This window comes from Leucopleurus acutus (assembly GCF_964270905.1).
Source record: "Leucopleurus acutus genome assembly, chromosome: 15".
In the NCBI taxonomy this organism is placed as follows: Eukaryota; Metazoa; Chordata; class Mammalia; order Artiodactyla; family Delphinidae; genus Leucopleurus; species Leucopleurus acutus.
The window spans coordinates 75,291,851-75,561,092 of record NC_139157.1 but is presented as its reverse complement, the minus strand read 5'-3'; the positions used below and the strand labels follow the sequence as shown (position 1 = coordinate 75,561,092).

Genomic DNA, 269,242 nt, shown 5'->3' with positions numbered 1-269,242 from the left:
TCTTAGGAGCACTTCCATATCATGTTAGTCAGTATTCCTGACTCTACTAAATCTTATGAACACGTTTCTGAGAGAATATAATTTGTTTCCTTTTTCAGTTCTATTGCCATTCTCAGAAGGTTACTTATCTAACCTTAACCCTCCTTGGGACAATCTTTTACTGTTCTCAAAAATATGATACTTTCTAAACTTCATGTGACTCTACCATGTTTCTACAAATCTGGAAAAAAAAAGATTACATATCTTAATTCTATTCTTATGGGGACATGACTTGGGTTAGACCTTTTTCTGAATCTCGGTGAATGGCATTTTCAGATAGGCAGTTTTCTGCCATGCTCTGTTAGGTACTGGGTAAGAGTTTTATTCCATCAGAGCTTCCCTACTACCTTACTCAGAGATAATCCTCAAAGCCAAGTCTGTCTCAGCTTGAAAAGTGAGGCAGGACTATAGGAGACCGTTGGAAGTTGTGTGTTTACTTAAATTTTTACTACCATGTGTGCTGCACACCTTCAAATATCCCCATAATCGTCCTGTGAATCCAGTCATCTGATCTGTCAACTGGAACCTCATCCTCTGAGAAAGGCTCCTATGAGAAATTCCAGTGCCCTTAGTCCCATGTACTTGCTTTCTCATGGTCAACCATAGCTCTTACTTCTGCTGAAGTACTGATTACACACACCTCACCTCTTAGAGATGATTGCTTCTCTTTGTTCTATACAGAGCTTCTTTCCTTGATTTCCCCCAAACCACACAGACACTGCAATGCCATGAGTTGTTACATTGCCAAAAGGCCTTTAAAGTTCTCAGCTACTATGCCGCCATAGTGGCATAGGAATTTTTCTATCTTTCTCCACAGATTCAGCCTGCTACCTATGTTTTATGGCCTTTTTTCTAACTCCATCCTCCCTTGTCTTTCTTCCTGGCATTCCTCCTCCATATCTATGTTCACTTCTTTATGCATAACTGTTTAGTTCTCTCTTTGTATTGCAGCCTCCTTCTACACCTCACTGAAAAGGCCTCACCTTCCACAGTCATGGAAGTTTATCAAGGCATTTTCCTAAATGAAGACAGTTCCCTAAGTGGAACCCTAGTACCAGTGGTTATTAATATTTTCTGAAATATATACATATATTTATACATATAATTCATTTAAATATAAAGCAACTAAGCTTCAGAGGACATAAATTTCCAGTTCATATCCTGACAATACATGTCACCTTACCCTAAATACCTTTGCCTTTTAAAATACTGTCAACACAACGCTGTTTTTCATTTTAATTAATAAACTGTATTTCTAGAGCAGTCTGAGGCCCGCAGCAAAATCAAGCAGAACATACAGGGTTCCCACAGAAAGTCTGTCCCCACACACACACAACCTTCCCATTATCGACGTCCTGCACCACAGTAGTAGATTCATTACAATTGATGAACCTACATTGACACAACACAATCACTCAAGGTTCATAGTTTACATTAGGGTTCACTTTTGGTTTTATACATTCTATGGGTTTTGACAAATGAACAATGACATGTATCTACCATTGTCTTATCATATAGGATAGTTTGCCCTAAATATCCTCTGAGCTCTGCCTATTCATCCCTCCCTCCCTCCTAATCCCCGGCAACCACTGATCTTTTTAGTGTCTCCATAGTTTTGCCTTTTCCAGAATGTCCTATAGGTGAGATCAAACAGTATGTAGCTTTTCAGATTGGTTTATTTCACTTAGTAATATGGTTTCTCTGTATCTTTTCATGGTTTGGTAGCTCATTTCATTTTAGCACTGAATAGTGCGTCATTATCTGGATGTACCACAGTTTATTTTTCCAGTCACGTACTGAAGGACATCTTGCTTGCTTCTAAATTTTGGCAATTACGTATAAAGTTGCTATAAACATCCATGTGCAGGTTTTTGTGTGGACCTAAGTTTTTAACTCCTTTGGGTAAATACCAAGGAGCACAATTGCTGGATCATATGATAAAAAATGTTTAGTTTCAGAAGTAACTGCCCAACTGCCTTCCAAAGTGGCTATACCATTTTGCATTCCCATCAACAACGAATGAGAGCTCCTGTTGTTTCACATGATCATCAACCCTTGGTGCTGTTATCAGAGTTCTGAATTTTGGCCATTCTAATTGGGATGTAGTGGTATCTCATTGTTGTTTAATTTGCAACTCCCTAAGGGCATATGATGTTGAACACCTTTTCATATGCCTACTTGCCATCTGTACATCTTCTTTGGTGAAGTGTCTGTTCAGACAATGCTGGCTTTTAAGATAAAAATTTATGACATCCATCATTTTATATTGTCATTGACCCGGCTTTTAAAAGTAAAAAAGAAGCTACTCCGGTTCTCTCATTTTACAAATAAGAAAACTGAGTCAGTAAAAGTGAAAACTGAATACATGAAAATAGTTACAAATTTAGACAGAAGAAGTAGGCTGAGGACAGAGTCAGTCAGAAAAAGAAGTCAGTAAAGTATACAGTATAAAAATGACCAGAGAAGGAAGTAAAACAAGAAGAATAGAGTGTTATAGAAGTCAAGAAAGGCTAGAGATGAAGCAGATTATTTGTTCATTTGCTTTGAAAAAGAGCTTTTACAATAGCAGTAGGCCTCTATGATCGCTGGGCAGCAGCAAGGCACAGTGGAAAGATCATTAGATTGCCTCCACTCCATAATCTGGGGTATGTAAATTTAAACACTTTTTGGTTTGTTCTAGTATGTCCATCTGTAAAATCAGACTATGCTTCTTCTAGCTTCCAAATTCTGTGTTTTCTTTCCCATGGTATTTCTCTCTCTTACTTTATCAAATTTTTTACATCTTTTTTCTTTGATAATTGTGATGACTTTTTAGCATCTACCTCACTGTGCCCTGTTAGATCTCTAATGATTGACTACATCATAATCAAAACTTGTTATTTGTTGTCTTTTGGATAAAAGCCACTCTGACAGGTGTGAGGTAGTATCTCATGGTTTTTATTTGCATTTTTATTTGCATTTATTTGCATTTTATTTGCATTTCCCTGATGATTAGTGATGCTGCTCATTTTTTTATGTGTCTGTTCGCCACCTGTATGTCTTATTTGGGAAAATGTTTATTCAGTATTCAGGTCCTCTACCAATTTTTTTATCAAATCGTTTCTTCTTTTGATGTTGAGTTGCATGCATTATTTGTATATGTTGGATATTAACTCCTGATCAGATAAATCATTTGCAAATAACTTCTCTCATTCAGTAGGCTGCCTTTATATTTTATTGATGGTTTCCTTTGCTGTGAAAAACTTTTTAGTTTGATGTAGTCCCATTTGTTTATTTTTGCTTTTGTTTCTCTTTCCTGAGGAGACACATCCAAAAAAATATTGCTAAGGCTGATATCAAAGAGGGTGCTGCCTACATTTTCTTCTAGGAGTTTTGTGGTTTTAGGTCTCAAATTTAAGTCTTGCTCACTTTGAGTTTATTTTTTTATATGGTGCAAGAAAGTGGTCCAGTTTCATTGTTTTACATGTAGCTGTCCAGTTTTTTCAACATCATTTACTGAAGAGGCTGTCTTCTCCCCACTGTATATTCTTGCCTCCTTTGTTATAGATTAACCTACCATAGACGTGTGGGTTTGCTTCTGGGTTTTCTATTATGTGCCATTGAGATATGTGTCTGTTTTTGTGCCAGTACCACTGATTATTATAGCTTTGTAGTATAGTTTGAAATAAAGGAGTGTGATACACCCAACTTTGCTCCTTGTTCTCAAGGTTGTTTTGCCTATTTGGGGTCTTTTCTGATTCCATACAATTTTTTAAATTATTTGTTTTAGTTCCATGAAAACTGTCATTGGTATTTACATAGGGATTGTACTGAATCTGTAAATTACCTTGGGTAGTATGGACATTTTAAAAATATTAATTGCTCCAATCCATGAGCACATTGTATCTTTCCATTTGTTTGTGTCATCTTCAAGTTCTTTTATTTACGTCTTACAATTTCCTAAGTACAGGTCTTTCACCTCCTTGGTTAAATTTATTCCTAGGTATTTTATTCTTTTTTGATGCGATTGTGAGATTGTTTTCTTAATTGCTCTTTCTGATAGTTCATTACTAGTGTATATAAATGCAACAGATTTCTGTATATTGATTTTGTATCCAGCTCTTTTACTTAATTCATTCACTATTCATAATAGTTTTTTTGGTATGTACTTACAGTTTTCTACAAATAATATCACTGCAAACAGTGACAGTTTTACTTCTTCCTTTCCAATTTGGATTGGAAGAACTCCTTTGGAGTTCTCCACCTCCTGACCTACAAAGTTTCTGCTGAAAAATCAACTGGTTTTCTTATGGGTGTTCCCTTATATGTAACTAGTTGCTTTTCCTCTGCTGCTTTTTAGATTCTCTTTTATCTTTAATTTTTGCTGTTTTAATTAGAATGTACTATGGTGTAGCCCTCATTGGGTTCATCTTGCTTGGGACTCTCTGTGCTTCCTGGACATGAATTTGTTTGTTTCCTGTATCAAGTTAGGGAAGTTTTCATCTATTTTTTCTTCACATAAGTTCTCTGCCCCTTTCTTTCTCTCATCTCTTTCTTAGACCCCAATAATGCAAATGTTAGTATGCTTCATATTGTCACAAAGGTCTCTTAAAATGTTCTCATTTTTTAGAAACTTTTTTCTCTTCAGTTTGGGTAATTTCCACTACTTTGTCATCCAGTTCTCTGATCCATTCCATTATATCATCTAATCTACTTTTGATTCCTTCCAATGTATTTTTTTAATTTCAGTTATTGTATTCTTCAGCTCTGTTTTCTAACTCTTCATTAAAATTCCCACTATTTTTATACATTCTTCTCCAAAGTTCGGTGAGCAACTTTATGATCACTACCTTGAACTCTTTATCGGGTAGATTGCTTATTTCCACTTTGTTTAGTTCTTTTTCTGAGGTTTTGTCTTGTTTCTCCATTTGGAACATATTCCAATGTCTCCTCATTTTGCCTAATTCTCAGTGTTTATTTCTATGTATTAGGTGAGTCAGTTACATTCCCTGATCTTGGAGAAGTGGCCTTATATAGGAGATGTCCTGTGGATCCCAGCAGCACACTCTGCTCTGGTCACCAGTGCTACATGCTCTAGGGGTGCCCTTTATGTGGGCTGTGTGGGCCCTTTTATTGTGGCAGGGCCAACTACTACAAATAGGCTGGTAGGTGGCTGTCCCACATTCCAGTTGGCTGCCAGGCCCTGCCTTGTACAGTGGCTGCCGGCCCACTGGTGGGAAGGCTTCGGTCCTGGCACAGCTTGGCTAGGGGCACCCTGGGGCTAGTGCTGGCCTACTGGTGGGTGGTGCTTGGTCCTGGGGTGGCTCTAATTTGTAACTTTCAAGGTGAAAATATAATCATTAGACTTGGGAACTCTGTGTAAGTTGGGCAGGGGAGACAAGTAAATAAATATGACTGGCAGTAATCTCCATGGACACAGCACACACTATGCCCACTATCCTGTTCTACATATATCATTTCAGGTACCAGAAGATAAACATCTGCAACCTCTAATAAAGCAAAAAACAAACATGGAAATAATGAAAAAAGACAAAAAGGAGAGCTATTTGAAGTGTCTGGGGTATTTGTGAGATAAAATAGGATATTATCTCCCTTCATTTCTGGAAAGCCTGAATACAATTATTTTTTCTTAAAAAAGCAAAACAGAAGGCAGTATTAACTTAAGATAGTATTAACAAATATTTACCTTTTTCTAGTCACTCACTCATCCCTTAACCCTTGTCATTCAGTTCCTAGTGAAACAATCCTTTGAAAGTCACCAATGATCTTCTAAATATTATATTCAATAGACTTATCTCCATTCTCAAATTTTTTCCCATCTGTATCGTTTGACATTATTAAGCACCTTTCCCTTTTTGAAAATTTTATATCCTGTGGTTCCACTCACACAGAGATAAGAAATCCTTTTTAATAAGTAATTAATTAAGTTTCTCGACATATGTTATCAATTTCTGTGTTATTGTTTCTTCTATGCCATGCCTTCCCTTTGGACTTACTAATTTTTCTAATTAATTAATTTATTTATTGGCTGTGTTGGGTCTTTTTTGCTGCATGTAGGCTTTCTCTAGTTGTGGCAGGCAGGGGCTACTCTTTGTTGTGGTGCTCGGGGTTCTCATAATGGTGGCTTCTCTTGTTGCAGAGCACAAGCTCTAGGCACATGGGCTTCAGTAGTTATGGTGCATGGGCTCAGTAGTTGTGGCTTGCGGGCTCTAGAGTGCAGGATCAGCAGTTGTGGCGCATGGGCTTAGTTGCTCCACAGCATGTGGTATCTTCCCAGACCAGGGCTCACACCCGTGTCCCCTGCATTGGCAGGCAGATTCTTAACCACTGCGCCACCAGGGAAGTCCCTGGAATTACTAATACTACAGAGGCATATTCTATGATAATATTTTAGTGAGAGACTGTAACTGGTAAACTCCCTAAGTTTTTGTATGTCTGAAAAAACCTCTATTTTTCCCTCATTCTTGAGGGACAGTTTAACTAATACACACTTCATGTTCAATTTCATTTTTACCTCTGCATTTAGAATATACTGCTCCATTCTCTTCTAACAGATTTTTTTTGAAGATGTACAGAATTGCCCATTTAAAGATGGGTCCTGTCAGACACTCCAAAACATACAATCAGTCCAGCAGAAATCCATCAAAAGATAAAAATAGTATATCTGGGACACCAAGCATGAGCAGGACAAGAGGCTCTGCCCCTTCATCTCCAGCCCTACCTCCTACCAAGGTGACAGCTTCCAGCAAACCTTGGGGAAAGACTGACTCATGCTCATGTCAGATCCAGCTCTTCCAACACAGCCACTGGATACATACAGACAGTACAGGTACATTCCCATACAAGGACACTCCTTCAAGACAACAGGTTAACTGTTTCAAAAAATTTCACAGAGACAGAGAAAGTTAAGCAAAATGAGAAGACAGAGAAATTTTTCAATTGAAAGAATAAGAGCAAACTCCTGAAAAAACAATTAATGAAACAGAAATGAAAAATTTACCATATAAAGAGTTCAAAGCATGAATAATAAGAATGCTAGCTGAATAAGGGAAAATAATAGATGAACACAATGAGAATTTTAACAAGGAACTAGAAAATATAAAAAAGAACCATTCAGAACTGAATACAATAATGGAAATGAAAAACACATGAAAAGGAATTAACAGCAGACTAGGTGATACAGAGGAACTCATAAGTGATCTGGAAGATAGAATAATGGAAATCACCCATAAGAACAGCAAAAAGAAAAACAAATTTTTAAAAATAGTCTAAGGGACCTCTGGGACAACAACAAAGTACCAATATTCACATTATAGGGGGTCCCAAAAGGAGAAGGGATTAAGGGGCAAAAATGCATTTGATAAAATTATGGCTGAAAACTTCCTGAACCTGAAGAACAGATAGTGAGGTACAGGAAACACAGAGGGTCCCAAACAAGATGAACCCAAACAGACATCATCAAAGACATATCATAATTAAAATGACAAAAGATAAAGAGATAATTTGAAAGGCAGCAAGAGAAAAACAGAGTCATATACAAGGGAAGCCCAATAAGGTTATTTTTCTGCAGAAAATTTGCAGTCCAGAAGAGAGTGGCATGGTATATTTAAAGTGCTAAACAGGGAAAACCTCCAACTTAGGAAAATCTACCCAGCAAGATAAATCACTTAGAATTGAAGTAGAGATAAAGAACTTCTCAGACAAGGAAAAACTAAGAGTTCATCAATATTGAACCTACCATAAAAGAAGTGTTAAAGGATCAACTCTAAGTGGAAAAGAAAAGGCTATAACAAGAAATATCTATAGGAAAGGAAAAATCCCACTAGCAAAGGCAAATATATAGTAAAGGCTGAGGATGAATCAGATAAATAAGCTAGTATTAAAAGACAAAAAATGTAAAAATCAACTATAACTACAACAAATAATACAGGGATAAACATGAAGGTTAAAATATATCAAGAACAAAAAATGTGAGGGAAGGGAGTAAAAATGGTAGATCTTTCAGAATGAGTTTGAACTAAAATGACTACTAGTTTAAAACAAGTAGACATATTTATAAGTCAACGTATATGAACCCCATGATAATCACAACAAATCAAAAACCTACAACAGATACACAAAAACAAGACAGAAAGGGACACAAGCACAGCACTAAAGAAAATCATCAAACCACAAGAACCTAAAGAAAAGAACAGTAAAGAACTACAGAAACAACTAGAAAATAAGTAGCGAAAGGACAATAAGTACATATACCTATCAATAATCACTTTAAATGTCAATGGACTAAATGCTCCAATCAAAAGACATAGGGTGGCTGATTGGATAAATTTTTTTAAAAGACCCATTTACACACTGCTTATAAGAGACTCACTTCAGAACTAAAGTCACACACAGACTAAAAGTGATATAATTGAAAACGATATTTCATGGAAATGACAAGAAAGAAGCAGGAGCAATACTCATAACAGACAAAAAAGACTTTAAAACAAAGTCTATAACAAAAGATGAAGAAGGGAAATATATAATGATAAAGCGATCAATACAAGAAGAGAATATAACATTTGTTAACATATATGCACGTAATATAGGAGCATCTAAATATATAAGGCAAATATTAGCATACATAAAGGGAGAAATTGACAGTAACACAATAATAGTGGGGGACTTTAACACCCCACTTATGTCAACAGACAGATCATCCAGACATAAAATCAATAAGGAAACAGCAGTCTTAAATGTTATAATGTTAATGTTAATGTTATAAAATAGAAGCAGCCACATAGCACAGGGAGATCAGCTGGGTGCTTTGTAACCACCTGGAGGGATGGGATAGGGAGGATGGGAGGCAGACACAAGAGGGAGGAGATATGGGGATATTTGTACATGTATAGCTGATTCACTTTGTTATAAAGCAGAAACAAACACAGCATTGTAAAGCAATTATACTCCAATAAAAATGTTTTAAAAAATGACATATTAGACCAACTGGACTTAATAGCTATCTACAGGACATTCCATCCAAAAACAGCAGAATACACATTCTTTTCAAATGCACATGGAATGTTCTCCAGGATAGATCACATGCTAGGCCACAAGACAATTCTCAACAAATTTAAGAGGATAGCAATTATATCAAACATCTTTCCTGACCACAGTGATACGAAACTAGAACTCAATTATAGAAAGAAAAATGGGAAAAACACAAACATGTAGAGACTAAACAACATGCTACTAAAAAACTATTTGGTCAATGAATAAATGAAAAAGAAAATCAGAAAATACCTGAAGATAAATGAAAATAGAAACACAATTTTCCAAAATCTATCAGATACAGCAAAAGCAGTTCTAAGAGGGAGGTTTACAGTGATACAGGCCTACCTCAGTAAGCAAGAAAAATCTCAAATAAACAACCTAACTTACTATCTAAAGGAATTAGAAAAAGAAGAACAAACAAAGCCCATGTCAGCAGAATGAAGGAAATAATAAAGTTCATAGAGGAAATAAAATAGAAACCAAAAAAAATTGAAAATATCAATGAAACCAAGAGATGGTTTTTTGAAAAGATAAACAAAATTGATAAAGTTTTAGCCAGGCTCATCAAGAAAAAAAGAGAGAGAATCCAAATAAACAAAATAAGAAGTGAAAGAGGAGAAATAACTGATATCAGAGATCCAAAAAGTCATGAGAACACTATGAACAGTTATACGCCAAAAAATTGGACAACCTAGAAGAAATGGATAAATTTCTAAAAACATACAACCACTCAAGACTGAATCAGGAAGAAATAGACAATCTGAACGGACCAATCACTAGTAGTGAAACTGAACTTGTAATAAAATAAATACATAAATAAATAAATAACACAACTCTCAGCAAATTCCATGACCAGACAGCTTCAGAGGGGAATTCTACCAAATATAAAAAGGAGAGCTAATACCTATCTTTCTCAAACTAGTCCAAAAAATTGAAAAGGAGGCAACACTCCCATTTTCATTCTACAAGGCCACATTATCATTAATTATTATTAATTAATTACCATTACCCTGACACCAAAACCAAAGACACTACAAAATAGAAAATTACAGGCCAACGTCTCTGATGAATATAGATGCAAAAATCCTCAACAAATATTAGCAAGCTGAATTCAACAATATACAAAAAGGATCATACACCATTGTCAGGTGGGATTTATTTCATGGATGCAAGGATGGTTCAATATCTGCAAATCAATCAATGTGATACATCACATTAACAAAAGGGAGGATGAGCAGGACCAGAAGACATAAGCAAGCTCAATGAAGAGGTTACTCAGACTCCCATGCCACTCACCAAGGTTGCACTATAACACCATTCTCAGCTCATACCAATGGTTATATAGGGCTTCTTGTATAAAATGCTAAAGGAAGAGGGAAAAGCCTGTGGTTTTATGGATAGGTTTATGGGTAGGCTGCCTAGATAAACAGGTTCTAGTTGGAAATGCAAAATAGCTGCATGACAATCATTCAACTGAATGACAGTGAAAAGCAAAATTTTCTCCAAGAGTGAAGCTTTGAACCGTGCACCTAATGATCCACTTTGTGTGGTGCTCTATAAATTCCTTATGGCTGAAAGCTATATAAGTCTTCTTTGAATCCTCCTCTATTATCCACTGTTATCAGTCAAAATGCTTAGTTTTAAGATAACATAAAACTCAATCAACCTACTTATGCACTAAAAAAAAGGCAGGTGAGATTTTACAATAAGGATACAGGAATATTTTATAGAACTCCAGGAATGAAGACAGGACTAAGGAAAATTCTATAAACATAAATTGGAACTGCATTTGGATTCTTAATCTCATCTCTGTTCTCTCTGAGTGACTTCCTCTCTCTTTTCTTTCCTTTTCTCTATACATTGACACACTGACATTTTCTGCTTCTCTACTAGAAATGGTATGTGAAAAATGGCAATCTATTATCTCTCAAAGTTATATGTGTGTGTGTGTGTGTGTGTGTGTGTGTGTGTCATGGTCCACCATCTGAGAGACTGAATTTTTAAAATTTGGTGTAAATATAGATTCCCATGAATAATAAAAACAAAAAACCTCTAACTGGCCTAGCTGGAATCAAGTGCCTATTCTGCATCTAATCAAATTGTGTAAAGCACATCTAATCAAATTGTGTGAAGTACAAAGTCAAGAGTCATGTTATTAAAAATGATTGCTAGAGGCTCAGCATTGACTCTAAAGGAGAACTAGGTCATTGTTAGCTGAACAATGGACATACTCTTATCATTCTCATTTTCCCAGTTCTCCTGACTAGAAACCTTAGTCAGCTTTGGTTTATCCTTCTCTTTTATTTACTATATAGTTCTTTCACCATGAACTATTCCATTCTTCTTTCAAAATTAATCTTTTATCTATTCCATCTCCATTCCTACTTCCTTTGTCATTTTCCAAAATGACAGTCCAAAAACAGGATATTTATTATAAAATCTGCATTTTTTAACTACTAAATTTTTTTTTCTCATTATAGACTACTGGTGTTTCTGCATTACTAGCTTGTGTTTTAGACTGAATTGTGTCCCCACCACCACCCAAATTCATACGTTGAGGTGCTAACCCCCAATATGATTATATTTAGAGACAGGGTCTTTAAAGAGGAGATTAAGGTTCAATAAAGTCATTAGGGTAGAGCTCTAATGCAACAGAACTGGTATTCTTATAAGAAGATAAAGAAACAGCAGGGATGCTTGCACACATAGGAAAGGCATGTGAGGACACAGTAAAGAGTAAGAAGGCTGTCTGCAAACCAAGGAGAGAGGCCTCAGGAGACACTAAACCTGTCAACACCTTCATCTTGGATTTCTAGCCTCCAGAGAAAGCAAATTTCTGTTAAGCCATCCACTCCATGGTATTTTATTATGGCAGCCCTGACTAACCAGCAGTTTGCCTCTGTGTTCATTATGCAGTTTTCTTTCATTTTATTCTGGTAAGAGCTCACTAAACATTGACTATTTGCTTTTTACACAAATATTTTCCCCAATTTATTTGCCCCCTCATCTTTTTGTTCTGTTTCACATACTGAAGTTGTTTCAGTGTAGTCAAATTTTTCAGACCTTTTCTTACAGTTGCTGCCTTTGAAACCATGCCTAGAAAGTTCTTCTCATTCCCAGAATTATATATATATTCACCCATGTTCTCTTACTATTTTTCTGTCATCTGAATTTTACTTTCAGTGCATGATGTAAGATCCAGATCAATTCTTTTTTCACATAGCCAACCAATTATCCCTGTACCACTTACTCATTTTCCCATTTATTTAAAACCTACTTTTATCATACCCTAAATATTTATATGCACTTAAAACTCCTATTGCTTCTTACTTATGACATTCATTCATTCAATAGTTCATTTTGGAGATTATATTTTTCCACATTTATCATTAAAGAAAAAGAATTTTCTACGAAATTCAAGAAACATTATTTTGGGTGACCCAAATTACTTTAAAAATTATGGTGGGAAAGTTTTTAAATTAAAATACTAACATATAATTGTTTTTAGCTAATAATAAACATCAAAATAAATATATACAAAACTACTTCACCCAGTAATGAGCCAAATGAAGGTGGGGGGGTACCATCTGATTTAATTGAATTATACTAATTAGCAATAAAAGAAAAATGATAGGAAACTACCTGAAGATTGTCAGTTGGCTTGTTCAGGCTCCTTTCAAGAGAATAGTTGTCCTTTTTTTTTAAATTAGTTATCCAAAAAAAAATTTTTTTTCCTCATGGTATAGGAGGGCTATTTTTGTACATCATTACTTATTGGTAAGAAGAAAACCTACTTAATGCAGGTCACTGGGTTAAGGATTCTGTTGTGCCAAGCAAAGGGTATTGACAAGAACTAAGTAGTACAGGCCCTGTAATGTCCATGTTGTATGTGCTTTGCTACCGCTTGAGTTTCGCCTGTCCTTATTCAAGGCCAGAACCATTCCAGGAATTTTAGAGAAAATTAAAGAGACTTGAAAAGCATGCCAAAGCTTTAGCTATTACTACTATCCATTATTTTCTGCTTTCCATATGGCAAACACTTTATAACCACACTAAAAATGTGAATGTATTATCAACACAGCTTTATAGACGATGAAACTGAGATTCGAGGAATCATAAACTTCCAAGATCAAACTAGTAAAGAGCTGTTCATTCCAACACAAATCTCTGGCGATCCGAGGTGCTGCGCGGTCCAAAAAGCTGTGCCCAAGTAAAATGGTAAAGTCGGACAAAAGGAAAGACAAAGCTGTGACAATCGCAGACTGGCATTAGAGAAAGATAAAAGCGCCGCGGGGCCTATCAGGAAACTTCCGAAGCAGGCAAGGTACGTGGCCGGCCGAGGCCGACGGAGCGCGTGGAAATGGGAGCTCACTGAGAGGAAGCCGCAGAGAAACCTCGCTACGGTTTATAAAGGCCGTAAGGTAAACAAGTTAAAAACCAGAGCGACCCGCTCAGCCAACAACTTGTAAAGGAGACGCGTTAAGACGCTCCGCAAGGATTTAAGTACCTCGCGCCACGAGCTCCTGGACCTCCAAGCTCATCCCGGCATTCTTTGCGCCGCGCAGGAGCAAGCCCTGACGCGCTTGGGCCCCCGCGGCCGCCGTAGGCTCTGAGTTGCTATGGAAACCCAGCTGCCCTCACTATGTCGGTGCAACAGGCCCCTCAGTCCCGGGTATTCGTGGAACTGGTTCCCTGGGCTGACCGGGGCCGGGAGAACTATCTGCTCTCGGGCGGAGAGACGCTGCCCGGCCTCCGCCGCCCTCTATCCTCAGCGCAGACCCAGACTGCCACCCGCGAGGTGCATGTAAGCGGCACTGCGGAGATGTCTGCGACCCCCGACCGGGCGCAGGTGGTCGTGCAGATGAGCAGCACCAAGGAGGCGGCAGCCGAGGCCAAGAAGAGCGTTTGCCGCCGCTTGGACTACATCACGCAGACCCTCCAGCAGCAGGGCGTGCAGGTGAGAGCTCCGCGGGCGAGGAGCTTCTAGCCTGCCCAAGAAAACCCGGCGGCGGGGGTTGGGGGTGGGGAGCGTCTGGGACTTTTGTGTCATCGGTGGCATTAGAAGGCGCGAGGACCTGGCAGAGTGAATCTTTGGCCCATCCTTCTTGATGAAAGTAATTATCAGCTGCAGAGACTTGTAAAATAAAAGAATTCAAATTGAATGGGGTTTTATTTGGCGATATTTGCTGCAATAATTTTGTTTTTAACGTTGAAATGACGAAGTGTTAAACATGAAATATTAGATGTAAATGCTTGCCTAAGTAGCGTGCTAGACACCAAATCATTTGTTTTATTCTGCACCACGGAATTAGCAAGTGAAAAACAGGGCTTCCTCCAACCTGGTAAAGCTTTTTTTTTTTTTTTAACCATCTTTATTGGAGTATAATTGCTTTACAATGGTGTGTTAGTTTCTGCTTTATAACAAAGTGAATCAGCTATACATATAAATATATACCCATATCTCCTCCCTCTTGCGGCTCCCTCCCACCCTCCCTATCCCACACCTCTAGGGGGTCACAAAGCACCTAGCTGATCTCCCTATGCTATGCAGCTGCTTCCCACTAGCTATCTCTTTTACATTTGGTAGTGTATATACGTCCATGCCAGTCTCTTCGTCCTAGCTTACCCTTCCCCCTCCCCGTGTCCTCAATTCCATTCTCTACGTCTGCGTCTTTATTCCTGTCCTGCCCCTAGGTTCTTCAGAACCTTTTTTTTTTTTTTTTAAGATTCCATATATATGTATTAGCATACGGTATTTGTTTTTCTCTTTCTGACTTACTTCACTCTGTATGACAGACTCTAGGTCCATCCACCTCACTACAAATAACTCAATTTCGTTTCATTTTATGGCTGAGTAATATTCCATTGTATATATGTGCCACATCTTCTTTATCTATTCATCTGTCGATGGACACTTAGGTTGCTTCCATGCCCTGGCTATCGTAAATAGAGCTGCAGTGAACATTGTGGTACATGACTCTTTTTGAATTATGGTTTTCTCAGGGTATATGCCCAGTGGTGGGATTGCTGGGTCATATGGTAGTTCTATTTGTAGTTTTTTAAGGAACCTCCATACTGTTCTTCCTAGTGGCTGTATCAATTTACATTCCCACCAACAGTGCAAGAGGGTTCCCTTTTCTCCACACCCTCTGCAGCATTTATTGTTTGTAGATTTTTTTGATGATGGCCATTCTGACAGGTGTGAGAAGATATCTCATTGTAGTTTTGATTTGCATTTCTCTCATGATTAATGATGTTGAGCATTCTTTCATGTGTTTGTTGGCAATCTGTGTATCTTCTTTGGACAAATGTCTATTTAGGTCTTCTCCCCATTTTTGGATTGGGTTGTTTCTTTTTTTGATATTGAGCTGCAGGAGTTGCTTGTATGTTTTAGAGACTAATCCTTTGTCAGTTGCTTCATTTGCAAATATTTTCTCCCATTCTGAGGGTTGTATTTTCGTCTTGTTTATGGTTTCCGTTGCTGTGCAAAAGCTTTTGAGTTTCATTAGGTCCCATTTGTTTATTTTTGTTTTTATTTCCATTTTTCTAAGAGGTGGGTCAGAAAGGATCTTGCTGTCATTTTGTCATAGAGTGTTCTGCCTATGTTTTCCTCTAAGAGTTTGATGGTGTCTGGCCTTACATTTAGGTCTTTAATCCATTTTGAGTTTATTTTTGTGTATGGTGTTAGGGCGTGTTCTAATTTCATTCTTTTACGTGTAGCTGTCCAGTTTTCCCAACACCACTTATTGAAGAGGCTGTCTTTTCTCCATTGTATATTCTTGCCTCCTTTGTCAAAAATAAGGTGACCATATGTGCATGGGTTTATCTCTGGGCTATCTATCCTGTTCCATTGATCTATATTTCTGTTTTTGTTCCAGTACTATACTCTCTTGATTATTGTAGCTTTGTAGTAGAGTCTGAAGTCAGGGAGCCTGATTCCTCCAGCTCCATTTTTCTTTCTCAAAATTACCTTGGCTGTTCGGGGTCTCTTGTGTTTCCATACAAATTGTGAAATTTTTTGTTCTAGTTCTGTGAACAATGCCATTAGTAGTTTGATAGGGATTGCATTGAATCTGTAGATTGCTGTGGGTAGTATAGTCATTTTCACAATGTTGATTCTTCCAATCCAAGAACATGGTATATCTCTCCATCTGTTTGTATCATCTTTAATTTCTTTCATCAGTGTCTCATAGTTTTCTGCATACAGGTCTTTTGTCTCCTTAGGTAGGTTTATTCCTAGGTATTTTATTCTTTTTTTTGCAATGGTAAATGGGAGTGTTTCCTTAATTTCTCTTTCAGATTTTTCATCATTAGTGTATAGGAATGCAAGAGATTTCTGTGCATTAATTTTGTAGCCTGCCACTTTACCAAATTCATTGATTAGCTCTAGTAGTTTCCTGGTAGCATCTTTAGGATTCTCTATGTCATCTGCAAACAGTGACAAGTTTACTTTTTCTTTTCCGATTTGGATTCCATTTATTTCTTTTTCTTCTCTGATTGCTGTGGCTAAAACTTCCAAAACTATGTTGAATAATAGTGGTGAGAGTGGGCAACCTTGTCTTGTTCCTGATCATAGAGGAAATGGTTTCTGTTTTTCACCATTGAGAACGATGTTGGCTGTGGGTTTGTCATATATGGCCTTTATTATATTGAGGTAAGTTCCCTCTATGCCTACTTTCTGGAGGGTTCTTATAATAAATCGGTGTTGAATTTTGTAGAAAGCTTTTTCTGCATCTATTGAGATGATCATATGGTTTTTCTCCTTCAGTTTGTTAATATGGTTTATCAGAATGATTGATTTGCGTATATTGAAGAATCCTTGCATTCCTAGGATAAACCCAATGTGATCATGGTGTATGATCCTTTTAATGTGGTGTTGGATCCTGTTTGCTAGTATTTTGTTGAGGATGTTTGCATATGGGTTCATTAGTGATATTGGCCTGTAGTTTTCTTTCTTTGTAACATCTTTGTCTGGTTTTGGTGTCAGCGTGATGGTGGCCTCATAGGGTGAGTTTGAGAGTGTTCCTCCCTCTGCTATATTTTGGAAGAGTTTGAGGATAGGTGTTAGCTCTTCTCTAAATGTTTGAAAGAATTTGCCTGTGAAGCCATCTGGTCCTGAGCTTTTGTTTGTTGGAAGATTTTTAGTCACAGTTTCAATTTCAGTGCTTGTGATTGGTCTGTTTATATTTTGTATTTCTTCCTGGTTCAGTCTTGGAAGGTTGTGCTTTTCTAAGAATTTGTCCATTTCTTCCAAGTTGTCCATGTTATTGTTATGTAGTTGCTTGTAGTAATCTCTCATGATCCTTTGTATTTCTGCAGTGTCAGTTCTTACTTCTCCTTTTTCATTTCTAAATCTGTTGATTTGAGTCTTCTCCCTTTTTTTCTTGATGAGTCTGGCTAATGGTTTATCAATTTTATCTTGTCAAAGAACCAGCTTTTAGTTTTATTGATCTTTGCTATCGTTTCTTTTTCATTTATTTCTGATATGACCTTTATGATTTCTTTCCTTCTGCTAACTGTGGGGTTTTTTTTGTTCTTCTCTCTCTAATTGCTGTAGATGTAAGGTTGGTTGTTTATTTGAGATGTTTCTTGTTTCTTGAGGTAGGATTGTATTGCTATAAACTTCTCTCTTAGAACTGCTTTTGTTGCATCCCATAGGTTTTTGGTCATCGTGTTTTCATTGTCATTTGTTTCTAGGTATTTTTTGGTTTCCTCAGTGATCTCTTGGTTATTTAGTAGTGTATTGTTTAGCCTCCATGTGTTTGTATTCTTTACAGATTTTTTCCTGTAATTGATATCTAGTCTCATAGCATCGTGGTTGGAAAAGATAGTTGATATGATTTCAATTTTCTTAAATTTACCAGGGCTTGATTTATGACCCAAGATATGATCTATCCTGGAGAATGTTCCATGAGCACTTCAGAAAAAGTTTTATTCTGTTGTTTTTGGATGGAATGTCCTATAAATATCAATTAATTCCATCTTGTTTAATGTATCATGTAAAGTTTGTGTTTCCTTATTTATTTTCATTTTGGATGATCTGTCCATTGGTGAAAGTGGGGTATTAAAGTCCCCTACTATGACTGTGTTACTGCCGATTTCCCCTTTTGTGGCTGTTAGCATTTGCCTTATGTATTGAGGTCCTCCTATGTTGGGTGCATAAATATTTACAATTGTATATCTTCTTGGATTGATCCCCTTGATCATTATGTAGTGTCCTTCTTTGTCTCTTGTAATAGTCTTTATTTTAAAGTCTATTTTGTCTGAGATGAGAATTGCTACTCTGGCTTTCTTTTGATTTCCATTTGCATGGAATATCTTTTTCCATCCTCTCACTTTCTGTATGTGTCCCTAGGTCTGAAGTGGGTCTCTTGTAGACAGCATATATACGAGTCTTGTTTTTGTATCCATTCAGTCAGTCTATGTGTTTTGGTTGGAGCATTTAATCCCTTTACATTTAAGGTAGTTATCGATAGGTATGTTCCTGTTACCATTTTCTTAATTGTTTTGGGTTTGATTTTGTAGGTCTTTTCCCTCTCTTGTGTTTCCTGTCTAGAGAAGTTCCTTTAGCATTTGTTGTAAAGCTGGTTTGGTAGTGTTGAATTCTCTTAGCTTTTGCTTGTCTGTAAAGGTTTTAATTTCTCCATTGAATCTGAATGAGATCCTTGCTGGATAGAGTAATTTTGCTTGTAGGTTTTTCCCTTTCATCACTTTAAATATGTCCTGCCACTCCCATCTAGCTTGCAGAGTTTCTGCTGAAAGATCAGCTGTTAACCTTATGGGTATTCCCTTGTATGTTATTTGTTGTTTTTCCCTTGCTGCTTTTATTAGTTTTTCTTTGTATTTAATTTTTGATAGTTTGATTAATACGTGTCTTGGTGTGTTTCTCCTTGGATTTATCCTGTATGGGACTTTCTGTGTTTCCTGGACTTGATTGACTATTTCCTTTCCCATATTAGGTAAGTTTTCAACTATGATCTCTTCAAATATTTTCTTAGTCCCTTTCTTTTTCTGTTCTTTTTCTGGGACCCCTGTAATTCCAATATTGGTGCGTTTAATGTTGTCCCATAGGTCTCTAAGACTGTCCTCAGTTCTTTTCATTGTTTTCTCTTTATTCTGCTCTGCAGTAGTTATTTCCACTTTTTTATCTTCCAGGTCACTTATCCGTTCTTCTGCCGCAGTTATTCTGCTATTGATTCCTTCTAAAGAATTTTTAATTTCTTTCGTTGTGTTGTTCATCATTGTTTGTTTGCTCTTTAGTTCTTCTAGGTCCTTGTTAAATGCTTCTTGTATTCTCCATTCTGTTTACAAGATTTTGGATCATCTTTACTATCATTACTCTGAATTCTTTTTCATGTAGACTGCCTATTTCCTCTTCATTTGTTAGGTGTGGTGGGTTTTTATCTTGCTCCTTCATCTGCTGTGTGTTTCTCTGTCTTCTTATTTTACTTAACTTACTATGTTTGGAGTCTCCTTTTCTCAGGCTTCAAGTTCGTAGTTCCCATTGTTTTTGGTGTCTCCTCCCAGTGGCTAAGGTTGGTTCAGTACGTTGTGTAGGCTTCCTCATGGAGGGCACTGGTGCCTGTGTTCTGGTAGATGAGGCTGGATCTTGTCTTTCTGGTTGGCAGGACTTCGTCCAGTGGTGTGTTTTGGGGTGTCTGTGACCTTATTATGATTTTAGGCAGCTTCTCTGTTAATGGGTGGGGTTGTGTTCCTGTCTTGCTAGTTGTTTGGCATAGGGTGTCCAGCACTGTAGCTTGCTGGTTGTTGAGTGGAGCTGGGTCCTAGCTTTGAGAAGGAGATCTCTAGGAGAGTTTTTGTCCTTTGATATTACGTGGAGCCGGGAGGTCTCTGGTGCACCAGTGTCCTGAACTTGGCTCTCCACCTCAGAGACATAGGCTGACTCCCCACCGGAGCACCAAGACCCTTTTGGGAAGTCTGAGGTCTTCTGCCATCATTCAGTAGGTGTTCTGTAGGAGTTGCTCCACATGTAGGTGTATTTCTGATGTATTTGTGGGAAGGAAGGTGATCTTCACGTCTTACTCTTCCGTCATCTTGAAGGTCTTCTCCCTGGTAAAGCTTTGCATGAAGTGATACTTCAGTATTTTTATGCAAACAATAACGTGGAGCCCGCGAGGGGGTGTGGAATTGCACCCATTTTCATTTTTTATAAAGACTCAAAAAATCTCTCCAAATTTTTTCTTTTGTAGTGTAAAAAGAAAATTAAGCCAGTATATTGTAGATGCCACATATATGAAATACTTCTACTTACCAGAGATGTCCATGAGACACATAGCTAAATAAATCTTGTTTTAAGCCTACTTCTAAGAAAAGAAGAAAAAAATGAACCAGCCTTATTTAATCAGCACAACAGCCCTGTTAGGCAGGTTTTAATATCCCCACTTTGCAGATTTAAGGAAGTTAAGTAATGCTCTGAACTTCAGCCAGGGCTGTATTTGAACTTCTGTGTTCCTGAAACCAAAATCTATGTTTCTTCCAACTAGCCCAGGCTCCGGATAATTAGAATGAAAGAGAATGAGAAAGCACAGCATGGGTCATTGTCTCAGTTCACTCATTTTAGAGCATAGGACTCTAAAGGCCAGAGCTGTGATTTATGCCCTCCCAACATTGAATTCATAAAAGTGCTTTTGTTAGAAATGATACACCCTGAAAAAGCAAGTCTTTATTTTAAGGAGAAAATACATTTGTACTGCATTTATAAACATAGAGTTATTTAAAAAGACATTTTGAAAAGATGTCTCTAAATGATTTTACAGTTTAGAAGAATTCTAATGCTAATTATAAATTATGTGAATAAAGTGAATTAATATATAGAAAAATATTTTCTCACAAAAGCTGCTGCCAGTGCTACAGGCCTGCTTGAATAATATAACTAATTTTTAAGTTATTTACTTAAAATGTATACTGAGCTCACATGGCTGTAACTTCTAATGTGTAAAACCACATAAATCACTACATCCAATTTATAATTACATTTAGACTTAGTGCTCAAGACAAGACATACAAAGGTCATTAATCTCCCAGTTATCTCTGCTGATGAAGGAAAGCAGTCATGTAAATAATTTTTTCAGTAGATATGCAAAAACTAATTTATATTACTTTCCAGGATGAATTATAATGTGTCTTCACAAAGTCTTTAATCATTTTAAACTTTAAAATCTGGGTTTATAAACATCACTCCCCTGCTTAAAGGGCCCCTCATATTCCAAATTCTTTTGCTTAATAGATGGAGCCTAACTTTCTGTCATTTCCTGTCATCTCTCTCCCCTCGTTAACTGACTCCCATTTTTTTCCTTTAAAATCCAGCCCAAGTTCACCTCCTTAGCAGTTTTTTCCTAACGTAGCACTAGTCCCTGCCATACCACCCTCCATTCCCCACCTTTAATGAAACGTATCACTCTATATTATAATTGTTGCTCTCCTTGTCTCTCCTCCAAATTCTGAAGCTCTCCAGAGCACAGACCATTTTATCTCTTGTTTGCTTTGTATTGATGGATTATGTTTCATACACATCACATAATGTGTACTTAGAAAATGGTTTTTAAATGAATAAAAGAAAAAAATGAATGAAGCACTAAATGAATAAACTATTAGTTCAACAATCATGTAGATCATATAGTTTTATGGTGATATGTAGTTTCACATGTGAAGGCATAACCCTCATTTTTAGCGTTGTTTTCATTGAAAAATGTTTTAAAGTTCTAAGCAGTATTTACCATTCAACCATAAAACATTTATTAAACATTCCCTATCACTTCATTTTTAAATAGCATTTAACGCGACATGTAATTATTTTGTTTTCTGGTTTGTATGTTCCCCCCATTGGCTGTAAGCTCCAATGTTTGCCTATTCATAATTGTATTTTTTGATAAATGTGTAATGGATGCCTCAGGCATGTTGCTAGACACCAGAAATAGAGAATGAGTAAAACTTAGGCACTGTGCTGAAGGAGTCTCATTATAGGACTAGACTAATATGTAGTGTTCTGATGAAAGTATGTACATGATACAGTACAGCAGAGTAAGAAAGGGAATAATGTTCATTTTACTTGAGGAATTCCAGAAAGATTTCATAGTGGAAGTGACACTTGTATCAAGTCTTAAACAATGGCTGAAGGGAAAGCATTTCATTTCCACCCTAGAATGCAGCAAGTGTATGTGTTCAAAGCACTATATGCAGTTCAGCATGGCTAGAACACGGGAGTGCCTGGAGAAAATGGAGGGGAATGAAGAGATCAGACTGAGGAAGAAAGCTGTAGGCAGAGCAGGGAGGAAGGCCTTGTGTGCCATCCTGAGGGGTTGGATATTATTGATAATAAAAAACTGCTTACTATTGCTAGACTTTTTACAAATGTTATCTCATTTGATATTCACTCCTGCTATATGAGACTGGTATCTCAGTGGCTGTTTTACAGATGAGAACTCTCGGGACCAGAGTGATTATTAGCAGGTAGCTTGACCAAGATCACACAGGTAGGAAGTGGTAGAGTTTAGACTCCTGTCAAGAACTTTGACCTCAGAGCCCACACTCTTTAACCACTATAGCATGTTGCTGCTTTATTGTCTTGGCAGCAGGTGATGGAGTTTCAGGTAGAGGATGCAGCAGATGCTGTTGATACCCCACATTTGTTTCCCTTGGCTCTTCACATTGGTGCACATGCAGGCCCGCCTTATGTCTGCCAACACTTGTGCATTCTCTGACAGCTTTCCCTGGCTGCAGGAAGCCACTCTACCTACAGGTGGGCCCGAAAACACTACCAAAAAATTAACAGCCCCTCCCCCTGCTCCAGCAGCCTTCAACTAACAGCTGAGGGTAGTGAGTGGAAAGAGACTCCAGATTCCTTCACCCTTGGGGAGGATAGCTCTAAGGCATGTGTTCTACCCCAGCTCCCAGAGTTTCTCTGCAGGAGTAAGTTTCAGTTGCCCACACTAGCGACTGCTTGACAACACACCCTTCAACGTCTTTCTTTCCTTCTCTGTTTCACTTCCTACTCCGCTGTGGCGTTTCTTAGAATCATCTTAAAAATTAACTGCTTGTACTCAAATCCTTGTCTCAGAGTCTTTCTGGGTGCACCCAAATAAAGATAGGGAGTGGTAGGAATAGACTGAACATATCATATGAGTTGGCTTCAGTTTTTCATTATTAAAAATGGTGACAAAATGAATATCCTTGTTAGGTATTTATACATGTTATTCATTATGTTCTTTTGATATTAATTCCTGGCTTATGCATATTTCTAAGGCTTATGAAAAGTTACACTCAAGGAGGAAATATATTCTTCACTAGAAATATATCCTTGGCACAGTAGGCATTATTTTCTTCTTAACTTTGCCAGTTCAGTTGTCCAAAAAATGTTGTTATTTCTTATGCTTTGGTTTTTTTACATTTGGGGTTAAAATTTTTTCATGTAATTGCCAGTTCATAATATTTTGCCGATTTTCTCTTTTCTTTACTAATTTATGAGAACTTTAAAAATTAAGATTATCAATAGCTCTCATATAGTGCAGAAATTTTCCCCATTTCATATTTGCCATGTAACTTTGTTTACAGTATTAAACGTTCAAAATTTTAAAGATTTATTTAGTCAAATTCATTAATGTTTTCAATATGTTTTCTGACTTTGGTGTAATGCTTATTGGGTCCTTCCCAAGCCTGAGGCCATAAAACCATTAACTAATATTTCCTGGAAATTTTAGAGACCCTTTGTAGTACATTAAATATTTACTACATTTGGAATTTATTTTGGTATAAGGAAAAGAGTTTTGTTTTCTCCTAAATGGGTAAGTTGCTGTACTTACCGAAATCATTTATTGAAGTCTGTATTTCTATATCGAAATCTTTTATTGAAGTCTATCTTTCCCTTACTGCATGTGCAAGAATGTAACTCAACTGACCTTAAAAATAAAAATTATTGCTTTTTTTGACCTTATGGTCAAGTTGTATTATGGTTTTCACTTATGCAATGGTCAAGGCTCTATTTTGATGTAGTTCTCTTGGCTTTACCTGCAGCTTTCTGTATGATACCAAAATGACTGCCCCACTCCCAAGGCTTTCATGACATACGGTACCATAAAGAGAAAGACAATGGTTCGTATTTCCTGCAACCACGTAAAAATAAAAATTCCTGTAGTTCACTCTAAGTGGACAACCTCAACTTGTCTTTGTGGCCAGAGAAATGCTATACACTAATTAGATTAGATTTGATTTCTGCCCGTTTTTTAACGTAATTCTGTGGCAAGTTAGATGTGTAATCCTGAATGGTTTAGACCTGTCAGGGCTTACCTTGAACCACATAGTTGCTGCTCAGAGAGAGTAGGGGCAGAATGTAGACATGAGGATTCCATATTGTTTGTTGTGCCTATTGTTTTGAAATGTTACTGGTATTATATTTATGGTATTCAGACATTCCTTATTTCAGATTATTGTAGTTCTTTTGGTCACCTTGTTGTGTTAGTACCACATTAAATTATTACATCTTTGTAAAACATTTGTAGGGCAAGTTCTCCCCTCATTACTCTTCTACTGAAAAGCTTTCCTGCAAGGGACATGTTAAACGACACCATGGGGACGTTATCAGGAAATCCAGACAATGGAAAATTCTACATTTTATTCTATAAATAAAATATCTGTTCATATTTTGTATTGTTTATATATTAATTTCAGGAGAATTGCTGAGTTTACAGTAGTTTTCCTAGTCCATTCGAGCTTTTTTTCTGTAAACTTTTATGGTTTTCTTTTGTTTACCCTTTTTAAGTTTATTCCTATAATAACATGCGGTTTTTTATGGCTATTTAGAATGTTACCTTGCTTCTTTCATAGATTTAAATAGTTATTCTTATATTGACCATTTTGTATTTTAAAACTCTGTCTTTTGTATTTAAATATAAAATATCAGTAGCTTACTTAGGAAAACTTAATGGACTAGTTTGTATATTTTAATATTTTTTAGTTTATCACCAGTATGGCAGGATTTCCCAATGTCGGCACTATTATTAACATCTTGGACTAGATAATTCTTTGTTGGGAGGGGCTGTCCTGTGCATTGTAGAATATTTTAGCTGCATTCCTGGCCACTACCTATAAGGTGACCAACTTATCCCAGTTTGCCTGGCACTGTCCCAGTTTTACAACTGAAAGCCCCATGTCTCAGGAATCTCCTCAGTTCCTGGTAAACAAGGATACTTGTTCACTTTGTCTAATCATTGCATCACAGCCATGTACTCTCCCAACCCATTGTGACAATCAAGTATATCTCCAGATATAGCAAATGTCCTGTGGGAAGCAAAACACCCTCTGGTTGAGTTCCACTGCCCTATAGATAAACAAAAAAATCTCATGCTTTGTGTGGGATCCCACCAGCTAAACACATCAGGAATATATCTATAGCGAAACAAATTTAGGTTTATTTAGCATGATGTAGCAAACAAGAATGCATCTCAAAGGACCTTAAGAGTGTTTCAAAAAGGGGGAGTAAGGAGAGACCTCTTATAGGTTTTGGACTTGTGCTGTGAGTGGTTCTAAGGAAGGATCAGTGAAGAAGGGGCAGTTTGGTGATTGGCTATTTTATTTATTTTTTTCACAGGAAACTCAGAGGATTAAAGTTAGGATAGAGTTGGCTTCTGTAAAGGCAGCAATCAAGCAGAGAAAGAATGTTAATCACTTTTGCTGTTGCAGTTCAGTTAGTTTCTGTTAGAAACTTTGGTTCTGTCTGTGTCCTGTTGAAAACTGTTTATATTCTGCTTAGAACTTCTCAGTCTGATTGCCAAGAGGCAATTTTTATTTCCTCATTCCCTATAATATTTGGAATTTCAATGTTTATTAAATATGTTACTACATTTATAAGCAAGGTAACTATCTTACATATATTGCTTTTAAACTACACACATTTGCTTTAAGAGTCACTGGGATAAACTAAACGAAATTGCTTCTAAGAATTTTTTCCTCCTCAGAGAGGAAAACACTAGGGGTATAAATGCAATTCAGTAAAGTTAGGAGAGTCTTTTCAACAAATGGTGTCATAACAGTTGAATGTCCATATGCAAAAAGTGAACCTCAACAAGTACTTCACATCTTACACAAAAATGTGTTCAAAATGGATCATAGGCCTAAATGTAAAACATAAAGAAGAAGAAAGTAAAGGAGAAAATCTATGTGACCTTGGGTTTGAAAATGACTTTCTGGTTACATTACCAAAAGCACAATCCATGAAAAAACAAAAATGTAAATTGAACTTTATCAAAATTAAAAACTTTTGCTTTGTGAAAGAAATTGTTAAGAAAATGAAAAGACAATCCAGTTACCAAAACTTGGAAGCAACAAAGATGTCCTTCTGAAGCTGACTGGATAAATAAACTGACAATGGAGTATTTTTCAGTGCCAAAATGCAATGAGGTATCAAGCCATGAAAAGACATGGGAGAAATTTTAATGGATGTTACTGAGTGAAAGAAGCCAATCTCAAAAGGCTACATATGGTAATGTTTCAACTATATGACATGTCTACAAGAGGCAAACTATAGAGACGTTAAAAAGATCAGGGTTTGGGAGAGAGGGAGGAATAAAGAGTCAGAGCACAGAGAATTTTTAGGGTGGTGAAAATACTCTGTTTGCTGCAATAGTGGTGGATACATATTATGATACATTTGTCCAAACCCACAGAATATACAACACCAAGAGTGAACCCTAATGTAAACTATGGACTTTGGGTGATCATGATGTGTCAGTGTAGGTTCATCAGTTGTGACCAATGCGCCACTCTAGTGGGGATGTTGATAATGGGGAGGCTGTGCATGTGGGGGGCAGGGGGCGTATGCGAAATCTCTGTACTTTCCACTTAATTTTGCTGTGAACCTAAAACTGCGCCAAAAAAATAAAGTCTTAAAAAAGACATTCTACAGACTGGGAGAAAATAATTTGTAAATTACATATCTGATAAAGGACTTGCATCAAGAATATATAAAGAACTCAATTCAATAATAAAAAAACAAGTAGCTCAACTAAAAAGCATAAAATATCTGAACATACACTTCACCAAAGAATATATACAGATGGCAAGTAAACACATGAGAAGATCCTCCACATTGTCATTAAAGAAATGCAAATTAAAACCACAATGAGATGGCACTATGCACCTATTAGAATGACTGAAATCCAACATCATTGATGATAGCAAATGCGGGCAAAGATGTAGAACAACAGAAATTTTCATTCATTTCTGGTGAGATTGCAAAATGGTACAGCCACTTCGAAAGAGTCTTACAGTTCCTTATAAAGTTAGACTACCATGGGAACCATTAACCCACAAGAGAATCAAAGACTTATGTTCACATATAAATTTGTGCAAGCAGTTTATAGCGGCTTTATTCATCAATTGCTAAAACTAAAACTTTAGAACTTGGAAGCGACCAAGATGTCTTCAACAGGGGAATGGATAACTGTTACATCCGTGCATTGGAAAATTTTTCAGCAGTAAAGTGGTACAGGCTATTGATTGACAGAAGAACATGGGCAAATCTTAGATATTATAAGTGAAAGGACCCAGATCCAAAAGGTTTATATTTTATGATCCATTCATGTGACATTCTGGAAAAGGGAAAACTATAGGGACATAAATCAGTGGACAGGGGTTGTTGAATGGCAAAGTTGTTGACTATAAAGGAGATGCACAGAGGAACTTTTCAAGGGAAAGAGCTATTCTTTGTGGTTCTGGGGTGGTGAATACATTTGTCAAAACCCATAAAACTGTAAATCACAAAGAGTGAACATGAATGTATGCAAATTGAAAAAAAAAAAGACATCGAAAAAAGATTAGTTCCAGGACAAAATCTAGACTGTGACAGATGAACCTAACTCTATTACAAATGAGTGAAATAACTGCACTGAACATGGGGGTGGGAGGTGAGAGGAGTATCCTAAGTTAAGTCTGGAAAATTGTGTTTTACTAGAAACTAAGGATAAAGATGAAAGATACATAAATACTATCCTCCAGTTAGTAAATTTGTTTTCCAAGGGGATGCTGGTTAACAGTTCTGAAACTGCTTTATATGTATAGTAGGCTTGAAAAATAGTAAGTGGTTGGTGGGTGATGGGAGCCAGGTTTCTCACTATTGTAGAGGGAAGTTACAGATAAGAAAGGAAGGTTAGAATGAACTCTGTGGTTCTTAATGAGAGTTGGAAACATCAAGGTGAACTCGTGTTTAGCTTGGAATATGTGCAGATGGATAGATACAGAAACAATTGTAGATATATGTGTATATGTGAGTTTGTACACATAAATGTATTATCAAACTCTGTCCACTGAGAGGGCCTACACAGAATGACACTTGAGTAGTGACGAGCAGTCTCAACACCCAGGTCTTGGTTCTAAATAGCAATCTCAAAGAAAAGATGGTAAGCTTCTTAGTGAAGTGGCTGATTCTAGGGCTGGGCAGGGAAACCACAACATGAGCCTATAGCATCTTGAACCAGAAAGTAAGGAAGTGCTCGAAAAATAAAAGGATGGATGGATGTCAAAGGGATATAAGATCCAACCTGAAAGAAGTCTCAATAGCCAAAGCTAGAACAATTTGAGCAACAAAATAAATAATGTAGTATTTATTGAGTGAATATGGGCTAGACCTAGTGACTTGCCTTCTATGAATAAAGCATGGAAAGGGAGAAATAGTAACTTTAAAGGACCCTGTCAGACATTACCTTAACCAAGTGATCAAGGTTAACATCATGAGTAATGTCACATGGATGTCATGTACCCCCCTGATATGCTGCAATGAGAAGGGCGCTTCACCTCTGTGATATTCTTTCCTAAAGCCTATAACCGTAGTCTGACCATGAGGAAGAGCTACCAAACAAACCCAAACTGAGGAACATCCTGCAAAATACCTGATCAAAACCTTCAAGGTTATGAAAACAAGAGAAGACTGAGAAATTCTCTTAGATTACAGGAGACTAAGGAGACATGATGAATTAATGCAATGTGGTATCACAGATTGGATTCTGAAATAGTAAAAGAACATTAATAGAAAAATTGGTGAAATACAAGTAAAGTTTGGAGTTTAGTTAATGGTTATATACCAATGATGGTTTTTTAGTTTGACAGATGCACCATGGTAATAAAAGATGATAACATCAGTGAAACTGAGCTATATGGAACTGTATACTATCTTAGCAACTTTTCTGTAGATTTTAATTTTTTTCTAAAATAAAGGTTATTAAAAGGTTACAGAACAGCATGTAGAGTATAATTTCATTTATGGAAAAGTCTATACATAGATAGACTATACATAGATATGCTAATATGCATTGATAGATGACTTAAAATGTTTACTGAATTTTTTTTTTTTTTTGCGGTACGCGGACCTCTCACTGTTGTGGCCTCTCCCGTTGTGGAGCACAGGCTCCGGACGCGCAGGCTCAGCGGCCATGGCTCACGGGCCCAGCCGCTCTGCGGCATGTGGGATCTTCCCCGACTGGGGCACGAACCCGTGTCCCCTGCATCGGCAGGCGGACTCTCAACCACTGCTCCACCAGGGAAGCCCTGAAATTTTAATACTACTGGGTTTAGAGACTTATTACTTTGTTCTTTTCTCTAGTATTAGATATTCATTAATTAGCATATATTATTTTTATAAAAGCAATAACATTGTTAAGTGCAACAGTAAAAGCTACTTTCTTTTCAGCTACCTTTCCTAAAATTATTTCTCTAATAATTTTTTAATCAGAAGTTTTATATGTATTTATTAAGTGAAGTAGGGGAAAAAATGAAAAAAAGACATCCAAGAAAATAGAAGATATATTTACATGTCATAAGAGAATATTAAATGACAGAAATGCTTTATGTTTCAAGTTTCATGTTTTCAACTTCAGGCAATGTATACAGTACTGGTTTATCTATATCCATATTGTAATTTTTCTACAATGAGTAAATATTACGTTCATCATAAAAAATGAATATTTTCATGGTAACAGACATCAGAGCTATAATTAGAACTTAAGTTCAGATTTTCAGGTTAAAGCTTTTTAGAATTTTCTAGGTCATATAATGGCTTGAAATTAGTGTATACCTTAAATTTCAGGTGCAGCTAAATCCCTTACCAAATAGCTTATAATTAAATCATTATTGGGCATAATATTCTTTATTTAACTATATTTTTAAAGATACAAAAATTTGGGGGAAGGGTGAGCTGTGACAGGGTGAGAGAGAGTCATGGACATATATACACTAACAAACGTAAGGTAGATAGCTAGTGGGAAGCAGCCGCATGGCACAGGGATATCTGCTCGGTGCTTTGTGGCTGCCTGGAGGGGTGGGATAGGGAGGGTGGGAGGGAGGGAGACGCAGGAGGGAAGAGATATGGGAACGTATGTATATGTATGACTGATTCACTTTGTTATGAAGCAGAAACTAGCACACCATTGTAAAGCAATTATACCCCAATAAAGATGTTAAAAAAAAAAAAAAGGATAGGCTCTTTAACAGTGGATTCTTTATTGAATGTTCACAATGGTGAATAGTCACATGCAGAAGAATGAAACTGGACCCTTATCTCATACCATATACAAAAATCAACTCAAAATGGATTAGAGACTTAAATGTAAGACCTGAAACTATAAAACTACTAAAAGAAAACATAAGGGAAAGCTTCACGACAACCATTGGCAATAATATTGAGGGGCATATCTATTTTTAATGTATTTTCTATGTAACTTTTGATATGTATTTTATGTATTTGACATGATTAAGACAAAAAAATAATCCACCTAAGCGGAAATTGGTTGGCCAACGTGCACTGAATAATTCCTATGTGTCACTCTTGGCAGTGACCTTACCAATGCCACAAAGGACCCGTGATCTAAGAAACAAACTGCATTTAAAGACCAGTGGGGCCCAGGAGTTGACCATAGCTCCATCCCTGAAGTTCCAACATTGTATGATTGTAGCAAATATCATAACCTGTTCAATTTATTAGGGGTCAGCAAATAAAGCAATGCAATAGTGGGGAAAAAAAAGATGCAAAAATTTATAAAATATAAGTTCTGTCTATCCCCAAGGATGGGAGTAGGTCAAGAATTCATTTCACTAAATTTTAAAACCCTTTTGAAATGTAAATAAGAAATTTAACTTTTTAACCAGAATTATATAACCTATACTTACCCAGAGAATCAAAAAACATTAATATTACTTTTCTAAGAACAGACTGGCTTGGGTCCAGTATTTCAGGAAATATTTATATCATAATGGTATAGCATGTGTGTTTGCTGAGTGTCTTCTGTGTCAAGCATTTTATTTACAACTTTTCATTAAATCCTCAAAACAGCCCCATGTGATCTTGGGGTAACAGCAGTGAATGGCAGCTTGAAGCAAGATCTTAGTTCCTTGCCTGGGAATCGAACCTGGGCTGCCTGGGTGAAAACGAGGAATCCTAACCACTAGACCACCAGGGGCTAGTGGCTAGAAGCAGAGCCCTCGCTCTTGACCTCTTTGAAAAACGAATTTTACAGAGACCAAGGTTGTAAAGCAGACACAGAGTTTATTAGAAGCACAGCACGTGTGGTAGAGCACAAAGAAAAGCAGTTTATTTAGGACAGAAGCAAAGCAGAGCTACACACTCAGAGAAGAGTGTGGGCATCTTCGCTAATAAAGAGCGCTAAAGGCGTGGTTTAAATTGCTTATGTAGGGGCCATCTTCCAGGTCTTTGTTTTCCTCTGGCCAATCATCTTGCTTGTTCCCCATATCCAATCTGACTCAGGGTCCGGTCTAATGTGCATGCGCATCTTTCGGCCAAGATGGATTCCAGTGTGAGGGTCTCTAGGAGACTGGCAGAACATATTATGGGTTAGCCCCCCCCTCCCTTTTTGATCCCCTAGGAACTTTTCTGTACATGTGAAGTTGAGGAGGTCTCCTTGACCTGAAGAATGAAGACGTGGTCATCTTATCTTTTTACTGCAGCAGAGCTTAGTTCCTCTCTGCTCCTGCTGTTACCTTTTTCCTTGAAATGTCGTCAGGGGCCAGGGTGTGGTAGGGAGACAAGCTCCAATTGCTCAGTCTGACACACTCCAGCTGCTCAGCCTGGGGCCAGTCTACCTCCTACCTCACATGTAGTGTAACCTAATTTTATAAATGTGGAAACTAAATCTCAAAAATGTTGAGTAACTTGCCCAAAGTTGTGTACGATATGTTAAGTAAATTTGTATTATTTGTAAATTAAACATTTTTAAAACTCTAACATTCCTACAACATTCAGAATGCTTTATGTACAAATAATTCTTCATATATATATGTATACACCACCCTAAGTTCATACTTTTTGTACTAGCTAATGTAAAAATTACTACAAGTGTAGCCACAATTATGATGAAATTTCAGCAAATATGTATAAGTTTCTGAATTTATTTTATGTTACTTTTAGGAAAGTATTAAAACACCAGGCAAACCAGTTCTTTCTGCATATTTTGTCATTCTGATTTTAATAAGTTCAGGTTTATGCTTTATGTTTTAGAGTAATTGCATTTGGTAACCAAACATTTAGTAATCATACTCTTGTACTTTCTGTTTCAGTCAGAAAATGTAACTGTGACAAAGGATTTTCAAAGGGTAGAAAATGCTTATCACATGGAAGCAGAGGTATGTACTTATCTTAAATAATTGGAAACAGCACGACTTGTGGGGACAGTTTGCATTTAATTTTATTCTTGAAACTCAGTGTATATGAGAAATGCTTCTCATGGTATTGATAAAAGATCATTTTTCTCAGTCATTTTTGGTGTTACATATCTGTATGAGCTTTTAAAATAAATTTAATGAGATTTAAGAGAAATTGTTTTGAAGTGGAATAAAAATAGCAGAGGGAAGTAGCATTTAATTGCCACGTGAATAAAATTTTAGTAATGTTATCATCTAGTGAGCAGGAAGCACTACAAAAGAAAAATTTCTTCTCCTCCGATAAATAGCAAATTAATAGTCATAGAATAAAGGATTGAAAGACTTTTCAACATTCTTTTGTTTCACAATGTAATTTTATTGTTTTGTGTTCAGGTTTATTTAAAAATAAAAACTACTCAACCTTTGCACAAATTAAAAAGAACAAAATATTTTTGTACACTCAATTAATGAAAACATTTAGTTCCTAAAACTGTCGAGCTTTTTACTTATCTTTAAAGACTGTATGATCAGGATTTTATGACACCAGAGTATGTTATATGTACTTGTGTACAAGTACTTGTGTACTTGTACAAGACTGCTCTCTCTTCCTGGCTCCAAACATCTTGGGGTACTTTGGGGCAGTCAGGCTGCCTCCTTTGCCCCAGGAAACAAACAGGAATGAGATTTGAATGGAATATTGTTTATCTAATCAGAGAATCTTTGCCATTAGAGGTGTAAAATACCTCAAGAAATCAACTAGTCCTACCTTCAGGCAGATGATAAATTATTTTTTCTAATTTTAAGGGTGTGACCTTAGGCTTAGATAGCTTAGACTCAGATTTTTCAAAGATCATATTATAAGAATTAGAATGGAAATTAGGATCCTGGCTTCTTACCTCTTGAGATAGTAATTTCCATAACACACTGCTGTCCCTATACTTACTTTAATAAATTTATAATTTCTTCACTTAAAATTTAACCATCTTATGATGCTTTTAGGGATCCATTTGGCAAATGTTATTCTGTAGTAGTGGGGACCAAAGCATACCTTTCAAAACAGTTTGAAGAGTGGTCTGGTAAGATTCCATATTATGGAAGTCAAAGACTGGGAGTTGTTCTAGCATCCTCCAGTAGTTATTACCTGTTTGGACTTCAGGTTGTAGTGAACATAGATGGGCTCTGGTTATCTTAGTTAATGGGGTTTGTTGTGAGCGTACACTAGTAAGTACATGAGCAGGAAAAGGAACAGTCCCAGCAAACATTCAGCCAGGCTTCATGGGAAACTGGCCAGTTTTTCAGACTGATTTATTCTAGGGACTGACCCGCCACGTACAGAGTGTGCTTTAGAGCTGCTTATTTGGTTGTAAGACACGGCTAAGTGAGGACTTGGCTAAACTCGACTCCTCGTCCTTTTGCTGTACTTACCTTTTTAATGTCTTGTATTTGAATTTCTTAAGAGAGACTCTGATTATATTTTGTATAGGGCTCCCCAGTAGCCAGAACTCTTATAGTGTAGTCTAATACATGATTGCCCTTAAGTCAGCATCAGCAGAGACCAGGATGGTAGGGTCATGAGGTATAAAGTATGCCAACCTGTGCATAAAGAACAATGTGTGGCTTTATGGCTATGGCTATAGTGAACACCAAAACCTAATATCTGGTGTATACCAATATTCTCGCAGATAGTTAAATATACAGACTAAGATTAGATGGTAGAACATTACTTTTCACATAATATCTGAAATTTTCATCCTGAAAGGCACTTCAGAGATTCTTTTTCTAACCTCCCGCCTACCCCGCTGCTTCAGCTTATTTTAAAGATAAGATATTGAAAGTTAGAAATTATCTAAGTGAGTTCTTTAAGGGTGGGTGGGTGTTTGTATGTTTGGGGTTGGAGTAAAACCTTGGCTTTGCAATTCTTATATCTCTACTCTTTCCACTTCTCATGTTGTTTTCCTGTTACAATTTCAGTGTTGGAGGGATTTTAAAAACCTGGGATATAGTAGGCATTCAATAAAAGTCTATTAAATAGAAAAAATAGTATAACCAGTTTCCCCCCTCCTTTTCCTTGCATGTTTCCATGTGTCAGGTGTCATCTAATTTTCTTTTAACTCTTCATCTTTGTTGTGAAATATTTGATACATAGATAGGTATGAATATAAAAGGCCAATTCCATTTTCAGACATCTAATCAATATACAATTTTCTAACATTAAACCAAGAATTGACTTAGTAGTACTTATCCATTTTAATTATGTACCTCTCCAAGGACAAAACAAATATTTCTTCCTAGAAGTATATACTTGAGGTTCAGTATCATATGAATGCTACTTTTTTCTGCTCCAAGTGTAAGGATCCCCAGTTTCTTTGGTCATTTCTTAGATGACAAGCTCTCTCTTTTGTTAACCAATTTCCTCCTAAAGCATCTACAACTATAGTGTCCTAATTGTGATTCCATATTAGAGAAAGATGATTATCTTCCTTATTCTGGAATGTTTATTTCTAATAACACATATACGCCTGAACATTTTGGCACTTGCATCACATTGTTCCCTTCTGTTGAGCTTACAGTCATAAACAATGATTACAACTAAAAAAGTGTCTTTCTCACTTGGGGCTTTTAAATCATATTTCTCCTATCTTATAGTTTGTTACTATGACCCTGTGTTCAGCAAAAATACTGCTCAAAATTGAAGGCCAGCTATAGACTTTTTCAGAAAGCTGAAAGAATTCATTACCTGTAGACTTGCAATACAAGAAATGCTAAATGAAATTGGGTAGGTGGAATGAAATGGTACTAAAAAGGAATAGGAATCTACACAAAGGAATGAAGAGCACTGAAAATGGTAACTACACAGGTAGATATGATATTTTTCTTATATCATCTCTATATCTCTACATCTATATAAAAGATAATTGTTTGAACAAAAATGACAATGACGAACTTTAGGAATTCTAACATATGTAAAAGTAAAACATACAACAGCAATAGCAGGAAGGTCAAGAAGGGAGAAATAGAAGTAGAATATTGTAGGTTTCTTATATATGAAATGGTATATCTCCTGAAGGCAGATTGTGATAAACATGTATATACTATAAACTCTAAAGCAGACACTAAATTAACAACAACAACAAGAGTTATAGCAAAGAAGCCAATGAAGGATATCAAATAGAATAATAAAAATATACTCAATCCCCCCAAAAAAAGGCAGAAAGTGGGGAGGGGGAGAAAAGGAAATATGAGACAAATAGTATAGCAAGATCAGAGGTTTAAATGGAACCATATCAATAATCAAATTAAATATAAATATTCTAAATACCTCCATTAGAAGGCTTATATTTCAGATTGTATAAAAAAACACACCTCACCTGTAAGCTGCTTGCAACAAACATACTTTATTTTTTTTCTTTTATTAATAGAATTTACTTTTTTATATCTTTATTGGAGTATAATTGCTTTACAGTGGTGTGTTAGTTTCTGCTGTGTAACACAGTGAATCAGCTATACATATACATATATCCCCATATCTCCTCCCTTTTGCGTCTCCCTCCCACCCTCCCTATCCCACCCCTCTAGGTGGTCACAAAGCACCGAGCTGATCTGCCTGTGCTATGCTGCAATGAAGTGAGACAGTAGCATTAACATATATGCACTACCAAATGTAAAATGGATGGCTAGTGGGAAGCTGCCACATAGGACAAATGTACTTTAAATATGAGGGCACCAACTGGTTAAAAGTAATGGCAGACTTTCAGTTTCTTAGTCTACGTGTTAGGAGCTTAGAAGTCACCACTGCATCCTAACAAGTAAAAAGCTGAAAGAAAACTGAAAAATCAACAACTCTTCTAGGATCCATAAGAGAGGTGAGCATACAGGGCACACTGCTACCCCCCAAACTGGAGAGACAGGCAGGCAGACACAGTGAGTCACAGCTTACTAGAGCAGAGACAACAGAAACCACCTCCAGAAACGGTGCCCGGGTAGGAAACTCTGAACTATAATTGACAAATTCCTGGAGTCTCAGTGTGGACAGCTCTGAGAATTAAAACTCTAGAGGATCCAGTCATAGAGGGGGACCCACAGTTTTGTGAGATTTACCTCCACGTGCTCGACTAGGTTCTCACTGTGAAGATGGGAAAAAACTTCCCTAGTGTGTCTGGCAGAGGGAGGGGGAAAAGGAACCATTTTGAAATATGCCAGAGTACTCTGTTCTTCTTAAGAAAGTCTGTCCTCAGGAGAAACTAGTTAAGCAGACCCTAACCTGCTGGTATATTATCAGAGCCTAACTAACCAGAGGGAAGGGAAATAGCGAAATCCAATCCACTCTAGCCATCTTCTTCTACCTAAAGAGGAGGAGAAAACAACAACAACATCAACAACAACAACTCAGAAATACTTGTGAAGTTCAGTCTGGAGGCACTGGCTCACTAAAAAACTGAGAATCATAAAACAGTAGAACACTTTCCCTCTCCCTGTATCTTACCACCACATTACTAAAGACTTATTTACAGCAGTTCCTTTTACTCAATATATCATGTCCAGTTATCAAGGAAAAAATTACAAGGCACACCAAAAGGCAAAAAATGCAGTTTGATGAGACAGTGCAAGCATCAGAACTAGAGATGGTAGGGATGTTGGAACTATCAGACGGAGAATTTAAAACAAATATGATTAATGTGCTAAGAGCTCTAATGGATAAGTAGACACCATGCAAGAACAGGTGGGCAACATAAGCAGAGAGATTGAAATCCTAAGACCCAAAAAGTAATACTAGAGATCAAAAACACTGTAACAGAAATGAAGAATGCTTCTGATGGATGCAGAAGACTGGATGCAGTAGAGGAAAGAATCTCTAGGCTTGAGGGTATCTCAATAGAAACCTCAAAAACTGAAAAGCAAAGAGAACAAAAACTGGGGGGAAAAAAACCCCCAGAATATCCAAGGACTATGGGACAACTACAGAAGGTATAACATACACATAATGAGCGTACCAGAAGGAGAAGAGAGAAAGGAACAGAAGAAATATTTGAAGCAATAATGACAGAGAATTTCCCCAATAAATGCCAAAAAAGACCCCTACTGGTGAGCATATTATTTTCAAACTACAAAAAATCAGAGATAAAGAAGAAAACATGAAAGAAGCCGGAGGTAAAAACACTTTACCTATAGAGGAAGAAAAACAAGAATTATATCTGACTTTTCCTCCGAAACCATACAAGAAAAGAGAGAGTGGAGTTTAAACACTTAAAGTGTTGAGAGAAAAAAAAACCCCAACCTAGAGTTCTCTACACAGTATCCTTCAAAATTGAAGGAGAAATAAAGACTTTCTCAGACAAAAATTGAGGGAATTTGACTAAGACTATTTTTTCGGGGGGTGGGGGTGTTTTTTGTTTTCTGACCGCACCATGCAATTTGCAGGATCTTTCCCAACCAGGGATTGAACCAAGGCCACTGCAGTGAAAGCCCAGACTCCTAACCACTAGGCCAGCAGGGAAGTCCAAAAATTGAGGGAATTTGTTACCATTAGGGCTGCCTTGCAACAACTGTTAGAAGAAGTTCTTTGGAAAGAAGGAAAATAATATAGATCAGAAACCTGGATCTATGTAAAGAAAAGAAGAACATCAAAAAAGGAGTAAGTGAAGGTAAAATACTTTTATTTTTCTTATTCTTTTTCTTAACTTCTTATTTTATATTATAGTTGATTAACAATGTTGCATTAGTTTCAGGTGTACAGCAAAGTGATTCAGTTATACATATACATGTATCTCTTCTTTTTCAAATTCTTTTCCCATTTAGGTTGTTACATAATATGGAGCAGAGTTCCCTGTGTTATAGATATTTTTCTTATTCTTAATCAATCTAGTGAATACCAGTTTGTTTAAAGTAATAGCAACAATATATTCAATTTTGTATGCTTATGCATGTTTCTTATATATATACTTGTGTATGCTGATATATAAGTGAAATGAATGACTGTAATGATACAAGAGATGGGATGGAGGAATTAGGGTTATTTTGTTATTATAGGGTACTCACACAACCCATAAAGTGGTATAGTGTTATTTAAAAGTGGACTTGGATTAGCTGTAAATATGTATTGCATACTTTAGAGAAACCACTAAAAAAGCTTAAAAATATATAACTGATATGCTAAGAAAGGAGAAAAAAGGGAACCATGAAATGCTCAGTTAAAATCACAAGGGCTTCCCTGGTGGCACAGTGGTTAAGAATCCACTTGCCAGTGCAGGAGAAATGGGTTCCAGCCCTGATCCAGGAAGATCCCACATGCCGCGGAGCAACTAAGCCTGTGTGCCACAGCTACTGAGCCTGCGCTCTAGAGCCCACGAGCCACATCTACTGAGCCCGTGTGCCATAATTACTGAAACCCATGCACCTAGAGCCTGTGCTCTGCAACAAGAGAAGCCACTGCAATGAGAAGCCCGTGCACTGCAACAAAGAGTAGTCCCCGCTTGCAGCAACTAGAGAAAGCCCACACACAGCAACGAAGACCCAACACAGCCAAAATAAATAAATAAATGAAAATTTTTTTTAATCACAAAAGGCAGAAGACAGAACTTAGAAAAAGGAACAAGGGCAACAAATAAACAGTAAAGAATATGGTGGATATTAATCCAACTATATCAGTAATGCTTTGAACATCAGTGGTCTAAACGCAGCAATTAAAAGACAGAGATTGTCAAAGTGCATCAAAAAACACTACCCAACTATATGTTATCTGTGAGAAATCCATTTTAAATATAAAGACATATATAGATTAAAAGTAAATCCATGGAGAAAAATTAATCATGCTAACACTAATCAAAAGAAAGCAAGAGTCACTATTGTAATTTCAGACACAACAGACTTCATAACAAGGAGTTATCAGGGATACAGAAGGGTATTAGGTAACGATACAGGGGCAATTTTCCCAGAGCCATAACAATCCTTGGGGACTTCCCTGGCAGTCCTGTGGTTAAGACTCTGCACTTCCAGTGCAGGGAGCATGGGTTCGATCCCTGGTTGGGGAACTAAGATCCCACATGCTGCGTGGTGGCACAGCCAAAAAAAAAAAAAACTCCTTAACGTGCATTCCCCAACTACATGAGGCAAAAACTAATAGAACTGCTAGGAGAAATAGATGAGTCCACTATCATAGTTGGAGTCTCCAACTCCCTTTATCAAGAAGGGACAGATTCAGCAGGCATAAAATCAGTAAGGACCTAGCTGAACTTAACAGTACCATCAATTCACTGGATAGAATGGACATCTATAAATTACTTCCTCCAAAAACAGTATTCTTCTTCTCAAGCTCTCATGGAGCATTCACCAAGATAGAACACATTTGGAGTTTGGGTCTTTTGAGCACAGTCCACCCATTCTCATTGCTTGGCCCTGCAGTAAACCTTTACTTCCCCCCACCCCCCGCCAGAAAATACATTTTAGGCCAAAACTTATACCTTAACAAATTTAAAAGGATAGATCATATAATGTCTGCTCTCTGACCACAGTGGCATTAACCTAGAAATCAATAACAGAAACATAATTGGAAAATCCCAAAATACATGGAGATTAAACAACACACTTCTGAATAACATGGGTCAATGAAGAAATCTCAAGAGAAATTTTTAAATATTTAGAACTAAATGAAAATGAAAATACAGTTTATCAAAATGTGTGAGATACAGTGAAAGCAGCTTAGAGAGAAATTTTAGCATTGAATGCATATAGTAAAAAGAAGAAAAATCTAAAATAAATAATCTAATGTTTCCACCTTAGGAAACTAGAAAAAGAAGAGCTAATTAAGTCCAAAGTAAGCAGAAGAAAACTAATAAGAATTAGAGCAGAAATCAGTGAAACTGAAAACAGGAAATCAATAGAGAAAATTAGTGAAACCAAAAGCTAGTTCTCTGAAAATATCAATAAGATCGATAAGCTTCTGGCCAAACTAAAGGGGGGAAAAAAGAGAAAGAACAAATTACTAATATCAGAACTGAAAAAGGAGACATCACCACAAATCCTATGGAAATGCGTTACAAGATAAGAAAACTACAGACCAATCTCTCATGAATATAGAGGCAAAAATCTTCAACAAAATGTTTCCTACATACCAGCAACAAACAAGTACAATTTGAAATTAAAAACAATTTTCCATAGCACCCCAAAACATGAACTACTTGGGTGTATATCTAACAACATATATGTACAAGATTTATATGAGGAAAACTTTGACACTCTGATGAATTAGATTAAAGAAGAGCCAAATAAATGGAGAGATATTCCATGTTCATGGATAGAAAGACTCAATATGGTCAGGATGTCAGTTCTTCTGAACTAGATCTATAGATTTGATGCAGTCTCAACCAAACTCCCAGTAAGTTATTTTGGGGATATTGAAAAAAAATGATTCAAGTTTATATGGAGATGCAAAAGAACCAGAATAGCCAATACAGTATTGAAGGAGAAGAACAAAGTTGGAGAAATGACATTCCCTGACTTCAAGGCTTACTAAAAGGCTTCAAAAATCAAGATAGTGTAGTAGTGTTTGAAGAACAGACAAACAGATCAATGGAACAGAATAGAGAGCCAAGAAATAGACTCCTGTATAATCAACTGATTTTTGAGAAAGGAGCAAAGGCAGTACAATGGGGCACAATCATCTTTTCAACAATTGGTGCTGGAACAACAAGACATCCACATACAAAAAAAAAAGTATCTAGATACAGACCTTGCACCCTTCAAAAAATTAACTCAGAATGTATCATAGACCTAAAGGTAAAACACAAAACTATAAACATATGAGAAAACCTAGATGGCCCTGAGTATCACACTGACTTTGTAGATACACCACCAAAGGCATTGATCCATGAAAGAAATAATTGGTAAGCTGGACTTCATTACAGTTAAAAACTTCTGCTCTGTGAAAGACAATGTCAGGAGAATAATAAGAAAAGTCACAGACCCAGAGAAAATATTTGCAAAACACACTTATTTTAAAGGACTGCTATCCAAAATACACAAAGAACTCTTAACCTCAACAGTAAGAAAAAAAAAATTAAAAATAAACCAAAGATCTTAACAGATGCCTCACTAAAAAAGATATATAGATGGTAAATAAGCATATGAAAAGCTGATCCACATCATATGTTATTAGGCAGATGCAAATTAAAACAAAAATGAAATGTCACTGCACACTTATTAGAATGGCCAAAATCTGGAATGCTGACAACACCAAATGCTGACAAGGTTGTGGAACAAGAGGAGCTCTCACTCATTCCTGGTGGGAATGCAAAATGGTGCAGTCATTTTGGGAGACAAAGTTTCCTATAAAACTAAACATATTCCTACCACATGATGCAGCAATCATGCTCCTTAGTATGTACCCAAAGGAGGTGAAAATGTATGCTCACATAGAAACGTGCACATGGATATTTATAGCAGCTTTATTCATAATAGCAAAATTTGGAAGCAACAAAGATGCCCTTAAGTAGGTGAATGGATACATAAACTGGTACATCCAGAAAATGGAATATTATTGATCACTAAAAAGAAATAAGCTCTCAAGCCATGAAAATAGGTATGAACCTTAAATGCCTATTACTAAGACAATCAGAAAAGGCTACAAACTGTATGATTCCAACTATATGACATTCTGGGAGAAGAAAAACTATGGAGACAGTAAAAGCATCAATGGTGCCAGCAGTTAGGGGGAGGGTGGGATGAATAGGGGGTGCACAGAGGAATTATAGGGCAGTGAGAGTATTCTGTATGAAACTATAATGATAGATGCATGTCAGCATACATTTGTACAAACCCAGTGAATATAAAACACCAAGAATGAACTCTAATGTAAACTGTGGACTTCTGGTCATTATGCTGTGTCAGTGTATTGGGTTGGCCAAAGGTGTTATGGAAAAACCTGAAAGAACTTTTTGGTCAACCCAGTAGGTACACATATTGTAACAAATGTACCAGTCTGGTGGGGAATGTTGATTATGGTGAAGTAAAGTTTTAGAAAAACAGATCAATGTGTTATGTAAGGCCTGTGTTTCCTTATTCATTTTCAGTCCGGATTATCTGTCCATTGATGTAAGTGGGACTTTAAAGTCCCCTACAATTATTGTGTTACCATTGATTTCTCCTTTTATGTCTGTTAGTATTTGCCTTATATATATAGGTACTCCTATGTTGAGTGCATATATATTTACAATTGTTATATCTTCTCCAACACATTAGTCCAAATGGACTTAATTGATATATACAGAGCATTCCAGTAGAAAGCAGCAAAATACACATTCTTTTCAAGTGCACATGGTTCCATGTGCACATTCTCCAGGATAAATCACATGCTAGGTCACAAAACAAGTCTCAGTAAATTTAAGAAAATTGAAATTGTATCAGGCATCTTTTCTGACCACAATGCTATAGGACTAGAAATCAACTATTTAGAAAAACTGCAAAAAAACACAAACGTGGAGGCTAAACAATATGCTACTAAACAAGCAGTGGATCACCGAAGAAATCAAAGAGGAAGTCAAAATATACCTAGAGACAAAAGAAAATGAAAACATGACAATCCAAAACTTATGGGACACAGCAAAAGCAGTTCTAAGAGGGAAGTTTACAGCAATACAAGCTTACCTCAGTAAACAAGAAAACTCTCAAGTAAACAACCTAACCTTACACCTAAAGCAAAAGAACTAACAAAATCCAAAGTTAGTAGAAGGAAAGAAATCATAAAGATCAGAGCAGGAATAAATGAAATAGAAATGAAGAAAACAATAGAAAAGATCAATGAAACTAAAAGCTGGTTCTTTGAAAAAATAAACAAAATTGATAAACCTTTAGCCACACTCATCAAGAAAAGAAAGGAGAGGGCCCAAATCAATAAAATCAGAAATGAAAAAGAAGTTACAACTGATACCACAGAAATACAAAGGATCATAAGAGACTACTGTGAACAACTATATGCCAATAAAATGGACAACCTAGAAGAAATGGACAAATTCTTAGAAAGGCACAATCTCCCAAGACTGAACCAGGAAGAAATAGAAAATATAAACAGACCAATTACAGTAACGAGCTTGAATCAGTAATTTAAAAACTCACAACAAACAAAAGTCCAGGACCAGGTGGCTTCACAGGTGAATTCTACCAAACATTTAGAGAAGAGTTAACACCTGTCCTCTGAAACTATTCCAAAAAATTGCAGAGGAGTGAACACTTCAGAACTCATTCTGTAAGGCTAGCATCACTGATACCAAAACCAGACAAAGATATCACACACAAAAAAAGAAAATTACAGGCCAATATCACTAATTAACATAAATTCAAAAATCCCCAACAAAATATTAGCAAACCGAATCCAACAGTACATCAAAAAGATCATATACCATGATCAAGTGGAATTTATCCCAGGGATGCAAAGATTTTTCAATATCTGCAAATCAACCCATGTGACACACCACATTAACAAATTGGAGAATAAAAACCACATAATCATCTCAATAGGTGCAGGAAAAGCTTTTGATAAAATTCAACATCGATTTATATTAAAAACCCTCCAGAAAGCAGGCATAGAGGAAACACACCTCAACATGATAAAGGCCATATATGACAAACCCACCACTAACATCATTCTCAACAGTGAAAAGCTGAAAACATTTCCTCTAGGATCAGGAATAAGACAAGGACGTCCACTCTGTCACTTTTATTCAACATAGTTTTGGAAGCCCTAGCCACAGCAATCAGAGAAGATAAAGAAATAAAAGGAATCCATGTTGGAAACGAGGAAGTAAAACTGTCACTGTTTGCAGATGACATGATACATAGTAAATCCTAAAGATGCCATCAGAAAACTACTAGAGTTCATCAATTAATTTAGTAAAGTTACAGGATACAAAATTAATACACAGAAATCTGTTGCATTTCTATACACTAACAATGACATATCAGAAAGGGGAATTAAGGAAACAGTCCTATTTACCATCTCATCAAAAAGAATAAAATACCTAGGAATAAATCTACCTAAGGAGGAAAAACACCTATACTCTGAAAACCATATGACAGTGATGAAACAAATTGAAGACAACACAAACAGATGGAAAGATATACCATGTTCTTGAATTGGAAGAATCAATATTGTGAAAATGACCGTACTACCCAAGGCAATCTACAGATTCAATGCAATCCCTATCAAGATACCAATGGCGTTTTTCACAGAACTAGAACAAATAATTTTAAAATTTATATGGAAACACAGAAGATCCCTAGTAGCCAAAACAATCTTGAGAATGAGGAACAGAGCTGGAGGAATCATGCTCCCTGACTTCAGACTATACTACAAAGCTACAGTAATCAAAATAGTATGGTTCTGGCACAAAAACAGACACATCCGTGAAACAGGATAGACAGCCCAGAAATAAACCCATGCACTTATAGTCAATTAACCTACAACAAAGGAGGCAAAAATATACAGTGGAAAAAAGACAGTCTCTTCAATAAGTGGTGCTGGGAAAACTGGCAGCTACATATAAAAGAATGAAATTAGAACATTCTCTAACACCATGTACAAAAATAAACTCAAAATTGATTAAAGACCTAAATGTAGGACTGGATAGCATAAAACTCCTAGAGGAAAACATAGGCAGAAAACTCTTTGACATAAATCACAGCAATATTTTTTGATCCGTCTCCTAAAGTAAAGGAAATAAAGGTAAAAATAAATAAATGAGACCAAATTAAACTTAAAAGCTTTTGCACAGCAAAGGTAACCATTGAAAAAATGAAAAGACAACCTACTGAATGGGAGAAAATATTTGCAAATGATAAAACTACCATATGACCTAGCAATTCCACTCCTGGGTATATATCTGGAAAAAACAAAAACACTAATTCAAAATGATACATGCACCCCAGTGTTCATCCAGCATTATTTGTAACTGCCAAGATACGGAAGCAACCTAAGTGTCCATCAACAGATGAGTGAATAAAGAAGCTATGGTGTATATATGTGTGTGTACACAATGAAATACTACTGAGCCTTAAAGAAGAATGAAATTTTGCCATTTGCAGCAACATGGATGGACTTGGAGGGCATTATGCTAAGTGAAATAAGTCAGACAAAGAAAGGCAAATACTGTATATCACTTACATGTGAAGTCTAAAAAATATAAAAAGCTAGTGAATAAAACAAAAAAGAAGCAGACTCACAGATACAGAGAACAAACTAATGGTTAGCAGTGTTGGGGGGCAGGGGCAATATAGGAGTGGGAGAGTGGAAGGTACAGACTATTGGGTATAAGATAGGCTCAAGGACATAGAGTTACAACACGAGGAATAGAGCCAATATTTTGTAGTAACTGTAAGTGGAAAGTAACCTTTTAAATTGTCCAAAAAATAAAAAATTAAATTAAAAAAATTAAGTGCAACTATTTTAAAAAAAACAGATCAGTGGCTTTCAGGGGCTGGGATGTGGAGAGCACAGGGGAATTTGAGGAGGTTGATGGGACTGATCATAATGGTAGCTACATGAGTAAATGCATCTGTCAAAATTCATAGAACATATACTAAAAGGAGTGTATTTTGCTCTCTATAAGTTATGCCTTAATAAACCTGACTTTTAAAAAAAAACAGGGCTTCCCTGGTGGCACAGTGGTTGAGAGTCTGCCTGCCGATGCAGGGGACACGGGTTCGTGCCCTGGTCCGGGAAGATCCCACATGCCACGGAGTGGCTGGGCCCGTGAGCCATGGCCCCTGGGCCTGCGCATCCGGAGCCTGTGCTCCGCAACGGGAGAGGCCACAACAGTGAGAGGCCCGTGTACCGCAAAAAAAGAAAAAAAAATCAAAGGGGTGCATAAAGATACACCATGCTAACAATAACCAAAAGAAAGTTGTAGTGGCTATGATAATATCAGACAGAGTAGATTTCAAAGCAAAGAGTATTACCCAGATAAAGATGATTTTATAATGATAAATGGGTCAATCAAGAATATAACAGTCTTAAACACTTATACATTCAATAGTAAAGCTTCAAAATACTTAAGGCAAAAATGATAGAACTGAAATATTTGAAATTTAAGTAACATACTTCTCAATAACCCATGGGTCAAAGGAGAAGTTAAAAGAGAAATTAAAAAGTGCATACATTTAAGGGAGAATTTATGCCAATTCTGTACAAACTTTTCCAGAAAATGAAGAAGCTGGAATACTTTCCAACTCATTATTTGGAACCAGAAGATAACAAAACCGGTGGGGGTGGGGGTGGGGGGAGGGCGGGGGGACATTACAAGCAAAGAAAACTACAGACCAGTGTCCATCATAAACTTATGTGCAGAAATTATAAACAAAACTTTAGCAAATCAAATCCAGTGATATATAAAAAGGATAATATATAATGACCAAGTATGGTTCATCCCTGGAATGAAAGGTGGTTTCAACATTCAAAAACTGGTCAATCTAGTTTATCATATTAACAAGAAAGGAATATGATGATCTCAGTAGATGAAGAAAAACATTTAACAAAGTCCAACATCCATTCCTAATAAAAATTCTCAGCAAACTAGAAATAGTAGGAAACTTCCTCAAAATGATGAAGGGAACCTATGAAAAATCTACAGTTACCATCATATTTATTGATGAAACACTGACTGCTTTGTGCCTAAGATCAGGAACAAGACAAAAGTATCTACTCTCACAACGTCTATCCAACATTGTACTTGAAGTTCTAGCCAGTGCAGTGAGGCATGAAAAAGAAATAAAAGGCATCCATACTGGAAAGTAAGAAGTAAAACTGTCTTTATTCGTGGACAGCATGACCATCAATATAGAAAATCTAAAGGAATCTACAAAAAAACTATTAGAACTAATAAACATCAAAAATATAAAATACCTAGGGATAAATCTGATCTTTTAACTGTGCATGCTGAAAACTACAAAATATTGCTAAGAGAAATTAACGAAGACCTAAATAAATGAAGAAACATACCTTGTTCCTGATTTGGAAGACTCAGTATCATTAAGGTATCAGGTCTTCCTTAATCTATATTTAGAGTCATTGCAATCCCACTCAAAATCCCAGTCAGCTTTAAAAAAAAAAAAAAAAAAGAAAGAAATTGACAAACTGATTATAAAAGACATTATTCACTTAGTATTGAAACCAGATAGAACATCAGTCTTCCCTGGATAACATTTATGATTAAAGGCAACTGTTCTTCAGTGTATAAGATGACTCAGGAGGTTACCTCATCCCTCTTTCTCTTTGCTGCTTCCACATATTTAAAGGCAGAGGACATAGTGAAATAGATGAACTTCTGCATATAGATCTGAAAATAACTTTTGGAAGAAGAAACATACCTCAAATGACAGCAGTGAAGTATGAAGTAATTACCGCTAATCAGGAAGCTAACTAATGGCATAGATGACTAAAGAGTCATGAAACATTTATCAGGGTTAGAATTTAGCTGAATAATAAAGTTGAAGAGGAAACCCTCCAGTTCTCTTTCATAAAAAGTCTCTGACTGATTTAAAATGAAGTTTTAAATGTTCAAGTCAACATTAGATAAATTACAAAATTCATAAGCAAAAATAAATTTAATAACAAAATTTAGTTATAAGTACCAAGTAGGTCTTTCATATCTGTTACATACTATAAAATGACCTCATTGTAACCTGGCTTTACTTTTTTTAACTCACATTTAGAGAAAGATTTGAAATAATGCATCAGACATGAAAATAATTTCAATTGTCATTTCATTTACAGGTCTGCATTACATTTACTGAATTTGGAAAAATGCAAAATATTTGTAACTTTCTTGTTGAAAAGCTAGATAGCTCTGTTGTCATCAGCCAACCTCAGTTCTATCATACTCCAGGTTCTATTGAGAATCTTCGGTAAGTTAAGCACATCTTTAAATTAATTATCAACCAATTAAACAAAACTATTCAGTGCTGCGGTTTGTTGACTGTCGTATTAATAATCTCTGCATTTAATTCCTAAGGCGGCAAGCCTGTGTCGTTGCTGTAGAAAATGCATGGCGCAAAGCTCAAGAAGTCTGTAATCTTGTTGGCCAAACTCTAGGAAAACCTTTATTCATCAAAGAAGAAGAAATGAAAGAATGGGAAGGCCAAATAGATGATCACCAGTCATCCAGACTCTCAGATTCTTTAACTGTACAACAAAAAATCAAAAGTGCAACAATACATGCTGCTTCCAAAGTATTTGTAACTTTTGAAGTAAAGGGGAGAGAGAAGAAAAAAAAACATATCTGAAATTCTGACCAAAGTATATTGTGTTTGTATCTTTTTGTCTATTTTTATACTTTTTATAATGTTTGCTTTTGTCCTGAATATATGTATATTGTGTAGTATATAAAGTGTTTCTCCCTCAAGCCTGTCAATCCTTGAATATAGTTCCACAGAATACTTACGTTTACTTTCTGTTTTTGAAAACTTACTATGGGAAATACTCTTTGGGAATAAATGTGTTATATGTGCACACTTGCATAGTGACAGTTCATATAAGTGTATGTGTAAATAATTTTATATTCCTACTACAGGACAAAATATTGACAGTTATTAACAAGATTGTTAACATTCATAGAAAGAATGATGAGCAATACATAACTCTTGATAAAAGGGTAATGAGATATACTAAGAAAATATTTTGATGACAGAAATAAAAGATAATATATTGACCAGACTCTCTTCACTAGGGCTCCTTTGATTATACCAGCACTCTCTAGTACAAATATATATAATGCAATCCATATATGTAATTTAAAATTTCCTAGTAGATACATTTTTTAAAAAGTGAAAAACAGTTGAAGCTAATTTTAATATTTTATTTAACCCAGTATATCCAAAATATTATCATTTCAGCATGTAATTATTCTTAAAATAATTAATAGATATTGTATATTCTTTTTTATACTAAGTCTTCAAAATCCAGTGTGTATTTTATATTACAGCACATCTCAATTCAGATGCTAAATTTTCATCAGAAATACTTGATCTGTATTTAAGTTTCTTAAAATATAGGTGGAAAAAATAGATTCACACACCCAGTTGTTCCAGACATTCTTGAAAGATCTCGTAACTGGATCACGTGTCAGTTTTTAAATTAAAAATGTTTTTTTAATTTAAAATTCAGTTCCTTAGTTGCACTAGCCACATTTCAAGGACTCGAAAGCCATAAGTAGGTAATGGCTACCGTGTTGAACAGTGCGGGGCCATACACTGAGAAAATACTGATCCTTAAGGCTATCTGAGCAAGTACGTGTCATTGCTGTTGCATTATACACCATCTGCAGGCGTGTCTACATAAGCCAGGTCTGTTCTGCAGCACAGGCTTTCCATTCCCTGCCATACAGCTAAGCCCTAGGGTTTTTCCTTTGATAGAGCTTCACACTCATATACCAATGTTTCTTTCCTATAACGTATTCCAGTATGTAGTTTTCATCCCCACCCACTTTCTTAAGTGACACTAAAACCGCTTAATCCATCTCTTCTGCAGTATCCTTGGTGGGAAGGAGTGTGGAAGCTAAGAAGAAAAATTTTAGAATCCAACACCGCTATTTTAAAATCCTGATTTTACTACTAGAATGTAAGCTCCTTTAGAATGGAGGTCTTGTCTTTCTCATTCACAGCTGCATTCTACACAGAGTAGGCTCTCAAATATCTGCTGAGCAATGTACTGGTTACAGAAACTTGGCAAGGCACTTTAATTTCTTTAAGCTTCTCTTTCCTCACCAATGAAATGAGGCTAATAATACCTACCATGCAGTGTTACTATAAGGATTAAAGCTGATAACTGTAAGACCACAAGAATAATGCCTAGCACATAGCAGTTACTTGGTAAATGGTAGCCACTATACCAGCTGCATTCTTTGATTATCGTCAACCCAAGTAAAAGTTGGCTTTTCCAAATCTATCATTAAGATGAATTTTTAAATAGTCATATTAAAAATAAACTTATCAGAAAACCAGTTTAAGGTATGTTGAAGTTTTATTTCCAAAAAGAGTTAAATAAATTATATTTTAGCTTTTATTTATCCAGTTGGGTAGAAAAGTACTATTGAGTCTGTACATCAAGAAAAAAATTGTTCATACTCAATAAAATTTAACCACGGGGGCTGATTTTTCTTAGCCATGGCTTCGTTGTATCTTTGGTTCCATCATATTTGGTAAAGAAGGTTTTCAACTTAGCAATAAATACCTAAAAACAAATTTTAAGTTAGCAAACACTTTTGAGAATTTACAGGCATTTTTAAAGATGTTGCCTCAAAAAAAACCTATAAAATGGACAGTCCTACAATTCTGTAGAGCATCTAAGAGAAGTAATCCTTCAAAGATTGGACTGGTTTATGTATGACATCCTGTGTACTTTAAGACTAAGGGTATCAAATTTAGTTGTCAGTTAATGGCAAGTTAATTTCTGACACATTGCAGATACTGGAGTATCACAATGAATTACTTAGGGGACCTGTGCCACAAAGCCTGCTAGAATAAACCTATCCCGAACTTAATCCTTAATCCTGACAATTTCTTTCTTCTGAACCCCTTTTTAAAGAAAATCTTTCAAGAAAGCAAAAAATTGTAATTGCTGTTTTCTGAAAGAAATTTTCTTTCTAATTAGGATATTTGAAACAAACCCACTATGTTCCAAGCTCCTTTTTAGAAGGAAATACTATTAAAATAAGGTTTCTGAATATTACTGATAAAATTTAGGATTCCATTCAGCTACATGCTAAAGATTACATTTTTTGTAGTATTTACCTTACTTATATCAGTATTCTTATTTGACAGTTAATTTGAGTTCAATGCAAATAAGACCTGGAAAAATATTTTTTAACTTAAGATTCTGTGCCTCATATTCCATAAATATTGTTATGACCTCCTTGGAAATGTAGGTTTAGGAGACGCAAATTCTGTCAGACTTGTTGATGAGAATTTGATAATGAGGAATCCTTCTCACTGGCCTACAAACAATAAAAGCATGAATTATGAGGTCAAAAGTGGGAGTTGACATATTATCTACATTACAAAATTATGTGGAAGACAAATGTATTATGATTCATTCCAGAAAAAAACTATATAAATCGGTTTAATCAAAATAAAAAACATTTATTATTTTATTCATATTATATTTGCAGCCAAATAGTTTCTAATAGCCATAAAATCTCCTGTGGCCTAAATCACTTTAACATGTTCAGTTATGTTAAAAGACTAGAATTAACAGTGGCTTATCCAAGTCAAACACTTCTCAGGGTGAGGTAATAGATACTTTTCAAGAGGAATTATTTGTACTATTTTATTAAAAAGAATAACATCCTTTTATAACCTGTTTAGCAGGGGGATATACTCTGGAGCTCTGGCTTCAGTGTCCCAACCAAAAGTACTCCCAAATAGCCATGCCACTTATGGACGCTCACCAGTCCCACCTCAGAGTGAGCAAATGCTGGCTCTGGACTTCAAATGTAAGTCGGTACTGTCGTAACAGTGAAAACACAAAACAGCTAATCAAAAACATATTATTTGCTACACAGAGTTTGATTTATCAGGGTTTCATATGCTTGATACAATTAGTAAGGCAAATAAGTGAACCAAAAACTAAAATCAGTTTCCACACTAAGAGATTAAAAGCCTAGGTGGCAGGAGAAAGTACTAATCTAAATGATCCTGAAACAAGGCAGTAATCCCTGAATTTAAAAAAAAATCCTCCAAGTATCACGTTGCCATCTGGTGGCAGTGGGGGGGTGTGCGTGTGTGTCCATTTTTTTAAATATAGAGATTCTGTCATCCTCTCTGCTCCTTCCCTTCTACAAACGATTTTGCACAAAAGACCCAAAAACAGGTAAATAGTTCCAATACTTCAAACAGAAAAATCTACACTAATCACATGCATTACATCCTAATTTTTCAGCAGTTTCTATACAAGACTATGAACTCCTCAAGGGTAGGGCTATGTCTTAAACATTTCTTTTCCTAGTACCTGGCTAATACAAGGCTAAGAGGAGGAAAAGCTGGTTGTCAGTGATTCTGCTTTATTCCCAAATCAGAAGGATAGCATTCATAGCGGAGTACCTCAATGTTGGTACACATGGACGTGGGGAAGGGAAATGCAGGGCACTGATTCCAGAGTCAAGTACAAGTATGATTTTCTATAACAGGCTTTGAAAATTAATGGTAATGGAAACATTCAATTTAAACATCTATTTATTAAAAGTTTTAACTGAATTTATTAGATGCAGTTTTAGAGTGGTTACAGTCAGAATTTCAAAAGCAACTTTCCCCGAGAGTGTGCTGTGGGCTGTTTTTTTGTTTTCTGTTGTTGTTTGGCTCTAGTTCACTGTTTTTATTTACATAACCACCTTTCTCCCAGACAAGCAACATTAGCAAAACTTAAGGCAAAGATGCCTTGTTGGTGACCATCCTGTTCAATTTTCTTCCGCGGAGGGTGTTCTCATTGGCCAGTTACCACATGGAGTTCATGCTGTGTTTGCATATTTTCTACTGGGTCAGCTCTAAGTGAGGACCTTTGCCCCACCCTCCTGTCACCACTGAGAGTGATTACACGTGTGCCACACATTGCTCACCAGCAGGCCATGACAAACTCTCAGGGAAAGTTGCTTTCTTTGAAATTCTGACTGCAACCGCTATAAAACTGCACCTAATAAATTCAGTTAACTTACAACTTCTAATAAACAGATGCTTAAATTGAATGTTTCCATTAATTTTACTTTCAAAACCTATTTTAGAAGGTTATATTTGTACTTGATAGCAATAATGAATTTTTATCTCATACAAAAACAGTTTTTATGCTTTTTCTTTTTACCAAATCAGCCATGTTTATTGTAGTGGGACAGGGAGGGTGGGAGGGAGGGAGACGCAGGAGGGAAGAGATATGAGAACATGTGTATATGTATAACTGATTCACTTTGTTATAAAGCAGAAACTAACACACCATTGTAAAGCAATTATACTCCAATAAAGATGTTTAAAAAACAAAAGAGTGAGTGTAATGATTCAGATAAATCAAGTCTAGCCCAAGTAAGTAAATAGCATCAAAAGAAAATTTTTCTTAGTTTATGCTAAACTAATGATGAAAGGTCTAAAGTATTACATTCTATATTGGAGTAGGAGGTGAGGTATAATTAACTTAAAGTTGCATGTCAATCAAATACAATACAAAATTATTTTAATATAGCAAACGTTCCACTAGCTCAATACCTGCAAGGAAAGCACAGATTTCTTCTTCATTGTACCTATTCCTAAAATGATAAAGATGCAGTGATATAGACTGATGTGTTCTGCAAAGAATCCATTATGAATATGCAGCTGAAACCTTTGAAAATTTTGCAAACCACAGAGATCGGCATATATTTGAGGAATGACTATATTTGTTTCATTCTGTAGGAATGTTGAGAATTCATAGCATCCCCAAATGTTACTACTCTTAAACGTTACATTCATTTAAAGTATTCAGGGACTTCCTTGGTGGTCCAGTGGCTAACACTCCACACTCGCAATGCAGGGGGCCCGGGTTCTATCCCTGGCCAGGGAACTAGATCCCATATGCCACAACTAAGAGTTCTCATGCTGCAACTAAAGATTCCGCATGCTGCAACTAAAGATCCTGCATGCCGCAACTAAAAGATCCCGCATGCCACAACTAAAAGATCACACATGCTGCAACTAAAGATCCTGCATGTGCAACTAAAAAGATCATGCATGCTGCAACTAAAAGATTTCGCATGCTGCAATGAGGATCCCGCACACGGCAACGAAGATCCCTCATGCTGCAACAAAGACCCAGTGCACCCAAATAAATAAATAAATAAAACTTATTTTAGTAAATAAATAAAATATTCAACTGTTCGTTTGAATAAGAAACAGAGAATTGATGATCTCACTAACATTAGATCCAACACTTTAGACATGTTTATCTAAATGATTAGACAATTCATTGTCCAATATTAACTAATGGTTTTTCATATTATTTGGTGACAACTCCGGAAACATAACCCTGCAATAACCACACGACTGAATAAGTATGAGAACACCTGCAGCTCTGAGACTTGGAGAGATTCTAGCCCTCACTCCACCACCGCAGCCCTGATGGCAAGAAGAGCAGAAACCCCAGCAGTATCTATAGAGCCACCCAACTACTGCTTCTCTATGTGTTCAGAAAGGGAATATGGGGGTTGAGAGAATAATGAACTTCTTGGAAGATAGCAGGCATGATAGAGGCTGTCACATCACTCCCAGAAGTATATGTGGAGGCAGTTCCTTCAATGCTTAGTTTGCAGTTTGCAGCCTGCTACCTGCCAGAGCTTATTACGACGAGAAAGAAACATGTAAAGTCTGAATACAAAGAATTTTTTAAAATCATGATCAGGAATGTGTGTAGTTGTAATGCTACACTTGCAAGCAACATTATTTAAGAAGAAGGGACAAAAGCTAAAATTAAAATGCTTGAAATTAATAAAACATATAAGAAATCAAAGTTTTGTTTAGGTTTTTATCTATAAAAAAAAAAAGAATTCTGAATACTCTTCTCCCCTCCCTACCCTGTCTCACATACAAACTGCTATTTCTCATGAATGCTTTCTCTCCAGTCATACATAGTCAGGATAAACAGCCCAAAATCTTGCACATAAGTGCCCTTAACTGAGTCTGCGTATCGCAAATAAAGCCTGACATCTTTTCATTTTTGCTACTGAGAAGACGAATTATCATGGATGGTGAGGTTTTCATGACTTATTTGGGGAAAAGTGGATTATGTGTTAAAAAAAACTTTTATCAAGTCTTAATGACAGTTGTATTAGGGTATATTTTGCTACCTGCATCATAATTCTTTCTTCATACCCTGTCCGAAATATATCCCCTTTCCAGCCAAGCCTAAAATAATCCAGGACAAATGTTCGAATAAATGTCAAGTTACAATTATTTCTTACAGTTTTTCTTATTCTTTTTCATTAAAAAAAAATCAGTATTGAATCAGCATGAAAATGTCAAAAATAAATGACTTTTATTTTCAAGGTTTGAAATGAACTTTGGATAATCTTCTTACACCTGTAGAATCCCTTAAACCGTTCTGTTTCCTAGATGTCTGTGGTCAGTTATATCCCTATGCCAATTACTATTTTTAGAACACTTCTTATTCTCAAGTGGCCTTGATGCTTTTAAATTCATGGTTTTACGCTGTCATCTGAAAAATCTTATAAACATTTGTATATATAGATGTAGATGCATAGATATATAAATTATCAAAATAAAAGGGACTACTCCTTTGCCACTTCCCTATTACTACTAACAGTATAGTTTTTTTTAAAATGAGGGGCTTCCCTGGTGGTGCAGTGGTTAAGAATCCGCCTGCCAATGCAGGGGACACGGGTTCAAGCCCTGGTCCGGGAAGATCCCACATGCCGCAGAGCAACTGAGCCCGTGCGCCCATAACTACTGAGCCTGCACTCTAGCGCCCATGAGCCACAACTACTGAGCCCAAGTCCCACAACTACTGAAGCCTGCATGCCTAGAGCCCGTGCTCTGCAACAACAGAAGCCACCCAATGAGAAGCCCACGCACCACAATGAAGAGTAGCCCCCGCTCGCTGCAACTAGAGAAAGCCCGCACACGGCAACAAAGACCCAACACAGCCAAAAATATAAGTAAATAAAATAAATAAATTATTTTAAAAATGAATATGCCTCCTCTTTTTAAATAGGAAGTAATTATCCCTACTCTTAGCTCCCCGGCCTTTAAAATATTTATTCAGGAATAACATGGAATTAATAAGTTTTACATAGATTACTAGAAGCCTGGTGAATCTTCTAGATGGTCAGAAAAGACCATTCCTAACTTCCTTTATTTTATACACGGCATCTTAGTTCAAAATATATTTTGGAAAGAGTATGTGCAAATCAGGAGTCAGATTAGGCAAAATTTGAAAGCAGATTTATAAATGCTCCCACCTTGTCTTTAACAAGCAGCGCTTCATGTGAGCCATCCATGCCTTCATTCTCTGGGATGACCATCTAAAACCATTCCAACAGTCAGAAAGCCTTAAAAAGAAAGAAATAAAATGCTTTTAAAACAACAAATGGCATCATGCATATTAATATATAGCAAATGATGTTTCTTGTTACCCAAGTCTAGCTATCATGTCTGAGAGAGGAACTTGTCTTTTATCCAACCATGTTGAGTTTATCTGTATAAAAGTTAGAGAAAATAGACCTCTTCCATGAAACGAGAGTATTAAAATACATAAAACACACACACACACACACACACACACACACACACACAGAGTCCCATATCATGCCCAGTAAGTTTTCTGTTGTGTGAGAAATCAGGTGTCAGAACTATAGGTTATTTTATCTTAAGAATGTAATTTTTTAATCAGAAAAGTATAATCTAGCTACATAGTCTTTTTCTGCATTTTTATTACAGTTTTATTATTCATTAGAGCCAATTTCTCTTTTCCACAAAGGATCTTTTTCTCATTTTGTACATGGTTAAAAGGAATATACATCAGACAAAATTTATTGTTTAGAAAAAAACTTTTATGAGCACACTATTTTTAAAAAGTGTAATATACCTTATGGGGCAATCAGTCACCTCTGGAATACTGTGGAGCTCTTCACCCTGTAGGGTCAAAATTGAGCTAATAGTAAAAAGGAATTCTAAAGTCTTATATACCAACATTCAGCATTGATATGTGATTTTATAATAATATTTTACTACAGTTCTTTGATGTCCCAAGAGTTCACAAGACTGCAAAAAAAAAAAGAAAGAAAGCAAAAGAAAACTCAGGGTAAAATCCAGATTTGGCGAGGCCAAAAAACTGACTGCAATCCCCACCTCAGCCCTCACTGATGTGACATACAGGATCTGTCTGAAATAGGGAGAGTAACTCAGTAATTTCTTTCCCCCAAAAGGTAAGGAGAGTATACACCAATAAAAAGCTGAGAGTAAGACATGTATGCTGCAATAAACTACCCTCGAGTATATGGAATGCTAAATATTCTTTTTTTACTGAATAATCTGGTTTCTTTCCCAACTATATAGGGAAATATGTGAAAGAAAGTGGGCAAAGAACAGACTAAGATCATGTTTCCATTACCCTCATAGTCTTGCTTCATTTTCCCTGAGATAAAGCTAAAAAGTAAATACTTTTCAGAAGTTACACTTTGTCATCCAAGGTAACCACCTGACTTTATTTTTCTCCAAAATTGTTTTGAGCCCCCATTTGCCCATCCGTGCTCAAGCTAGTTTTCAAAAAAGATTTTAAGAAGAGTTCCTGTTTGTTCTTAAAGCTAATTGCAATTTTCAAGTATTCTTATCAACCAAATGTTATTGAAAAGTACCGTGCTAATCTCAATAAGTAGAGGTAGTGTTATAATTTGTTGAGCCACCCCTCCCAATCCCCCCCTCCAAGAAAAAGATAAGGAGGGAAGATTTAATTACGGAGCTGCCACTACAAAAGGAGAATGCGTACTGATCTTTATTCATTTTTGGGTTTTTTTAATATTTACAGAAGGATGACTATATCATTGTGTTAAGGGATTTCTATTCTTGGACTTGACTTTCCAACACTTTTGTGCACATGTTGTTTAATATCTTTTATTTGCCAAAAGACACTACATTGAGTAACCCATTTTCTGCTCCCACAATCCCAAAGTATTATCTTAAACGATGTGTAAAGTTCTCCCCTGAAGGACGGTAGCTATTTTTTTTAAGGATGAAAGAAAATACAAGAATTACAGTAGAGTACAACCCTCTGATTCCTTGAAGACTCTAAGCAGGACCCTTGGCATACCTGAGTCAGTAGAGTTTCTAGTGGCGTTCAGCCTACAGAACCATCGGTACACCATCTTCAGGAATCTCCACAGTGAGAAGTCTGCCAGGATGCTTCTCTATGTAGTATATCAGGCAAAAAGAAAACTATGTCCATTCACCTTCACTGTGCAAACTCCTTTAGCAAGATTTACATATGAAACACTAGATGTTTTTTAATTACCACCTCTGAACTCAATAACTTACTACTTTTTAATTTGGGGTATTGGATTGAAAGCTAGCTAGAAGCATTACCAGGTCATTAGGTTTCTTGCCAGCTACAACTACTCTTCTTAAAATGAATGATAAATAGCATAATTTATTTCCTCTAATTCAAGCACCTGACTTTCCACAAAACTTGGGTTCATTTAACAGGTTTCTTACATTTGTGAGCCCAGATAAAAGCTCACTTGATAAACTTGGTAAAAGTAGCTTAAAGAGAAATCTTAGACTGCAAGAAAAGCTTCCTTCAGTAGGAAAAGAATATCCTTTCTTAAGGGTAAATTGAAATTCCTAAGACCAATTTAATCCACAGTTAAAACAATAAAAGGTTAGAAGTTGGCACTGAGAATGTTTCTTTTGTATATGTGTAGAACACACACATACAGAAAAAAAAATATTGAGATAGCCTAATTTGGACTTTTTTGCTGAATTGGGCTATTCTCAGTCTGAGTTAGTTAGCACTTGTTGATCAGTGGAATGCAGGTGCCTACATTACCACTGCAGTGTGTACATCTACCAGAAGAACTTCTGGATTTAGACACGTCGTGGGGCAGAAACAGTGTGCACTACATTTTTAAGCCGCCATCTGCTGACTCTTCACCGACAGAGGTCTGACTGATTTTTCTTCCTTTCAATTTCTTTCCCAGCATCAGGTTTGTTTCCTGATTTACCTGCACTCTAGAGCTGGACCATAGAGGTCAACTCTGGGTCCGCTTTCTACCTAAACCCAAACTTCTTCTACAGCATCTCTGATGAGTGGTCAGCCAGTCTTTGGTATTAGAGCATTGGTAGAAAATTAGAAAGAAGGATAGCATGAAGGCCAGAGGGGACGAGAGAGAAAGTATGAAATGGGAAGAGGGAAAAGTGTATATTGAAGAGGAGGAAAACTACTGACTTAAGAAGGGAAAGCAGTCAAGTAACACACTGGCTGAGGGGTTGCACATCCCTGCAATGTAAAGATTCTAACTTAGCTTCTCGCAGCAAATCCACTGTGTGTGTGTGTGTGTGTGTGTGTGTGTGTGTGTGTGTGTTGTTTCTGTTTTTATTTACTTGGCTGCATCGGGTCTTAGTTGTGACGCCCAGGCTATAAGTTGCGCGGGCTTAGTTGCCCCTGGGCATACGGGATCGTAGGTCCCCGACCAGAGGTTGAACCCGCGTCCCCTCCATTGGAAGGCGGGTTCTTAACCACTGGACCACCAGGGAAGTCCCACATGTGTATGTTTTTCAAGTACATCAAGGATGCCGCTGAATGAGGTTTGTCTCTGTATGCTCTCTTCCACTTTCTGATTCCAAGCCAAAATGCTGGGCTTTTAAAGGCATACAAAATGCCGAGGAATTCCACAACTCTAAGTCCAGACATCACTGGTGAGTCCATTTCACCCTCTAGGAAAAGGTCCTTTAAAAGCTAATAATTTACTTCAGTAACGGCAGAAAGTGGTCCAGAGGCTGAGATGAAGTCCAGATGGAGGGGAACTTAGGAATTACTTAAGATATATTAACCAATTATTTGGAGCTTATTTGGATCCTGATTCAAACAAACTAAACAAAACTAGAGCGGGAGACATTTGGAAATTTAAATACTGACCAGATGTTTGATGTTATTTCTATGTGTTTGCTCTTTTTCATAATATGGTTGTTTGAAATGGCATCTTTCCATTACTGTATGCTGTTTCCAGTAACAACACAAGAGAAGAGAACGAAAAGAATGTGAAGGCTTGGGTGGGTCACAAACGATGGACATGCAGAGTCTGAAAGGCAGGCTGAAAAGCCAGGTGCCCAAACCTTGACATTTATCCAAGTGCTACTAAGGATGGGCCTGAGGAGTTTCTCGGGAGAGGGCTTGCTAGACCATAATGCGAGAAACTGGAGTTGCTAGTTAGGAGGCAGGGCAGGATCTGTGAGAGGGAATGAGGGCATGCTTGGGGGTGGGGGGCTTTCTAATCAGGTCACAAGAGGAATGAGAAGAGGATACTGCTTTCTCTCTGCATACAAAAGTGACAGATCAATTAAAATGATCTTCACTTATTCGTTGAGATAGGTTTGTTAAACCAACTTAACTTCATTATCTTAATCGCTAGCTGCTGCAGATGAGTGCATGTGAAGGAATATAAAAGATTTTCATTAAAAAGTGTTGAAAACTTCTAAGGTAAAATGGTGTGTTGAGTCAGAACACAGAATCTTTTGAGATAAATAAAAATAAAAGAATTACATTATGAATTTTAAAAAGTGGCAGATTATCAAGAATATATTGAAAGGCAACTGTGTGCCTACCACACTCCTGGGCATTATGGAACATTCCAGAGAAATACAAATCCCAGAATTTAGCTCATGAATCAGCATCAGAACATAATCGCCTGAGTAAACTATTCACGTAAAGTAGTTAGTTTGGTGACAACATTTGACAGAAAAAAAAAAATCCACTTCTGGTAAAGTCAATAGTTACTGTTTGAAGAATCATAAATATACAGGGGTAGACAGGTTGTGTAGCATCTCCAAGATACCTAAAGAAAGTGAAGAATGGGTGATAGCAAAGGAGGAAATATGACATCAAACAAAAGAGAGAGAAAGATGCAGACGACAAAGGACAAACCAAACCAAAACTAACCCCGACAAACACTTGCCCTCCCCCAGGTCCTTCTTCCTCGACCCCAAAACACCTAAAGTGACGCAAGGCGAAGGCGAAGGAGCCGCCCTCGCCCTGGTTCCGCCTCAATCCGGTTACCGTCCAGCAGTCCCGGAGCGGAGGCCCAGGCCCCGCCCGCGCTTGGTCCCCGGCGTCCCCGCGCTGCGACGCGGGCTCTCCATCCACACGGAGCGGCGCGGGCCTATCCCCCGGGGAAGCCGGGATCCCGGCCGGCGCGCCGGGAGAGCCCCTCCCGGGCTGGGATCAGCCCCCGGGGCGACGCGCTCCGTCCCCCCGGTCGGCTCCCCGGGCGGGCGCTCTGTGGGCAGGGCTGCTGGGGGCGCGCTGCGCTGGGACCCCGCGCTCCGCCCGGCCGTTCGCGCTCCCAGGCGCCGCGCCAGCGCGACCTCGGCCTGCAGGCCTCCGGCGTTTCAGACTCACCGGCCCTCGGCGGGATCTACCGTAGTCCACCCAGAGCCTCCGTCTCGTGCTGAGACCCCCAGCCCAAGGCCGTGCCATTTCCCTGCTTTGCCCACTGTTCGCGCAAAAGGTCAGGATGGCCTTCGTGTCCTCCGCATCCTTCACCCTCCTAACGCCGGCAAGGGCCGTGGTTTTCACCTCTTTTGCGCCCTTTCTTCTCAGGCCTTTTACTCCGTTTCTATTGCAGCTGCCTGATCCCAGGCCACCGTCCCTACTGATCACCCTCCTCCGGTCTCAAATCACCGCAAAGCCACGCCAGGATGCAGTGACCCAACGTAAACGCGACTCTGATCGCCTTCTTCCCAGCTTAAAACCTTTTGGTGGCTCCTGGTGGCCAGCAGCATTAAAGGCCACCCCCCTTGCGTGGTTTCAAGGCCCCTCAAGATCTGACCCCTGTGCTCTCCGCAATCTCACCCCTCCTTCTCCTCGCGCGCTCCAGAAGAATTCCAGACTCCTTCTCTGCGATGTTCCCCACCCCCAATGCCTACCAGGCTTATCTGGCTAATTTACCACCTTTGTGTTAAAAAGTCGCCTCTAACATCACATCCTCCAGGACTGCCATCCCAGCCAGCAGAGTGAGATGACCCTCAGAGCACCTGCATGTTTCTCTCCATTGTAGCAAACATCACTACTCCAGTTACGTAGTTACCGGTTTTCCCCACCCCACTCCCAGCAGTTCATCACCTGCTACTTTGTACCAGGCACGGGGCTAAGCAGGTGTTATGAATTATTTAATACTTACAACCACCCTATGAAAGAGCTTCTGTTATTCCCATCATACACATGCAGCATAGGCTAAGAGCTTAAGAAATGTGTCTCATCTCGCATGGCCAGGATGCAGGGGACTCAGGCGTCCATATTTTTTAAACTTACACTCCCGGTGATTCCCGTATGCAGCCATGATTGAGAATCACTGTGTGGCTTGTGAGGTCTTTTAGGACAAGGGGGCCATCCATGCTTCTGGACCTAGCACAGTGACTGAGACGCAGTAGGTGTTTGTGGAATGAATGGAGGTTTTATTTGATCCCCTACACCAGTCTAGAAGGCAGGGCCATTCAGAAATCGTAACTGCCTTGTTTTTAGATGTGCAAAGAGATCCAGAAAGTCGAGTGACTTTACAGTTCATAAATGGCAGTGCATGTTCCAGACTAGGAACATCTGACTCCCCTGGGCTCTTTTCACCATCGTAGCTTTTTCTGGGACAGCCTCCCAAAGAAAGATTTCCTTTTGATTCTTCCTGGAAAACTTTGGTGATAAGAGATTCATTTTCACCTCTGATCAGATTTAGAGCATCTGTAGTGCCAGAGTACAAAGGGACAGGGTAGGTTCCGCTGCCAGAAAGAAAGAGGAGTAGCAACCTGAGCAACGTCGTTCTTTGATGTTTATCCTTAAAAGGAATTGCTTCAGTTACTGGAGTTATCTCGAGATCATTCCAGGTCATCTGGAATATTATTCCAGGTGGTTCTGCTAAGCCTCTAGGTTGAAGGATTTTTAAGTGAAAGAGTAACATCAGAATTGGATTTACTGAACACACACACACACGCACACACACACACACGCACACCACCAGCAACAGTGCAGGGGATGGGTTGTCAAGGGACAAAAGCAAACACAGGAAATGATGTCCATAGCAGGGTTGTTAATAACAACAAAAGGCTGGAAACAACCACCATGTCTAATGGCAAACAGAATGGTTCAATTGTGATGTTCACACAATAAATATTATACGTAAGTGGAAATGAATGAGTTATACCTTGTGTAAAACATGAGTAAATCTTGGAAGTATTACAGAATTACAGTCGTATGAAGAAACAGCCAAAGAACGTAGGAAGAAAGCAGCCACCAAAAATGTAGGAATAAAAGATATTAGAGAGCATTCAGGCTCCTTATTTGTTAAACAAAAATGTGATATCCATGTATACACTTGCATACAATATATGCAATCTATTTCACAGATATTTGGATGTTTATAACTCACAATGCCGCTACAAGCACATGTATATGCATGCTATATAAGCACATTATACAACTGGTATACAATGGACTGTGAAACATGATTGATGGCACAAATGTTATTACTATGGAGGTGATTGCATCTTTAAAATAGAGTTTAGCAGTATGGAGCTTCCTCAAAAAATTAAAAACAGAACTACCATGTGATCCAGAAATCCCACTTCTGGGTATATATCCAAAGGAAATGAAATTATTATCTCAAAGAGATATCTGCACCCCCCCATGTTAATTGCAGTATTATTCACAATAGCCAAGATATGGAAACAGCATAAGTGCCCATCAACGGATGGATAAAGCAAATATGGTACCTGTATACCAGGGGCTATTATTCAGCCACCAAAAAGAAGGAAATCCTGCCATTTGTGACAACATGGATGAAACTGGCGGACATTATGCTAAGTGAAATAAGACAGAGGAAGAAAGATAAATACTGTATGATCTCACTTGTTACATGTGGAATCTAAAAAAGTCAAACTCAGACAGTCGAGTGGTGGTTTCCAGGAACTGGGGAGGAGGTGGGAATGGGGAGAGGTTGGTCAAAGGGTACAAACTTTCATTTATGAGATGAATAAGTTCTGGGGATCTCACATACAGCATGGTGGTTCTACTTAATAATATTGTGTTGTATACTTGCAATTTGCTAAGAGAGTAGATCTTTACTGTTCTCACCACATCAAACACAAAGAAAGAAAAAGATAACTATGTGAGGTGATGGATGTATGAGCAAATTTGTGGTAATCATTTCACAGTGTGTATATCAAACTATCATGTTGTACACCTTAAATATATACAATTTTTATTTGTTAATTATACTTTAATAAGTCTGGGGAAAATAAAAGAATTTAAAATAAAAAATAAAATAGAGTTTAAAGATAAAATAGATCAAAAAGTGATGAGAATGACTTAGTTAAATGAAATGGCCCCTTCTTTTTTCTAGCAATATTTCAATGATTTCTGTCAAACGAGTAAAAAAATAGCATTTCTTAGATTTGGGGGGAAAAAACTGACATTAGGTAAAATAGTAAGTAAAATAGGGAGAAGTAAATAGGAAGTGAGCAGATGATATAACCTTATGTCTTTTGACATTTTCCAGCTGCTCCTTAGTGACAAATGTTAAAATCTATATTTGTAACTGTAACAATATATACTATGCCAAAAAGCCTGAGTCATATGAAATGCCCCCAAATAAAATTTCATTTGTAATATAAGACATTTTAACCATTCTTCTAAATGAAAAGAAACTTGATTTAATTAGAGATCAACTAATTAATATATTTGTTATCTAACTCCTAGGTAATTTCTAGGAGAAATTACCTAGGAGAAATTACCTAGAATTACTAATTCTAATTACCTAGAATTACTCCTAGGTAATTTCTCTTACAAGTAAGAGAGAATTATTTTTCTCAAAATTCAAGGAAAATTGTGTCTCTCTTAACTTTCCTCTCAAATAACAAGAATTATGAAAAGGGTGACCCAGAGGGTAGCTTCTTTTAAAGTTTTGACTGAAATGAATGTTAAGTTTATAGATAAGCCATTATCTGAGTTTTGGTATTGCCAATATCCAGCACATTAAAGTTATTTATTATAAGCCTTCATGTTTCCAAAATAAAATGTCTGGCTTTTGCACACCACAGCAGGCAACCACACTGAGTGGAAAAAATAATAATAATAATGTTTCGCAGGCTGAAAAGCTCTGTTTATGAAGTTGGAAGCTGATATTTCTGTTTTATGTTCAGTGGAGCCACTTTGCCTACATTGCCTGTCTGCAGTCTTCTGGCTGATGACCTCTTTCATGTAAAACATTAATTCAAGGCAACACCCCTAACGATTTCAAAGCTTGCTGTGAAATATGGCGTATATAGAACTACTTTCAAGATTTTCAATGAATCACCCATTACCTATCTGTGATAATGGAAAACTCTCTTACCAGGTGATTATGACATTTGGCTTCAGAAGCTGAATACATTTTATTGGTACCAATTAATTCTAACAATTAGGTTACAGTTTTCATAGCTCAGCTACTATTGGCAGAATTGTCGTCATGCTCCACATTTGCTTCCGTAGGATCATATAGATCCTTGTATACTGGGTTGCATATCATGCATTAAAAACAACTGAGATAGGCAGAGAAAATTATTCAGGGACGGCCAGTCAGCATTCCTAACAATGCATACATCAAGCGATTAGAATCAGTGGCAATCATGTAAGCAGAAGTGTTACCTTGACCTCATGATTAAAATAAAGCCCCAAACTCTTAAGCATGTCATGGTAGCCATGAGAATGGGGCTTGAAGAACTCCATCTACAGGGAACCTAGACCGGAGCCCCAGCAGCTGCACTCTGAATTCTATCGCTGCATTTGTGCCGTGGATTCACACTTCCCTGGGCAACTTTGACACAAGGACTTCCCATTTGTCCAGCTGAACCTTTCTTAGCACGGCAGTTGGGATGCTTTCACCCCACCTTACTTCCCTTTCTGCTTCACTGGGGTCAGACTTACACTGCAGTCTAATGGATCTCCCAGCCTCTCCTGCCTCCTTCCCAGTTTTCTTTCATAGCACTTCCTTATTCACATCCTTGTATGTTTAATTCCAACTTGTCATCTATTTCTTGGAAGACCTGGACATATGTCTAGAAATATCTGTTGGGTATTCAATTAAAAGTGTAATAGTGAAGAACATTTGTATTCTATTACAAGTTAATCACTAAAGGGATGTTGCCTATATGCTTAAATTACACATCGTGACCCATATCTGGGAACCCTGCCTCCCAGGTAATGAGCATTAAGCTAAAATACCTTTGTTTAGCTCACAGGAAACATCGTGACCAGGCCCACCTGTGAATGACTGCAGGGAGGAAGAACTAAACACATCACATGTGGAGGCTGCTGGGAACCAGGAAATGTTTGACTTTACGCCCTCCCCTTTTGGTATAAAAGATGCCCGAATTCTAACGCAGGCAAGATGGTTCTTTGAGACGTGACTGGGTCTGCTAGCTGTCTGATGAAAGTTGCTATATTCCTTTGCCTCAAAAAGGAATAATGTCGGGCTTCCCTGGTGGCGCAGTGGTTGAGACTCCGCCTGCCGATGCAGGGGACACGGTTTCGTGCCCCGGTCCGGGAGGATCCCACATGCCGCGGAGCAGCTGGGCCCGTGAGCCATGGCTGCTGGGCCTGCGCATCCGGAGCCTGTGCTCCGCAATGGGAGAGGCCACAACAGTGAGAGGCCCGCGTACCGCAAAAAAAAAAAAAAAAAAGGAATAATGTCAACTCGTCTCTCAATTTATTGGCCTGTCCTGTGGCAAGCAGTACCAGCTTGGACTTGGTAACAAATGTTGGTAAAGCCAGCTAGAAGCCTTGCTACTCAGGGCCAGACAGCCCCAGTTAGGGAATTTTGGGGTAAGGCCCAAGCAGCTCCCAGGACCACTTGTCCTGTGGTTCCTCCCTTCAAAATTCCCCAAAGTGCCACCGGCTGCCCCAGCACTTGGCAGTGGGAGCAAAGAGTTGTCATCTGGGAGCTGACGAGTTCCATACAGTAGGGTAAGTTACTCCAGTGTGTACAACCAGAAGCTTTGAGTCCTCTCCATTTGGGTTTTTTTCTCCAGAATAAGCCAATTTTTCCCTAATTTCAGCAGGTTACCCTGTTACAGAGAGGAAATAGTTGCTGGACTTTTATCCAGTTTGTGTACCAGTTTGTTTGTTTCTTTGGATGCTAGCATTTGTGTGTGCCTTTTTGTTTGTTTGTTTGTCCTGTATTTGTGTCTTTAAAAAATGGGGAATGTTTCAATATCCCTGAAGAAAGTCCTTTGAGGCCCATTTTGGATAAGTGATCTGATTACAGCTACGAACTAATGAGTGAGAGGAAGATGATGTTTTATTGTAAGATTGTGTGGCCACAGTACTTGTTAGGGTCTCCACAAGGGGTTTAGGCAGGGTTATCTTGGGACCCTGTGCACCGTGTACCGTCAGCCTTGCTGTGTTAATTACATCATCTGTGGCTTCCTGTGTCGTTTGTATATGTAAAACCCCAAGACCAAACTTGAGGATTTATTTAGGGTTTCCTGTTTGTCCTTTGGGTATTTTGTTCCATTTTGTTTTGGACCATTTCTCCAGTTACAGCCAAGTCAGTTTTATGATGTTTAAAACTTCTACTGATGTCAAATGGAGGAAAGGAACAGGACAAAAACAAAAAACAAAAAAACAACCCAAAAAACCTGTCCTTGTTTGTTTCTTTTCCCAGGGAGAAAAGAAAGATTCCGCTAGGCTCCTAAGATCGATAAAAGCCCCATCCCAGAATTCAGCCCGGTTGGTTGATGGCAAGGCAAAAAGGCACACTTCGAATAGTTAGAGATGACCAGTTGCTATTTGTGGTTTTCCAGTAGCTTTTGAATGGCTCTATAGCTATTCTGTGAAGAGGTGGAGAAGAATGATGAAATCCTTTATGTGCGAGCTTTTGTGCCGTTACATCAGGGAAAATAAGAAAAGGAAGGGAATGAGAGTGAGGATATATTGCTTCAGACCTTAACTCCTCCAGCCGAGCTGTCTCAGCTGCTCTGGCCGCTGTGCCAATATATCTACCCCTTGCACCATCTCCCCTTCCTATCCAGCCCCAATTCCTGATACTGGGGCTCAGGACTCCACTCTCCTTCTAGGGAACAATTAGAAAAGCCTGTGTTAATTTCTGGGGCACAGGGACCTGATCTGGTATTGCCACCATCTAAGATCCAACAGGGCACCCAATTTGGGCCAGAAGCCACTCCCAAAGCAGGCCAATTTCCCTTACACTGTTATCTCCTAGGGGGCTTAATGTAAATGGGCAGCTAGCTGGTTTTCTCAGGCTTCTTTAATTGGAAGAGTTGCAACACTCCTTATAGACAGGATCCTCTACACCTGAAGCTCACTTGGCAGTACACACAGCTGAACCAAATTGGGACCTCAGGGAGGGAACAATGCCCTTATTAGAGCCTTACTTGTTGGCAGGGCTTTGAAAGGGGGAACCAAAGCAAAAGAGTTTGAAAAAAATTCAAGGAATTCAGCAAAAAAAATTGAAAACCCCTCTGAATTTTTGGAAAAGATCTATCGTGTCTAGACATTATACTAGTGCAGATCCTGAGGCCCCTGAACATACTAAAATGGTAAATTTGACCTTTTCGGAGGGCAAAGCGCCTCATATCAGGAAAAAGTTGCAACAATTAGATGCTGCTTTTGGAATGAACCCTTATCAGTTGGTAGATGCTGCTTTTAAAGGGTTCGACAGAGAACAACAACAGAATAAAGAAGATGTCAAATGAAAGGACACTTTTCTGGCAGCATCATTGGATTCCTGGAAGGCAAGTAACCCATTGGGGAGGGAACACTGTAAGGAAGAAGGGAATTGGAAAAAAGATCTCCCTAGGCTAAAACATAAGAAGAAACAAAAAGAGAAAGACAAGAGCCTCTCATTCTGATGAATGAACAGACCCAGGGGCTTCCTTGGGCTTGAGGTGCCCAATTTCAATTTCCCCACAGGAGCCCCCAGTAAAATTGACAGTGGGGAATGAGCTGATTAACTTTCTGATAGACATCACCCTGAAACATAGTTTCTTCTTTTTTTTTTTTTTTTGGTACGCAGGGCTCTCCCTGTTGAGGCCTCTCCCGTTGCGGAGCACAGGCTCCGGACGCGCAGGCTCAGCGGCCATGGCTCACGGGCCCAGCCGCTCCGTGGCATGTGGGATCTTCCCGGACCGGGGCACGAACCCGTGTCCCCTGCATCGGCAGGCGGACTCTCAACCACTGCGCCACCAGGTAAGCCCTGTCCAGTTTTTGTTGTTGTTGTTTTGGGTTTTTTTTTTGTGTGTGGTACGCGGGCCTCTCACTGTTGTGGCCTCTCCCGTTGCGGAGCACAGGCTCCGGACGCGCAGGCTCAGCGGCCATGGCTCACGGGCCCAGCCGCTCCGCGGCATGTGGGATCTTCCCGGACCGGGGCATGAACCCGCGTCCCCTGCGTCGGCAGGAGGACTCTCAACCACTGCGCCATCAGGGAAGCCCCATAGTTTCTTATATATGCCAGAATGTCCAATCCCTCTTTTGGGCCAAGATCTCCTTTGTAAATTAAATGCTCAAGTAACTGAATGCTCAAGTAACTGAATACACAGGTTCTTCCCTATTACAGTTCCCCACTGTCAGTGATCCATTCCACAAGTCTGTGGGAAGGGGGATGAAGACCCTACTCTGGCTACTTCCTGTTGAAAGGGGGCAACAAATATTCCTTAGAATCTTTAGTCAATAGTACAATCCTTTTTCTTTTTTTATCTACAACTACTTTAACCTGATGAAATCCCTGAGCATTTTGTTGTCTAGTTTCTAATCTCGGGGTTTGGGTTCCAGTTCCCAATACATATACTAAATTCCTGTGCTATTTATTTGGACAGAATTAAATAGGTCGACCCTTCTCCAGCTACAGTGAAATTACCATCTCAATATGTTTAAGATCAACCTTAAGTCTTAATAGGTTCACAAGCCCATTTTTCCCCAGGCCTCTCAGGAGTTGAGTCATTTTCTGATGATGGTGGTGCTGCTTTAGTCCATGGCTTCAACCCAGCTAACTTGACAGATGAGAGCATGGTAAGTAATACCACATGTGGTCCTGTCCACCTTGCAGTCAGCTGATGTTCAGCCCCTTTTTCTCTCCCGGTTTTCAGGAGGACTCAGTCTCCAGGTCGGAAAGGATGTAAGGCTACTTCAGTTGGATAGGCAGATCTGCTGGAGGCAAACTCATGAACAGAGACTGGTATAGTGTCCAGAGTTTTAACATAATTGGCAACTGCTAGGTCTTTTAAAGACTTTATAGATTCTCCTGCCCAGGCAGACACCTGGAATGGCCTACCATACAATATTTCAAAGAGGCTTAATTTAAGCCTGCTTCTGGGAGCCACTCTGATCCATAGCAGGGCAACTGGCAAGGCCTTATCCCAAGTTAAATTAGTCTCTTGACATATTTTAGCAATGCTCCTTTTTATTTTTATATAAAGTTATTTATTTTTGGCTGTGTTGGGTCTTCGTTGCTGGGCGTGGGCTTTGTCTAGTTGCAGCGAGCGGGGGCTATTCTTAGTCGCAGTGCATGGGCTTCTCATTGCGGTGACGTCTTATTGCGGAGCATGGGCTCTAGGCACGTGGGCTTCAGTAGTTGTGGCATGCAGGCTCAGTAGTTGTGGCACATGGGCTTAGTTGCTCCGCGGCATGTGGGATCTTCCCAGACCAGGGATCAAACCCAGGTACCCTGCATTGGCAGGTGGGCTCTCAACCACTGCACCACCAGGGAAGTCCAGCAATGCTCCTGTTTAATGTATGATTCATTTTCTCAGTTTTTCCTGTGGAATGCGGTCTCCAGGATGAATGTAGTTTCAATGCCTTCATGCAAATCAGGGGATAATTTCCTTAAGGAGAGCTTTAGCCTCTTCAGAGACTTTCTGTCTGGCGGCATATGCTTCCACCCATCCTGAAAAAGTGTCCCTATATCAGGCATTTGAGTAAAGTCTATTTGCCAGTCGTTGGTGGGGCAGGTTGCTTTGTCTTGAGTCCCCCTCTGGGGAGGTCTGATGGCAGTCTTTGGGTTATTTTAGCCCTAGAGTTTGAATTAATCACCAGTTGTTCTTTCATGCACATACAATTTGAAATGTTTCTTTAAATCTGGTAGTCCCCAAACCAGGGCCCAGGCTAATTTTGTTTTTATTGTTTCAAAAGGTGTTTGGTGTTCTTTAGCTCAAGTAACGGACTCAAGATCATGTCCCTTTTAAAGCCTTATAGAGGGGCTTTACCATGAGCCCATAGTTCGGGATCCAAATCCGACAGAATCCTGCCATTCCCAGAAACCCGCTCAGTCGTCTGTGGGTCTTGGGTGTTCCCAAGCCTGCAGTCTCCTTTTTTCTGTCAGGCAAAATATCCCACTGTCCCTGGCAAAGGACAAAGCCCAGATATGTGACTTGTTGCTTACGTATCTGGATCCTTTTCTGGGAGACCTTATATTCACGATAGTTCAGGGTTCTGATGGTATTTTGTAGACATTTATCATATGTAGGACTCAGAATCCTTCATTCAATATGAAATTTCTAAGGTCCCTAGCCAACACTTCCCCAAACACAGCAGGGGAATTCTTAAATCCTTGAGGCAGGACTGTCCAACAATACTGTTGGGCTACCAGTGTTTCTGGGTCCTGCCATGCAAAAGCAAACAGCTGCTGTGATTCTTCTGCAGTAGGAATGCAGAAAAAAACATCTTTCAAGTCCAGAACTGAGAACCAGCTGCACTCTCCTGTAATAGTTGTGAGCACACAGGTGCAAGTCTTGGGCGACTTCGTTAATAACCCTCAAGTCTTGGACAAAATGATACTCTACTGAGTTGGGCTTTTTGTGTTGCACAGGGACCTGCATTGTTTAATCAGTCCTGTTTTCAAAAACTTTAAGAATTGGCTGAATTCCCTTTTGGGCCTCTTGCCTCGGAGGCTATTGTTTTAGATCAGGTGTCCCAGTGTCCCTTTATTTATCTATCTATCTATCTATCTATTTATTTTTGCGGTACGCAGGCCTCTCATCGTTATGGCCTCTCCCATTGCGGAGCACAGGCTCCGGACGCGCAGGCTCAGTGGCCATGGCTCACGGGCCCAACCGCTCCGCGGCATGTGGGATCTTCCCGGACTGGGGCACGAACCCGCATCGCCTGCATTGGCAGGTGGACTCCCAACCACTGTGCCACCAGGGAAGCCCCCAGTGTCCCTTTTTAAATGCGATCCGTGTTGGCCTTCCTTGGAGTGCTGTCACCACACACTTCTGGACTTAAAATTTCCTAGGCTTTGGGGTTGGAGGGGGGGAAGATATGTATATATCTGTCTCCTTTTCTGGGGATTTCATGGGCACCATCTGTAGGCTTACCTCATGTTCTAGTGGACTCTGATGTCAAGCTGTACTGGCGAGCAGTACCAGCTTGGATTTGGTAACAAGAGTAAAGTGATTGGACTTCCCTGGTGGCACAGTGGTTGAGAATCCGCCTGCCGATGCAGGGGACACGGGTTCGTGCCCCGGTCCGGGAAGATCCCACATGCCGCAGAGCGGCTGGGCCCGTGAGCCATGGCCGCTGAGCCTGCGCGTCCGGAGCCTGTGCTCTGCAACGGGAGAGGTCGCAACAGTGAGAGGCCCTCGTACCACAAAAAAAAAAAAAAAAAGAGTAAAGTGATCTATGCCAGACTGGTGAAGTTTGTTAAATCCTAGATATCAGAAAATGATTATGGGCAGTCCAAAAAGGTCTTTGTGGTGGTCTGTATACTGGCCTTTTATAATAAGACCCAACCTTAGGCAGAATTGCCTTTAGAACCAATATTATAAATCATATATGGAAATCACTCATTAATCCAGTCAATTCATTTGGTGGGGGGGGTGCAAATTACTTAATCTCTGGGTGTTTAGTTTCTCCTAATTTAACATAGGAATAATAATTGTACCTACCTCACAGTTGTGCACTCTAAATGAACTAATATATATATAAATAATGTATATTGACCCAAGGGTTTAATCACCACATGTTAACCATCATTATTAATAGCAGCATGAGCTTGGCACTTGAGAACATGTAGTTTGCAAAGACAGCTAGGATAGAAAATTTACACTTAAGTGAACAAAGAGTCAGAAAAGAAATGGTCAGAGTGTTTAGAAAAGCTAAAATTGTTTATTCGATGGCATATCTGAAAAGGGGGAGGAGAAACTTGTTCCATTTGCTCCAAGTTTTACACTATTTTTATGTAGCAAACTTTATTGTAGCTTGGTGTCCAGTCAAATAACTAATATCGCTTATTTTGTAAAACAATATGGCTACTCTGACCACTATGAGAACTTATTAGCATTCAATTGGTTCCTTAATAACAGTAAGAGAAATATATTCCAGATGATCTTTCAAGTGGTCTTAGTAAGTGAGGGGACTGGTTAAGGTTAAAGAGGAAATAGGTTGCCATGGGGATTAGCAAAATTAGTGACTCATCTGAAAAAACAAAACTGGGGCCTCAGAGTCTTTAGGATACAGCTGTAACCAGGAGCAAAGTGGGCATATATGTTCATTATTTCTCTGGGATAAATATGGCCTCCATGGTTTAATAGGGGTGCCCTTATATTATGAGAACACCAGAAAGTTTGATGAAATTATTTGTTTCACAAGTCTTTGGGTGTGGGAGTTTCAGCTGAGTATATGAAGTCCTTTTCATATGACTTTTAAGATTTTGCTTAAATATTTCACATTAAGTGAAGTTACCAGTTAACTTTTAGATTTTGTCCAGTAGAGTTAAATATCATTTCTGTTCAATGGAAAACAGAACTACAAAGTTGTGGTATTGCTCTGTTAAACATTAACCAGTTTTGTATCTAACCCAGCAATTTTATTTTCCTGTGAGTGGGCCATATTTTCTTTTCATGCCTCCATTTTTGTTGAAAATTGGACATTTTGAATATTCTAATCTAGTAACTGGAAATCAGATTCTTCCCCCCAGCTCCCGGGGTTTTTTGTTTCTGTTTGTTGAATGTCATAGTTGTTTGTTTAGTTAGTTTTTTAGACTATTTTTGTAAAGACTGTATTCTTTGTCATGTGTGGCCACCGAAATCTCCATTCCATTAATTTAGGGGTCAGCTATTGATCTGACAGATTTTCTTAAACAATTAGGGCCCTTACTCTCCCCCGCAAGATGTACCTCCCAGATTAGCTTTGTGTTGGGACATGGACTCATGATTTAGGCAGCCTGTTTACAATTCTGCCATAGCCTTTACTTTCTGTTTTGAGGAGCCTAAGGGTCAGACACAGGTGAAAGTTTAGCATCTTCTCAGGTCCTCTCTGAGCATGCATGCGGCCCTGGCATGCATATTGCCTCCTAGACCATCTAGTATGCATAGAAGTTTTCCAAAGCCTTTATTCTCCCATGTATTATCTTCCTTCCAAGTTTTTCAGTCTGCCTGCTGCTTACCCCATCTGTTCTGCCTTGCTTCAGGCAGCTGTGGTTAGTACATTTTTCTTTAAATCCTTTTGACAAACACCACCCAGGGGGCCACTTCAGCCCTGCGAAAGTTCAGAGGTAGCTGAAACAAAGGCAAGCCCCTGACCTGATCCTTCCAGGAGCCACTAGACCAGTCAAAACACACAACTGCAATTTTTTTAGACACCACATTACAGGGGCCCTCTCAGTGAGCCCTGAGGGAACTCAGGATGGAAACAAAGAATGCCTGCCATCTAGCAGTCAACTGCTGCAGCCACCCCAGATGACGTATCCTGAGGTGACTCAGGATGAGAAAACACATGATACTGGCCCCAGATAGCTGAGATGCATGTAGAAGGAATGATTTCAGTGAGGCCAGACTCTTGCATCTTCTGATGCATAAGATATCTGGTTTTGTTTTACTAACAGTAATCTTTTGATGTTCCGACTACCTGGTCTTTTGTTGCAAAAACTCCTATATATCCAGGCTCCCGCCTTGTCTCTTCCGAGCAGTCTCTCAGAGTTATCTGAGATGCGGTGTCCAGGGCTTAAGTCCTCAATTTTGTCCACTGAATAAAACATAACTCAACTTTTAGGTTGAGCATTTTTTTTTGGTCAAAGGTTTTGGTGACTAATTATGAAGGGACTTAGAGAGGACTTCTCCCCTTTGCCTGAACTCTATGGGGATCTGGAGCCTTGGTACTAGCACAGGCCTCTTGTGCCCATCCACCTCCTTAGAGAGTCCAGACAAATTTGTGTGAGTTTGTCCTGGTTCTAGCATCTCCCATTATTGGTTGGTAATCCTAAGTTTTATTTGGTGGTGTTAAACTCCTCTTTGGAGGAGTAGGTTATCCTTGAAACTTAGTTTCAAGAAGAGGTACCTGGGTTATCCTCAGTGAAAGGCACTTGGAAGATTTCACTCAGTTTAGACACTGAGTGGTTTATCCTCAGTTGAAGGACTGGGAACACTTTGCTCAGTTAAACACTGAGTAGGGTTGGACTGAGTTATTAGAGGGAAGACGGGCCTCTTCTTTTTCCTTGAATTGACTACACTAGCGATTTTATTTTGACAAACCAACCTCTGAATGGGGAATAAAACTTTCAAAACAAAAGAAAAAGGAGCAACATATTGCCAGCCTCCAGTTAATACCCCAGCCAAATTTATGTATGTACAAAACCTTCGAGTACTGGGCTTCCCTGGTGGCGCAGTGGTTGAGAGTCCGCCTGCCGATGCAGGGAACACGGGTTCGTGCCCCGGTCCGGGAAGATCCCACATGCCGCGGAGCAGCTGGGCCCGTGAGCCATGGCCGCTGAGCCTGCGCGTCCGGAGCCTGTGCTCCGCAACGGGAGAGGCCACAACAGTGAGAGGCCCGTGTACCGCAAAAAACAAAAAACAAAAAAACCCCAAACTTTCGAGTACTTACTTAATTGGAAATTAAAGGAAATCTCACTCTGAATATAAGGGGGCTCTTTTATTGCATATACAGTTAAATTTAGAAAGCCAGCTTGATAAAAATATCTTTTCAGATTTCTCACCTTAAACAAAAGCCTTGTAGGGGGACCTTGCCTTTATCCTCCTGTGTCTTTGAGATGTAAATGTTCTACCTGATCTTGTGTGTGTGTGTGTGTGTGTGTGTGTTGAAACCTTGACCTCTGCCATATTATTTTTGGGAGTAAACTTTCTGGGTCTTATTTAGGTGGTATCCTCCCCACTCTCTTATGGGGAAGCCTCTTGCATCCTATTGGTTTGAATCACTTATATATATCTCATTAATAGCCAAATGATGGATCCTTTAAATTGGAGAAACTTCTAAATTTGTAAATTTTTAAAGAGCTCTCATTATAAACAGCAGCTTTATTGGTACCTATAAAAAATCAAATTAAAGGTGGAAAAAAGAAATCTAATGGTTAACCTCAGAACTTCCTTAGTTTAACACAAATTAAAAAAAACTGGTTTGGGAAGCTTTACTTGCAGTCTTTGCTTTCCCTCAATGGGTATTACAGATGCTAATAAAAACATTAAAATAATTAATGTTAACAGGAAAAAAAAAAAGTAAGGAGGGCTTCCCTGGTGGCGCAGTGGTTGAGAGTCCGCCTGCCGATGCAGGGGACACGGGTTCGTGCCCCGGTCTGGGAAGATCCCACATGCCGCACAGCAGCTGGGCCTGTGAGCCATGGCCGCTGAGCCTGCGCGTCCGTCTAGAGCCTGTGCTCCGCAACGGGAGAGGCCACAACAGTGAGAGGCCTGCGTACCGCAAAAAAAAAAAAAAAAGTAAGGAAAGCCTAGATATTTTTTTTCCAACAATGTAGAAATTTTAAAAAGATTTATCCCAAACAGATAAAGAAATCTTTAGATGGTTATTTGAAATGGGATAAATAAAATGAACATTTATGGGATTAAAAAACCAAGGTTTTGATACTACAGTACCTAAGGGTAAATGAGCCAAAAGGGATCCCCTACTGGTCCCCAACATTAAAGGCCAAACAAGTCTGCTCTGTTTACCCCAGTTTAATATATAAATTTCTTATAAGTAAATTAAATGCAAATAAGAAGAACTTTTGGGTGAATGCTTTCAAAATAATTATGTTTTAAAAATGTCTACTTAAAATGATCTCTCCAGATACTTGGTAACTTAAAATTCTAGAGTTACACTAATTTAAGTTAAATGATGGAAGTTTATTGAATAGCTAGATCACTTCCCCAAAATATAAAATACTGAGACATCAGTTACTAAACAGAGAAACTAAAGGTATTTCAGACTATTATTGAATATGTTTGGTGCTATACTGAGGTGTTCTCTATAAGAAAGCAAATGTTTTTAGAAATTGTCACTGGTATTATGTTCACAATCTACAGAATGCTAATGTAAAAGAGTTAATAATTGCTTGCTTCTTAGTTTTCACTAGAAATTAAGGTTTGTAAGAGTTGAAGATTCTAATTTAAACATGTAATTAAAGCTAATAGAAATAATACGGAAACATTTCAGTACACAGTAGGAAAGTAGGATGTGTGTCTTCAGTATAGAAGGTATGAGGAACAGAATTGCATTTTATTAAGGGAAAAGAAAGTAAGTTTAGAGCTGTTTGTTTTTGAATGGAAAAATAAGGGACAAACTAATGGTTACAGAAAATGATGGAAGGTTGTGGAAAGGGACCCTGAGAAAGTTTTAAGCATGGTCAGGATTAGCTAAATTTAGATTGAATTTAAATTAGTAAATGGATCTTGTTAAAGGTAAGCTAGTAAAAGACTGGTATTTGATTTCTCTCTTGTTTAGGAGAACAAAGTTTCTTGAGTGTTCCTATTTGATAACAGATTGAGCTTCCATGCCCTTAAGTGATTTGTATTTGATTTTTGAAATCTTTTTATTATTTTGGTTAAATGAATAAGTATTGTTTCACAGTGTCCTATGATCCTATTGTGTTTTAAAACTTTTTAAACAAAACTTCCCAAATATCAAATTCTAACTAAAGTTCTTTTAGCCTCCAACTTAACTCTAGGATGCTTTGAAGGAACCCTGAGACATCTCAGAGAGGAATGTTAAATTAAATAGGCTTATTTGATATGTTAAATTACTTGAAAAACATTGCCAAGTGATTGGAGGTGAATCTTAGTTTATAGTGTATGGATAAATGTCATTAATATAGATATTCCAAAATTTATATGGAACTCCTAAAATCTCATATACCTTGAAATAATGTAATCTTAAAATGTTGTATGTCACAGAAATATCCAAGTTTCTTGCCAATTTTATTGTAGTCAAATCTTTAACTATGCCATTTTAAGTTTTGACCTTTATAGACAATCATTATTTTACACTGATGCTTTAAAAAATGAAGATCTTCAAGAAGACTCATAAAAGCGCTTTTAAACAAATATAAGTTTCTGATAGCCTTTAGATAATACCACTGAACTAAATAACAAATGACAAAACTCTAAGGGAAAACCTGATGACTTCATTCAGATAAATAGGAATTAATTACATGGGACTAAATGAACTGATAAATATGATTTGTAACTTTGTGACTCTTGAGAAATACACTAGTTTTTAATCTCTGATTTTCAGAAAAACCTTTCTTCTTCTGCTATGACCTACAACAAGTTGATAAAGTATACCTTTGTAAACAAAGATGGAACGTTTATCTTTTTCTCTCTACCTGATCCTTCCAGAATTTGGATTCTCCAGCTGGCTCTCCTGTGGGCTTCATGGCTTATTGCAACTGGATTACAACTAGTTATATTAATCATTGTTTTAATTTTTTCTTTGTTTTCAAATTGTTTATGCTTTGTGTCTCCCAGCCTCACTATGATTTTATTTAATGTTACTAGCGGTATTACTTATATCTTATTTTATAAGGTTATCTCTTACATTACACAATGTGTAAATAGGCCTCCAACAAAATTAATGATGGCTAAACATCTTGAGGAAATAGATCATATTTATGACTCATAAAATAATTGTAATAGTGTGATTCTAGGTATGGGAAAAAGCAACAGGGGAAAATATTTCCTGGATAACAATATACTAGTAAGACAGGAACCAGAGAATTTTTTTTATTGGAGTATAGTTGATTTACAATGTTGTTAGTTTCTGCTGTACAGTAAAGTGAGTCAGTTATACATACACATATATCCACTTTTTTTTAGGTTCTATTCCTATATAGGTCATTACAGAGTATTGAATAGAGTTCCCTGTGCTATTCAGTAGGTTCTTTTAATTATCTATTCTATATATAGTACTGTGTATATGTCAATCCCAATCTCCCAATTTATCCCTCCCTCCCCCTTCCCCCCGCCCTGTAACCATAAGTTTGTTTTCTAGGTCTGTGACACAATTTCTATTTTGTAAATAGGTTCATTTGTACAATTTCTTTAAATTCCACATATAAGCAATATAATATGATATTTGTCTTTTTCTGTCGGACTTCACTCGGTATGACAATCTCTAGGTCCATCCATGTCACTGCAAATGACATGATTTCATTCTTTTTTATGGCTGAGTAATATTCCATTGTATACATGTATCACATTTTCTTTATCCATTCCTCTGTTGATGGACATTTAGGTTGCTTTCAAGTCCTGGCTATTGTAAATAGTGCTGCAATGAACATTGGGGTGCATGTATCTTTTTGAAATTATGGTTTTCTCCAGATACATGCCCAAGAATGGGATTGCTTGATCATATGGCAGCTCTATTCTTAGTTTTAGAAGGAATCTCCATACTGTTCTCCATAATGGCTGTACCAGTTTACATTCCCACCACTGTCCAGGAGAGTTCCCTTTTCTCTACACCCTCTCTGGCATTTATTGTTTGTAGACTTTTTGATGATGGCCATTCTAACTGGTTGAGGTGATACTGCATTGTAGTTTTGATTTGTATTTCTCTAATTATTAGTGACGTTGAGCATGTTTTCATGTGCCTCTTGGCCATCTGTATGTCTTCTTTGGAGAAATGTTTATTTAGAACTTCTGCCCATTTTTTGATTGGTTTATTTTTTCTTTTGATATTGAACTGCATGAGCTGTTTGAATATTTTGGAGATTAATCCCTTGTCGGTCGCTTCATTCGCAAATATTTTCTCCCATTCTGTGGATTTTCTTTTCATTTTGTTGATGGTTTCCTTTGCTATGCAAAAGCTACTAAGTTTAATTAGATCCCGTTTGTTTACTTTTGTTTTATTTTCATTACTCTAGGAGGTGGATCAAAAAAGATCTCACTGTGATTTTTGTCAGAGAGTGTTCTGCTTATGTTTTCCTCTAAGAGTTTTATAGTATCCAGTCTTACATTTAGGTCTTTAACCCATTTTGAGCTTATTTTTGTGTATGGTGTTAGAGAATGTTCTAATTCATTCGTTTACATGTAGCTGTTCAGTTTTCCCAGCACCACTTATTGAAGAGACTGTTTTTTACCCATTGTATATTCTTGCCTCCTTTGTCATAGACTAGGTAATCATGGGTTTATCTCTGGGCTTTCTATCCTGTTCCATTGATCTATACTTCTGTTTTTGTGCCAGTACCATACTGTTTTGACTACTGTAGCTTTGTAATATAGTCTGAAATCAGGGAGTCTGATTCCTCCAGCTCCATTTTTCTTAAGATTTCCTTGGGTATTCAGGGTCTTTTGTATTTCCATACAAATTGTAAATTTTTTTTGTTCTAGTTCTCTGAAAAATGCTATTGGTAATTTGATAGGGATTGCATTGTATCTGTAGATTACTTTAGGTAGTATAGTCATTTTCACAATATTGATTCTTCCAATCCAAGAACATGGTATATCTCTCCAACTGTTGTGTCATCTTTTATTTCTTTCACCACCATCTTATAGCTTTCTGAGTATAGGTATTTTGCATCCTTAGGTAGATTTATTCCTAGGTATTTTATTCTTTTTATTGTGGTGGTAAATAGGATTGTTTCCTTAATTTCTATTTCTGACCTTTCATTGTTAGTGTATAGGAATGCAAGATATTTTTGTGTACTAATTTTGTATCCTGCAACTTTACTGAATTCATTGATGAGCTCTAGTCGTTTTCTGGTAGCATCTTTAGGGTTTTCTATGTATAGTATCATGTCATCTGCAAACAGTGACGGTTTTACTTCTTCTTTTCCAATTTGGATTCCTTTTATTTGTTTTTCTTCTCTACTATGTTGAATAAAAGATGAGAGGGTGGATATCCTTGTTGTTCCTGATCTTAGAGGAAATGCTTTCCGTTTTTCACCATTGAGAATGATGTTTGCTGTGGGTTTGTCATATATGGCCTTTATTATGTTGAGGTGTGTTCCCTCTATGCCCACTTTCTGGAGAACTTTTATCATAAATGGATGTTGAATTTTGTCGAAAGCCTTTTCTGCATCTAATTGAGATGATCATGTGGTTTTCATTCTTCAGTTTGTTAATGTGGTGTATCATATTGATTGATTTATGTATGTTGAAGAATTCTTGCATCCCTGGGATAAATCCCACTTGATCATGGTGTATGATCCTTTTAATGTGCTGTTGGATTCAGTTTGCTAGTATTTTGTTGAGGATTTTTGCATCTATGTTCATCAGTGATATTGTCCTGTACTTTTCTTTTTTTGAGATATATTTGTCTGGTTTTGGTATCAGGGTTATGGTAGCCTCATAGAATGAGCTTGAGAGTGTTCCTTCCTCTGTAATTTTTTGAAAAGGATGGGTGTTAGCTCTTCTCTAAATGTTTGGTAGAATTCTGTGAAGCCATCTGGGCCTGGGCTTTTGTTTGCTGGCAGTTTTTTAAATCACAGTTTCAATAGCAGTACTTCTGATTTGACTCTCCATATTTTCTATTTCTTCCTGAAATAGAAAGGAAACCCTCCTGAAACGTTGAACCTTTCTAAGAATTTGTCCATTTCTTTCAGGTTGTCCATTTTATTGGCATGTAGTTGCTTGTAGTAGTCTCTTATGATCCTTTGTATTTCTGTGGTATCAATTGTAACTTCTCCTTTTTCATTTCTAATTTTATTGATTTGAGTCCTCTCCCTTTTTTTCTTGATGAGTCTGGCTAAAGGTTTATCAATTTTGTTGATCTTCTCAAAGAACCAGCTTTTAGTTTCATTAGTCTTTGCTATTGTTTTCTTTGTCTCTATTTCAATTTATTTCTGCTCTGATATTTATGATTTCTTTCCTTCTACTAACTTTAGGTTTTGTTTGTTCTTCTTTCTCTAGTTGCTTTAGGCGTAAGGTTAGGTTGTTTATTTGATATTTTTCTTGTTTTCTGAGGTAAAATGGTATTGCTATAAAATTCCCTCTTAGAACTGATTTTGCTGCATCACATACGTTTTGGATTGTCATGTTTTCATTGTCATTTGTCTCTAGATATTTTTTGATTTCCTCTTTGATTTCTTCAGTGATCCATTGGTTGTTTAATAACATATTGTTTAGCTTCCATGTGTTTGTGGTTTTTTACAGTTTTTTTCCTGTAATTTTTTCTGTAATTGATTTCTAATCTCATAGCATTGTGGTTGGAAAAGATGCTTGATATGATTTCAATTTTCTTAAATTTACCAAGGCTTGATTTTTGGCCCAAGATGTGATCTGTCCTGGAGAATATTCCATGTGCACTTGATAAGAAAGTGTATTCTGCTGCTTTTGGATGGAATGTCCTATAAATATCAATTAAGTCTATCTGGTCTAATATGTCATTTAAGGCTTGTGTTTCCTTATGAATTTTCTGTCTGGATGATCTGTCCATTGGTGCAAGTGCTGTAAAGTCCCCCACTCTTATTGTGTTACTGTCGATTTCCCTTTTTATGGCTGTTAGCATTTGCCTTATATATTGAGATGCTCCTATGTTGGGAGCATATATATTTATAATTGTTATATCTTCCTCTTGGATTGATCCCTTGATCATTACATAGTGTCCTTCCTTGTTTCTTGTAACTGTCTTTATTTTAAAGTCTATTTTGTCTGATATGAATATTGCTACTCCAGCTTTCGATTTTCATTTGCATGGAATATATTTTTCCATCCCCTCACTTTCAGTATATGTGTCCCTAGATCTGAAGTGGGTCTCTTTTAGACAGCATATATATGGGTCGTCTTTTTGTATCCATTCAGCGAGTCTGTGTCTTTTGGTGGGAGCATTTAATCCATTTACATTTAAGGTAATTATCGATATGTATGTTTCTATTGCCATTTTCTTAATTGTTTTGGGTTTGTTTTTGTAAGTCATTTTTCTTCCCTTCCTCTTTTGTTCTCTTTTCTTGTGGTTTGATGACCATTTTTAGTGTTGTGTTGCTTTTACTTTTTTGTGTGCATCTATTGTAGTTTTTGGGTTGGCTGTTCCCAAGAGGTTTTGATTTAGCAGTCTATATGTATACAGAAGTGTTTTAAGTTGCTGGTCTCTTTCCCACCTAGAGAAGTTCCTTTAGCATTTGTTGTGAAGTTGGTTTGGTGGTGCTGAATTCTGTTAGCTTTTGGTTGTCTGTAAAGTTTTTGATTTCTCCACCAAATCTGAATAAGAGCCTTGCTCTTTTTTTCTTTTTTCTTTTTTTTTTTGTTTATTTATTTATTTTTTGCAGTACGCGGGCCTCTCACTGTTGTGACCTCTCCCGCTGCGGAGCACAGGCTCCGGACGCGCAGGCTCAGTGGCCATGGCTCACGGGCCCAGCCGCTCCGCGGCATGTGGGATCCTCCCGGACCGGGGCACAAACCCATGTCCCCTGCATCGGCAGGCAGACTCTCAACCACAGCGCCACCAGGGAAGCCCCCTTGCTGGGTATTCTTGGTTGTAGGTTTTCCCCTTTCATCACTTGAAATATATTGTGACACTCCCTTCTCACCTGCAGAGTTTCTGTTGAAAACTCAGTTGATAACATTATGGAGATTTCCTTGGATGTTATTTGTTGCTTTTCCCTTGTTGCTTTTATATTTTAAATTTATTTATTATTTATTTGTCTGCACCACATGGTATGTTGCATCTTAGTTCTCCAACCAGGGATTGAACTCATGCAGTGGAAGCACAGAGTCCCAACAACTGGACCACCAGGGAAGTCCCCCCTTGTTGCTTTTAGTATTTTTTCTTTGTCTTTAATTTTGGTCAGTTTGATTAATATGTATATTGACATGTTCTTCCTTGGGTTCATCCTGTGTGGGATTCCCTGCTCTTTCTGGACTTGAGTGTTTCCTTTCTCATGTTAGGGACGTTTTCTGTTATTATATCTTCAAATATTTTCTCAGGACTTTTCTCTTTCTCTTCTCCTTCTGGGATCCCTATAATGCAAATGTTGGTGCGTTTAATATTGTCTGAGAGGTCTCTGAGACTGTTTCCATTTCTTTTCATTCTTTTTTCTTTATTCTGTTGTGTGGCAGTGATTTCCATCACTCTTGTCTTCCAGTTCACTTATTCGTTCTTCTGCCTCAGTTATTCTGCTGTTGATTCTTTCCAGTGTATTTCATTTCAGTTATTGTATTGTTCGTCTCTGTTCTCTAAATCTTCTAGCTCCTTGTTAAACATTTCTTGTACTTTCTCGATCTGTGCCTCCACTCTTTTTCCGAGACTTTGGATCATCTTTATTATCATTACTCTGAATTCTTTTTCAGGTAGATTGCCTATCTCCTCTTCATTTAGTTGTTCTTGTGAGTTTTTATCTTTTTCCTTCATTTGTAACATATTTCTTTTTTTGTCTCACTTTCTGCGTTTGTGGTCTCCTTTCCACAGGCTGCAGGCTTGTAGTTCTTGCTTCTGGTGTCTGCTCCCTGGTGGGCAAGGTTGGTCCAGGGGCTTGTGTAGGCTTCCTGGTGGGAGGGACAGGTGCCTGCCCTCTCGTGGGTTAAGCTGGGCCTTGTCCCTCTAATGGGCAGGGCCTTGTCAAGGGGTGTGTTTTGAGGTGGCTGTGAGCTCAGTATGACTTTAGGCAGCCTGTCTTCTGATACTTGGGGTTTGCAGCGAGAAGAGGTACAGGAAGAAGCCCAGCACCCAGACGCTGTGCAGACAGCAGGTCCTCATGTCTCCACCACCCAGAGAATTTTAAATTATCAACCGGGCCTAATCCAGAAATTAGCCCCTGGAATGGCATATCAACAAAATCTTCGGGGACTTTCCCAGCGGTCCAGTGGTTAAGATTCCACCTTCCAATGCAGGGGGCCTGGGTTCGATCCCTGGTTGGGGAACTAAGATCCCACATGCATCTAAGATCCCACGTGCCGCACAGTGCGGAAAAAAAAAAATCTTTGCCTGATCTGGGATGAATTTCTCAGTGCCATGGGATAAAAATTGTTCATGAAATGCCTCCCAAACATTGGTCGAATTTATGATCATGAGGGAGCACTGTGAACTAAGAATGCCACCTGCCATATCAGTAAACAAAGGCAGCCATTAAGCCACCACATTACAGCTGCCCTGGCAGTGAGCCCTGAGGGAACTCAGGGTGGAGGCAGGATGCCCCCCCATCTAGCAGTCGACTGCTGCAGCCACCCCGACGGTGTACCCTGAGGAGGCTCAGGGTGAGAAAGCACAGGATCCTGGCCCCAGATAGCTGAGATGCAGATCAAAGGAACGATTCCAGAGAGCCCAGACTCTTGCATCTTCCCATACGTAGAAAAGCACTAAATTCTGAAACTTGAGATGTCTGGTTTTCTTTAATCTTTTGATGCTCTGACTACCTGGTTTTTGTTGCAAAAACTCCTATATATTCTGGCTCCTCCCTTACCTCTTCTGAGCAGTTTCTCAGCTGTCTGAGATCCTGTGTCCTAGGCTTAAGTTCTCAGTTTTGTCCACTGAACAAAACACCATTCTCAACTTTTAGGTTGTGCTTTTTATTTTTTTTCAGTTGACAGCGTTTATGTTTGACTTGTTACTGACTAAAGTTGTAGAAATGAAGCTATAAGATCTGTGTTTCTGCCTGTAACCAACCAAAGCCTCTACTCTCTTAAGTATGAAATGGTTTCCTACTACCAGAAAGCATTAATAAATTGAACTGAAGCATCTCTTGAAGGACTTCAAAGGAGCTCTCTTCTGATTGGTTTATAGAGATAAATGTGTTTTTATAAACAATATTTCCCAAATTCACAGAAAATAGAGAAACTAAATTTCTAGTATTTTAAGTAAGAGACATTAAAAAGTCTTACAGAAGCAACAAGCTCACAAATATTTTAAGAATTTCAATTATATAATTAAGATGAATCTTTGGACAAATTAAACTTATTTAATAACTTTGGTTTTAAAAAAATGGCTGTCTTTTCTATATAAATATGGAGTATAATGCAAGAATATTTTGCTTTTTTTTTTCAGTATGCAGGCCTCTCACTGTTGTGGCCTCTCCCGTTGCGGAGCACAGGCTCCGGACGCGCAGGCTCAGCGGCCATGGCTTACGGGCCCAGCCGCTCCGTGGCATGTGGGATCTTCCCGGACCGGGGCACGAACCCGTGTCCCCTGCATCGGCAGGCGGACTCTCAACCACTGCGCCACCAGGGAAGCCCTATTTTGCTTTTTTTAAAAATGAAAACTGGGTCTGCTATCTCAAGAAGAGACAAGTTAATCTGAAGCCCCTAAATTTCTCATGCTGGTCTATTGACTAGATAAGCTAACACTACCCTTACATAATATTTGGAAGAGCTAAAAACATAAAATATGTGTTCAAATTAATTGAATCATAATTCTGACAAATGTTTTTGTAACAGTAATTATGTTCTGTAGTATGTCAGCTTGAACGTAATTTCCAAGATCTTCACGTAACTTAAAACTTTGGACTAATATTAAACGGAATTAATGGTTAATCATTGGGTACCTATTTAATTATAAAATTCAATACTGAAATATTGCTAAGCATAATTTCAAGTTTATATACTTCTGCTTATATTTATATACTATGGAGTGGCTATATTTGGGTCATGTATTTAATGAACATGTTTATTTTTGCAATTTTAATATTTAGAAGTTATGTGTATTCATGAGTTTGTTATTCTACAAAAATGCTTGCACCTGACAGTTTTCAAATTACTTTCCTTCCAATTTTCTCTGAAATCGAATTTAGTTACTTTGGTTGAAATTTGTAATTCATGTAGGTAGTTGAGACCAAGAACAAATAGTGACAGAGAAATAAAACTGAATATCAGGATAATGGAATGAGTTTTTCTAGGACAAAGAGTTTTGTCCTGAAGTGTCTATTTGTTCCAAAATATGAAAAACAAGTATATACAAGTAGCAGAGAGAATTCAGAGCCTGAAAAGAAACTATAAAGTGCGTTAAAAATTTGACAGTTACCCTCCCTTTGATGCACTTATTCAGGTGAAGGGTGGGGGGAAAGAGCTTGTAAAACCTTTATTGCTAAGTATTATGTCAATACCAAAGTAGAATTTGGTTTTCTGTTACAATAATCTTGTTTTCAAAGAGCTTGAAAGAAGACTGAGTTGCTCTTTAACTTCTTAATAATCTGCTCAGATTCTCCATATCTCATTAATTTGCTTTGCTTTGACTTTATGTCCTTTTTATTAAAACAAAGGCCAAAACAAGGAACAAACGTTTTCCACTTGCCAAAGATCTAAGTTTTCTTAAAATAGTTCTGCCTTCTATATTTAAATATTTTATTTCATTTTTAATTAAATGGGAAACCAACTATTATTCTCAGGCACCCATGATTAAATTTTCTCAAACTCTTTTGGCTTTGCTTTCCCAAGACTGGACCTTAAATAAAAATTTCAGGATGTGTTTTACACTAAAACTATCCTTGAGATTCTTTAGAGGGCCCTTGGGAAAATCACACACTTCAGTACTTTTTATTACCAGTAAACAAGTATTTCAACTCAACTCACAATTTATAGTGTGTTGCAACAGCACAGTTGTAACTAAGGGTTCAGAAGATCTCATAACTACAATCAGGTCATGGCCACAAGGCACAGGTTGCCTGAAAGCTACACATTAAATGGTATATTTTCTTTAGGGACTAAATAGAAAAGCCAAGATTGAGTCATGAGTGAAGACAATATACACATGAGAAATAATCATAAATCATTTGAATTGAATTGGACATTGCAGATTAATCAATTTTTTTAACTTTACAGATGAGGAAAGTGAAACTCAGAGATGAAATGACTCAACTCCAACCCCAGTTCATCCCGTTACACTGTGTTGTCAACATGTCTAATATATTAGACAGAAAGGTACTAAATGAATCTTTTCCACTATTTTTTCCCCAAACAAAACCAAAAAGAATAATCTATATATGGTAAAACATGTTATGCAGAAAGATTACAAGTACAAGGTATTCTATTGCAAAAACAGACATTTTGAGCTTTGGCTTTTAATCTTATTGTTCTCAAATAATGGAAACACTTAGCCTAGAAGATAAAGTTGATGTTATTACAAAAGAGAAACTAGTAAAAAGTGGTTGCTAAAAATAATTTTTTTCTTTGCTGGTTCTCCTAAGTATAAACTAGGTATTAGTATCAGCATACTTTAGAAAGAATAAAGGTACCTGGGAATGCTTACCTGCTTTCCTCAACTTAGAAATTTATTTTATACAAAGTCATTTAAACAAATTTCTTAAGGAGAAATGATCACTAATAGCTAGCTACAAATTCACAAATTATCTCATGTGCTTAATTGGAGTTTTCATTTATCGTAGCCTAATGCACTCTTTATACTAAAATTGAGATTCTCAGGATGTCAATAAAAATGTATACCAATCTGAACAAATTTCTAGAAAAACAGCAATAGCCTTATGAATCTCATTTTGTATAACTGCGTAACAAATGAAACGTTTTCATCGTTCTTCCATTTAATTTTCCCAGAAATTTCACTTCACACTTTTGAGAAAATACTTATGTAAACTGTTTCTTTGAAATATATCTTAGAGAAGTCTGAATATTGAAGTATTATACCCAGTACAGTAACTTATGCATAGCAGCAAATCAATATAGTTTTAAGTGTACACATTGAAAAGCAAATGACATTTTTAACCTTTGGTTATTTTGGAATTAAGTTACATTAGGGTACCCACAATCCTTTAATTAGCTAATGTATTTCAACATTTTGCCAAGTAGACAGGGCACTGGAGACACTAATGTACCACCATTTACATAATACCTCTTGAAATTATGTACTTAGTGCTTTATGTGTTACCAAAAAAAATAAAGAAATCATGAGGCTCTACAAAATAGCTTAGAAAAACAAGTTTTCTATTTATTTAAAAATAAGTTTGTAGTTACTACATTGCAGGGACAGGAATTCTTACACATACATTCTAGTTTGTATAAAAGGATTCAAAGAATTATGCTTCAAAACTAACATAGAAAGTGTCCACCTAACAGTAAAGAAAGGTCCAATCAATATGTACAAAAACAAAGGGCACTGCTATTCTGGTGTGAGACTGCCGTTTATAACATGATACTCCAGGTTTCCAGAAAGAAAAAAACCAAAAACCTCAATAAAGCTAAATAATTAATTTGTTTTTAAACTCTGTTACTTATTACATACAACAGATTTGCTTGTGTTTAACATTGTTTTCTGTACAAAATAAGCATTTTAATTTGCAAATGTGTCAGTTTCAACATTAACTCTCTAGGTCAGTTACTTTTTAAAATTGAGCTACATTCTACACGTCTAAATATCGTGTGACAGGATTTAACAGTTTTCTAAAAGATCTTTAAATAAGACCCCATCTTCTTGCAGTTTTAATATGGTCCAAAAATGTAACTTTGTATTTTGTCGCAATTTGTAGCCTTTCAATCAACACGCACAATCTTAACAGTAACAAGCGTGTGTTCATCTGCCTCATAGGTGTGTGTACTATATATCGTCTCAAACCTATTTTCTTAGCTCCTTAAATGTAGAAACTCATAGCCACCCACTATTATGTATTTGGTTTGTGCCATATAAGGTTAATTTCCTGATGATTTTATCTGCATTAAACAAGTATTTCAACACAGAGCTATCAAAACTAAAAATAATATATATTTATAGCTCATAATATTTTCTAATTGTTTTATTACAGTGTGTACAAGGTTTATATCTGGAGCGTCAAAAGCGGTACTTACAGTCTTCTGACTCAATGTGACCTCTTCTTGGGTATTGTACATAGTACAAAATGACCTTCCATTTGGAGTCCTTAGCTCAGTATAATTAAGAACAAAAATAGCTTCTTAGTAAATGTAATATTTAGTTCAAATCACTTGGAAATTTGGGAAATGAGGGGAACTGCAAGGAGGGAAGTGAGGAAAAGGTATATTTTCTGACTTTAGTAGGAAAATAAATTGTCGCCTAAGTTTAACTAAACCACTTCTCAACCTGTTTAAAAACAAAACCGAAAAAACAACTAAATACGGGTGTAATTCACAGAACATAAAAGTACTTCCCCTATTATGACTTTTAAAATCATATATTTCCTGCATATGAGAACAATTATAGCCCTTTTAAACACTCAAGTATCTTGGTCCTTTCAACCTACTCAACAGTAAATTTCAGGTGGACAAAAACATTCAGAATAACAATTTGTTTTCATTAGGTAGAAAACAGTCAAAATTGCTTCCAGTTGACATCTGAGAGAGAGGTATGTTTGCATGTATAAAATGGAATGCTAGAATTAAACGCTATAAACTGGAGAAACTAATTTATATTACAAATCATATTTCAAAACATGTAAATGTTGCTAATATATAAGGTAAAAATGTTATTTGAATACTTTTGTTAAAATGTCTGATTAATCTACTGCACTGCAGATAAGGGACAGTTCTAGATGTTAACATACATGCTGCACAAGGATCTTTTTGCTGATCAGTGTATATTACATCATTTCCAAGTGATACTAGATTCAACCAAACTTCGTGTCTCAGATGTGACCTAAACATGCTCACAAATATTCTATACAATTATTCTACTTAAGGAGGAAGATCGTTGTTACAATGCTACCAAATAGTCTTCAAATTTGTGATGTTGTACAATAATAAAAACAATGAAAGCAAGGCCAAATCTTTAGTTCATGAATATATGCAGAGAACAGTCCAATGCCACAATAGCAGATTGCAAAGAATAAAATTTTTAAGAAGTATGTCTACTGCCCAGAGTTACGAGATTGTAATTAGACTGACTGTTTAATCTGCTGATTTGCAACATTTTGTAACTTTGTAAGATTTGATTGGGACTTGAGAATGTTGGGGTGGAGGGAGAGAATATTAGGGTTAGGTACTTAAAAATACATAAACTGATTTACATTTTCTACGAATGTAATAACAAGTTATATTTCTGAAACTTTCAGGAAACTTAAAATTCTTTTATTGCTCACCTAAAACAACTGCCAACATTTCCTTTTGACCTATAAACAGTATATATATGGTGTTACTGTCTCAAAGAAGGTATTTTTCCAAGTGGTAGAACAAAACTATGTTGATGACTTAAATTTCTCAATGCAACTTTTGCAATGTATAGAAGCTAAATTATAAAAAAATAAAATCTAGATATATCTGGTTATTACTAATACATTTTTAAGTGTTTCAATTATAAAGAATCTGATCCAAGTCATTTCTGCCTTACTAAGTAACCAGTGTCTAATAATATCCAAATAAGGTCATAAATATATAGTGTCTTTAGAACAGGAATAATACATTTACTTGTTGCAGGTAAGATGGTAAATACTCTTTTGCTCACGAGTTAGAATTAATACACCCTACTAGCGGTATATTTCACTCTTAAGACTGTGTACGCTCTTCCTTTTCCTGTACACACCTTAAAACTGTACACATACTTTTTTTTTTACAAAAATGGATTTTATAGTCTTATTTTCTAACACAATGCAGATAACATCAGGAAATTACATGTTTCAAATAGACTGCCTTCAAAAGCAACAAATTAATGACTTAAATTTCAAACATACACACTATTATTTTCAATACTGGTGTAGCTGAGAGACTCATTTTACTATACAACCAAGCCATCCATTTCTGCATTATGAAGAGTTTAACTACTGAATTTTAATTATATAGTTAAATATATTTGTTAGAAAAAAATAAATATACAAAAAACCTGAAAAATTTGAAATTATTTTCAACTGTAAAATCACAGCAATCCAGTTAAGATCTGGAAAATGGTTTACTTAATTCCATAGGAGGATTTCTGTACAAATTTAGTTACAAACAATCTAAAAAGCCCAAATGCATCACTTTCCATCCTTTTTCAAGACAATCAGATGACAGCTAACATTTATCCCTACCAGAAATATTATAGAAATAATTATGTAATGTATTTTGCCAAGGTTCAATTAAAGACTTTATTTTTCTATATCAGGGTCATGCTGATACATATATTCCCCAGCCTCGCTTTTTAAAAATGTAGTATCCGAAAATTTTGGCTACATTTTTGTACCATACCAGTCCTCACAAAATACTACATTCTTTAAACTTTAAAAAAAAATGGACAATAATCTTTAAACAATAGAAATGGTATTTATGTTGGTTTTTAAGGTATAAAATAACTAAATGTACCATAAACAAATAAATAACTGCTTTCCTTTTCCACAGCAGTACATATAGCAATACATTCTCCTAAGTCATATAGTTATCATTTACAATAGACAACTTAATTTTACTAATGATGCAAAAAATAATAGAATACAAGGCACAATCATTAAATGGAATTTTTCTTTAGGGTGTATACTGACATACCAGCGTGATAAGGATACCGTAAAAAGTGCAGAAAAAACACAATGTGCAATGAGACCACTGTATAAAACATGATTGCATAAAAAGTGATTTGGCCTATTTTTAAACCTTTAATAATTGAAAATAACCAATCTTCCCCTTAAAATTAAACTATAAAGTATGACATTTTAAAATTATTTTTATTCTACCACTATCTAAAAAATCCTGAAAAAAGAATTTATACCTGGGTAATAGTATATAAGTATGTGTTTGTATATATATTTAATTATACCCATTTATCAATATATACACATACACACACAGACACATTTCTTTGTAAGTCATTTTAGCCTATTAGATATGTCTAAAGTTTAGAAATGACATTAATCCGGATTAACAAGTAAACATCAAATCCCATACCTTTTTCCTGTATTTTCCTTGAATCCTTTAACCACTTAAACATTTTCTCTAAAACATCTCTGTCAAAGGACCCACCAGTGCATTATTTTCTACTATTAGTACCAAAAAAAGATACACCTCAGCATAACTCTTTAATAACTTGCTCTTTAGAATAATATATAGCCTTTCCAATATTGAAAAAGTGTATGCTGTCCTGACAGTCAAAAACAGGCTTTCCACTGCACTGATTCTCAGTCTTTGGCACAATAAACAGAGATTGAGTGATTGACATAAGAATCAAGGTCTGAAAAATTAGACAGTCAAATGTTTTCCAATGTGGATATGTTTCCTTTGCATCAGTACATTTTCTCTTAAGTTTGGCAGAAATGGAATACAGCAAAAGCCTCCTCTAGATTCTTTGTAGATGAACATTCTATAATTAAAATTAAACTTTTCAGGGTATCAAATGGTGGGAATTTTATATTTACCTTTAGAGGAAACACATTTCTTAATTTACTGCTACTCTGGTAACATCTGTTCTCCTAGGGACAAGACTTCTGTATCAACAGAAATGTACCTGGCTTGGTCAAAAATAATTCATTTTAACATAAAATGCTCTATCACTAGGAATATTATGCTCCTTAAGAGTATAGCAGAACTGTCTTCTTCAGAAATAAATTGGGAATTCATTATAGAGCCTCAATTTCCTTTGTTTTGAACAGTAAATGAAATGAATGTTGAAATGCATAACCTATCTAAGGGCAATAAATAGCAAACATTTAAAATATATATGTATATATTTATATATATATATATTCATTTAAAGAAGTGAAGTGTCTTGTAAGTTTGTTTTTTTTGCAAATCAAATCATAACATTCCCTAATCCGTCATAGCAGCAAGGAAGCAGAAGCCATAGTTCTACATACTCCTTAACTGTACCTGCTTTATAGATTTTGAAGTAAAATATTTTGGTGCAAGTTACCAACCAATTAAGTTAGCTTTTGCTTTTTCAGTCAACTTTCGGACTCGTCCTCTACTAGAAGTTCCAAAAGTCAAAGAAGTGTCTTCAAACAACAGCTGCCTTTGCTCCTCTTCAGAGTCATCCTCGTTATAGAAGGCTGTCCTTCGACCTTGGTTTCTAGTTCTCATGTGAGGTTCAGAGCCTTTAAGTTCCTCAAACTCTTCTTCCTCATCCAGGGGATCGTCTGTCTTTTTTCGGTTACTTCTCCTTAGCATTTTAACACTTGTAGGAACTATGAGATCTGAGTCTAGTTTTTGTGTCTTCATCTTCCTTTTGGGTTTTCTGCCTCCACGACTCTTTTTCTGTAACAAATCCTCCTTTACAATATTAGTTTCAGAAAGAAAATTGCAGGTTGAAGAAGGAACTACTTCATCTCTGATGGGATGCATGCTATTTTGCTCCGAATCTTCGGGCTTTGCATACTGTAGCTTTTTGGGCTTCCTACCCCTCTTCTTGTGTGTAACTTCACCACTGCTGGTATTAACATCCACCTTAGGTTTCCTTCCAGGTCCTCTCTTCACAAGCTTGGACGGCTGCCCTCCGTGGCCATTTACTTGAATGCTTCCGGGTACAAGAGCATTGTTTTTACAATCTGCTGAAAGGGAACAACAGTGCACTTAATATATGGAACTGCTTTTTTATTTGACCCTCAAACCAGTCAATAAGTCCACTGCTATACTTACACGTAATGACATAATCCTAAATTTTTTTTTTTTTTTTGGCGGTACGCTGGCCTCTCACTGCCGTGGCCTCCCCCGCCGCGGAGCACAGGCTCCGGACGCGCAGGCCCAGCAGACATGGCTCACAGGCCCAGTTGCTTTGCGGCATGTGGGATCCTCCCGGACCGGGGCACGAACCCATGTCCCCTGCATCGGCAGGCGGACTCCCAACCACTGCGCCACCAAGGAAGCCCATAATCCTAATTTTTTTTTAATATGAGAAAAAGAACTGACAAAAGGCTAACGGTTTAATGATATTATTTATCTTCTATTTAAAACTCACAGAGGAGAAGCATCCTTAATGAAGTCACTGATGACTTGACAGGAGGGAAATGAAAGAGCAAATAAATTACTTGTCTAAGTTAATACTGTAAATTATGACAGAGCTGGGATTAGTCAAGGTTTCTTATTCCTACTACCTTTACTACACATTCTAATGTATGAGCATTGTTCTCATTACACAAAATGACCCTGTTTACTCGTATGGAACTTCACCACCACAAAGCACTTTGTTTCCCTCATTAACACAGAATTTTTCTGTCTTCCTACCTTCAAGCAGCTCCATCATGGAAAATAATCTTAGCATAAAATCCATGACCTTTAAACTTGGTAATCGGAATAAATAAGCATTATCATCCCCCTCTACTTTCCTGTAATCATTTTTTTCTATTACAGATGGAGGAAAAAGGGACTATCAAGACTGGAATGATTCTAACTCTTATTTAATCCTCTCTTGGATGTGATGATAACCATGACCTTTCTGATATCAGAGAAGAATTTATAGTCTAAATACTTCCTTATGTTCCTCAGAAGTAAAAAGGATCTTCTTTCCTACTAACTCCTATGCAAGGGGTTTGGAAGTACATCTACTGGAATAATTTATAACAGTTGTTCTCCATAAACACTACCATGGCTTTGATATTCTTCATCTATCCTTTTTACAAGAGTAGAAATAAGTTACTCTTGGTCACAGAATTTTTAAAAAAGGGTTAAAATAAAAAAGCAACTAAATGGCAGTTTTCTTCACAGGCTCTTTTTGGAACAGTCCTATCTCCTTATGTAACTGAATGGCAAATGACTGATTTATAATCATAAGCAATACTGGCTGCACATATCAATCAAATCCACTATGTGTGCAACTATTATCAGGATTAAAATCCCATTATAACAAACTCCACGATAAAGACCATTACGCTTTATTAAAAAATAAAAAAAATTCTGAAGATTAAATTCCAAATCTGTAGAATCTGGACATCATGATGAACTGCCTCCCTATGGTTTTAAAAAAAAAAAAAAGCCATTACCCTTTCAGATGACGAAAAAGATGACAAACACACATTACCACTAACTTTTTTTTTTTTTTTTTGCGGTGCACAGGCCTCTCACTGCTGTGGCCTCTCCCGTTGCAGAGCACAGGTTCTGGACGCACAGGCTCAGCGGCCATGGCTCACAGGTCTAGCTGCTCTGCGGCACGTGGGATCTTCCTGGACCGGGGCATGAACCTGTGTCCCCTGCATCGGCAGGCGGACTCTCAATCACTGCGCCACCAGGGAAGCCCACCACTAACTTTTTCCTCCAAAATTCTGAAGTTTTTTGTTTTGGTTGTGATGGGAGATCTGCAATGCGGTATTTTACAGGAAATCCATAAAGAGATGGAAAGTGCTGTTAAAGAGAATGCTTCTTCATAATGGTAGATGTCTTGGGCTTGAACTGTACAGTGCTTTGCAAACTTCGGGAAATAACTGTCAAGAGACTCAGAGAAGGAGTCTCTGAGCCAATAGCAGAGGAAGAAGGCAAAGCCCTCATTTCCTGACCCCACAGTACAAATGACTTTCTTCAGATTAGTGGTTTTGAATAATGACGAGGGGAGGGGCGCAGGGGAGAAACATGTCTGTGCATAAAGTAGTAAAAGTATTTTCTAACAAACAAGTACCCTTAACCTGCCTGAGGATTCTGTAAGATTCTGTATATCTTTTAATTTGTTTTACATTAAGACTACTGGCAAATAAACATCCAGTTCATATGCCCTACAAAAGTTCTACAGACTGGCTTCAAGGACTCCAGGAGCTACTTGAAATGGTCCAAAGTTTGTGTGGATATGCCTACGTGCATTTTTTTAGGGGAAAAAAACTACAGGGTTGGCCAACTTTACAAAGCAATATGTAACCTAAAAAAGGTTCAGAACTAATGCAGTTCTTTTAAAAAGGAATTCGAGTTAAAAAGAAGTTTTAAAAATCACTCATCTGGACCTGTACTATCCAATGAGGCCACTACTAACCACATGACCACTGAGCACCTGAAATGTAACTAAGCGATTGAGGAATTGAAGTTTTAATTAAGTTTAAATTTGAATATGAAGCAGTGTACATTTTGAAACACTGATGACACACTGAAATATTTTGGATATAAAGGAGTAAATAAAATACAGTATTAAAACTGATAATTTCACCTGTTTGCTGTTACGACATGTAGCTACTAGAACATATGTCGCTTGTATTACATTTCAATTGCACAGCACTGCTCGTTTCTGATAGTTAATTCAAGTGCCAATATTTATATGATAAGTCATCATTAATGGGTTACATAGTAGCTTATTATATTTCTATACTGTACTGGTATTCCTATGTATTTGTAATACTCAAAAACTATGAATCAAATTGGCTATTGGACCTCCCCTATCATAATGCCAGAACCAATTCTCTATATACATTTGATTTCTCTAGGATTCAGGACTAACAGAAGCAAGGCCAATATACCATTCAAAACTTTGAATTCAGTTCAGAAAGGAAGCAAATATAAAAATGTAAAACACTCACATACAAAATTATTTACTTATTTATTCAAACACTGATTGTCCACTATATACTAAGTATAGGCAATTAAAAAATGAGCATGGGCAAGCACAAGAGCTCAGATTCTACTGGAGATAGACAACATAAAAAAAGAATAGTTCTATCAACATTATAAGGGCCACAAAAGGCAATGAACAGGAAACTACTAAACTAGTAGGAAAAAAGAAATTCCAAAGAAGGAAGAAAGGACAACAATATTTAGGGACTTCCAAGTGGTTCAGGATGGCTGGGACATCAAAGGGAGGCAGAAAAGTAAGGACAGCTGAATGTTAGACAACAGCCAAGCAATGAAGAGTCTTGTATAACAGGCAAAAACATTCAACTCTGATTCCACGTATGATTCAAAGGCAGGGAAGGATCTTAATTCTCTCTGTGTGTGTGTCTGTGTGCACGTGATCAGAAAGGTCACTTTGACTTAAATGTGGAAGATGGACTGAATAAGGTAGAGTTGAGAACTGAGGCAGGGAGACCAGTTAGGAGAGTGCCACAGTCCATGGAAGTGAGAATGGAGAGGAGGAAATGGATCTCAGAGATGTTAAGGAGGCAGAAAGAAATAAGTAGATTTGGATGATGATTTTAAACTTATAGAGGTGGGAAGATCCCAATATCATTAATCAAAATGAGGTCATTTCAGTAGAAAAATTAAATTGTGAGAGGTTTCTGGTGGGAATACTGAAAAGGAAATGGTCTAGACACACTCTGGAAGTCATGACGAAAAATGCTTATTCTTGAGCTGTCTGCTGTCAAGAAGCCATAATTATTTTAACATGTCGTAGGGTGTATTTCATCAGTTACTTTCTTCATCTTTCAAACAGAAAACTTTTACAATGAAAATGTGAAGACAAAAGAACTTTGGAAGCATAACTCTAAGGGGTCAAAAGTTGTATGCTAGAATAGATATCTGGCTATAGACAATCCTAATTAATTATTATTTAAAGGTCAGTGTGTTGAATTTTGTGATATAAAAACAACTCAAAAATTTTTCTAAAGAAGTGCTATACTGGGTTAACTAAATTCAACTTTATTTAAACTTCTTGGATATACTTTTCTAGGTTTTGTAATACTGAAGTTAAAAACTACTAAATTTATATCATAAAAGCCTCTGATTTTAGAATATGCTTTTATTTTTCATAGGACAGAAAATGCTTTTATTTTTCATAGGGCAAGTTTTTCTTGGCTTCTAAAATTTAGTAACAATACAGTTTGCTTTTGGCACAAAGCTGCATATCAAAAGATGTCTCAGTAAATATATCAACTAATACAGAATGTGTGACTTTTAAATGAGCAACCTAAAAAGTGGATATAAATATTATCTCCAATAGAACCACCATTTGTTAAGATCTACGGTACCTTGCTCGATGACAGCTGATGACTTTGAGAGAGCGGATGTCTTTGAGAGCACAGACGATTTCATTTTACGTTTGGCTGGCTTTTCCTTTTCCATGTTTTCTTTTGTAGAATTATTCCTAGTGGCATGACTAAAATTGGACTGACCAGGACTTGAAAGAGTACTCAAGGTTTTGGAATGTTTCATGGAATTCTCTAGAACTAAAACACACATACAAAAGATTAAAAGCTAAGAGTTAAATTATTTAACCTTAAAACAAGCAAGAAGGTTGGGATTACTTCTAAAGTGAATTGTTTGAATTAGCCAACAGGACAAAACCTGGGGCGATGCTTAAAGCTTCCGTAAGAAATCTACTTTCAAAAAGGAAAAAGGCGTACATAATAGTTTCAGACCTTTCAGAAGCTGTCCAGTCACTGCAAGATTATGAAGGGAAGTGCTGGCAAACTGCTAGCAAGTCTGGGTTCTACGATTTAAATTTAGGCAGTTTGGATCAGAGTTGCCATTTTTGAGCATTATCCTATACTGACATTCCTAAACCTCAATATTCTTTTCCTTATCAAAAAAAATTAAAAGAAAAACGGGCAAAAACAATAAAGAAAAGCAAAACCAACAGTGTCTGATGGAATTTACTAAATCTAATATATTCCATTTGGCAAAGTAAATGCTTAAATTACAAAAGTCATTATATATATTTCAATTTAGAAACTGTAGCTGATTCTTACTTGTTTTCCCTGGCACTGCAGACGTGTTAGCTTTCGAAATAAAAGTCTTCGCTGCTGAAGAAGTGGATGGTTGCTCACTGGTAACTAGATCCACAGCCACTCGATTGCTTCTGGTTCGAACTACAGAACTGGATTCCGTTTTACCATTTATCTGAGCAGCACTGTGCCTTGGTGGTATTGATCGTGTAGGTGCAGAGAATGGAGAGGTAGCAATATCTGACTTTAACTGGGGTTTTAAGATCCTTTTTTTCCGTTCAGGGCTGTAAATAAAATAGTATCATTAGTCATTCTTTTAGCTCTATGTGGATGAATAAAACAGTCTTATAATACTGTTGGATTCAATATTTGTACTGTTATGAAATATGTTAAAATATGAGATTTGTAGTGGATTTCATATGGTTGTGAGCCTTTGAAAAGTGAATATTTAGTGAAGGATCGCTGTAAATGCTATAGTTATATGACAGAAAGCATGATGCCATCACTATCCTAAAAATGCTGTTTTACTGTACAGATTTAGCAGTTTGAATTTAAGCACTTACACTAGTATAGCTTTAGTTAAAAGATTAAAAATCCTCCACATCATAGGAACTTGCATGTCAAATATATCATTCTGCAATATAGGGAATAGTAAAGGAAGTATTAAAAAACACCAAGTTCTATCATTTAGATGACAAAGTTATAGATCAGTTGATGATATTTAAAAGAAATCAAATACCTTGATGCAGCACTACTGGAAACAGAGCTGCTTCTATTTCTTTTCCTCCTCCTTTTGGTTATTGTATTTCTTTTATGAAAACGAAGGGCAGATTTATAATCTGATAAAACTGAACTAATGTGTTCTTCAAAGAAAGCGGACAAGCGCAAACTCATGCTGTAAATCTATGGAAAGAAAAAAAACTGTTCAAACATTCCTGAAAGGAAATGCCTGTTCCTTTGAGATAATAATTTAAATATTTTTCTAACAAAAAGCTTTTAGAATTTAAAACATTGCTTTTTCTCAATCTCTTTTGACAAAGACTAAAACTGAAACATTATTACAATTATTTTTGTATTTCTTGGACAAAGAAAGGTAAATGATATTTATAGTTTTACTCATTTTTATGACTCGTATGAGCATTATATGGAAAAAAATGCTCCTTTCCACTAATGCAGAAAACAGCTGGAAAAGTTAAGCACACGTACCTCTAACACATATCAGGACAATGTGTACGTGATGTCTATTCAACTACACTACCTTCAAGAAAAGTAACCATTCCTAAACATTAGTGACATTAGTGTTTTTTCATAGAAGGAATAAAACAGAAAGATGTGAATTCCTTTTTCCACTAGAATACCATTAAGAACCTAATAGAAAGTTTGTCAATTTTGTTTTAAATTTTAAATAAAAGCAGCATTTAGTTACTCGACATACTTTTCTACTAATTTCATTTCATTTAAACAGAAAAGAAAGCAATTCAATTATATACCCTTGATCTTTTGCTTGGTGTATATGCTTTGGAATTACTAAAAATAAGTCTGACATCTTTACATAACTCCATTGGTGACTCATAATTCCCAGCCTCTAAAGTCTCTCTAACGGTAGCAAAATCCATTGGAGTGTCAATGATGTCTCTGTAGTCCTAAGAGAGGGAAAACAGGTCATATTAATAATATAATAATAATAATGCATTACTTCTCATAACAGGGATTCACATTCAATTTCTGTGATGACTGCAAGTCCTAGAACTATTAATAATCATTCCTCGTTTCCCTCATCAAGGCTCCCTTTATTCCCAAAGTCATTTTTATTTTTTTCATGTCCTCTACCTTTTACTGCAATCAACACAGGATTTCTCTCATTCAAGAACCTATAAATCCTGCTTTTTTTTTCTTCAGAAAGAGGTAAAGGGTAGAGTTGTGTTTGAAAAAGGAGATTAAAAGAATATCGAAAAAACTCAGTTCCACAACTACAAGTTTGATATAAAAAACCCAAAACTTTATACTACCCATGAACTCTAAAGGCTGCTAATTCATTGAAACATAATTGTACCTTTAAAATTAAGAGATAAAAACAATAAAAATATGTTAACATCCCATGTACGTGAAGGTCTGAATTCTAGTAACCTCAACTGCAGTACTACAATTACTATAATTGGGAACTTTGTAGTAATCAAGAATTATGAATGTAAATATCTGTCACAAAGCCTTTGCAGTTCATTCCACGGAGGAAAAGTGCAGTCACCCAAAGTCTCCACCTAATCAATTGTATATTGTATATACAATTGTATAAGATAAAGCAATAAAAACAGGCAAATGAAAGGAGAAAAAAGCAACAGAATAGGATAAAATGATCCAAATATGGTATCTTTAAAGGAGTAAATAATACTATACCTTTTCCATAGCCCCAGAGTATGTAACTGTATTTTTCGAAATACAATAACTTGACTTTGCCCCATCAAGTTTAAATTATGATCAAATATGTTTGACCATAAAGCAAACAGTATTACTGCCTTTGACAAATAGGGACAGTTTTATTTCTTCCATAACAATCTGCAATGCCCTTTATTTCCTTTTCTTGTTTTGCTGCACTGGCTAGAATTTGCAGTACTATGTTAAATAGCAGCTGTGAGGATGGACATTTTTGCTCCACTCCCAATCTTAGGGGGAAAGCATTCAGTTTTTCATGATTAAGCATGATGTTAGCTATAGGTTTTTAAACAGATGTTCTTTATCAAGTTACAGAAGATCCCCTTTATTCCTATTTTTCTTAAGTCTGTTTTTATTATTAATGGTGTTCTGTTTTCTTAGATTATGTATTTGTCTTTTTGACATCCACTCAGCACAGGGCCAACTATATTAATTTTCTTATTTTTGTATTCTTGATACTGTGGCATTTTGGGGACCAAACAGACCTAAGGAGAGACTGCCCCCTTCCAAGGGCTAGGCAATTCTTAGAGATGGCAAAGGGTTGTACTGGGAATACAGCTTTCATATGTAAACCAACCATGCCCTTAAGCAACCCTCACACACCAAGCCAGTATTTCCTCTGCCATGAATCATCCCAGGGTCAGGTATCAGACAACCAAAGACCACCCCTATGCCCCAAAACCAACTGGAGTAATTCAAAGTAGCCAGTCTTAAGCTGTTGACTATGCCCTGCCTTGCCTTTCTCATGGAAACCTCAGTAAAGGCTCTGGCCCAAGCTTGTCCTTTGCCCCTGTGTTTTTTGGCTGTGTTGGGTCTTCGTTGCTGTGCGAGGGTTTTCTCTAGTTGTGGCGAGCGGGGGCTACTCTTCATTGCGGTGCGCGGGCTTCACTGTGGTGGCTTCTCTTGTCGTGAAGCACGGGCTCTAGATGCGCGGGCTTCAGTAGTTGTGGCTTGCGAGCTCTAGAGTGCAGGCTCAGTAGCTGCGGCACACAGGCTAGGTGCTCCGCGGCATGTGGGATCTTCCCGGACCAGGGATCAGACCTGTGTCCCCTGCTTTGGTATGCTGATTCTTAACCACTGCGCCACCAGGGAAGCCCCCGCTCCTGTCTTCTGCAACGTAACTAAGACCCTGTGCTTTCCCCTGTGGCCCTAAGTGGTATTTGGTGAACCCCTCTCTGGGACCTTAAGTGTAATACATTTCTTTCTTCCAAGACTCATTCTTGTTTCCTCCTGTGGCCACAATGATTACCACACCATACCCAACATGTACATTCTTTAAAGAAATGAGTACTGAATTCTGTCAAATGCCTTTTCTGCACTGATATGATCATGTGATTTTTCTTCTTTAGTAATGAATTATTGACATATTGACTGATTTCTGAATACTGAACCAGCCTTATATCCCTGGGAAAAAACCCACTTGGTCAGGGTACAAAATCATTTTCATATATTGCTGAATTCTATTTGCTGATATTAAGAATTTTTGCACTTTCTTCTTTTGTACTGTTTTGTCTGGTTTTGACATCAGGGTAACACTGGCTTCATAGAATCAGTGTAGAAGCATTCTGTATCTTGAGGAAGAGACTGTGTAGAATTTGTGTTAGTTCTTTAAACATCTGGTAGAAGTTTCCAGTGAAGACTCCTGGGCTTAGAGATTAAAAAATACATACTTGGGCTTGCAAGAAACAAAAGGAAATCCACACGTTTCAAAAACAAAGAGAAATGAAAACCAGAGCACTTTAGCATTAGCTCAGTTCTTCTAAGAGGTTTTTTGGATGGTAGGGTTTGAATTAGTCCTGTTTATCACATTGCTGGAATTAAACATTTATCTTCTACATTTAAGATTACATGTTTCTTGATTTTTAAAATGACAAGTCATTTATGATATTTATCTATTGATGAAATTTCTCTATTTTCATCATTGCAAATTAGAACACATACATAAAAAAACAGATAATAAAGACGTTGGTGATACCACATCCAGGTCATGATCTCTTATAAAACGTTTAATTTTAATTTCAAACCATGAATGTTATCTGATATACAATCTTTAGTAACTGAAAAAAGGAATAAAAAAAAATCACTTGAAGTGAAATTTAGATTGCTAAGACTGCACGCAAAAATAAATACTTGTAACATGTTTACTCAAACTTTTTACCACGAATTCCATAAAGATCATAAATTGGCATAACCTACATATATAGTAGTGCCACCTTACATTTATATATAGTGCTTCAGTGTAAAAACTATTTTAATGTTGAATAAATAACTAGTAATATTCTCATTCCACTTCTATAACCCTGTAAGGAAGGTTAGAGACAGGTATAATTATTCTTGCTTCCCAAATAATTTCCATAGTAAATTCACAGAATTAGTGTGGAAAAGAAAATAGTAAATATATACTCAGATATGAAAACTAAATAACTTGCTCGAAACTGCAGAACTGGTAAGAGGCAGAGCTGGGACAATAACCCAATTCTTTGGAGTCTTAGTTCAGGGTTACTTCTTTTTTACCACACTGTTCAATTTAGATGCTCTATGTAGCCAAATGGATAATGAGGTGGTGTATGAAATAAAAAAGAAATAAACTATAATCATAAAAATAAATAGTAAACTGTCATGTATAAGAGATGTATATGTATTTATATATATATCTCAAAATCAAACTGACAAATAAAGAAAGTATTTTCAAAAATACTTACTGGGGGACTTCCCTGGTGGCGCAGTGGTTAAGAATGAGCCTGCCAATGCAGGGGACATGAGTTCTCGAGCCCTGGCCTGGGAAGATCCCACACGCTGAGGAGCAACTAAGCCCGTGTGCCACAACTACTGAGCCTGCACTCTAGAGCCAGTGCGCCACAACTATTGAGCCTGCGCTCTAGAGCCTGTGCGCCACAACTACTGAGCCTGCGCTCTAGAGCCTGTGCTCTAGAGCCTGTGCGCCACAACCAGTGAGCCTGCACTCTAGAGCCCGTGAGCCACAACTACTGAGCCTGCGCTCTAGAGCCCGTGAGCCACAACTACTGAGCCCGCACACCTAGAGCTGGTGCTTCACAACAAGCGAATGAGAAACCTGCACCTTGCAATGAAGAGTAGTCCCTGCCTGCCGCAACTAGAGAAAGCCTGCGCGCAGCAACGAAGACCCAACGTAGCCAAAAATAAATAAATAAATTTTTAAAAAAAGCTATGTGCAAACACATTAAAAAAAAATACTTACTGGATATTCAAGAAGATCTACTGGCTGGCGGAAAGGCTCAGAATCTTCACACTGAAATATGAGATTTAACAATTCTTGACACTGTTTCTTCCATGCTTGAATATCATAAGACTGTGCTCTGTTACGTAATCTTCTTCTAGGCTGATGGTCCTAAAATTAAAATGTTCAAATAATATTAATAAAATAACACATATAATAAAATTTTTATTTTTAATCTTGGATAATTAGGTAATATACAGTGATTCAAATAAAAGAAAACATCATTCACCTAGTTCTGAAAACCATGCATTGTTGTGATGGAAACTGATTTGGAAGTTAATACTTAATCTGTCTTTAAAAATAGTAAGAGTAAAAAAAAATGCTTAATACATTTTAATTCATATAAGGCACTTCTGTTAAAACAAAGAACTTAGTACCTTCCTCTTCCGGGTAGAAGTTCCTGGCACATCAGTGTCTTCTTTTTCTTCTTCCTTTGAAGCAAGAATTTATCAGATTCATAAAATATTCTAGGTTTCACTATATTCTATAGTTTTTTAATACCAATTATCTCCTTTACATTTTGGAAAACCCATAGTGTATATGATGCTGGAACACTTTACTGACTCATTAAAAAGTCTCCCTCCACCCACCGTTTAAAAAAAATTATAACAATTCTGAATCATTTTTTTTAAAAAAGTTAGCAACAGCATTAGGCAAAAATAATTTTCATAACAGCATTCACCTGAAAACTACTGTGTGTAAATTTCTTTTTATATATGGAACATAACCAAGGTAGTAATAATCATAATGAAATATTAAATACCTCAGAGTCAGACAAAACTTTCTTCTTCATTGAATTGTAGAGTGGAATTATGTTATAACAAGTCTGATCCCTAAATAACAAAGAAATGTTAGTATACAAGACTGGAGTCATGAGATTTTTGTCCTTTAAACCTGTTAGTAAAACAAGATTTTAAGATAAAACTTGAAGCTGAAGCCTTCTTCATCAGTTGACTCCAAAACCCTATGGCACACACATCTGCCCCTGCCCCTCCACTCTATGTGAAGCCTCCACTCTGGCCTATTTCATTACACCAAGCCCAATTCCCATCTCCCAGGTTTTGCTCAGTTCACTACTGGGCCTGGAATGCCTTCCTTCATTCTTCAGTCTACAAGGAATAGCCAGTATACCTCCTGTCTTCTAATTCCTTCTTCCTTCTATTCTTAAATGTAGGCATTCCCTAAAATTTTGTCTTTAGCCATCTTCTATACCTTTCGACCAGATAATCTTATATATCTGCAGTTTATCTGTGTTAGTGAACTCCAAATTCCTATAATTTGGTCTGACTCTTCTCCTGAGATTCCTGACACCATCTAAAATTCTGCATGTCTAAACCTAACTGTTGTTTTCCACTTTCTCCCTTTTCTTTTTAACTTTTTTTTTCAACCATTCTTACAGTAATGCATGGTTTTTCACTATTCCTTCCCTTGCCTCCTCCTTATAAACCCAATCATTGGACAAGTTCTGTGATTCTACCTTCAAAATCTCTTGGCATCTGCCTCTTTCTCACTTCCATAAAGTAAGCCTCCATCACCTCTTACTTGGTCAGCTGTAGAAGTCAATCTGCAGTCAGTTTAATATTTTTAGGGCAATTTGCATCATGTTATTCTCATGTTAAAAACATTTCAACAGTCCCTTGCCTTTTGTCTCCTCCCTATCTGTTAACATTAGACACTGCAGTCAAATTAACATTTTTAAGGCATAGCAAGCACCATGCTATTCTCAGGTACAAATATTTTCGATAGCCCCTTGCTCCCTGTGCTCATATTTTAAGTATAGTTCCTCAGATCAGCATTGGAGGTCCTCCACGATATGGTCCAAACTCGAGTTTAGCACACTGTATCCCTATTACTTCTGCTCATGTACTCTCTACTTCACCTGATTTCAGTTACTCGATTCCCTTAACAAATATTTACCTTCCTCCATCATGCCATTCCTCATCCCTGGAACTGCTTTCCTTTCATCTAACTTCTGAATCAGTATCTACCTTGTCCAGAACATCTTAACATACTTCTCCCTGTACCTGAAATCCCACCCTTATAGCCAGAAGTGACCCTATCCCTCATCTAAGCATTCATACAAACTCCTTTTACTTTTTCCTTATATTATAGTTACAGATTTATCTACCCTACAAAACTGTATTAAGAGGATAATTATGCATTTCTTTCTATCTCCAAGTATCTATTACAACACTTTGAATATAACTATTGCTTGAAATTTGGCCAAATAACTCAATTAAAAAGTACCTTTACCAAAATTTCAAGACACACTAGACATCTTGAAAAGTAACACTAACTAAAAATGGTTCTTAACAAATTGTATACCTCTAAAAAATGCCAGGGATTTACTTTTAGATATATACAATGTAAATGTTTTATTATTTTATTTTAATCTGTTCTTATAAGGCATTTCAAAGTAACTATTTGAAAGAAATACAATTTCACAGATTATTCCAAATGTAAAAATAATTGTTTCATCTAAATTATTTCACTAAAATATGAATTTACTCTATCATGTGATTCTATTGATTCCTATCTCTTTGGAAAAATAGATGTACATAACATATATAAAACACAAAATTACAGATTAAAAACTTTACAGTTAAGATACTATAAACTTTTACAACCAAGTATATAAATAGTTTTCTGAGGATAACTAATTTTTATTATCTTATTAATTCTTGATTATCAATTTTACTGAAAAGCAGCAAAAGCTTAGCAATAACAGCCCCGAAACCAGTTGGAAGGCAACAGTTTTCTTTCGAGAAATAAGGTCGAGGAAGGGCATAAAGTTTATCTTACGAATTTTCTTTGGTGGTTTATTTATATTGCAATTACCTACATTCCTTAGCAAAACAAACAAACAAAAACAAACTCACCTAATACCAAGAAAAAGGACCCTATGATTATGCTGAGTAATGAGAATGAAGCTGGAGATGTTTAAAAAAAAAAGCCTCAATAATCCCTTCATGTAAAAATGAAAGCTGAAAATAGGTGAATACTTAAATTATAAAATACCCAATTCTCTTAATGAGAAAAAATTATCCAATATAAATAAACTTCATATGAATTCAGAGCTGTATTTCGTAGAAAATATACATATGATTCATTCCTCTGGCTTCAATTTAGAAGACTCAATTCATTCTATGAATGCATAAAATCCTAAGACAAGGAAGTAAAAGTCCTGCTGTCTTAAGAAGTTGTAGTTATCATCACTCTTGGTATGGGATTAATGAATGAGGAAGTAAACTTGACTTGGAAGAAGAAAAACTTTGAAAGTTAAATTCATTTTCCTGCTGATGTATTTGAATACTTGTTCCAAAACTTGATAGGGGCAATACAATGTTAAGATGAAAGGTTCACAAATCAAATGGCAGACACTCATTTACTGTGAAAATTAAACAAGTTAACCTCTAAAAGATTCAATTTCCTTAACTGTAAATTCCAGATAATGATCTCTCCCACCTGTAAGATTTTTATCTGACTTAGAAGAGCTAATTTAGGTAAAACATTATACATTCAGTAAAAGCTTGCTATTATTATTATTATCGAACATTGGATTTAGAGAAAGATCCATGTTTTCTTACTTGAATTGCAGAACACAACTGTAACACAATCTCTTTGACTCTGTAATTATTATCAGCCAGTGAACTAAACGCTGCTTCTTTAGACAGACATACGCTTCCTATTTTGAGTGGAACTATGCTTATAGCACAGCACGTGACATGATGTATAATAAAAAATGATTGTACTCTACGTTTTGGCATTTTACACATTTTAAAATACTGCCATTAATTATTACAGTAATATAATTAAGTGTGGAAAAATACTCACTTTATAAAATGTAGAAGAAGATCAGTCACAAATTTAGCAGATTTCACAATAGGGCTTCCAGGCTCATTAAATGTTCGTGTATTATGCTCTATATACCGAACTTCCCACATTAAGGAAGAAACCCGCCTTTAAACAAACAAAATGCATAAGTCTTATTAATCTCTTTATACTTAGAAATACATACACACATTTTAAAACCAAGACATTCAGACTTTTTTAAAGTCTTAAATCAATTACAAAACTCACACCTTAAAAAGCTGTTTTCAAAAAGACAGAACATCATTTGTGTTGGGCGGGTGGAAAAGAGTAGTAACGTTATGTACTGGCATAGAAAATGTCTGAATTTGACACATTAGTCTATCAACAGGGCCTTCTTTTAGGGAGAAAGACTATAAGGAGAGTAGCAAGAGAGAAACAGTGGAGTTTTAGCTTTACATATTCCTTTCATGTATGGTGTAATTTTTTGGTAATAAGCATATCTGACTTTTACTTAAAAAAGGAAACCAAGCAATTTCAATCTAATTCTATTACTGGTAATCAAATGACATTTAAAAATGAAAAGCTAACTAACAGCTTGCTTATGAGATACAAAAATATAAAAATATGGTGAACATGTTAGTTTACTAAGAAACCTAACGAAATGAAAATTAATTTTTTTTTTACACTAAATAGACAATGCAGTTGATCCTTGAACAATGGGGGAGTTAGGGGCACTGGCCCTCCTTGAAGTCTAAAATCCGAATACAACTTTAGAGTTGGCTCTCCGTATCCAAGGTTCCACATCCATGGATCATGTAGTACTACAGGTACGTATTTATTGAAAAAACAATCCGTGTATAAATGGACCCGTGCAGTTCAAACCCATGCTGTTCAAGAGTCAACTGTACTAAAATTTTGGTGTTTTATTATTTTATTTCAGTAACTAAAGAAAAATCCAAAGGCAGATTCTAAAATATCATCCAACTTAAAATGATAAGGAAGAAAATACTCAGGAAATGTTACTGATTTTTGAACAGAAAACAATTATATGGAATTTTTAAAGAATTATATATAATTGTGGATACAGAAGCATACAGAAAAGCTTCTGTGCATTTCCAATAGCATTCACAAGGCTCATTCTAATAAAAGAACCACAGGCCATTTTCAGAGTACCCTATAGAAACTGTGTGTAAGATAAGGCATGAGGATTTAATATCAGTAGGGCAAACTGACAGTGGTTTAAGACTGAACTAGAAGTATCAAAGAGGAAAACTACAAACTGTAAGAAGTCTGAAGCCAATGAGCAGAGGAGAAGCAAAAATGCTCGAAACAGTGAAATAGCACATGCAAGCATCATTATTATGAAATAAGAACATAACTCAGGTCTACAACTACATTATTTAGTTAAAAATCAGGCAGTTTCTAATTTATTTAAGGACTCTGTTCCAAAAGATTTTTTTCCTAAGTTGGTTAAGTTGGCTAAGCTAGGCTAATGCCAAAAAGCCTAATTAAACTGTAATGTATATTGAAATACAGTACACCTTAGCAATTCTCATGTTGAGCAGTATTTCTATGAGAAAGTATATTTTTAACAATGGTGAGAGATGGCAGAAGTTTATCTTTCTAGATGTAGTCCAACTACTAGTGTGTAGAAAACAATTCTTTCTCTCCCTTTTATTCTCCCACGTCTTGTTCCATCTCTGAAGCCCGGGGTGTAACTCCTAAGGTTTAACAACTTAGGGGCTTAGAGAGAAATAAGGATATAGTTAAGAATTTCTTCTCCATTTCCTGTCTTAAACCTTTAACGTTGAAAATGATTTACTTAAAGAAGTGTGCTTCGAGAGGAAGATGGCTGGGAGGCACAAATCACAGGTGATTTCCTCCTCATCTCAATGCTTTTGACAAATATTAATGAAGCAGCAGCAGAAATACCTAACGAGATCAGAACGTAAAGTCCAACGCCTTAGTTTTCTTTATTCCAAGTGTTTCTCGGTGAACTGACTCCGCCCAGCAGGAGACATTTGGCAGTGTCTAGAGACATTTTTGGTTTTTACAACTAGGGGCTGCTATTGGCACTTAAGGGTAGAGGCAAAGGATAGCCCCTCATAATGAAGAATTTTCCAGCCCTAAATGTCAGTAATGCTTTTGTTGAGAAACACTACCTTAGTCAGTAAGGAATAACAAATGGTGTTTTCAGCACCAGGTACACACAGTATCAAATTAGAATTACAATTTAAGTATTAAAAAGAACTAAAGGCACATTTTACACAGAAAAATATGAATACAAAATATGACTAAAAACTTCCCTAAGGGGCTTCCCTGGTGGCGCAGTGGTTAAGAGTCTGCCTGCCGATGCAGGGGACACGGGTTCGTGCCCCGGTCCGGGAAGGTCCCACATGCTGCGGAGTGGCTGGGCCCGTGAGCCATGGCTGCTGAGCCTGCGCGTCCGGAGCCTGTGCTCCGCAACGGGAGAGGCCACAACAGTGAGAGGCCCGCGTACCGCAAACAAACAAACAAACAAACAAAACCTTCCCTAAGTTAAAATAAATAGTAATGTAAAGAACTGCAGTACTATAAAACTGATCACAAAAATAAAGTTTTAATGCAATTATTATTTAAGTTAAAATGTTGTTGGCCTGCTAATAAGCAAAAGTCATAAGAAATGTGAAAGCTAAAAGTCTGATTTCATTACGTGAAAACAATGGACTTAACCTCACTTTTTGATAAGACCTTTTAGGCAATAAACCTACAAAGCCTGCCCAACATTAGAACTCAATGTTTACAAAAATTGTTAACCAGCATACGCAAATTAACTGAAATTGCATCTTTTTAAAACTCTAGTTATATTTCAAACTAAGCTCCAACTGTAAAAAGTACCCAAAATTTTCTTAATTTCATTCTTCAGAAGTATTCATAAGCTAAATAACTAAGAGAACACACAATTTTTAATATTATTCTATGAAAAAATCCATGAACAAATATTTCAATGGGATATCTAGGAGAAAATAAAATATGTTGGATTGTTTCATAAAATACAATACAAAGACAGTGACCATCAATTCATATTTGTCTCTAAGTGTGGTCTATAGACCAGCAGCACCAGCATCACTGGGAACTTGTGAGAAACGCAATCTCAGGTCCTATTCTAAACCTACTACCAGATTCTACATTTTAACAAGATGCCCAAGGTGATTTGCATGCACACTGAAGTTTGAGAAACACGGCTAGAGAGGATCAGTAAAAGGGTGAAAGAATCACTTAGCTTTCTTTTGTTAGTAGCTACAGCAAATGGTTCTAACCTGTAAAACCTGTTTTCCAGTCTTTGTTTAATTGTACTTAAATCCGTTGGATATGCCACTACAGTGCAATACATGGGATAGGCTTGCAGATCCACAGGAGCCACAAATGCTGAAGCAATATCTAAGATAAACAAACAAATACGTTTATAAATTTATTTTTGTATTGCTTAAAATACTTCAAAATTCTGCTTGAATTAAGCCTTAAGTTCTAATCCACATAACCATTAGTCTACCACTATCTTCTGATAGAAAATACATACAGTTTAGCTAACACATAGCCTCACTCTTTATTATGTCTACATTTATACTGCAAAATTCTCGGAGTATTTATTTATGGACTCCTTAGAAGAAAAGAGATGACAGACAATATATAAAACTGACTTATTAAAGAACATCTACATGTATTTCTATAATTAAAACCAGGCCATTCCTGAATCTATGTTATGTGTTTGACAGTAATTGTTTTGACATAATTACTAAAATTACCTAAGATAGTATCTGAGACAATAATTAAGTGTTGCCCATATTTTAAAAGACTTCAGATGAAAATATTATCCAACGTGTGTCTCCAATATCTTCAGCTCTTATTCATGTTAATTTCTCCCTTAGACTCTTTAAAGCTCATTCCTTACTGAAAGTCTAGGTTAATACAAACCACCACACTAGTTTAGAGTTATTTTGGGCACCAAAAGTTCAGATAATCATGCTTTGTGGTCATTGTTCTTTTTCTGTTTTTTTTTAAATAAAGCAAAGCAGTTCATATACCCTCTCCCTTCCCTTTACAAATATTCTATTGTGTATACGTATATCAAGTTAAGAGGAAAACTGGTACAGTTACCCATATAATTCAGCTTTCAGCCCTCCTCTTTCAAGTCGCATCATGTCAGGGTGAGTATGTGAAGGATTTTAAAATTAGGTTCTGGAGGATCTAGGTTTTTCAACCTAGAAAACAACCTAGAAAACACCCCTGGTGTTTCTGGGGTCCCTTACTCTGAAATTCAGCTAGAGCAACCTCATTTATAACTGTTTTAGATATTTAAGCCCTGCGTAAAATCGCATTGAAAAAAAAAATACCACTTAAAAATGTTTGAAAACAATGACATGGTATTATGGAAAAAAGTTTTGCTTGAATAATAGTATTTTTCCTTTACTTTCTGGCAACATCTTCTATCTATATTCATGTGTTACTATTATTTACCTAGTGTCATCAACTGGTTTATTCCTATAACAATTCTTTCACATTCTTCATCCCTGGGATTGGAACCCCATTCACCATCAAGAGGCTTATAAATCAATGATCTGCATTCAACATCAGTTAAAGGAACACTGGTACCTAGTTCTTCAGGAAATACAGCTGAAATACAAAGAAAGAAAGCAGATTTAGTGAAAATATGTGGTAATTTACTAATATTTAGGTTACCTTTAGAAATCAGAGTTAATATTGTTATAAAGTATAATTTTGTAAATGGTAAGTATATTCTTTATTTTCATTAAAGGAAAGTATGTTTCAAGGGTCAATAAAATTTATTCTTTAAAACATTAATTTCATAATTCTCTAGATGAGCATATAATTACTTCTCCAAAATTATACCTGACAACTTGCTCTATTATCAGTTACAGGTGAAGGAGAAAGTATTCCTATAAAATGATGCAAATTTAAAAGTTTTCTGAATCATTTCATAATGTATAATCTCCATGTTTACTTTGATAAAACACACAGGTGAAACTGAGCAAAAATGGTATTCTTTCAGAAATGCTTCAATCAAAGGCTCAGTTTTTTAAAATGTGGGAACAGAGAGAATTATGAATACCGACAGATGATTCTTACACTTTTTGCTCTTAAATGATGAAGGTATGCTTTCTGCATGCCTGAATCTTTAACAGAATCATTAGGGGGTGGTGGTGACATAAAATCTACAAATCTGCCAAGCAATTTTTTCTTTGAACTAGACTTCATGAGAGAAACATTTTGAAATATGCTACTATTTGTTTACAAAATTTCTCCTCCTCCCAAAATGTAATTAAACTCTATAAGTGCCTATGTACGTGTATCCAAATAGAACAAAAACAACAAAAATCACCCCCTCCACATAGCAATATATTCAGGTAGGAGACAAGTAGTATATTACTGTCACTAATTCATTTCAAGAAATACCCCAGGCATTACAACATCGATTAGCTTCATTTCTCTCATATTCACAATAGTCTGATGTGACTTCAAATTCAAACCTTCACAAAGGAGAGAACTAAAACCAGAAGAAAAGCCATGTAACACATTTACAAGTTGATTAAGATATTTTAAACAGCTCTAATTTAGCAATGAGATGAAAAAGACATTATTGGTATTGGTATCTCAAAGTGATAATTTCTAGAAAGTACTAGTTTTGAACAAAATCAGCATGACCATTTTCTCATTTCTAAGATTTACCAGATTGGGCTTAGTTTTCCCACATTGTCTTTTCTCTGCTTTTTTAGAATACAATAACTAGTGAGGAACTCCATTTATAAATGACTATTTCTACTATGTTACAAATCAGGCTTTTTTTCTTTTTGTTTTTTAAAATCTTTATTCTTACATGATAGTAAAAGTAACATACTATTAAAAAAATCAAACAATACAGAATAATGTAAAAGATAATTTGTGGAAGTCCTCATATCCCCACGCTTTATAAATGACCATTATTAATAATCTGGTATATATCCTTTTAAACCTTTTTAGGCATATACAATTGTGTGTGTTGTATTTTTTTAAAACTGAAACAAACATGGACAATGAAACAGAAAGAAAATGCAATCTCCAGGCTTCAGCCACATTGGTCTTTTCTCAGTTCCAGGAAGATGTCATATTCACTGCCTAAGGCTAACTCCCAAATCCTAAGGCAATGCATCAGGCCATATGCAAGATGATGGTTATTATTATTAATTATAATTACCTACTCATTGAACCCTTACATGTGTCAGGCTCTATAATAAGCACTTTACACATATGATATCATTTAATCCTAATAGCAGCCCTATAAGGAAAGTATTAGTTTACATAGTTTCAAAAGCTGAATCCTAAGAATCTGGAGTTTTGAGATTTAAAGGAACTTGTCAAGATGGCATAGATAAAAGACAGCAGAGCTAGGATAGGAATCTAAGTCTTACTCAAAAGCCTGAACTCTAAGTATTACACTGTATTCTATGTATTCTGCTGGAGTTACAAAAATATCTTTGATCCCAAGTGCTCATCTTCTAGAACAGCGGTCCCCAAACTTTTCGGCACCAGGGACCAGTTTCATAGAAGACAATTTTTCCACGGACGGGAGGTGGGGTTGGGGGGTTGTGGGGGGACTGGGATATGGCTCAGGCAGTGATGCGAGCGATGGGGAGCGGCAGATTAAGCTTCAGTCCTCGCCCGCCACTCACCTCCTGCTGTGCGGCCCGGTTCCTAACAGGCCACGGACCAGTAGCGGTTCGCTGCCCGGGGGTTGGGGACCCCTGTTCTAGAGTGAATAATAATTAACAAATCAGTATCATATTTTGCTGTAATTAATTTCAACCTTCCCTGTTAAATTACAAATTCCAAGTGGGCAAGGATTATGTCTAATTTTTTCACTGTTATGCCTCCCCTACCTCCAGGGTCAATAATAGGTAATAAATGTTTGTGGAATGAATACTTTCTACTTGGTCTTCATTAAGAACTCTTTGTAGTTGCAAGTTAGCAAATCAGATTTTTATTTAAGAAATTAATTCCATAATACAGATGCAAAAAGCTTAACATACACTTACCATTGTTAGGTATAAGCTCCATATCCCAAGGACTCATCTTTTCTGTATCTCCATTGTCCCAGCTTAAAGGAAGGAAAACCTTTATATTAAAAAATCTAAATATTGCATTGCAATTTTAATAAAATCACCTTGTAAAAATAATTACTTCAGTATTTAAAAGTAGTATCTTTATCATTTTATTAATAGGCGGGGAAAACATTCAAAACAAGTTAGGCTGAACAAAAATACAATACTTCCTTACCAAACATTATAACACTGAAACAAACTATCAGGGTACTCAGGCTGAAGAGGTTCCTGGCTTTCAATTGTTCCAAACCACCAGGCATCATCTATGACTGATCTGAAACGGTCACCTGGACAAGAATAAAAGCCATCTCATTACTCTGAAATGAAACACTGCTGTTGTTACTCCTCTTTCCTTTAAGATACTTAAATTGCCTGTATGATTTTAAAAGACCTACGAAAAATGACCTACACACTCCAAAATAAATAAGTAAATATATAAAATCAGCAATACGGAGGGAAAAAGTTATTTAATAAGCACACCTGAAGTGTGACTGACTTTTCAGCACCATTTTTTACATTTTATTATGGTAAGGAGAAATTCACTCTTATCTTAAACATTTTTACCAATCTAGCACATCATTAGGACTATGCGCAAATTTTTCATTCAAACAAAAACACAGATAATTTCTTCCCCCAAAATATTTATAGTCTATCTTGAATTCTTACTTTCTGTAGGGAAGTTCCTCTAACCAACAATTAAGAGTCCAGCCTAAAAACAAACAACAACAATCCAACCTGCTTTCCTTTGACTCAATCACCCTTAAGTTACTAACACTTATCTGTACACTCACTTTCCCTTTCCTATAGAAACAAATAAAAAAGAAACGAAAACAACTAATCTTTGTAATAGTTTTGATCCAAGACTGGTTGAATCTGTGGAGGCAGAACCCATGGATACGGAGGGCCAACTACATAGCATAAAATGTATTTAAAAAAAGAAAAGAAATTTAATGACAGAAAGCTGGAGTCAGGCTAAATTAACAGAACACAACTGCATGTTGTTGAGTTACATATATGTGTATATATATACTCTGAGTGGGTATGCACTGGGATCAAATTTAGATTCAAATTCAAGCATTCTAATGGCCAATGTTAAGAGGGAAACATGATCTATTACTAGACTAAGAGTAATTGCTCCTCAGATGCATATTAGTGACACTACCCTTAGAGAGAAGCTAATACATAATTTAATAAACAGCATTACTGACACCTCCGACACCTTACAGTAAACATAATAATGAGTTTCATAAAGCTATTTCTTACAATCCTATTGTACCTAGACTGATGACAGTACGCTGAAGAGGAAGAACTGGATAACGTGTGCCTGACCACAATGAACGATACTGCAGGCTAATGACAATAAAGTTAAGCAAGGAATAGAGTCTACCAGAGCAAGCCTTAAACATACCTGAGAACAAGCTGAAGTAATTATTATTGATGTAATTTTAAATGGCAGTTGGTAGATACATGTAAGTATCTTCAGAAATAGAAGACTAACTAGTATTAACTTTAGAAGAAATAGTAATCTATAAATTTAGGGGAGAAAAATGATAAGATCCAAATGATAACATTCTGATGTACATCCATTTGAAATATCTCTCTGATTTGTCCAATACTTGCCGTATTTCTTTGCTTAGATTGTCAGTGCATTTCTAGAATGTTCTCCTGGACTCTGACTGCTAATATTTGTTCCGCCAATTTATTGGCGGATGCGTGTCCTCAAAAATAAGAGATGAAATTGATCTTATCAACTAACACATGTAAATAATTTAAAAAATCATATGTACCAAAGGCTTACATCTAAAACCAAGAAGAACTTTTAACTCTTTCTTCTTGAATTTACTTACGGTTTTCTAAATACTGAGTATATAGCTATTTCTTCACTCATCAATTTTAGACATTAAGTATTGGTCTCTCTCCATATAATTGTATATAAAGGGTATGTGCATTTAATTTAATTTAATTCAGTTTTCCTCTGTCATGACTACACTGTATAAATATTGTTTGCTAATGAGCCAAATAGCACACAATTCCTTTCCTATATAATTTTGTATAACTGCTTCATTTTCTTATGGTTGCTTTTCTCTGAATTTATGATTATGTCTTCCCACATTCTCTAATAGCTCAAACTATAAAACACTCTTCAATATATAATTTCCCACAAAGTCAAACATCTTATACAATTTATCCAATTTCACTTTTTTTTCCCTGATGATTTCACTCTTAGAGGACAATGTTTTCTGGACTGTTTGTTTTACAGACTTGCTAAACAGATGCTATCCTGAGACTTCTGTTGACTGTTATTTGGGAATTCCTTTTGTTGCTTTCCTGTTCTGAATTTCCTGTCTCCTGCAGAGATTCCGTGTCTTTTTCTTTTCTCCCTTATTTGATGGAACACATCTTTCAAAGCTTCCAGAGAAACGGTACATGGGATGTAAATGTTTTTCTGTAACTTGCATGTCCCTAATTTTAATGACTTGCATTTCCATAATTTTTCTTTTTACAGCACACATGTAAATCTCTACGTTTACCAAGACCAAACAAGAGACAACAAATCACCACACAAAGGCCTTCCAATGGCACTGGAAGAGGGATGAAATGCCACGTCAACTGATGTGCTTTTTCAAACCAAATAAGCCATAGGGGCACCAGAGTCTACTCCAAGATGACACAGTGGTCCTGTCTGAAATTTTTAAAAGGAATACTCTAGAAAATAGCACATCCATCTGTACATAAATTAATGCACCTTAAATGCCTGGAGACTTCTAAGGATTTTAGAAGTTTTTCTGAGTCTTGATTACAATATTAGCTTTAATTTTAACAGTTAACCAATAAAAGAAAAATGTCAGTTCAGTTTTAGTCCCAGTCCAAATTATTAAACATTTTGAACTGGAAGACTACTTTTGCTTCAAGTTTGAATTCTGTCATTAATTCCTTTGGATAAGAATTTAATTCAGCACATAAAACAGCAGAAGGAATAGCTATAAACAATCTTATACATAGTTAAGAAATATAAGAGAGAAAATGTCTGGAATTTCAGCATCACCTAAATTAGAAGTATTTTCATTCTTAAAAATAAATAAATAAATTCCTGACACAATATCTTACTTTCTTATTAACATCCCTGCAAATGGCAAGATTTCTGATTATCTTTACCTAAATTATGAAAAATAGTAAGTCACTTATTAGATAAAGCAAACATTACAGCTTCTAAATAAATTACCCACCTATATTCCACCGCCTATATTTTGCATCGTCAAATTGTTGTCTCAAGACTAGGAAATCTATAACATCAGGCATATCATGGTACCTAAGTACAAACAGAAACAAACTGATTAGGTCATATACTTACAAATATCTAAAAGGCATTCAAATTTATCTGGATCTTGAAAAATAATCTACAATACTAAGAAACTATTGCCTCTTTCAACAGTCCTTACTTCATGGTAAATGATCCACCGGTCAGTTTACCAGTATCAGGATCCAGAAAAGCAAGTTTAAGGCAGCAAAGGGTAGGCAATCCCACTTCATACTTTATGCCAACTATTTTCATCAGTTCTTGTTCCTGAGAAAGATACAGAAAATAAGAAACCATCTTCACAAAATAAACTGCTAAACATAATAAAAAAAGTTATCCATTTTAATATTGATCTAGGTGATTACTCTGTATGTATATGTAAAAATCCACTGAGCTGTGTACTTATCGGTGTACTTTATAGTATGCAAGTTATATGTCAATTTAAAAAAGAGAAAACAAAAGAAAGAAAAATAAAGAAAAAGGAAAACTTTATCGAAATAAGAGTTTTCTAACACAGTTCCAAGGACATGGAAATAATTTTAAACTACTGCTGATAAACCTAGAAATACTTCCAAATTTACAAAGATGAAGTTTGCCTTAGATGTTAATGTTGTCCAGTTCTCACCATAATTACATTTTATTCCCAATTTATAAACTACTGGAATATATAAATTCAATCTTATGTTTCTTTAGAAATTAAACACCTTCTACTCCCCAGATTGTTCCAATTAGAAAAGGTATCTTCATGATACAGTTTCTTATAGTGAAAATAGTAACACTCAATACAATTTCCTCTATAATCGCATCTTTTTGGACTATTAAATTATAAACACCATACCCGTAGTTCCATTTTATGCCATGGCTGTTTTTTGGGATTGATACTATAAATTTTATTTTTCCGGGCCATTTCAACATACGCTTCATGTCCTTGTCGGAAATAATAAACCTAAAAAGTAAATAAAATCACAATTTTAAAACTTGAATGTGTTTCCTTTGACGCAAGATGCACGGTATCAGCTGAAACTGCAGAGGGAATTTAATGTCCCGTAAACTAAAAAAATTCTAGTATTTTGATTTTTTTTTTTCCCTTCTTTTCCTCAAGCTGTCCTACTGTCACTTAATCATAACCATAGTGTTCTAAATAACATTAAGAGGTTAGGATAAGCAGTTATTTTTTGGCTTTTTGGTTTCACCATTTTATTTTTGGATTCAAAATAAGTTAATTTATGTTGCATAATAAAGTAAGTTGTAACTAGGGGTCATGTTTAGTTGATTATTCACCTACTTTTATAGCAAGCAGTTTGTACAAATACAGGAAACTTTAAAATGAAAAATATATTTTCATATATATTTTCACATATATTTTGTCATTATAAAGAGAGCAAGGCATATATTTATCCTCATTTATGGAGGTCAAATTTAAGTGACTCCTGACTACCACGCTGGAGAACCGGTACGTGAATACAGCAGTCTGACCCCAAGTGTTCTTCCCACGACACTTCCCACGATAAATAGTTGAGCTTGTTAAAAAATGCTGCTGGAATTTCAAAAAATGCTATTAAGTTCTTAGCAATATTTTGCGATACCCATTAGCTTATACACATTCATTCTATTCATTAATATCATTATTGCTCCAGCTGCCTGGAACTTTAGAGTTACTTATTACTCTTGCATTAAAAAGGTTTTGTTTTCCTTTTTTTTTTAAAACTGTCAACTGCCACCTGTCATTTTCTACTGTTAGTGTGCTCTGCTAAAGAAGCCTCTATTTTAACTCCTAACTTATTACTATGAATCTACTGAACACCAGATAACCCTGCCTCTTAACATTTACGCATAAAACAAGGAGACATGAACTCCTGAGTGGAAAAGTTTGGTCTAATCTTACATTTTCATTTCAAATTCACAAGAACATAGTCCAAAATGATGGCCAACCACCATATTTTCTTAAAAATGAAATGATATTTCCAATATAATAGATTTTAAGATCTAAGGAACATATTATGAACATTATAGTTATTTAAATAAAATACTTCTATGAAATAAAATTAAAAATAAAAGGCTGAATTTTGTTTTTCCTTTACCATATAAATATATTTTAGGAAAAAGAAAACTGGCCATAAAATCCTCTTATTAAAAAATACGTATTAGCTTTTAAAATGTCAACAAAACCTCTATTCTCTTACAATATTTAATTTGCTATTGCAATTTTTACAGTAGCCTCAAAAAAGATTATCAGTAAAGCTTTCTTCCTAATTTTCCTTTTTCCATATACAGCTACAAATATGTAAAATGAGATACTTTATAAAACTGCTGCAATTTTCTGGAGTTCCGTTTCAAGAGCTATAAAAAGTATTTAAAGTTACTTGAATGAAACAAAGGATATTTTTTAAAAGCTAAAAAATACCTCATCACCCATTTGTGGCACAAATGGACATCTTCGGGGGAGAGTATCTGTAATCCATGTTGAAGGTAACCATTCTTCTAATGTCAAACCATTTTCCGTTAGTTCTCCCACAGCCAATCTCTAAGTGTAAAACAATATAAAGTAATATTATCATGAAAGCATTAATCTATCAATCTGCCCTTTAAAATAACTACAAAGGTAGTTTGAAAAATAAAAGAGGAAGGGATCTTTGTACAAAAATGTGTATTAAGTATTAAAAAGCTTACTCTGGGAAGATGGCAGCAGTGGCAGTATACTTATATTCGATTTCTCCAAATCACTCCATAAAAAAAGAACTAGATAAACCAAAGCTCTACAGACAATATTCAAAACAAAACTAGGTGACAAGATATTCCCATAAACACCAAAGTGTAAGCTCTGTCTCCTTTCTTTCCTCTCAAAATTCTAGCAGTTTCATAAACACTCCATGTAACAGACTGAAGCATATTCGATATTTTATTTTAAAAAATCCTAGTCATAAGCGTGTAAGAACTAACTAAGATATTCTCATATGGGCTGAGCAGTGTCAAGATACAGAAGGCTAACTGCTTCCATGGGCTGGGCATTATACTTCCACATAGCCCAAGAACATTCCTTTACTCCTTTTAAAGTAGCCATTTCACACACAAGCTTCTAAAAAAAATTTTTTTTCAGATTTTTTTTTTTCCCAAACAGAATGCTGTCAAGCCAGGTCTCTTACTTTTGTGAATAGGCCTTTGAGAAAAATTTAAAATTTTCCGGTCACCTACAGGTGGCCATCATAGCCTGGATATTGTTACCTTAGACTTTGGAAAAATGGACTTTGAGCTGAAACCTAACATTTGTAAGTAGAGACAGAAACTTCATGCAGCTGATTAAAAATGTTTTGGTTCAGTGTTTGTAAACTAAGATTTCTAAATTTTATTCTCTTGCGTTTGTTAAAAAAAAAAAGGTGGTTATAAGGTAGTTATCACTGTGAGTTAATGAAAGTTCATGAAAAGGAAAAAGGTCATAATGGGTGTCGAGAACACCATCTGCAGCAGGTATGCTATAGTTGCTACTTAATACTCATTTTCCTATTAACTCTCCTTCCTATTAACCACCTTTGTATTTCTCAGTTAAGCACATCAGGAGAACTCTCTCTGGAGAGTAAGGGAGGAGTAAAGGACTTTGGCATTTACTATACGTGAGATGGATCCATTGGAGAATTTTAGGCAGAAGAGTGATAGGATCTGACATATTTTAAAAGGATCACTCTGGATGCATCACAGCAGGCATCTGCAAATTATGGCCCATGGTCCAAGTCCAGCCCACTATCTTCTTTTATAAATCAAATTTTATTAGAACAAAGCCATACCCATTCGTTTATGTATTGTCTGGGGCTGCTTTTAGGCTACAATGGTGGAGTAGCTGGCCCTCTACAGAAAAAGTTTGTTGATCCCTGCTTTAGAAAACAGAAGCTAGGGGGATGAGGGTAAAAGCAGGAAGAGAGATGGAAAGCTACTGCAGTAGTACAAGTGAGAGTTCGCGGTAGCTGACACTAGCATGATAGCAAAAGTGGTGAAAACAGTCAAGTGCTGAATGTATTTAGAAGACAGAGCCATGATAATAATTCCCTGATGGACTGAATGTGGAATGAGAGAAAAAGGAGAATTACAGGGTTTTGGTGTAAACAACTGGAGTTGTCACTGCTGAGATGAGGAAGGCTGAAGTGCAGCACGTTAGAGGGGAAAGCTTAGAAAATTATTTTGCTTTGTGTTAGATTTGAGATGTTAAGCCACATGACATGTGAACAGTTATTTTATCTACATGTAGTTACTGAGTAGCCACTACTGTTATGCACTGAGCACATCACAGAGTGAGATCCACAGATCATATCAGTCTTACATATGATGAGGTGTTCAGTTAAAGTGTTTGAAAAAGGTTTCCTTTGACTTAGTAAAAAAGGAAAAAAGGTAGGAAAAGTCTAAAAATTACTTATTCCAGCCTCAATATGAACTATTAATACACTAAGGCAAGCATTTCTTCCCAGAATGTCGATTAGGATAGCTAACAACTCTTACCTGAAGCCAGGTAAGTTGGATATTAAATAGAAGTAATCATATTTATAACTGTAAGACTGTGGCATAGACAAGAATCATTATGATAAACATTATGACAATTCCTCAACAATTCTTGGGGGACCTAGAAGTTCTGGTTAAAGTAGATTTCTGTCAGTTAGTACTTACAACCACTTAGGGGATAAAATGCATTGACATGTCTCTAAATTTCCAGCCTCATGAATTGCGATTTCTTTAATTTTGGAGATACAGGTAACTGATTTATTTCCTTTCTATCCATGGATATTCTTCTAGGCCCATCTAAAATCTTATTTCTTCTGGAAAGTTTATGTGAAACTCTAAGATAAGATGGCCCCATTTGGTTTCTGAGTTATTATCTATAAAATTACTTTGCCAATCAAACATATTTTATCATGTGATATTTATTCCATTTTTTGGGGGGGGGCGGGATTCAAATAACTTGTTAGTCACACATTGTTTCTGGAGCAAGTACTACGTCTTACACTTCTTTTTATCCACTGTATTGCTTTATAAACTGCAGGCACTAGATAAAAATTCATCGCTCTGATTTCCAGAGCTCCTAACAGCATAAGGGATATATGTCAGATAATATCTGAGATAACTTTACTGTATCTCTCGAGAATTCTATTTTTTAATAAGCATTTTCTATATTTGCCTAACTGGGTTGTTTCTTCTTTTTTTTGCTTAATTCAAACAATCATATGGAAAATATTTTCATTTTTTTCATAGACGCAATAAATATCAACTAATTAATGATGTCTCAGTTACTTTTCAGCCCTACAACTCTATGCATAAGAAGGGAAATATTGTGTTTACTTGAGATAAGACGACTAAGGAATAAGAACAATTCTATCTACTGTTAGATTCACTGATAGGCTGACAATAAACCATGTGAACAAAAACCAAATTACAGGCAGTAGCCTGTAACATCCTAACCTTATGCTTTTTAAAATCTGTCCCACATAAATTTAGTGGCAGACAGACCCTGGGGTAATACTTTAAGCAAAACAGTGAAATGAAAATATGCCAAACAGTAACAGTGGATCCAAATGTAGCATGTGTGAAGGAGCCTGAGGTATTAGTTTATGGATAATCATCAAAGAAAAGGGGACCAGGTGAAGTAAATTGCACTCCTGGGATAAAAGAATTATGTGAGGTAGCACTGCAAACCTCAAAAGTTCATCAAAACTGTCTTGAGATGAAAAAAAAGTTTACCTCATTAGCCAGATACATGACTAAATCGGTTTTACCTGTCTACTATGTAAAGTAATAGGTCAGCCTACATTTATCATCACTGACAAGGAAGAAGAGAAATATTGTGGCTAATGTGTGGTACTCTCTTTGGTAAATATCCCCTAGACAAAGGCAAAGGAGGTGACAAAAAGGATAGTAGGCTGAGGAATGCAGATTAAAGTAATCCATAATTATAAAGCTGAAACAAACAAGTGCTCAATGGATGCAGATAAAATAAACACTTAAGACAGAAGTAGTCCTAAAATTTTTCAAAGCTCTCTAAAGATAAAGACCCTACCGTCTCCCTAGTAGAGTATTCAATTCTACAGATAACAACTTCTATTTGATTCTAAAAATGGCAGAGGTTTTAAAAAAATCTTCCATTTGTTTAACCAAATGTGCCTCGAATTTATAATCTTCTGGGGAATACAAAACGTGTCCCTTGTACTTCATTTACTTTAGAGCAAAATTTAAACAGTTCTTGTTTTTAAAGAATTCCGACTCCGTAACAGCTAACAGATATTATTCGCATAACATTCATCTCTTGCTTTTTCTGATCTGTCTCAAAGTATCCACAGACTAAAGACGTAGTAATCAAACCAGTACTACTGATCTAAGGACTAGTGATGGCTCACATGCTCTGTAAATTAATGAAGGCTTGTTACCACAGCAGTATGCAGTAACAGTTAGTAAGGATGGTTGAAAAGTAAAGGCAATTAAAAGACTAATAAACTGTGTGTTTTGTAGCATTATTTTTTTTACATAAATAAACAAATCCCACTGAAGTCTCAAGAAAAATATCTGCTCATGTTATACGATTAAGTGCTCAATATTTACAATATGGTAATTCTACAAGTAAATACTCTCACATGTTTAGCATTTTATTTTACTACTGCATACTTCTGAGTTTTTTCTATTGCTCTTACACCTGAAAAACGTTTATGTTCATCAGCTGCACTTTTAAAATGCGTGCTTTGTTTTTATAGAAAACATATATATATATATATATATATATAAAAATCAACCTTTTGTTTTCTTTCTTTGGGCTTCTTTTTCTTTGGTGATACTGGTCCATCTTTTTCTTCATTTACTTTCTTTCTTTCCTTTTTAATCTGTTTTTGCTTCTGTTTTTCAGATTCTTCTTCTTCATCTGAACTGCTTTCTGCTTTCTTGGTTTTATGCTTAGGAATTTTCTTTGGTGGCTGCAGATTAATTCCTGCATCTGCTGTCCAGTCAGAATAATCACTGGAGTAGTCACTAGAAGGAAAGAAAAGATTTAAAAAATACACAGACAAGATACACTTTTAAGACTTTGTTGTATGAAAACGTAAAGAAAGATCATCCTAAAAAGTAATGACAGAACAGTACATACTAAATGAACTAAAAATATTTCCTAACTTTCAACTCATCTTCTAAATAGTTTCTTAGAAGTCTGTAGGCTTAATTTACTTAAGTATCTCCAAAAATTTTTAAGATAAATAAGGTCGTAGTGCTAGTTAAACAATGAACTTAAGTACCTTCTATGATTTTAGCAAACATACAGATTTCTGAGTGCTGCACGTGTTCAAAATATTGTGGAGTATACAAAAATGAGGAGCACAGCATCACTTTCCTCAATTCTAGCAACAACAGAAAGATAGCCCTAGATAGCACAGGAGGTACTGTCACTGAGGAAGAAGCATAGGGATTCCTTTTTGAGGGGAGGTGGGCCCCCTGACACGGGAACGCCCATGGTAGAGCCCTGATGCCTTCATGGTAGCTAGATACCGAACTGACAGGGCCAGAAGTCCTCCTACCCAGCGGGAAGACTGAGCCTGCCAACTTTGCACAGCATCTCCAGTGTACACCCTAAGTGTATCTTATGCCTCAAAGCAAAGTAAGATTCAGAAAAATACAGGCCTAATATTTTATGTATCACTACCAATCGTGTTTGCCATTGGCTGTATCTCACTGGAAACTCAAGCTTTCTTTTCAGTTCACCTTCAACAGACCTAAGTTTTACTAAACTGATGTTGCAAAAATAAAGAATCCAATTATGTTATCTTCTGTTTTAATTTTAGTACATGAGAATATTTCATTACTTGATTTTATAGTTTTATAAATATAATTACCTTAATGGAATCTAAATTATACTGTGTTAAAATCAATAATCAGGTTGCCTAGATTTACTGATGTATATCCTCACTCCTCTAAACATATTGCTGATAACACTGAAGGCATATTTTTCTGGAGTTTTATTCTACTACCTTGTCCCTCTGGTCCAAGTGTCCTTTATGGGTAATTTACCCATTATCTCCCTAAGAATAATCATCACAGATAAGAATCAAATAATTAAGGTGTTTTCTAGTATGATTTCATGACTTCATTTTAAAACTTAAAATGATTTTGAAGAATAAAAAATATTTCTGACACTACTCTGGATATGTGGGAACACATCTGCAGGGCAAATAGCCACCTAGGCTATCCTCAACTTAGGAGCATTTATTTACTCTAACCCCAGTCATGGTCACTGTAAATGGCACTCGCCAAATACTCACTGTTGTTACTCTCTGGAGCACTCAGCTCTTACAGAAAATCTGCTGCCACCAGCACGGACTACAAACCCCAGAGGTCTATGTACTTTACAATTTCGCCAACTGCTGAAGCCAACACGGCTTTTTCAAAACAAGAACCTCTATGTTGTTTCATGGTTTGAGATACAGGCATACCTTGTTTTTACTGTGCTTCATAGACACTGTGTTTTTTACAAATTGAAGGTTTGTGGCAACTCTGTGGCAACAAGTCTATCGGTGCCACTTTCCCAATAGTATTATTTTCAGATTAATGCTGTTTTTAAATGTTTAATTATTTTTTTTAGACGTAATGCCACTGCACACCTAACAGACTACAGTATAGTGTAAACATAACTTTTATATGCACTGGGAAAACAAAAATTCACATGACTTGCTTTACTGCAATATTCTCTTCATTGTGGTGGTCTGGAGTCAAATCTGAGATATCACCAATGTATGCCTATACTCTATTTCCACTGCTGAGCCAAAAGAAAGTGAGCTTTTCTTCTACTGTCTTCTTTCAAATACAGAAAACCACCAGACATAACAATGAACACTTGCATATCATTACTGGGAGCAACTACTGTGGAAATAGGGAAGTCCATGACAAAAAGAGGTAAAGAATTCTTAAATACAGGCTCTTGGTTTCTTTGGCAATGTTAAGAGCTAGTTCTGCCAGGGAATAACTATCAGGGGCTAAACATAATTACCATTCCCAAAGGCTCTACTTCTTGCTACTGAGACCTCGCCAAGGTCAGCCAAGGCCATTAAGCCCTGTAACAATGTGAATCACCAGTAAGTAGAAGGAGCTGAAGGAATTCTCGCTTACGTGATCAAATGGGGTGGGAACAACAGGAATAAGGCAAAGTTTATTCTCATTGCTGGAAGAAAATATTATTAGCATTCAACAAATTCCATTTAAAAAAAGTTAACTCTACAAAATCTCATTACTTTCATAATTTAATGCATAAATATTTCTCAAAGCCAGTAATGAAGCTAGCTTGTGGTTCAGTATTACAAATATAACAGCATTCAGAAGATAAAATATCAACTAAGAAAAAGTTAAAAGCATCATTTTGTAGATCCAGTTACAATATCCAAAAGTTTTTTTCTACTAGCGAAAACATGTCAAAGGAAATCTAAATTTTGGACAACTACAAAAAAACTCTGAAGAAAGATCAACTTTAAAACCAAAGGGACTCTGAAATATGTTTCTGATAGAAAAGAATTTAACATTAAGAATCAAGGCAGCTTTCTAAAGAATTTACATTATATTTGGAAGAATAAAAATTCATTAAATTACCTAGAACTGCCATCACTATGCCATGCTCTCTCCTCCTCTTCGGACGTTCCACCACTGACAGCAACAACTTCACCTTCCTAAGAGATAGTTAATACATATTTTATTGTATAGCTTTACAGAATAACATTCTATGATTACAGAAAATATCAGTGATATCTAATAGTATGAATCATATTAGGATATTTATATTAAAACCTGATTTAAGTTAGTTGTAAAACACAGGCCTCATATTTCTATACAAAAATTATTGAATGTATCCAAATATTAAGTGTATCCAAAGATAAAATACTTACTAATACTGGATTCAGAGCAATCTCTTGGGTGGATTAACATTTTTTAAAAAAGCCTCATAACACATCTTCTAGACTGGGTGATACCAAATTAATATTTGATATCAACTTTACTTCTTGGGCTTTTTTTAAAATTTAAGTTTTCTTTTTCTATAGATGCATTGAGAAACTTAAATTCAGGAACTTTTATGTTATTATTATTAAAATAGCTTTATCATATAAAAAATGGATATTCCAACTCAGGTATTATTTTATACAAATGGAGAGGATTAAAAACTACCCAAACACTCTGATTTCTCTTTAGTAAATATTCACTGGTTAACACAGGATACTACCTGTGAAGCCATTTTCTTTATAAAAATTGGTTTTTTTTGGGGGGGGGCAAAAAATCTTGCTCCAATAAAAATACCAGCTCACATTAATTAAGCTTTTAGTATATGTCAGAAACTGTTCTAAGCACTTTGTATATATCATCCCATTTGATCTAGACAAACAGTGCTGGTGATAAGAATCACTCATTTAAATAAAAGAAACTAAAGCTTAAACAGGCTAAGAAATTTACTCAAGGCAGAACAATTAATAAGCAGCAAAGCCTATTTTGAACTCATGTCATTTTACTTCAAAGGTTAGACCCCACTCTACACAAGAACGGTTCAGTGTTACTAACTGCTGGGCACATCCAGATCATTTTTCACAAGGATAATGAAATGTATTTTTTTACTAATTAAATGTTATATCTTGGGGAGAAATTTTTTCCTGTTTTGATGGCTTAAAAATGAAGAATGTATTACATAACTATTCCACAGGGCTTTGAAAACTAGGCAAATATGAAAAGATCAAAATCCAGAGTAAATTTTATTTAGCAAATTTAATCTTTGCTCAATATAACTGAAAAAAAAATCTAAACAAGTGATCTGATTATTCCCACTCTTAGTATATTACTTCTTTAAAGGGGGAGAACAGAAACATAATTCTACATTCTAAATACAAAATAAAAAGGTACTATATGGAAGTACAAATTATTTGAACCAAAAACCCAGGATTCTTTTTTTTTTTTTTTTTGCAGTACGCGGGCCTCTCACTGTTGTGGCCTCTCCCGTTGCAGAGCACAGACTCCGGACGCGCAGGCTCAGCGGCCATGGCTCATGGGCCTAGCCGCTCCGCGGCATGTGGGATCTTCCCAGACCGGGGCACAAACCCATGTCCCCTGCATCGGCAGGCGGACTCTCAACCACTGCGCCACCAGGGAAGCCCGGATTCTTTCATTTTAAACTAATATATTGTGCCAAAGGTGATATTCTTTTCTTATTATTCTCCTCTACAAATTTAAGGCATAAACAAATTAGTTTTGAAGACAAATCAAAGAATTAGTAGAATTTTCTTACGTAACAGACGTACCTGGAAATACATTTTGAGCTGAATTAATATTTTTAAAATTTTATAGAAACTTAATATTTAAAAGAGTAATATTATAAATCTTTCAAAAATAAATATTTTATAATGCAAATAGATAGCACACATATATTTTACATTCTGTGGCATATCTAAATTGTTATGTGTCAAGTTTATATAATGAGTATATTTTATCTTTTTTTGCCAGATTGAATATATCGTTTTGTTCTGGCCATACAAGGATCTGAGAACACTGGAGACTTACTTTTAAATTATGGTTAGAATACTCTCGATTTGTGCTAATATTGCCCTGTCCATAGAGAATAGATGTGGAGAATCCCCACACGTGTCTAACACTGCAAAACGTAACATGACTTCAAAAATGTGTAGCTGTCAACATCTCAGATCATAGAGTCTCTGACTTAACTGTGAGTGAAGGGGTAATAGGGAGAGTGCGACAGGGGAAGGAAGACCATTGTAATTGCTAAATAAGACTGATCTGTGACTGCAAATGGATTCCCTTCACTGAAAGAATATATAATTTAGTAGGGACAATGATATTTATGGAAATAATTATACATAAGGAATATTTTAAAAATTTACATTGAGAAAGCTATAAATTGGTACAGAGATTAAAAACTAACCAAAATTGTCAAATGTCTATTGATCAGTTATAGTTACAGACTAGAGCTTCATGGTACCATTTCAAAAACTTGGTTTTGGAGTGAAAGGAACGTGTGTTTAATCCCTGCTCTACCATTTAATAGTTAGGTAAATGTGTAATCTAAACATCTTTGAACTTCAGAGCCCTCAAAATGGGAATAATTAATTCACATGCATTTGTTTTGTGGACTTGAGGTTATGAATATCTGTGCCATGCCCAGAACACACACTACGGTCCTACAACTACCACTATCACTTTAAGACCTAGACAAACCATGTTTGAGCTACATCTCTAAATATAACAATGAATGCAAAGAATAAAAGTTACATTAAAAAAAACAAGTAAAAATGGAAACAGAAATCTATGAGTGTGCTGAGCTCTCACATCTGAAGAACTAGTGCCATTTTCTATCTCTTCTGAAGGTCTGGGAGTCTCTTCCAATGCAGATCTCGTACGATAATTGTGTTGGTTTGCTTGCTGCTTTTTGGATTCTCCAAGATCCAGGAAATGTTCATGAGTATGATTCTGGAAAAAAGTAAATTAAATTTATTTGGAGTATGCTTAAAGAACACCTGTTACTTTAAAAGTTGTATTTTTTTTTTTTTTTTTTTTTGCGGTACGTGGGCCTCTCACTGTTGTGGCCTCTCCCATTGCGGAGCACAGGCTCCGGACACGCAGGCTCAGCGGCCATGGCTCACGGGCCCAGCCGCTCTGCAGCATATGGGATCTTCCTGGACCGGGGCACGAACCTGCGTCCCCTGCATCAGCAGGCGGACTCTCAACCACTGCGCCACCAGGGAAGCCCTAAAAGTTGTATTTTTTAATGATAAAAAAGCCATTCATATTTAAGATATCCCATAAGTAGACTAAACTATAGTACCAGCTCAAATATCTTAACATTAAGTTAAAACACAGGTTTATGATATGTTGATATTCACTTGCTGATTGACAGGTTACAAAAACTTTTTTTTTCTGATGAGGATTCATAATAACAGACTAAGCCTAACACTGAACTCTCCTGTACCTACGCCAAACCTATAGAACAGATATAAGAAAGAGGACCACAGACTGGGAGGCATACATAATAAGGCAGAGGCAAACTAGAAAACAAAATGGTGATCACAAAGCTAACCAATCACTATGAGACTTGGACACCAGGTGACTAGCTCTCTTCTGCTGCAGGCAAATGGGAGAAAAAAGTCTTCTTCAGCAGATGAGAAAACAACTAAGACTGATCAAAATAACTGAAAGTCCAACATGGTTACATGATGGAAAAAAACTAAACAAAAAGAAGAATTTACACCTGAAAAAAAAACCCCAACTTGTGAATATAAAAAAATAGAAGGAAAATACTAAAAATTACCTTTGAAAAAAGAGACTGACATCAGACTTATATATACAACATATCATGCAATAAATCATACAATAAGAAAAAGGAACACTATCTTTAACGTGTGGACAGAAAATAATTTTGAATCTATTAGTTATATCCTCAGTCCTTTGAACCTATAGTTATATCCTCACTTTTTTTTTTCTCTCTTCTCATTAACTTTGTTTTAATGGATCTCAAAATTCTGTGACAGATTTCTGGTCAAGTTGTTTCCATTAAAAAGTACTGATTTAAAAACTAGTAAGTTAAAACTGCCACATACAGAAAAACAAATGGTCCACAAAACATTCTCTGCTTCTTCAAGGTTTTATGATGCATTGTTATCAATCAGTCTTTTACTATTCAGCTTAAATGGCTGATCGGGACAAACAGTCCTGAGACAGTTCTTCCACCACTGGTTAAGACTGGGGTGCCCGGTACTGGCGATAATATTCATTTAGCCTTCTGAGCTTTCTGGGCAGACGTGGTGACCTTGCCAGCTCCAGCTGCCTTCTTGTCCACTGATCTGACGACACCGATAGCAACTGCCTGTCTCATGTCACGAACAGCAAAGCGACAGTCAGAGGAGCTCTCAACACACAAGGGGGCTTGCCAGGAACCTATCAATGGCAGGCAGCACCACCACCTTTCAAGAACTTGAGGCCATCTTCCAGAAGCCCCTTCCCACAACAGTGACCAATCTTCTCCTTCAGGTCAGCAACCTTGCAAGCTGTGTGAGCTGAGCTGTGGTACAATCCAGAACAGGTGCACAGCCAGCACTGACTTAGCTTGGATGGCTCAGGATAATCATTTGAGCTGTGAAGCTGGCTGCTTCCATCATTCATGGGTTATTTTTGCTGTCAAGAACCACAAAGCTATTATGGCTAGCAGCTCTGACAGACACGTTCTTGACACTGAGGTCTACATTGTCTCAGAAGAGCTTCACCCAAGGCTTCACGTGCACTTCAACAGACTGTTTTTTTTTTTAAACTTCAGCTGTAATGACGACTGAAGCAAAGGTGATCACATGCCAGATATGAGAACCCCAATCTGCAACTGGCCCACAGGGACAGTACCAATACTACCCGGAGGGGCAGGCACCAAGGGCTTGTCCATTACACAAGTCGGTGGCAGGATGCCATTCAGAGTTTTAAGCAGCATGGTTCCACTGGCAGTGCCATCCTTACGGGTGACTTTCCATCCCTTGAACCCCGCACGTTAGCACTTGGCTCCAGCATGTTGTCACCATTCCAGTAAGAAATCAGCAAAAACATGACTGTGTTGGGGTTGCAGACAATTTTCCTAATGTGGGTGTTGATTCTTTAATTTCCTCTTAACTCTTCTGGCTGTAGGGTGCTCGGTGGAATCCATTTTGTTAACAACAAACAAAAAGTCTAATATCAGTCAAGTTCAAGTTCATGTGGTTCCCTTTTTCTCTCCAGAAACTTTCAGAATACTCTGTTTTAGATATTTTCAAATCTTACTATAATGTGCTTAATTGAGGTTTTAAATTTTTTAATTTTGTATTCTTTTTTTCCTTATTCTAAGTTGGCACGCTACGCATTTGCTCAGCTAGAGATTAATTCTAGGAAATTCTGGATCATTTTTCCAACTCTTTTCTCCCTCTGTATATTTTTTCTTCTTTGAAGACTCTTACCAAATAAAGCTTTTTTTTTTTACTATGTACTTCTAATCTCTCTGTGTATACAACATACACATTACATAAACATACACATATGTTTTTCACATTTCCCTCATTCTCTCCATCAATTTATCCCTTGTTGATGCATTCTGCAGAGTTCTTCAACTTGACATTCCAGTTTAACTTATTTCTCAGTGTTTTGTATTCCTCTATTCAACCCATCCATTGAGTTCTCCATTTCAAAGACAAGATGTTTCATCCCAATTTCTCCAACAGAACCCTCTCCAAAACAGCTTGCTGCTACATCATGTTTCCAATATCCTCTCTTATCTCTCTCAGAATAATATGCTGTGTTGAATATCTGAGTATGTTTGGCTCTGGTTTCACAAGTGTATTGGGTGGCACTTGGGAAGGGAGGGAAAAAGAAAAAATCTAGGTCTTGCCCTGTCTCCTAAAAAAGATTCTGTATGTGTATGGGGGGATGGGGCTGTGTACCTCAAGACCTATAATACTGCAAACCTGAGTTCAACCAGTCTCTGTCTCTCCATCACCTCCACTCTCCAGTTCCCTCCCCACAGTCTTGTCACTTCTTCCCTGCACTTTACCTCTACTCTCGCTGGGGCTGTTAACTTGTAAAAGCCAAGTGAAATAAAAGACATTTGCACATACAAGGATACAAGATTTACTCCACACAGATTCTCTCTAAAAGAATTACTGAAGGGTTCTATAATTTTGCAAAAATTTGGGAAAATATGTAAAAAAGGAAATAATATTCAACTATAATCTCATAAGCTTTGAGTAATTTATTGTTAAGAATGTAATGGATCTTGCTTCTTTCATTTAAATATTATTTATCTACACAAATCTATTTCATTAAAAATTGCTTTTTTTTCATTTTGTAAAGCTTTATCCACAATTTTGCATTTCATTAGAATAAATTCCAAGTCAAAGAACATGTTTTTAATGCCTTAATATATAATGTGTAAGAAAAAGCTGGTTGTCAACCAACATCTGTTCCCCGCTTCTTGCACAGAAAATGAAATTTTCATTGTCAGAATTTCATGTGACTAAATTCTGGTCAATGGGATATCTGGCACAATGTTGCAGAACAACTTCAAAAAACCTTCCTCAGGAGAGCATATGTACCCTCTGCACCTTCCTCACTGATATGATCTTCCATCTTGCAGCCTTATATGAAAATGCTGACATCTTGAGGCATGAAGTCAAATTCAAACATAAGAAAATCAGGAATATTTAAAGAGCTTCAGTTCTCAACACAGAGGGCATCAAACCAGATCTTGACCACCTACCGAGGCTTTTAAATCTGAGAGAAATACATTTCCCTCAAGGGGAATAAATAAATCTTTAAGAGAAATTAAGTAAATTTAAGGCACTGTAATTTGGGGACCAAACCTATTATCAAAAATCAACTTTATAATTGCTTTCTAAACAGTTTTTTTTTTGTATTAATTTATACAACCCCCCTGCACAGTTAGTACCCTCTACTATTAGAGGAAAAAAAATAATGCAACTCTGAGATGAAAGGTAGCATCTCATAACTTGTACATCTGTGATTATCAACAGGAGGTGCTTTCAAACCTTTCTCCAGTCTCATAAAATTTGAAAAACAAATGTTTTTTGTATGTTATAAACACTACTGTCCCACTTGCTTTTTTTCACTCAACAAATACATCATGAACATTTCTCCAAGGCAACGGAGTGAGCTCTAACTCATTTCTTTAAAAAGCTGTAGAGTATTCCATGGGTATATATATGTCATGACATCCTACCTTTCATCCACCAATAAACACTAAAGTTATTCCAGTTTTTGCCACCAGAGACACTATAAATATCTGCATGCACACACATGTATATACATTCACATCAATTCTTTTCTTTCTAAAAAAATAGTCTTCGAAGTACCACTACTGGATTAAAAGATAAGCACATCCTTTTAATTTTTACAGATATTACCATATTCCATCCATAAAAGTGGCAGCCAATAGAAGCTCACAATCATTATATGAATTATGTCCCCACATCCTTGGATTCAGAGCAAAGGATACCGAAAAAAGGGTATGCTTTCCAGCCACCATGAAAAAAACCACCACCACCACCAACAACAAAAACCTAAAAATGAAAAGATTATTTCAGATTATACTAACAGAAACTGTAGCAGTGTAGGGTCGTACTGATGCCAAGGTATGATACCCTTAGTAAAGGAAAACATAAAATAATTGCAAAGGACTACTTGAGTCCTTTGAAGAGTCACAAAACAGAAAAGGTAGCTGTAATAAAGGAAACTACTTTAGAAGGTCTGAGGAACTCAAATAAGAGGAAGGAGCACAAAGCTGGGTCTAGAGACCCGTCAACCCTTGACACTCAAGAAGGTTAAGTACATATCTCTCCCAGATTAGGGCATAACCAGTTGAAATCCACTGGACTGAAAAGTTTTTCCAGAGTAGGATGACAGACAAACCAACAGGGCAAACTAGTAGGGACAATTTACCTATCTTAATGGAGAAAATGAGAACTATTATTTATAGCAGCACAGCTGTCTTAATTACCTGCAATAACAAATAGGTGCAAAACACTAAAAAAAAAAAAAAAAAGTGTAGGACAAAAAAAAAACCAGAACACTGTTTTACAGTGTGCCACCAATGGCAGAACTAAAAAAAAGATCTTGCTTAGGCTTAAGGTGTAATTTATTAGATTTAACAGGCATATTACAATTGGCATTTGGGGAAAAGGTATGCTAGAAAGTAGGAAATGTAATATTAAAGATTTAAAGATAATCCAAAGATAATCGAGAATTAGCTATGTTAACTTTATTTCATTAGTTAAATATCCTGTCTACAATATTAACATGTTTAATTACAAACAGGCCTTTAATTACAAAATAGTCACTGTACTTATGAAGCAAATATTAAACATCAAAGTAATTACTATTTACCTTGGAGACAGTGGGCATTTTATTCTCTTTTGGAACTGTGAAGTGTTTTCTTTTCTCTTCTGATCTGTAAGTCTTTATTTCTTCTTCTCCCTTCGCAGTTCTCCATTCTTCTTGCCTACTGAACGAGAATTAAAAGCCACATATAATCTGTACTGTTTATAACTGATTTCTCCCCAAAGGGAATGTTAGGTATCAGTGAGGGGATGTTACTCCTGATGCCTTCTTTTCAGATGAGGCATGTGATAAAGATTTCTGAGTTTAATTTCATAGATTGTGAGCTCTGGACATTGAGCATTAAATGACTGGAATACTGGAAAGACAGACTCTGTCCACTTGAACTAGATACTACTGTTTCTACTATAGTCTTTGGCAAATAAAGTTTTAGGATCTGGGAACACGGTTACTATTAAGGTAACTGCGCCAAGGATTAAAAACAGAATTTATTTATTCTTCAAAACTTATGTCAGTGTTGGGCTTATGCTGTGATAATCTTATGTGCAATACAGATAGCTGGAATTAAAAAATATATATATATAAGGCACAACAGACCCTTGAGGTAGAACTAACATTAACTCCCGAAGCCCTGAAAGAACTACATTCTCTCCAGTGAAAGGCAGGTCAGGCTTCAGCCACTGAAAAAACTTCAACTCTATGCAGGTATCAAGCTGAATTTGAGCAACAGAAGTTTTGAGGAACATTAACTGTGAACTTTAACTTCATGGAACCTGAACTCACAAGGACAAGAGAATTCTTTAAAAATTTTAATTCCTTAAAACTGTAAGGTTTTTGAACTGGAAGGGTATTTATTTAATCTCTGAACTTTAATTTTTCCCTGGAGATATCACAGTTGGAAGGGAGTTAATATTCGAACATGGAAGAGCTCTATAATGTTGACATTTTATTACTTGGGTATACTTGGGTCATTTTATACTTAATTGCAGAATCTCTAATGAGGCTGGTCAAGATTCTGAATGGAAATGAGTGAACTTGAATCTTGTGAAAAGAATGCCCTTGGATTTAATTTTGTTTGTTAATTTGTTTTTTTTTAATTAAACTTTTTTATTGAGATAACTGTAGGTTCACATACAGTTCTAAGAAATAATACAAAGAGGTTCTTTGTATCCTTTACCTAGCTTCCCCCAATGGTAATATCTTGCAAAACTATAGTATAACATCATAACCTGGATCTGGATATTGATACTACCCACTGATATTCAGAGCTCCCCAGTTTTACTTCCACTCATGTGTGTGTGTGTTTGTATTTAGTTCTGTCCGAGTTTATCATATGTGTACGTTTGTGTATCCATTGGCCCAGTGAAGATACAGAAAGAACATTTCCATTACCACAAAGGTCCCTTGCGGTGCCCTTTTAATGATCATAGCCACCTTCTTCTCCTCCTCAGCCCTTCCTCTTCACAATGTCTAGCAACCACTAATCTGTTCTCCATCTCTATACTTTTGTCATTTCAAGAGTAGTCCATAAATGGATTAATACATAACCTTTGAGACTGGTTGCTCACCGTAATTCCCTGAAGATTCAATCAAGTTGTGTATCAACAGGTTGTTCCTGTTTAATGCAGTTTTATTCTATGGTGTGGATATACCATAGTTTGTTTAATCATACACCCACTGAAGAACATCTGGGTTGTTTCTAGGTTTTGGCTATTACGAATAAAGCTGCTACACATTTGTGTACAGGTTTTTGTGTGAAAATAAGTTTAATTTCTTTGGGATAAATCCCCAAACAGTGCAATCAATGGATCATATGATAGTCCTATGTTTAGGTTTTTAAAAAAATGTCAAACTGTTTTCCGGAGTGGCTGCACCATTTTACATTCCCACCAGCAATGCATGAGGGATCCAGTTTCTCCACACCCTTCCCAGCATTTGGTGCTGTCATTGTATTTCAGCCATTCTGATAGGTACATAGATTATTTCACTGAAGTTTTAATTTGCGTTTCACTAATGGCTAATGATGTTGAGTATCTTTTCATGTGCTTATTTGCCATCTGTATATACTCTTTGATGAAATGTCTGTTCATAGCTTTTGCCCAATTTTCTAATTGGATTGCTTTGTTTTCTGCTGAGTTTTGAGAGTTCTTTATATATAATAGATATTAATCCTTTGTTGGCTATGGGATTGGATTTAATTTTAATGCAAAGCTCCAGGAAGGTCGAATACCCTTTGAAGTAATGGCCACAGCCTCGCTGGACCATACGCTCAATGGTCAAGCTCAAAGAAAGAGAGATAAAAAGGTGACGAATATCTGGAGAGAAACAAATCTTCCCCACTGTTCCATGTGCAGGGACCTCCACCACCAACGAGCAACCCACTCCTGGACGCTTTTCACCTCCTTACTCATTCTTGTCTAGGGGAGGAGGAGTGAACTAATTAATTAGGATGCTCTAGAAGGAAAATCCAGCTTAGCATGGCCCAGTTTGCCATGTATACATTCTTCTCTGCACTTTAAAGAAGCAAACCAGCTGCCTCACATGGGAAGAAATACCGTGGCCCAGTGGTACCTTTCGCTGGGGTTCAGTATTAGGAAGCACACGTTCATGCAGATAAAAGTCACATTCTTCACAGCCGTATGAATAATAAAATATGCTCATTTCCTGTCTTACTCTTTTGTGTTATTTTTTACTCCTTTAGAACTATTTTTAAAATGATGGGTATTATTTATTGCACCCTCTTCAAACCTTAACATTAGAATTAAAAAGTAGACAGGAACACAGCTAAAGAACATCTGGATATATATGTCATCAGATAAAGTTATGGTTCAAATTCAAGCTTTAGGTGTATAATCCTAAAACCTAACACAAATTTGAGTGTTGTCCAATCAAAAAAGCATAATATATATAAACATTCAGATTACAAATATTTTTAATCATATAATTACTCTTATCTTTTAAGAACTAGGAAATCCTAAAATCAAATTTGATCTTCCTATGTTTTTTGTTATAGTACAGTATTATAATATATAGTCAGTATTAGTTGGGGCTCATATGGACCTCATCCATGAGTATTTCATTAATAAAGAATCAAAAGGAATTGGATATAAACGTCCCTCATAGCAATGACCTTTAGAATAGGATTACATAAAATCAATACTTTTTAATTTACATATGTATACTTTTAAGTATAAAAAAGATTTAAAATTCTTAATCTATTACCAATAAATAATGTATTTTCACTATGCCTCTGAATGATGTGGTGTGAATGATTCGTAAAATCCACAGAAAAATAAATTATAACAAACTATGAATGTGTTTTAAGATACAGTTAAACAAGACAAACTAAGATTTAAATATGCTACTCAGTAAAATCTCATATTTGTTCAAGCCAAATTTATAATCCCCCCCCCATTCACCTTAACACTCCCCCCATATCATTTACATGAATCATCCTAGAAAGGGACATATACTGAAATTTAACTTTTCTCCAGAGTCATGAATAGTTTAAAACATTAGCTCTGCAGATAAATTTAAAACAAATTAGAGCTAAAAAGGTACTCTGAAGACTGTAATTCAAAATGAATACAAACAACTGTGGTACATAAAAATTCATAATTCCCCTTCCTTACCTGGCTACACCAGCTGATAGCTCAGGTACTACCACCCTTCGACTCCAAGCTACAAGATCCCGCTCTGTGGCTATTTCACTTCTTGGTGCATTACTATGCATTTGCCGTACACCTTCGATTTGACCACTACGCCTTAGTCCTACATTAGGTGGTGAATGAACCTCTGAGGTAGAACTTGTAGAGCCTAAGTGAAAAAATTAATACAGTAAGTTGTATTTAGACACACTTCTCCATTAGCTTCTAACAGGAAACACACACACACACACACACACACACACACACACACACACACACACACACACACACACACACACACACACACACACACACACACACACACACACCAGGGGAAAAAATCCATACTGTCTTCCACATGAAACTTCATAGTGCTGTGGCAAATAATCAGTAAGTAAGTAAGTAAGTTCTATTTAGAGACACTTCTCCATTAGTTTCTAACAGGAAACACACACACACACACACACAAACACACCAGGGGGAAAAAAATCCATACTGTCTTCCACATGAAACTTCATAGTGCTGTGGCAAATAATCACATCACCAAATTAGGAGCTAAACCACAAGCAAAAGCTTAATGAAAACAGAACATGGCTATTCAGTTGACTAGATAAGTTAATGAATCATGACTATGGACTGTTAAGCTCCAAAGATGTAAAACCTAATATTACTTAAAAAAAAATTGCCCACTGTGTATTTTTGGGAAAACTATATAAGAAGCAAAAACAGACACAAACCCAAGGACATTTATGGTTCATAAATTTTCTCTAAAGTTTAATAATATACAACATTAAGGATGGTGAGATGTTCGAGAATGTGGCTTTGAATGTATTCCATAAATTATTGAAAAAATTTATTTTTAACATTTTTCTAAATTATTCATGTTTATTATAGGAGATTTGGAAGAATATATACATTAATAAACTCATTGTCCATAGTGTGAAACCTTATATTAAGAATATTTTTTTAGGTCATTAAATATTCTTCAAAACCATGATCATTTTGGCAGCCTAATATTTCACATAATGGATTTACCATATTTGTTTAATTGCTTCTCTACTGCTGTTAGGTTTAGACTACTTCAATTTTTTAAATATTTCACTTAAGAATCACTGCTTACCTCTACTTAAACGGCTGGTATTACTGATACCTGCTTCACCAGAACGTCTCAGGTCTTGCTCCTGTTGTAGTCTTTGAATCATACTGTCCAGTGGGCTGATCTCCTGGTTTGCTTGCTGACTTAAAACTTGGTTCAGTCCTATGTAAACCACAAAAATGCTAAGGATATTTCAAACCATGTTACTTATCAACCTCACTTTGAGTCCATAATTAAACATTAATTTTGCTTGAGTAAAAGACCTAAAAAAGAGCAACTGTGAATGACGGGAAAGAGAGAGAGAAAAAAAAAGGAAACATGCCCCCTTCAATCTTCATTAAAAATAACGATAATGGGCTTCCCTGGTGGCGCAGTGGTTGAGAGTCCGCCTGCCAATGCAGGGGACAGGGGTTCGTGCCCCGGTCCGGGAGGATCCCACATGCTGCGGAGCGGCTGGGCCCGTGAGCCATGGGCGCTGGGCCTGTGCGTCCGGAGCCTGTGCTCTGCAACGGGAGAGGCCACAGCAGTGAGAGGCCCGCGTACCGCAAAAAAAAAAAAAAAAAAAAAAAAATAACGATAATGATGATGACATAACTTTTACTTAGTATTTACCATGATTCAGGTACTCATATAATCACTACAACACCACAATCCCATGGGTATTATTAATTCTACTTTATAGATAAGAAAATCAAAATAACTATTCAAAGTCATATATCTAGTAAGTGGCAAAAGAAGGATTCCATCTTAGATCTTCTTTTAAAAAAGGCAAATATGATTACCCACTTTCTCAAAAAGCTTTACTGCTTTATTCAACAAATTCTTGAGTGCCCATTATGTATTAGGAACTACAGCAAGAAACTGAGAATCCAGTGGTGAAAAAGATACATCACGGTCCAAGACCATCAGGGAGCTAACATTCTAATGGGGAAACTGAATGATAAACCCATACACAAATGAAGATTGGGAAAAAATGTTGTCAACATAAAGAAGGTGATGAGATAGAGAAAATGGGGAAGGAGAGAAATGGGAACTACCTATGGTGAGTCAGAAAAGTCAAAAGAGCCCACTTTGAAAAGCATTTGAGTGAGACTTGAAGAAAAAAAAGAATTAGTCACCCATGTGAAGAGCTAGAAATACACTCTGGACAGAAGGTAACAGCTAATACAAAAGCTCTGAAGTAGGGAGGAACTTGGTGTATTTTAACCCATCCTGCTTTTCCAACATCAATTCTCACCCACACCAGTGATATGAGACTACCTGACTCTTTTACTCTCGTAATAGGATATACACCTTTATGCTTTGGAGCTTTTGACCACTTCAAGTACAAATGTGATAAATGCTAACATCCTTCAAGCACCAAGAGAAATGGCATCTCCATATTTCCTATGTGCAATCTTTCCAGACTACCCCTGAAACACCTAATACAATGCTATGTAATAGCAAATGCTATGTAAATAGTTCCCTGCAAGTAGCAAATTCAAGTTTAGCTTTTTGGAACTTTCTGGGGTTTTCTTCCCGAATATCTTCTATACGGGGTTGGTTGACTCCACAGATGCTGAATCCAGGAATACGGAGGACTGACTGTGTACATACCTTAGTACTCAGCCCAATATAGAAAGGAAGCCTACTACTTATTAGTTCTTCAAAAGCATGAATTTTCTTATCCATCTTAATATTCTAATCCTAAATCTAGAACAATGCTAGGCATATAAAGATGCTCAATCCTGCTGAACAAATAAGAAAATGTTATGTTATGAGATATATGAAAGGCATTGCCACAAGAGGAGAGAAAACAGCAATTAATATCGGGTGTGTGGGAATGTAAGCAAGGACTTGATGCGATCAGACTTTTAGAGTGGGTTAGTAAGATACAAAGTATATTCTGAAATGAAGTAGTAGTAGCATGAAGGTATAAGAAAAGAGGAAATTACATGTATTAAGCACATAAGGTTATTTCATTTTATAAGAGAAAACTAAAATTCAATGAGATAAAATAACTTGGCCAAGGTCACAAAGCTACAAAGTGGTAAAAGTGAACAGAGGTAAAAATTAAAATGCCTATGGACGCCTCTTTCCTGGTATACTGCTGAGAAAACATCTCATGTTTGAATCTGACACAGCTCAAGTTTACAACTGAGAAAACATTTAAAGTGTATTGTTCAGTGTAGATATAACAAAACTGCACTCAAACCAACTTATTACAATATCCAACATGTATGTTTACCTATTTCCCCAAATAAATTTTACTACAGATCCAGATTTGAAAATAGAAACATAATTAGAAATGATGCTAAAATTTTTTCAAAAAGTATTTTTCTTTTGTTCTATTTTTGTACCTGGCAAGTCTAAAATAACGAAGGAAATGATATTTACCCTGAATTCTGTGAGCTACTAGAACACTTAAAAATTCTGTGACTCACTCTGAAGCCATAATTATTGCTCTGGGTTCTCTTGTAGCCCAATACTATAACTGGTGTCTATTTCATTTTCAAGATCAAGTCCACTTGTTACTCTAAGGGCAGCTTGGCATGGAAGAAAGAACAATGGACTGGGAGTCAGAGCTGGATGTGAGTCCCTACGATTCCGTGTACTTTAACTTGAACAAGACATAATGTTGTTAAATTTTCATTTTCTCAATTTAAAATTGGGACACCACAGATAAAAGGATTAAATGAGTGTTATTTATGAAAGCCCTTTAAAAACTGTTAAATGAAGGGAAGAATAATCACGATAATTAAATAGCACTGATATTTTAATATATGAGTCCTTTTCTTATTTCCCTGTGCCTGAAATCCCAGCCTAGGTACCTGACTAGACCTGGGAAAGATCTGATTCTTGCCAGTTCCCCACTAAGGGAATGAAGACATTTATCTTAATTTCAGTCCTATGACCAAGACTTCTCTAACAATTGTGAATTCTCTAATCTGAATGCCTGCCTAGATTTCTCAAATCCTGCCTTTTCTTGGATTGAGTTCATGCTGTGTCCACGTACTGAAACATTTTAGTTTCACATACTCTAGATTCTTTATTATAATTTCACATGCCCAATCCTTTAAGAAAATAAGAGATGATTGATTTTTCTGTGCTGCTTACAGATTCTAAATTCATTATTTAAAAGTTAACTCATTATATATTACATCCCATAATGTCCTTCATATCTACTTAGAAGTTTTGTCCATTTATGCTAGTTGAGAACCTAAACTGTTTTCATAAACATTTTTCTAGTCTAAAATATAACAAAGATTCATAATTGCAAAACTGGTTTAACTTTCTTTACAGTCCTTCCATTTATTTTCACTTAATAAATTAGTGCTGTTCTTCTTGCCAAAAGCAGGGAAGAAGCCTGTAGACCTTGTCTCCATTTCAACTCCCATTCGATTCTTCAACTAATTCAACTTTCACCCTCCATTACTTCACCCTCCAAAACAGCAACACTTTTCATTCCTATCTTAAATTTCTTAAACTTTTAAAAGTTGATCACTTCTTAAAACAATCGTTAACGTGAACAGGCTATCTAGTCTTTTATTTATTTTTAATATTTATTTATTTATTTGGCTGTGCCAGGTCTTAGTTGCGGCATGCAGGATGGGATCTTCGTTTGTCTCATGCAGGAGCTTTCAGTTGCCACATGCGAACTCTTAGTTGTGGCATGTGGGATCTAATTCCCTGACCAGGGATTGAACCCAGGCCCCCTGCATTGGGAACGCAGAGTCTTAGCCACTGGACCACCAGGGAAGTCCCCTAGGCTATCTAGTCTTATTCTCTCTCTCACATCATACTATTATTCGCTTTAATAATTATTCATAATTTTTAACTATGTATTTGTTTATAACTGTTTACTAATCTAACTCACTCCACGAGAGCAAGGATTGCATTTGTTTAGTTCACTGCTGAATACCACAGCTTAGCAAGTGTCAGTGACAGAGGAGATTCACAATGTATGTTACTGAAAGAATAAATAAATGAACTGACTCATCTCATACCAAATATAGACTTACCCTATTAGTCCTCAGAAAGTTATAAATAGATATAGACCAAAATTATTGCTTTAAACCTCCAATGCTTCTTAACTGTCTTGCAATACTTAAGCATTATTCAAAGAACTTTAAAGAATTATAAAAATCATTTTACTTCTCATCTGTTCAAAACAATTAAAAACAAAGTTCTACCCAATTATCAATTTTATAAGATTTCAATAGGAAAAGGAAAATTTAGCATGGAATTAAAATGAGCATTTACCTGAGGAAGTTACCCCCATCTGAGGGATGAGTTGCTCCTCCCTGCAATTTTCACGACCAGGAACTAATCTCTGATATCTTGATGGATGAGGGTTACCATCGACATCAACCAAAAAAGGTGGCGGCATCAGATGAGGTGCTTGCTGTGTCTGTTCATCTAATACAAAATTGTTGGCATCACGGATAAGGGGCCGATAATCACTGTGAAAGAACATTTGATCTGCTATCTATAAAAAGAAAGGCCCATAAAAGAATGGACAAAGAAAAATTTATCATTATAGATTTCTAATGGAAGGCAAACATTTTAATATAAATCATGGTATTAAACAATAATATAAAAGAATATTATTTTCTTGAATTAACTGTAAATAAATCTTTGTATGTTCTACATTAAATTTTACGATTAGAAAAGTAGCTGCTTTGACTTGAGGATACGGGGTGGGGGAAGGGTAAACTGGGACAAAGTGAGAGAGTGTCATGGACATACATACACTACCAAATGTAAAATAGCTAGTGGGAAGCAGCCGCATAGCATAGGGAGATCACATAGAGGGGTGGGATAGGGCGAGTGGGAGGGAGGGAGATGCAAGAGGGAAGAGATATGGGGATATATGTATATGTATAACTGATTCACTTTGTTATAAAGCAGAAACTAACACACCATTGTAAAGCAATTATACTCCAATAAAGATGTTAAAAAAAAAAAAAGTAGCTGCTTTAAAGTTTCCCTGGAATAGAAAGAGACTGTATTCATAAAAAAAACATTAAAAATAAGTTACATAATTTCAAATTAAATGGTCAAATTAAATCTAGGCATAAATCTTTCAGCAGTACTTTTACTTTCCCAGGGCTATCATGCTTTATCTTATCTTTAAAATTACTAAATATGGTAATATTTGTTTTAGCACTTTGCAACGAGAAATCAATTTATTCGCTGAATTAAACTCTTTAATGAAACCACTCATGCAATTTAAGAAAATCCGTAAGTATACAGTAACATGGTTTATATAATAATAATATAAAAAATTAACGACATGATTTTCTAGGAGAATAAGCATTTTCTCTAAAATTTCTGAATATAAAAATTATTAACATGAACTCATACCTGACACACCTGTAACTTTAATCATTTAATTTGGAATTTCTTAAACCTGAACGCTTCATTCAGTTTTTACTATGATAACCTTTTAAACAACTCTACCACAGATAAACAATTTAAATCTTTTAGTCACTAATCTCAGATAGGGCCTTTAATATTTAAAAATATTAACTACCATCACAGTAGGTCATACATTTTTTACTTTTTTTTTTTTTTTTTTCTTTTGCTGCAGTACACGGGCCTCTCACTGCTGTGGCCTCTCCCATTGCAGAGCACAGGTTCCGGACGCGCAGGCTCAGCGGCCATGGCTCATGGGCCAAGCCGCTCCACGGCATGTGGGATCTTCCCGGACCGGGGCACAAACCCGTGTCCCCTGAATCGGCAGGCGGACTCTCAACCACTGCGCCACCAGGGAAGCCCAGGCCATACATTTTTTTGAGAACCACATAAAAGCCACAGAATTGTACCGCAGACAAATGCATATTCTCCATATAAGTAAAACATTTTACAGAAGTTCAACAAATCCCTCTATGGACATCTCCAACGCCCATCTTATATACCCCAACCTAAGAACTGCAATCTAGACCTTTCTAGCAGGCTAAGTAAAACGTTATTTCTTCTGAAATATAAAATTATCACTTCCCTCCCCAAAATACAACCCCTAAACATCTATGGATTTAAAAACAAACAAACAAACAACTATAAGGAGTAGATATACAGTCATAGTACTCTACCTTGTCATATTTGCTACTGGAGCCAAAGCCAAAAATTAAAAGATGTCCATGAGAGTCTGTGCATGCAAAATGCTGCCCATCAGGAGAGCATTTGCAGTCAAATACTGCACCATGTCCTTGGCCTTCAATCTGAAATGTATTTAACCAACAATCAGAAAACTGCCATTAAAATATAAAGAACTGGTTGGTCACTATTGTTACTAAAATTCTATGATAAAAGATATGTAAGTATATATCCTAATGAAGTGAAGATATAACAAACACAGTATTGTAACAAAATTTGTGAATATTCATGAAAAGTGCCAGATTAAAAGCCTTGAAAAACAACGTATTATCTTTATCCATAGACCAGACACAAGTCAGGAAATAAAACACCACCATTCTCCCCCACCCATAGTTCTGCTTCATGTCTGTAACCCGGATTTAAAATGAAATTGCACCTTACAGTCCATCTCATCTGCATTTAATCAAGCCCTTTCAGCAAAGGCTGACAATGTGGAGTAACTGTAGCAATTTTTTGGTAACTCTTGAAGTAATAGCCAGAGATCACTGCTCACAAGACACTAAATTTTTCTTCTTGGTAATAAATTCCCTTGATGGTCTGACTCATTTTTTAAATGGTGAATTTCAAAGGTTAAAGAAAAGGTTTTTTTTACCTGATAATTGTTTTCTGTTTTCCAGTTCCATTAATCCAGAACGAATGGGTTTCTCCCTGCAACCTGTCAATCAAACAGAGGTGGCCAATCACCACTCTGAATTTTTTTGCTCTCAGTGCTTCTTCAGACTATGTTCCAGTTGAAAACTTCTTTAGCAGTGTTCTGAAAGAGGTAAAAATTCTACCCTATCTAAAGCACAACTAGGGACTGAATTTCAGAAAACAACTAAAATAGGGAGTTGACTCCCTAACAAATAACAACTAAGGATGATTTTCAACAAATGTGACTGGATTTCTGGATTAGCAGAATCGGAACACACACACATTATCAGGTAAGAAATACCTCCTCTCTGTTCCGGTATCCACTGATCTAGAACAAATTGGTTTTATTAGTAATATCCCAATATCCCAGTAAATGCTTGGAAAAGAGAGAAGTGGTAATTTTCTTTCTTTAGTGTTAAAAATATGGCACAGGGATGAATGTACAGTTCACCAAGTACAGAAGTGAAATTAAAATTTTGAAGAATAGTTGATTTTTCAAGGAAGGTTTGCATTTTGGTCAAAAGAGAAAATGTTGTTCTAAAAGAAAGGGCTCTGCCTAAGAAGTTTATATAGTACCACAAATGGGATTACCTCAAAAAGAAAACTAATTTTTCCTTTGGCTTGTTGAAAAGAAGGAATGAGCACACAGGTGTTTATTAATGCTGTTTTGAACGGTGATAATAATGGAAAAGAAATAAGAATAAATTTCCTTAAAATTTAATCACATGAAAGAAAACTGGTGAAGTAATCTAACGTCTAATACACTAAAAGACATAACATAAAAGCAAGAAAATGAGTAAGTGAAACAGGATCATTTCTTGGTTGTGAAGAAAGTTGGAGGATAAGATAACAGAGAAAGGGAACTGATTCGAAGTCTACTTTAAAACTGTTCAAAAATGAAAAAGAACTACTTCTCTAGATTAACCTAAGGGCATTACTAGCTATATAGCTTCGTATTTTCCAAAAACGAAAGAATATAAGCGAAATGTCAGGATTCACATCTCTATTTTTCAGTGTTGTCTAGGGAAATAAAAAGTTACATGAACTGTTATAATACCTAATCACACGAACAAAGTTTAGCTCTATATAGAATTTTACATAAAAAACTCAAGACCAAAGAATTAAAAGCGTCTTGGCCATGTGTTGTTAGATGTTTTATTTACCTCAATTCACTCAAAATTTCACAAAAGACAGAGGAAAAAAACCAAAAAAACCCCAACTACTTTATAAATCTAATATAATAAATGCTCCCAGAACTGTAATACTATTCTAAGTTTACAATTCTAAGTATACGGTAGAACAGAGGAAGAGATCTGAGAGTCTGACTCAGCAATGCCAAAGTATGTCTGATGGATGTTCATAAGCATGGTATCCTTTATATAATGTTTAGACCATCTTGCTCTACATTCTTCTTTTGGGGAGGTGGTGGGGGGGGGGAGTGGTGGTGAGGATTAATCAACCCTATACCCATGCTACCTACCAATGTTGCCACATTTACTGTTAGTAGAAGATCTCTGAGAGAACACTTGGGAGAGGCAGAACTTCTAAAGCTCTAAAAAAGCAAAGAAAAAATAGCAATCCTATTGAAGATCACTGTGTTGCTACACAATAACACATGCCACTGTGAGTATGGCAGGATGGTACAAATTCTCGTGGTATAAGCCATCTGTATAACTCCAGAGTGACTTTTATATGGAGAATATGAAAGTGCATTTCAAAAGTACATTATTTGGATTAACTATTAAAGAAGACAATGGATCTGCTTTACTTACAAACCAACTAGAAAAGGTGCCCATAACCTTACTATGTAAAATGCCAAATTTATCTTCAGAAAAAGCTCCTCAGATAATAAACAGCCCTAACTACAAAATGCCATCTAGCCTTTCCAGTTGATCAAAGTAGGAAAATATTTTACTTTCCTATACAGCTAAATATACCCTCGCTATTTTTATGATTTATGCTATAATTAACTAAGCCAACCATTAAAAATAGTTAAATACTTCTCTCTGAAAGGGATTTCATCTTCTTAAACCGGGGTCAGAATATTTATGACTAAGAATTCTTAAAGAAAAAATTTAATAATGAAGGCACTATTTGAGTATGCATGTGTAACTAAAAAGCAATGAGGTTTACATTCAAAAACTAAAAGGAAGAAAACATCCTTTCTATTCATATTAAAGTTACATGAACGTATATATTATAAATCAACTACACTTCAATTAAAAAATACATTTAGATAAAAAGGTATATGAACCTATCATAAAATTAAATGCTCAATAGAAAAAGTCAACATAAAATTTAACATTGTACATAACTTATGCTAGTACTTATAGCATGCTCTAGTAAGTTTAAAAACAGAAAGAAATGAATAATAACAAATTTTCAAAATCAGTGAATTTCAGATGAACTATTCCCCTAATAATATCAAGTATGCTTGCTAAACATTATTTGGGACATATGAAAACAAAGACCACATAATAAAACTCATACTTGCTAAACCACAGTAAGGAAAGCTGAGAAAATCCATGAGGTAATATTCACTAGTAAGTGTAAAAATTTCAAGAAGAATAGGAGTTAAAAGAAAACAGAAAAATACATTCAGCGACTATGATAAGGTTATTTTGTTTTGTTTTTTAAAATAAGAGATGAAAAGACCAGACAAGTTAAAATAATGACTCCTTTGTAGGAAAATTCTCATACTGACTAAAGAATTCTAGAAATATTTCCAAGAAATGAGCAGCACAATCTTGTTAGTTTAGAAGTTTACACTGAACTTGGAAAAAATTAAATCAATGCAAAAACTTATGAATTAAAGAGCTTTGATGATGACAGAATTGTCATATTTAATGAAGAACACTAGTACCCTTTTCAAGGCAGAATACAATCCACAACTTCTAATATAATTCTTGTGAAATAGAAAGATGAATAATTAAAGGAGACAGAAGACTGACGCCTAAGACTGAAGAGACCTCTCCTCTAGTAATGGGTAAATCGCTTAATATCTCTGCTGAATGATAAAGGTCATTTAAATGATCACTAGAGTCCTACCCACTTCTAAAATCCTAACACCTAATATTCAGGAAGCCTTTTTTGGAAAAACTGGACAATCTGAAAATGAGGTATGCTAAAAGCACCAGAATACAGACTAAAATTATAGGGTCTAAAGTATATCAATTGTGAGGAACACACAGAGATGAATATGAGAAGTATGTACTCCTAAAGGAACTCAACACAAATCAGGATGCTTAAAAAATTGGCTTTCTTAGGCAGAATCATTCTTTTATGGAATTATTCCAAGTCTATGACCACAGTCAATTTGGGGGTCTCATTCATTTTTTAAAATATACCATTGATTAGAAGGGAGTAAGTATCTCACCTAGAAAATACTCCACAATTTCAAATTAGGAACCTTTCAAAATATCCTAATAATTTTATGGGATAGATTCATATTCCAAGAATAAAAGAGCTGAGAAACTAAATTTATGCTAAGAATTACCCTTAGAAAGTCTTATGTATAAAGAACCTTTAAAACTATCAACCTGGGGGAAAATAAACTTAATTAAGAATGTACCCTAGATACTGGAGATAGACATTGTCATACCTATGATTAAAATATGCTTAGGTCACCTTCTAATTACTACTATAGTAACAGTGTAAACCAAGAATATATCTTAAGGGAAGCTATCCACACTCCAACAGTCCAGGTGTCATCAAGTTACTTTAAAAGATTATTCCTAAATAAATGTTTACTTTAACATTGAAAATTCTTTAATTAATGGTAACATTATTACATATGAATTAAAGATAGCTATTTAAAATAAATGGTGCCAAGATAAATAAGTTTATATAAAAAAGGAAACTGTTGTAACTGACTTAATAAAACCAGTAGATATATTAAAGTGATTCTGAAGAATCAACTCTAATGTTCATCAAAAGAAAAATGTACTACTAAAATAAATAACTCATCTTCAAATTTAACACCATTTTGTTTACCCATATTCTGATTTCTCTGAGGGAAGTAATACTATTAATCAAGTCCTCCTTGAAACTGATTCTCCTCCTTTGGCCTCTCTGACATAGCATGGTGTCTTCCCAACACACTTTCTGGAGATTGTAATCTCTTCTCCATTCTGCTAAACATGACTAAGGTTGACCCTTAAATGATGAAGGAGGTTAGGAGCGCCAACCCTTTGCACAGTCAAAAATCCACATATAACTATATAGCCAGCCCTCCATATATACGCAGTTCCTCTGTATCGACGGTCTGCATCCCGTGATTCAACCAACCGCGGACTGGGTAGTACTATAGTATTTACTATTGAAAAAATCCGCATGTAAGTAGACCTGCACAACTCAAGCCAATGTTGTTGGAGGGTCAACTGTATTTCTAAATGTTTACTTTTAAGCCCTCTACACTGTCCTCTATCTCCATGACATCTTTCTACACAGAAGACTACACTTCTTTCTCTCTACAACTAGCCTCTCCAAGTAGTCTATCTCCAAGTGCTGGCTGTCCATTTCCACAAAAAGTGCAACACTATGTCACAATAAACATATTAAAAAAATCCGTTTTCTTTCACATCTCTCATATTTCCATTAAGAGTATCACTGTTGTCAAGATCACCTAGGCTCAATACTCTTAACACATTTATTAAATTTTCTGTCACTCTCTAGCTCTAATCCTTCTATCATCACAGAACACCAAGTCCTATGTATGTTTTTCTTTCACAAATTTACTACCTGTTGCTACAATGTTTCATCATGACTTCACTGATGAAAGCAGATCTCCCCCACCTATCCAATTTCATACCTGAAACACTACCACTGGCAACCAAAATATTTTTCTCTTAAGTTTCTAGAATATAAAGTAATTCACCAAACCCCCCACTAGGTTAGCTATTCTTTATGTTTACAAGTAATTTGAGGGCACCAACAAGCCACTTCAATTTATGCTTTTCATTTTATCACCCATTTTTCAAAGTCTATTCCAGAAAAACTTTCCAAATTACTCTATGAACATGTCTTAACATTTCTTATTTGGCTATTTATATAATATTCCTCTTACTTATAAAATTATCTTCTGACACAACTGTTATTTATCTTTCAAGGCATAATTCCAATTCTTCCTCCTCTGACCATCCACCCTGAAGTTATCCTTACATTTTTAGATATACCAATTATCTTTTCTCATATGCCACACTACCACTTCAAACTATTTAGCCATACTTATCTTTTCAGGTATATTTTATCTCCCCAACTTAACTGCAAGCTGGATTAAAAACAAAAACAAAAGAAGGACCACGTCCTACTCTTCCCATATTCTGTGTTTATGTACAAAATCACTCAAGTGTCTGCTAATCAAAATGTTTTCACCTGCATGTTTACATTCTGTAATTTAACATACTTTCCCTTATAACTATCAAATCTCAAAACATCCTTGTGATAGCAACTCATGGAACATGTCAAAATTACTACATAAAAAAAGTAATTCACCAAATATAATATAGTATGACAAGCTCACATTCATGGCAACAAATATTAAGATATGTTTTTGATATCAAGATACAGAATGAGAAAGAGACAGAATCTAAAGAACCCCAGAAACCTGAAAGAAAATGACAATAACTGAAGTTTATAATCAGAAGATTGAAGGTAATTTCTTATGCAGAGAGGCTGAAACAAAGAATGGAAGTATCAGAAAAATCCTTTTAACAAACAGAGTACAGGTATATGACATCCTGTTAGATGATGATAGGTAATGAGATAAAAGGGAAGGAACAAAAGAGGGAAGGAAGGAGAAAAAGGAGAAAGAGAGATGGAGGAAGAGAGAGGAAGAGAAAGAAAGGTCTTGAAATCTTGATTCACAAGAGAACACGATACGAGATACACCTATTTCAAGCTTCTTTCTCCCTTTCCTAGATACATGCAGCTACAATTGTCCAAAACTAAACTAGAGGTCACACTGAGAACATGTTAATGTCAGAAGTATGCATGTGCAAAAATTCTGAGTGGTGGATTGGCAGCCTCTGCTTGTTTGGAACGTTGCAAGGAGAAATATATTGTTCTGGATTAGTGGACACTGGAACATTTTTTTAAAATCTCAAGTAAAAGAAAGGTTAACAATTATAAAAAATAAGGAAAATTTAATCAAATAAATGAAAACTGTTATTTGGAATTTACCCATGAAACAACAAAAGCAAAGCAAAAATCAAATTCAGTAAAATTGCTTTCTAGCCAGAGACACTGTACTCTTCAATTAAAATCAAAACCAGACAAAAGGCAACAAACTAGAGCTTTGAATAACATTACAGAAATAGAACGATATGGAGAGAAAGAGACAGACAGACAGACACAGCTAGAACAATAGAAATAGAGAAAAGAGAGCAGAAAAGATAAAGCAAAAGTGCCAGAGACATGAGGAAAGCTACAAATCCCCCTCCAAACATCTTTATTTTCTACCTAATAATAAAATGGCCTAGTACTAAGAAATTTCAAAGTCACTTTTCATGTCTTTTCAAATTAATACTCATTTCATTAAACTTGTAGTTAAAACTTAGCTGTACTGTGATAAATTTAAAGGGAAAAAAGGCTATAAAAAACAACTTTGTATTTTAGGAACATTTATGGGTGTATTAAACTTCTAAACTTGCCTACCTCTTTTGGGGGGATGGGGAATATAATACAAAAACCCTCAACTTTAGTTCAGAGAGTTTGCACACATTTTCAAGTTATTCTGCGAAATAATTTATCTGCCTCTTAGCATTTAATAGGAGTTTACAGCCTTTTAACTAGAATTTAGAACAACTGTTATCAAAACAAGATGCCTCCTGTCACATCCAAAGACAGAACATGGGCTTGCTCAACTATACATCAATAGTTTGAAATATTCTTAATATACACTATCAGTCTTCAATAAAATATCCCAAAATACTCAACTTCTGCCCTGAATACTCAAGCTATATAGGATCTATTCAGCTGAAACATGAATAATTGACAGTTAGTAGACGAATGTAAATAAGTATAGCTTAAGGCCTAGAATTTAGGTTTTTTAAAGAATAAAGTTATCTTATGTTCACAACGTTCTCTACAATATTCTCTTTAGCTTCTTTCTCTGGTTCATTAAAAAAGAGGAAAGAAAGGCTCGAGCCTTCCACCTTACATATTATGCTTTTCCAACAAATGCTTTTAGAAGTTTACATTATTTTATTTTTAGTTAAAGATGAAACAACAGAGGGGCAGGGGAGTGCAAGGAGCATGTATTGTCTATCCCATTTGATACCCTGAGTTATACCATATCATCATACACTTCTTACAAGTAACAAAAACAAACCCAGCACCCACCCCCAACTGCTTTTATCATTCAGATCCTCTATTAAGAGGAAAGCTAGCAATAAAAATGAGGAAAATAACCCCATCAGTTTTTCTAGACACGACCACCAGCAAGTTGAGAATTTATAAGATTTTGAAATGAAATGAATTAGGGGATTATGTAAGCATACAAGAAATTAAATATTTTTATCTCAACTCTCAATCTTAAATCTTTTAATCTGTTTACAGATTTAGGTGGTGCTAAAATATTTTAAAAACTGTACTTGATACCGGAAAAAGAAAAAAGGAACTAGAAAATTTATCTGAATGATGAATATCACGTGCCATACTACAATAAAATGTTAATGTTTCAAAATATTTTAAAATTTATTAACTTTATTAATAAATCTATTAAAATGCAATTACCATACGTCAAACATGGACTTTTAAAACATTCAACCTTTGAAACCACTGAAGATATATTTTTTATTCTAAAAATGTTTTAAAGATTTTTAACTTCTGTAATAGGTAAGAAAAGTGCAGTAAAATGCTGATTAACATAAAATAATTATTTGTTACATGGTTTCATTACTTTTCGCAAAGCATTATAAATTTCAAGTAGAAAATTCAATTATCATAAAAAGACTAATATTAAAGCAGTACTCTCAAAATACACTTGATAAAAACCTGCATTTTTAAGAATTTGTATATAGAATTTTTGCTCTTTTAAAGGTACAGTTTACATTCCTTATTTTCTGGCCATAGGTGTAATAGTGAATTTATTCAATACTTCTAAGCTTCAATCTAAACACTCAAATGAAATATTACTTAATCTCAATACTTTGTGTAAACTTTTACAATTTCTAGTCTAGAAATGGGGTATATTCCACTAGAATTAGTCATCTTTAAATCAGCCAAGATACTATAACGAATCCCTCTACATGGTGATCAAAAGGTATTTATTAAATTGAACTTATGATTACTAGTACAATCTAATATCATGGATTGAATTTGTACTTGATCAACTTCTATGTTATTTTAGTAACTCAAAAACTTACTGATTAGCTACACACAACCAAATAGTTATAACTATAGCCAAAACTCAACATTCATGATAGCAGACAGTGAACACAAGCTTCTACTTCTCCCTCAAATGGTTTTTATTTTCTTAATAGCAATGCTGGATGCCTTATCTTCTATCTGCCTATAGATTAAAAAAAAAGATGAAGTGAACAAAGGAGTGAAGAGCAGAAAGTAGGGCACTTAGGCAACTTGTAAATTAAGAGACAGAAAAATCATCAAGCTACATAATAAGATCTCAAAAGATCTACTCAAAGTTACTATCACTATGAAAACATTTTCCCCCTGGACATATCACTAACTGGACACAGCTGGGGAATTAGCTATGTAATGACCAACCACAACTAGAGATAGCATTAAGAACACATTAGCAGGGGACAAAAATCATGGGTTTAAACCCCAAATGCCCGTATGATAGCTTTGTGATTTACGTAAACCAGGGCAAATCACTTCATCTCTGTACGGTTTCTGCATTCATAAAACCAGTAACAATAAAATCTACCCTAATTATATTACAAGGTTTTCATGAGACCCAAATGAGGTATTAAGTATTTTCGAAGTAGAAGAATTTTGGAAGCTATTAAAAAGCATGCAAAAAATTAAAGTATCTATATTTTAATGTGATGAGGGGTAGCTTATGTTCCAGCTTTTTAAATGCAAGATATATTTTTAATCCTTTTTAGTCTATGTTTTGTTTTTCTCAGTTTGAAGATTCAATAGATACCCATCCAGTTCTACTATTACAAAAATTGGTTTCTTCCACCCTTTAGAGGCTTTTCCCTCTCTTATTCATAGAAAGAACAGGAAAATAGTTTTATCTAAAACTCTTATTAAGCAAATAATACTTTTTGAGGCAGTAATGTAACTAATTCCTTACCTAATTTCAAAGAGCATACAACATAATATGGCTGACTTCTACTCCTGGTTATATCACTAATTTTTATTGGTCTAAGAGCAAGTCACTTCAATCTCAAGGTGCTGCAATTTTTATATCTACTGATATGTGGAATATTAGTGTGATCAACTTACCTGATGAGGAAAAATTCACCTTTATAACTTAAAGGTGAAAGCAATATTCAAGTAGGAGAGAACACTTTCCCTCCAAACACTCTACTAATACATCAATGACCTTTGAAAATATGAAACTAACATGTATAGCCCACAATTTGTGTTCTTTTGAAGCTATAAAGGCAAACTGAGATATGACTTATTTTCTTATTCAGCAGAGATGTTCCAAAAAGAAGCAAATCAGAAACACAAGGACAGAGGAGAAGAAAAGAAAAAATTCTTTACGAGCATATTTAAAGATTCGTTTTTTAAAAATTCTTCTCTATACAAATAATCACTAAGGAAATCCATCTATCACTAACACTTGTACCCCAAATAATTAACACTGTCTTTTTAGAAAAATAAGAATTTGACCAATTGTATCTTACCTTATGTACACTAAGGCATATCCACAACAACAGCTAAAGTTAATTTCTTCACTAATAAAAATTCCTTTTATATTCTGCTTGCTTACTACATAAAAATCACTTTATTATGATTATCAATCAAGTAGTATCACTTTTATGAAATTTTTCACAAGCCATTACATTTTACAAATGACTTTTTTGTCAAATAGTTTTTTTTGCAAAATAATTCTGGCCACACACTATTAATTGTATTGCTTTATGATTTATTGCTAGAGGTTTTTATAATTGATTTTTAATTTAAAAATGCTGAAATAGTAGAAACACATGCCTTCCTTTTTGTTTTCTTTGTTGAAAGGCAGCCCTGATATACAGGAAGTAGACAAAAAAAGTATGCCTAGATACACAACAGCAGCATTTGAGGAGCGGAGCGCTTTTGCCTTCATACACTAGTTAGAGGAGTGGAAACTGCCATGAGTTGTGTGTGATATTAAACTATTGCAATTCAAATACTCAGCAAAATATGCTAAATATCTATACAAGAAACAAAATGTGGAGGGAAAAGGGCTTAACCCAAATAAATACCTAATGTACCATAACTTGATAAAAGGCAAGAATATCTGTTGTTTTGGCTTTAATTTTAAAATGGATATATTTGAATCAAATTCTGTTGCACTGAAGGACTGCTGATGAAATACAATAACACAATATAAATATTTATTTATAATTTCTTCACATGGTTTTCCAAACATTTTTCTTCTCTATATTGTCTTTTCATACTTGTGAGTTTCTCATAAAAGTTTCACTATTAGAAGTATTTTAAAAACTAAACTAGTTATCACAATATACAGGTATTGAAATACACATATCAATTTTCTTTTAAATTTAGTATCTCAATAGAAGTATGGAATAAATAATAACTCTTTTTTAAAACTTAAAGTGGAAACAATGTCTGAACCGTTTCTTCAATGGATTTCCTTTGTGATATGCAGGGGACCTGTGTCAAGAACTCCCCAGGTCTTTAACAGCCATAAAATGAAGAGACTGATAATTACCATATTGAAATAAGATCGAATTTTGACGCCTCTTGCCAGATCCCACACTATCACGTTTCCATCATGACCAGCAGAAAAGAGAACTCTTGGATCGAACGGGTGTGGCTCAAGAACAAATACCTCATCTTCATGACCCTGAAATATTTTTTAAGTTGCAAAGCATTACAAATATTAAAAGATAAAAAGAAAACTCAAACACCAACAGGACAACATTTCTAAAATATGAGTTTTAAGAATTATTAAAGTGGTAAAAATCTTCAAATTTATCGATGTATAATAACAAAGCTGAGCTAGTATCACTGTCCAGGGATTTGCTATCATTTGGTGAAACCTGAGAATATTATTTACTGATCCAGCCCTACATACTAAAAAAATAGCAAGATGTATATTTCTAAGGCAAACCTGTTTAAGTGCATTTTAAGATTATTTCCATTCTCCCACAAAGACCTGTTACCCAGCCAACAAGAGATCTCAGATAATACAAAAGACTTTATTTCTTAATGAAAATATTCTATTCTACAATCAGCTTCAGTTTATACCAAATAAAAATTAGTCTTTTTTCCTCACCATCAGGACATGAATTAGTTGACCGGTGTAAGAATTCCAAACTTTCAGAGTCATGTTATTAACTGCAGTTATAACTGTATTGTCATGCCGATCCCATGCTACCATAGTTACTTTCATTTTTGTGATTTTATCTTCTATCCCTTGAAGGTTTTGGCTGAAAGTGATGGAGGCAGTATTTGTTTACACTGATATTATTTATTAAAATACCAATATGACAAAAACCTAAATGTATTTTCTTATAGGTTACATTTATTAACATGGATAACTAACTACTGTTTAACATGGTAATTAAGAATAGTTTGAACCAACAAAGAACGATGGCAAAAATCACTGCACGGAGTCAGCAAAATCAGGATTCCAGCACTCCTAAGTCCTTAGTAATAGATGACCTTGAGTAAATATTACTGGCTTTAACTCTTTCTGGATCCAGGAACTCTGAGCCATGCTGCTCACTCGCCATCTTTTACTGTTGCTGTCATGCCCTGTGTGCTAACTACTTTGCTCTCCCTTCCGGGACTACTACACACAAATACAAACAGAGAAAAATTATAAAATATTAAAACCAAAATAACAGTTACAACATGTAGTATAATTTCTCTTGGCTGGAGACAACCAGTGGATATAGCACATCATCCCTGTATCAGACGGAACATTATATGTTCTGCTTTCTGAAAAAAACTAGTAAAACTTGCAGCTATTCTTACAGTACTATCATCCTCCTCTTAACAAAACTGAACTGAAAGGAATCATTAATGCAGCAGGTCTTCTCAAACAGGGCAAAAATTCATTTTATAAAAATCAACATCTTCATCTCCAAAAGCACCTCTAGTTGTTACAGAAAAGTAATCATTTTAACATGGTTTATGATACATACACTTACAGGCTGAGTGTCACACCAACCTGTAATATAGCTTTACAACTTTAAATGTTCTAGCTATATCTACGTAATATTTCAAATTTCATCTCTTACCCTGCTGGACGAGTAGCCATATCCAGCAAAATACTCTTCCATTCTCTTCGTTTAAATTGCCAAATACGTGCTGTCCCATCACGACTGCCACTTACAAACCTGCAAAGGAGCCCACCCCCCAAATAAAAAAATCATATGTGCTCTACCAAAGTGCACTTTCCAATAGAGTTATGTTTTTGAAAATGCTAGAAAAGACAGCATTCACCTTTACTTACACAGCATTCTGATATAATAGAAATTACTCTATCTGATATTCTCTGCAAATCTAAGAATTTCTGAAACTTCATGGGCTTTAAAAATTTTAAATACATATACACATTCTAATGTGCACAGCTAGGTCTCACAAATAACATTCAAAAGTGATTCAAGGCCACTATTTATTACCTTAGAAAGAGAATTGATATTTTCCAATGGAAAAACACAGATTTTCCTTTCAACATTAAAGAACCTGACTCATCCTAATCAGGCGTAGAAATATCTTTTTAAAATTTAAAACAAGAACATGAGAAAACTTATACAATGTGTCATCTAAGCTTATCATCCATAAACAGTTCTGCCTCCAATACTACCTTATGATACATTTCCAATCTCTACTAAGTTTCTTTACACTTTGATATGTATAGAAAATATGTAGGATGGATAAAAGTCCCTATTATTAAAAAAACAGTGGCCAAATAAACCAACATTATTACAGATAAAACATAAAGCCGTGTTCACAGGCATGTGAAGGCTATATTGACTTTTCATTATAACTAGTCAAGATCTTTATTTTAGGTGGCTAATTAATATACAAATCTAACTAAAACCTGACCATAAGAATTGTCTTTATTTCATAATTTAAAAACTGGAATTAAATTTGACAAACAAAAATAATTATTTTACCTGTTACTAGTGTTGGAAAACTGGATACTGTCAACTTTGTCCTATATATAAACAGATGAACAAAAAAGAGGATCCTGAATATAAACCGTTAGACTCATTTAAATTGTACTCATCTAACTCTTTTCAGCAATACTTACAGTATGAAACTCCAATTCTGATATTTTCTCGGGCTGACCTGATCCAAAAAAATAAACCCTAATAATATGATCTGTGCTCCCTGTGGCCAGAAACATTCCACCTGAGGAATAACACCAAACATTTATGAGTGAGACACAATGTCAGAATCTCTGGGAATTAAATAATAAATGCAAGCAACATTATCATAATATATGTTGAATGACTAATATTTCATTCTAAAACTATTCATACTTATCCTAATGTATATAATACATCTAACCTGAAATTAAGAAAGTTTGCTAACATAAGCTTTGCCTGGGAAGAATTTTTCAATATTTATAGAAGCTTTCTTGTAACAAATGATTTCACCAAGTAACTACATAATCATGTTAAAATTATCAGTCACCATTACTAGAAAACATGTCTTTTAATTCTGCTAAAATCCCTCTCTTGCCTCATTTACCATCTGTTAAAATCCTATCAAATTTTTAGGGCCCAGCGCCTTCACTACAGGCTTTACAGACTTGCAATCAAATATGCCTTCTCTCCCCTGAACTCTCACTCAGACTTTGTCCTGTAGCAAATACATTCTACTCTGCATTACAGTTATTTGTATATGCAATTTACTCTCTCTTGGAATCAATACCCTCCCATAGTGCTGAAGACAGTGCTATATATAATTGCATCTAGAGTATTCTGAAGCATATGTAGTGCCTATAATTATGTTACTACTAGAAGTAAAACTGTCTTCATGGCAGTAGCAGTGGAAATCTAGAAGCTAGTAATTTAAAGATGTTTAGATATTAGTATGGCAAAAATAGATTCATGTCCTCAGTTTGCAATCTCTTATCTCAGGTACTACTGCTCTCCACAATTATGAAAGGAAAAGAAAAGGTAAAACCGGAAATAAACGTGGAAGGAACTGGTATTAGGAACATTAATTCGTGTTTCATTTTCTCATCAATTCGCTTAAAATCTCCGGATCATAATTTGTTTAAAAAGACTCTAATATCCATTCAAAATGCTGCTACATAAACTCAAAACATAATTGGAATCTTAGCATTGCTATACTGCTACTTTTTAAAGAGCGAATAAGAATAATCTGGAGCAAAGTAATTAATAAAGATGTACAAATATCTATCAACCTATTTTACTTCGCTATGTGTGACTCCAAAATCCATAAAAATATAAAACAGATTTAAAAATACTTTTCTTTCAAAGAGATAACTATTCAAAGATTTATTCTTTAACAGTCGATTTTGAAACTATTTTATCCCTCCTACCAAAGAATTATGGTCTTCTTAAAGAAAAATCTTAATCATTTATACACTCAACCAAATGAGTATATAAGCTAAACTGGAGCAAAGTTCAAATACTTATAAACTAATTTACGATCATCCCCTGGTATGCGCATGAGAATATGATTTATATTACAACAGCAAGTATTTTCCAAAATTTTGTGTGTTCCACTAGAACCCTTTAAGTGGAGAATACAACTTATACAACTTTAAGTGGAGAATTAGGAAGAAAAAAAATCTTACCAGCACTAAAAGAAGAACAGATCATTTGAACTCCAGGCCGAGGGCGCTCTGTAAATTTTGCAGGTCTCGGACTGTAATACAAAAAATAACCAATTAAAAATATCTCAAAGGGACCAGCAACACCAGAACTCAGCTGTCTCCAAAAATAACTACAGAAGGACAAAATTAAATAAGAAGCAACACAGGTCTCCCTTCCTAAAAACAAGTTCAAAATCATTATATGTCATGATCAGCAGGATCTTGTGGAAACTTTAGATACAGGTTTTGCAGAAGCTCCTGATTATACAACAATCCACACATGAAACAAAGCCACTGTCACACCTGGCATGTAGTTATTGGTTACACTCACTTCTAATCATCTAATCCAATTTAACAGGTTCTCAGTTTTATACAGCAGAATAGCAATGCACAAATATATAAGGAAATATAGGTCATTTGTAAACATGAACAAACTAGCAAAATAAGTGCTGTCTCATTGGCATATATACACCATCAATCAATAAACTTTTTCAATATTAGACAGTGTTAATTAAACATCTCCCTCTGTTTACTTTCTATAAAATATGCCCTTTAAGACTCCAAAAATTAAGAATCTTACATTCTAGTGAAAATCTGAAGACTATTTGACTCTCACATCAACTATAATGCTCATTTAAAATAGTGATCTATAGGGCTACCCTGGTGGCACAATGGTTGAGAGTACGCCTGCCGATGCAGGGGACACGGGTTCGTGCCCCGGTTCCGGGAAGATCCCACATGCCGCGGAGCGGCTGGGCCCGTGAGCCATGGCCGCTGGGCCTGCGCGTCCAGAGCCTGTGCTCCGCAACGGGAGAGGCCACAACAGTGAGAGGCCCGCGTACCGCAAAAAAAAAAAAAAAAAAAAAAGTGATCTATAGAAAATAGGTCACACTCAACTATACTTACATTAATTGTATAATTATATTACAGATTATATGTTTTATATTAATGCTGTTGACATTAATGCTTAGTGCCAACTATACTAAAGAAAATTAAATTACAGATTTTACCCATACCAGCTCCAATATATGTACAATGTATACATAATGTTCCAATACAGTGATCATCTTTAAAGCCCTTCTTAACATATATTTTGACCAAGTTTTTCCTCAGAATATTAGGAGAGAGAACTAAAAAATAATTAGAGCCTTCAACCAGAGTGCACTGCATAACTTTCACAATCCACAACTACTGAACACAGAACGGTTTCCGTCTTGTGGTCATTTAGGGAAAAAAAGTACAAAATACTTCTGATCTATCAATTATATATTCTGAACAACAGAACACAACAAAAACTATTTTCTAAAATTTTAAAAAATAAATTTGTAAATTTTCTTAATATTCACAGGCTCTGATACAGCTGAGCATAACTGATATGGAGAAAGAGAAACTTACTAAAACACTTAAAACCTAAACATTTATTCAGAGGAAAATTAACTCTAAGTAAATTTATCTGAAACTATAAAGGCAACTAAATGCACTACTTCCATTAGTACCCTGTAGACTGTGGAGCTGCGTTTTTATTAAGTTTTGGCACAACTGCTCATACATGTGCCAAACAACCAGTTAGTTAGCACTCATAACCAGAACATGTAAATAATCATACAGATTGTCATTTCAAACGAATGTTAATATTTTTAAAGAGAAAAAAACAGATAAGCAGGTACACATAATTTTTAAATGTACATTTGAGGAAATATTTTGAGACAAGGCCTAGAACTCAAGAGTCTCTGAGTTCAGTTCCCAGTTTTGCCACTTATTTGTGTGACCTTAGGCAAGTTAACGTTTCTGTACCTCAGTCTTCTAATCTGTAAAATGGGGGGTAAATATGAGAACATATCTCAGAGTCCCAGAGAGAATTAGATGAGTTTAATGCACATAAAGTGCTTAGTTCTGTGCCCAGCACACTCAGTAAATTATTATTAGCATTATTAGTATTTTAGTAGGTTCAACCAGTTCAAGATGGTCCATCAAGAAATAACTGCTATTTGGTTTGGCCTAGTGGTTAAGAGGAGGTCCTGACAGTGCACTTCCAGTATTTGCCTCAGTTTTCTCTCCTATCTGTCCTGAAGATAATAATTATACCTTCCTCATAGGGGTGTCATAAGAATTAATGAGATAACAGTTATAGAGTGCCTAATACTAGGCTCGACAGACTAAGTGCTTAATAAAAATTTGTAATCATTATTATCATTTGCACATTTTAGGATTCCAATTCTTTTCTCACATCTGTCTAGGCTTGGACACCTTCCTCCTACTCAGAGATCTCTTGAGCCAGTTTTCGAGTCAACCAGCCACTCAAATTACTCATCTAAGAAGCAGCGTCTTTACTAGTGGGAGTTGTTACCATACACATAAACCCTATATAAAAGTGAATTTATTAAGAGATTTGGGTTTCCAAAACAGATTTCATTTACTGATAGAACTGATTCTTTCAATTAATGCAGACTGGGTTGCTGAAGTCACTTACCCCAAAGATTATTCAAAAGCATTACCGTTCAATACGATTTTTGCCTCTGATTAGTAATCAAGGCCACATTTTTTGGCAGTTATCAACCATGTACACATAAAGAAAGGAAAACAGGCATCTCAAAGTCTGCATGTGAGGAAAATTACTCTTACTTTTATGCCTGAACTCAAGCTAAAAGTTTTCATGGGACAATTATAATAACAAATAGAAAAGAATATTACTTATAAGTAACTAGAAAAAACTTTTATGTCCAAAAATAGGAAAATCACTAAGCAAAGTATGGAACAGCTCAATGGAATATAATGCAGCTATTAAAATTATGTGAAAAAAATTGTTAGGGTAGTGGGTTTATGGGTGAATCTACATAAAGGTTCTGAAAAAAATCATTTATATGGAATACATCACTTCTCACTTCCAAATAAATATTACTGTACTTAGCAATGTAATCCTCCAGAAGCACAAAGTGAGAGCTTAATTTTGTAAACACATTTTTTCTTCCTATGTTGATTCGAAAATTGCTGATCACTTTTTCTTCAAAAACAAGACAGGACAAGACGAAGGTATCAAAATCAGATCATAAGGAGGTAAAGAATACTCAAAGGAGAAAACAATTAACTACTGCTATTGTCCATACTCGAGCGAAACATTTCAACTTTTATCTAAATGCCTACAGAAAGCCTTTACTATTCTAAATATTAAGAATGCAACTAAAGTGAAATCAGCTTGCTTTCTCCCAAGAGCCAAGTCTTTGATCACAATCCTTTCTGCAAAAGAAGTATAGTTTGCTATATTATGCTACCCATGCTGCCACAGCCCCCTAAATGCCCTGCCATAAGAGGCACTATTCAGGAATGTTCACACATATGAGGTTTATCTAAACATTACTGTTTTGAAATAACAAAGACATACACAAATTATTTTATTAAATAACTCAATTTGGGTTGATAGTTTATAAACAGATGTCAGAAACAATTATTGAGATATATCTAATCTAAATGACTTTTTACCTTGAGAGCTCAGAGATGGTCATTTCAACACTATGGAAGCACTGTATGTACTACCTCCCCATTCACAGATTTCCATGGGGTAAATACAGCATTTCTCCCACTATATCCACTTAAGAGGTGGCATGACACAGCACAGAACCAGAGGGCAGGGAACTGTTACAGTCCTGGCCTTGCCATTTTTAAAAACTTTTAACTGTGGGAAAGTTGTTTAACTTTTCTTTGCCTCAGTGTCCTTAATCTAAACATAATATCGTGCAGACAACTTATTTTGATAAACCAAGATATTATAGGTGAAAGCACAAATGCAAAATGCTATTATGGGGCAGAGGGAAGGGTGCATCTATCTACCTTGATGTAGTTTAGTGAAAATTTAATGATTACATTTTCCTAAATTTCCCTAGATCTACAATAAAATCCAGTCTATAGATGCGATAACAGAAATAATTACAATTCTTCTATAGAACTAGGACTCTGAAGATTATGTTCTCAGTACCAAAAGGAGTTACTGATATGTAACTGCAGCATACAAAACAGAAGTGGTAATAAGACAGGTATATTCTGAAAGAGCTAGGGCTAGGAAAAAAGATAAGAGAAAAAAGAAATAAACATGTTAACAAAAATCTTTCTTTAAAGCATGAAAACAAAAAGGAAAGCATAAAAATGAAAGAGGTCAGTGAAGAGACAAAATGAATTTGTTACTTACTCAAGGAGAAAAAAAGTAAAATTATTCCTATTGTTGACTACTTCATACTTTTGTGATTTCAACCATTAAATTATACACATTTATTCTATGAAATAGAAGAGCAACTGACTTTATTTTAAGGGTTCCAGCATCCCACAGCCAAAAACAAATAGTGCCATCTGCCCCAGTAGAAGACAGATATCTCTTTGAGCCACTGCACAATGGTGAGAACTGAAAAACAAAGAAAAAAAAATTTTTACAAGAAGAGTAACACAGTCCAAATAATAAACCCATCTTGACCATACAAACAGCAACTAACACTAACAGTGAGAGAACACTCAGAATTGACGAAGGTCATGGCTACCATGTTATTTAAAGTCTATGTATTTATAAAGAAAAGAGAAATACTCCTTTTTTCATTTTAGTTGGCTTTATACAATGGATTATAAAAGTGACTTCTTAAAATTTACTTTAAATTATAACAAGGATTTTGCAGAGATTAAAATGATTACCTGTAGTGACGTTATAGATGCACTGTGGCCCTGAAGAACAGCCAAAGGCGCGCATGTTCGCAGACACCAGACTCGGATCATTTTATCACAACTTCCAGCTGCTATCATTGTATTCTCATAGTTTACAGCCATGTCTGATATTTCAGCAGCATGGCCTCTTAAAGTAGCTAATAATCTCCCATCATCTGTTGCCCAGATTTTCACAAGACAGTCATCAGAACCCTTAAAATAAAAATGGATATTAATAGAATTAACTCTAAATTTTAATTGGAATTCTTAACACAGATTAAAAAAAATCATATCTGTTACATCCACTTCCCAACAATTATAATTTTAAGTACTAAAAAGTGTTAAATACTTGTGTTATGAATTTTCCTCTACATAAGATTACTTTATTAAATTATTCACTTATAAAGAATACTCGTGTGCCCATCATCTAACAGGAAAAGTAGGATGTTAGCAATAGCTAACATTTACCTATGGTCCCCTACCCACTACCTATATGGTACCCTCTATATAGAACCTTGTAAAAGAATCTGAACATCTAAAATAACAAAATTATAACTGCAAAACAAATGTAATACACAACAGTGACTAATCCTATCTATGTTAATATAAAAATGAAAGGAAGCATATTTGAGGCTTTTTCTCCTACGAAGCCAAAATCTATGATACATGAGTTTCCCATCACTGATCTTCAGCTAAATACATTACATATAAAATCACCCGTCAGTTATAAGAAAAAAATTAATTTTATCTGTATGAAGTCAATAAAAAAATATATATATATTACTTGTTTGTTGCAGCAGCATAAGCTCAGGAAGAAAATGTAAAGAATACAGAGTTTCCTATGAATTCCTATATTTACAAATAAACATTTCAATTTCACTTAGCCAAAGCAGCAGTAAGACCTTTTAGACATTTTTTTTGTTCTCTAATTTTCCTTATTCATCCTATAGCTCAAAGTTTACTCTTTTACCAACTTCTCTCTATTTCCCCCTAGTTTTTATTATTAAAAAGTTTTAAACATACAAAAAGTAGAGAATATTACCGTTAACCTCATATACCCATTCCCCAGATTCAAAATTTATCAAAAGATTGCAAAGATTGTAGTTTAGAATTCTTTACAATCTTCCAATCTAATTTATTAAAAAATACACACAATTTTATCTGATATTAGGAAGTACTTAGAGGATCTACAAAAGCAAGTGACACAGAGAAGTATCCGCTTCATACTGAAGACAGACATGACATATAAATGATCACAAACACAGTATTAACAGCATATGTTAAATGCTGTACCTTAAACCACATTCTGCCAACACTACCTAGAGCACTCTCAATTAACTATAAAACCAGTTCTTCTGACTGACCTTTGAAGCAAATTAAATGGGTTACCAACCACTGAAGACTAGTAATAAAACTTAACTTTGGTGAATTATTCACATTAAAATCTGGTATTCCCATCACGTTCACTTAATCTCAAGCTCTTCATCTATAAAATAAAGAAGTTAAATTGGATGATCTCCAAGGTTCCTTTTTAAAATTCAGTGATTCATGCATTCATTTATCCATTTGCCTTGCGATTAAATATGTGCCAAACACTGGAGATTCAAAGGTGATGAATAAAGACGTAGTATTCCTGTCCTTATGAAGCAAGGCAGAAGAATATAAATGCAATAACATGTCCTAAGTCCTATACTGTTAATCAGTAGAGATCTAAAAGGAGAGCAGTCTGTTTTTCCTCAAACGTGGAGAGGTAGAATCTGGAAAGGAATCCAGAAGCAGTGATGCTTGGACAGTCAATACAATGTAGTAGCTTAAGAGCACAGACTCTAGAGGTCAAGAAAAAAAATGGTTAAAAGATCAATAAGACAATTTAAAATTACATCAAAAATGTCTCTCTGGGCTTCCCTGGTGGCGCAGTGGTTGAGAGTCCGCCTGCCGATGCAGGGGACACGGGTTCGTGCCCCGGTCCAGGAAGATCCCACATGCCACGGAGCGGCTGGGCCCGTGAGCCATGGCCGCTGAGCCTGCACGTCCGGAGCCTGTGCTCCGCAACAGGAGAGGCCACAACAGTGAGAGGCCTGCGTACCGCAAAAACAAACAAACAAAACAAAAATGTCTCTCTAACACAAGTCAGTAAAAGAGAAGCAGAAGAACAAAAAAGAGACGGCACAAATAGAAACTATTAGTAAAAAGGCAGAAGTAAATCCAACCGTATCTAGAATTCCATTAAGTGAGAGAATGGGACCTGGTACAACCACTTTCTACACGTTTGACCTCGGAAGAATTACATGTACCTTCTTTGCCTCATTCTTCTAATCTACACCTACCTCATAGGGTTGTCGCAAAAAAGAAATGAGTAAATGAAGGCGGAGCACCTGGCATAGAGTAAAAGCTATATATATACATATTTTTATATATATGTGGACTACCTACTATTACTGCTTTTGTTGCTGGTAGTATTCTTATTCTTACTTTAATAATATTCTTATTATTTTAAAAAGAACAAATATTCCAGATGGCAACTAGAGAGAAAAGTATGATCAAAGGCATGAAAATGTGAGAAGTTCAGGGAACTGCAAGTAGTCTGTAAGCTAACAAAGTGTGAGGTGAAGGCGAGAGGATGAAGTCAGGGAAGAACTGTGCAGGCCCTTTTATGGGATACGAAGGCGTATGGTATGTAATGGGGATCACTTAAGGTGATCAAGCCGGTGAATATCAGGATCAGATTTGTTTTCCAAAGATCATCCTGGCATCAGTATGGATTAGGCGAGAAAGTAGGAGGCCAGATGAAAGTCGTTAAAATAGTACAGGCAGGAGAGAATGGTAATATTGTTATTATAGAAGAGAAGGATCAGAAGAGATGGCTACAATAGGTATTTGGGGGAACAAAAAGGATGAGGATTACATCCCTGCCAACTGTGGGAAATGAAGAAGGAGCCTGTGTGTAGACGGTGATTTCCAGAAAGCTGGTCTACAATACCACCTGGCATTGTAGAAAGAAGTGCACTAGGCACTTGTTGGACAACCAAAAAAGGCTTTAAAACATTCATTCAACCCTCAATTTCTCTAAATTCCACAAATTAAGTCAATTTATTCACCTCATTTGCTTACCTTCTAAAAACTAAGGCAATATTTGCCTCTGACCTACATTCACAACAAAAATAAAATTTTAAGCATGCTAATACAGGCAGAATATATGAAAAGAGTAAAATCATGTCATCTCATTATTTCTTATGTATCTGAATTAAGAGTCTGCTGTATATTCTACTATAGAAGGTGTATCACATATTTTCCATGTTAACAGAAAAAACAAACAAACAAAACCCACACATCTTTTTGACCAAAATGCCAGCTTTCAATGAAAAGGACAGGGGCAACCTGTTATCTAAACTCAGCTTCCAGTGACTTTTCACTAATTAAAATTGAACAAAAAGCCCCACTATATTCTTATTGAGTTTATTAAGTTCACTAATTTAATATTACTTTATAATTCTGCTTTATTTAGACAAGTACTAAAAAACCCCCACAAAACCAAAACTTTTGTTTTAAAAAAACCCACTGTACACAATTCCCCCTAGTGTGTAGTATCCCAACTAACCTTTCTTTTCTTCCATTAAATTGCAGGAGAGAAATTTTTCATCGTACTTTCACTCTCTTCACTATCCTCTTTTATGATATAAAGTAGTATACTGTCCCCAACCCTTATCCCTGCTCACAGAACTCCTGGCAGAATTTCAAACCAAACCCTAAAGCATCCTCAGGCAACTTCTATTTCATCATTCATTACTTGTGATCATTCATCTGTTTTTATGGAAATGTGAAACTAAATATGATTTGACAAAATTCAACTAAGTTCTTTTAAAATGACTATCAGAAATACAAGTACACATAAATAATTGTTTGAAAAGGACTGCAGACAAGAAGAAAAATCGAATTTACTGGGAAAACATTTTTTAAAGCACCATAAATGTGTCTAAGTTGAATGTGGAAGGATGAACTAAACTTTGATAAAACTACTCTTTTTAAAAGACCAAAATGCAGAGAATTTGAACAAATGATCTTTCTTCCCAGAAGCCTACCTCAAATGTTAGTAAAGTCAATAATAAACCAAAGAGTAGGACATTATAAGTTTTCAATCAAAACTTTAAAGACAGTACGGACATTAAAGCAAAAGTAAGGTTATTTAAATGGTGAAAAGAAAGAGATGGACAACACAGGCACAGGGGTCAGCCTTGGTAGGAGGGACACATAGACTCCTAGGCTTCACGAAGGGGGAAGAGGTATGGTGGAGATAGCAATTTTAAAGCAAGCAGCAAAGAAATTAGATGATTCTAACCTTAGCAAGTAAGATAAATATCTGAAGATTATTTCCTTCAAGTGGAGAAGGGGGAAACAAAGAAGGAACCAAAAAAAGGTGAGCAAAGTTTGAAAATGTGGTGGAATTTTAAGAGCAATAAGAAAAAGGGAAAAAACCTGGAAGCAACAGTGAACTTCCTGCTAAAATTAGATAGCATGATTTTAGAAAAATATCTCAACTGACAAGTTTTTTAAGCAAAGTTCTAATGCCTAGGGGAAAATGAAGTATTCATTTATTTTCAGTAACATCTAGATGTTGCTGCTAGGACTGGGGATTTGGCAAGGTGAGAAAAGTTGGGAGTACGAAGTATAAGTGGGAAACTAGAAACAAAAATTAAGCTGGAAAGGTTTTATCTGAGGAAGGTAATAGAAGGTAGGGGTTTTAAATGCCTGTTAGGGAGTTTGAATTTAACCTGGTGAGGAAGCTACTGAAGAATTTTAAGCAGACAAGGCATAGTCACTATAATATTTTAACCACGATAAGTTTTAAGAAATACACGAACTGGTGAAAATTGAAGATGCTTTTATGGAATTCATTTTTTAATCAAATTATAATATTAAGCTAGTGGTTAATGCCAAGCAAATATAAGACAGTAGTGGATCATTAATGTCACTTTTCAATAATGTAAAATTGTCATAATTACCATGAAAGAGTACTCATTAATATGTTATCATTTGTCTGTTTACATCAAACCTAGTATAAAGATAACAAAAAGAACAAGTAGCTTTGGCTTACATAAATCCCCAAACAAATGAGATATACCAAATTTACATTGCTTTCTCTTAAATGTCAAGACATCTCATCAATGCAAAGATAAAGCCAAGAAAGCTGAAAGAGCACCTTATCTCTATCCTGAATAAACAACAATGTAGATATTATTTGTGAAAAGGCTTGATAAAGGGTGGAACTTAAACAAAATTTAGATTTGCCTAAACTTACGAATTTAAAGTACCCTATAAATTTTCTTATTCCACAGCCACACCTAAAGCCACAACACACAAAATGATTAAGGCAAGTGCCTTTAAAACTGTCAACATACTCTGTAGCTTAGGACAAGAGGAAGGAAACGGAATCAGACATTTACTCTGAAATCATTATTTCTTTAATACTTTTCAGTAGACTGTTGGCACTAATGACCCTTCCAGCGTACAACTAGATCTCTTACACTGCAGGTAATTCTCATTTTATGTCTATCTAAAAGAGGTTCCTATTTTGTGAATCCCTTTTGGAAACTCAAAGTTTCTTCAAAATAAAAAGTGTGAGAGGCAAATTTCAGATAAATAAAAACAAACGCTGACATTCTCTATAGTTAAGCCCAGGCAATAAATGTATTGTACACATTTGCTTTTGGTATTCTGGTAAAGGAAAAGGAAGTTCGACAGGTCTCTGTGATGTGGCTTTCTACTTTGTCATGCGCTTGGGTATTAAAATGCTCCTTAAAATCTACAAAAAATGTCCTACCTATTGATATGAAAATTTTATGAAACAACTTCAGACACAGGGCCTTCTTCAATCACTTAAATTCTATGTAAAAACTAAAGCAGAACCTAAGGTCAAATTTAAAGTTTCTGGAAGACAAGTTTTAAAGCGTTTAATTGAACTATTTATGTATATATGTATTTATTTATTTAAACTAAAGCTAGAAGATTAGAGGTAATAACTATGTGAACCACTCAATGATGAAGAAAACTACTTTACAGGATGGAACAGTAAGTGACAAAGAATTGTGGACTTCTGTGAGCAGAAAACCGCACACATTTGGAAACAGTACAGCAGGTTGATTCTGCTCAGACGACCTTAAAATTAAAAAGTAGATCTGTAAACCTTTCCCTGCTAAAAGAGAAGCATCAATTGAAGAGACCAACCAAAGATTACTACTTTGACATAAAGATAAATTAGGTGATTTTTAATCTTATAGTGTCTTGGAGAACTTGGCAGTCCTTGGCAGAACCAACAAAGAGAATTCTCATTTCTCGCTACTGCTGCACAGCTTATGAGTCAGATTTCACCTCTTGATGTCATTAGAACAAACAGAATTAAATGTTAAAACACCGTGTATATGGTTATGCATACTATAATGTCATTTTCTTTTCAAGCTAAAAAGTAGCCTATTCAGGCAGCTAAAAGTGCTTGTAATTTAAATTTAGTTCAATGTTTTTTTCGAGAAGAGGCTATTGATTTTCTTTCTTACCCATCTATCAGACCCCTATTTCATTTCCCTTACAAATTACCCTAAACTTCAGTGTCAATCATTTCAACACACCAAATTTTCTCACTCCCTTGTCCACCTAAACCACCAATGACTAACCCTGTATCAATGTAATCATCACTTGCTCTTATCCTGTTCCCAGATGCCAAGTACCATTATGGAAAAGAAGACAAGGACACTAAATCTGCAACGCTGCAAATTCATAACTCCTGTTTGTTTGGAAGGCTAAGGCTAATCAGCAATCCTTTTCCCCCATTCATCACTCTTTCCTTATCACCAGGTTTGATCACTCATCTCTAGAACCCAGTCCCACTCCCTAACCAAGACTCTTATCAGGTAAAATATTTCACTTTGAAAAGCAGAATCTGTTCATTGTAACCCTAATTATCTATCTTTCTAAGCAGTCCAAATAGACTGCTCTGTATCTATTTCTTCATTTACCTACCCTCCATAAAGACCACTGTACATCAAGTACCTCCTCTTATATCTGTGCTCCTAGTTCCTTACCCTTGACCCAGTTTTTCAAAAATTTACCTTCCTATAAATTACTGTACTCTAGCTCTCCTTTCCATTACTACCAAACTTACTGAATATACAGTATCATCCCTACGCTACCTCCCACGTACTTTTAAAAAGTAATTTTGCATTTCAAACTTACAGAAGTTTCAAGAGCAGTACCAATGTCTTCCATCACTCAGATTCATCAACTATTAACAATCCACTGCATCAGCTCCATCACCACCTTTCTTTCCTTTCTCTCCATATAACACACACACACACACACACACACACACCCATTAGTCTTTTACTGCACCAATTAATAGTAGGCTGCAGACCTGACGCCCCGTCACTTCTAAATATCCCAGCGTGCCTTCCTCTAAAACAAAGACACACATCTACCTAAGTTGGGAAATCAATATTGATAAAACTGCCATCCAATCCACAGGCCCCATTCAAATTCTGTCAACTATCCCGATAATGTTCCCTTTTCCTTTTTGGCCTAGGACCCCATACAGCAACATGTTAAATTTTAGTTGTATTGTCACTTAAGTCTCTTCAATCTGGAGTATTTCCCTGAGGCTTTCTCTGTGTTTCATGTCTTCAGAAGTTCATAAAGAATACAGACCTTACATCTATAGGATGACCCGGAACCTCAGTCTGTCTAATGTTCATTAATGACCAGACCCAGATCATATTGTCTTAGTAGGAATCCCACAGACAAGATGCTGTGTTTTCCTCAGTGTACCACTTCAGAGGATACACAATGTCAACCCATCCCACCACTAGTAAAGTTAATAACTTTGTCTCGTTAATGTTTCCCATGTTTCTCCCCTGGAAAGTTGCACTTTTCCCCCTTTTAATTAATTAACTTGGTATCTTGGGGGAACATATACAAGATTACGCTAAGATCTTCAAACCAGCATCTACCAGTCTTAGCCTCCCGCAATGACACACAAATGAATCAACCACCACTATGATAGTCGCCAAACCACCATTCTTTCTACAATTATCAGTTGGCATTCACTGCAAATAGGAGTTTTCCCTTCTTTCTCACTTATTTATTTACTTATTTACATCAGTATAACCCACGGATGCCTACTTTAATCAGTGGTCATAAACAACTCAGTCAAGGTCCTATCCCTCCTCATGGAGCTTATTAATAAGAAAATACAATAAAAGCTCATTTTAAAAAATAAGTTTCACACAGTGACAGATATTATAAGAAAAATATAGTAAGGTAATGTGATAGACAATGATGGAATATGAGGAAGGAAGGTAGTCAGGGAAAAGTCGCTAAGAAAGCAGTGTTTGAACAGAACTGCTAAAAAAGGAATCAGCCACAGGAATATTTTGGAGAAGACAATTCCAGGCAAAGGGAATAGCCAGTACAAAGGCTCTAAGCCATAAATCGGCTTTGTGAGTTTGAAACACAGAAAAAGACCAGTGTAAATGAAGCACAGTAGAAGGGAATTTGTCTTACAGACATTTTTGTATATATCTTCCCTAACAGAAGTTTCTTATAAGAAAGGACATTATTCACTTCTGTATCTCTAACTGACTGGTTCATTCATTCATCTTTTTGTTGTTTGCCTACTGTATGCGCCAGATACTCTGTAAAGCACTGCAGACCTAAAAATGTTTAAGGAAAAGGCTTTGTTGTTAGGAAGCTCACAACTTAATAGAGACAGACGTCTAAACAAATTCACTGCAACACAGAGGACAATATAATATAATAAAAGTATGTTCAGTGGTAATACACCACATTCAGAAAATTGCCTCTTTTTTTTAGTTGTCAAGTTTTGAAAGATTAATATATACCGTCTCTAATTCTTCAATTCCCAAACCTTCCTTTGTGCATTGCAATCTCACTTCTACCCCTAAAACTAAAATAAAACATTTTTTCTTAAGTTCATTAATAGCCTTGCCAAATCCAAAAGATGCCTTTCAGTTCTAATTTTACTTTAGGTTTTTCTACCTTTCGTGAAATACTAATCCTTTGGCTTTTAAGACACCACTTCTTTTTCTATTTTTCTCCCGGCCTCTTAGGCAGCTCTTTCTCAGTCTTAATTATTGACTCCTCTTCCTTTTCTTTAGTTTGCTTTAAAGTTGAAGTTTCAGCCTTTGTACATTACACATATGAGGTAAAAAAATCAATTTCCATATTCAACGATTCCCCAGTTCAATCTTCTAGCCTAGATCTCTCTCCTGAGCTCTCACAACCTGTTGAGCATTTCTATTTAGCAATCTATATAAGTATCTCAAATTCAACACGTCCCAACCTTCACAAACTTCTCCACTTAAATCCTTACCACATTAAGTGACACGACCTTCTAACCAGTCACACAAGTTAAAAAACATGTCATTCCATACTATTCCCTCTCAATTCCTCCCTACATTCAAACGAACCTTTTAAATCCTAGAGATTCTATTTTTAATCTGTTAATTCCATCCCTACTTCCACTGTGAATCTTTCATGGATCACTGCTACAACCTTTTCACCAATACCTCCGTATAAAGACTTAGTTTCAATCCATCCTCTACAATAATGCCAAAGAGATCATTAAAAAGAGAAATTCTGCTCACTCCTCTGTCTAAATCCATCACTTTTGCTCCATGCCCTCAGGAAAGACATCCCTTCATGTCACAAAAGAAACTTAATGATTTTGTCCTCCAACAACATCTCTAGCTCTTGCTTAGCAGTGGTCCATATTTATTCTTTGCCATGTCCAATAATACACAATTGCATGTTAACGTTCTCCCAATGACTGTAAATGCCTTTCCCTAACTCTGGAATACCTAGCTCAGTTGAGGTGTCACTTCTCTAGGAATTTTCTCTTACCATCTCCTACCACACACTGAATTAGGTACCTCTCTCCTATAGTACACCCCAGCATCTTGTGCTGCCTCTAGCAAGCTTATCACATTGTATCAATATTGTGTGTTGACTCTCTGTGAACTCTCCAGTGGCAGATACTATGTCTGTCATTTCTATATCCTAAGCTTTTAGAACAGTCCGCCTCCTAAAAGACTGAAGTTCATTAAAGGAGTGCATAAACTCATAGTCTTTATAAATTACTGAATTTATAAAACCAGTTTATGCTCTTTTGCCTTAATCTGAAGAGGTACATTTTATGTTTCTGAAAAAAGAGGGGAAATCTTTTTGTATGGTCCTCAACATACTTTTATGAGTGAATGGCTTACTACTGAGAGAATTCATTAACTCTGCTTTTCTTTGGCAAATATTATTTGACGCAATGATTCTGAAATCAAGTAAAAAAATTTTAGAAAACTAAGAAAGAGAGAGAATTAGGGAGTAGTCTGACTTGCTAATTATGCTACCTTCCTCCCTGGGTTCTTCTCATTATTCTACTGGGAAATGTCCATTACTAAAATATTCTACTACAAAATACTGGAAATTTTTCCTAACACAGAATTTCACTTATCAATCACAATGATTTCAATCTTGTATAGCATTTATAAATAAGATTTTAGTTAGGTAAGAAAATAAAGTGGAAAGAATTCATTTAAATGCATCTATAAAATTAAAAGCAGCAAGTGAAACTTAATAACTGCTTCCTGTATATCTTGTTCTATACTAACTGCATGCATCATTTCATGCAATCCCACAAAAATCCAGTGGGATTGGTACTACTATTATCTATTTCCCTTCTTTTTTTAACAGCTGAGAACACTGTAGATTAAAAGGGTGAGGTAATCTTTGTAAGCTGCACTGCTAGGAAGTGGTAAAGCTGTGAGTTGAACTAAAAGCCCCCTAATGCCAGAGCTGATGCTGTTAACCACAGGACTATACTGCCTCTAGCTGTGCCTACCCAGAAAGGACTCAAAAGTCCCTTGGAATGAGTCTCTTGGAAAAAGCTTTCAAATATATCTAACACTAGGACTTAATAATAAGTGTACAATGTCTTCAGATACTGAATACATAAAAAGGAAATATTGAGCTGTCCATTACTGAATTGTTATTCCAATAAATAACAACAGTGTGTCACTCTCTCACAGGAATCTTTCATTGTTCAGTCATAATCTACTATCCTAAAGTCTTATCCTATCAGTTTTCAAGACTGGTTTTCAAAGCATTAGTTAGTGGCTAATGTGTTCCCAGTGGAATAAAATAACATGAATAGTAAACACATATGTACTCTAACTCGAGGTGATAATCATAAAAATACAAAGAAATTTTAAGTAACAGTGATCTCATATCTTTGCATTTCTTGTCACAAGGCAACATTTTGGAATTTGTAACTGCAAATCACCGGTAAAAAATTACAAATGAGAATATAAGTTTGGCACAATTAGCAGATTATATCACATACATAAAACATCAACATTTTTAGATTCTTGATAAAGACCATATAAAATAGTACAGTGATAATTTTCTGCCTTTATTTATGTATCTTCAACTAAAGGAAAACAATCAGAAAATTGCTTCCCTCTTCACATATCATTCAATGCTCTTAAAAGTAGGAATTAAATATCTAGAACAAGGGCTGCAATTTTTTTCTGTACAGGACCAGATAACAATTATCTTAGGTTTTGCAGGCCATACAGTCTCTGTCGTAACTACTCAACTCTGCTGTTGTGGTACAAAAGCAACCACTGAGCATGCCTGTGTTTGAATAAAATTTTATTTACAAAAAAAAGGTGGCAAGCTGGATTTGACCCACAAGCAGTAGTTTACTAACCCCTGGTTCAGAGTGCTCGCCCAACTCTATGCCTATTACTCTACTAAATTCATGAGCCAGCAACAGTGTATTGTCTCACTGCATTTTTTCCCTCAAAAAGTTGTAGGAGATTATGTGTCTAATTCAAATCAACACATACACAGTGCTTCATAAAGTACGACAATCAAATGCTTACCATTCCTCTCATTTTCAAAGAAAGAATTCCCACAAGGTACTTTACAGACATCAAAAATTAAGTAAGAAGTTATATATTTTTTATAATCTCAGTGCAACGGCATAACTTAATACTCACCAAAATGAAGTATAAACACAATGTAATGTGTCTTTCTCATTCTTCCAATTTATTATTATTTTTGAAAGAATCCTTTTGAACATTAGAGATGACAAATTTACTTTGTTTTGAGAGCTAAATTTAAATGATAATATACTGAACTCAAAAAGGCTGTAAGTAATTTTCCATTACCATCTGAGAGCAAATTACTGTTGCAGGTATATCAAGGACTTTAGCCAATACAGGGATAACTATTCCCCACTCTAAAAACAATCACCCATCAGAAAATTTTTTAAATTTCAGTTTTATTCTGCTTCACAGAGAACAGCAGAGATAAAAGAGAAGGTGAAAGGGAGAATACTAATGCAGGAAATAATCTGCAAACGTCTGAAGTGGATTCTAGAACCGGGGAAAAGATATGTATGGAGATCCTTTCCCACACCCTGCCATTTAGCTGTTTTATAGAGGACTGGGTGAACGGGTAAAGGAGAGAAAGTAGACATAAATAAATCTCAGTTTACAAGCATATTTACTTAAAAGAGGAATCTATAATTGTTGTGACTGTATAAAATTCGCAGCTGCTCTCTTCGAAGACAGAGATAGGAATTTCCATGTTAACTTCCATTTCCCATTTAAAATTAGGAATCCTGTGAATGAGTGTATACCTTCAGCAGAGTATTCAATATAAGTAGTATTTAATGGTAAGTACAACCATAATAGTGTAGTAAGTATTACCCTTAGTGGATATAATAGTTAAGGCACCTAAAAATAAATTGAAATATTTCCAAAAGGAATTTTGCCCCTTAAAGCTGAAAAGCTCTGTTTTCTCTGTTAATAAAAGAAACAGTAACAAACAAACCTAAGAGACTGAACACATGAGATACATTGAAGAATGAGGTGCTAAGGATAAAAGGTAAAAGGAGAAAATGTTACATATGCTCAGAATTTTTTCTATCACTGCTTTAAGGGAAATTTCTCAGAGTCCCCTAATTTGCTTAACACACTTTGGGTGAAATGTCCTTGGTTTAGAATTAAAACTACTGTGTGACATTTTTAAAAAGGTCACACTGCATTATTTCATATAATGTTGGAAATTACACTTATCCACGAGGACCGTAATATAACTGTAACTGTGCTACAACGTGTCTTTCAAGAATGTTCCAAACTTGAAGTCCAACCTTAAGGAAAACCTTCTGTTACAGTAAGCTAATTTACCTGAATTTCTGGTTTTTCATTAAAAGAAAAAACAAAGGTTTTATTTCTAAGTTCAACTTTAAGCAATGTTTCTGCAATTCCATATATGAATTAAGATAATACTTTAAAAACTACTTACAGTGGGCTTCCCTGGTGGCACAGTGGTTGGGAGTCCGCCTGCTGATGCAGGGGACACAGGTTCGTGCCCCGGTCCGGGAGGATCCCACATGCCACAGAGTGGCTGGGCCCATGAGCCATGGCTGCTGAGCCTGCACGTCCAGAGCCTGTGCTCCGCGGCGGGAGAGGCCCCAACAGTGAGAGGCCCGAGTACCGCAAAAAAAAAAAAAACTACTTACAGTAAATATCCGTCTGCCAGTTCGATCAAAAGTTACACAGTACACAGACGACAAGTGTCCAAGAATTCTTTTATGCATTTTCATGTGCTGATACACTGCAGTGGGAACCAGTCGCTCAAGCCTGTATTTTCCATTCAGCTTCCTTGAAAACAAAGTATCCGCTACCAAGAAAAGGGGGGGGAAATAAGTATAATTCAGAAATTAATTTTCTTAATCATCCTCTTTTATGAATTCACATATTTCAGTTTCTCATATGTTGGTAAAAATAAAGATGCTTTCTAAGGTATACAGCTCCTAGTTAAAAGTCTTCAAAGTAGTCCATAAGAGCCCATTATTTCACCTGAAATAAGTCAGGCACTATTATCTTCACTTTACAAACAAGTAAATTCAGTTAAACGACCTGTCTGAAGTCACAAAATAAGGCATGAAGCTAGGATTAAAACTCAGACTTCTATACTCTCTGGCTAGTGCTTTTTAAAAACCAGAATCACTTTATATGACATTATTTGTTTCAAAGGCCCCTATGAGATAGGTTTTCTTACAAAAGCAGTTAAAACTGGATCCAGTGATTTTTACTTTTCATCAACCAGCAATTCGTGAACACTCTAAATATGACACACTGAATGATGTTTTTAAAAACTCTGCAACAAATGAAAACAGAGGAATAATCTGTTGCATTATTTTAAAAAAATAATTAAACTGGGGATCTTGCCAAAGACCTGCATAATGATTCCTTTTCTAGAACCTAGAGCTCTCTTTTTTCACCTCACCCATTTCAACCATCTTTCAAGACATGACTGAAATTTATCTTCTGTCCCAAAGCCTGAGATGCTGACTCCAGCCCAAAATGTTCTTTTCCATCTAAATTACTACTGTACTTATTTTCTATACCAATAATTATAGACAAAGAAGGCACTCAATAAATACATGTTGACTGATCTGCAGGCACATTATTCACCTGTAGATTATCTTTAAATACAAGGCTTTCTTTCTGACTGTGACTGCCATCTACATTGGGCAGAATAAACACTGGTTTCTCACTTAAATTTAGTCCCAAAGAAAATTAAATATATGTACAAAGTACTATTTAACCTAGATTTAGAGCCTACAATTATGCCCTAAAGTTGATGAAATACGAATATCTCAGACGTATCATAAAGAATCTCAGTGCTTATTATTTTATTCACATACAATAAATGTTTGGCTTACACTACATTTGCAAGCAAAAAGGAAAATCTTGGGGACTGGTGAGGAGATACGTAGAAGAATACTTTGCAGGTTCTAAAGCAATAATAATTCAAGGAATAATTACATTATGCTTATATGTTCTTTTACTACATCAATCATTTTATATTCTGATAGAGTACATATCTTGCTGTTAACAGCATACAAGTCCTATGATACAATCTATTTCAACATCTGCAATATCTAAGACAAATGCTGAAAGTTGTTAATTAGCATATTTAGGCTTAAACTAGTTATATAATAACAGTGATTCAATAAGTTTCTAATAAACCCTGATACATTTTTCCTTATGCATAGAAATGGCCTGGTGAAAGACATCCTCTTGTGCTTTGGCTCCAAACTGATTTGGAGCAAAGATCACACAAAACCACAGGCATCAACTGTCCTGCCAAACGAGAACTCAAATGATCTTATCCAAACACTAAGGATCAATGAATGACATCTCACTTATTGTCTGTTTTATAAGAAAGTAAGTGATGACATGTAACACAAATGTTGACAGTGCTGCATTACCGAGACGTACTTTAATTCTCTGCATACAAAATTTACAAAATTCTCAAAATGTCAAATTTTAAAAAAATATTTAACACTGTTCAGGAATAAAAATGATTATTGGAGATAACCACAAAATCAAAACCATTATTTTAATGATGATCAGGCACTTTTACATATGTCAGATTTTTTTAGATGAATTTGTTATAAACACTATTTATAATTCAGAGTTGATAAAGCAAAAAATACTTCCTTCAAGAGAAAATGTTACTACTCTCTTAAACATAGTTTTTACTGAATCTTTACCTAAACTCGGATTAAATCTTTATTTTCATTTTAAGAATCGACTGAAAAAAAGAACATCCCTTTCGAAAAGTTACTTTACAGTCAACGTTTCAAGTAAAACTTTTCAGAAACATCATTAAGTGAAATACATTTATAGTTAAAACTATATTCCACGCTACCCTATATTTGGTTACCAATTAACTACTAGATATCTATACTATGACTGCATAATAAGGGAAAAGGTACCTAGCAGAGTCCTTGCTCTCAACCAATTTACAAACTTGTACAACAGTACCAAAAGATATGACATACAGTATGTAGAGTTCCCAGGTAATAAGTTGGTGGTTCAAACTTGATACAGGGATTTAGAGAAGAAAATATAAGTATGGTTCAATAGTTGAAGTTCAACTGAGGAGACTGGATTTGAAGATGGCCTGACCAGGTCAAATAGGTAGAGAATTTTTATAAAGGAAGAGAGGAGGATGTTGTAGGACTCCCCTTCAATGAACTCATATTTTCTTTTACTATACCATTTGCATAATGTCTTATCTCCCCTACCAGATCTTAAGTACCTTAAGGGCAGAAACTGTCTTCTTTGTATTTCCTACAACTGAGTGTAGAGCCTTTTAAATAAAAAAGTATATAAATGAATCTCAGTTAATAATAAGAAACACAAGATGGTTCAATTAAATTTACAGTTTTATGGCAGAAAGGCAAATGGCAATCATTTACTTTCAAAAGAAACTCTTAATAGACTAATTGGATTTTTGAGTGAAAAGGAAATGTCTCTTGGATTATAGGAACTCCTTAAATTTTATTAAACTAGAACATCAATTTTTAAAACGAGCATGGTTAAACAGATATAAGAGGTCATAAAGGAATAAGTTCTTTATATGACATTATTATACTTTTAACCTTAAATCAAGTAACATGTATGACTTTGGTTTAAAAGTACATTTATTTTCTTAAGTATGGTGATGTGAAATATTGTTAAATTAAGCCTGCCAAAGCAAATCTCTATCTTCTTCACTTAGCAAATTCTTTCTTACCCTCCAGGGCCAGTTTAAATGTCATCTCCTCTATTAAGGAGTGAATCTTAATTTTAAACTTAAAAATTTTAATTTTAAAAGCGACCTAACCGGTTGCCCTATAGTATCACTCCTGTGTTCAAAACTGCAATGTCCTTCACTTGATTCAGAATAAACACCAAATTCCTTATGCATCAGCCTACCAAGACCCTGCATAATCTTGTCCCCCATTACAACCTCTCTGACCCCTTTACTTGGTCTGCTCCAACCATTCTAATCTCCCCCATTCTTCCAACACATCAGGTATGCTCCTGACTTGGGGTCTTTGCACCCGCTGTTCCCCCCGGCCAGAAAACTCTTCCCACACAGAGCTAACTCCTTGACCTTCAAATCTGTCCTCAGATGTTTGTCACCTTCTCAATGAAGCAGAACCTGATCAGCCTCTTGAAAATTACAACCCACCCCCCACCACCACCCATTACTCCTGACCCCCCTCTATGTAGCTTAGTATTTGTTCTTTTTCCATCACTTATCACCTTTTATTTGCTAATTATGTTCACTGTTTATTTCCTGCCCCCTCCACTACAACGTAATAAACTCCACAGGGGCAGGATTTTTTATCTGTTTTGTTCTTTGATTTGCCTAAAAGCTGACAATGGTGGCTGGCACTTCGTTGATAATATATAGTTGGTGGATTTAATAAATTAATTACACATCAATAAAATAATTTGGTTTAGGAAATAAAACAAAAATGGATTTCTTTATTGGACAGATTATAGATTCGAAGTATCTTGAAACAGTTCTTCATTTCAACTGCCCTGCTAAATTTACTTAATTTGGAGGCAAAGGGATAGGTAAAAATATTTACTCAATGTCTTCTGAGGGAACAGACCAGTAAAGTGAAATAAAACTTCCAGAAATCACTGTTATCCATTTGAAGTATTATTCTCTCTGAAGAGAGAAAAGGAGCAAAATTGTGAACAGTGTCATTTGTAGCAAATCACTCAGAACAGTCTTTGAAACAATGTCTATGTGCACAAGTCTATAGAACTAATTACTGAAGATAAACAAAAGGCCCACGACTTCTTAAAGTCAGGTGTAACTACTGTATATAACTAGATATATCTAGCCAGTAGGGTCTTAACTGTTACTTCTGTGGATACATTCTAGGTAATAAAATGATAAATAAAATTCCCCCACAAGCCATTTCTTCCTAGTTCACACCAAATTATTTTTCAAGAATTGATTTATTTCTTTAATCATAATACTAATAAATACTCAATGTAGAAAATAAGAACATAAAGTCTACATAACTCTACCACCTAAAGCAATCACATAAAATTTTGCAGAAACTTCCCTCATAAACAGCATTTTAATAGCTACTCCATATTCCTTAATGAAATAAAAGCTAGGCTTTAAGTTTGACAGACTTGTATTTAAATTTGACACTATGGAGATTTTAAGCAAGTTATTCTCTACTTCGACTTCTCAAGTTATACTTCCAGAAACATTTTCCACAAATATACTTGGTTTTCATATTATGCTATTCTGTGACATCTCACGATTTCACACTTACATAGCCAATTCTATCAATATTTTTCTTTTCTTCTGTAACTTGTTCTAGTACTTTAATATGAAGGTTCTTCTATCAGCCAATGGTACAATAAATACCCATTTACTTTTACTTTTTTGTGGTTTAAATTTCTCACTTAACTACTTAATGTATTTGGAGTTTTGGTATGTTACTAGGTGAGTCTCTAAAGATTCCCCTAATCAACTATTTGTTCCAGTCTTTTCACTAACTAATCCTTCTCTATTCTATTAAATTATCTTATATATATTTCTGTGCTAGGTTGCTGATGACGTCTATTTATATGCCACTGCCAAAATTTTTAATTTATAATTAATGGCATTTTAGCTTTTATCTGGCAATTCTTCTTCATGTGTCCTTTTAAAAAAATCTTACTCCTGATTTATTATTATCTAATTTGAAGATGACTGAAAAGTTTAAAAAAAAACTAATTTGTTGGAAATATAAGTTTAATTTCATTCACTTATAAACAACTGACATCTGTTTATCCAGGAACACGGTACTTTGGTCCTACAGCTGGGCCGAAATTTTCAATGCAGATGATTTTAGAAAAAGATAAACATAAGCAGATTTACTTCAGTTTTCCTCATTATACAAATCTTTATCATTTGAACCAAGTTTCACGGGGGAAAAAATGGGTAGCTGCCAGAAAAGAGCATCTGCAATAACCTTAGTGACTACATTTCTGAGCATATTAGAAAAATATGTGACAAAATCTCTGCAAATAAGAAAGAACTAAAGCAGAAATACTATCACCTCCCTCCAAAAGGTTTCCTCCTTCTGACAGCTACTTTTTTTCTTCCATTTTTTAAAGTTGAAGTATACTTGTTATGCAATATTATATGTCACAGGTGTACAATACAGTGATTCACAATTTTTAAAGGGTATACTCCAGTTAACAGTTATCATAAATATTGGCTATATTCCCTGTGTTGTACAATATATCCTATAACTTACTTTATGCATAAGCTTGTACCTCTTAATTCCTTACCCCTACATTGCCCCTCCCCCTCCCCCTCCCCACTGGTAACCACTAGTTTATTCTATCTGTGAGTCTACTTTTTTTTTGTTATATTCACTAGTTTGTTGAATTATTTTAGATTCCACATATAAGTGACATCATACAGTATCTGTCTTTCTCTGATTTACTTCACTTAGCATAATACCCTCCAAGACCATCCTGCTAAGTACTTTAAAAAATGGAGGAGTTCCCTGGCGGCCCAGTGATTAGGACTCCAATCTCTCACTGCTGAGGGCCCAGGTTCAATCCCTGGTCGGGGAACTAAAATCCCACAAGCCGCATGGCGTGGCCAATCAATCAATCAATAAACAAAAATTGACAAGGGCACATGGTGCAACTGTAATAAATTACCCAAGATCAAAATTAGTCATTGTTAAAAAAGATGAATTGGGAAAAAATACTAAAATTACTATGAATTAACAAAAATGCACAAGTTAGGGTTTTTTGCTGTTGTTGTTTTAACTCTTATGAACAACATAACATGCTATACAATATCTAGACCAGTAGAAAAGCTGTTCCGCCTTAACAATCAGAACTGGAGGGCCCAGGACTAGTGCCTACAACTTTTGCCAGCACATGAAAGCAGAGCCCAGCTGGCAGCATAATGAATGCAAGGAGAGGCATGTGGCTGTAGACGCCAAAACCTGGAGAATTAATGTTTGTGGCAGTAGAAGAACCAAATGAGGAGGCAAAAAGAAAGAGTATGTAATTTCAGAAGGTGCAACCTCGACCCTTTTCTGATAACAGAAAAAAGGGTACTCAGGAAACATCAGAGTATTTTACTAGAAGATTTTAATTTTTTTTAAAAATTTTTTATTAGATTCATTTTTGTACTATATTTTGACCAATTTTATTCTCTGATTCTGGTTAAAGAAAACACCTGGAAAGCTCCCAGAGTTTCTGTAAATAAAATGCAAAAGTAGTTGTAACTTGTAATTAATAACCATATAAACAATTCCTAAATTAAAGTACAAAAGAGAATGGGGCTTCCCTGGTGGCGCAGTGGTTGAGGGTCCGCCTGTCGATGCAGGGGACACGGGTTCGTGCCCCGGTCTAGGAAGATCCCACATGCCGCGGAGCGGCTGGGCCCGTGAGCCATGGCCGCTGAGCCTGCACTCCGCAACAGGAGAAGGCCACAACAGTGAGAGACCAGCGTACCAGCAAAAAAAAAAAAAAAAAAAAAAGAGTGGATTCTAGATAATAAGTACTTAGATTTTATTTTAATCTCCACAATCTGTGTTAATAAAGGCTCTCCAAACTTTGGAAACCTACAGAACTAAAGTGAACTACAAACATTTTACTGTGCTTTGCTTTATTGCACTTTGCAGATACTGCTGCGTTTTATTTCTGTTTACAAATTGAAGGTTTGTGGCAACCCTGCATTGAGCAAGTCTACTGGCACCATTTTTCCAACAGCATTATTTTCTAAGACATCGACATTTTTTTTCAGACATAATGCTATTGCACAATTAATAGACTACAGTACAGATTAAACGTAACTTTTATATGCATTGGGAAAACAAAAAATTTGTGTGACTTGCTTTACTGTGATATTCACTTTATCACAGTGGTCTAGAACCCAACCCGTAATATCTCTGAAGTATGCCTGTACAAAAATAATGATAAACAGGTAAGCAAGACCATGTGAAAAAAATTCTAAAATGATTTACCTCTTTAGACAATAATTAGTTTTCCCAACAAAATAATGCTACATATAACCATGATCAGGCACTCAGAGGGCAATTTCATAGAAATAACCTTCCAAATTCACTACGAGTCCAAAAAGTTGTCTCTACATGGTGTTGGTGATTTCCATTAAATAAAGTATTGTGTGGTATAAGGTATTTGCTAACGCGTGAAATTACGTAACATTTTATTTTTGTTAAAGAATCACAAAAATGTTGGAATGAAAAGGAGATGATGCAACTGTGCAGATCACAAAAAAACAGCTATATAATTTTCTAAAAAAGAAGTTATGCTAAAGCCAAGAATCACCTATCTTGAGAAAATGCATATAAAGGAAGACAAAAGTCACCAGGGACTGAAGCTAGAGAGAGAGGTTCTTACTGGGACTTCAAGAATCTGATAGAAAAGAAGTCTTATCTGCTGTGCTTGTGGTGGGGAGAAAAAAAAGCTGTGGAAAACTATTATGATGTGTAGCATATCTGGAAAATAATAGCTAATATTTACTGAGTACTTTACTACATGCCAGGCAGTGTTCAAGGAACTTTACATATATTCTCATTTAATCCTCACACATCTTTTAACATGGCTACTACTATTACCTCCTTACTGGGGATATTCCTTACCAATAACAGAACTGAAGGACAAAACGTAACTTTCCCAGAGGTGAAGCCCAGGTTTGAATTCAGGCTGTTTGGTTCCAAAGAGTGCACTCTTACCATGCTGGCTAGGTAGACAAATATTAGAAAAAAAGACTGAGAGGAAACATGCAAAAGTATTAATAACAGACAACCAGTGAGACTGGTTAATTTTTGAGCTGTTCTATTTTCCAAGTTTTCTCTATTGAGCATATATACTTCCTGATTAATTTTTTATTAAATAAAGTATAGCTCAATCTACCTCGAGGAGGTCAAAAGAGCAATATGAAAAATATGAACTATCTAAGGAGATTAACTTAAATTCAAGACTGATAAAAACAGGTCCAGGGATAAAGATGCAAGGAATTCAAACTCATTTAATCATAAAAAAAAAAAAAGACTAAGTATATTAAAGTATTTGAAAGTATACTACACTACAGAGAATAACCATTGCCTATTTGACCATGGACTGAATGACATGCTACAAAGAATTCACATCTAGTCTGATTCGAAAGCCATAAAATACAAAGAGCCATCAATTTTGTTTATAAGTTTTGTTTCTAAAATCTTTCCCATTAAGTTTTTTTTTTTTTTTTTTGCAGTATGCGGGTTTTTTGGTTTTTTTTTTTGCAGTATGCGGGCCTCTCACTGTTGTGGCCTCTCCCATTGCAGAGCACAGGCTCCGGAAGCGCAGGCTCAGTGGCCATGGCTCACGGGTCCAGCCACTCCGGGGCATGTGGGATCTTCCCGGACCGGGGCACGAACCCATGTCCCCTGCATCAGCAGGCAGACTCTCAACCCCTGTGCCACTAGGGAAGCCCTCCCATTAAGTTTTTAAAGTAAAAGATGTCAAAGGTAGTTTAGGTTCAATTTTATTTGGGAAGGAATCGTATAAGGAGGAACTTCTAACATTTAATTCTCTTTAGAGCCACAACTGAAAAGTTCGCCACAATAATTCTTCTGGGGTTACTAATATAGATATTAGTAGGAAATTACAACCAAATATTCATAATTTGAGGGCCAGAGATAATCTGGGAAATAATTCAACACAGGTTGGTTAATTTCTACAGCACCATCTGGTCTCTTTATCATACTACACCAGTAACTAGTAAGGAAGCAACATATGAACAAGACAAATAAAATGCTGAAACGGTAACCTTAATGAACAAAAAGTCCCAACTTTAAAGTACAAGGGATTGCAACATTTGAAGGAAAATCCTGTAATTAGCTTTTCTGTCCACAAAATAAGGGGGGGGGGAGGCAAGAGAGAATGCAAGAGTAAAGGGAAATAATTACCTGGGTGACATAACGCCCAAGAGAGCCTCTCTCCTTATTTTACAACTGTATCTAAAATAATTAGTATGCACAGTAGCTGCCCTCCAAATCTCTATATATTCAATTCAATGTTTAGCTGTAACTCCCATTTGAAAGACACCGTGTTTCTTAAGATTTAGCGGGTATCACAAATAAGAATAATGTCTGAAAAGGAGAACTCAAATAGTAACTGAAATAAAATACAGAGAGTGAAAAAATGATTTCAAGAGTTAAGCAAAAAATATCATAAACCAAATACCAAAATGAGCACTAAAAAAAAACCAAACAAAAAACCAGACATTACAATTACTAGGATGGTAATTTACTAGAATTTTACGATTGCTTGATTTGTATTATTCTTCCTCCTCATTTCTTTCCTGGAAACTAGTGTGATGATACAGAAAATACTACAATGGTATAATATTTTCAGTTTTAAATATTTTAAAGTATTTTAATAGTTATTTCAATAAAAATTCATTTTTTAAAAAGTTAGTTTTGTTTTTTTCTCCCCAAACATTTTAATCATTCAATTTTGAGTCAACGAACATTTATAGAGCACCTACATGGGCCAAGTATGAGCTAAAGGATATAACAGAAAAAGAAAAGACAGAACTTACCCTCATGGAGATTGCAGTTTAGCAGGGAAGAAAGACATGAAACAAGGACTTATAACAATGGTGAGTGTCATCAAATAGAAGGTACAGGGAAATCCTGAAATATACAGCAGAGGGTCCTAAACATATAGGGCAGGAGGATATCAGGGAGTCAGGGTAGACTTCTCTAAAACACTGACATTTAAACTAAGACCTGAAAAATGAACAGCCAGAGAATGTTGGTGGGAGGGGAGAATATTCTACCTAGGTGGAGGGAAGAGCATGTGCAATGGTCCGAGGCTGCAAAGAGCATAACACTCAAGCTACATAAAGAAGTCGGGTGTGACAAGCCCACGGAGCACAAAGGGGCAAGCGTCAAAGAGAGACCTTCTTGGAGAGACCAAGAAGGTCGAAGGCCGACTGCAAAGTGCTTTCTAAGCTATGCGAGGCATTTTGGGGTATTTCCCGAGGACAGTAAGTTGAAGTTTTTTAGGGAGAAAGAAGTGGGAGAAATATAGTAAAAGATTTGCTTTGGGATAACTGCAGTTTTATCTCTTGACTACAAAAAGAACAGATCAGAAGGTATATAACTAAAAGCAAAAGGTGATTTTACAAAAGAAATCAGAGGGTTCCAAAAACAAAATTTCATTTTAGAAAAACTTAAATCAGTGCGCCAACAAGATTACAAAGGTTTTCTCACGGAACTATTTTCTCTCAAATTTAAGTATTTATCTGGCAAGATATAAACTTGAGAGAACACACCATGTTTTATTGTTTCTAGAGTTCTTATACTGGGGCATAATTCAAAAGGCTCCTATCCCAAATCAACAAATGGACACAGGTGGTAACAAGACTAATGGATAAAGAATTTCACAGGGCTTCCCTGGTGGCGCAGTGGTTGAGAGTCCGCCTGCCGATGCAGGGGACACGGGTTCGTGCCCCGGTCTGGGAAGGTCCCACATGCCGCGGAGCGGCTGGGCCCGTGAGCCATGGCCGCTGAGCCTGTGCGTCCGGAGCCTGTGCTCCGCAACGGGAGAGGCCACAACAGTGAGAGGCCCGCGTACCGCAAAAAAAAAAAAAAAAAAAAAAAGAATTTCACAGAACAGGTAAAAAGGTGCTATATAAATGTGATATAAAGTTCAATGCATAAGAAGATCAGAAACAAAATAACCAGGGATATAACTCAGTTAGTTACTACCTCTCTTAAGTTTCAGTTTTCTCATTAATAAAGTAGGGGTATCTTGCAGAGTTACTATGAAAAGCAAATAAAACAAAACGTTTTGTAAACTCAAAGGTACTATGTACTAACATCTATATTTACTGTCCTTAAACAGTCAAATCGTCAGATGTTATAAATGCAAATTTTACTGAACAGTTTTTCTTTTATTTTAAAGACTTTTGTGGGAGATCATTTTTCCCCTACATCTCCCTTAAGGAGCTGAACAAATTGCTGCTGTTTATGTAAATATCTACTCAGCCTAATCATGGACTTCCCAGTTTTCAAGATGTCTAGGAAGATGTTTAATCCTTAACTTCAAAGGTTCCCTGAAGGAATTCAAAATAAACAGAGACTTTATGAAGAAAATATAATAACTTGCTTCACTTATAAACCCAATAATCAATCTGGAAAAATATATGATGCAAACTAAAAAAGGCAATGGCCAGTGCTTCCTAATTACTACTGAAATTACTTGCCAGACACATCACAAGGCGGGGAGGGGGGGTTCGGGGGAGAAGACCTCTCATCACATCTATAACCTAAAAACAAATTTCATCTTATGACTTACAAAAGAAAGTAAAACACAGCTACAAGAGCAACAATTTAAACTCACCCAAGGAAACTGTCATTCTTCAAAGTGCCTTCCCTTTTTTGGTCAATCGTAATTTGAAAAGAAATTTAAGCAAAAGAAAAAAATGTAAATAATAATGTCTATTTTATATATTTGGTATTTTGGCATAATAAACATTAGCTTTATTTCCCTTAAAAACCAAAAATGCAAATACATTTTAGTAGTCTCTCACAGCTACCTGTTCTTAGGAAGCAAAGAAAAGAAGAGGTGGGCAGGGGAGGGGGTAGGGAGAAGAGAGTTAACAAAACAAAAACCTGTGACAAGTGAAAACCTGAATGTCATTAACTTTTCTTGTTCCACCCCAGTTCATCAATTACAGCAATTACATACTGCCTCTTTATTTTTTACTAATGCTGATGAGCTGGGTCTATAAAGAACAATAAAATGTAACCTCTACCCTCCAGACCCTAAAAGTAGTCAGGAAAACAAATGTAAATAAATGCGTATCATCCAGGGGACAGATTAAAAAACAAAAACCAAGACCCTCTCCCAAAAAATATATATTATATATACCCTCTCCCAAAAAATATATATATATATATACATATATAGCTAAATCAGAAATTGTTAAACAACAACACAAATTATAAAACTATATAACTAGAAAAACAGAAGACTAAAATCGCAGAAGAAAATGAGTTCTGGAAGAAAAAATGATTACTGAGAAAATAACAGATTGAAAAAAATATATTCAAATAAGTGATGAGTAGAACACCTAACTAAGGATTAACGTATGGATCGTGCAGAAGGCAGGAAAAGGAACAAGACTGAATAGGAAATATTAGGGAAAGAATAAATGAACAGGAAAGAGGCCACAGATTATTAGAATCTTATGATTTACTGAATTATATGCCAAATATTAAATTAGACATTATATGCTGAAGCTCAAAGGTTTATAATAACATAAAACAATCTTTCTAATAGTTTTGTAAGAAATATAGTCACATAAGTAAAAAATTAACCCTGCAACTCCAGATCCTAGCTCAGTGCCAGATATGTTAAGAAATTAGCAGTTGCAGAGTTAAGTCAAATACAATATTGGAAATATGGCAAAATATAACAGTGAAAATGAGAAGGGAAAAGAACCTTCTCTTTAAAAACTTACTCAAGCTTTATCAGCAAAATAATTCATTTTGCTAAATGATAATTACAGAAAGAAAGGGCAGAAAGTAACATTTATTGTTACCTGCTTTGTGCCTCACTTTGCTAACTCATTTAAGCCTCCAAATAACTGGATATGGTAGATATTATCTCCGTTTTACAGATGAGAAGGTTGAGAGGCTGAAAAGTTAAACAATTTGCCTAAGGCCACACATGTTGAACACAGTCAAGATTCATACCTAATTTTAAGTGAATATTTGCTGCCTTTGTTCAAACTACTTTCCTCAGAGAAAACCAGAAATGTGGACAAGCTTTAAAACTCCTTTTAATGTACGGTACTCCCCCCTTATTCATGGTCTCTCTTTCCATGGTTTTAGTTACCTGTAGTCAATCATGGTCCGAAAATATTAAATGGAAAATTCCTGAAATAAACAATTCCTAAGTTTTAAATTGCACACCACTTTGAGTAGCATGATGAAAAATTTTTTGCCCTCCAGGTCCATGCTACCCAGGATGTAATCATCCCTTTACCCAGTATCCTGGCCATTTAGTCACTTAGTAACCATTTGAGTTATCAGATCCTGTGGGCTATCAGATTGACTGTCCCTGGTATTGCAGTGCTTATGTTCAAGTATCCCTTATTTTACTATTAATGGCTTAAAGCGCAAGAGTAGTAATGCAGGCAATTAGGATAAGCCAAAGAGAAGCTGTAAAGTGCTTCCTTTAAGTGAAAAGGTGAAAATTCTCAAGTGAGTAAGGAAAGAAAAACAAAAAAATCCTGGGAATTCCCTGGCAGTCCAGTGGTTAGGACTCGGTGCTCTCACTGCCAGGGCCTGGCTAAGATCCTGCAAACCCAAGTGGCGTGGGCAAAAAAAAAAAAAAGAAAGAAAGAAAGAAAAAATCCTATGCTGAGGTTGCTAAAATCTACAGTAACAATATTCTATCCGTGAAATCGTGAAGAAGGAAAAAGAAATTTGTGCTAGTTTTGCTGTTGCACTTCAAACCACAAAAATTATAGCCACACTGTGTGATAAGTGCTTGGTTGAGGTTAAAAAAAAAAAAGGCATTAAATTTGTACAATAAGATATTTTGAGAAAGAGAGACCACATTCACAAAACTCATTACATTATAGGTGACCACTGAACAACATGGATTCACTTATATTAGGATTTTTTCAACAAATATTTACTATAGTATTACGTAATTGCAGGGGATGGAGGTGCCAGAGCCCCTAACCCCTGCACTGTTCAAGGGTCAACTGTATATTGTTGTAACTGTTCTATTTTATCATTAGTTATTGTTGCTAATCTCTTACTGTGCCTAATTTATAAATTAAACTTTATCAGGTATGTATGTATAGGAAAAAACATAGTATATATAGGGATCGGTACTATCTGAGGTTTCATGTAACCACTGGAGGGTTTAGAACATATCCACCATGGATAAAGGGGAACTACTGTATAGGCTTTTTAGCATTAATTGGATGTTTGTGTAGTAAAGCTGTTTTTCAAGGCAAAGCTGTTTCCTCACACGCATACATTTTTAAGAAGCAGGTTCCCTAATACTCCTTATTTCCACTCACCAAGACTGCAACTGTGCTGCAGAAGCAACAAGTAAAATAACAAACATATGGAAGTACCTAGGCAAAACAACATAAAAGATGAAAACTCGAAAATCTAGAGAGAAAAAGTTTACTTTGCTAACATGGTAAACCTAAGAAAAGTGCAAACAAGGCAATTAGCAAATGATTGCTTTAATTTAATACAATCCTTTCCACAAGATAAACATGCATTAAATGAATCTCCACATTTAACTTTAAAAACAGACTTAATGTATCTAGGTATCTCCTTTCCTATTTTCTCCCCCCACCATGTCACTTACTATTGAAGTAGGGTTGTTTATCACAGGCAAATAAATACAGAATAAACTATATCTGAAAACAGGCATAATATGGGTAAGGATGTAAGAAAGGACAGTACCAGAGATCTGTTAGTACGTTTGAAAATAAACGTGGCCATGCCAAGTACACATTCACAAATCTTCCACAGAAAATTGAAACTAGTGATAACAACGGACTAGTAGTATCTTTTGGTTTTCTTGCTTTCGAAAACATTATTAAAGGAGGTTGTAAAGGCTGGAAAGGAGCCAACCACTTTGGTTCTCCTGCCCTGAGACTGAATTCCAGTTCAATTTTCACAATTTACATCAAATAATAGGAGGTACAAAGTAGTCAGGATTTATAAACAGGTAACAAAATACAACAGGATAAGAAAGCACTGAGTTGGTTTTGAAATTATACAGGTATGGGTTTTAATATTCCAAGTGTAATGAATCGATAACCCAGTTCACTAATAAACCTTGATTTCCTAAAAATCAGTGTCTGGGGGTTTTGCTTACCTCAAAGCTATCCTTGGACCAAGTCTCTCTTCTTCCAACCACCTATTCTGTTTTTTACCTCCTACCACTTCTGAACTTTTCTTGTCCCACTGCAGTTCACCAATTACATCAATTACCTACTGCCTCTTCATTTAATACTAATGCTGAGGAGTTGGGTGTACACAGAGCACTAAAACGTAATTTCCAACCTCCAGAAACTAACAGTATAGTAGGAAAAAAAAGGTAAATAAATAGCCATGACTATGTGATAAAAGCTACAGTAGAGATTTGTATAAGCACTTAATCCTACCTGGTTACATTTAGGTTTTAAAGGATGAATAGATAAATGTTCATAGAATGAGGGACATTGCAGAGAGAAAGGGATCAAGACAAATGGCTGATTTTAAGAACTGCCCAATAGTTATACAAAGCTATAGCACAAAGTATAGGTGAGGAAAAGGTGGGAAAAGGTCAGTTTTGTGAGCCACATTACAGAGTTGAGACTATTCAAAGTCACTGGGGAAAAGGAGGCATGACATGATCACATTTGCATTTTAGAAAGTTCAGGGCAGTGGTTCTCAACTGGAGGCAATTTTACCCCAGGGTCATTTGGGAATGTGTGGAGACATTTTTGCTTGTCAAGATTTCAGGAAAGGAATTGCTACTAGCATTTAATGGATACAGGCAGGGATGCTGATAAACATCCTACAATGCACAAGACAGCCGATTACGAAAAAGAATATGCGGCCCAAAATGTAAACAGTGCTGAGGTTAAGAAACCCTGGTTTAGAGCTAAGTCCTAGGGTAGAGGAACAAGACTGGAGGCAGTAGATCAGGTAACCTGTAAGTTCTAGGAAAGCAGAGCCCATGTTCTTCTTTATCCTGCAACTCCAGATCTAACCCAGTATCAGATATAATGTAGGGACTCAATATTTACTTGCTAAGTGAATGAATGACGTAGAGCTCCAAGCAAAAAGTACCAAGGCCCAACATGTGGCTATGGCAATGGTAATGGAAAACAGATTCAAAAGACTGGAACAGAATATATAGGCCTTACAGGAAAAAAAATCTAAGAAAGGAAAATCCAATTTACCATCACCCTGAACTTAAATGATCTTCTGAGTTACAGCAAAAAGTTCAATTTAAAAAACTGAGCAAACCCTAAGTGCAGTATGGTATTCTGGACTGGATCCTGGAACAAGAAAAGGTAATTAGTGGAAAAATGTGGTGAGATATGAATAAGGTCTGGCGTTTAGTTAATAATAACGTACCAATGTTGGTGGAGTAGTTTTAAGAAATATCAGGTAATATAGGTCTATAACATTAGGGAAAACTGCATAAGGGGTATACAGGAGCTCTTTGTGCAACGTTTCAGCAACTAATTTCTTATTTCAAAATTAAAAGTTTGTTAAACAAAACCCTACTTCCCAAATGTATCAAAACTTAAATATCTGAATCTACATTAAACATTTCAACCCATATTTTATGAAAAACTACAAAGCTAAGGTTTTTTTCTTATTTACATTGATCCTTGGTAATACTACATTGGCCAAGGAAAGAGCAAGGAAAATTTTTAGAGGTAGCCAGACAGAAAATGGCAGAGCAATCAACAAAATAAGATACGAACGTTCATATTAAAAAAAAAAAATCTTCTGACTCATACTCTGTGATAACTTGAAACGATACACTGTATCACTATGCAGGCAAACTATTCTGCCAAAAAGCCTACTGAATTTTTCTTTCCATTACCATCTAGTCAAACTTTTATAGCAATGACAGGACATCGAAGATTGTCACCAAGGTGAACTGACGAGACATGACACTAAACTATGACTATTAATAAGTAGAGTCGTTTTGATTAGTCCAGCTTCTCTTTAGAGATGTCAAAAACTATGTGTGAGTATAAAACAAGAAAGCAGGTAAAACTGGCATTCTAGTACAGGTGTTTTTTTAAATATAAAGAACACTTTCCTGAAAATTTGAATGGGAAGAAAATTTATCATAAACTTTAAAAATGAAATAAAACTCTTTCAGAAAGGTACAATTACCTGCCTGGTAATTAATTCTACTACCTCAATATATTACCTCGATATACCAGTTGTGTCACTCTGATGTGACACAAAACTCAAGATATTTTTGCCATATTTACATCCCCTATATCCATGTCAGCAATATTTACTGATCTGACTATAAATGACCTGGCCTAAAATTTTTTATCTGACTTTATAAATATTTGGTATCTTTTTCCAAAAAGTGACTAATACCAACTTTCTTGAGTAGCCAAGTGTTACTATTAGCTAACTGAGAATAAGGCATAGCATGATGGGAGTCACTGTGGCTTCACGACTCACTAAATGTGTAACCTTGGTCAAGTCACCAAACCTTTTCATTCCTCAATTTCCTTCTCTGTAAAGAAAGAATATTTCCTACCTACAGACCATTTAAGGTTTTAAAAAAGAAAATAAATGGAAAATGGTTAGAATAGTGACTAGAACAGAGTAATTACTCACATAGCAAATGTTAAGAGGGAAGTTATTTACTATCAACCATTTTTGCACTTTCATTGCCTACCACAGGGCTGCCTGACAATGTGTTGAAAGAACAACGTAACATATTCCCCTTATTATATGCATTTTTTTCAAAAAGAGGATAAACTTTTCCCTAGAGGGGAAGCTCCTATTAAATTTACCTTCCCCTTCTTTCAAGAAAACTGTTCAACCTCCTAGCATAATGTTCCAAGTGAAAATAAACTCTAGTGTCTCAAATCCTTTGTTGTTTTAATAGTTGTTCATTATAGTAAGATTATACAGAAATCATTATTTAACCAGGACAATTGTATGTTGAAAAAAAAAACATCATCCATGATTACCCACCATACAAACATAGCATACCTTTGGAAAACAGGTTAGAGAAAACTATCCAGAATGCATCAGAGAAAAAGATGTAAATCGTAAAAGAGAGGGTAAGAGAGAAGAAAAAGTGGGAAAGTCTAGCATCTGTTTAACTGGAGTCCCACAGGAGAGAACAGAGAATGAAGCAGACATGATATTTTAAAAGATAATGGCTGACAATTTTCCAATGCCAACAAAAGACATTACAGATTCTAGAAGCCTAATAAATCTCAAGCCTGATAAATAGAAAAAACTGACACTAAGACACAGCACAGTCAAACTGCAGAAAACCAACGAGAGACAGAAAATCTTAAAAGCAGCCAGAGAAAAAGAGATCATCTTCCCAGCAACAGTTAGATTTAAACCCAAATATATCAATAATTGCAATATGAAGGACAAAATGTCCCAGGTGAAACACAAAATTTGTCATATTGTATTTTTAAAAAACAACTTCTACGCTATTTTTTAAGATATGGAAAATAAAAGGATACAAAAGGGTTGAAAATAAAACAACAGAAAAAGATATTCTATATAAACATTAAATGAAAGTTATACAAAACTGTAATACTGATGAATTATAAAACAGTAATACTGACTGTAATTATCCAGATAAGGAAGAAATAAGTATAATTTGGATAGGTGGAAGAAAGAGGGAGAATAACATTTCTGGCTAGGCAGGAGGGTAGGGATAGGAGAGGAGGCTATGATTAAAACATGAAGGTCTCTGAAAGTCAGAAGTATAGACTTGGTGGTAGAGGAACTGCAACACCATTAAAATAGCATAAGCTACCTCATATACCACCTTGAGCAGAAGAGTGACATATTAAATAAGATTAAAATTACAGTGTTATGCAGTATGATCTGAAAGGGAGAGAGGGAGAAGACACCGGAAGCAATACTAGTTTGAAGGATGCTATAGTAATTTGGGAAAGACAAGGGCCTTTTCATAGTAGAGGTAAAAGGGATGAATCTAGAGGCCATTTCAAGAGGAAGACCTATCTGCATCAGTTTTCCTCCTTTGAAATTTTAAAGCCAAAAAAAAAAAACATGACTACTCATAAAAATAACAAAACTATTTTTGTTTTCCATCAGTACAACTAATCTGTATTATGGTAACAGTTGCCCATTAAATCAGCCTAATGATATACATCTTAATAAACAATTTTTTGTAAAAATACCAATGAACTAATTAGCTTAGATAGGTACAATATATACAATCCATAATTACACATTATTATGACTTCTTCACTATAGATTACTATCATAAGAAAAAAATTCTGAGAGCTTTTTCCTCTTTGAACGCTAACGTACATAATATGAAATTCTCTGACTTCGCAGCAAGTAAAAACATTTTTATTTTCAAAAGCTCTTTACCGAGAGGATATCAACTTGGTAATGAACTCAAACAACTCACCAATGCTGGGTGGGCTACCATAGTTAATTGGTGACTCTGGTGGTCTTCCACAATGCAATGCCGCCAGAGCAGATCCTTTCCACACAACATGCTTGCAGCCTATTAAACACATACATTTTTAATGGATACAAAGATAAGACACAAAGACGAAAAGTGAGGAAAAAAACATCTAAATTCTAATAGAAATTTTTCATACTTTTATTTGTGCGTAGCAAGGACTGTCTTCCAGCTCCTAATAAAGTTTGTACTCCAGGAACACTTTGTGGAATTTCTTGCTCAAGAAGAGGTCCTAGTCGATGACATATTTGCAGCAAGTGATCAGGTGCTAAATGTCTGTAATACTTCACCTATTATGTGAAAGACATATAAAATACTTGCTAAATAAAGTGATACAATTCTTTACAGTAAATAAACTTTAAAAAATATGGTAATTTTTTCTGGCTAGTCAACATTTCATTTTACTTGGGGGAAAAGTTCACATTTATTCTGTGAAACCACTTGACTCACAGAATAAAACAGCTACCCAACCATGATTTGCCCCACTGAGGAGGAAAAATGCTAAAGAATTAATGTTACCTAAATACAGCAAGTTATAAATTAACAGATGCTAGTCAAAGCAAATACTGAACAATGAAAAAACCTACAGCATTATAACCTAAAATGGTATGTTTCAGTTTAACAATTTTCAAAAACTTCAAACAACAAAAAATCACCTAACTACAAATATAATAAAGGTTTTGTATTTTCGACATTATTTTTTAAAAATCTCCAGAATAGTTCAGGATTAAAGAAACTTGATAGTTCATGTTCTCATTATAAAATCTAAAAACACTTACATGATTTCTATGCTGAATTTTATAATTTATTTATACCAAAAACCTCACAGAGAGAAAGGCCAAATTCCAACTGTTAAATGAAACAAGTTTTGACTATAAATCTACCGACTACAAAGTTTGAGCACTTTTTGGAACAACTTCAAAGTACTGCTTAATTTATGCTAACATTCAAAACCAAGATATAAAATGCTATATTTTTATTATCCATCCTGGAAGTCTTTAGTAAATAGACAATATTTGCATAATAATGTAAAGAGAATTAAATCAGAAAAGAAAGTACACTATTTTTTCACTTATATTTAGGCTATCAAGTTACCAAAAATTTCTCAGTGTAGTACCGAAATATTCCAGTTCAGCCGTTTTCAAAGTGTGTTCTGTGGACCCCTAGGGATTTTTCAGGTAAAAATTATGAATAGGGACTTCCCTGGCAGTCCAGTGGTTAAGATTCCGCACTTCCACTGCAGGGGACATGGGTTCAATCCCTCGTCGGGGGCACTAAGATCCTGCATGCCACGCGGTGCGGCCAAAAAATTTAAAAAAAAATTATGAATAATATGAAGACGTTATTTGCTTTTTCACTCTCATTTTCTCATGAGTGTACTGTGAGTTTTTCAGAGGCCACATGACATGTGATGTTCCAACAGACTGAATGTAGATGTGGATGTAAGAATCTGCCTTCTATTAAACCAGACGCTAAACATCCCCAAAAGTGTAAAACAATACCACTCTTCTCACAAATTTGGTTTGTTTAGGAACATAATTATGTTATAAAAAAATTTTACTTATATGGAATGAGTTTATTATATTTAAATGAATAAAAATATTTTAAAATTTGTTTTAATTTTTAAATGTTAAATATGAATAGATTAGAATCCACATAAACAAAGGGACTGCAATAATTTTTCCTAATGTGAAGAGGTGCTGAGGTGAAGAAGTTTGAGAATTGCTACTCAAATTCACTTAGATTCTTTTTTAAAAAATAACTGGAAGCTTGTACCTTTTGACTCCCTTTACACATTTCGTCCACTCCCATGGATGAAGGGAGTTAAAAGGTACAAAACTTCCCAGTTATAAAACATTCAAGCCACCATGAAGAGCACGGTGATTATAGGTAATAATACTGTATTGCATAATTGAAAGTTGCTAAGAGAGAAGATCTTAAAAGTTCTCATGACGAGAAAAAAATGCTTGAAGTATATATGGTGACAGACATTAACTAGTGTGGTGGTGATCATTTCACAGTATATACAAATATCAAATCATTATGTTGTGCACCTGAAACTAAAATAATGTTGTATGTCAATTTCACCTCAATTAAAAATAAATAAATAAATAACAAGGAAAGTCTGAGAAAATTTCATAGCCAAGAATAGCCTAAAAAAGACACGACAACTTAAAAGAAAAGTCCACTTAGTAATGGCGATTTTAGTATGAATTCCTTATGGTAAGACAGATTTGGGGGGAAGTGAGGGATTAAATCATTCCATCTTGCAGTATCTGTTATACTCTAACTGCAAAAGACTGTGAATGATATTTTTTAAAAAATTAGCTGATATTCATTCTTCTAAGCTCAAGCCAATTAAGAGGAACCTACCTTACTTTTTATCATAATATACTGTCACAGAGACAATATGTAGCCATATTGCCACACTTCGAAAAGATAATTTAAAATAATAAAGAGTCTCACACATAGCAGATGGTCAATAATTATTGGTAGAATGAATACTTCTGGAAAAGAAGTTCTAATACAAATTATACATACTACGTCTCTTTGGAGAACGCTTCTCTTTGGAGAAGCTTTGGAGAGTCACAAAAGCACAATGACATTAAAGCCTCTGAAAAATCTTGACATATCTTTTCAATTTTGTTTATTTCACAAACTCCTTTAGTTATAGAATCCTTTTTTCCCTAATATTATCATCTTGAATCAAAACATACTTTTTCAAACACTAGTATGATTAAACAGAAAAAGCATTCAGAAGAAAATACAGCAGAATATAAAATTTTACAATTGTATTTATACTGTAATCTTCCCTAAAATAATTTACTTAAAAATTTAAAGTAAAAGTCTACAATATTTATAGGGTCCCTTCGACTTTCAAACTTGTACATGATAATTATTCTAATGTGACTTTTTTAAATTGATTGGAATTCTTTTTAAAGTGTTTAACGAGAAAGTTCATTACTTGTTAACTTTAGTTTTGTGATGATCCTGTTTTAGGGTCTTCTTGCAAAATACAATTCAGGTAGTGAACCTGAAAATCTTCACTGCAGAACTGTATCTTTTTAATAAAATATTATGAATCCACTTTTTCCAACTAAATCTTTCCTTGATTATCTAGTATATTTCAATTGTTCAAAATGAACTTTCATTTTAAAGTTAGGAGAGAGAATTTTATGCTTTCTGGCTTTGAGACCTTGTGCAAACTGACCCCTCTGCTAGAAATTTTTACGCTGCAGCTCCACACCTCACTCTCCTTCATGTCAGTCTATGCCTCACTGTCTTCCATGACCTGCCTCTGCCTCTTCTCTGGGGACATTCTATCTTTGTGTTTCCACAGCACATTAAACTCCTTCCCAAACATTCCTTTACCCCACTCCCTGGAACTCTGTAGTACTTATCATACCATATTAAGTGTTCTTAATATATTTTGATACCTAGACCTCAGGAGGAATCTAATGATAGCTATGATGCCCTTCCCCTCCCCCCCAAAACACATATAGGCCCTACCACTATCTTGCCCTGTTTTGGGGTTCATAAGACCCTGCACTATACTAAAATTGCCAATTTACTTTATCCATGTCCTACCTAAGAACACACGGGATTAGAACTTGTTTACCTGTCTACCCAGTACCTAACATAGTACTTACAGGTAAGTGCTTAATTATTAGATAAATGAATATATGAAAATATGCAGAAGAAAACTGACTTCTCTATCTAGCCATTAAAGGGTGAGGTTCTTTAAGGTCTGAGATCCAAGAGCCCAGTTCCAGACCCTCTCTTATTCTCACTCTACACTCTCTCCCTGAACAATCTTTATGCAAAGCTTCCCAAATTTGTATCTATAGCCTAGGCTTGCACATCAGATTTTCTTAAAAGACTCCCCTCCTTGGCGTCCCAAAGCCTCCTCAACTCAACATATCCAAAAGTAAACTCATGATGCTCATGCCAGCCCCCCACCACCAAAAAAGTTCCCTACGGTGGTGACTGGCAACACCATCTAACCAACCTAAAATCAAGAAGTCACGTTTTTCACACTGTTCATTCCTCCCTCCCACCTCATTCCAAATATCCAAGCAGTCACCAACTCCAAATGAATTTTTCCTTCCTAGCCTTAAACCCATCTACCCGTTTCTATCTCCATAATAACAATCCAAGTTCAAATCATCTTTGCTATAAACTCCCATCTTTCCCACATCCACTCATGCCTTCTACAACCTCATTCAAATCTATACTCTATATTGCAATTAGAATGCTCTTTCCAAAACAGAGATCTGGTCAGGTTACCTCTACCTAAAGCACTCCAGAGGCTTTCCTTGCTCTCTGGAGATCCAAATCCTTAACATGGTCTACAAGCCCTGAAGTACATGTACAGTCCATTACTATTTCTCTGCCTCATCTGGCACATTCCCAGCCCTACACTCTCCAGACCCCACTTCTTTCCACATTTAGACACACTGGCTTTCTTTCAGGTTCTTTACCTGCACTCTCTCCTGTCAGGCTTTTCCATGTGGTATATACTCTCAGCATTTCCCCACGTCCCCTTGCCCAGATAACTCTTCTATTTGCTTCAGATCTTCCCTTCAATGAACTTCCTTTGTTTTCCTTCACCCTATTCAGTTTAGGTACATTATCTTAGGTGAACAGTCTTTGGTGACTTTTCCTTAATTCATGTACCAGTTCGTGATTATACCTTTAACAATGTAATGATTTAATGTTTTCCTTCTCCACTTTACCGTAAACTACATGAGAACAGGGACCATCAGCTTTCATTCCTAGATGCATCATATATATATACACACATCCCCAATACATATTTTAAAAAATGAATAAAAATTATTTTTTGGTACTTTTTCTCAACATTATTATTCATGAATATTAATCCATGTATTTATGGTCAATATTTAAAATGTAAAAACAAAAACAAATTTTAAAAAATTAAAATAGCTCATTCATGGCTATACATATGTGATTTTTAATTTTCAAATTATTAAGAACCCTGTATCTTTAATATTAACTTAAGCTTTTTAGTCTGAATGAACTTTTAATTTACTAGGAAATAATTAAAAGGTAAAGTCAAAACAATATTGTAATAAAATCCCTTATCCAAAAATGTCTATATCTGGATTTTCAGTAATTGTCCATACACTATTATTAAGGAAAAACAAAACAAAACTTGACATTCTCAATTCTAATATGCCCATTACTTTTCAGGACCAGAGCTGCTTTCAAGCTCTTAAAGCTCTTATTCAACACAAAAAAGTATGACCAAATGGTAAAGTGTGATGAATATTAATAATACTAACATAGCTAACACATACTGGCTGCACACTAAATGCTAGGCCTTGTGGTAACTGTTGTTTTACATGAAAAAGCTGAGTTAATGATTTTAATATCCGTAAGAGGTATGTTCTATTATTATTCCCATTAATAAAGAAATGATGGCACAAAAAGATAAAAGAACCCTCCCAAGGTCACACACATTTAGTGGATGGCAGAGATGAGACAAACCAAGGCAATCTAACTCCAGAGCCACAATCATACAGCCCGTCCCCTACCTCCCCTCCAAAGTACCTATTGCGTCAAATATATGTATATATCAATGTGCAAGCAAGCTATAAATTAGACATTTTGAATAGTTTTCAACATATGCATTAAAGTGAGCCAGAAAGAAATGTTTTAAAAGTTGACCTTGCATGTTGAAAAAAAATCCTTCTAGACCTAAACAGAGAAAAAAAACCTAGATATCTTTTTAAGGACCTTTTAAAAGTGAGCTTAGATCAATATATTCATTCCAACTACTTGATTTACCTGTGAGACCTAGAAATGCCAGTCCTTCCTCTAGGATGTAATTAAGAAGTCCTAATGAAAATAAGATCCACCTAATGTTTGGCACCAAAACGATCTGATTTGACCAGGCTCTTTACTTTATCCCTAGGTCCCAAACACCTGACTGGTTCTAAAACAGTTTTTCAGATCTCCCACATCTGTTTTCTCACAATTTTTTTCAGATTTGATAGGCTAGTTGCTTCTGCTTCCTACTATGGTTCTGAGCTCTAAAAGGTCAGCTTCATGGAATATAATTCTTATTTTTAGGTCTATTCTAGCATATAAACAAAATCATAAATTTTTAAAAACACTATTCACTGTTTAATCACTCTATAAGGCCTATTACTAAAATCCAGTCCCTAAAATTCTCAAAACTTCTAAACTTACAATTTATAAATCTGTTACCATTATTACAAAGTGCAGGTTAAATTATATCTACACTTTTTAAAACAAGTTTACATTTTCTGAGCATTTTTTTAAAACTGTAATAGTTTTTCCACATAGGAAAAAAATATGGAATACTTACTCTGTGCCAAGTATGCTCAAAATTTATTTATCTTCACAAGCAAATAAGGTTAAGTATTTTCCTCATTTCACAGGTAAAGAAAACTGAGGCCCAAAGGTTAAGGTCACACATTTAGAAAGTAGGAGAAACAGTAATCAAACCTAGGTCTTCTGATTCCGAGTTTAGTGTTATTTCTATAACACTATAGTTTCCTTCTCTAAACTTTAGTTTCCCCCACACTGTCAAACAGGCTCTATGATTATCAAACTTAAAGAAAACCCATGTAACCATTTTTCAAGTCAAATCTTCTAAGCTGGGTAACAATTCTTAGGACTCTTACAAGCTTATGACTTATTTGTACTTAGAGTATAATAAAATTAATATAGAATCTTACTAAGTCTCAAAATTAATCTTGGTGGTCTATTTACTCTTAATAACTATGAATAAACATGCTCAAAGGACTGTCTTATATTCAGAATTTGGTCAACCACCTAAGAATTCATTTAGATAATAATTCAGTTAGAATTATCAATGCAATTATCAATACATATTTGTCAAATAAATAAAATGCAATATTGCTCTTCCAAATTTTATTCATTACAATTTGACTATATTTGTTTAAAAAAAAACCCAAAACTCTATCCAGAATTAAGGTTTCCACAAACCACAAAGTAAAGATGCTCTATAAAAAATAATTTAAAACACAACAAAATGACAAAGTTTAACTTTATAAAATAACATTTTGAAGTTTTGTTTTTAAATCAAGTCAAATTTGCTAAGCAAAATCTGTGCAATAAGAAATCTTCTTTAAAACATTATTTTACTTAAAGTATAATTTAAAACTTAAACCTATGATTCTGTTGAAAAAGTTATTGTCTATTAATTTTAAGATTAAAAATTCTTAAACTGTTTATTCTTAAAATGCCAATATAAATAATCTTAAGAGAACAATCAGTTTCATTTTTAGTAATGTTTCAGTTTCAAACACCATACTCAAAATAACTAACATCACACATGTAACGGCAGTGTAAAGTTGTTTCAGAAAATGCATATTTCTCCAAGTTGACTAGAATTTAGTACTTCCACACCCCAAAACTAAACCAGAATCAAGTGACACAAGTAAAGGTAAGTATTTTTTGCATTTATACTATAACCTCTGCCAAGACAGGCTATGTGCCTGTTCTTTATCCAGACAGAGACCAAACGGGTCATGCTACTGTGACCACAGCCATCTGGAGCCCAGAATAAACGGATTCCTTATGTGCTTCCTTTGCAGCAGGCTGCTATCACCCATGTTGCCGTGAATAACTTAAGCCTTATACTACAAATCTCTCTCCTCTTACAATTTAAATGAGTTTTAACTAAAGCAGAAACTGCATTACACCAATGTTGCTACCCCAATTTTCCTAATATCAAAAACTTCTCATCCAACCATCCTTTTCATTATCTGTGATCCCTGAGCTTAAATAAGGCCGCTTTTGTGTATGTGCATATACGTGTGTACATGTGTGTGAGGCAAATAACTAAAGGTGGACCGGCTTCACATCTAATGTCTCCCTGCTCCGTAGAGACCAAAGGTTCTCAAACTTTTGTATTTCACTGCTCAATACCACAATTTTTTATTTTTAGTACCCTGAATTCTCAAATGCCATAATGAAAAAAAAATTGTCATTTTCCCTAACCTGTTATAAAATGCTTACCCTCCTCTATATTCCATATACTCAACAATGTATTTATTAATTCCAAAATAATTTGTTTTCACAAATTACTCATATGTCAACAACAGAGGTTCTCACAAACAAGACAGAAACTTTACACATTTAAAACTTCCAGAATTTTCAATTTGGTTCCTATTATATAATAGTCTTTATCACTTTTAAGTACAATTACAAAAGCAACTGAAGTATTCTAAACAAATTTGCTGTTAAAATCTTTTCCTCTAATACACTCATTTTAATGCTTGACTTTCTTTCCTGAAAGGGAAGTACATTAAAATACGAAATTATTCTAAATGTATATACTCAGTACTCTGTTAACTAATGGCCACTTTGCTTAGTACTAGGGATATTTTTCTATGAATTCTAAAACTTCTATGTGGAAACTACTAGTAAGAATGAAATTCACCTACCTGGTATTATCCAAAATAAGTTGGGTAAAATACAATTTTATTTGCTATAATTCTGTAGTGATATGATAGATAACCACAAAATTGAGGAAAAAGAAGAATGGCTGCAAGAGGTGAGAAAAGTTTCTAGACAAAAGAAACAAAAAACTCGTCTATCTGACAAAGAAATTCTGTATGGACTAAAAGACTGACATTCATAGGATTTATTTAACCAAATACTCACTTAAGAATAAATTCAAAACCGTCCTTTTAAAACTCTGCTTAAAACAGAAATACCTTTAAGCCACATTACAAAACAAAGTATCTCCTCCTATTTCCAAAAATACAAACTATTGTGATGATTTTAAATTACAAAAATCTCTGTACAGAAGGAACCAGATGCAACAGCCAAGCTCCCTTCACATATTCCTAAGTGCCATCTGATCATTACCAAAAGAAAGAGCTTCATATATCCTCTAATCAATTCTGCATATTTCAACCACCCAAACATTTCTTAATGTTAACTGTTCCACAAATACAGTCATAGTTAGAATCACTATACAGACCAACAAAATTTTTCTAGAAATCTACCCACAATGTTTTAAAAATGATTTATTTTTGATATTTACTATACTTTTTTCTTTGTATCTTAGGCTTAATTATTTTGTACTTGAATCTACAAAGTAACTATACTACTAGTACCTTCTAAAGTTTTAAGCAGCCGGTTTTATATGGCAACTACTATATTCAGAAAGTTATGCATACTTGTTTCTGAAATAAAAATGTTTTTTCTTAAATTTTTATAAAATGTTAGAAAGCTATAGTAGGAACAACCTTTCTACTACTACTAAAGTTCTGATAATAGCAAACACAAACCCTTACATAGTATTTGATTTGTACCAGTTTTTACTCTCATAATCTTACAAAGTAGGAGCTATTATTAACCCATTGTACAGATCGGGAAACAGACTCCAACAGTACTTTTCTGCCTCATAACAATCATAAAACACCACTGTGCAGTTTGGGAGGGGATAATCCAACTCCCCCTTTATATTCATGCCACTTTACAATTATTCAACAGGTATTTATTTTAAAATTTTTGTAAATGCCTCAAACTCTTTAAAATAATGGTATAAGTATCAATAGAATAATTGCATGTATAAGAAAGGATGAAGATTTGCCTACTTCAGCCCTTCAATATGTACTATTCCCTTCACGCCTAACATTTTTTCTTCATTATAATGATTATGAGACACGAAAACCGTGTTATGGAGACTACCAAGCAAAGCTTACTATTTCACTGATACTCTATTAAAAAAGGAAATGATAAGTCTACTACACATTTAATTCATTATATGCCACCCCCCTCCAAAACTGATACTGGTTAAATTTTGACAGTACTATGTTATCTTTAATGGGAATGGGAATCCCTGATTCAAAAACATTTAATATGTTATCTTTTTTTTCTTCTAAAACTGGTCTCCTAGGTTTTATACCTTAACTTTCACATTAATCAGCATACTCTAAATAAACACTTAAGAAAATCCTATTTATGGTTCCTATTCATCTCTGAATTTAAGACGGCCAATAATTTATGAAAACCAGTACTTAAACCATGGTGAAAACATATTAATTATAAAGAGGTAGTCTACAAAGTGGTTGTGTCTCAAAAATCTTCATCTTTTCAAGGAGAAATGATTCTACAAACTAAGAACAGCACTACAAAAAGCATTTATACAATTTACTAAAATGCATGATTTGTCTAAGTCTACTTTTCTGTGTTTTAGATAATGAAACTCCAAAATGAAAAAGTTGAGCTCTTAGAAACAATGCATTGCGACTTCTAGTCAAAAATCAGATTTCAATTCGCTTATCTGACAAGAAAGAGATAACAGGGGCCCAGAGAAATTCCTGACTTGCCAGAGGTTAACCGGGAGGCTAACTGTAGGCAGGGCTAAGATCACAACCCGCAGTCTCCTGATTCCCAATCCTTTCCCTTGAATACAAAGATTTCTAATAAAGTGCAATCATTTTTTAAAAAGCAAATACCACTACAAAAAAAAATAATTATTATATCATAACAGATTAGCAAAACAAGAACACAGTTTTGGAAAATAATGCCTCGTAGGCAAGAAATGTAATCAGAGTCCCAAATCTGGCAAAAAACGCTTATAAATTCCGCCTCAAGATCTCATAAATATGCAACTTAAATTATGTCGCCACTACTTAAGGTGACAACTAGAGAGCGAAACTTAATAAACCAACTAATTTCACTATTCAAACTAAGAAATAAATAAATGACAAAGCTTTCTCTTTGTCCAAAAATTAGTTGTTTTCTTATTCTGTAAAGTTGCCTCCTTACACTTGACTCCTTTTAAAAAAATGAGTTCTAATGAAAGCTTAAAAAATGCCCTTTTACTTTAAAAGCAACCTCATACTTTTTAAAAATAGAAAATCTGATTAAACATATACCACTGATCCAGAAGAAATTTTTAAACCCTTTAACTTCCTATCAAATTCCATCCACTTTTAAAAATGTTTTAAGTCTTAAGATAGACAGCAATAACCATAATCCTGTTTAACAATACCTTTACCAATGACACTTAAAAAAAATAATAATATGTTTATTTCAACTCTGTAAACTTTTAAACTGCTCTTAAAACTCCACTTTCTGCTTGGTCAAAACTCAACCACTGTGATTTTATCTGCAGCCTGACTGCAGATGCTGATCTATGCTTGTTTTAAGCTCACAAATACAAATATTATACCCCATCCTAAATAGCTGTAATTTGAGGTTCTCTAGAAATTTCAATTTAACATACAAATTCTCCCATTTAAAACCATTTAAAATATTACCCAATTTATCGGTTAACGTAAGCAACAAAATTTCCAGGTAGAGGTAAACACTACTGAAACTACAAACAATAGTTATTACTTTGGCTTCACTCACCAAAATAATCTTCAAACTTTGGCTTCACTCACCAAAATAATCTTCAAACCAACGTTATGTAAATTAAATTTAATAGGACACAAAATAAAACTTTTTTTCAGTCTCAGGAATAAATTAAGACAACAGAGAATGATGTACAAGAGACTTTGCATGTGCACACCTAGCTCACCATAAAATTTCAAAATCCTACTATTAAACAAAAACGTACTTAAATACCTAGTGTTCTAAAATATCTTTAGGGCTAACTAAATGTCAACCAAAAGTCAAACAAAATTAAACCAAATACCACACACCTCGATATATAGTTCGATGGGTATGAAAGTACCTCAAATGGTGCCTCGGATCCAGCTGATACAGAGTGCATAATATGCTGAACGAACGAAATGAGAAAATGAGCCAGAGAACCCTGAAGTCTAATGAGAATTCTTAACTATCTCATGAGCGTGCCAACATGACTGCTCTGGTAAAAAGGTCTGAAAACACTCTAAGCAAGAAAAGACACTTCCATACAAAATAGGTGGATTTTGATAAATAACACACTGATAAAGACACTGCTTATGGTATCCTAAGTCAAGTCTGATAAAGAGACTACGAATATAAACTCATTTTACTAATATTTGAGAGGTAAGAAACTCGCTCAAAAAAGCTGAAAAACACTGGTAACCCTGTTTTTATTGGAAAACAAAATGATATTCCTACAAGGACTAGACATTCTCATAATTTGGCCAGATACCATTGGCCGTTTCATTTAAAAAACATAAAAATAGCGTTACCAATAGTCTCCACATTAAAAAACACAGCAACCTTTAGTGACTTGGGGTTTGTGGGGTTTTATAAAACGCAAAGATGGGTGTGGTTAAAAGAGAGGCAAAGATAAGTTCTGTCTGTCCAGTTCTTAAAAATGGAATATTATAATCCTTATGATAATTCTTTAAATAAGAAACACATGGAAATCCACTTAAGATTTTGTCAAGTATTTACAAACCTAAAAATTAAACATTGCTGTTACTGAATCTTGGAGTTTGCTTCAAACTCCATTCATTTTAGCCAAGTACTGAATAAGACTAGTTGAAATCACTACGTACTTGAAAAACTAACAGTATGGAAATGAATGCGCTGTTAACTCTCTATTCATTTAACTAAACCTAAGTACGCTTGCTTATTTCAATAGCTGTGAGCACTTACCAACAACCTATACTAAATCATAACACATTTAGACACAAAAGTTAGATGTTCTATATGCAAATGAAACAGGAGCCATCAAAAATCATGTCATGCCTTCCTCAATCTCGCTGAAGGCGTTCAAAGCTAGCTGAAACTTCCTGATGCTTTCAGAAGCCCTCTTGAAGTAACATTATAACTATCTTAAAACATCAGCTGCAAACATGTCTCCGAAAAATCAATGCACTGCATAAATTTCAAAGGCTCGATGTGCCCCAGTGACTGCTTTAACACACACATCACACACATACGCATACAACCTAAATCAGAGGAGGAGGAGAAATTAACACGGAAAGCAGAACTCCCGAATACAAATACCCCACTGTTCCATTCACAACACTCAAGGGGTCAGGACCACTTTTAGAAATCAATTTTCAGAAATGACTAAAATACTCAATTCGGAAACCCACAAAATTGAGAGGTATTTTTCAAGCGACTAACAAAATACATCCCGCTGTAAAACTGAAAAACTTTTACTTGCCAATCGCCACTCCACAGTAAGTGTACGTGTAAAAAAATCAACTCTTCAGGGGCCTCCAATAGCAGCTTTTAATTTAACGAGGGGCCTAACGCGAAAATTAGCAAAATGAAAAAAAGCCTGTTAAACTTCTGGCTTTAGGGTGTTACACGCTTTACACTTCTGCGAAAAGCTTCCGTAGATGCAAGATGCGCCCGCTGGCCAACGACCATCAGCCGGCCGAACCCCTCCGACGGAAAAAAAAAAAAAAAAAAAAACCTAGCTCTGAAGGTAAAGGAAAGCCACAGAAACGGAAGAGGAAAAAAAATAACGTCTTGCCACGGTTCCGCAGCGGCTGAATAGGCGGCTTGCGAAATGCTAATGCCACTTCGGAGCAGTTAGTCACCAGCTATTGTGTGCGGCAGGAGAAAGCCGAGCCGAGCGCGCGTGCAGAGCGAGCAGGCGAGCGAGCGCGCCCTCCTTCCTCGCGCCGCCGCCGCCGCCGCCGCCTCGCGCGCGCCCCCGCGCCCGCACGGACGCGCGCGCCGGCCCCTCCTCCTCCGGCCTTGCACTGCACAACACTCATGACGTATCTTTATTTCTAGCACATTAACAAAATATCACAAATAAATTGTCGGCAGCCCCTGCGGCCCCGGGGTGCGGGTCTCCCCGGCCACTGCCCCCCGCAACCCCCGCGCCGGCCTCCCAACCCTCCCCGTGGCCTTCGGAGCTTTCAGGTTCTGGGGCCAAGTTTTTGTCTCTGTAAAAAAATTGCGGGAAATTCAATTTTTATTCGACTCGGGGAAAAGTTTCTTTGCTCCGCGACGTGAATGTCTCACCAGATTCTGGTAGGTCCTGGGATGCTCCTTCCCGGTCCAGTCGGTGCGCCGGGGCAGCAGCTGCGGGGAGAGGACGCCCCGTGAGCCCGGCCCCCGGCCCCGGCCCGCCCGCGCCCCTCCCCCGCCCTCCCCGCGCCCCGCCTGGGACCCCGAGCCCCGCGCCCCGCGCCCCGGCGGCGGCGGCGGCGGCGCAGCGGCCCAGGGGCGGCCGCGCGGCGGCGGGACGCGGCGGGCCGCCGCCGCCCTTACCTCCTTCTCGGCCACCTCACGGATCAGCACCTGCAACAACAAAGCGGGGAGAGCTGAGCCCCGCGCCCCGGGCCGCGGCCCCGCCGCCGCCGCCAACGCCGCCGCCGCCGCCGCCCTCCCCCACGCCCGCGAGCGGCGAGCGCCGGCCCGGCCCGCGCCGCGCGCCGCCGTACCTGAGCCGCCTGCTGACAGGGTCCATCTTCCAGGAACCGGGCGATGAGGAAGTAGAGCTCTGCGCGGGAGAGAGGGACGGGGAGACACACAGGCTGAGCGGCCGGGCGGCGGGGGGCGGGGGACCGCGGGCGGAATCGCCCGGTGCCAGCGGCCCCGGCAGCCCCCCGACTTACCCGATCGCAGCTCCGAGAGGCCTTTCCTCTCACAAGACATGTTTATGGGTCACTTCGGGGCCGCCGGCGGGACACCCCGCCGCCGAGTGGAAGCGGGGATGGTGCCGCCGCCTGCCCTATAGCTGTCACTGTGTGTTCACGAGCCGAGCCTCGGCTCCACCATTCAAGCAACGGCGGCGGAGGCGGAGGAGGAGGAGGAGGAAACAACAACTCTCAGGCAGCGGCTACAGGCGCCGCCGCCGCCTCCGCCGCGGATCCCTCCGCCGCAGAAAGGAGTCCGCCGCCTTCGCGGCCCCGGGCTCGGCCTGTCCTCGGCCCGCGCCCGCGCCCCCGCCCCCGCCCCCGGCGCAGAAAAAGGAGTGCCTCCGACCCCGCGGCCCCGGCGCCCCCGCAGCCGGCGCGGCGAGACCCCCGCCCGCGGCTCCCCGACCGAAGGTGCGATTTATTTATTTATTTCCAGTCGAAGATGTCGGAGCCGGAGCCGCCGGTTGGCTGGAAGGCGCTTTCTCTGTGGAGGCCGACCTCGGGAGGGAGGGGGCCGGGGACGGCTCCGCGGAGGGATCTGACGCACACGGAGCCGCAGCACAGGCTCTATTCAGCGGCGCTGGCTGGGGCTGAGATGGAAGTTAGTTTCTATGTAGCAGAAATAGGAAACAAATGAAGCAAAACTGCCCAAAGAGGGGAAATGCCCCGAGGATGGGTCTCACTCTCACGCGCGCGCACAGACACACACGCAGAGAGCACTCTCACGCTGGGCAAACTCGGGATCGCGCTACCCTGCCCGAGTTGAATGATAGTGTTTGGTTTCTCTCTTGCCATGTGCATGTGTATAAATGCTGCGGATTGGCATCTGTGTAAGTCTTGTCCTGCGTTATTTCTGCAGCCTATGCAAAGTGTTGTGTAATTTATTGGAGTGCTGTATATTGCAATAGAGGTTCAGGCGCTTTTTGTTGAGCACTTGCGTTTGCAAGCCCGTTATTTGCTGAAGCCACCTCTTCGAGTCTTTTATTACTGCCATTGCCTTAAGCGTACATTTTAAAAATGTTTTTCATTGTTATATGGGCAAAGCGAACTCCTGATCTGTACTTCAGATACTCTTTTTCCTCGTTACAAAAAGGCTAGTAATAGCTAATTAGGGATTTGGGATTAAAGAACCTTAAAGCTTTTCTAAGTGTTTACAAGAAGGAATAATGTAAACCTGAGCGAAAGGAAAGAACGTTAATATTTATCTCTAACTGATCTAGAGGTAATATACTGACAGATCAATAACGTACCGAAGGATAACGAAAGAGTATACTACGCTTTTAGCCAAGGTGATTGGTGATTAAATAATTTAAATTATCTGTGTATATTGCAGTTGACTTCGTCATGCTAATTAATGGCTTCTAATTTGAGGTGTAAACCATTCCTGTTTACAGTTTATCACGGGAAGACTTCTTGGAGACTGACGAAAAGAGAAAAAAATTAATCTTTCATAAATTAGTATGTAATTACCGGTTTTATATGCTAAATCATACATCTGTCTTTTGCTGATGAGGATAAGGGCCTTGTTTTTTAAAAAACGAATATGGGTGAAATTAATGGAAACAATGGAAAAAGCCATTTGTTAGGAAACAAGGACACCAAGTGATATTTATCTCCAGAGGATTTAAGCACTTTTCAAAAAGACTTGAGAGTTGATTTTTTTTTTTAAGGATTGCATTTTAAAGGGAACTAGGATAGTCGTTCTTTTGTTAACATTTAACAAAAGAGTCTCCTTAAAAAATTTAGATAATAAACTGCATTTTATGGACCTGGTCTAAAAAGGTTATTTATGGGGAAAGGACCAACAAGCTGCATTGTGGTTTTCTAGATTGCTTCCTCAACCCTTGTACCCTCCTAGCTCCTTACATTCCTAGTGGGAAATACTTGCTGCAACTGCCTTGGGCTGCATTGCAAGACTGCACCGGTGTGATGCCTTGTACTGAAACAGCCAGAAATCACCGTACATGTGAGAAAGAGGAAAAAAACACCTAAACCTATTTGGAGTAATAGGATGTAAAAATTGCCTTTTATAACAATCTTAACCAAATTTTTTTAAAAAGGGAAGTTACCATGACTTGTCCTATTGCTGTAGGGTTATCAGAGTCATTGTTATTTATTGAAATGGCTATCCTTCAAGTACTAAAAATATTTCCATTTTTAAAGACATTAGTTCTATTGTAACTATGATAGGTAAAGTAGCTTGCTTCTAGATGGTTAGGTTTGAAAAGATGGACATTTAATATGCCTTTTTGCAATTCTGTTTATTTCCGTGACACATGCTTTCTATTTTATCTTAACTTTTAAAAAAGTATCATATTCTTCAAATAATTGTGATGTTTTTACATTACGATGTTCTTCAAATAAACAGATTTTTTAGGAACTAAACATTATAGTTAGAATTTTGTGATTTTTAAAATGTTTGCATTAGTCTGATTCTTACAAATAGATGTTTATCCTTGCTAAGGAAAAGAAACCAAATTATGACATGGAATATAATATTACTCTGGGTAAAGTTTTCTATATATATCTTGTGAGTAGTATGGAAATATGGAAAGCTAGTATGAATATCTCATGTATGCTTTTCATTTAGAAGCTTTTCCTAAGTACGCTACTAGTACTTAGCTCCTAAAAAATTTTTAAGGAAAAATTTCCTTCTAAATTTTCTGAATATGATGTTCCTGTCATTTTGACTAACCTTTGACAATGTTTATAGTTTCTTTTTCAAAGACCTAATTTGAAGATAGTTGTGAGCCTGCCTTTGAACTAATTTATAGCTATCAGTCTGTTATAAGAAAATATAGGTTACCTGCTAAAAATTAAAACTTCTTTTCAGCCAAATAAATTATTTGTTTTTAACAATAGATGTTAATTTGAATTCTACTTAGTTCTTCAAATGTGACAAATACTCCTTTATAACATTTTAATTTCTTTAAACATAAAACATTTCTGGAATCTGACATCATCAGTTAACTATAGGGTTTATTATGTCATGTATTGTGCATGTGTACACAAAAAGTCAGCACATGTCAAATAGGAAGAAAATCTTACTTTGAAGTCCTAAATTTTAGTTCCCAGGGCAGTGGCATTCTCAGCTAACTTTTGCATATAAGGATAGTTCAAATTTCATCTATATCCATTTCTATTTGTTTATTTTAACTTTTTCATGGACTTCAAAAATAAAATGTCAATTTTAAAAGATTTTCATACCTTTTTTTTTTATAAGAAGGCTAAAAAAATAGTAAAAGTTTGGAAAGCCAACAACTACTGTTTTTATATAATACAGTGTCTAGGAGATTACAAACTTCGTGAAATGTAAAAGCTCCTGTGAAATTCATTGCTTCACTTGGCAACACATGAAACAAGATAAACATTTAACAGAAAGTCTGTCTTGATTGTGATAAGTTACTATTCTAATGAAATAATCCAGTGCTGCCATTCAAGTTCTTTCTGGAACAAGATGGGATAGTTTATAAATAAAAAGATTCAACCACATTTATGAGATTTAGTTTGCTCCCACTAGTATGGTGAACTCAAAAAAACTTTGCAATTACAACTTTTAAGATTATATATTAAATCTTTTGTGTGTGTGATATTATGCTTTTTTTTAATAGCAAAAGCTTTGTCCTATAAAGTGTAGAAATGGAAAAGTAGAAAACACTCTTCTTCAAAAACCACATTCTTTTTTAATCCTCATCTGCCCTAACAACAAAATACACTTGTCAAAAGAGTGTTGTTTTACACACCACTTTCCTCCTTCTGGATTGCTCCCCAATATTGGTTTTGTCCGTGTTGGTCTGACTTTCTCCCTCTCAACACACATATTCTTCTTCCTTCACAAAGCTTGAATATATATCAGATTTGAACCATGTAAGTAGATATACTATTTGGCTGCTACAGAAAGAATAGAGAGAACCAACTTCAGTAAGCCAACTCATTATTTAACACTTTGTATTGTCTCCCTTATATCTCACTGAGAAACCTTTTAATCTGTAACAAAGATTAGCTGGTTATCAACAATCATATAATCCCTTACTTATTTAAATGTTATTAGTAATTTACCACTCAACTTTTTTTCCTCCAAATTAAATTATTCTAGTAGCTTAGATTTTTAAATGTCTTAGTTTGCATGATAAGGAGAAATACATATCTTCGTTGAAAAAAAACATGTATATATAGACACACACATACACACACATCACTTCATGAGTTCACAGTACGGCTACAAAGATTAAAGGAGAAAAACAATTTTAGAACACATTCCCCCAAGATTTGGAGCAACACGGTGGATGAAGTAGAAAGAGCTGTTCCGGATGGCAGGAAACTTAAAGGAGAAGTCTGTAGGCATGTTCTATTATATGATGATGTCTAATGGATTGAGAGTGGGCTTTATCGAACAGGGAACAGTGGAAGAAGTGAAGGTAGACTCAGGAGAAGGGATGCAGAGACTTGAAAAGTTGCTAGTGGTGGTGTATTAAATAAAGCATATATGATCAATGTGATTCTAAGATGAAATTTGAGGACAGAAAGTGTAGCCACTTGCATTCATATGTACCTGAATTCATAAACTTTGAGAACCCCCAAGAAGAAAAATTATTTTATTCATGGAAAGGGAGAGGTTTGTCTGTCGAGTTAGTGAGGAACTTCTACATAATCAGAATCAAGGACACCAAAGCAGACACTGTTGGTGAAGAAAGAGAATGGTTGTTTAAAAGAATAAGATCTGACCACCAGAGTGCCCACAAGGCTGCCTTGAGATTCAAATATGAGAATAAGACGTACAAAAAGTAAGATCCAACTCAAAATTGAGAATGAAGCCAATTTAGATTTAAGCTGACTTTGTAATCAAAAATGGTGTTTCCATTTTCTAAATTCCTATAGAAAGGCATGTCTCATTATACCACCTTATTTGTAAATTGCCTTCATTTATATATATATATATATGTATATACGTATACGTATATATGCATATATACACACATACTTGGCAAAGATCCCCTTGACTCATGCATCTGTTGCTTTATTTCCTTCAATGGATATAATCATACCTATTTGTTGAAATGGTGATTAGCTAACTAGCCCAAAGAATGAGTTATGTTACACATTTATAAAATTTAAAATAATATTGATACCAAGTAGATCTTTCAAATGAGATGTGTGTGTTAAAAATTTAAGAGAAAAAAGAGAACCTTTGAATACGATTTTGAGATTACACCTACAAATTCCATTGCATTCAAAGTTTTCATGCCTACATTTGAACACGTACAAATAAAGGTGCATATTAAGTGGTTATAGTGGAATTTTTCATGCTTATCCAAACTTCCAGCTGACAGTGATTTATAGAAAAACTAATATAGCCTTTAAATGGAATCTCCTGGTAAGAACATATGTATTATTTCCTCTCAACAGTTATTAGAAGTGTTGTCACTGAATATCATTAAGAAACATCTTTCTTAAGAATATTGAGTAAGTGGTATCATATGAGAACGAAGAAATATGTTGCCTTTTTGTCTTACCATCCTCACCTCTCTGGTTTGCACATGTTACACTTTATACTTGTTTTGTCATTCATTGTTTTGGGGTTTGGGGTAAGTGTATGTATAAGAGTTTCACCTTTCCCTGCTTCCTCACCTTTTCAGTTTTTTCAGCGTCTCTATAAAATTTTCCTTCTCTTCCATCATTGAAACTTTCGTTCTAATGGTAAACCAAATACAGGAATTAAGATATATAATTAATTTGGATATATCCTAAAAGCTCTAAAAATATGAAGATGAATCTATTCTTCGTTTCTTATAGTTGAAACTGTTGCACGCTAAAATCTTCCACCTCTCTTATTTTCAGCCTCCTGGTTATTTTACAAAAGACTAGAGAAACAATTTACACACCTGGTGCGAAAAGGAGGGAAGAAAAAGCCTTCCTTTACTTTTTGATAAGGAAAGAAACGAAGTACCAAGCAGTAAGCATTTTCTGTTTGTGAAGTATATATACAATTTTGTGTTACAAAATTTTTCCTATTTCTGTATTTTTTGCCAAAGTCAAGGTAAGTGTGGCCTCTTTAGACATTAGATTTTCTGAGTTAGAGGAATTACTAATTTTTTTAGAAGTTATTTTTGAAGTAATTAATGCATCTTTCTGACTCTAGCTTGTGAAGTTTCCAGTCTAATAGTGACTGAAGAGGACTGCCATTGACTCAAAACACTCTCTGGTGCTGCATAACTTCACCTCTTTGAAATATTTAGGTCAGAAATTCACTTCATTTTCAGAGCCAGATCCCATCATGCCCATAAAAATGTTCGAAAAAGAAATCCGGGATGAACACACAATGGCAAATTTCCATGGCACAACAACGGTAAGATATTTTTCCCTAATGCCTGTGAATATTGCATTCTTTTATTAGGATAATAATTACAAAGGTCATTTCCCCTTTCAATCAGCCAGTTTCTCATGTGGCCTCTTCTTTTTCTTTTTATTACTAAGAGAATATTTTAATAGAAATTTATTTTTTTAAATATGAAAAAGAAACCGGAACTTCAGTCACAAGTTCCAGTGACCTGTACTACTTCTGTGAAGCCATCTTCCTGTTTCCTGGGCAAAAATTTTTGAGTTGACGTAAGGACCCAAAGTCTACCTTTAATATCTCTCCCTTGTCTCCATGTGCCATTTCTACTGCTATAGTATCCTCATTGCAGCATTCTGTGCATCAGCTGAAGAATCATCATTTAAACACTGGCTTACAGCTTGACCCTCATTGTGTACTTTTAGTCCAACACATGGAGAAGCCCTGTTCACTAGAGGCTGACAGTAGAGATGAGAGCTAATCTGAAGCAGCTGAGACCCCCGCTGATGGCTACACCTGGAAAGCAGAGGTTTCTGTGATAGTCTGGCCAATCTCCAGATATTATCAGTTATTAAAACCTGACTTTATTTAGCAGCAATAACAATTTATTGAATGGACTACAAGAGATATGAATCAATGGCTATACATACCATTCAGATTTTAACTACAAGGAATTCACATTCCTGAAATAAAAACGAACAGCACTTACAGACTGTTTTTGTGTTTTAACCTAATTGCTTTTAGTATAAAAGATTCATATTTGATGAATACTAGCAGGATTAAATTCCACTGTTATTTTTAGTAATACAAAGTAACATAAAATTTTGTGAAATAATCAAGGGTGATATAGATTAATGTGAAAGCATTTTTGGAAACACCTTTTGAAATGAGTGTATGATTTCCATCTTTTTTAAAAGTTTAACTAATTTCTGACAGATTAGTTTCAGTTCTACAATAAAAACTATGAAGAGATTTGAGTCAAGAAGGTCTCAAGTCAAAATTAGATTGAAAATTTACAAACCTAGGGTCAAGAATTGCATTGATGCCAAAAATCTGTATAGTGCTGCAGGATACATACATATATTATCATTCTTTAAAAATTTGATTCTTTTTAACTAATGTATTTATGTATCAACACATTAATGTTTGAAGTCTAGAAATCAAGTCTCCTTAACTCGGGAGAACTTTTTAAACCTCTTTGTGGTGGAAAAATATCAAACATTCCAAAAAAGTAAAGAAAATGGCAGTATGATCCCCAGGTACCAGATTCCCAGCATTCATAATTATCCACATTTGGACAATCCTCTACTATCTATCCTCCAGCCACCCCCTTTCTTGCTTTAAAGTAAATGCCATCATTACCCCTGTAAATAATTTGGTATGTAGTCTAGAAACAAATTCTGACTAGCTTAATTCTTTCATTGATTGATTCATTCATTTATTTACCACCTCATATTTTAAACATTTGTAGAACATCTACCATATTCTAGATGCCATATTAAGCCCTGGAAATTGATTGGCTGGATATGGTCATTTGGGACCATTTCTAAGAAGTTCTCTTATAACTGGAAATGTATGCTGTTAAGAAATCAGATCATACCACTCAACTACTTAAACCCCATCCAATGATGTATCATGAACTCCTGTACAACCCTTAACATGACATGTGTGATTTCTCATAATCTAACCCCCTCAACCTGTCCACACTCACCTTTACCCACTGGACCAGGAATACTCTAAACTCCTGTATGAAAATATTTTCCCCAATATGCCTTTCTTTCATTTTCTTGTACATGCTGGTCCCTCTATCTGGAATCTTGATCTCAAAATGAGACCAATTGTGACGTAGTTTTCAAGACACCCCCAATCATCACTTCTTTGAGTAACCCTGTATACCTCTCCTCCAAGAAAACAAACCTCTAGGTGTTCATCCTCTATTGTAGCACAGAACGTCTTCTGTGTGTCGCTATTGTAGCACAGCTTTCAGGTATATCATAGTTTTATGTTGCTCTGACTAGACTAAGAATTTTTAGGACAGGCTCTGAATTTTGGATTTCTGTATCCCCATTATATGCAACAATCAGAATATACCACAGGTACTTAATAAATTCAGTGGTTTTTTTCTTGGAATGTGTTTATCAGATAAACAAACTATGGTCATTTCTGGAGGTATATTAAGATGGATCCCAACAATGACCCCAGTTCACCATGACTTCACAGGGCTAGCAGAGGCCCATGGAACCACTGATAGTTTTCCCACTGAAAGGAAGCAAACAAAATAGGTGCTGTATTTAAAGAAACACCAGAATATCATGTGATATTTGGATATCAGCTCTGCCCTTTCAGAATGTTTAGTACAGTATTACTTGAATGTAAAATGAAGGGATAAAATGGTCACTAAAAGAAGGTCACACAATATGAAAATAATGACAAAAAGAAAAAAGAAAACGAAAGCCTAACCTAAAGTGAATGACTTTAGGTCATTCCCCTCCTTGCCACTTAACTTTAACTTGTCTTTTTTAGTACATTTTTCTTATGTATCTTTTGTCTCCATCTTATATCTTGTGCCCTAAAGAATCAGATGGAAAACAAACATACATGTAAATAAGATATCAAATAAATGGAATAGTGCATCAGCAGGGCCCCTATAGCAAATGGAAAAGAGGGTCTGTGTTACTACATCCATAATTATGGCAATGACGCATGTAGGATCACTGAATTTTAGACCTGGAAGGACGCTAGAGATTATCTAGTCCAAATACCTTTTCAAAGATTAAATGATTTATCCAAACTCACACCCTCCTTTTCAAATTTCAGTCAGCCTTGCAATCTTTCTGAGGTTATTGGTGAAAGGGTAGGATAACTGAATAGCGAAAAGAGAATAATTTAGCATGGAGGAGTCAACATGATTTCTGCACTAGAAGTGAGGTTTGTTGGTTTTACTAGAGTTGTTTGAGGGGATAAATAAGCGTGACTAAGGAGATTTAAAGAGAAAATTTATATTTAAACTTTCAAAAAGCCTTGTGACAAGTTCCTATATCAGACTATTTAAACAACCCCCATAAGAAATTGGCTTGGAGAGAAATAAGGAGAAATTTGAGAGTTAATATCATTGATAAAGAATCAAGTCCTATTTCTGGCTTTTACTGAGTGTTGTTGGCAAATTATTTTGCCTCACTTATCATCATTTTCCCACAAATAATATAAGAAAAGTGATTTCACTTAACTCACTGAGCTACTGTGAGGATTGAATGAGATAATAATACTGTTTATAACAAAAGCTAACATATATTAAGTACAGTTTCTTAAGTAATAACAAATTTTATTTCACTTAGCCCTCACAAGCAAAATACCGTTGTTATCTTATCACTTTAAAGATGAGAGAACTGAGGCACAGAGTAAAGAAGTAACTTGTCCTGAGTCCTGAAGCTAATTATTGGTAAAGCCAGGAATTGAACCCAGGAAGGCTGGTTCTAGAGCACTTACTCTTAGCCAGTCTCCTGCCTCTTGTGCTATTAGTATGCACAAATCCCTTTTCACACGCAGCCTAGGTACGTAATAAGGGCTTAGTAAGTTTAGTTATTACTATTTTTATACTTTATCAGATGGAAGAAGAAAAGGAGGCCTAATATTGACTGAAGACCTACTTTAAGTGTCATGCATTCTCTTTACAACCAGCCTGGAAGGCCATAGATGCCCATAGAGGTATCATGGTTCAACCAGTCAGAACTGGGATTCGGGGGGACGTTGGTCTTGTTCCAAAGCCCATGTTCTTTTTACTACATTCCAGCCTGTACTGTTATTTGTTATTCCTCTTGTACCAAAAACACACTTAGGTGTATGCGTAGGTATGTACCCAAGATGTAAGGCACATATACACATAAAATCAATGTTTTATTTGACTTACAGGTGAGTAAATTTTAGTAAGGAAGAAACAAAGAGTAGCAAAGGAAGAATTTAGTAAGTTTCTGAAGAGCAGACCTAATGGCTGCTGTCCCCAGAGTCAACACTGGAGCTAGTCAAGTTTTATTTTTAGAGCGTGATGGGGCATACAAATACACATAAAAATTGATTAATTTTCAGTTGATAGTAAGCTTTTATGGGGAGAAAAGGGCCAAGCCAATGATATCAAATGGCAGGATCCTAAAATGGACTGCTAGACAGGGGATCTATTGTCATTTTAGGTTATTCCCTGTAAAACATTGTCCAAAAGAGCTTTTGTACCAAACACTCATGCAAAGTGCTGTAAGGAAGAGTATCAGAAAGCATCCATGGTACTGCATGTCGGCATTAGAAATATTGTGTGGTTCTAGTCGCCATACCTCAAGGAAGACATAAGGCCATAAGGTTAGAAACCATCTAAAGAAAGATAATTAAAATAACATAAAGATACAGAAAATTTGCTGCGAGAAAATCGACTAAAAATATTAATACCTTTGAAAACTGAAAAGGGACATAATATAATAAAGTCAGGATGAAAATGAGTAGTATGAACACAAACTTATTCAACAATTCTAGAATTCCAGAACCAGCAAGTACCTTGTTGCTGTTGTTAACCCCTGAATTCTTCAGAATGAATCTCCCAAGTGAAAGGGAATCTCCTGCAGGATCACATGTATTAATCGCACTTAGGAAATTTAACATTAGTACTATAATATAGCATAATACACACACATATCCAGATTTCTCCAATTGTCCCAATAATCTTCTTTATAGCTTGCCCGTCTTCCCTCCCTGCCTCCCTTTCTTCCTTCCTCTTTTTTTTTTTTTTTGATCTAGAGTCCAATCAGATATCTCACATTGCATTTATGTAATGTAACTTTCAACTCTTCTCTAATCTGGAACAGTCACTAACGCCATTACCCCCAACCCCTGGCAACAACTGATCTTTTTACTGCCTCCATAGTTTTGACTGTCCTAGACTGTCAAATAGTCAGAAGCATACAGTATGTAGCTTTTACAGGTTGGCTTCTTTCACTTAGTAAATATGTACTTAAGGTTCCTGCATGTCTTTTTGTGGCTTGAGATTTCATTTTTTAAAAACACTGAATAATAGTCTATTAACTAGATGTACCACAATTTATTTATCTATTCACCTACTGAAGGACTTCTTGGTTGCTTCCAAGTTTTGACAATTATGAATAAAGCTGCTACAAACATCTGTGTGCCTACTTTTGTGTGGAAATAGGTTTTCAAATTTTTTGATTAATTTTGAGTGCAATGACAGGATCATATAATAAGAGTATATTTAGTTTTATAAGACACCTTCAAACTGTCTTCCAAAGTGGCTGTACCATTTTGCATTCTCAGTATCAATGAATGAGAGTTCCTGTTTCCCCACATCCTCACCAGCATTTGGTGTTCTTAGTGTTCTGGATTTTGGCCATGCTAATAGATTTATAGTGGTATCTCATTGTTGTTCTAATTTTCATCTACTTGATGACTTATAATGTTGAGCATTTTTTCATATGCTTATCTGTCATCTATATATCTTCTTTGGCGAGGTGTCCGTTAAGGTCTTTTGCCCTTTAATTGGGTTATGTGTTTTTTTTGTTGAGTTTTAAGAGTTCTTTGTATATTTTGGGTAACAATCCTTTATCAGATTGTGTTTTGTAAATATTTTCTCCCAGCCCATGGCTTGTCTTTTCATTCTCTTAACATTGTCTTCCACGGAGCAAACACATTGTAATTGTAAAGAAGTCCAGCTTATCAATTATTTCTTTCATGAATCGTGCCTTTGGTGTTGTATCTAAGAAGTCATCTCCATACTCAAGGTTATCTAGACTTCCTCCTACGTTATCTTCTAAGATTTTTAGGTTTTATAATTTACATTTAGGTCTATGATCCATTTTGATTAATTTAGTAAAGGATGTAAGATCTGTGTCTAGATTCAATTTTTTGCATGTGGAAGTTCAGTTGTTCCAGCAACATTTGTTGAAAAGACTATCTTTGCTCCACTGGATTGCTTTTGCTCCTTTGTCAAAGATCAGTTGACTATGTTTGTGAGGGCTGTGTAGGGGAAGGGTGGTTCTGAGCTCTCCATTCTGTTCCATCCATCTATTTGTCTATTCTTTCACCAATACCATACTGTTTTAATTACTGTTGCTTTATGGTAAGTATTGAAGGTGGGTAGTGTCTATTTCTTGGCCTTCATTATTGTGTTGGCTATTCTGGGTCTTTTGCCTCTTTGTATAAACTTTAGAATCAGTTTGTCAATATTCACAAATAACTGTTGGGATTTCAACTGGGATTGCATTGAATTTATAGATCAAGTTGGGAAGGACAGACAGCTTGACAATATTGAGTCTTTCTGTCCATAAACATGGAATGTCTCTCCATTTCCTTAGTTCTTTGATTTTTTTCATTAGAATTTTGTAGTTTTCCTCATTAGATCATGTACATATTTTATTAATTTATACCTACATATTTTGTGTTTTGGGGTGCTATATAAATTGTATTGTGTTTTTAATCTCAAATTCCACTTGTTCATTATTGGTACATAGGAAATAATATTTTGATAGAGATCTTTTCATCTATGTTCATTAAGGATACTGGTCTGTCATTTTCTTACAATGTCTGGTTTTGGTAAAGGGTAATGTTGGCCTCATATTTTAAGTTAGGAAGTATTTTCTCTGCTTTTTGGAAGAGATTGCAGACCAGTGGCATAATTTCTTCCTTAAATGTTTGGTAGAGTTCACCAGTGAAGGCTGGTGTTTTCTGTTTTGGAAAGTTATCAATTATGGATTCAATTTCTTTACTAGATATAGGCCTAGTCAGATTGTCTATTTCTTGTATGAGTTTTGGCAAATTTTCTTTCAAGGAATTGGTCCATTTCATCTAGTTTGTCAAATTCATGAGCATAGAGTTACTCATAGTATTCCTCTATTATCCTTTTAATGTCTATAGGATCTATAGTGATGTCCTCTCTTTCATTTCTTATATTAGTGATTTATGTCCTATCTTTTTCAAAGAACCAGCTTTTGATTTTGTTGACTTTCTCTACTGAACTCCTGTTTTCAGTTTCCTTGATTTCTGCTCTAATTCTTATTATTTCTATTCTTCTGCTTACTTTGGATTTAATTTGCTCTTCTTTTTCTAGTTTCCTAAGGTGAAAACTTAGGTTATTGATTTTAGCTCTTTTTTATTGTCTAATACCTGCACTCAATATCATAAATTTCCCTCTAAGCACTACTTCCCCTGTGTCTCACAATTTTTAAGTTATGTGTTTCATTTTCCTTTAGTTCAAAATATTTTAAAATTTCTCCTGAGATTTCTTCTTTGGCTCCTATGTTATTTACGTTGTTTAATCCTCACATATTTTGGGAATTTCCAGTTATATTTCAGTTATTGATTTCTAGTTTAATTTCACTGTGGTCTGAGAGCAGACATTGTTTGATTTCTATTGTTTTAAATTAGGGTATGTTTTATGGCTCATAATATGAACTCTTTTGGTGAATGTTCCGTGTGAGCTTGAGAAGAATGTGTAGTGTGCTGTTGTTGGATGAAGCAGTATATAGGTGTCAGTTATACACAGTTGATTTTTGGTGTTGTTGAGTTCAACTATATCCTTCTGATTTTCTGCCTGCTGATATGTCCACTTCTGATAGAGGGCTGTTCAAATCTCCAACTGTGATAGTGAATGGATCTATTTCTCCTTGAAGTTCTGTCAATTTTGCCTCATGTATTAATACTTTGACACTATGCTGCTAGGTAGATACACATTAAGGATTTTGGTTTTTGAGAATTGACTCCTTTATCATCATGTAATGCCCATCTTTATCGCTGATAACTTTCCATGCTTTGAAGTCTGCTCTGAAATTAATGCAGCTGCTCCTATTTTCTTTTTTTAAATAAATTTATTTATTTATTTTTGGCTATGTTGGGCTCTAGGCACGTGGGCTTCAGTAATTATGGCATGTGGGCTCAGTAGTTGTGGCTCACGGGCTCTAGAGCAAAGGCTCAGTAGTTGTGGTGCACGGGCTTAGTTGCTCCGCGGCATGTGGGATCTTCCTAGACCAGGGCTCGAACCTGTGTCCTCTGCATTGGCAGGTGGATTCTTAACCACTGCGCCACTAGGGAAGTCCCTTCTATTTTCTTTTGATTAGCGTTAGCATGGTGTATTTTTCTCCATCCATTTACTTTTAATCTATGTGTATCTTTATATTGAAAGTGGGCTTCTTGTGTACAATATATAGTTAGGTCTTATTTCTTGATCTACTCTATCTCTGTCTTTTAATTGGTGCATTTAGACCATTGACATTCAAAGTGATTGTTGATATAGTTGGATTAATGTCTACCATATTTGTTATTGTCTTCTATTTGTTGCCCTTGTTCTTTGTTCCTATTTCTTTCTTCCACTCTTTTTCTGCCTTTTGTGGTTCTAACTGAACATTTTATGATTCCATTTTCTCTCCTTTCTTTATGCATATCAATTATACATCTTTTTAATTTTTTTTAGTGGTTGCCCTGAAGTTTGAAATATACATTTTCAACTAATCCAAGTCCAAATAACTACACTACTTCATGGGTAGTGTGAATACCTTTTAATAACAAAATAATCCTAATAATCCTAATTCCTCCCTCTTGTCCCTTATATCATTACTAACATGCATTTCACTCATATATTAGCATTAAAAAAGGCAGGTCTACTGGCAACAAATATCCTCAATATCAGTTTATTTGAGAAAGTTTTTATTTCTCCTTCACTTTTGAAAGACAATTTCACAGGGTACCGAACTCTGGGTTGATGGTTTTTTTCTCTTTATACTTTAAATATTGTACTGTACTCTGTTCTTGCTTGGTTTCTGAGGAGAGGTCAGATGTAATTATAATCCCTTTTCCTTTATAGGTAAGGTTTTTTTCCCCTCTGATTTCTTGTGGCATTTTTCCTTTATCTTTGATTGCTGTAGTTTCAAAATGATATGCCTAACTTTAGTTTTGTTTTTTTTTTTTAATTGTTTGTTTCAGTTGCTCCACATTCTCAACAAAACTTGGTATGGTCACTATTTTTAATTTTAACCTTTTGAATAGGCACAGAGTGGTATCTTATAGTTTTAATTTGCATTTCCCTAAAGACTAATGACATTGAGCACCATTCATGTATTTATTTTCTATCCTTATATCTTTTTTGGTGGAGGGTCTATTGAAATCTTTCAGCCATTTAAAAAATTGTGTTATTTGTTTTCTTATTAATGAGACCTGAGAGATGTTTTTCTAAATATCTGGATATAAATTTTTATGAGATATATATAATGATTACTTGCAAATATTTTTTCCCAATCTGTGGCTCGTCTCTTCATTCTCTTAACAGTGTCTTCTGAAGAGCAATTTTGAATTTTGATGAAGCTCAATTTTTTCTTTCATGGACCATGCTTTTGGAATCATATCTATAAAACCTTTGCCTAACTCAAGATTTTCTAGTCTGTTTTTTCTAGAAGTTGTATAGTTTTAGATTTTATTAAGTACTCTGATCCATTTTGAATTAATTTTTGTATATGATGTGAGATGCTGATCAAATTTACTTTTTGCACATGCATATCCAAATTTTCTATTATCATTTGTTGAAAAGATAATCCTTTCTCCACTGAATTGCCTTTGCTTCTTTGTCAAAATTTTTTTCAATTATTAATTTTTCATTGCTAGCATACAGAAAAACAATTGAATTTTGTATAATGATCTTGTATGCTTCAAACTCACTAAGCTCTAGTAGTTCTAAAACATTTTATGTGATTCCATAAAATTTTCCTGATAGGAAAGTCATGTTGCCTATGAATTAAGGCAGTTTTACTTTATTTTTAAACTCCATACGTTTTATTTCTTTTGCTTACCCTAGCCTCCAATGAAATGCTGAATAGAGATATTGAGAGCTAACATACTTGCCTTGTTGTTGACATTATGGGACAAGCATTCAGTCTTTCACCGATAAGTCTGATGTTAGCTGTGGGCTTTTCATAAATGCCCTTTATTGGATTAAGGAAGTTTCCTTTTTTCCTAGTTTGTGGAGAGGTTTTGTTTTGTTTTTTTAAATCAGGAATGGATGTGGATTTTGTTCAATGCTTTTCTGCACCAGCTGAGATGATCATGTGGTTTTCCTTTTTAGTCTGTTAATGTGATGAATTACATTGATAGATTTTTAAATGTTAAGCCAACCTTGCATTCCTGAGAGGGGAAAAACCCACTTGGAACCCACTTTTTGCTTCAAATTACTAAAATTTTGGGCTTCCCTGGTGGCGCAGTGGTTGAGCGTCCACCTGCCGATGCAGGGGACGCGGGTTCGTGCCCCGGTCCGGGAAGATCCCACATGCCGCGGAGCGGCTAGGCCCGTGAGCCATGGCCGCTGAGTCTGCGCGTCCGGAGCCACAACAGTGAGAGGCCCACGTACCGCAAAAAAAAAAAAGAAAAAAAAGTAAAATTTTGTTGAGAATTTTTGCATCTATGTTATGAGAAATATTAGTCTGTAGTTTTCTTCCTGTAAAGTCTTGGTCTGGTGTTCATATCTGAGTAAAGCTGGTCTCATAGAATAAGTTGGAAAGTATTTTTTTTTCTTTTCTGAGAGAGCTTTTGTAAGACTGTTATCTTTTAAAAAATATTTGGGTAGAATTCACTAATAGAGCCATCTGGACTTGGGGTTTTCTCTATAAAAATTCATATCTTTAAGAGATAGATGACCATTAAAATGATCTATTTCTTCTTGAGTGAGCTTTGTTAGTATGTGTAGGATATCTCCGTTTATAAAGTTCTCTCCTCTGTGCCCTGCAAACTCTAGCAGCCTTGGCCTCCCTGGACTCCAACTATGCTTTCTGAACTCAGAGAGACTACCCAGTATCCACCTGAATTCTTCCAATCTGTGCCACGATCTAGAAACTGTTTGTAGGCAATAAACTGAGACCATCTTCGTGCTCATCTCATTTGTTTCCTGTTTTTTAGAATCACTATCACTCATTTCATGATGTCCAGTTTCTTAAAAACCAATGATGCATATGTTTTATTCAGTTTTTCATTTGTTTCGGTCAGGAAAGTAAATCTAGTCCCTACTATTCCATCTTGGCTGAAAGCAGAAGTCCATTCTTCAACTTTTAAAATATTTAACTCACCCAAATTTGACTAACTTATCTCTCTTACTTTATGCTAATTTTTAAGTAATATTTTAAAACTTTGACGCTGTAAAAAACGTGACTTTTCCCCAAGGGGGAAAAAAGCTTTTCACTTTTGTATTCATCTTGGTGCTTGACTTATATAATTTTCACCCATCAGTTTCATAAAAGGTGTTCAGTGTAAGCTATTGGGATCAATTTGACAGTAAGACTTTGTATGATGAGTGCATCCTCTAATTGTGAAAAAAAAAATCTAAGCAAGAGATTTAACTGCTGTGGCTAATTCTTCTTCATCACTGCACTATTCTTTGCAGAAAAGCTTGGAAACCAGCCATACTCTTTTTTGTGTCCTTTTTTTTGCCCCTAGGGTTAGTTAGTTGTTGGAATGTCATAAAGACATATTTTTTTAACCATTTAAAAGAAGAAAAATATAAATTATTCTACAGTTGCTTATATAAAGCATACGTTTGTCTATCAAATCTACCATAAAATCAAGAGCTAAACTTTGAGCCTTAGACAAATTTGAGGTTTGACTTCTTTGGGGCTGTCAGTGACGACAGACTGTCTAATATTTAAGGCTTGTTCATTCCTTTTGTGTACTGGTGTGCACCCCTCTGGAGTTTACTACTGTTAGACAAAACTCCTCTTCTTTGCTGTTCTATTCTCGAGCAAGCATTTTACCTACTGGCAGGCGAGACTCTTATATTATGGAAGTTATATAGACTTCAGCGGCAGAGGAAAGGCTGTGCTTACAGCAAGTTCATAGCATATGTGACATTGCAAAATAGTTTCTTAACCTGGAATCAGGTACACAGAGCTTTGGAATCTGTGAACATCTTGTAACTGTGTGCACATGTTTGTATATGTGTTCATATTTTCTGTACATGGAATCTGTAACTTATATTTGATACACAGAGAGTTTTTAAATGAGTCCTCCATGTACTTGCATAGCAGAGTAAACAGAACAATCAGACCCGTTGTAAAAGCACAGGAGAAAGATATCCCCATAAAATTATCCTCTGAGGATAAATTAGGAATCTAGATCACTCAGGCCTCAGAGTGGGCCTCAGGCCTCACATCATTCTTTCTCACAGTAAACCATTTCTTTGCTACTTTCCTCTTTTCAGTCAAGCAACACTAGGTCTCAGGATGTAGACTAGTCATTTTAATCATTCTAGAATAATTCACTCTATCTTGATTTATATATAGGGGGAGTGTAATTATTTCTATGTCATTTCTAACAATCCAGAACCTCCAAAACAGATTATGTTCATGAGAAAGTCCATTTCCTTACTTTTTAATTATGCTTATTAAGCACCATCTTTTGATCTAAAGCTCCGTTGAGTTTCGTTTTTCATACCTAGGAATGTTCCTCTGGTGAAAAGAATCATTAACAATGAAGTCATACTTTAAAAATATTTTCCATTATCCGTTCACCTTTTTATTTTCCTGTCATGTCTCAGACTCAACTTATACTCAGTTCTCCCTTTGTCGGTTTCTCATTTTGGTTTCTTCAATTCAAGAATTAAGCAGTGTATATCTAAAAAGCAGTTCACCCATAACAACAGAGTCAATAATATACCAAAATAAAATTTATTTAAAGAGGGAAGTGCTTTCTTTGATCACTGAAGCGTCTTCTGCATTAATATTTGAGGCTATATCTAACTTGCCAATTATCCAATATAATAAATAGAGCTATATATTCTGAGTTTTTCTACTAAGTCTTTCTCTCTCTCTCTTTTTTTTTTTTTTTTGGTAAGAACTACATTAAAAAAATTTTTTAATATAATGAGTGAGTATTGATTTTTTTAAAAATACCAAGTCTTTTTTTGTAAATGAAAACCCACCTTTCATAGATGTTCTTTCTATAGTTATTAATTTAAATCATTATTTAAGTTTGTCCACTGTACCCATTGTGTTGGATAAAGTATTTTTCTCCCTGGAAGGAAATGATCATTTACCTATGCAATACTGATATAAAATGTGGCAGCTGAAGAGCAGCTAAATCTAATACAAGCAGTTGTAATCCCAAAGGTAATATATGATTGTAGGAAATGCTTTGAATGTATTCTCTTAACTTACGGACTATAATAACAATGATAAAGATCATGAAGTCTGGTCATGCCTGCATGTGGCTTCCCTCGAACAGTGGTGGGCAGTTGGTGGCGCAGGTGGAAAATGCGACAAGTTTTTTAAAGCAGTATCTTAGCATGATATGGAGACTATTTCAAGATCCATGCCTGTGGAAATCCAAGCCGATCAAAGGCACTGAATCTGATCTGTTAGTATCAAGCGACAATAATCCACACTGCTTTTTACTAGGGCCCTGATAAACAAAGGTATTCAATTACTTAAAAAAAAAATTAAACATCTTTACATAATGAAATTTGCTTAACAAAAGGGCGTATTAACATTAACACATCAGACACATATTCATAAAACAAGAATATGAAAGATCTAAGAAAGCTATGTATTCTGGATGTAGACCACAGATTCTAGATAGGCTATAGAATTCAATTAAGTGAGAGATTCTACAATAAAACGTCTCAACACTTTTGCAACTCTGAGCTAAAGATCACTTAAATATTCTGGCAGGTCCATTGATACTGAAAGAAAAGCAAGGGTATATAAGACCCAGTGCATGGCCAGCTATATTTACTATTTGCCTTACTAATGCTCACTCCATCTCAGTTATCACTAGCCTCAAAGTAAGTATACAGTTTTCTATTTTTTTTCAGAGCCAGGTCATTCAAATGATTTGAGGCTGGAGATCAATTCTTGTTTCAATCCCAATTAATTCCAATCTCTGTGAGAGTTTAAAAAGAATTCCTGAAGTAGCAATGAAACATTTAATCATCACCAATTGTTTTCAGTAAACTTCCTGGAGAAAACGTCTCATAAAAAATTTTCCAACTTTTTCTAAAAAAGATAATTTAAAAAATATGGTAGTAGAAACTTACAAAACCTTCAAGCTTCAGTGTATGTTAACTAATGATGTCCTGAAAGTTTTAGAAGATGAAGAGAATAAAATTATTTGTTAAGCAATTACAATTGGAGCTGGGTGTATTTATTTCAACGACATTTTTTTTTAGACCCACGTATTTGAAAAACAGATACTCGAGTCACAACTAGCAATCTGTTAGAAACACAGAAAAAAATACATGAATCCCTCAATTATAAGTTGCCACCTCACCCATTTTACAGTAGCTTTCAAGGGGGAAAAAAACTATATTAAATAAAAATAGTTTATTTTAACTTGCCAATAATATCATTCTTTTATCCACATATTTACATGCTTTCCTTCAGCAGCAAATCAGAATTTGAGAGTAAACCTTCTGCATGGCTGACATCTAAGAGGTCTGCATTGGTGACCCACTACATTTCATAGTTCGTGCTCAAACCTTTACCTCTTTAACATCTTAAGACTTGACAGGAAAATTTATAGGCATGTTGAGGAATATCAGTGTTTTTCCTGCACTTTCTATTTCAGTAAAATCACAGGGTTTTTATGTAAATGAAAAGTTACCTCTCTTAGAAGCCAGCTGGGAGCTTTTGACAGATAAATGTCCAATGCTTTAGTGAAAGGCTTTCACTTCACAAAAAGAAGATCCCCATTTAACTTAAAATTCAATAGTAAATAACAAGTTGAACAGATTCCTTCGAAACACACGTTTGCACATACGCAGACAATGACAAGACAACGTACTTTTTTTTTTTCTTCCCTGATGACTGGCGGGTTTTAAGAAATTATCACTGTAAAATACATTCCAACTCTAGACACATTAAATGTGAAGAGAGAAAAGACTAGAACTGAGAAAATATGGTATGTTTCAACTTCTTTCTTTTCTACTTTGTATGTCAGTCTGAGTCCTCATACCTTCTATTTTCCTGTCACACTTTTTAATATTAGCTATGGCAGCACATTGAAACAGTTAAAGACTTGAAGCAAAGCTAAAGTGAGCAACAATTACAACACAGTCAATGGCAACTGTATAATAATATCTCACAGTGTCTATAAAAGCAGAGACAGTTATCAGACAGTTCACTTGATGGTTCTTTCAATACTATGTTGGTGATGCCCTGACTGTGTACTCTTTGATACTCACTAGGTAAAGTTTTTACATGTTCCCATGCTGCGTGATTTTTTCTTTGTTGCCAGCTTAATGTTACTTTCTATTCTACATATTTCCACATGACCAGCTCAGCTCAGCATCCCATCTGACAGACAGCACCTCAACCATGTATACATTAGTTGTAGCAGATATTAGTTGGATGGTGAAAGAGGTATCAGTTTTTACCACATTAAGACAAAAGAAAAAATAAACTGGCTCATGTAATCCAAGGAAGTATTGAATAACCGAATCATAAGTAAGTCAGTAATCACTGACTCTGGAAACTTTGGAAACATGGACAGAGGCCCTGGACCAATTATGTGGATGAAAAGAGGGACTTTTCTAGAAGTGGAGTGTTAATCAGATACTTCCAGAAATTCCCTACATAGCAAGAAATAAAGTTTACGCATTGTTTATAATTGTGAAGACTTTGTGACACTCTAGTTGGGAAAATCTGGTGTATAACTACTACAGTTCTGTTCAATAAAGTATTGCAATAGTGGATCATTGACACGTTCTGAGGTTTTGCTCTCCAACACTAACTTTTAAAGGTTTAAAGAGTCATCAGACTCGCATAAGTTACATGATATTAATTATTTTTCCCTCAGTGCCTGTGGTCATTTGCTCCCTTTTACTGCTTCAAAACCCACAAATATAAAGGAGCACAAATATCTATTGCTTTTCATTTTTTGTCCATAGTCAATTAATATTTTGAGGCTGATTGTGTAATCTAAGGAAGAACAAAAGTGTCAGAGTGAATGTTTCTTATTTCCCAATTTTGTTAATAAATATCTAAAATACAAGAGGAGCAAGGGAATGTTGCTCCAGGTGCAAAGGGAAGAAAAACCAAACAACTGATAACATCAAAAGACCATATTTTCAAGAAGAATTAAACTGGTGATGTGGGAACAGAAAAGAAAAGGAAAATTACCTTGGAATAACTTCCTAAAAAGAAGAAAAGGAAAGTTATTTTGGAATAGCTTCTTAAAGCAGATGTATTCAAATCATCAGAACAAAGAAAACATGAAAAATCAAAGTTTAGAGACTTCCTTGTGGCACAGTGGTTAAGAATCTGTCTGCCAGTGCAGGGGACACAGTTTTGATCCCTGGCCCGGGAAGATCCCACATGCCGCAGAGCAACTAAGCCCGTGCGCCACAACTACTGAGCCTGCACTCTAGAGCCCACGAGCCACAAGTACTGAGCCCGCGTGCCACAATTACTGAAGCCCGCGCGCCTTGAGCCTATGCTCCACAAGAGAAGCCACCACAATGAGAAGCCTGCACACTGCAACGAAGAGTAGCCCCCGCTAGCCGCAACTAGAGAAAGGCCCGCGTGCAGCGATGAAGACCCAATGCAGCCAAAAATAAACACATACATAAATTTATAAAACCAAACAAACAAATAGTTTATAGAGTGCACCTTAACCATAATGTTCACATCAACCCTATTATTATCCCTGTCTGGTCACACCATTGCCAGTGGCAGAGCTGGAGTCTCAATCCAAGTCCTCTGGCAACAAATTAATGTTCTTTCTCTTGCTCTGTACTGCCTCCCATTCGAGCTCTTCACAGGCTTGAAATCAAGCTTGCTTCCTAGATGCTTAGAATCAGAAGTCCTACCCCCAACGCCTAAGAGCTCAGTGACCTCAGGCAAGTTACTTTAACCTCTTTGCACTTTACATTACTCATCTATGCAGTGAGAATCGTGACATCTTTCCTGTCATTATAGAGTTGTTGGAAGACCAAATTAGACAGTTCTTTGTAACAATAACATTTATACATGTAAGGAATTGTTATAATTAAAATGCATAAAGAAAAAGGTTGATGAGATCTCCCAGCCACTAGTTATTATCTTTAAGGACTCCTGGTAGCAATAGTTGGAAATAATTTCTCTCTCAATTAGTCAAACATTGGGCCATTGTGGAGTTAGTATTGCATTCAGTTTATGTCTCCTTACCTTGACGATGCTGTGAAGTGGAGAAGTTCGGAGCAGTTTAATAATATGATTAAAGTGGTGAATAAATAAGACCCAAGAGGACAGGTAGAAGGAGTTGAAATTAATTAGTCTGGAGACAATAATACCTCCTAATACATGAGGCATTATCATAAGGAAAATGTAGACCAACTTTTATCCATCTTCTCTGAGAACTAACTGGAAAGTAACTGTGAAAATACAGTACAGAGATAAGAAGGAATTTCCTGAGAGGGTTGTTTGTTAAATATTAAAACAGGCTATTAAAAGAAGATGTGGAGTCTCCTTTGTTGATGACTTTTCCAAAGAAGAATAGACACAAATCAATTTGGTATGGTCGGGCAATAGATATACTGGCAATCTGGGAACTAGAAAAGCTTTTACTGAGATCTTCTTTCAGCTCTCAAGAATTCTACAGCCCTCTGGCTAATTTTCCTGATTAATCATAAAATTGGTAGGTAGCAAGTTTTTCTAATTATCCTTGTCCAAATATGCAGACTATGTGAATTTGTTACCATCCTATGATATGTATAGTTTTCTTTCTTGTCTTTTTTAGAGGAGGGGGGGATACATGCAGAGGGTGAATTAATCTTATTCTTTGGCTCATGGCACAGTATCATCATTGATTTAGGCAAGGCAAAAAAAGCAATTTTAAATGGATTTCCTCCTATTATCAAATTCCTCACTCCCATCCTCCCCTCCCCAACAGGTAACTGCTCTGATGTGTTTAATGTATACTCTTAAGTGTAAACGCATCTTTGGAAATATGTAGTGTCATTTTGTGTGTATGTACTTTAAAGGTACAAAAATATATCTCACTCTTTTTCTTCCATTTTTACCAAGCATTATGTTTCTACGAGCTACGCTGTTTCTTTTTTTTTTTTCTTTTTTGACAACCCTCCACCCCACATTTTTTTTAATATATATTTCTTTCTTTGTAGAAACTGGATTATTTCTTCTAAATTATTTCCCACATTTTGTCTTTTGGCTGATTGTGTCCGTGAGGTATCATTTAAAATGTTTCTTGTTTAACCTAGTGGTTAGACTTAAGGGCTTGGTTTGATTCATTTGTTTGTTTGTTTTCTTGGTAAGAATACTTCATGAATAGCACCATGTATTTCCTAGTGTAACATAATGGGAGGCACATGACATTCCTTTGGTTAGATTAATCAGTGCATTCAGATGATGCTGGCCTGACTTGCTAATTATGATAAGTTCCTTATCCACCTCTCACCTCATGGTTTAGGGACCATTGATGATAGTTGTCTATAGATCTATTATTTCAGTGTAGGATGGAAAATAGAGATTTTATCATTCTTTTCTCCTATTGCATTTATTAATTGTGATTTTCTATAAAGAACTTTCTTTCACCAACTATTTGATTACCTTCAAATACAGTTTGTGCAGGAATGTCTAGATAAATGCTGGATTCTTTACCTTTATAGCAAATTTAAGAATTATGAGTTGACACCCTAATAATCTCCAAAGAGATTTCTTTTGGGTGGGGAAGAGTGAAGGAGGCTTATCATTTCTAATCCATGTATTTCTTTACATCTTTATTAAGGTGTAATTGACAGAAAATAGACCGTACGTATGTAAAGTCTACAATTTGATAAGTTTGGGCATATGCATATACCCATGAAACCATCAACACAATCAAGATGCTGTTTCTAACTGCTGTGTCATCTTCAGGAACGTGCACCCACAGCTTTCTTCCTCTGGTGGTGGACAACAAGGTTGTTTCCAATTCCCTGCTTCCACAATGTTGTGAAAAACATATTCTCTTACGTGCTTTTTCTGGTAAGGATTCTCCCTTTTTTCCTTTAGGAGTGTGATTGGATAATCTTACATAATTGGTATATGTGCAACTACTGTGCCAGATTGTCCTCCAAAATGGCAGTGTTCAAGTGTGAAAGAATTCTTGTTTCCCCATCAACACTTAGCATTATAGAACTGGGCAATTTTCCCTTGTCTGATGGGTGTAAAGTAGTATCTCATTGATTTTCTTCTTTACTTACTGAGATAATATACTTGTTATTTATTCATATATATTTCCATCTCTCTAGGGTTTTCAGTCTTGTTGATTCTTGGAGTTCCCTTTATACAATAGTATAGCTATAGCTATTATTTCTTTATTCTTATGTCTATTCCATTAATCTATTTGTCTGTTACAACTGACATTTGGATTGGGACTGAGAGTAATTCAGGGAGAGTAGACAGTTTTACACTGTCAAGTCACTCCATCTATATGCATGGGTAGCTCTCCATTTATTCAGATCTTTAATGCCATTTGGTAGAGTTTTAAATTTTCTCCTTTCTCCAAATTGGCATTATTAACTAATTTAATGTACATGTTCACTACTGGCCCTGTTTAAGCCCTTTATGTCTGTAGTGTTTATAAACTCCTCAAGACAAAATCTGTTTAACTTCATCTGTGCAGTGTCTACACAGCTCCATGTAAAGATAGATATTGATATGTACTTTTTTTAAATATATTTTTTAATATATTTATTTATTTTTGGTTGTGTTGGGTCTTCACTGCTGTGCGCAGGCTTTCTCTAGTTGCGGTGAGCAGGGGATTCTTTTCGTTGTGATGCGCAGGCTTCTCATTGCTGTGGCTTCTCTTGTTTTGGAGCTCGGGCTCTAAGTGCACGGGCTTCAGTAGTTGTGGCATGTGGGCTCAGTAGTTGTGGCTTGCGGGCTCTAGAGTGCAGGCTCAGTAGTTGTGGCACACTCCGTGACACGTGGGATCTTCCCAGACGAGGGATCAAACCCGTGTCCCCTGCATTGGCAGGCGGATTCTTAACCACTGCGCCACCAGGGAAGTCCTTGATGGGTACTTTTGATTAAATGATTCCTTATTTTTTTCCCTTATAAAATACCTCAAAAATGATAAATTCTAAGGCCTAATTATTTTTAGAATAAAGAGTTGCTGAACCAATAATAATGGACGCTAGTAGAATTATCGAGTCCCTCATTTATATTAAAAATTTTTATTAAAACTTCTTACCATTATGTGATCTGGTATCACGTGTTCTGCTGTGATCTGTGGATCCCTATGTCCCTGAGACCCTTCCAAGAGGTCTGTGAGATAAGATGATATTCATAACAATTCTAAGATTTATTTGCTTTTTGCACTCTGTTTACATTTACATGGATGGTACAAAAGCAATAGTGGGTAAAACTGCTGGAGTCTTAGCATGAATCAAGGCAGTAGCACAAAAGTGTGCACAGTCATTGTGTTCCTCACTCACATGCATTCATAGTGAAAAAATTAAAAAACACCAGTTATATTAAGAATCTCCTTGCTGAGGCAATAATATTATTAATTTTGTCAGATCTAACCCTTGAAGATATTTTTTAATATTTTGTGATAAAGTGGAAAGTATGCATACTGAAGTGCAATGGTCATCTTGAGGAAGAGGACTTTTGCTGTTATTTAAAAACCGAATTAGTTTTTTCATGGAACATCATTAATAATTGAAAAAATGGCTGACAAACTATGATGATCAGAATTGGGCATTTGGCAAATCTTTTCTCAAAAATGCGAAAAGTATTTCATTTGAAAAGAAGCAGTAGATGATACTAATAAAAAACTAAAACTTCCAAATAAAAATCAGAATTTTTATCCACCACCATGGGCTTGATGGCTCCCCAATATTTAAAGACTTTTCTGATGAGGTTAGAAAAAACGTGATTTTTTTTATATTGCCTAATAAAATGTGTCAACACTTGAAAAATCTGCATAAACTAGTTACCAAATGACAAATGCATGAAGTTACAAAACCATGCAAAGGCACTGATCCGTTCAACTTTCAAAATAGACCAATGAATTTCAGTGCACAGTGAAAAATTTAATTGATATGATTTCAGATTCCATGTTGCAACTAGCCTTTAAGGAACTTCTTTAAACATATACAGATGGTCCTCAACTTTTGATGGTTCAATTTACAATTTCTCAACTTTATGATGGTGCAAAGTGATACACAAGTAGAAACTGTACTTCGAATTTTGGATTTTTATCTTTTCCTGGGCCAGTGATATGCCCTATAATAACTCTCTAGATAGGCTGGGCAGCTGCAGCTCCTAGTCAGGCACACGATCACCAGGGCAAACAATCAATACATTTACAACCATTCTGTACCCAGACAACCATTCCATTTTTCACTTTCAGTACAGTATTCAATAAATTACATGAGGTATTCAAACTTTATTAGAAAATAGGCTTTGTGTTAGATGATTATGCTCAACTGTGGGCTACTGTAAGTGTTCTGCCCACATCTAAGGTGGGCCAGGCTAAACTATGATGTTTGATAGGTCAGGTGTAGTAAATGCATCTTCGATTTACGATATTTTCAATTTACGATGGGTTCATCGGGTCATAACCCCATTGTAAGCTGAGGAAGATCTGTACACAGGTATCTGAAAAGTCTGTAAAATATTCTTCCCTTTCCAATTACATGTCAGTGTAAGGACAGATTTTCTTCATATATCTCAACCAAAACAATGTATCACAACAGATTGAATGCAGAAAGAGATATGAGAATCCACTTTTCTTTTCTTAAACCAGACATTAAAGATATTTGCAAAAATGAAGAATAATACCACTCTTCTCACTATTTTTTCTGTTCTAGAAAATAGAATTATAAAATGTTATTTTCATAAAAATGTTATTTGTGTTAACATGTAATAGATTTATTATTATTTATTTTTAACATCCTTATTGGAGTATAATTGCTTTACAATGGTGTGTTAGTTTCTGCTTTATAACAAAGTGAATCAGCTATACATATACATATATCTCCATATCTCCTCCCTCTTGTATTATTGTTTTAAAATAAAGGAATAAAATACGTAAATATTTTCTAAATTTATCAGTTTTAATTTCTGGTATATAGTAGATAATAATAGATGTAAGTCACGTATACTAAAGCTGCTCAGGTTCCTGAATGCTTTTTTTTTTTTTTTTTTTTTTTTTTTTGCGTCACGCGGGCCTCTCACTGTTGTGGCCTCTCCCGTTGCGGAGCACAGGCTCCAGAAGCACAGGCTCAGCGGCCATGGCTCACGGGCCCAGCCGCTCCGCGGCATGTGGGATCCTCCCGGACCGGGGCACGAACCCACGTCCCCTGCATTGGCAGGCAGACCCTCAACCACTGCGCCACCAGGGAAGCCCCTGAATGCTTTTTAAGAGTGTAAATTCCCTGAGATGAATAAGTTTGAGAACCACTGCTCTAAGACTAGGCAGGAGAGTAAAGAGACAGAGTCCGCGACCTCATTCTAGTTGGGGTGTGCAGGTGAGCAAATGTATAAACATGATTTCAGATGTGTAAGGCTCTGTAAGGCTCTATCACATCACGGGGTGATGTGATACATCATGGGTAAAAGAGCTTTTAATACGAAGCTCAGGGAAGTCTTCTCTGAGAAAGTTATAATTAGATCTGAGACTTGAAGAATGAGTAAAAGTGACCAATTAACGAGTCAGAGGAAGAGCATTTCAGGTAGAGTGAGAAATTTTCATCAATCTGAGACAAAAAGAGTGTGCATGTTTGAGGACCAGAGATGAGGCCAGTGTGGCTGGAATAGAGCAGTCATCAGAGAAAGCAGCTCTAGAAGAGGCTGGAGAACTGGGCAGAGGAGGAAAGACCCTGGTGGCCACCTTTGGATTAAAACAGAAGTCCAGTGGGAAGTCACTAAAGGCTGCAATAAGGGACTGTATAATCTGATGAAGATCTTAGAAGGTGACTCTGGCTGCCGTGTGGAGGATGGATTGCTGGGTAGTAAGAAATGAGGCGGGTAGACCAGTTAGACAGCCAAGACCCTGGCACCGAAAGGAGGCAAGTGGCTAAGCCAAGGTGCTGACCATGGGGATTGAGAAAAAGTGATAGATGCCAGTTATATACTGGAAGTAACAATAGGACCTGCTGACGGAATGGTTGTGGGGAATGAAAAAAGGGAAGAATCAAAGTTGACGCCTATGTCTTAGTATAGAAAAACCAAGTGCTTAAGAGTGCATTTGCTGAGATGGCGCATCACTGTATAACCAGCACATTGCCACACCTTCAGCTCCCTTGCACCTCTCCATCAAATTTTCCTGGCAAAACCTCAAACCTGGTGAATATATCTCCATTGACTCTTCCTTTGCACCTGAGCAATGAAACATGGGTGGAGAAACAGCACGTGCACAAGCTGGCTGATCTCGCTTCAGGACCTCAAACTTCAAGTGGGCCTTTGTCCTGCCATGCCATCCTACTATAATTTCCTAGGTGATTCACCGTCCTGCTCTCCTCGGTAAATATTTTATACGTTCTTCTCTCTCCTTTAACCTCCATTACTTCTTTTTTTTTTAAACATCTTTACTGGAGTATAATTGCTTTATAATGTTGTGTTCATTTCTGCTCTATAACACAGTGAATCAGCTATATGTATACATATATCCCCATATCCCCTCCCTCTTGCATCTCCCTCCCACCCTCCCTATCCCATGCCTCTAGGTGGTCACAAAGCACGGAGATGGTCTCCCTGTGCTATGCAGCTGCTTCCCACTAGCTATCTATTTTACATTTGGTAGCGTATATATGTCAATGCTACTCTCTGACTTCGTCGCAGCTTACCCTTCCCCCTCCCCATGTCCTCAAGTCCATTTCCTATGTCTGCATCTTTATTCCTGTCCTGCCCTTAGGTTCATCAGAACCATTACTTTTTTTAGATTCCATATATATGTGTTAGCATACGGTATTTGTTTTTCTCTTTCTGACTTGCTTCACTCTGTATGACAGACTCTAGGTCTATCAACCTCACTACAAATAGTTCAATTTCGTTTCTTTTTATGGCTAATATTCCACTGTATATATGTGCCACATCTTTATCCATTCAGCTGTTGATGGACACTTAGGTTGCTTCCATGTCCTGGCTATTGTAAATAGTACTGCAATGAACATTGTGGTACATGACTATTTTTGAATTATGGTTTTCTCAGGGTATATGCCCAGTAGTGGGATTGCTCGGTCGTATGGTAGTTCTATTTTTAGTTTTTGAAGGAACCTCCATACTGTTCTCCATAGTGACTGTATAAATTTACATTCCCACCAGCAGTGCAAGAGGGTTCCCTTTTCTCCACACCCTCTCCAGCATTTATTGTTTGTAGATATTTTGATGATGGCCATTTTGACCGGTGTGAGGTGATACCTCATTGTGGTTTTGATTTTCATTTCTCTAATGATTAGTGATGTTGAGCATCCTTTCATGTGTTTTCTGGCAATCTGTATATTGTCTTTGGAGAAATGTCTGTTTACGTCTTCTGCCTATTTTTGGATTGGTTTGTTTGTTTTTTTGATACTGAGCTGCATGAGCTGCTTGTATATTTTGCAAGAGATTTCTGTGCATTAATTTTGTATCCTGCTACTTTACCAAATTCATTCATTAGCTCTAGTAGTTTTCCGGTAGAGTCTTTAGGATTCTCTATGTATAGTATCACGTCATCTGCAAACAGTGACAGTTTTACTTCTTCTCTTCCGATTTGGATTCCTTTTATTTCTTTTTCTTCTCTGGTTGCTGTGGCTAAACTTCCAAAACTATGTTGAATAATAGTGGTGAGAGTGGACAACCTTGTCTTGTTCCTCATCTTAGAGGAAATGGTTTCAGTTTTTCACCATTGAGAATGATGTTTGCTGTGGGTTTGTCATATATGGCCTTTAATATGTTGAGGTAGGTTCCCGGTATGCCTACTTTCTGGGGAGTTTTTATCATAAATGGGTGTTGAATTTGTTGAAAGATTTTTCTGCATCTATTGAGATTATCATATGGTTTTTATCCTTCAATTTGTTAATATGGTTTATCACATTGATTGATTTGCATATATTGACGAATCCTTGCATTCCTGGGATAAACCCCACTTGATCATGGTGTATGATCCTTTTAATGTGCTGTTGCATTCTGTTTGCTAGTATTTTTTTGAGGATTTTTGCATCTGTATTCATCAGTGATATTGGCCTGTAGTTTTCTTTTTTTTGTGACATCTTTGTCTGGTTTTGGTATCAGGGTGATGGTGGCCTTGTAGAATGAGTTTGGGAATGTTCCTCCCTCTGCTATATTTTGGAAGAGTTTGAGAAGGATAGGTGTTAGCTCTTCTCTAAATGTTTGATAGAATTCGCCTGTGAAGCCATCTGGTCCTGGGCTTTTGTTTGTTAGAAGATTTTTAATCACAGTTTCAATTTCAGTGCTTGTGAGTAGTCTGTTTATATTTTCTATTTCTTCCTGGTTCAGTCTTGGTAGGTTGTGCTTTTCTAAGAATTTGTCCATTTCTTCCAGGTTGTCCATTTTATTGGCATATAGTTGCTTGTAGTAACCTCTCATGATTCTTTGTATTTCTGCAGTGTCAGTTGTTACTTCTCCTTTTACATTTCTAATTCTGTTGATTTGAGTCTTCTCCCTTTTTTTCTTGATGAGTCTGGCTAATGGTTTAGCAATTTTGTTTATCTTCTCAAACAACCAGCTTTTAGTTTTATTGATCTTGCTATTGTTTCCTTCATTTCTTTTTCATGTATTTCTGATCTGATCTTTATGACTTCTTTCCTTCTGCTAACGCTGGGGTTTTTTGTTCCTCTTTCTCTAATTGCTTTAGGTGTAAGGTTGTTTATCTGAGATTTTTCTTGTTTCTTGAAGTAGGATTGTATTGTTATAAACTTCCCTCTTAGAACTGCTTTTGCTGTATCCCATAGGTTTTGGTTCACCGTGTTTTCATTGTCATTTGTTTCTCTTTGATTTCTTCAGTGATCTCTTGGTTATTGAGTAGCATATTGTTTAGCCTCCATGTGTTTGTATTTTTTACAGATTTTTTTCCTGTAATTGATAATCTAGTCTCATAGCATTGTGGTCGGAAATGATACTTTATACGATTTCAATTTTCTTAAATTTACCAAGGCTTGACTTGTGACCCAAGATATGGTCTAAGCTGGAGAATGTTCCATGAACACTTGGGAAGAAATTGTATTCTGTTGTTTTTGGATGGAATGTCCTATAAATATCTATTAAGTCCATCTTGTCTAATGTGTCATTTAAAGCTTGTGTTTATTTATTTTCATTTTGGATGATCTGTCCATTGGTGAAAGTGGGGTGTTCAAGTCCCATACTATTATTGTGTTACTGTCAATTTCCCCTTTTATGGCTGTTAGCATTTGCCTTAGGTATTGAGGTGCTCCTATGTTGGGTGCATAAATATTTACAATTGTTATATCTTCTTCTTTGATTGATCCCTTGATCATTATGTAGTGTCCTTCTTTGTCTCTTGTAATAATCTTTATTTTAAAGTCTATTTTGTCTGAGATGACAATTGCTACTCCAGCTTTCTTTTGATTTTCATTTGCATGGAATATCTTTTTCCATCCCCTCACTTTCAGTCTGTATGTGTCCCTAGGTCTGAAGTGGGTGTCTTGTAGACAGCATATATATAGGTCTTGTTTTTGTATCCATTCAGCCAGTCTATGTCTTTTGGTTGGAGCATTTAATCCAGTTACATTTAAGGTAATTATCGATATATATGTTCCTATTACCATTTTCTTAATTGTTTTGGTTTTGTTTTGTAGGTCTTTTCCTTCTCTTGTGTTTCCTGCCTATAAAAGTTCCTTTAGCATTTGTTGTAATGCTGGTTTGGTGGTGCTGAATTCTCTTTAACTTTTGCTTATCTGTAAAGGTTTTAATTTTTCCATCGAATCTGAATGAGATCGTTGCTGCATAGAGTAATCTTGGTTGCAGGTTTTTCTCCTTCATCACTTTAAATATGTCCTGCCACTCTCTCTGGCTTGCAGAGTTTCTGCTGAAAGATCAGCTGTTAACTTTATTGGGATTCCCTTGTATGTTATTTGCTGCTTTTCCCTTGCTGCTTTCAATATTTTTTCTTTGTATTTAATTTTTGATAGTTTGATTAATATATGTCTTGGCATGTTTCTCCATAGATTTTTCCTATATGGGACTCCCTGCGCTTCCTGGACTTGACTATTTCCTTTCCCATGTTAGAGAAGTTATTAACAATAATCTCTTCAAGTATTTTCTCAGTCCCTTTCTTTTTCTCTTCTTCTGGGACCCCTATAATTCAAATGTTGGTGTGTTTAACGTTGTCCCAGAGGTCTCTGAGACTGTCTTCAGTCCTTTTCATTCTTTTTTCTTTACTCTGCTCTGTGGTAGTTATTTCCACTTTTTTATCTTCCAGGTCACTTATCCGTTCTTCTGCCTCAGTTATTCTTCTATTGATTCCTTCTAGAGTATTTTTAATTTCATTTATTGTGTTGTTCATCATTGTTTGTTTGCTCTTTAGTTCTTCTAGATCCTTGTTAAACGTTTCTTGTCTTTTCTCCATTCTATTTCCAAGAATTTGGATCATCTTTACTATCATTACTCTGAATTCTTTTTCAGGTAGACTGCCTATTTTGTCTTCATTTGGTAGGTCTGGTGGGTTTTTACCTTGCTCCTTCATCTGCTGCACATTTCTCTGTCTTCTCATTTTGTTTAACTTACTTTGTTTGGGGCCTCCTTTTTGCAGGCTGCAGGTTTATAGTTCCCGTTGTTTTTGGTGTCTGCCCCCCAGTGGGTGAGGTTGGTTCAGTGTAGGCTCCCTGGTGGAGGGGACTGGTTTCTGTGTTCTTGGGTGGGGCTGGATCTTATCTTTCTGGTGGGCAGGACCGTGTCCGGTGGTGTGTTTTGGGGTGTCTGTGAACTTAGTATGACTTTAGACAGCCTCTCTGTTAATGGGTGGGGTTGTGTTCCTGTCTTGCTAGTTGTTTGGCATGGGGTGTCCAGCATTGGAGCTTGCTTGCCGTTGGGTGGAGCTCGGTCTTAGCGCTGAGACAGATCTCTGGGAGAGCTCTCGCCAGTTGATATTATGTGTGGCCGGGAGGTCTCTGGTGGTCCAATGTCCTGAATTCAGCCCTCCTACGTTAGAGGCTCAGGCCTGACACCAGGCCAGAGCACCAAGACCCTGTCAGCCACGCAGCCAGGTATGTGGAAATTTTCTTGCCTTTGGGAAAGTGTGAGGTCTTCTGCCAGCATTCAGTAAGTGTTCTGTAGGAGTTGTTCCACATGTAGATGTATTTTTGATATATTTGTGGGGAGGAAGGTGATCTCTATGTCTTACTCCTCCACCATCTTGAAGGTCCCTCTTTTGTTTTTTTCTTTTCCTTTGTGCTTTGTCTAGTTTCACTTGTTCACAGGGTGCTTCATGCAGAGGCCTCACACCCGGCACTTCAGATCAGAGTGCCCAGTGAGAAATGGCTGCACTGACACCTCAGCTCTGCGGGCCGGGCAGTGTCTAACCTCCATTAATTCTCCATTCTCTGTCTTCTCATCTAATCATGACCTTGCTTTCTAGTTCAATGAAAAGTGAGTTTTCATGCCTCTGGATACATCTGCCAACCTACTTAAAATGACCCTTTCTGCCCTTCCTCCAACTACCATGGATGAACTGTCTGGTCTTCCACCTAAGCCCACCATCTCCATTTAAACTCTGGATCCCGTCTTTCTTGCCTAATTATGAGCGTTGCTCCAAAAGGTAACACCTGTCTTTCCTGTGTCATCAGTCAGCATCTGCAGCACTCTACTTAAGCTTCCACTCCCTCAGTTCCACTGAAATTATCATTGTCAGGGTCATCAGTAACCTCCACACTGCTCATCAAATGATCATTTTTCAGACTTCATATTATTCAACTTCTTAGCAGATTTAACGGAGTCCACTACTTGCTTCTTGAAACACCTTCATTTCTCCTCCAGGCACCATCCTCTCTTCGTTCTCCTGTCTCACTGGCCGCTCTTTCCTCTGTCTCCTCAATGAGTTCTTGCTCACCTTCACAGTCAGTAAATGTGGAACCCCTCCGATCTCAATCACTGAAGCTCTTCACTTTGTCTATCCATACTCCCTCCCTTGTTGATCTAATCAAGTCTTGTGGCTTTAAATACTATTCATACACTGATGAGCCTTAATCAGTATCTTCCACCTGACTGCTCCCTCAAACCCTATACTGGTATATCCAGCAGCCACTTGACATCACCATTTGGTTGTATAAGAGTTATATCAAATTTATCATGTCCAACTGAGCTCCTGTTCCCCTGACCTCAACCCCCCAAATATTTTTTCCACCTATAGCCATCTCCATTTCAGTGACACTATAATTCCATTTGTTCACGTCAAAAACCTTGGAATATGCTTGAATCTTCTGTTGCCCAATCCAGCAGTAAAATTCTATTGGCTCTAACTTCAAAGCATATCCAGAATCCTACCACTTCTCACCACAAAAATGGCCAACATTCTAGCTCAAGTCATTATCATCTCTTGCCGATACACTCCTAATTGATATCTCTGTTTCTGCCTTCATTTCCCCACAGGATATTGTACAGCAGCTACAGTGATTTATTTAAAACATAATTTAATATTGTCTGCTTAAAATCATCCAAGGCCTTCCCACTTCCTTCTGAATAAAATTCAGAATTCATACATGGCCTCTAATAAATGATCCGGCCCCTTGCCATCTCTCTAGCCTCCTTTGCTAATCGTCTTCCCTCTCCATCCTACCTCTCAATTCTGCTCCGGCAACAGTAGGTTCCTTGCTGTTCCTTGAGCACATTAAGCACACTCCCACGTTAGGACCTTTCTCACTTGCAACTGCCTCCATCTGGAATGCTCTTTTTTTAGATGGCTACATGGCTTACTTCCTCACTGCTTTCAGGTTTCGGCTTGAATATCATTTTCTCATAAATACATTCCCTTTACACTCTGCATCTTCTAAGTGAAGATGGAGGATTGAACACATGCATTTCCTTCAGCACTTTCTTCAAACTCCACTAAATAGCAGTTAATGACTGTATTTTAAGCCCATGGAGTCGCAAAGACAAAAAGAGCAAAAGAGACGACATTAATGACAACATTTTGGAAGCTGGAAAGAAGAGATAACAGAAAACACACACAAAGACCATCATTCTGCTTGCATAGCTTTATTTTTCTCAATAGCACTTAACCTAGATAAATGTAAGTAAATAGAAACACAAGATACATATTTACTTAAAATTTTTCTGTTGTCTCCTCCTCCTTCCTCCACGCCTGCAACCTGGAGGAGGTAAGCTGCATGATAGCATTCTTTTCAGTTTGGTTTAGTGTCGTATTCTCAGGCTTTGGAATCTATAGGTATTTAATACAAATTTTTGACTGAATATCTGGTGGCCTGGGCAAGGTGCAGTCTGCGGAGGGTGTGGGGTTGTGGCAATCAAGATCTTTGATTTGGATGTTAAATTTGAGGTACCTATTAGATATACAGCTGAGGATATTAAAAGGGCATCTGGATTTCTGGAGCTGAATGCAGAGGTTAAGGCTAAACATACACATTTTGGAGTCACTGACATTTGGACTAGGTAAGATCACCTGGGGGAGTAGGAACACAAAAAGAGGAAAATGCCAAGCTCTGAATCCTGGAGGACTCCAGCATTTAGAGGCCAATCAGAGCAGTGGTTTTCAAACTTTTATCTCATATCATTATCCGTAAGAAGAAGAAAAAATAATTGAAATTAAGCAATGAGACAGTAGATTTTTATTTATAAATGATATATGTATTATTGTACAAATATACAAAACAATGTGCGTTACAAAAACCCCCACACATATAATACTAAAAAACAATGAGCTGAAGGACTTCCAGTGAAAGAGGAAGTATTGAACACATGCATTTTTCAGCTCCCTTCTTAAGACCACTACAGTGATGGTAAATGGATTTTTAAAAAGAAGCTATAAACCCACAAGGACAAAGAGAACAAGAGTAAAACAATAGCACCAGAATATGGGAAGCTGAAAGAAGACAGATGAATGGCAACTAACTTATTAGACCCAGGAGAGCTGAGGCTGCTGTGGGGAGAAGCCAAGAGGCAGCCTGATTTAGGAGGACTCAGAATCCCCCAGCCGCCCCCCCGCCCCCGAAGGCACAGGAATTGGTGTCTGGCACCTCTGATAGAGGAGGTAAGTGCTGGGCAACAACAGACTGGCTGAGAGTCTGCTTGAGAGGCAGTTACACCCAGAGCACACTCACCACTCTGCACTGCAGGTGATTAACCTTCTCCTACATGGCAACACACTGGAGGTTTTATTTTCTGGAGAGGATTAAAGAGAGGGTCTTGACTGGAGAACAAGAGGCACCCTTGAAGATGAGAACTCCAACAGGTAGATTGTCAAAATTAACATCAGAATGCTTAAAGCTGAAGTATCAAGAAGGTGCTCTGCATGTTTCTTAGGGATACGGAGGCACATAACGAAAAGAACATTATTTTGATGTGTAGCAATGATTGCCAATGGCATTCGCCTACATAGAGGGAACTTCAAAAAATGAATGCTATATAAAATTTTCATTACTCCTTAGAGCCATTTCAAATATTTATTTCTATTTCTTTTAAAGTGCATGGATTGTCTGAACATTATTTTGGTACATGAATGCAGACATTTTAAGTAATTGCATTTGTTGTATCCTGGATTGGAAGCAGGCATAAATATTGACTTTTTTTCTGTTCTATGTAAATAATGACACCGAGTCTACTTTGAGTACCATGGCATCACCAAAAGTTATTTATATATTTCATATGGCATATATGTCTAGAGAATCAATCCTTGAAGATACAATAATATCTTGCTTTTATATTACACTTTGATATTTATATACCTTGATTATCCAGCATATTCTTTTTTTAAAATTTATTTATTTATGGCTGCGTTGGGTCTTCATTGCTGCACAAGGGCTTTCTCTAGTTGCAGTGAGCGGGGGCTACTCTTTGTTGTGGTGCATGGGCTTCTCATTGCGGTGGCTTCTCTTGTGGAGCACAGGCTCTAGGCGTGTGGGCTTCAGTAGTTGTGGCACGTGGGCTCAGTAGTTGTGGTTCACAGGCTCTAGAGCACAGGCTCAGTAGTTGTGGTGCAAGGGCTTAGTTGCTCTGCGGCATGTGAGATCTTCCTGGACCAGGGCTCGAACCCATGTCCCCTGCATTGGCAGGTGGATTCTTAACCACTGCGCCACCCGGGAAGTCCCTATCCAGCATATTCTGCACTCATCCAGTGATTTTCTTCCTGGAAATCACTATGCTTTGATTATTCTTTTCCTGCAATGTTCTTTCCTTCCTTATCTGCCTGAAAAACTTTCACCTACTATTTAAGAACTGCCTCAAATATACCTCTTCTTTAAGTTTTTCCTTGACTCCCTTCAGCTGTTTTTGCCCCATTATTTATATAATACAGCACCTTGTTTGTACTTTCATTATGGCAGTTCCTGTATTGTTTTTATAGCTATATTTATAAGTCTGTTAACTCTTTTAGCCCAGGTACTATGTCTTGTTTATATTTTCAGTCTTTAACCTACCATAGTGCTGGGCATACAGTGTTATTCAATAAATGTTTAAATGGATGTTTGAAAACGATTTTGTGTTCATTATATCATTTGATTTTCCCAGATTCAACCAGTCACTACACCCCATTACTCTAAATAATTATTATATCCATCACTTCTTATACCTACCAATGTCTACTGCCAAGAATTCATACTCTTGCTGTCTGTTGTTTGGACTACTAGCATCTTAACCTGACTTGGTCCCTAGTCTCACTGTCCTCCAATTAATACTTTATTTGCCCACCAGAGTGACTTAACTATACATTTTCCCATGTTCTCTATGCCTTTAAGTTGGCTACATCCACTTCTAGACATGATAGAGCAAAAGAGTATATTAATTTCCACTTCAAACAATTAGAAACTGAAAAAACAATTTTTAGACATTTAGACAACAGGCAGTGCAGGACATTGATCCCTAAGAGAAGGCAGACTATTAAAGTGAGTCCTTTGATTGCCCCAGCTAACTGCCTAGAAAGAGTGAGAGACAGCCTGGCAGTCTTGCTCAGTTGAAGAGACACAGTTTAGAGTCCAGAGATGAAGGTGGCTAGAATTTGTGAAGAAAAATGCTAAAGAGATTGGAGAACTTTTTTGTTGGGGAGGTAGCTACAGAGATCTTTCAGGGGTTCCCCACAAGTCTTGAGGCTGAATACTGATCTGTGAATATATGAAAGGAACTGTCTGAGACTGAAGAAAAATAGTCTAAGGAAGGAATAGGCTAAACAGTCCTTAAGCTCACACAGGCAGGCAATAGTTTGTGTTCTAACTAGCCAGAGTGAAACAACCTCCTAATATATGGGCATTAAGTAGAGTCCTCAGAAAGAAGATGCCTCAGTAATGGGAACACATTAGCCTAGACTGCTTCACAAAGCTTAAAAGCAAATCTTTAAAGGATCAATCTGATTTCAAGCAACAAAGTCCAGCAATATTTGAGTACTACAAAATTCAGCATCTAACAATGTAGAAATTAGTACTGTCAGCATCCAATCAAATATTTCCAAACATGCAAAGAAGCAGAAAATGCAACCCATAACCAGGAGAAAAATCAATCATAGATACAGACCCAGAGGTGAGAAGATAGTAGAATTGACTGACAAGGATGTTTAAGCAGCTATTATGAACGTATGCTATATATTTAAGAAGGTAAAGAAAATATGAACATGAAGATGAGAGATATGGAAGGTATTAAAGAAAAACAATTTGAATTTCTAGGTATGAAAAAATACATGATCTGAAATGAAAAGTAACTGAATGAGATTAATAGTATTTACACACTGCAGAAAAAAAGACTAGTGAACTTGACACAGCAAGAGAAACTATCTAAAATGAAATAAAGAGAAAGAAAAAAATATTTTAATAAACATAAGATTAATGAGCCGTGTGACAATATCAAACAATCTAATAATATATGTATAATTGGAGTACCAGAAAGAAAGGGCAAAACAGAAAACATATTTTAGAAAACAATGGCCACAATTTCTCCAACTCTGATGAAAATTATACATCCAGAGATCCAGGAATCTCAGTGAGCTTCAATTAGCACAAACATGAAGAAAAGTACATCAAGACACATTATAATCAAACTACTAAAAATCAGTGATAAGATAAATATTTCAAAAGCATCCAGAGATAAAGGATACATTGCATTCAAAGAAATGAAGATAAAAATGACAGCAGACTTCTAATCAGAAACCATGCAGGCCAGAAGATAATGGAGGAACTTCATCAAATAAATGAAACCAAAAGAAAACAAAAAATTTTAACCTATATTTCTTTTTTTTTTTAAATTAATTATTTATTTATTTTTGCTGTGTTGGGTCTTCGTTTCTGTGCAAGGGCTTTCTCTAGTTGCAGCGAGCGGGGGCCACCCTTCATCATGGTGTGCAGGCCTCTCACTATCACAGCCTCTCTTGTTGCGAAGCACAGGCTCCAGACGCGCAGGCTCAGTAGTTGTGGCTCACGGGCCCAGTTGCTCCGCAGCATGTGGGATCTTCCCAGACCAGTGCTCGAACCCATGTCCCCTCCACTGGCAGGTGGATTCTCAACCACTGCACCACCAGGGAAGCCCTATCCTATATTTCTATACCCAGAAAAAGTCTTTTAATTTTTTATGTGGCTGGGCAGTGCAGTTCCAATTAACTACACATGTTGAAAGACAGAGATTTTTCTAATTAGATTAGAAAGCAAGACTTGACTAAATGCTATTTACAAGAAACCCACTTTAAATATAAACACATAGGTAAGTTAAAACAAAAAAGGATGAAAAAAACCCTAAAAGAATGGAAAAATATACTATGAAAAAAAACGGTCAAAAGAAGCTGAATTTACTACACTAGAATCTGTCGTACAGAGTGAAGTAAGCCAGAAAGAGAAAAACAAATATCGTCTACTAACGCATATATGTGGCATCTAGAAAAATGGTACAGATGAACCTATTTGCAGGGCAGGAATAGAGATGTAGACGTAGAGAATGGACATGTGGACATGGTGGGGAAGGGGAGGGTGGGACGAATTGGGAGATTAGGATTGACATATATACACTACCATGCGTAAAATAGATAGCTGGCGGGAACATGCTATAAAGCACAGGAAGCTCAGCTGGATGCTCTGTGATGACTTAGTAGGGTGGGATATGGTGGGGGAGGGAGGTCCAAGAGGGAGGGGATATAGGTATACATAGAGCTGATTCACATCATTGTACAGCAGAAATTAACACAACATTGTAAAGCAATTATACCCCAATTTAAAAAAAAAGCAAAATAGACATTACATAATGATAAGGAGCCAGTTTACTAACAACAGCTTCAAATGCATAGAGCAAAAATTGATAGAATTGAAAGGGGAAACAGAGAAAATTGCAATTATAGTTAGACATTTAAACAATCTTTTCTCAGTAATTGATAGAAAAATTAGAGAGTGAATCACTCATGATATAGAAGACCTGAACGACACTACTAACCAACTTGAATTAATCAACATTTTTAGAGCACTCCATCCCAAAACAGCAGAACACAAACTCTTTTCAAGTGCACATGGAACATTCACCAAAATAGAGCATATTTTAGGTGATAAAACAGCCTCAGTATATTTAAAAGAATTGAAATCATGCAAAATATGATCTCTAACCACAATGGAATTAAGCTAAAAACCAGTAAAAAGAAAGCTATCTGGAAAATTCTCATGTACCTGAAACTTACACAGCATACTTATAAATATCAGTCAAAGAGAAAGTCACAAAGGCAATTAGCAAATACTTTGTAATGAATGTAAGTGGACATACAACATATCAAGATTTGTGGGACCTAGTGAAAGCAGTGTTTAAAGGGAAATTTATAGCATTAAATGTTCGTATTAGAAATGAGGTAAGTTCTTAAATCAATGATCTAAGCTTTCAACTTGAGAAAACAGCAAGAGAAGAGCGAATTTAACCCAAAGCAAGTAGAAGAAAGGAAATAATATACTTAACAGTATAAATTAATAAAATAGAAAACAGAAAAACAATTTAAGAAGTCAATGAAGGCAAAAGCTGATTCTTCGGGAAAATTAATAAAATTGATTAACTTCTCTAGCCAGGCTGATCAAGAAGAGAGAAAAGACAAAACTAACAATATCAGGAATATGAAAATGGACACCGTACAGAGCCTACCTATATTAAAAGTATAATAAGTACCTATGAACAATTGTATGCCTATCAATTAGGGAACTTAAATGAAATGGACAAATTCCTTGAAAGACACAAAATATCTAAGCTTTCTCATGAAGATATAAATAACTGGAATAGCCAGTGTTTATTAAAGAAAATGAATTTATAGCTAAAAACCTGCACATAAAGAAAACTCCAGGTCCAGGTGACTTTACTGTCAATTTATATCAAGTATTTAAAGATGAAATCATACAAACTCTATACAAATTCTTCTGAAAAATGGAGAAGAGGGACCACTTTCTAACCTATTTTATAAGGCTAGCAGCATTATCCTGGTAATAAAATGTGACAAAGACATAACAAGGGGGAAAAATACAAATCGGTATCTCTCAAGGATATAGATGCAAAAACTCCTCATCACAATATTAGCAAATTGAATACAGTTATATACATATATAAAAAGGCAATGCATCAGGACCAAGTGTAGTTTTTCTTAGGAATGCAAGGTTGGTTCAGCATTAGAAAATCAATCAATGTAATTCACTGTATTAAGAAACTAAAGAGAAAAATGATATGACCTTCTTAATAGATGAAGACAAAAGCATTTGACAAAATTAAACACCCAGCCATTATAAAGTTCCCCGAAAATTAGGAATTAAAGGAAATTTCCTCCATCTTATAAAGGGCAACTACAAAAAACCCTACAGCTAATAATACTTCATGGTGAAAGGCTACATGCTTTTTTCCCATTTGGAAACAAGGCAAGGATATATACTCTTACTACTCCTATTATACAACCATATGAATCAGAAGTTTCACTCCTAGAGATTTACCCAAGAGAAATGAGCACACATCTTCATAAAGACTTGTATAAGACTGTTTATAGAAGTTTTATTCATAAGAGCCTCAAACTGGAAATAAACACCATCAGCTTGTGAATGAATGAACAGATTGTTATATATCTATATTTTGGATTACTACTCAACAAGAAAGAGGCACAGTACTGATATATGCAACAACATCGATGATTCTATAAAGCATTACAGTTAGCGAAAGAAGTCACGCACAAAAAACTACAAACTTTATTATTCTATTGCATGAAATTCTAGAAAAGGCAAAACTATAGAGTCAGCAAAGTGATCAATATTTTTCAAGAGGTGGGGGAAAGGAATTAACCACAGAGGGAGCGTGCAATAACTTTTCATGGTGATGGAAAGTTTTATATCATAATTGTCGTTGTGATTACACTACTATATCCAACTGTCCAACCTCACTGAAGTATAGACTTGGTGGACTTTATTTACATAAATTGAACTTCAGTAAAACTAACAAAAATGTTTAACAGGAGAAAAAAAAGAGTGGGGAAAAACAGACATTTTAGTGACCCTACATTATTCACAGTAAAGATTGCTGAGTAAGTCACAGTAGCCACTTGAGTGTGGGTAAGAGAAGTGTTGCCCCATGGCAGAGGGTGCGGAACAAAGAGTAAATAAAGGGAGTTTCTGAAATGTACATAGAGAAGTGGCAAAAGGAATATAATAGGTTTGGCCATAGAGAAGGGGTGACCAAGGAACTGTTGAGGGAGAGCCATCTCGAACAAAACTCATTTTATTTACATGATCCTTCTTGAGCTGAGCCTTGCCTTCCTCTCCACCTAACTCACCTACTCTCTCTCTTACTGTCTGTTTTTACTCTTATGTCTGTTAGCTCTTTCACAAATTCCTTTGTGTGCTTCTCAAAGGAGCATACTAGGCACCATCCTTTATTCACTCTATACCCTTTGTCCCTTCTCGGTGAATCACCCACTTCCATGATTTTAAGTTATTATACCATTGATAGCAAAGCCAGGAAAAGCCATGGAGATTATTTCTTTTCTCCATACTGTCAAAATGTTATTCTTAGGCAACAAAACTAGCTACCTGAATTGGATTTGGAGGAAAAGGAGGCATTTATGGAAGGAAGCAAAGATGGGCAAACATGAGGGAAAGGAACAACATTTGTTGGTATGTCAAGATTATTATCCTTCCAGACTTAGCAGTATTCTATCCTAGCATCCTATACTTACTTCTTCTCTGAAGCACATAACACACTTGAAATCATTTGTTTAATATTGATCTTCCTGGCTAACCTTTCATCTCTTTGAGGGTCCTTCTCTGTCACTTCTGGAATCCCCCAAATTGAGCAAGGTGTTTGACGTTTAGTAAGCACCCAATAAGTTGCCTAACTAACTCTTCTAACGTTTAAACTTGTTGTTTCTTCCAAGCTGAGCTTGTGCGCCACATCATTTCATGCCCCTGCACATTTATTTTAATGTTTCCTCTGCTGGATATGGAATGAATCCTCTTGATTTCTTCCTACCCACTCTCCAACCCTAATCCACCAGGCAGATTCTTACTTTTACTTCCAACTCCAGTTTAAATGTTTCCTCTAGGAAACCTCCCCGACTTCGCTTAAGCAGATCTTTGTGCCACCCTGTACATCCTTCCCTTGTAGTTCGCTCTGCATTGAAATGGTGTTTTCTTTTCTGTTTTCCCTTCTTGATTCTGATTTCCCTTCCCAGGTTGATTCTCATCCTTCCACATCTGCCATAATAGTTGACGCACAGTAGACTCTTAATACATATTTGTTATGGAATGATTTCTTTTCCCATTAATCATGTGATATCTACAGAGAAGCATTATGCCTATATAATTATTAGGTTTGTGAAGTGAATGAGCCCATATTCCTTACATGGAAACGAGTTAAAAAGAGAGTGAATTGGTGGATGCCAAACCTCAGATCCTTGGAGAAAGTTGTTATTGGAACTTCTGACCACTGCTATAATGAGATTTAAATAGTAAAGCAACCCAATTTTTATCAGAAAGTTCTCCAAAGGGAAAAATAATAAATTTATGTCTACAATTCCTTTAAAATTAGAAGTTAGCTACACTAGCTTGGAAATAACTAAATGCAAAGTCCTGAAGAGATTATGCAAAGGAACTTTCCACATGGCCTAATTCAACCTTGTATGAGGCAAATAACTTAGTTAACTCAACTGATTTTTTTTAAGTATTATAACTGTGTTACCTACCTACTTTCAAGATTTAGAATTAAAATTGTCATATATATGTATATATACACACATATATATGAAACACACATAAAAATGTGTAAGTAAGCAATATGATTATAAATTGCAATGAAGGAAATGATAGGGAATAAGAGAAAGCATGAGAAAGTGACTTATTTTACACATGAGTTTCAGGGAGAGTCTCTCCAGGAGGTGATATTTAAGTTGAAGTCTGAAGAATGAAAAGGAGATAGTGATGGTGTGTGTGTATGTGTGTGTGTGTGGGGGGGGGGGTGTGGTCTGTGTGAATGCTCCAGATAGAGGAGAGATATGTATAAAGCCCTATGATGGGGAAAAAGCAAGGCAGATAAGTGTGAGAGGCTGAAGGAATGCCAGTAGATGATTAGGACAAGAGCTGACACTGGAGAGGCAGAGGTATGATCGTACAGGACTGTATGAAACAAAGTAATCAGTCTGGATTTTATTCTATTGACAAGGAAGCCATGGAGGGATTTTCAGCAAATAAGTTACATGATCCTATCTATACTGAAATGGGTTGAGAACATGAGAGTCAAAGGAGCCAGGTTAGGTTGGCCTTCTCCCCTGATCTGCATTGTAAGAGTGACCAGATAATAGGTGCTGCCCCTTAGAGCCCAGCCCTGCGCACAGAGAAGGGATCCATGCACGCTGATTGAATGAATGAATGGAATATTTACATCTTATGATACAGTATATTCTTCTATTTTAATAACATTTAAAATAGTAACTAAACAAAAGGTGAGTGCATTCAAAGACCTTGCATTATGAGACTTACACTTGTTTTATTTTTACATTCAGAATTGGGTAGAAAATGAAAACCACGTTCAGCCAGGCAAAGAAGACGAAGAGCAGAGAGAAGAGAGATGACAATTTTTTTCCTCTTGCCCACGATCCCATTTCCTACAACTCATCTCTCTGTGAATGTCTTTGGCTAATTTAAGGAACCTATTCTTGACTACAAGAACCATATGTTGTTTCTAAATGTTATGCCCTTAGAAACAGCTTAAGTTTTTTTTTCAGGTTACTCATACTTGATCTTTATAAAAAGCATCATTATAATAATAAATAATTTGAGTAGGAGTATGATATTTGAATGTTTCGTGGAAGTAGTAAAATATTTCACTTTTGCTTATTCATTAAAGCCATGAAATTCCACTATTAAATGTGGATGTACAATGTGATCTGGACTTTCACTCTGTGGTAACGAAGTTCTGAATAATGGATCATTTGATTCAGCAATTATTTGGTTTACCTATGGAGGTTCACAGCCCTGGAAAGATCAGAACTATATTTCAAGCTGTATTTTACATTTCTACTTTCGGTATGCTCACCTAGTCTAAATTATAAAAAAAAACAATGCCTAAGTTGGGTCTTAATATATTACAATCAAATCATTTGCCTATTATTTCTATTTAACTTGCTTTGACAATTTAAGAAAGTCTTCACTAGGTGAAATTGTTCTGTGGCCAAAATTATGCCCCGGTCAAAGCTGTGGGTTCTCGGGTCCTCTGTGAATATGTTCAGTTTGATAGTGGCTAAGAGTGGGAACGGGAGACAACCACGGCATCCTTGGGTCCCAGACTCAGCTCAGAGATCCCTACTCCTTCAGACAAACATGTGTGGATGCCCCAAAAGCTGGCCAATCATGTTTTCAGAATCAAGCACCTTGAGTACAAGTCAGTGAGAGTCATCACCCATCTGGGGTGGCCTCTACTTAGGTAGATCCTACAAAGCAAAATTCTCCAGCAAATTAGGGATATGAAAACTGTTGTGTTTGGAGAGTAACTTACAGTTACTTAGGAGTTTTCTAGTTTTGGAATCTGTTAACAGCATTATTGCTTCTGATAATTCTAATCCAAGATTGATACATAGTTTTTAATAATAATAATAATAGTGTTAATAATTTATAATATGTTTGACTGATTACTATGTGCAAGCTGTGGGCTGAAAAGTTTTAAAATATCATTTCATTTACCCTATGAGCCAGATATTGCCGTTCCCACTTTACTGATGAGGAAATGGAAGCTTTGTGCTCTTAACCACTACTTCTTCATGCCTCTTACAGAAGTGCTTCTTTAGGGAGGAAATCAGTTGGAGTATACTGCTCTCCCTACTCTTGGAACAGACAGGCCAGTATTTTTGTCATCCTCACACTCATGTCAAATATCTTACCTCTGGACAACCTGGGACTGTGTGCCAGGATCTGTGTTAAATTAATAATTCCATTTGACATTTGAAGAAACTGAAGCTGAGTAAATGTATACCTTGCCTAAGGTGAGAATCATAATTTTGGAGGCAGAGCTAGGTTTAACTTCTGATTCCACCATTCACTAGCATTGTTACCTTTACTAAACTTTAAAACCTCTCTGAGCCTCTGCTTGCATTTAAATCATGTTGATGGTAATGCCTATTTAATAGGATCCTGTCAGGATCCTACCGTGAAGATTTAAACAAGAGCCCATGTCAGTGCCTGCTGCAGAGTAGTGCCCAATGAAGGTAGCTATCATTGTGACTTTCATTTGCCAGCCTCACACAAGAGAAGAGTGGATGCCCACTTCTCTCCAGGCATTCACAGACACCATCTGGGCTGTGTTTTCCTTGTTATCTAAGGAGGGATGATTTCATGAAGGCTCCACCATGCAAGAATTCTTGGCCCAAGTTTTCTCCTGGAAATGAATCTGAAACTTCATTTTGCCAGGGGAATAGTAACGGCAAGATATGACCATTAGTTGTGTAGATTTATGTGTTCTTTTCTTAACGGACCATCATCTTTTATAAGATAAACAAAATGGCAAAGAGTTGACTTGAATACTTTCCATTCATTCTTACTTAGTAGAGGATAAATGAATAAGTGAAATGGAATAGAGCATACAGAATGATTGACAAGTATTTGGTTACTGCCCTCTGGGGGGGAAAAGTATGTATGTGTATATATATGTATGTATTTATGTATTTATGTATATATATATATATACACACAAACACATATATATTCCTCTTGTATATATAGATATATTCCTCTTGTAGGATGGAATTTGAAACAATATATAGGGGGTAAAAGGCATCTATGAATTTTTAAACAATTCCTCAGTGTTAAAAAGAATTCTCAGTTGCATGCTTTTACCTTTGGAGTTTGAATGTTAAGACCTTTGCACTTTTTCTTGGAGAGAAAGAAAATGTTTGTAAAAGTTGAAATGTCATAAGCCATTCTTCATGCCTTCAAGGACTGGGATCAAAACCCCAGGATGGGGGGATTAGGAATAAACAAAAGTAGAAGCAGAATGAGATGTCCAGAAGAATTCTAAACAAGCACTCTTGCTCTTTGAACTATCCTTCTGGTACTAATTCATTCCCAGCTAACTACTCTGCCCCCTCCTTGATTCTCTCTCTTACTGTGTTTTTTTTTTTGCGGTACGCGGGCCTCTCACTGTTGTGGCCTCTCCCGTTGCGGAGCACAGGCTCTGGGCGCGCAGGCTCAGCGGCCACAGCTCACGGGCCCAGCCGCTCCGCGGCACTTCCCGGACCGGGGCACGAACCCGTGTCCCCCGCATCGGCAGGCGGACTCCCAACCACTGTGCCACCAGGGAAGCCCTTACTGTGTTTTTCGCTCACCACCTTGGTTACCTAGACTCCTCTTGCTTGGTCTTTTTTTCTCTTTTCTTTTCAATGTCTCTGTCTGCTAAGGCTCATCTTGACTTTGATCCTTGGTTTCAGCTTCTCACTTTGAATCCTTTTGGTTTCTGACACCCATTTCAGGGCAAACCCTTGATAAATATTTGCATGCTTAGCCACCTGTCCTGACTGTTTCCTGGCTCTTCCCCAACTACCTCCAACCAGTTCCAGAGTCCTGACCAGGATGTGTTAACTTAATACATGAAAGAAACTTAGTTTTAAAAAGTATTTTCTAAGAAAAGCAAGGGCCGCATTGGCTAAATTCTATATGGCATGACTTATGATAAGTGAATGAATAAAATGGTGTTTTAGGGCTTCCCTGGTGGCGTAGTGGTTAGGAATCCGCCTGCCAATGCAGGGGACACAGATTCAAGCCCTGGTCCGGGAAGATCCCACATACCACAGAGCAACTAAGCCTGTGCGCCACAACTACTGAGCCTGTGCTCTAGAGCCCGCGAGCCACACACACATCCAAAAAAAGAAAAACAAACAAACAAAACACACACAAAAAAACCCCAGTGTTTTATTTGGCCCGGATCCCCTTGTCTATTTGCTTATAATTTAGGACAAAAGAAAGGGTCAGAAGATAATAATTTTTGTCCTGCAATTCAAACAAAGTGGTAGGATGTGATAATCAAGTGAATAAGCATTACAGAAATAATCAAAATTAATGGTTGAAATAATGTTCTAATATTTTAGCTTTATTCATAACCCAAGCCTTATCATCTATTTCAAATTTAAATTATAAGAACTGACTAATAATTATAATTTTCCTCAGAATATTTAAAAAGACCTTTCCTTAAACATTTGGTTAGCTTTATTATTATTATTAATTAATTAATCAACTCTTTTCCAATATTAATATCATATCTTAGAGGGGACATGTTCATTTATAACATCTATACTTCATACAGGAGTAAAATTCACTTCTACATTACTCATGTTGTAAACATAATCACCAATTATGGGAGACATGCCAGAGCATCTCAGCCTTTATTGCAAGGCATTTTATCATAAATATCAAGACGTACTTTAACTCCTTGAAATGGATACTTTGTCTAGTCTGTAGTTTGTGTCATGCTATGTTTATTCAATGTTGCATAAATAATACATTATAATACTATTAGTAATTCTTTGCCTCATTCTACTTCTGCTATCAACTAATTTTTTAAAATAAATAATTATTATGTTGTCTGAAAAAATAAAACAATTCTAACATGAATAATACCTCAAAAATTGCAACATACACCCTCACTATCAGTTTTCAGAAATTTTACTATTCACTGATTTACTCAGCCATTTAAACATTTACTGAAAGCCTTCTATATGCCAGGTACCACTATGCAAGGTGCTGAGTATATGGGTAAATAAAATATGATTATTCTCACTATGATCTCATAGTTACAATGGAAGTTCAAGAAATCATGCAAATAACTATAATACACAATGATATAGGTTAAAATAGAGTTATTCATAAATTGCAGATATGAGGGCCTTCTTTCTGTCTACAGGACTTAGGGAAAGCTACAGAAAGATGATACAATTCAGGGTGGCTTTGAAGAATTAGCAGGGGTGCTAAAGAGGCAAGGGATGTAGAAAGCTCATTCCAGGAAGGAGCATCTATATGCATGGAAGCTGGAATCACACAGGAGAGACAAGGAGGCACGTGAACGCAGGGGGCATATGGGTAACATCAGGCAGTGCAGTGTGGCTGAAATGTGGGGAATACATCGGAGAAGGTATGCAGATGAAATGGTGGGTGGCCACTTCTCAAGGTGGTTTAGACTTGGTATTACTTGGGATAGAGGCAAAAGACTCAGCAAAATGAGAGAGAGAGATGAATACAAAAGGTAAAAGAAACAATTCTACATGGCCCTCAAATCTGTTTCATATTTTTCCTTCCTGTGCACAAGGAAAACTCCATTTCCAGCTCCCCTGCTGTTAGGCAAAGTCATATGAATAGTTCAGGCCAAAACATTGTAAACAAAATTTTAATGTTACTTCTGGGCTGAGATAGTGAAAAGCCCCTGTGTTATTTTCCAGTGTCTCTTCCTCTGTCATGGAAACCAAGGCGGGCCTTATGTTGATGTGAGGAACCACAAGATCATAACTGCCTGAATTCATGAGTCACCATATCAAAGACAATTGCCCTGGAGGGTTGCCTAGATCCACAGTAGATCTGGTGGAAGGAATACATTAAAAATTTTTTTTTATTAAGTCATTGAACTTAGGGGTTTTTGTTACTGCAGCATAGCATAGCTGATCCTGACCAAAACACAAATTTAAAAGTTAGTACTTAATGAGCATACAATTCAAAGGAGGCAGAGGATGGATTCAAGGTTATAAGAGGTTAATGGGGCTACTTCTTCCTCTAAAACATGTAGGAAAGTTTAGGGAGGGATAAAATATAGAACAATTTGGAGATAGAAAAGAGGAAGTTAAAGAAGTTTATTCATGATGGCTACTACATTCCTCTGATATTGGAAATTAAGTCTTCTGCTGAGAAGGTGACTTGCAAGATTGAGGGAAATAAAATGATTGAGCAGTTGCTGAGGGGAAAATTACTATACAGAATGGGAAAGAGAATGGGGTAGATAGGAAAGAAATGCAGAGCAGAGGTAAATGCTCAGCTGGGTCTGTAGCTCATGAATTTATACTGGAGTCAGCTAACATGAGTTTGTCATTTTCTACAGCAATGATTGCCAGCCTGAGAGTAAAAGCAAATAATTATGCTCATATGAGGGCTTGGAAAATAAGTCATGGTATGAAGAGGAGATCTCTAAAAAAATTAGGGAGGCTTGGGAAGGTAGAGTTGAAGTGACTGACAATAGCATTTGATGCAAACAGGAAGAAAGTGAAGCCAGAAGAAAGCTGATAGAGAAAAAGACTACAAAAAACTGTATGTTTTAGTGGGTTGAAGGGAAAGTTTATCAGGGTTATTGGTGTAGAAGTGGTTAAAAGACATGGAGTTATGCTTATCAAGATGGTAGTATAATGTGATTGTTAAGAGCAGGTTGTCTGGGTTTCAATAGCTGCTCTGCCCCTCACTAGTGATATATGCTATTAGCCAAGTTAGTCATGTTTTTTTTCTGTGCCTCAGTCTCCTCATAGGATATACTAAGCTCCATTGAAGGATTTTTGTGTTGACTGAATGAGTCAATATATATAAAGCTCTTAGAATGGTGCTTGGCATAAAGTGCTCTATAAAGATAAATTGCTATAATGGCAGAGATTATACAGCCATGGAGATGGGTGCTGAGGTGTAAGGAGATGAGCATTGCTGATGGAAAGGGGTTAAGAAACTTAAGCT

General features: G+C 36.2%; 2 protein-coding genes across 5 annotated transcripts; one reads left to right on the top strand and one right to left on the bottom strand.

The window, feature by feature from the left end:
* Nucleotides 1-13,714: 13,714 nt before the first annotated feature.
* Nucleotides 13,715-49,064, top strand: IRAK1BP1 (interleukin 1 receptor associated kinase 1 binding protein 1; the record flags this gene model as incomplete). The annotated part of the gene is made up of 4 exons (XM_082855388.1): nt 13,715-14,029; nt 32,647-32,712; nt 48,488-48,618; nt 48,726-49,064. 4 exons carry the CDS (start codon nt 13,715-13,717, stop codon nt 48,994-48,996), a joined length of 783 nt encoding a protein of 260 aa, XP_082711514.1. The 3' UTR covers nt 48,997-49,064.
* A 40,498-nt stretch (nt 49,065-89,562) lies between these two features.
* Nucleotides 89,563-216,762, bottom strand: PHIP (PHIP subunit of CUL4-Ring ligase complex). Of its 4 annotated transcripts, none has more exons than XM_082855847.1 (40): nt 216,600-216,762; nt 216,426-216,484; nt 216,253-216,282; nt 216,004-216,063; nt 202,238-202,388; nt 202,042-202,140; nt 182,520-182,680; nt 168,923-169,144; nt 168,541-168,641; nt 164,234-164,304; nt 162,713-162,813; nt 162,576-162,616; nt 161,694-161,792; nt 160,724-160,877; nt 160,157-160,291; nt 148,605-148,733; nt 146,773-146,998; nt 142,555-142,692; nt 141,420-141,603; nt 137,836-137,953; nt 132,256-132,396; nt 129,526-129,602; nt 126,696-126,927; nt 122,339-122,458; nt 120,773-120,880; nt 120,077-120,201; nt 119,864-119,946; nt 116,812-116,923; nt 116,571-116,632; nt 113,998-114,153; nt 112,800-112,920; nt 109,522-109,647; nt 106,451-106,520; nt 106,065-106,118; nt 105,649-105,798; nt 101,492-101,644; nt 100,741-100,904; nt 100,026-100,285; nt 99,306-99,503; nt 89,563-94,979 (listed from the first exon to the last, which is right to left on the bottom strand). In XM_082855847.1, the coding sequence occupies exons 1-40, from the start codon at nt 216,637-216,639 to the stop codon at nt 94,342-94,344; spliced, it is 5,469 nt and encodes a 1,822-aa protein (XP_082711973.1). In that variant the 5' UTR covers nt 216,640-216,762; the 3' UTR covers nt 89,563-94,341. The 4 variants fall into 4 exon arrangements, with proteins under 4 accessions (XP_082711973.1, XP_082711974.1, XP_082711975.1 ...); XM_082855848.1 differs by having other exon boundaries at nt 89,563-94,976; XM_082855849.1 differs by having other exon boundaries at nt 137,836-137,950.
* Nucleotides 216,763-269,242: the final 52,480 nt, after the last annotated feature.

Excerpts from the sequence above, each read along its gene's own strand:
- PHIP (XM_082855847.1), bottom strand. The coding sequence starts at position 216,639 with ATGTCTTGTGAGAGGAAAGGCCTCTCGGAGCTGCGATCGG. Across the intron at positions 216,485-216,599 it reads CCTCTCGGAGCTGCGATCGG|AGCTCTACTTCCTCATCGCC; the intron begins GTAAGTCGGGGG and ends TCTCCCGCGCAG. Across the intron at positions 106,119-106,450 it reads AAGTTTTGTCTGACTCTGAG|GAAGAAGAAAAAGAAGACAC; the intron begins GTATTTAATATT and ends CTTGCTTCAAAG.